This window comes from Miniopterus natalensis, chromosome 9 (assembly GCF_054644295.1).
Source record: "Miniopterus natalensis isolate mMinNat1 chromosome 9, mMinNat1.hap1, whole genome shotgun sequence".
Lineage (NCBI taxonomy): Eukaryota > Metazoa > Chordata > Mammalia > Chiroptera > Miniopteridae > Miniopterus > Miniopterus natalensis.
Genome location: NC_142089.1, coordinates 27,853,087 through 28,139,961, shown reverse-complemented (window position 1 = coordinate 28,139,961; position 286,875 = coordinate 27,853,087). Strand labels below are relative to the sequence as shown.

General features: G+C 50.5%; 1 protein-coding gene and 1 pseudogene across 1 annotated transcript; one reads left to right on the top strand and one right to left on the bottom strand.

Annotated features, from left to right (window-relative positions):
• Window positions 1-32,773: 32,773 nt before the first annotated feature.
• On the bottom strand, window positions 32,774-36,867 carry LOC148092424 (nucleoside diphosphate kinase B-like; annotated as a pseudogene).
• A 33,697-nt stretch (window positions 36,868-70,564) lies between these two features.
• TRABD2B (TraB domain containing 2B) lies at window positions 70,565-260,647 on the top strand. Its single transcript, XM_016199303.2, has 7 exons — window positions 70,565-70,666; window positions 72,757-73,317; window positions 229,460-229,606; window positions 235,208-235,382; window positions 247,437-247,527; window positions 249,944-250,213; window positions 259,763-260,647. The coding sequence occupies exons 1-7, from the start codon at window positions 70,565-70,567 to the stop codon at window positions 259,983-259,985; spliced, it is 1,569 nt and encodes a 522-aa protein (XP_016054789.2). The 3' UTR covers window positions 259,986-260,647.
• The last annotated feature ends 26,228 nt before the right edge of the window (window positions 260,648-286,875 follow it).

Genomic DNA, 286,875 nt, shown 5'->3' with positions numbered 1-286,875 from the left:
AAATTCTTGGCCCAACACACGCCGGAGCTAGGAGCACCATCAGCAGCCAGAAAGAGTGAAATCCCGGCTTGAAGGAAATTGAGGGCAGAAAGAAAATTTTCTCTGCTGTGACAGGGCTGGCCCTCCAACAGAAATGACCCCAATATTTTGTCTGGTGCTATGGAGAAGTTTCAACAAATACTTTTATGAACCAATCTGCTGGTTTCACTGAGCACCTTCTATGTGCTAGGCAACATGGGGACAGGAAGTTCTTTCATTCTTGAAGGCCTCACGCAGGAGAGTGCCCCCAAGATAAAGCCCCAGTCCATAGCCTGGTCTTTAAGTTTTTATGACCTGACCCCAGCTCCCTTTCCAGTCTCACATTTGGCCCTCTCCACAGTGAACCCCACTGGTTCCCCCAATATCCCACATGGCACCAGCACATCAGCCTGCAGTCCCTGCTCCCTAGCGGGGATGTCCTCTCCCCCTTCAGGTGCTCACTTATTCCACCTCACACCAGCTCGAATGTCCCCTCCTCCTCTACAGATGCTGCTCTAACTCATACACTCAGGTTGCATTTCTGCAAAGGTCTTAAAGCACATTCTTCCAATGTTCCATTTAAATATCAGTCTCCCCATTAGCCCTCACCTTTTCTCATCTCTGTATCTCCAGCTCCTAGCACAGGGCCTGGAATAATGTTTTCTTTAGGATATTACAGGCATGGAAAGGTGGGAAGTGTGGCCAAAGCATTTCTGACTAAAACAGAAAAATTTGGGCACGTTCAATGAAAGCAAAGTGGCATCTAAATGGACAGCAGGAGCAAGGCGGAGTGAGTCATGAGGACAGATGGTGGCAGGTGTCACCCCCTCTGAGACATCTGGGTTTCAATGTCTGGTTTCTCCCTGTTCTAAGGGGATGATCATGAGCAGATCATTTAACCTCATGGTCCTCCTTTATCAAATGAGGATTAACTGAGTTAATACACGAAAAACAACTTAGAACTGTGCCAGGCACATGGTAAGCATTAAAAAAAAATACAGCATTAAACTTTTGTAGTAGTAATAATGATATTAGAAAGAGCAGTGGCTGTAGGTAGCAGTGAGATCATTGTGTGGGTTATGAGGAAAGCATAAGGTCTTGCTAGCCAGGTTGAAATAGGTAATGTGCGTTGGCTTCTGGTGGAAGTTGAAGCTTTCCCACCCCCACCAATGTGACTCATCCTGTGACCCACATGGACACAAAGGTCAAGTGCACTGGGGAGCCACAGAGGCAGGGTAGGGCTCTCAGGGTGCTGCAGGAGCACTCTGGATGTTGGTCATTTGACATGGCCTGTTTGGGATTTATTTCCTTGTCAGTCCCAGTCCTGAGGTATTCTCTCTCTCTCTTTTTCAACTTGAGCAGAAATGCTTTCTTTCCCTTAGCTCTCCTTTTCTTACCTTTGCCTTTTACTTGGTTCTGACTAACAGCAGAGTGTACTACAGAGAACCCCAGGTGGGAAATCAGAAGGCCTGGGTTCCAGCCCCAGCTCTCCCCATAACTTCTGGTGGATCCTAGGCAACCCCTTTTCTCCCCCCTGAACCTAAGGGTTTCTTCTCAACAGTGAAAATCTCGAGCGGCATGTTGTTCTAAAGTCCTTTCACTTCGAATGTCTGTACATCCCTGTGACAATGTTCTTTTGTATGGAAACTTCTCCCTACCCACAGGAGTCATACAGAGAACTTGGTTTCGTTCATCATTCAGCCAATATTTATTGAGCACAGATAGTATGTCAGGCACCATACTAGATGCTGGGGTGACTGAGACAAAGTCCCTGCCCTCAAGGAGCTCACATTTGAGAGTGTCTAGAGGAATATCAGGTGATAAACTCATTACTTCATGAACATGGACCACTAAAAAGAGGGGAGAACTGATGTGTGCTGAAAGCTCCATGCTGGTCGGCAGTGTGTCAGACCTCTTGGCGTAGGTCATTTCAGTTGATCCTCACAATCACTTTATGAAGTATTGTTTCCATTTTAAAAGAGGAACACAAGGCTAAGAGACATTCGGTAGCTTGGTGAGTGTCACCCAGCTAGAAGAGCTAGAGCTGAGTCCAGCACCATGCTGGGTGTCCTCTCCATGGGAGCATGCCACTCGGTCCATTTGCTTCTGCACTGTGAAGCCTGGGTCCAGCAGGAGAGTGAACCCCAGATCCCGCTCCCTAGGAAGGGCACCGAGGCAGCCCCTCCGGCCTGGCTAAGGCTTCTTGGGGCATCTCTGCTTCAGACGACTGAGGCTCACTCCTGGTGTCCCACTGTCTCGGCAGAGAGAGCTGTGAGATTTGTAGCTGCATTCTGCCCTCCTGGCCCATAACCCTATAAAATACCAAGCAGCCTCTAAAGTAGAAAAAAAGGGGGACAAAACTGAAAAAATAAACACTGATGAAGATTAAAAATGACTAGTGAGTCTTGGGAATTCATGTCTCATAAAGTAAGATGGCCAAGGAGGCCAGACTGGGAGCAGACAGCCCTGACGCCTCTGCCTTGTGGATAATTTATCCCAGAAAGCAGAGGCCTCTGTTTGAGACCCACAAAGGCCACGGTGGTTCTCTGGGCCCTCCCAGCCCCCTGGCTGAGCAGCCTGGCCCGTCAGGCTGAGTCAGAAGCTTTGTTTTCCCAGACCAAACCCATACATTGGATACTTTTTCATTCCTTTTCACATCTCTGATCTCCTCTGAGGTTCAGCTTACACTCCCCGTGAGGCCCACAGGATGGGGACCCGGATCCCCATCGGTCAGAGGAGAAAAGTAAAGCGGACAGAGGATGACTTATCTGGGGCATGCCAGGGAGTCAGGACGCAGAGGCGAGAACTCGCCCTCGCCCTCGCCCTCGCCCTCGCCCTCGCCCTCGCCCTCGCCCTCGCCCTCGCCCTCGCCCTCGCCCTCGCCCTCGCCCTCGCCCTCGCCCTCGCCCTCGCCCTCGCCCTCGCCCTCGCCCTCGCCCTCGCCCTCGCCCTCGCCCTCGCCCTCGCCCTCGCCCTCGCCCTCGCCGGAGGATGTGACAGCCCCTTTAGATACACATTCTCCCCTTCTCTTCATTTTCCCTGAAGCCCTAACCCGCTTGCAAATGAACCGCTCGGCCAGCCAGTTAATTCAACTAACACCTACCGAGCATCAGCATTGACCAAGAACTGCTGCGCCTAAGATGGAGAGTCAAGATGCTAATCAACACTTTTTAAATATGTTGTGGTGGCAATGATAAAGATTATGTTAATGGAGCTCTCTCTCCAATATAATAATCAGAAGGACTAAGAAAAAGAAAAAGAAAGAATAAATTTAAATGTTGGAGAGAATCCGGGAAGGGGCGACCCATGTTGGGGTGAAGCACAAGGGAAACTGTCGGCTGGCAAAGCTCTCCCAGAGCAATTCCCCGGGCATCGGGAAGGGTTTTGAACTGGATGGCTTCGCATCAAAAGAGTGCACGGGTACGGACATGTCTTGGGATAAATAAGTAGCTGGCAGCCACCTGGGCTGTGATGCTGGTGTCCGAGCTCCCATTCTTGCTGACTGCGTGACGGGTTCTCACACCTTACGCTGTCCCCTAGCTGTGACAGAGGTAAAGCCTCAGTCTTCAGGTCTTGAAATCTCGTTAACCTGGTTTTTGATCCCAACTTGCTGTATGCCTCTGAGTTAGTGTCTCAGCCTTTCTGAACTTGTTTGATCATCTCTGAAATGGAGATAGCAATATCTACCTCAAAGTTTTGCCTTGAGAAAAAATTCTTCACTGGAAAGAGAATCTTAAAATTTAACTGCGTTAGTTCAGACTTCATGGGAGGCCTTAAGATAATGGATAACACATCCCCAAGTAAAATGCAAGACCACCAGGCGAGGGCTGAAAAAGGTGGTGTTGAAAACTGCTTTGTGGTTCTTTGCTGACCACCCACCTCTGGCATATAAAAGAGGTGGGAGAGGCCAAGAACAGAGCCAGGATTAGATAGGGGGTTTCTGGAAAGAGTTGTGAGTACATTGTACATCTTAGCCTACTCCCTCCCTTAACTCAAGCCCAGGAAAAGTGATCTTAATGGGTTAGCTGGAAAGCCTGGTATTTTCCTATATTTGGGGGATACACTGGACTGGGAATCTGACTCCCACTGCTAAATCTAAAAGCAAGAGGCTGGCTGACCAGCTAGCTCTTCTACCGGCAGAATAAAGGGAGGGTGCTGCTCTGGGGCAACCATATTCTCAGAGTTTACCAAGCAGAGGATACAGAAGTGTTTTCTCTGAACCAGATCTGGACCACATGAGAGGGAGATGGTCTAGGCCGTCGCAGACCCTCTCAGAAGACTATGTAGAGAGAGGCATGACCTCCGCAGAGAGAGGCTGGTGGTGCTGGCAGATGCCTAGGGGCTGGGGAGGAGTGAGAAGCAGCCAGCTGGAGTAGAAATGCATTTACCCACATCAGGGGATCGCCTGTACGGGGAGGAAGATGGATTATCTCCAGAGAACCCACAAGAACGCCCCCTGAGAGAACAATCAAGGTTACATGCCTGCCAACCTCAGAGAGCATTGACCCCAGATCTTCAAGTCTGTACGAGTCAGGTAAGAACTTTGCTGTCTTGCTCTCTTTCTCTCCCTCCCTCTGTTTCTGGCAATGGAGAGACCAGAAATCCACAATGATTAGCAAGGTGGAGAAGAAGTGATGCTCTGGGCCGAAAAAGAAAGGAGCTGAGCCTCATTCTCACTGCAGGAGCCTGGCCAGCAGCAGTCCCAGGTTCCAGTGGGTAGTGACAAAAACAAAACAAAAGCATTACCTTTAAATGAAGTTTGACATTTATTACTACTATTATTGTTAATAGTAGTAAGAATAGTACAGTGGACAAGACATGTTAATTATTGAACAGAAACAGTATTTTCTGAGTTCAAATAAATGGGGAACTTATTACCTAAGAGAAAACAGAAGAGTCATTGAACAAGTTCCAGTTTCATTAAACAGGTTGGAAGGGATCAGCCCTGCTGAGTAACTGGAGAAAGCTGTTTCTTGATTATGCCCCGTGAGTCTCTTTTACTCAATGTAACAGTTACATGACATGATATGTGTCATCCTTGGACACGGCTAGACTTGGGTATGCCTGAGCTGGCTTCCACCATTTCTCTGGGACTGAGTGACCAGCAGCAGACAAGGTCAGTCAGCTAAAGTATCTTCGAACAGCCACTGTGTATCTGACCATGCTCCATTCCAGAGGTAGAAATAGGAGAAGATTCAGTCTTAACCCTTGGTGAGCACAGAGTTCACAGCGCTGGGAGCCTCTTAGGGGTGTCCAGATGGGGTGACAGAGACCCAGAGAGGGTTGGAATTTCCCAAGTCCATTGCAGAGCTGGATATGGAACCTGGCCCTCTTCTTTCCCTCTTCACTCCATACAACCTCCTCCTAGAAATCTAAGACGGAATGGAGTCAAGTGCGGGGTTGGCTAGTCTGATTACCTACCATTTCTCAAGTACCTACTATGTGTCAGGTTCCTTATGTATGTTGCTCTTGATTCTCACAATCACCTGCCAAGGCAGAAGTACCAATAGCCTTTGCAAAGATGAGAAAACTGAGACCAATGAGGTTAAATGACTCGTCCAAAGTCATATGGCCACTAAGGGACAGAGTGAGTATTTAAACAAGTCAGTCCAACTCCAAAGTTAGTGGTCTTGTCACTCAGCCTTATCACTGGGAGTTGCTGGAGTCAGGAAAGAGAGGTGCCAGCAAGGCTGTGGTCAGGTCTGGGTCCTCAGAGCCCCACACGGAGTCCCCAGCTGTCCCACAGTGGGAAAGAACCAGTCCAGACTGACCCACAAACTCACCAGTCATCCCAAAGGAACAACTTTACCAGTTTCTTCCAAGGAACAAAAAGTGAGGCAAAGTTTTAAAAATGATTAAATGGTGCAAATTATTTTTTAATTAGTTGGCAAATTATATGGCCAGGGGCTTCACTCTGTTCTCTAAATTAGATATTAACTTTATTAAGGGGTTGTTTTCTTTCCTTTTGCAACTTGGTTCTTTATGAAGGTGGTGCATGCAGGTGTGGTAAGTCCTCATTACATTTGGCAGGAACCTTGGCTGGGGAAAGTACTTTCAGATTTTCCTTCTGACAGTGAACTTGGCCTCCATCACTCCCTGCTGAAACCCAAGTCTTTGCAGGCGGAAACTGGGGATAAAAAGAAAAGATAAAGAAAGAAATAAATTAGAGGGAAAAACAACTAAAGAATAAATAATCCTCTTAAAACAGTCACTGGGAGAGTCAATGGAGAGAGTCCTGGACAGGGCATCGAGCTTTGCGGTGGCTGATTCACTTACTAGCTAACTTTCTGACCGTGGGCAGATGGCCCCCCTCCCAGGTCTCTGTCTCCTCTGCTGAAAGAATCGATATCATTGATAAAGTGATTTGACTTCTACAAAGCACTGTCCACATAGAAAACTACAAAGTATCTCTGACACCTGGACTGCGGTCCATGGGTGTCCCTGGAGTCAAACCTGACACCAATAAGGGAGCCTTCAGGGTGACAGGTAAGCAAAGGATCTCCCTTAGCTGAGCTCCTGGAAGGAACCCTGAAGATCTATGGTGTGGGAATGTGGGAGGGAGTGAGTGTGCTGGGCGTGTCTAATGCAGTTCAGCACGCACCTTGTCCTCGGGTGTGCACATTGATTGCTTGTGCATATGGTGCAGTGTGTGTGAATCCTGCGTCAGTGTTGGGGGGGGTTGTAGGTTAAATGCTGGGATTCAGTAATGAACAAGAGAGACTAGACTCTGCAAGTGTGTGAGAGTGTGTTTAAGCAAGTGTGAGTCCTAGAGTGCGGGAGGGAGGATTTAAGTGTATATGTCAGGGTGCGTTGTGTGAGTTTGAAAACACATGTCCATGCATACAAGGGAGTGTGTACTTATGTGAGAATCTGCTATAGTGTTTGGGGATCTGTGACTTTGTGTGTTATGTGTGTTTGGTGAGAGAGAGAAAGAACTCTTTAACCACCTGAAAGGACATCAAATTTTGTTAAAATGCCTTAAGTCTTAAAAGGCTCAGAGATATTTTATCCAGTCTTGACATTTCAGATAGAGAACCGGAGGCCCAGAGAAAGGAAGCAGTGTGTAGAAGGCCAGCCGACAGCCAAACAAGGCCCAGAATATACATCTGCTGATCATGAGCCCAGCGGTCTTTTCCTAACGAAGGTGTGTGCAAATGCAAATGTAAGTTATCCAAGGGGCTGTGGGGAAGAATCGGGGGACAGAGTAGAAAGGTAGGCCAGGCCAGAGTGTGGAGGGCCCTGAGTACTGAGACAGAGCGAAACCCACTTTGAGGACCTGGGTGGATCTGAGCAGGAAAGTAGAGTGGAGAAGATCAGTGGAAGAAAGAGGCACGGCTGGGAGAGATCCATACAGAGGCAGGTGTAACCTCCCAGGTGAGGGGGACGGGGCCTGGATCAGGGCCGGGTGAAAAGGCTGAAGAATGGATCTAGCCTAGAATCAAAGGCCTTTGCATCCTTTGGAATCTAATCATTTACATGATGAGGCATTTTCCCCTCAACCTGGGAACTAGTAGGAGCCTGGAAGTTTATACAAGCATCTCATTAAAACCTCATAACAGCCCCATGAGGCGGGCATTATTTTCTCCATGCTCCTGATGAGACAACTATGCCTTTAAGTGGAGAGGTAACTGCCCAAGGACTCGCTGCCTAACTTGGCAGATCCAAGACCAGAACTCAGGTCTCAGTTGCTTCCAATTAAGCAATAAGTCAATAATCATTTATTGAACATCTACTTTGTTCCAGGAAGGGGCTTGGCACTTGATGCTCATTACTTTATTTCAGCCTTCCAACGACCATTTCTCCATCTTTTAGAGGAGGAAAATGAGACTCAGAGGTGTTAAGTACTTTTTCCAACAGTACACAGTTGGTTCATCCTGTACCTGAACCCAAGTCATCTGATTCCAATGCCTACAGTCTTTCAACCATCTTGCATTTCCTTTCAGAATCGAAACAAATGTGTTTGCAACATAGCTTAGGATGAATCGAGAACATACAAGCTTAGAATGTAGGCCAGTTCAAAAAATTTATCAAAGGCCTAGATGACAGGCCCATGCTAGGGACTGAAGAGTCCCACTTCAAGAACCACATAAAGGAATTCAGCTGGGGCCTCTGAAGCTCATTCCTTGCCTTCATTGAGAAAGAGCAATTGTGATCTCCACTGGGTCCAAGGACAACCACTTGGGACTATGAGCTGGGAGTCAGGGCACATGGGACGCATGGCCCCAATGATCTCATTGTGCAGCTCAGGCAAGACCATCCATGGGTTATTTCAGCAGCCTGGGATTCTACACCCTTCCCATGAGAGACACAGTGTGCTCTTCCTTAAGTGACAGAGCCCCTGGGCCTTTGCTTCAGTGTCAGCCTGGCTTCCTCACCCTAAACAAGTGAGGTACTGAGAGCCTCTACACTACACTCAGACCTGCACCCTCATTGACACCATCCTGTCCCGTGCAGACAGGATAGTGAACCCTCCCACCAGAGGGTGAAATCTAGAATTTGTCTTGTTTTCCTAAGCCTGGCATCAGGTTTATCTGCTCTGAGACTCTCTGACCTCGCCTCTCTTTTAGATATTTCCTGCCCTCACCTCCATTCCCATGTCCTCAAATAGCTGACTGAAGTCCTGCTATAAACCAGGCAGGACACCCAAAACCTGACCTTCCAGGCCTCCAAATACTTCCTTGCAATTCCCACTGCTGGCCCCCGTCAGAGGTCCTGGATGGGGCATCACCACAGATGGGGACCAAACACCCCACCTCTCCTGAACTTTGAGCACCAAGACTGGTTATTTTGATGACCTGAGGCCATACCAGCTCCAACACTCTCCTTACCTTACCCAGCAGCTCAGCTGCCAAGACCCTACCATGCCTTTGGTCAAGCCTACCCAGTTTACTACACTCAAACTGATTTTTTCTGACTTTTTGGTCCCAGAGTCTCTAAGCTCACTCTATCTTAATCCCTGAAATGAATTCCTGGCTTCACTTGAAAGGCCTTTCAAATGGAGTGAAAGTAATCTCTTGCCCCAAGTGCGTTGACATCAAGACACCATGGGTACTTCCTTCCTGACCAGAAATGCCAGCAGAGAGTCCAGTAAGAGCTTGGCTCACTGCCTTCATCAAGGTCTCCCCAACATCCGCTCCAAAGAACACAGTCGTCAGAAAACACACCCAAGAAAGTGTCAGGAAGCAACTAGTCATCTGAATTATTTACTGTCCCCTGGCACATAGCCAAACTAGATGCTGGCCATACAGATGCTGGGAAAATATTTATGTGGGTCCCGATGGATGTTTGGCCAGGAAAGACTGCACTGTCATCTTTTCTTCCTGCTGATAAGGAGAAGCTACACATGTCAGACTGTTCTTAGAAGGGCCTGGCGGCGGGGGCCTGGCATCTGAATGGAGTGAGGTTAATGGCTGTAGCTCTTGGTTCTGTTCCAGTCTCTGCCACCAGCTAATTCTGCCCCTCCCAGGGCCTCAGATTGTCCATGTGCAGCACTATGGAATACACCCGATGACCTCAATGTCTTTGTGATCCTATGAGATTGGGACTCAGACAGAATCAGATCTATTTTCCAGATCTGCCATCATGATGCCACTGGCTCATCACAGAGCTATTTTTCTTGGCACCCTGGAAACGTTCCTGAAATTCCAACATCCTAGAGTTTCTCTTTCCACTGATCCAGTTTCTACAACCAGATGGGAGAACTCCATCTGGAGGAGAAAGATCTGAGCTAAAAATAAAAGAATAAAATAGAAGAAGGAAATTGAGTTCCAGCAGTTGTGTACCATGCATCCAATATTTGCAAAGCTTGATGCTGAGCACCCGGGGACAGCAAAGTGCCCCCTTCTTGTGCTTTAAGCCACACTGAGCCTTAGTCCTCTAAGAGCTCACAATTAGTGGGGAGAGTGGTCCACAAGGCTCATCTTATCCCCAAATGGACCCTTATGTTTCTTCCTACCCAGAAACCCCAGGACCTCTGCCTGCCTCCCCTCTTCAGTTCTGTAATTCTGACCTTGTCCATGATCATTTTGGGCTCCCCCTGCGAGGAGTTTCAGCCGCCCCAGCTCCCCACTCCATGTCAGTGACTGATCTCACGAGCCTTTCTCCATTTCAGAGTTTACAGCTGCTCCTTTTGAAGAACCACCCAAAGTAACAAAGTCACAGATAGAGACAGAAGACAAAGGTTCAGGAACTCCGAGTTTTTTCATTGCCTCTAAGGGGCTCCTGCGTTCTTCTCTGAGAAACTGGGTGATGTTTCGGCACCTCCTGCCTACTTCAGTTTCCCTGAGCCTTCCTTTCTCTTCAGACCCACCCTTCTCTAGCAAGCTTCCATATCCCAGCCTGAAGGTGCGATGTGGTAGCTGCGGTGGCCATTGAGTATTTGGAATATAGAAACCTTCTAGGCTGGGCGAGCACAACCAATGGATATTTCTTCAAAGGAGTAATCAGGGCAGGCAGCGGTGGCTGGGCCTGGCATCACGTCAGTTTACCTGGTCTGAGGACCATTCATTGTGGATTCTCCTTTTCTCCATTCAGCAGACTCATTTAACACCTAATAGGTGGCTGAACCCTGTGCAAAGCATGAACGAGGGGACGTGCAAAAGGCAGACAAAGCCCCGCTCTCTCCACCAGCCCCAGGTATCTGGGATGCTCAGAGCAGGGCCAAGAACATGACCCGGCCAGCCTCAGCATCTCCTACCTCATCCCCTTGACACAGCTCTCCCTCTGTCACCTGCCTCACTACCAGGATCAAGGCATCATAGGAGGTCAGAGCCAGAAGGGCCATTTGAAACCATCTAAGACACCTTAGACCATCTATGAAATCAATAAGAATGGGTCTGTGTGGTCAAGAATGACCTCCACCTGGAAGTCCACACCCTATACGATGCAGCCCTGTGACCAAGGATCACAGCTTGCAAAATTCTGATAGAATCATGTTTGATTACAAACAAGGAAACAAGGAGAGCCAGGGAGAGGCTGAGCTGGGGCCCAGAGAGTAAGACTAACAGTCCTGAGTCAGTGAGACGCTCTACTATTCAGTGCAGCAATCACTTATCATCTTCACAAGAACCCTAAGAGGCAGGCTTTGTTAACGTCCCTGAGGTTCAAAGAAAGAAACAGACTGAGGAAGATGTAATAACATCCCCACTATGCAGCTGTGAAGTGGTTGAGTATAGATTCAGACCCATGTCTGTTTGATTCTAGAGACATTTCTTCTAGAACCCAGGTGCTCAGCTGTTGAAAACACATTATGCTGAGGAACCAATGACCAGTGTTGTTGTAATGAACCATAGCAAGGCCAGTCCTCCCAGGAAGATGCATTTTAATATTCCTTCTTCATTTAAGAAGAAAAATAACTAAAACTCAAACTATCTACCATCGTCTGTGGTAGCGGGAGTCCAACATGAAACCAGTGGAAGTAGCAACCAACCTCACCAGAGGTTTGTCCTAGGGAATCGGGAGGCTTCTCAGGAGATGGGACAGTTAAGCAGGGCCTTGAAAGCCGAGTGGAAATTCACCAAGAGAAATGGGGTGAGGAACTCAGACGTCCCAAGCTCAGTGGGTATCAGTCAGTTTTCTGTACCTGGGAGGCAGTGGATAGGAGGGGAGACGCAGGAGATACCTCTGGGAGGTGGTGGCTACAGGCAGACGGGCCTTGGGTATGAGGCCAGGGGGTCCTGATTTTCTACTTAAGACCCCAGGGATATATAAGTTTTTAAACAGAGAAGCAACCCCTTGTCAATGGAAGAAGACTCAAGATAAAGAATGACTAGCTCCCCGGGGACAGGAGCTCACACTGTTAACAAAGATAACGAGAGCTCACATGTGAATATCATTCACAAATCTCAAACTAAAACTTTTTCCTAACATCAGTCCTGCAAGTTAGATAACTTTATCCCACTTTTACAGAAGGGAAGAGCAAGGCCCAAAGTCGCGCAGCACAGATCCATCCCCGCCAAGGCCAAGGCTGTTCACTAAGGTGCACCGCTCTGGGCAATCTGTGGAGGGGAGCGTGCACACGGAGCCTGGATTTCTGCCCCGGGTGGGAGTTGGGACTAGCTGCTCTCTGTGTCTCATCTAACTTGGAGATTGTAAAATTGTGAGACTCAGCGGCAGCAGGCTGGCTGCCTCGTGGGGCTGCCGGTCTGAGCCGTGGGTGGTCAGGAATGTTTCAGGACTTCCTGGGCCCAGTGTTCCAGGTCGGAGTGTCTGGATTAATGATCCATCTCCAGACAGAGGGAGCCGAGGCCCTGACGCCAGGCACAGGGCATCGATTAGACTTTACACTCTGAGCTTGCTTTCATCTGAGGCTCTCCGGGTGGGCTGGGGCCTAATAATTAACATTCTCTGAGCCCCACAACATGAGTGAGCTCAAAGAGGGGAGAGAGAGTCTCTGAGCAGGTCCCCATCAGCAGTGGAAGTGCCCCCCCAGCTCCCCCCAAAAAGCCTGGGCCTGGCTGCTTGGCAGGCAACCACGTTTTCCCAGCTGACACTTCAATCCTGCCTGGAGTTTATATAGGAAGTGGTTTGGGTCTCATCTTGGAGCTTCATGACATTTCCATGGGAAAGTGATACTAGGATTACTATCCTCCCTGTACGCGTGGGGAAATTGAGGCCCAGAGAAGGGCAGGGGATCATCCGAGGGCAGAGGGACTAGGATTAGAACTCAGGTCCCCTGCTTCCCTGCCTGGCATCTTTCTAACGAAGGAGGCCATTTCTCACAGGGATGTTTAGGTCCTCCTGGCTCCTCAAGGCGAGGGAAGGCAGGAGTGTGATTTGATTTCCTATTTTATAAGAGACAATATTACAGAGGTGCCTGCTACTCATTCACGCTTTGGTCCAGCAAATACTTGCTGAATACCTAGTATGTTCCAGCCTCCATGCCAGGTGCTAACAAGAGCAGAAAATAGTCCCCAACATTAAGGAGCTTATAGCCAGGCAAGAGGGGGCAGTGGGGAATAGGGCATGAGAGAGGTAAATATTTGAATGCTAAGTTCAGTGAGGTGCCATGGTGATTTGATAGTAAATCTATTTAATAGTACAGAGCCCTTTGGCACAAGGCCCCAGGGAGGGCATGACCAAATCCACCCCGGGGAGTGAAGAACAGGTGGGAGTGGAGCTGCGATCAGAAAAGGCTTCAGAGGGAAGCTGACTCAAAAGTGAAACCTAAAGGAGGGCTAGGTGTCAGTCAGGCAAATGAGGGGTAGAAGGGGGGGTGTGAGGGCGGGATCATCCCCAGGGAAGGGAAGAGGTGACCTAGGTGAAGAGAGAGAGGCGTGTAGTAACCCAGTTAACTGGGAGCAATGGAGCTGGCTGCAGAGTAGGGTCTGAGTAGGAAACCAGAGGAGAGGAGGTTGGAGAAATCAACAGGAACAGGTCTAAAAGTCCTCCTAAGCCACAGGGAGGGGACTGACCTTACTGTGAAGGATTCGAGCAAAGAGGCGGCCTGGTCAGAACTGCATTTTTGGAGGCTCCCTCCCGCTGTGGTGTTGGCGTTGTACTGAAGAAAAGAGGGATTAAAGTGGATGCATCTGGGGGCAAAAGCGCTGGTGACCGGCTTCGATTGGTTTGCAGCCACAAAGGATACCAAAACTCTAGTGTGGTCTGGAAAAGCCTATGTTCTGCGAACTTTCTTATGTACAAAGTACTCCCCACAGTTGTGAACTTATGCCCAAGTCCACCAGCCTGGACCCATTACAAGCTGCTCTGGTCTGAGAAGAAACCACAGCGTTTCTTTCTCTCTTCATAGGGATTCCCCATACCCTTCAGCCACTTCGGCAGGCACACATTTTCCCACAGTGGCTCCCCACTGCCCAGTCCCGCCCCCGAGCGGTGGTAAAGCAGCGCACCTTCGCAGCCCTCCGCTTCAGACCTTAGATGACGCGGTCCCCATCGAGTCAACACCAGGTGTGCATTAATTGAGCATCTAACGTGTGACAGGCACTGCTAGGCTGTGTGACCGTGTCCTCTGCTCTCGCCTCAACAGACCCCTATGGGTAAAATCCAAGCTCCTTAGCCCCGGATCCCAGAATCTTCTGACACTGACCCCAGCAGACCTCCACAGCCTCATTTTCTCCTTCTCTCCCTCCAACACTCTGCACTTGTCACACAGAGCCACTTGATGTTCCTTAAATACCCTATATAATTTTTTCCCCAAATAGCAGTATCTTTAAATTAAAATTTGAATACAGACACACTCTAATTCAAATAACAACAAAGGTGGAAGTAGAAAGTAAAGATTTGTCCTCTATCCCTTCTCACTCACTGCCCTGCAAATCTCATTCCCCGGAGAAAAACACCGTCAACATTTGGGTAAATATCCTTCCAGATTCTTTTTAAAATGTCTTATATGCTAGCATACCCCCTTTCTCAAACTTTTCCCTGTGGTTCAAGACTCATCACAATGCCTTATTCTTGCCTCTGAAAAGTTCTCTCCAGCCCCGTGGGCAGAATTAGGGGTCCAGGGCTTAAAAGAAACGTAGTACTTGCCATGCCATACTGAAATCGCCTGTCCACATGGTGTGCCTCCAGCAGGTTGAGTGTGAGAACATAACTGGAGGTAACAAACTCTATGAGGACAGGACTGTGACAGTCTTGGTCCTTCCTGTATTTACAGTGCCTGCATGTAGTAGGTGCTCAATAAGTATCTATGGAGTACCTGGCGGCTGGCTGGCTGGCAGGTGGGAGCTCCTATGGCACGCTCTACAGGATACAGGTGAGGATTTTGAATTGGCACTGAGTAGTAGAAAGGACCCCAGCTGAGGGTTAAGGATCTGGATTCCTGTTCTGATCCTGCCTTCTCCCTGCTATGTGGCCTTGTACAAACTCCTCATCCTCTCTAAGCTCCAATATCCCTACCTGGAACTGAACAGTGGGGCGGGGTAGTTCCCCAAAATCCTCCCCAACGGATGCTCCAGAATGCTCAGCTGGCCATGGCCCAGCACCCCTATTTTACACCTCTGTAATTACCCACCTGCATGCCTTTTATTATAGAGATTGGAGTGGGGGCAGGAGCTCATTAAATAAAGGGCAAAAGGAAATTGCTGGCTTGCCGAAATGACATCGTTGGCATTAACTAGATTAACTTCTGAAATGAAAAGCCCGTAAAGGCAAAACCAAAACAGAAAAGGAGCCATGGCTTCCGCTGGGGGCTCCATGGTTCCCTGCTTCGGCCTGCCTGGCCCCCAACCCAGCCTCTCAACCGATCCTCCCTGGGAAGGTCCCAGGAGCCACTTTCCTGCCTGCACACAGGACTTCATCTCAGTGATCCCAGGAAAGTGGCAGTGGGCTCAGAGCCCCAGACCAGGACTTGGGAGGGAGCTGCTGCCGAGCAAGCCCAGGGCTGGTGCCAGCTGGTGCTGAGATGCGACACAGAGGCAAGAGGCTGTGAGGGACTCGGACCGAGGCGCTTTCTCAGCTCACAGTGCTTACAGTCATCAGGAGAGGGAGGCAGGTAGAGGGAAGCAGACCCTGCCCTGCTCACTGGTTCCAGAGCCTCGAGGAGCAGGAAAGGGTGGAGCCCTGGTGCCTGGCTAACTATCGGTCTCACGGGGAGAGAGAACCGGTCCTGGTAAGCATCCCAGAACATGTTAGAAAAGCCGCCTTCTCAGATGAACCTGGAATCTTCTCTACCTCTCTGCAGAGAGTCAGCTAAGGTGAGTCAGAGAAGGGAGAACACTGGATGAAAAAACACCATCTAGTCGGTGCCTCCTCTAGTCCAGATGCTGTACATGTACTGTCTCCCCCATCTTCAAGAGTCTGGAGGCGTTGTGTTCTCCACTTGGTAGACAACCAAACCGAGGCTGAAAGGCTCTTACCCACGTGCTCCTGCTCGGGACGCTCAGCTAGACTTTGCACCGAGGTCTCTCCAGCTCCCAACCTCAGGGTCTCTCCCCACACGGCTCTGCTCTCTAGACCCCGTCCTTGCCCGTGAGAAGCTTAGGGTCTGACTGTGCTATGGATCCAACGATGCCACAAGAGACTGTTAGCCTTTACTAAAATGTATGAATCCTACCATTCCTCTGAGTTTCTGGACACCAAAACCAACAAATGAGGATTTGAAAGACCCTTCTATTCTTAGCTACCCTGACCAGGGGCTTTTGTGGTGTCCTACTTCGGAGGAGTGATATCTAATGAAAGAATTCCAGGCACAGAACAGAAGAGATTCTTTTAGGCAGGAGAACATTCCAGCTCCCCTCAAACTTCATCCAGCTACATATGAGCCCACACCTGGGCCTGGAGGCCACCAACACTCTCATGGGTCAGTCGTGGTCAGGATCACCAGATGCCAGACAGGGTCACTGGGTATTAATCATTGCCAAGGGGAAAGTTAAACTGAAAGCCAGTTCATTAAAGATTAAGCTCCATCTCCGTAGCCCTCAGGGAAAGGGAGCTCTGGGTAGGGAGCAAGGTCCTGTTGCAGGAGGTCACCTACCATGAAAGTCTTCCCAGAGAGCCTCCTGCGAGGAGTCAGGAGGGCCATGTTCTAGCCCTGGCTTTTCTCCCCACCTGCTGGGGGGCCCGAAAAGGCACTTTCCCATTCTGAACTTCCGTTTCCTCCTTTGATACCAGAGAACGTTCCTTTGGGTCCTTTGTGATACTATAGCAAATGTTCCCCTGAGAATAGTCCATAGATGTTTGCTTTTCCCAGTCTCTGTTAGCTCTGTACATGTAGGTTGTCCAGTGCGAGTTCCTGGCCATGGAAAACTGGCAACTAATCTCAACTCCACCATGACACCTGGAGCTCAGGGACCAATAGCTCCCCAGCCTTGCTCTCCATACCACCGGCCAGATTGCATCTCTGGCCCTAGAATATGTCCTTTTTGCAATCTAGACACTGGCCCAAGTTGTATCTGGAGGAAGGTCCTCTAAGCCCACTGGTCCACAGAAGCAAAAATTCCCCATTTGGCCAATTCCTGGTACCTCCCTTTGACTCATGCCATCTCAATGGGATCTGCTAAAACAAAACTTTGCACAGGACCCTCACAAATGTTGACCCAATACCAAAGCAATTTCATAATGTATAAAGACCAATTAATGAACAGATACCTAATCATTTTGTACCCTATATGAGGCAGCGTGATGGAGCTGGGCTCCAGTCATGGTCCCAAATGGAAATGGCACCATATGCATCCTGCTTCACAACCAGAAATTTCTACTAAGGTGGGACATCTGAAGGCAGTAGTGATGAACAATGATAGATGTTTAAATATGAGGGTAATAAAATGAGGGAAGCAGTTGGGTTTGACAATTAATTCTCTTTTTCTACTGCTCTTAAACAGGCTCTTCAATAAATAAATCTAATCACTTTTCTGTCTATAGGTGGCAGCACTGATCCCTTTCATTCCCCAAGGGGAACCATGATTTTCACTTGAGAACAAGTGCTCCAGAGAACAGGGTAATGCAAGGATAAAATAAGAGAAACTGGCTTCAGAACACAAATCCTCACTCATTGCAGATGTGAGCACATCTGGTAAATTTAAAAAATTTCCAAAGCCCCCCTCCACTTGTAAAATAGCCTCTTCAGGATTCTAGCAAGATACCACAGATCACCAATAACTTTCTAAGGAACCATTGCAAAGAGTCCATGAAACTCGAGAAAGATTCCCAGTGGAAAACCCTTTAAGCAGTGGAACAGCAGACAGACAGCAGACAACACATAGCCCCTCAGCCTGTTCTGCATCAGCCTGGAGTGTCTCACCCAGGGGGGCTGCTTTCGTCGGCATTGCCCCAAACTCATATTTGCGCCAGCAGGTGGCTAAGCATGTTACATGCATTGTGACAGACACTCCTACCGCCCCACTTTACAGAGAGGAAACAGTGGATCCAAGAGGTTACCTTCCCAGAACATCCAACCACCACTTTGTACAAATGGGGAAACTGAGGCGAGAGGAGGACTCATGTTCAATGTCAAGAGGCCGAGCACTGACCGAGCAGGACCAGGACCCCGGCCACACCTTCGAATGAAGAGCTTACCAAAGCAATATGATGGCGCAGGACTGATAAGGGGGCGCAGAGGCAGAAATGGGGCCCTAGGCTCAGGACACCTCCCACACTTTCTCTGAAGTAAGGAACCCTCTTGCACCTAGTGTGGGCTCCACCCCGAACAATGTGTGGCCTCAGGCAAGTTCCTCCACCTTTCTGAGCATTTACAGCCTCCCGCAAATGGGTGGACAGTATTGAAGGCGATAGTGGCAAGGAAAAAAAATATTTTTAAAAATATAGAAGTGCCCAGTGGGGTGTGGCTCAGCAGTTGAGCATCGACCTAGGATCCAGGAGATTGGGGTTCAATTCCCAGTCAGGGCACATGCCCGAGTTGTGGGCTGCAGCCAATCAATTGATGTTTCTATCTCTCTCTCCCTCTCTCTGAAATCAATAAAGATATATTAAAAAAAAAAAAAGTCACCTTTAAAAAATATATATATATATAAAAGTTTTCTTGGAGGTATTATTATTAATTACTATTATTATCATCATTATCTTTCATGGTTATTAATGACCTGTTACCTGTGAGGGATCTGTCATCTGGGAATTTCTTTAAACCCTTCTCGAACCTGTTTATATTTCCAGTCAGCAGCACCTCCCTTGCTTTTGATCCTCTGCTCCCAGCCCAGGGAGTTACAGGCAAACTCCTCTGCCTGGGGGGCTGGGTTTGAAGGGCCTTTCTCAGGCTTTTTTGTTGGTTCCATCATGGCCAATTTAATTTAGTGCAATATAGCCTCACTTCCTCCCCCAAACCCCATTTGTATTCCCAGGTTTGTGTTAGGGATCTCAGGAGGAAGGGAAGGAAGATACAGGTTTCTGGACCCTTCCAAGCCTAGAAGCCCTGGGTAGGGTGGAGACATAGGACCCCCTCTTAAATGCCTATATCAGGGCTGAGAACAAGGTCCACACCTCACGGACCTAGAGACCATCCAAGGACCAGGGCACCACCTGCTCTCAAAGCCCATTTTCCTCATCATACCAGAGGCAAAGGACTGGGAGCCCTTTCTCAAAGGCTGCACAAGCCAAAAACATAAAGCAAGCTCAACCAACTTTGATATCTACTACGAGATGAGCTCTGCAGATTTCAAGTTGAATCAGACATGATTTGGCCCTGCTCTCCAGAAGTTCACAGCCAGATAGATGAGACCAAGGCATAAACAATCATCATGGAAGGCAAGATTAGCTAAAAGTCTGAATAGAGGATTCAAGATAAGTAGTTTAGAGAAGGGCCTAACTAGCCCTTCCTGGGACAATTAGGAAAGGCTTAACAAAAAAGGAACATTTGAATTGGGTGCTAAAGGATGCATAGGAGTTTGCCAGGTAAGTGAAGAGCAGCAAAAGGGAGGAATTTCTAGAGCAGAGACAGCATGAACCCATAGTGCTCAGCGAACAGAGATGGACTGCTCAGACAACTCAGGGGTCCACCTGGGTGAGTACTTCTGCCTGTCATTGAGATGACAAATGACCTCATTTCCTGACCTTCAGAAGAGAACCCTGTCGACAACTGAAGTTTGGGCCCCATAGGAGAACCCACTGTTTACCCTTAGGTAAGGCCTTTGAATTTCTTGGGTTGTGAAGAACGCAGAAGAAGCTGGGCATCAATATATCCCCAACCTCATGCCAGTGGTGAGTTTTTACCAACACTACCGGTCACAGAACATCCAGTTGAGAAGGGCTTCTCAAACACATCCCACACCTTTCCCTGAACTACTCCCTCATTGCAGGTGAGGAAACTGGAGAGAGAAGCCCCTTCCTTTCTAGTCAAGACCAGGGGTGTGAGTGGAACCCAGGCCTCCTGGACCCCCTCTTCCCTCTACTCATGAAATGGGGTAGAGCTCACCCAATTCATCTGGAGGCAAGCTCCAGGCAAATTTGAGGTGATTATAACAGTAGCAAATTATACTCCATGAGCTAATTAGGAAGGGATTGGGGCCCTCAGCCTTAATTAATATCTAGTCCCTAACAACTTAATCCTGGGTGAGATCATAGCAGGGATCTCCCTCAAATGCCGAAATTCTTTCCTCCAACAAATCACCTATATAAATACATAGATTTTAATAGCAACAATTATAAAGTTCTCTGCCAACTTATGGGGCTGTTTAACATTCCTGGGTTGAGGCTACAGTTTTTCCCCCCAGTCTCCTCCCTTCCCACAACCAAAACCTAATGAATAGTAACTCTTTTGTGGCTCTGCATTGTATTTAACCAATATCTCCTACCCAATGGGTCTTCGCAGGGAGTTAATAAGCAGTCTGGGAGGACTGCCTGAGGAGGTCCACAAACCTAATCATTAACTGTAAGGCCTAATCAGCATCTGCTTCCCACCCAGAGGCCCCCACAGCTACACAGCCCTGGTCTCCCCAGTAATGGATGGAAAATCGGCGATTTCCTGACAGTTAGCAACCAATTTTCCACCAATTAGAAGAGAGATGGTGGTCTCTGGAGGAAGCTGGATGGCTCCACTGCACAGAGCTGGGAGGAAGAGAGATGATCCTAGAAGTGCCAGGGGGCCAAAACCTGGGGAAATGAGGGGGTGGGGACTGGGATGCCCTCCCCCACTCCCCAGCTACTCCCTCCTCAGGCCAGCCTTAGCTTGTATCAGTGGAAGGCAACTTCAGGGGACAGAGGCTGCACTGGCACCTCCATCAGAACTCTTCTCACTCAGTGACCCTGATACACAATAAACCTGCCCCCTTCTCTCCTCCAGGGCCAACAGACACGGGCTTCTCCAGCTGATGTGTGTGCCCAGAACAGCTGAGAAATTCCTCCAAGGTAGTTGGTGTGGAGGCTTAATGAGAGCCCAAGCTCTGGAGTTGGACAGTGGTGCCCTAAAATCCTGAATTCATCTCTTTTCAGTTGTGTGTGGCCCTAGGCAAAACATCCAAATTCCCTAGGCCTCGGTTTTCTCATTTGTAAAATGGGGTTAGTCACAGCACCCACCTGATAGGATTAAGTGAGAGAATGTGGGTGAAGCACTCACATCACGTGTTGTGATGTTCAATAAATAGATGCTCTCATTATTCTTACTATTATTGTTTTAGTAATAAGTGATACCATTATTAATCAATATTAATATCTGCATGAGTCGGATGTGCTAAGCACTGTGAGAACCACTGCCTTACACATCTTTGCACATTTGAACTTGGAGTTTGCTGGCTCTGCCCTTCATTACCTCCCCCCTGGATTACAGCTACAGTCATCTACCATCCGGTCCCACACCCCACTTCATCCCCACACCAGCGCCAAAGGGATCTTTCTAAAATACAGACTGGACTCTGCCCATATCACTGGCTGATTAAGACCCTGCAGAGGCTTTTCCAGCACAAATTCCTTTCCCACACCTCTCAGGCCCTGAGCCATCTCTTCCCTGCAAACCCCTCAGCTTCATGTCTCACCACTCCCCGCCCCATTTATCATCTTAAAGCAGAGCTGCCCTTTAATGGCCACAGTCCTTTAGCCTCAGACCCACCACTCTGGATGAATATGAGGATTCAGTGACATTAAAAAGAAAGAAAGAGCTTTGCACATAGTAGGTGCACAGGAAATGTGGCTCTCCCTGCTCCCAGGCCACAGCATGGTGCCAAAAAAGTGGTGTCGGAACGTTGCTGACAGGCTTTCAAGTCATGAAGAGAGACAAAGTCAACCTCAACCTTACTTGAGCATTTCCTGGATGGGATTGTGCTCTAAATTCTTGGATAATTGGCCATTCTCATCTGGTAATTGTAACTGAACCAGACACCATGTCTCCTCTCTCAAGGAGCTCAGTCTGTGAGGAAGGGAATAGCAAGTGGATTTTTAATGAATACTTAGTCTATGCCAGGCACTCTGCTGAGAAACTTTACATGGATTATGTCATGAGATTATCTAATTTGATCTTCCTAAGAGCTTCAGGAGTGAGGTGAACATATAATTTATCATACAAACCAAGACACTTCTGGGAGTATAAGGGGGCACTACTAATAATTCCATGGGGACAATAGGCATAAACCCAGCTGTCCCAGGCACACCAGGACAGATGGATGCCCTGTCTCAAATGTACATATCTTTATTTTAGAGACCAGGGAATGAGGCATTTGGAGGTTAAGGGCTATGCCCACTTTTACACCCCTCCTAAGGGCAGGGGTTCAAACCAGGACCTCTGACTCCAGTCACATGCACACAAATAGTTAAGTCAGGTGGAACAGAATGTTTCCTAAGAGAAGAAGGGAAGAATGTGACTCTAGGCTGGAAGGTGAAGCAGGAAGAGGGGTCAGCACAGAGGAAGGGCTGCCAGCCAGGGTCCTTTGAGCTGAAGGCCGTGGGCACTCCAAGGCAGGCCCGAAAGGTGCGCAGGAGGGAACGGGGAGGAGCTCCTAGGTGGAGGCAGAGGGGGGAGGTGGTTGAAGAAGAGCAAAGGGCTGGAGTCTAGGAAGCAGTGGGGGTGAGAGGGAGCTAACTCAGGGACATGACCATAGACATGGGCCAGGAAGATCCCAGAGGGTCGTGAATGCCAGGCTGCAGGAAATAAGGGCTGCTTGGCCTCAGCGCCTGCCTCCTTCCCACACTTGGTGCCCCAGCCTCGCTCAAGGGACACATGACAGGCAGCCCTCTATGAGCTTCAGATTCTCTTTTTCTAAACATACCTTTCATCCACCTGCCCCTTCTGAAGCAGCCCTGGCCTCAAGTCCCCATCAGAGGAGGGAATGTGCCCCTTCCTTGGGCTGATGTTCAGTGAGTCATCCAGCTTTGGGCAGGATGGGGTGGTGGCCTGGCCAGGGTGCTTGGCAGAGCTGGAGGTCAAATGGCATCCTCTCCCCTTAGGCTCTGCTTGTTTCTCAGACCCCTGTGCCCACCTCCGCCTTCCACCACTCTTAGTCTTACCCATCCGAGCTTCGGGCTCTTCTTCCACAAAGCCCAGCGGCCACAATGTTGCTTTCGCAGAAGGTCCTCAGGGAGGAGGCAGGTGGCAAAGTCCAAAGCTGCTGATTTGGCAACTCAGGTCGTCCCTGGATTCCAGGCTCTGGAACCGAGAGAAAGGTTATCTCATGTCCATCCTAGGAGAGACTCCAGGTGCTGATTCTGCCCTTCAGGCTCGGGTCTGGGGAGGTAACACTCTTGCTGGAACAAAGAGCCCACACGCACAGGGCCAGGCTTGAGGGTATCTGGGCACGCCTCTGCCTCCCCTGCCTTTTCCAGCTGCACAGTGTCCATACAGCTCTGCCTTCCTTAACCTTTGGAGGTCCCTGTACCAATCTGCCTGGTCCCACTCACCCAGCCCAAGCTCAGGGCCTGCTGCAGAGCAGTGACATGTGGCTGGTGGGTACTCTGCTCCAGTCTTACTTTTCTGAACCACCTCCACAACTTTGCCAGAGGAATGATCCTAACAAGTGTAATTATGTCACTCAATAGCTCCTCATCACCAACAAGAGAAATGTTCGAGGATCTTCACATATACCCTAAGAGAGCCATCCAAATCCAGGCCCTGCTCACCTCCCCAACTTTACTTCCCTCCAGTTCCCCTACAATCACCCATTCACCTTCATTCACTCACTCATTTATTCACCGAATATGTGTTGAAGGCCTTCTTCATGCTAAGTCTTTTGCTGGGTGCTGAAAATCATTCCTAAAATGATTCTAACGCCCAATTCCAATGTGTGTGGAGGGGTGGGAGAGGGGGGTCTCACAGCACCTAGCAATTCTTTGAGACCAGCTGGGGTCCTAAAATTCAACTTCATACTGTCTACCTGGAGACAGCATCAGATTCCACAGGTGGAGGGCTCAGTCCCACAAGATTGTGCTCCCTACCCCAACTTCAGATGCCAATCCCAAGCCCAGGTTGTTACCTGTGCTTCCAATCCACTGGCAATAAATCGGAGGTTCCCACAACCCCCTCCTTGGATTTAATTGATTTGCTAAAGTGGTTCACAATTCAGGAAACATGCTGACTCACTAGATTACCAGTTTATTACAAAGGATATTAAAAGGTAGGAACCAACAGCCAGCTGAAGAGATGAGTAGGGTGAGGTCTGGAGAAAGAATGTGGAGCTTCAATGCCCCCTCCAGGTGCATTTCTCTCCCAGCACCTACCTCCATGTGTTCACCAACCTGGGAGCTCTCCACACTCCATCCTTTTGGAGTTTTATGGATGTTCATGACATAGGCATGAGTGACAAAATCATTGGCTATTGGTGATGATTCAACCTCTAGCCTCTCTCTCTTCCAGGGAAATCAGGGCATAAGACTGAAAATACCCGTCCTCCACTATTGGTTCCTGTCAACCAGCCCCCATCCTTAGGGGGTTTCCAAAGGCACTTCATTAACATCAGAAGCTATGTGGGAAGGAGCTTGTTATGAATGACAGGACTTCCATTTCACCTTTATGTCTCTGAAGTGATTTCAGGAACTGAGGACAAGTGACCAAAACATTATAATGGAAGATGCTCCCATTACTCTTATTGCCCAGGAAATTCCAAGGGTTTGGGGAGCTGTGAGCCAGGAACCATGATCAGCAAATACGTCTTTCTTATAAATCACAATACTGCATTCACATTCTCCAACATCGCCACTCTGCATGGGCCTCCTCTCCCAGCATCTCCTGCTTGACACGCTCCTATTCATCCTCCAGGGCCCAGGCTGGAGCCCCCATCCTCACCTTCCTCCAGGCTCCCATGGCCTCTCAATAGTGTGTTGGGATGTTTCCTGCATTAGATTAGAGCTCCTCAAGAAAAGGGGTTGGGCTTGAGTCAGTCAATGCCTCTCACTGCAAAATAAATTTGTCACCCTTCCCAGTTTCTATATCCCTGAGCTTCCGTTTATCATTATTTCATCACCTACTCCACCGTCCCCCTGCCTGCTGCTAGACCTTAGGACACTTGTGTGTGCATTAGAAAAAGGCACCTCCTCCTCTAATTGGATGCAGCCCCATGCCAAGGCATGTGTTTTGTGAGCAGAACACTAGCTGGGTGTCAGCCACAATTTGCCCCTTGGCCAGGCACCTTTGTGCAAGACACACCCATACAGTCTTACGCATCATTCTCAACCCCCCACCAAGATGCCCAGCCAGTGATATTTGGGAAAATACCTTCAACTCTCAGTCACACTATCACCGGGGACGAATGGGCCTCCCACCTGCAGACTGTGCTTCTTTAAAAGGAAATGGGTGGGGAAATTATGAAACCATCATGGGAACTGTGGGTGTTCTGCACACCAGTTGGAAGGTATGTAAGACAGGGGCCTCTCCAGCCTGCTGCAGGTGCCATCACTTCAGCGAATGCTACTCATGACGGGGGCTGAGCCAGTCTCCCATTGGAAGGACTGCCAGTCATCTCGCTTCTTTCTTTTCCTTCTTTAGTTTTTGGGTCCTTAACTTCTGAAATTCAGTCTCAAAGCTCCTTTCCTAACCTTCTACACTTCTGCACATAACTATTCACTGAAATGGGCTCTAGGAGTTGAGCTGCAGAGAAGCTGACCTGCCAGAAAGAGCATGGTTCTGGACCAAGTTAAAAGACAAGGGAGGGTGACAGAAGTCCCTCTGAGCCCCACCATGGTCAGATTCACCTGGTGTTCACTCTGGGATATTAAGTGGCAGGGTTTGGTTAGAGCAAGGCAACACCGGTGACACAATGGAAGGCCTTGTTCTGAGAGAAAGCAGCTGGAAGAGAAGGCACTGGGTAGGCCTGATGTCCCCATCTCTCCCTGTCTCTCAGGGCTCACATGGAAGGAGCAAGCAGACACACTCTGGTGGCCCAGAGAGGAGCTAGGACGAATAGGGGCTGAAAATGGAGGCAGATCTGTACTCAGTATTAACGTCCCAGGAGGCAACGTTCCAAGGCAGTGGACTCATAGCCATGGAGATGTGGGAGCAGATGCTGGATGGCCAGTGTCAGGTTCACCTTGAAGACCTTAAGATGTGAATATCATTCTGTGTCATAGTCTGGAATTCTGTGAATCTAAGACCCCACACACTAATTATTATTTTATTCCATTAGTACATGATCTTAAGATTTCCTAAACACGGTGACTAAAAAATGCTAAGATTTTATAATTCCCTGACTCTGAAACCTAAGAAACTTAAAATTATAAGATTACCTGTGAGACATGGTCGTTTGGGTAGATTTCTTTTAAAGATGTGTTATGCATGTCTGTTAGGCACTTTCCGTATATTATCTTACTCAATAGTACATAATAGGTGCATTATGTTATATACTATTATTATCCCTATTTTTCAGATGAGAAACTGAGGCCAGAGAGGTTAAGTGACTTACCTAAGATCACACACACAGTATACAGTGGTACTATCGAAACCTAGAGTCTATACACTTGACCACGTCCCAGGCTGCCTCCCTGTGTTAGAGGAATATATTTAGGAGAATGGAGGTGCGCTGGCCAAGCCCAGAGCTGAGGTATGGGTCTTTCTGGATTCCTGCTCAGCCCATCTCCACCAGCCCATCTGAGAACCACCCCTCGGGCTGAGGCAACTGTGCCTCTCTCTTCCCTGTCCCACCTTTTCCAGGGAGTGTTCGCTCCAGGATCTCAGGTCCTGAGTTCCCCAGGCAAAGCCAGCCATGTTCTGTGGGCTCAGGTCCAAGTTTACTTAAGAAGAGGAAAATGTTATTATGGAAATTACAATAGCATTAAGAAACAGAGCGTCGCTATATCAATCCAGGACCACAAGAATGCTCATCAACTTAATAGCTTCCTGTTGGGAACCTTTCAAGCTATGCCTGAAACTGGCAGGCATCAGGGCATGGGAGTGTGGCCAAGCAACTGGGTGACACTGTTCCCCCACCCCCGGCCCTGGGCATGAGGAATGGAGCCCACGGAGGGGACCACGGGGAACCCCTCCTGTCTCTTCATGCCCTGCAACCCTGAACAAGACAGCAGCTCAGGTTTCCTGTTCTCAAAAGTGGAGCCGTGGTGGTGGTGGTGGTGGCGGTGGTGGCGGTGATGGCGGTGGTGGCGGTGGCGGTGGTGGTGGGTGTGCCCGTGTGCACGTCTCTGGTGGTGCTGGGGAGGGGAGGCCTGCGGCTCCTCCCCCCGCCCACCCCATTCCACAACCTCAGGCCGACTCAAGTACAAACAGGGTTGCTGAGCCTTATACCTTCTCCCCAGACCCAGTGCGGAGGGTCTGAATCTAAGTCCCTGATCAGGAGAGGGCTTTAAGAAAGCCACTGCTTTCTTTACCTCCTAAGGCTAAGCAGAGAGAAATCCAGGCTTTACCTCTCTCTCTCTTTTTTTTTTTTTTTTTTTAAGGAGGAAGAAAAGAAAACCATTAAAGTGAAATTCCTGGGGCTGGGAGCAACCAGGAGTCTGGCGCGTGTCTCCTCCTGGGTAATTATCTGGCATTTAGCACCCCTCTTCCCAGCACTTGTAATTAGCAGGGAAATTAAGATGCTGTCATCCTACCTCCCAGCTTCTCTCTGCTACACCCAGAGGCCTGGAGAGAGGTCCATGGGGTGGGGGAGGGGATCATTGCAGCAAGAGTTGAGAGTAGACATGAGGAAGGGTTGAAGCTGAGAAGGGACATTTGGCAGCAGAGCAGTGGAGGGTCCTCTGGGGAGCACTTTGATGCCTCTAGCCACAGCCATCTCTCCTCTCTCTGAATTCCTGGAGTATGTTCAGGCTGGACCACACCCCTTCCCATGGGATGGCATCCTGGCTTTGATGGAAGGGCTGTGTCCCAGCAGGGTCTCATTGCATTCACCAAAATAGTCATTGGGGACCTGCCTCTGTGCTGGTCACTGAAGACAGAGATGAACCAGAGCCCTCCCCCCCCCCCGCCCCAAGATTGCCAGTGCCCTCCAGGGAAAAAAGGCACTAGTTTGTAGAACATAATACAAGGCTGAAAGTGACGAGAGCTGAGGGAGGCAGGACCAGCTACATCATTTGGAGGGGCCTAGTAAAAAATAAAAATTATGGAAATTATGACTAATTTCAAGACAGTGACAGCAGAAGATTAAACCAACTGTGGTACTCTTCAAAGTGTGGGGTCCTGTGTGACTGCCCAGGCTGCAAGCCCATGGGGCCAGCCCTGGAGGGGGGGGGGCAGGGAGGTCTTGCCAATTAAGGAAGAATTCTTAGAGGAAGGAGCCTTTGAATTGGGCTGGTTTGAGAGGTCAGTATCATTTAACAGGTAAAGTTTCCATTGCCCATCTGGCCAGCTTTCTAATCTATCAGGACCCTACCCTATGCCTCCTCCTCCAAGAAGCCTTCCCTACTAACCCCAGGCTGAGTTAGGACCCTCTGGACTCTCACAGCCCTATTCCTCCACCCCTCAACCCTGTGCTTCTCTGGAACATGTTTCACTCCATTACAGATGACCTGCCTGTGAAGCTGCCCCCCCAGTAGCCCGTGTCTTATCCCTGTCTGCATTCTTGGTGCTCCCTGGAAGGCCTGGACGAGGTAGGTTCTCAACAGTGGTTGACTGACTGAAGAATGAACACCCCCAGCGGGAACAGCTTGGGCAGAGGCCTTCTTTGATTGAGTTTAGGGAGCACAGGGTGAATCTTTGCCTGTGAGGTTAAAAAGTTAAGTGGGGATTGGATCAGGAAGACCCTGAATGAGAAGCCAAGGGCAGGGTTCTCTCTAGGAAGGTTCGAGCTTGGTAGAGGATGGATTGGGCGGATGATGGGGGTGGAGGGGAGCAGTCAGCTTGGCAGGGACAGCAATCAGAAAGCTGGAACTGTGATGAAACAAAGGTTGGGTGTCCTGGACCAGACAGCAGTCACGGGAATGGAAATAGAGAAGGAGTTGGGTGTAAGCTTTGAAGCCCCAACCATCCTGGTGGCAGCAACACCGGGTCACCAGCCAGCTATTCCAATTATTCATAGAAATCAATCTCATTCATGGAGGGTCAGATAAAACTCCTGTGCAGTAATGGATGGGGAGCTTAGAGAGAGGAGATAAGAGGAGGCCCAGAGTGCAGGGTGATCAGGTGGGGCTTTGCAGGAGGCGGAGGCATGGTAAGAGGTTATCAAAACATCCCTCAAATAGCAAAGGCTCAGAGCCGGGTGGCCCAGCTGTGATGGCGAAGGGACACACAGGCTCATCCCCAGGCCTGGGGAGACCCAGACCCAGGAGTCCTTGGGCATTTTTCTCAACATCAGGCTAAACTGGATCAGTCTCGCTGCCTTGAGATTTACACAGAAGGTCTAGCACTTTCTACCGGGGGGTGGGGAGAAAGGGGTGAGGGTGTAGGTCAGAGGGACACCCTCAGAGGCTCCTTTGCACCCTCTCTGGGATCCTGAGTCTATGAATCACCACAGTGGCATTTTGTCTGTAGAGTCTGCACTGGGCGGATTACATGGGAGACAGAGAAGTGTTGCCTACTCGCTTTAAGCTGGGCCAGAAAAGCTGTGTCCTCATCAGCCTAAATCCCTCCACACGTGCTGGGAAGGGACCCAAGAAATATCCCTCCTCTGGAGATGGGAGAGAGAATGTGGTGTGAGAGGTCTGCCCGGGAGCAGAGAGGAGAGTTAGAGACACTGCGGCAGGAGGGACTGGGAGGGGGAGGCCGGTATACCCAGATGGGTGACCAGAGGGTGGGCTAGAGAATAATACTAATAATAAACCAGATTCTTATACAGCACCTGCCACTGTCCTAGGTGCTTTATCTGAATGAGCCAGTGTCCTCCTCACTACCCTCATCCTATAGAAGAGGAAACCAGCACGCTGAGTTGAAGCAAACTTTCCCAAAGTCGCATAGCTGTAGAAGGAGCTGACATTTGAACCCAGGCCATCTGGCTCCATTTTATCACTACATTGAAATCATTGACTCGCCAAGAGCTTGCTGTGCACCAGGAACCAGCTTCACTTGCCCCTCCCTCGGAGGGGTTATCACTCCCATTTCACAGATGAAGAAGCTGAGGCTCAAAGAGGAGGAAGAGGCAGAGCTGGGATGTGAACTTGTACCCGTCTCGGGTCTTGCACACACACTCCACCGGACAGGGGCTGTGCTGAATGGACTATGAGAAAGCAATCGATGGGGCACCTCCAGAGGAGGGCAAAACCTGAGGGGCCCGCCCCTCCCACCCGCCTCAGATAGCTTTTCCTCACAGCTGCGGGTGGAGGCAGCCGGAGGTTGGCCGGAGAGGCCCCATCTGCCGACACTCAGGGCTGGGAGGAGATAGCGCTTTTTATCTCTGCGGAGAGTTCAAGAGTTTATTCCCACCCGGGGCAGTGGGGAGCCTGGTGCCCGTTCTTGGAGGGTGTCCAGTGACAGGGCAGATGGGGGACACTTCCTCCCCTTCCTCTCCATTGCACTCTCCTCCACACCCTACCAGCACCAGAGGACAGCAGGAAACACTTTGGACGGAGCCCTCTGACCGGGCACAGGCTCTGGTGGGAAGTCCTGGCTCAGAGCGCGGGGCTGGGTGCCCAGCGGTCAGGGGAGTCGGTGGAAGAGCGCAGCTCTGGAGTCAGGCACACTGACAGGGATGTGGGTGTGGTCTCCACCTTCTGACTGTGTGACCTCGGACATGAGCCTCAGTTTCCTCCTGTGAACAGCCAAATGATCGTTCCTATTTGGAGAGTTGTTGTCAGGGTTAAAACAGGAAAGGTATGTTATTTCAGGCCCCTGGCTCACAGCCTGGCTTATAGCTGTGCTCTAAACGGACCTACCTTTCCCGTGTGCTCCATATGAACTTGACTGCAGTCAATGAAGCACAGTTCACGCCAGTGTCCCAAAGACAGAGTGAAGGAGCTCACCCCCCCACACACTCCTCTGCTCCCAAGCCCTGGCATTCAGAGCCTCCAGGGGTTTGGTGGCTGCCTGTCTCCAGGCCGCATTTCCTGCCTCCATTGCCCCAGGTGACTCATTCCCCCTGAACAAAGCAGGCCCTATCTTCTTTCCCAGCCTATCCTTGAAGGCCCAGATCATCTCCTGCCTCCTCTCTGAAGCCGCCCCCAGGCCCCCCAGGGAGAATGAATCACTCGCTCCACTGTGCTCCCACAGCTCTGAACTCATCTGCTTTGTTATGGGTACAGATTCATGGGTCTGCCTCCCCAGCAGACTGTGAGCTTCTGCAGCAGCAGTGGGGAGCTCCAACTTCTTATAAAGGGCCTGGCACGAAATCTGTGCTCAGTAGATGTTGTTTAATCAACTAATTAATGAATCAAACAGAATGTCCTAGAATCGGAGCATCTCAGAGCCAGGAGAGCCTTAAAGATCACCTAGTCCACATGCCTCTTTGTCTAGATGAAAAAGCCTAAAAGGAGGGGGTGGGGATTGGGATAGGGCAGAGGACAGGCCCAAGGACTCACAATAGGATGACAGCAGGGGACGCACCAGAATGAAGTCCTCTGTGGCAGAATGAAGCCAAGGGGTTCTAGTTCTGATTCACAGTTGGGTAGACAGGACCAATCAATCAGTGGCTCTACCTTGCTCTTCAGATAAAGTGGAAGTCTGTTATCCCGGTTCCCTAGGTTCCTTTGTGATGTGGTTCCAGACAACCTGTCCACCCTCACCTCCGGAGAGTCCATGCACAGGTCACACGGCACTTCTCCAGCACCTGGAATGGGTCTTGCTCTTAGGCTTCCAGGCCTCATTTGCTGTTCTTTCTGCCTGGAACACCCACCCCTTTGCACAGGACACTCACCACTCCTTTGGCCAACTCTTATAATCCTTCAGGTGTAAGCTTGGATGTCACTTCCTCTGAAAAGGCTGCCTTGCTCCCCTCGTCTCATCTTCTTGAGCCTCCTGTGATCCCGCCTGTCACTCAAGGCTGCCATCGTCTGTTTACAGGTGTCTAAGTCAGAGGCTGTTCATCTTGCACCCCCAGTGCCTAGCCCGAAAAGAACAAACATGAATGAAGGAAGGAAGGAAACAAAATGAGTGAGTAAAGGATAAAACTGGAACTCTAGACCACAGGCAGAGACACTACTGATCCCAAAGTAACTCCAGGACCTGTGCATGGGGCGGGCAGGCACTGAGCTGAGCTGAGAGGAAACAATAGCCAGTTTATTGACCTGAGCCTCCCTCTTCATTTTCTTTTTCCTCCAGCCACCCCCCGCCGTGACCTTTGTTATTTCTGGCAAACTTTTCAATCAGTGAGGAAGCATCTAGGAGGGAGAAAAACCTTGGAAAGAGTCCGTCAGCCCCACAGCCTGAGTGCCCTCGGGCCCAGGCATCCTGCCCTCCTGCCTACGGGCAGAGCCTGCTCTGTAAGGCCCAAGGAAGGGTGTAGGCAAAGGCTTGGAGCCCGGAGGGACTGTGGCTGCTCAGGCAACAGAGAAGAGTTTGGGGAGAGGAAGGCATGAGCCCCAACAGTGAGCAGGAGTTTGTGGTGAAAGACCTTACCACGTTGGGCACGCCTCCCTCCCAGGCCCTGCCGCTAAGAGCACACAGTGTGGTGGGGAGAGGAGAAAGCGGGACACTCAGAATGCAGGGCGGCAAGGGGTGTGATAGCCAGGGTGACAAGGGGGCACAGAGGGGCCTCTAGCCCAGCCTGCCTGAAAACGCTTTCCTGGGGACACGGTTACTGAGCGGAAATTTGAACAACAAATAGGACTTCCTTCCCTCCTCCCTTCTCCCCTTCCCTCCTTCCCTCTTTCCTTCCCCCCTCCTTCCTTCCCCCCTCCCCTCCCTCCTCCCTTCCTTCCCCCCTCCCCTCCCTCCTCCCTTCCTTCCCCCCTCCCCTCCTTCCTTCCTTCCTTCCTTCCTTCCTTCCTTCCTTCCTTCCTTCCTTCCTTCCTTCCTTCCTTCCTTCCTTCCTTCCTTCCTTCCTTCCTTCCCCCAGTTTGCACTGTGTCCAGGGGCACATCAAATGGTGCCAAAGGGGACTGCTGCTTTGTCCAGTCATTCATAGATCCAGTCAAAGGCACAAGACTTATACTCACCAATTCTTTGGGCTTAAACCAGGGGTGGGGAAACTTTTTTCTGCCAAGGGACATTTGGATATTTATAACATCATTCGTGGGCCATACAAAATTAGCAACTTAAAAATTAGCTATGAAAAAGGCTTCTAGATTTATTGAATTTCAAGTGCCGCCTGCAGTTGCCTTGGCAGGGCCAGATCAAATGATTTCACAGCATATACAGCCCAACATCTGGACATTCCCCACCCCTGGTTTAAACCAGAGGCTGTCTTTTTCAGCACATTTTGCTGAATCACCACCATGAATGATGCTCCTAACAACCTGCATGCAGAAGTCCCCTCAGTGATGCCCAGCTCAGATTCCACTGGGTTGGTCTCCCTGAGCATCACTGGTCCGGTCTTCACGACACTCAGCGTCTCCCAGACGTGGCCACAACCCGCATGGCGTTCATGTAATTCTCCAGACAGGGCAAGAACGGCCCGGCTTTCAGGTCAGCATAGTGCTGACCCGGCGGGAAGACCTTCATGGCCACAAGGCGGACCCCCTTCTGCCCGAAGCTGTTGGTGGCCTCGCCCAGCAGGCACCGCACACCCTCCGGCCGGATGGCCTGGAAGGAAGGGGGGGCTGGCCATGGCCAGGGGCTGGCGGGGTGGGCAGTGGGTGTGCTGTGGGCCACCGCCCCCCATTTCTTCCGTATTCACTGCTCTCTCAGTGCCCAGCACAAACCTGGCACGTGGTGGCTGATTTAAAAAAATGTTTACTAACAACTAAAGGGATCTTTGGAGACTTTAGATGGGAAAGTTTTTGGAATATTAAGACCCACCTCAAGGAGAATCAGAGCGAGCCTTGCTTTCCCATATCCTCCCATGGAGCCTGAATTGCAAGAGGGAGACAGACATATCCCAGTCCCATCACGAGAGCGGAGCTCTCCTCCCTGGCCCTGAGCAGCACAGAGATGCCCCACACCCCCACACCCCCGCACTGCTCTGTGCTGCTCACACCCTGTCTCCACAGGCGGCCTGGCTGGGCCCAATCCCTACAGGATGCCGAGGGCTTGCTTCGGCAGGGGGTCCTGGGTGCCCCTTCCCCCTCTGCTGTGGCCAGATGAAGCTCCAGTCCGGCCTGGAGCCAGAGAGATAAGAAGATCCAGTCACTTTCAATTTCCCACACGCCTGACACTCAGTTCCCGAAAAAGCAAATCACCTTCCACTCTTGAGATATCAGGAAGTCACAGTGTCTCAGAGCTGCAGGGACCCTAAGAGAGCACCCACTTTGAGCTTCCTATCCTCTGCTCCCAAACATTGTGTGAAAGGGGAAACCAAGGCACAGAGGCAGGTGAGGACTTGATCAGGCCCACTCTGAGAGTCAGGGAGATTGTGGGGCCATATACTCCTGCTTCCTGCTTCACATCTTTTCCAACCCCCAAATTGAATAGTTACCTGAGAAGTCGTATCTCCACCCCCAGGGGGTCTTCTGCAACCTCACCCTGCTGGCACACCTCCTATGACAGGGAGCTCAGCACCTCGAGGTGATCTAGATAGCTCTCACCCTGAATCTGAGCCTGACTCACTACCCTCTGGGAACTGGTCTAGGAACTCACAAGGCCTGGGGAGATTGCTGTGGAAAGGAAAAAGTAGAGAATATTGTATTCCTTGGAATTCTCTGGGACAGAGGAAACTCTCTGGCAGCCTGCCTCCCTGCAAGAAAAGCCATGGATTGGGGCAGAAAAGTAATGGGAGGTGCCCCTTGGACCACATTTTCTAGAAGGCTGGGAGGGGCCAAAAACTTGGAGTTTGGAGGTTCTGTGGGGCAACTTGTAAAGTTGGCCAAAACTGTGACACCCTCAAATCTTCAGTAAAGAGACAAATCGTGGCAAAATTCCCAGGGCGATTACCTCTTGTAAGAAAAGGAGAAGGCGATGCTTGTGTGAGGACCTGATGGTGCATGGAGGAGGCTGTACTCTCATGAGCAGGGACAGAGAAGCATGGCAAACAGCTGTGGAACAGCCTGAGCCTCAGACCCAGTTTCCCCCAAATCTCCAGGAGCATGGAAGTCCCGCGGGGCATACAAACAACATATAAACGTGGTCTGTGCCATTCATTCATCTCTCTATTCCTTCACTTGATAGGTATTTATTGAGTGCTGACAATGTGCATTAGGCACTGGGGATACTATTATGAACAGACCAGACTTGGTATCTTGGATGCTCGGTCCTACATTTTTAGCTAATAGCTCTTCAATGGATGTCCCACCTCCCCAGAGAGTTTGCAGGTTTCTCAGTGGCTGGAGCTTGTATCTGTTTCCTCCCCATCACACACCCTTCACCTGAGTCTCTACTGATCAGTTTAGAGATTCATGAGTAGGTTCAATTTCATCAGCCACATTGGTTGGTCAGTCATTTAATCAGTTAAACACAGCAGGGGTCCAATTCTTACGTGCTCTCAATCCCTGGAACTGAACTGGTAGAGCAGAGTGGCTCAACCCGAAGTTATCAAATCTAACTCTCCGCCTCCAAACCAGGCGAGAACCTAGGCGAGGCCAATAGGAGGGGCTAGTACAGAGTAAGAAGGCGTCTGGGAGGCGGGAGACCTGGGTTCGAGCTGCATTCTCACACTAGCCCACTGTGTGGTTTAGTAAGAATGGTGATTTCCACTGGCAGCAATTTGGCAACCTTTCTTTCTCTCCCCTGATCCTCTCAACAAATTATGAGTTACTCAAGGCAGGTTCCACTATCCCCACTTTACAGAGGAGGACACTGAGGCCCAGGTCACAGGGCTGGTGAGTGGTGGCGCCAAGACGTGAGGCCAGGTCTGTCTGGTCCCAGCAGCCTCCTTCCCCCTGCAACACAATGCCCCTGGGGCACAGACGCCAAGTGCCGCTGTGTTGTCTCCAACTGACAGGAGCGCCAGAGCCGAGCTGATTCATGAACTGATGGCTCGAGCCTCCCCGCATCCCCGCCTAATGAATCTGCCGGCTCTTCCACCCCGGCACCACTGGCCACTGACCAAAGGAGGACAGGAGGAAGGATGAAAGCTGGGGGGCGGGCAGGGAGACAGAGCAGAGGCAGACGGGGAGGTCTCAGAGCATCCATCACCAAGGCCAGTTCCCCCTGGGATCTGAGCTGCTGTCTGATCTGCCCATGAGCCGAGTTCCCATCCAAAAGTCAGCCCGCCTGACAACCTGTCAGTCACTCCCCCGGGTGAGCTCCTTCCCAGGCTCCCACGGCCTCAGCCTGCTGGGACCCAAGCAAATGGGCCAAGCATGGCTGGGCTGTGACAGGGAAGAGAAGCAGCCACCCAGACGCCAACGACACATGGACCCATGTCTGAGGAGTCAGCCAGATTTGCCTCCTGCTTTTTGGGCCCATTCTCTGAGCCCTGTGTCCCAATCCTAAATTCCTTAAGCTCCTTCGTAAAGCCTTACTGGGTTTTCCTGGGTTTATGAGGTGTGACTTCTTGTCAGGCATGTTTCCCTCTCCTGGCCGTCGCCCTCACCTCAGTGTGAGCCAGAGCTCATGCCCTGACGTACGATCAGGTTTAATTCTGCTTGGCTGGACATGTGTGGTCACCACACATCCTTTCCTGTCACACCCTGTTGATCCCTAGGACACCTGAGACCAGGAAGAAAGGACAGTAGGAGGGACCTGGGCCAACCAGGTGGGGTCACACTGTGGAGGTGGGATCCAGAGAGTTCTGCCCACTTGAAATAGGGGGACTGTTGTGATGTACTTTGGGACTGGTTCCATCTCAACAAACATTCAGTGAGGCCTGTTCTGTGCAGGAGCCACGCCAGGCCCTGGCCATAGAGAGGGATCAGGTGCAGCCCAGCTCCTGAAAGGATTCCAGATGGGTGGGAACAACAGCTCAGCACACAAATAGGTAATTTAAAAAAACAGGTAATAATTGCTCTGAGAGGGGCCAAGTGGGCTCAGGGTAGAAGAAAGGACTAAGGAAGGGGCAAATTAACTTTGTAGAAAGAGCTCAGACCCTGGACTCAGACAGAGCTAAATTCAGACGACATCCTGCCATTGTTCACTGACTTCTCTAAGTCCTGGTGACTTACCTGTAAAGCCATTGTTCCGAGGATTGGACAACAAAGTGTTTAGTACAATGCCTTGTGGGAGGTCGAATGGAAGCCTGGATGGCTTCCTGGAGGAGGCTGTGCTTAAAGGATGAATGGAAACTGCCTAAACTACTCAGATAGCAGGAGGACATCTGACCATTTAGGAATGTTAGCTGAGGATACTTTAGAATCAGTCCAGGCAACACCATTTCTGAGGAGCCGGGTCCTGTCCCCGTGTTCTGTGTAGCATTGCCCTTGTCTGTCACTGCCACTAGGCTGTAAGTTGTTTGGTATCCACAGTACCTGCTGCCAATGGCACTCAGTGAATATATATCAGGATAATTAAAGAATGGTTTTGCAGAGTGAAATACAGGAGAAAGAGGATATAAAGAGAAGAAACAGAAGGCAACTAATATCTTAGCTCCTGCTTTATGATCAGGTTTAATTCTCCCAAAAGACTGCTATGCATTTTATTCTCTCCCTTCTGCAGATAAGGAAATGAAAGCTCACAGAGGCCCCGTGACTTGCTGGAGATCAGGCAGCTGGAAAGTAGCAGCCGCAGGATTCCATGTCCCATGCAGGATCTACAGGGCCCTTTCATCATCCTGGGCTAACTCCAGTTGGCCTAAGGATATTTGGCCAGAGCCTCAGGACCCAGAGGGCAGCCCCTCCCCACCCATCCTCTACCCCCACCCCAGCTGTGCAAACAGACTCCAGCTGGCAGGTTGCAAGGAGGGCCAGGGGAGGGTCTGGCAGGTCTGACAGGTCAGGGTGAGCTGGGCTTTCCTGAGAACAGCTCCTACCCCAAGGTGGCCTAGAATACATCCTTCTGCCGGCTCAGGAGAGGAGCTGAGATCCTGGCTGGCTGGCTGGCTGACTCCAGGTGCTGTGATCTCAGCCAACAGGCTGACTCTGAAAGTAACTCCGCCCCAACCCCCTGCTCCAAGTGCAACAGGGCCCCTCCCCCGTGAGCTCTGCACTGACTGGACTCAGTGCAAATCCCTGGGTCTTGCAGCAGGCACCAAGAGTGGGTGACATCAGAGGCCCTGTGCCTCCCCCTGCACCATCACGCCACTGGGTGCCATGGGAGGGACAGAATGCTTGGACCCATGGGCTTGCTCCCTCTGCCTGACTGTGCCCTTTCTATCCTCTCTGCCTCAGAGGCTTACCTTTCACAGAATTAGCTTCGTCTCCCCCTTTCCTCCCTCCAGAGCCCAGGCAAGACCAGATGTTGTTATCCTAAGGGTCCAGTCACCAGTTCTGCAGCAATCCCGGGCAGGGAGTGAGTGCTGGCGGAAAAGACCCCCTGCAGAGAGCACTGTGCAGGGTGCCCACTGTGGTACACTCACACCACAACCTCTTCCCAGCCTGACACTGCGGAGTGTGAGCTGCCTTAGTTGAGCGATTTTATTTCTGAAGCATCAGATAATTCAGCTCTTGGAGGAATGGGCACGAAGATTGATTCATTCACACTAAGAGAAACCCAGGCTGCTGCATACACTGAGCAGTGGGAGGCACGCACACCTCCCTGCACACGTGGCTCTCAGACAAGCTTGCACACAACCCCCCTCTCCCCGCCCAGAGAGTTGGGAGCCACCCTGCCCAAGGGCTGACACCGCACCAGCATAAAGGGGAAGCATAACCCTGATTGGGGATCTCTGCCACTCCTCCCTTGAGGCTGCCTGTAAACACTCAATTTTAAGATTAGGCTCCTGAGAGTCAGAGAAGCAGCATCGCAGAGGGAGGGACCTTCCCAGCTCAAGAAAACACACCTGTCCCTCCTATGAGCGGACCCCGGGGAGGCAGCCAGTCCAAGGCACAACCTGGAATTCATAAAGATCTCCTCAACCACTTAACAGACATTGAATATTCACCTTCTGTGTGCTAGACCTTGGGATGGGGATGGGGTGGCAGAGGAAACAGAGTTTAGAGTCAGGAAACATTGGCCTGGTGTCATCTCTCATGTTGTTTCATCTCTCACGTCAGATGAAGACGCAGCAAGCGTCTCTGGCATACCAACTGGTGTTGGCCATACTCACAGGGGTGATTTTATTTAGCTCAGTTCTCTATATGATAGATGTAAAAACTGGGACCAGAAAATGTGTCATTGGTCCAAGGTGACAACTACTGCCTCCATTTGCTCCTATGTAAAATGGGTTCATAACAGTACCCACTTCCTAGGGTTGTTGTGAGGATAAATGAGTTTTGTAAATTCTTAGAACAGTGCCTGGCACAAAGTAAGGGGTCAATAAATGTTACTCCTAGTTGAAGTGGTTGTCCTCAAGTCTGTCCATAAGAACAGCAGAAACTGAATTCAAATAACTCATACTTGGTTTTTCTCCTACCATACCAAGCTTCGTTCGCATTCTGTTTGTAAATATCTCCGACAGAGAGCTACTGGGTGTTAGCTCTATACTAGGGGCACTGGAAGTGTGAGCAGCTCTAGGTCTGGTGTGCAAAGCTCCCTGTAAACTGGCTGCTCCCCCTTCCTAGCCTCACCTCCTCTCCTCCCTTCAGCAGACTCTTTCCTCAGTCATGATGAGCAGTAACTACTTCTCCACAGAGCTGACCCTGGTTCTCCTGCGTCCAGGTCTTTGTCCAGACTTAAGACTTTCAGTCTCTGTTTCTGTGGGCTCTGGAGTCCCAGGACTTGCACCCAGGGGTTCTCCTGAGATAAGTCTTGAGGTCCATGAGATGTAAGAGAGATCAGTTAGCTTTCAAGTCAGAGCTATGGCTCCAAGTTCCAACCTGTCACTTTGGCTGTGTGACCTTGAACGAGTTATTTAACCCCCCTGAACCCAAGTGTTCTTATCTGAAAAGTGTGTGTAGTAATCCTCATATGGATTGTATTAAGTGAAAGACTATAGAGAGAGTACTCTTCAAATTTTCAATTCACACACACGAACTACATTAAGAGATAGTTTTCTCAATTTTTAATTCTCTTTCATAAGTTTTTTATGAACTTTTCTCATCATAATATGTTAACCATACAGAAATCCAGTTTAAAAAGGCATAAACTTAACACCAACCAAGATATTTGGTCATTCTGAATTTCATCTGGAAGTGGTTGATGACATGTTCAGAGAGTCTCAAATCCCAGAGGAATGACCCCTGAACCTTACTGAGAATTCTGCTTAATTTTGTCTTCAGCATGTAGCCACAACCCTCTTCATCTTTCAAGGCCCATCTTCAAGTTGAATTACAACTGTGGTGTCGTCCTGTGTATTGTGAGCTCCTTGGGGACAAAGGCTGGGTCTGATTTATCAGAGTCTAAGGAAGCATCCAGTAAATCATTGAATGAATGGAGGACCACCATGCATTTTGACGGGCCATCCAGCCATCCGATTGTCCGCTCATCAAGTGCGAGTTAAGGACTCTGTCTTGTACAGGGAATTCCCCCTTCAAAGATGAGACACTCCACCTTCTTTGTCCTCTTGTGTTCTTTCTTCTCTTGGGATCCTTCCAGCCAGGTCCGTCACTCTCACCGGGATTCTCTGCCTTCCCCATTGATTTCTAGTGCAGCCCCTCCTATCCCTACCCAAGCAGGACTCACACCTTCATGCAGGTGGAAGTTGGGGCTGGCACCTCAGAAAGAACAATGTCCCATGGTCCACAGCTGGAGGCCTTTAAGGACATCTGGATGAAACATCAGTTGCTCTCTCAGCCTTTCAAGCCCCAGGGTGCCAAATCTGAGCCTAGGCAGATAAGGAAGCTAGATTTTCATGTGCACATTTGGCGTGGGGGGAGGGGAAGCTGGGGAAAGGCCGAATCTCACTTAGCCCAGAAAGCCTTTCTTATCTACAAATTCTTTGAAGTTGGGGAGCTCTCAGAGACTGGCAGCCAAGTCCCCATCAGCTCTCAGCTGGAGAAGCTGGGTCCAGTCCTGGAGTCATTCTGAGCCTCAAATGCCTACAAGTCAATTCATTCACTCCACAGCGCTTCTGAGCCTAGGGAGTGCTGGGCTCTGTGCTAAAGGCCAAGGAGGCTGAGATGAATCAGACCCACATGCTTATTTGCAACCACAAAAGCTCTCAAATTGCTCTTTGCCCAAGAAGGGATGCAGACATGGAAATAGAGACAGTGCTGAGTGCTTACAATCTTAGGTTCTGGTCTGGAATTTGCTGCCTGCATTTGCTGCCTAAATGCACTCTATAGTGTCTGAGCAGGCTACGGCCTCTCAAGGCCCTGCTCATGCACCTCCCAAGACGGGGGAAACTGTTCCCCTTCCCTCTTTCCTTCCACCACCCCAGCAGCCTGTCCGAGCACCGGACCCTCTGGCTGGCAGACTGTGCTGCCTCCCTTGGAGCTGGAACAACCTGTCCCACGTGTTCTTCTTACTCACCCTAACTTTGTGCCCCTGGGCTGCCAGAACCCCTGTGGCTGCACCTGCCCCAGGACATTCCTGAAGAGAATTGGAGGCAATGTCAGGTTCCCACAAAGCTCAGTTCCTAAAGATTGTTTCGGTGCAAAAAGGGCACTCTAGCAGCAACAGTGAGCAGAAAGCATGATATGACTGTGGGTTGGAGCCCTGGAGCCCAGGAGCCCAGGAACATGCATGAGAAATGATTCACTTGAGCCAGGCAGGAGCCACCAGATAGCTACCAGAAGGGAGACTCAATGGGAGGTCGTGCTGGGCGTTGGGAGGAGAGAGGCTGACTTAGAGACCTGGCTTTAGGGAGTGCTCCAGCTAATGAGAAGGCCTTAATCCCTCCCTCAGGCCATAGGGGAGATAAGACCAGTGAAAAGCAGAAAACAGAAAACAGGGGCAGCTTTCCAGCTCCCAGCCCCTGGCCCAATCCCCACTCCAGCCAGATATGCTCCCCTCTCTCAGCTCCTCCTTCTTAAATCATCTATTCTGGGGCTGCTAAAGTCCCTGCCTTAACAGCTGGAGGACAAGAGTGGTACCTGGTCCATCTCTGTCCCATCCCAGCCCCACCCATCCCTGCACCTGCTCAGGGCCTGAACAGGGCCAAGTCTGGGTAAGTGTGCACTGAACAAAACATCACACTGGTTTATGCTGGTTGTAGCTGGTGCAGAAGCTGTGTGTCTAAGGCATATGGCTCAGCCAACTTTAGGGTCAGGAGACCCAGGTCTTAGCCTGGACCTGCCATTGACTTAGTTTGCTCAAAGGTGACCTTGAGCAGGTCTTTTTTCTTCCATGGGACTCAGTTTCTCAATCTGAGGACCACACACGATAGCTCTAAGGTTTACTGAGCTATAAAATACCTCATGGTGGCCCAGGAGGACCCTCTGCATTTATTTGGCACAACCTATCGGGGACACCTGCGAAAACCACCATCTCCTTTCTCCCAGGGCACCTCCAGCCCCACCCCACCCCCAACCCCCAACTATTTCTGAGCCCTGGGAACCAAAGGAGGAATGTGTCCAACCGTAAGCTCGGCTAAATCAAGCCAAGTCACCTTTGCTATTTAAAACCTCTCTGTCCGCAGCAGTCTGTGGAAGCTGGGAAGGGAAGCAAATCCCTCCTCATTTAGGAGTCCACTTTGCGGTGGCTTTAAATTCCCCGGGATTAGGAGACCTCAGCACCAGCTTCCCACTGCCCTTTTCTCTAAATTCTCCCTTGAGGCCACTTGGCTGGTTGGAATGTTCAGCCATGCTCAGCCCACCTCCTTGGTGACCAGGCAGGATAAGCACCCTCCCCAGGGACACTGCTAGCTGTCATGTTTCCCAGAACTAACCCACACTGACAATCCCTGGCCCAAGGCATTTCCAAGGGGCCTGAGCTCCACAGCCCAGAAGGCCCGGATCCTGCAGGGGTCAGGGTAGCTGGGGATAGTGTCGGCGGAGACTGGAGCCAATTGAGGATGGAGGGTGCGGTCTAGGGTTGCAAGCTCTTGAGCCCTCTCATGTTCAAGCCAGAGGAGACCTTCAGGATGGTATGATGAACCCCACTGTACAAACAAAAAAGTGAGGCATGGAGAAGGCTCAGCACGCACCCAAAATCACATGTTCCAAGGCTGACACTTGGGATACTGAGATAACTTTGCGTCCATTTAACAAACACTTACAGAAAACTGACTCTGTGCCAGCCATTGTTCAAAGCGCTTGATAAATACCTTTTTTGGTCCTCTTAAGAACCCTGAAGGTAGGTTTTATTATCTCTAATTTATAAATGAAAAGGCTGAAACTCCAAGAGATAAAATCACTTTTCCAGGGTCGCACAGCTAACGTGACTGATTTGGGTCTGAAGCCAGGCCTGCTCCGTGCCCCTCCGCTCCGTACTGTCCGTTCAGCTGGAGAGAAAGTCCAGGCACCGTGCAGTGGGGGGTCCAGGCCAGAGAGCGCACAGGTCAGCAGGCCGGCTCTGAGGGCCGCGGGCTCGCACGGGCGGGGGCCGCCCCAGCCACAGGCTGCCCTGCACACTCACCCCTGCCCCGGCACGGCCGCGATGACGCCTCCAAAGAGAGAATGGGGTCATTCACCCCGCCTTCCATGTGAACGGTGCCCCTGAGGTTGGGCACTGCAGCAGCAGCCCGGGCCTCACCCGCACGGTGGCTGTGAGCCTGGGGTGAGCCTCAGCCACTCAGCCAGGGCTGCAGTCTCAGGGTGAGGGCTCCTCGGCTCAGAGGGGAGGCCTTGCCAGCCCCAGAGGTAACGTGTGCCAGCTGCTGCTGCAGCCCCCACCAGCTCTGCAAGATCACGTGGAGGGCAGCCTCGGTCATATGTCTAGACAGACTGAGAACGGGCCTCGGCATCTTGGGAGAAGTTTCCTGAATTCCTTCCACCTTCGGGAATGGAAACTGAGCTAACAGGGAATTTGTTCTAATTATAGGGAAATAAGGAGAATTGAACAAGAGCTCCTCAAGGTTGAACTCTCTTGGAGGGTTCCTCCAGCACTCCCCATTGTTCATCTCTCCAGTGAGAAAGCCCAGAGCACCGACCGGACTCTGTGCCAGCTCCTGGCTGGGCTCTGGGCAGAGAGGGCCCTGCCCTGCCTGCCAGGAGTGCCCATCTAGTGTAGCAGTAAACGGCGAACCCACAAGCTCAGCCCACGATGGTATAAGTGCCATCAGCAAGGAAGCTTGGGGGTAGAGGACAGCTACGGGGCACAGGTGTCCTCAAGCCCAGCCTGGAGGTCAGGGGAGCCTTCTAGACGAAGTGCCAGTTGAGGGGCTCTTCCTTCCATCCTCCCCCCTCTGCAGGGCCCAGCTGAAACGTCACCACCTTCAGGAAATCTGATTTCTTCAGGACACTCTGATGGTCACTCAAGCCTTACCCATTCCACAAACACTGATTGAAGAGAGAACAGGAAACGAGAGAGGTGAGCCGAATGCGCGTGGAGTTTATGGCTGCTCCCTTCTATAAGAAGTCTCTGTGCACATTTTACCACCTCAGAGGGTGTGTACCAAGGTGTGTATGCACGTGCATGTGTTTCTTTGCTCTTACACATTTCTCAAGCTTCTTTCAGAAAGTAATCAAGCATTATGATTAAGAACCTAGCCTCTGGCATCAGACATGCACTTTTGAATCCCAAATTTGTCCCTGTGTAATCTCCAGCAAGCCACTTAGCCTCTTTGAGTCTCAGTTCCATTGTCAAATTGCTACAATGACAGTAACTTGAGAAGGCTGTGTGGATTAAATAAAGTAATCCATGTTCATTGCTTTACGTAGTGCTTGGCTGTTAAGTGTCTTTATGAACAAGAAGAGTCTCTACCGCCAGCCCTGATGGATGGCCCACAGCATCCCAGACAGTCCCTGGACTTAGTAGGCACTTTACAAATGCCTGGTGCTTGACTGCTCTTTGGCAGAGAATGGAGAAGTACATATATATGGGCAACCCCAGCGACAGTGAATCCAGTCAGGGTGGTCCAGGGAGACTAGATTCATCACAATATGAGGGAGAATTTCTGAGAATCAGAGCTTTCCAGCAATGTGAGTGAGGAGCTCTCCATCACTGGAGGTGTGCAAGGAGTGACTAATGTCCTCTTGAATGGGAAGCTAAAGGCATTGGAGTTTGGACCTGATTGTCTCTGTGAGCCTGTAGAGCAGTGTGTGTGTTCTGAAAGTCTGTGATTCAAAGATTCTGTGGTTGGATTCCATCTGAGCCCATTTGCAGGCAAAGCCTCTGTAACTTGCTATCCCTGCCCGTCCAGGTGAATTCTACTCTGGCTTCTCTGAGATCCCCTACTGATGTTGGTACAGACACTGCTTAGTCCAAGCAGGGGTGAGCTTCACTTCCATTTGCCAATGAGGATATCATGTGATGCATCAAATTCCTGTGGCTCCTGCCTACCTTTTCTATTAGAAATAATCCTGTGCACATGCAAAGGCAGGCTGCAGGGAATGGCTTTGGAAATAGGGCAGAGTGAGGAAAAAGGGCCCTCCTGTCTGTCCTGTAAGGGCCTCCAGAGTCTGCCCCACTCCAGCCCCCCGATGTCCCCTCCCAGCCTCTTGCTTAGGCACAGAGCTAACCTTGTCTCCTCCTCTGCTCAGCACTCAGCCTCCCTGCTCCAGCCATTCTCCCTCCTGCATCCTCTCTCCCTCTCTCTTTCCAACCACTCAGTGTATGCTCTTGTCCGAGCCAACTCCCTGGGATACCATCTCTGATTCTCTCTACCTACACAAACCCTGACATTTCCTTATGGCTCATTGAGGTTTCCCTTCCTATAGAAGCCCACAAAGATCTCCTTCCATAGGCTTTGTGTGTTGGGGCACCATTTAACACAGCCATTCATAGATGTTTATTAAGTACCAACTTGGCCCCGGGCTGTTTTCTACACTGGGGATACATCAACAAAGACAGGTGACATCTCTGTTATCACTGAACTTCTGTTGTAGCAGGAGACATGGAAAATAAACACAGAAACAAATAAGTACATGAAATCACTGGTAGAGGTGTGATTGCTGCAAAGAAAATGGAACTCGGGATATAATGGAGGCTACTTTAGAGAGAATGGTCAGGGGAGACCTCTCCAAGAAGTGATATTTGAGCCAAGACCAGAATTATTAAAAGTGCCAACAGTGAGAGGATCTGGGGGGTGGGGTAGGGGGAGATGTTCAGCAACATAGGAAGGCAAAGATCCTTGAATAAGTTTGGTTTGTTCAAGGAACATGGCTGGAACATGGAAAACCAGGCAGAGGATGGGTGAGGTGACAATAGAGAGACAGGCAGGGGAGACGATGAAAACCATGGTCGGCTTGCAACAGGAAGCCATTTGAGGTTTTCCAGCACAGAAGTAATAGTATCTGATTTATGATGTAGAAGATCACCCTGGCTGCTTGTAATGGGGAAAGATGGGAGGCAGGGAGGCCAATCAGGAGCCTACTGGAGTAGATCAGGCAAGAGACGATGGTGGCTTGGACCTGGGAGGCAACAGTGCAGATGGTGAAAGGGGTCCGGTTTGAAATCTATTTTGGAGGTCCAGCTACCTGAGGATGGGGAGAAGGAAGACCTGGCAGAGATGATGGCACTTCTCTGGGTTGTAAAGAAAGATGAGGAACCCTCCAGAGAGAGAAAGAGAAAAGAACATTCCAGGCACTCTTTTTAAAACAGATCCGGAGGCAAAGACGTGGGTGGTGTTTTCAGCTTGATGTCTGGGAGTGGCAAGTACCACTGAGTTTTCAGAGATGCCTAGTGAGAGGTTGGGCAGATGAGTATGTAAAGGTCTTGAGCATCATGGGAAGGGCTTAGCCTCTATTTCTTGTAGGTAATAGGGAGACACCGAAGGTGCTAGCACATGAGAGTTGTACCATGTATGTTTATGTAAGGACCGTAGGAGCCCCCATACTGGTAGCTGTGGAAAATGCTTTCATGGGTATTTCATGGGACCCTGTTGAAACATGGTTAGTGACTGTAGAGTGTCCTTTCCCCAAGCCAAAGGCCTCTAGGATGCAGTCTGTCTATGAGTTCTTTGGACATCTAGATGCCTAGGGGACAGATCCAGGTGGCCACAGGCTGCTGGACCAACCAACCTCCGTTGACCTGATACACCTTAGCAGTCATGGCCACAGACAGGATAAGCCTGAGCCCATGCACCTGTTGTATTCTTACCAGCTAGTACAAAAGGAAGCTCTGGACACAATTCCTCATGGACTTTTATCACTTGCTTTTCCAAGATTTTAGAGGGAGACTGATGTGTTCGCCCTAGCCATGGCTCAGTCTCCAAGAAGCTATGTGACTTTATGCAAACACCTTGCTCTGGGCCTGTTTCCCTGTCTGAAAAGTGAAAACACTGAACTAAGAGACCTACAGTGCTTTCTGCTCTGGAACCATCCAACCTGTTCACTTTGCTCCCTTTCTGGTCAGAACCCATTGGCCCTTCTGTTCTTCACATAGAGGAACAAAGCCCAAGTGTTTGGATGGAGCCAGTTCCATGATCGGTCTCAGTCCCCAGGGCCCAGGGGCCCGGTCAGTTCCACTGACGGGAAAAAGCAGAATCCTATGGGGTCTGCTCTGCCCCATGCGTTCTGAAAAGCTCTTGCAAAGCCTGAATTCCCAGCCTGCACACTAGAGCAAGCCGTCCTCCCTTTGAAACCTAAGAAAGTTGCAGGAGCAGCCATTTACCTGTCACATGTTTTTCATAATTTCCCTGGCACCTTCGCTAATCATTGAAGCGGGTGTTGGCGGGCAGCGGGGCGAGCGCCAGGTCTGACGTGGATGTGCAGGGCCGCAGCTCGTGTGGAGGAAGAGAGCTGGCGCTGAGATCATACAGGGTCCCCCTGAGGCTGTCCAGCCGCAAGGGTCTGCTCATGAGTACTGGGGAGTCCTGCTAACTCTAGGAAGCAAGCACAGTTGTAGGATGACAGAACAGGTGTCACATCGGAAAGTCGAGTCAGTGAGTATCTGTGAGCCTGCCCTGTGAGGTGGAAGGAAGGCGGAGAGTTACGGAGGGGTTGGGGGAGACTGAGTGACTCGGGCCTGATGGGGGGGGCAAAGCACCAGGTCATACTCTATCCCTTCTCCCAACAGAGATCAGTGTGTGTGCTGTGCCAGGCACCAGGACACAGTGTAGGACGTGGACGCCGCCCTTTTCTTCCCAGAAATACAGACTCACTGGACATGCGCACAGTGGTTCCAAGTGTACACACTCGGGAGAAGGGGAGACAAGCCTGCCTCGGGTGAGTGCTGGGAAGGCCCTCTGGAGGTGGTGACATGCCAGGTACAACAGGAAAGACACAAAGGACAATAAACAGCTCTGCAGCACCAGTGCGAAGAGCTGGCACTTTGGACCAAATGGGCTTGGTTTCAAGCTGACTCTGAGGCTTTGTCTCTCATCAGTAAGATAGGAAATGAGCTGAGGACACGTCCCTGGTTCAAAGTGGGATCTCCTGACATGGTTCATTGGGAGGGTAGGGGGTAGGGATGAGGGAGAGTCTGGGGGAGAACATCTCCAGTATGGCTTCCTCCCCAGCCTTGCTTAGACCCCCCTCTCCTCATGGCCAAGGTTGAAGTACGTAGGGTCTGGGCCAGCGCCCCAGGTCCTGGTGGCCTGTTTGCCCTGAGCTTCCTGAGGCGTCAGTATACACAGCAGGCTTCTGTGGGCCCAGTGAATTTCCACAAGCCAGGAGGGCCCCACTCGAAGGCTCACACCTCTGGAACTTGAGATGTTGGCCAAGTTCAGGCCGTGGGAGGGGAAGGCAAGTGCTGCGTCGGCTGGATTTGATGGGGAAATGGGCCTCCAGGGTAGAAAAGAAAAATAAAGAGAAGGATTCCTGCTGTAGCTTGCTCACAGAGAGCTGCAGGTCTCAAAGTCTCCCCCTCCACCTCCCACCCCAGGTTTTTGCTGGAGAACTAGCTTCAGGATCTGACCTAGCAAGGACATGCTTCCTCCAGGAAGCCTGCTTGGCTGCCCTGGTCCCTCATGGGCTCTCACTCCTCCAACCCTGTGTGTCGGAGTGTGGCTTCACCCTCATATGGCAAGTACAGTAAGTCCTTGCTTAACGCCACTGATAGGTTCTTAGAAACTGAGACTTTAAGTGAAATGATGTGTAACAAAACCAAATTTACCATAAGCTAATTGATATAAACAAGAGTTAAGTTCCTATATCCTACATCTGATCTCAAAAACATCACCAAACTCCTAAGTAAATAAAGACCCAAAACACTTCTAATACTAAACATTGAAATAAATGTGAGCTTTCCATACATTTAAGAGAGATTAATAAAAACAAGTAAGACGGTTCTTTTCTGACCTGCTTACTCCAGTTCAGGGTCGAGGGTTGCCGGAGCCCATCCTAGCCGCTCAGGGCACAAGGCGGGGGCCCAACCTAGACAGGACACCCTTCCATCGAAGGGCCACTCAACACACAGCCACACTCTCAGTCTAGGACAATTTAGTCACACCAATTCACCCAACATGCACATTTTGGGGATATGGGAGGAAACCAGGAGTACCAGGAGAAAACCACGCAGGTGTGGAGAGAAGGTGCAGCTCCACACAGACAGTGGCCCCCACTGGGAATCAATTTTTTTCTATCAATGTTACAATGGAACCACTTTAAAGGAAAAGACATTATTTCAAGGACCTGCTATATTGCTGTAGTATGCTCTGTTTGGTACAATGCATTTTTGACTCAGATTGTAAGCTTCCGCCAGAAAAGGCAAAGGGAGCAGAGAAAACACACATTTATTGAGCCTTGTATACCTTGCCCTGGGCTGAGCGCATCTCCTATGTCATCTCACTAAAACCTTGCAACAGCCCTCCAAGGTAAGGACCGCTATCTCCACTTCATCGATGAAGAACCTGAGGCTCAAAGAGATGGAAATTCCAGGAGTAGAACCTTAGTCTGCTGGACTCTGAAGCTTCCTGAGCGCCTCCATAGCAAAGCAAGATCCTCCGTGGAGAAATGTATACAGTCTGTGAGGAAATGGTTTTGGAAAATGCTGCATGTTAAGCATTCCTTTTGAGTCTCCCAACCCACAGTACCATATTCAAGGCTCTGAGAGGTCCTGCTGAGAAGATTCCTGATCCACCCACTTTGTCCAGCACTCCCTACTCCCCAAGGACACCTCAGTCACATTATAGCTGCCGACATCCCCTGAGGCCCCTGGGCACGCATTTTGGGATATGCTATCTGTAACACAAAGATCACCAGAAAACTTAAGGCGGGCCATGAAGGCTGAATTAGAGTGAATGAGAGGGGGCAGGAAGGCGGGCAGATGCGGTGGGGGTGGGCGAGGATGATGAGGGTGGACAGGCCGGCAATGGCCCCAGCAGAGAGCCAATATCCTAAGTACCTGAGCTGTAAACATCTTCTTTGACCACAAAAGTCTGTCTTTAAAGCCAGAAGCTCAGAGCGATTCTCAGGCCGGAGGTGGTAGCTGAAATGAATGCGTGTCTCTGTTGCCTAAGGAAACAGGCAAAATGCAGCGCAAGGGACTTCAGTTGCTTTAGTTAGGCCGTTATAGAGGAGTCTAAGCAGCACTCCCCTAAACCACATGCGTTATCCCACCACCCCTTTGCTTATATTCTGTACCCTGAACAGACCTCCTTTCTGCGCATCTCCCTCTGGCCAGCCTCCATTAGGCAGTGTACCCATCAGCAAGACTGAGGCTCCATGCTCCCTGCCTTCTCTGGAACAGGGAATTCCTGAGTCATTTCCCCTCCCAAATGAGGTGCTGGAGACTTAAGATATCAACACCAGGACCTGGAATCTGAGTACCAAGATTAGGCCAAGACCATGGTCCTGCCAAATTGTGCCCAGGACTGAGCACACCTGGAGGGATACACACTGGTGTGCCAGTGCACAGTGACAAGCACTGCTGTGTCCACACAGCCCAGGTGGGAGGCTCCTGGAAACCGTCAGGGGAGACACAGGTGAAGGAAAGAGGTGGTGGTGGGGGGCCATCAAAATCTCCAAGCAGACCACCTTATAGATGGAAGTGCCATCAAAATCTCCAAGTAATATCTCACACTTATCTAGAGGGGTGTGTCTCCAAATGTGGTCGTGGAGCAGCAGCATCATCACCTGGGAACAAGTTAGAAACCCACAGTTTGCATGGCCCCCCTCCCAGACCAACTGAGTCAGAAACTCCGTGGAGCCCAGTGAAGCATGTTAATAAGGCCTCCCTCCGGGTGATTCTGAAGCATGCTGGAGTTTGAGAACCGCTGACCTGGAATCCTTCCTGTTGTGATCATTGCTCCTCAGGAGAAACTGCCTTAATCTCCCCTGTTGTGGACAGTGGCTCAGAGAGGACATCTGTTCCCTGCTAGGACTCACAGCAGATAAGCTGCAGAGCTGGGGCTCCCAACCCATCATTCTCAAGCTTCCTGGCAGGCAGTCGGGCAGAGCAGGGTGCCCAGGGTACTAGGAGCACTGCTTGCCTCAGCCCCAGAGAAAGCCTTAATTGGCTCATTAATAGCTGTGATTAGAGAGAATGGAGAAGCCTTTATCTTTGAAGTGCGGGCCTGCACTAGAAGCTCATGCAGGGAGCTTGCTGTGGCTAATTAAAACTGAGCTGTGTTTCCTGTCAAGAGCCCAGAGTGTTAAGGGCTTCAAGCGAGAAAAATTAAGCTTCCATCTCCATTCAGGGGTAATGGATAGAACCAGGAGAATGAAGGTGAGAAGGGGCCTTTTCAAGGGGCAGGGCCCCTGGCTGGAGGCAGAGCTCCGAGTCTCTTCTGAAGGATGTGACCAAAGAGGTACTGCTGGCTTTGCGGGGGGAGGTGGGAGCGCTCACACGCCCGCAGCGGTGACCCTAGGTCTGCCATGGTCTTCATTCTCATTTTGTAAGATTTCTGAGCATTTCAGCTTCTGGCCTCTGGCTGCACCTGCTCAGGTGTGTGAAGTGGGGAGGGAGGCATAGCGGGCAGAGAGGAAAAAGCTCAGAGAAGCCCCGGCTCTTTCACGATGTTGCTGCCCCCTCCAGGTGCCCTCATCACATGAAACGGGGTGGTGATAACCATGCCACGTGCAGAGTGCATGTGAGATACAGAGCACAACACCCGATGGGACGGCAGGCTTCGGTTATGCCATCGTTACGGTGAACTCTTGGGTGGCACCCTGCCCGTGATGGCTGCCATCAAGCCAGCCGGTGGTGGTGTATGTGGAGAGGAAAATAGGCCAAATCGCACTTTCCTGCCCTTACCACCTGGCTTTCTTCCTCTCCCTGGAGTTGATGGAAGCAACCTGGTGCTGCATAGAGACAGTGAGCTCTACCCACTAACAGGGGCAATGTGACACTCGCGTCCTGAGCAAAAAGGCCACACCAAGTCCTGGGCTGTCAGACACATCCACACACATTTCTTTATTAATTTTCACAGCCAATATCCAGAATCAACCCACTTGAAAAGATGGGGGAAATGAAACCAGAGAGACTCAAACAGGTAAAGTCAGGTGCCTCCCATTGGTCTCAAATGTCAAGACTGAGCCAGACTTGAAATCAGGACTTGCTGACCCCACACTTTCATGCTGGCTCCCCCAAACCACAGACATCCATTCAGGTTCATCTCGGCCACACACTTGCTCTGTTTCATTAGCCAAGTGCTTCCTGCTGTGCCCGTTGAAGTCCTACCCACCCTTCGAGGTGCTACTCACAGTCCGCTTGGTCTTGTACCAACCTCTTTCCATGACCCCCTCACACAGTGCTTGCTATTGCTGTTACAGTTGGAATCGGGTAGTAGCATGGATTGCAGCCTGCCTTCTGTTGGAAAAGGCTGCATGAGCCCGGGCCTCTCCCTTCAGATTGGGATCCTTGGGGAAGCAGAGCCTACAGTCTACCCATCTCTATGCTCCCCTACACCACCCAGCCGCCCAGCCTTGTTCAGAACTCTGTGCAAAAGAGGGGCACAGAGCAGATGTAGCTACTAAAGTGTCCCTTCTCCAGGTCTGTTTCCTCACCAGGTGGTGGGTGAGTTGGACTAAATCAATGGTTTGAAAAGGCCAGGGTATAAACCTTACATAACCCACCTGCCCCACTGTCTCTCTGACTTCATCGCTTAGATTGCAGCCACATTGGTATCCTTGTTCTTCTTTAGGACATCAGTCAGCCCTGCCTCAGGGCCTTTGCACTGCTGTCTTTTCCAGCTGGAATGGTCTTTCTCCAGATTTCTCCATGGCTCCCTGCTTCATTCCTTCAGGTCTTCCCCTTTTAAAACCATGCCACCCTCCTCCCTCAGCATCCTCTGCCCCCTTCTCCTTTACTTGCCTCATTGCATTATCAACATCTTACATGTTTAAGAAATACTAGGCTGTCAGCTAGCTACCTCCAGCTTACCTAGTGAACTGGTTTAAAAATGCAGATACCTGGCTCCCAGGAGGCAAAGTCAGATTTCAGGGGTGGGGGTTATTTGTACTTTATAAAATTTCTCCAGGTGTTTCTGATGCAGAGGCAGGGCTCAGAACTGCTGTGGAAAACCACTGGAACAAACTAAAGCCTCAGCCTCAACTTTGGCCTTTATTCTATCTCCCCCCTTTACATTGTCCCTCAAACTGCAGGGACCTCTGCTGCTCTCTGACCGTAGCGTCCATGTGGTGCTTGAGCTCAGCCTTTGTTCACACTCTCTTCTCTACCCTAACTGTCCTCTCCAGGACTTTCAGCTCATTCTCCAAGGCACCGCTGATGCCACCTTCTCTTAGAAGCCAATCTGTTCCCTTCAGCCTCCACCCCCTGCCCAAGTCAGAGCCCATAACTTCTATACTCAGAGGGTCTTGCACATGTCTATGGAAAAGGAGTTATCACACTGTCTTGTGATCAACTTTCCCACTGCGTGTCCTTCCTTCTCTACAGACCATGACTGAATAAGGCATCGACGGAGTCGGATTCGCTGATATTCCTAGTGCCCAGTGCAGTACTCAGCACACAGCGGGTGCTTCACAGATGCTGTGTGTGCCTGAATGTCCTAATAGATGTGTGGGTGTTCAGGCACATGCATGCTTGGCAAAATCAGGAGTTGTAAGCTTGTTATAATTTATCTTCAGACTGACCCAGCGTTCTCCAAGTTCATCTCAGCACAGCTGGCCATTGATTCTAGCCCATGTCTGTTCTTAGGACAGACCCTGACGAGCAATTTTCTACCCCCCTATCAATGAGTGACCCAGCTTGGCTGGGCAGCCCTCCCCTCCTGGAGGGCTTTGCTCTGTCCCAAGCAGAGCAAGGAACCCAAGCCTTCTGCTACAAAGGTTCTAGATATCAAAGCAGCCCTAGGAGATCATTTGTTCATGGGGAGGACTTTCTCCTCCCTCTCCAAGTCTGGTGACAGACACTCAGCCCACCACATCACAGGATGTAAAGACATTTATCCCTGATGGTGCTCTAAGCAGAAAGAAAAAACATCACACACACACACACACACACACACACGCAACAGGAAGCTCTATAGTTTGGCATAAACTATCAGAGGTCATTGGATGCAGCCTTTTCACTCTTTACTTGGATAGAGAGGGCCAGAGAGATCAGACACTTGCTGATGTCGCTGGGCCCTTGCAGGACTCAACCCCTTTTAGGCGGAGGCTCCTACCCTGCCATCCTTCCCCACCTCTCACCCCTCGCCTGCCAGAGAACGGCTGGACTTCCTCTTAACGAGAGCCATGATTTATGTCGGCTGGGCCCAATTAGCGCCAAGCTCTCTCCGGCCGCCAAGTGCCCCGCCGGCCAGCAGCTGAGGCCTGTCTGGCAGGACATACTTGGATGATGAAGCCATGCTGCGTGCTAAGCTCGGCACAGGAAAGAGCAGCTCCACTTGGATGCCCACCAAAGGCTGCCAGGCTTGGCTCCTTCCCATGAGTTGGGCAACAAGGCTTTTCTGGCAGGGGATAAGGGCAGTGCTTCCTGGGCAAGAGGGGCGAGGCTGGCCTGGGAGAGCACCACTCCAGGGCAGAATGCCCTCCCCGGCCTTGGCGGGGCCCGGTGAGTGTAGGCGGCAAGAGAACCCTGAGCTGGGAGCCAGGAGACCTGGACTCAGACCCAGCTCTTCCATCAACTCCTTATTGGGTGACCCTGGGCACAGTGTTTACCTCCCTTTCTACACCTCAACTTCTCCCCTATAAAGTGGGGAGGATTTCCTTGCTTACCTCAGGAAACACATGAAGGACATTCAAGATCTCAAACAAGTGCCCACTCTCTTCAAGCCTCACTTTCCTCATCCATAAAATGGGACAAGCACGGCACCTCCCTCAGAGCTGGCATGAGGATTATACAGTGTGTGGCATGTGATGAGAGCCAAATCCGACATGACCTACCCCTCCCTCTTATGATTAGTGCCACAAAGAGGCAGTCATGCTTTGATTCTTAGTTTTTTTTGTTCGTTTTTAAAGATTTTTTAAAATTGATTTTGAGAGAGAGAGAAACATTGGTGTGAGAGGAAACATCAATAGGCTGCTTCCTGCATGTGCCCCTACTGGGGATCGAGCCTGCAATCCAGGCATGTGCCTTGACCAGGAATCGAACCAACAGCCTTTCAGTACACGGGAACGATGCCCAATCAACTGAGCCACACCGGCCAGGGCTGATTCTTAATTTTTAACACGCCTTCTTTACATGGGTCGGTGTGAACATAAAATTCAGAAACTGAGGCTCAGAAAGTAGCTTGTGTGAGCTGGCACAACTAAGAGCTATCTGACTCTGCAGTCCATGTTCCATCCACAGTACAATATCCACTCACCACCCGCTGGCTTGCAGACCCTGCTTTTAGTGATGGGTGTGCAGCTTAGAGCTGGCCTGCAGAGCTCAGATGTACCAACAGATACAGCCCCTGGCTGCTACTCCAGATCATCCCCCTTATGTTGACGGTGGTACTTCTGAAAAGCCCAACCTTCTAGGAGAAGAGACTGAAACAGAAAGCAAGGGAGGATTGGCCTGACGCGCAGTGAGTAGTGTGCAGGCCTGAGGAGCTGACCACGGGTCCAGGCTCTGTCCTGGCCCAGCCAGGTGCATGCCCTGCCATGCTGGGCCACCCATCCTCCTCTACAGGCTGTCCTAAGAGGCTCAGGCTGGGAAAAGGAACACATGGGTTATAATCCCAAGTCTTTCTACAAGACTTTAGACAAGTGCTTTTAAATTGGGGGCCTGAGTGTGCCCCTTCTGGAATACAGAAGTGTCATGAAAACTGATCAGTGTGGTGCCCTTCGCACAATAGTATTTTTTGCTCCTATAAACTTTTGAGCAGTAGGACAACCGACTCCTCTTGGCTTTGTGCTTCAAACTGTTTCTTCAACATTTTTTTTTTTTAAATCAAACACTCCCCCCTTCATCTATTACTGTCTCCGGGACACCCAGCAGGGGGATAAAGAATGCAAGGGAGATGGCTGTGGAGCCCACATCAATCTGCAGCCTTCATCTCCACTCCAGGAGGACTGGCCAAAGCCCTGGCCAAGCCCCGCGAACATGAGAGCCTGCAGCTCCCAGAGAAATAAGCACGCTTTGGAGTGAGATGAGAGCCAGCAGAAGTCAACAAGCTCAGAGGGACTTGAGACATTTTTGGATCTTTAAGCAAAGAATTAATTCATTTGGGGGAAGTTGTGGGCTGCTAGATCCCTATCTGATCTAGATAAATAATGAGCTGCCCATGAAATGCCTTAAGTTTCTTCCCCAAACCTGTCATCATCCCCTGCTGTCCTCTTTCCTTCCGAGGAGCTAGGACCCATGTCTCCTGATTTATTCGAATCCACCACATGCACACACACCCCAGTGCTGAGCATGCAGAAGGTGCTCCATAGAAGCTCCATTCATGATCCTCAGCCCTCATTGAACAGGGCCCCAAGTGAACTCTGTAAAGATGTGATCACCAGAAGCCAGTCCTGTTCTGAGTAGGTGGCAGGTGTCCACTTTGGCTAAACTCACAAATGTTGCAGCCCATGAATTCTGGGGAAAAATGGTCAGCTCATATGTGATTCATCCCAGCCACGGAGCCTCTGTGTGTGACCTTAGATAAGTGAGCATGTGGTGGAATGTATGAACACTCAGAACAGGGACATCAGGAGACACCCTGGTCCAATCAACTTATAAATGAATGCATGTCTGTTTACTCATAAGCAGATGGTGTCTTTCTGATCTCCGAATGGCTGGGCGTGGGGAACCCAGAGGAGTTGAGACAGAGGAAGAGATATGTGAGAATGGAATGAACACCAGTTTACAAAAAGTTAGTCACTGGATCGGTGACAAAATGGTCAAAGACAGAAAACAAATTTAATCCTTGGTATTATTATTAAAAAGGATAACACTAAGGTTGCCTAATTCATTTCTTACTTTCCTAGAATTGAATTTCACGTTCAATCATAGCCTCATCAAATAAGCTTTATTATGCCCGTTTTATAGATGGTGAAACTGAGGCAATGAGCAGTAAAGTGCCTTGCTCCAATATCTTGTTAACAAAAGTCATTAAAAGTCTGTGCTTTACTTCTGAAATCATAAAACGTCATCAACTTGACCAGTTTTATTCCAGAGTGAGAATGATGTAAAAAAAGATTCTAAAAAATTATGAACCATTCATTAAACTTCCTTCCCAAGTGCCTTCCCAGGAGATGAAAAATCTTTGTCTCATACAACTAACTTATGTCAGGCTTCCTCAGAAATACCTTTTGCTCTAATTTTACTTTAAGTGGCTGAGTCCTTAAGTTCTATTCTAATCCCCTTCTTTTCTTATTTTATACACTCTCATTCACATCTGTGACTAAGCGTACCTGTAAATTGCCCATCTCTAGCAGGGAGGCATGTTCTACTGTGGGCATCTGGCCTGACTATCCCCACAGCACTCAAAACTAGACAGAGCAGTTTCTCTTCCTCAGGCAATACTGTCCTTTCTTTCACACTCAATCACGGAACAAAGGAGGAAAGACAGAAAGAAGAAATGGAAAAGAAGGGGGGCGGGAGGGACAGGGACAGGGAGAGGAAAAGGAGAGGAAGAGAGAGAAGGAAGAAGGGAACAGGAAGATGGGTGGTGCCAGAGGAGTCTAAAACGTTGTCTAGTCAACCCCTCGTTCTTCAGATGAACAAGCCGGCTAGATGGAATTTCATCTAGGGCTGGAAATCCTGGCTTCCTGACATCTGGTCAGGATCTTCGTAAGAGCGGTGACACAGAGCACTGAGAAATGACACAGGGAAGGCAGAGGGCCAGGGCGGAAAGCTGGGCCTTCGCTTCAGCACACTCTTCACAATGTGTGGTCATAGATTTGTCTGTTTACATGTCTGTCTTTGCAGCATCAGCTCTGTGAGCCCAGGGACCATGCCACGTTCACTACTGTATTCCCAGCACCGGACACAGGGCCTGCACCGTTCACAGTGGCAACAATAAAGAAAGTACCTAGTAATTAATTAAACTAAGACTACAGGAGACCTCTGTGTAAAAGAATGTAGCACTAATATAGGACACAGAAGATGATCTGAATAAGGAGAGATTCCTGCTCATGGATGGGCTGACTCAATATTAAAAACATGTCCCTTCTCTGAAACCAATATAAACATTTAATAAAAGGCCTATCAAAATTCCAGTTGATTTTTTGAGAACTCAACACCCTGACTCTAAAATATACATGGAGAACTACAAATGCATTTAACCTAAAAACGTTAAACATTAAAAAAGAAAGATGAAGAGATGAGAACTCACCTTTCCAGATACTGACATGCTACAAAACCACGGTAATAAACACGTTGTGGTGCTGGCACAAGAGCAGACGGGCCAATACGCCACTGGTATGGAGCAGAGCTCAGCAGCACGCACACCCACGTTCACACACGTGCTGTGCTGGATACTGTCTGCCCTTCCAGACCCCTTCTCCACCCTTCTCTACTCTGCCCTTGTCCCAAGAGGCTGGCCTCCCTGCACTGCATTACCCTCCTCCCCTGCCCCACGACTCCCAGTTCAGCTGGGCTATTCAGAGACACTGGGGGAAGGCTGGAGGGGGAAAGATAGCAGATCCTTAGGCCCTAGCTCTCTCCCTGCCGGGGTGCAGGGAGGTCCGGGCTGCATTCCTCTTCCAAAGACCAGAACACCAGCCAGCAGTCACTCCTTCCCTTGCCCCTTCTTGTCCGGGCGGAGGGTGTGCGGGATGGGGAGTGAAGGGTAAGAGCTTCCCCATTGTTGCTACCTGAGTGCCCCGTCTACCCTTGTTGGTTTCCTTAACCTTCTAGTCCTTCATTGAGCTCTCCTCAGCTGCTCCATTTGGGTTGCATTCTGTTTTCTGGGAGGCCCCTCACAGATGATAGATAGATATAGATAAGGGATGAGGAATGTCCAGCCCACTGGCCGTATCCTTTGGTCTCGCCCTGCCAAGCCAACCACAGGCAGGACTTGAAATTCAATAAACCTAGGGGCTTTTTTCACAGCTAATTATTAAGTTGATAATTTGGTATGGCCCGCTAATGATGTTATGTTCAAATGGCCCTTGGCAGAAATAAAGTTCCCTACTCTTGATATAGATAGATGATAGATAGATAGATGATAGATAGATAGATAGATAGATAGATAGATAGATAGATAGATAGATAGATAAATTATATGTGTACAAACTTAACATACAATAGAAGTAACTCAGTAGATCAGTTCAATAGAGACTGTTAAGTAAGTTGTGTTTAGAAAGCTAGCTCTCACATGTGGAAGAGGAAAACTGAATTCATTACTAAATACCACACACAGAGGTGATACTGGGTAGATTAAAAGGACAAATGCAAAAGATAAAAATATAAAGTTAATAGAATGATAAAGTTAATAGAAGAATGTAAAAATATAAAGTTAATAGAAAACATAGAGGAATATTTTTATGACTTAGAAATGGGAAAGAATTTCTCAACAAAATTTTAAAAAATACAAGCAATAAGAGAACAAAATGAATTTGATTCCCTTATAAAAATAAGATTTCTGTTCAATGAAGGACACTACGCAGAAAATAAATAACTAAAAGACAGGAGAGATGATATTCACAATGTCTAAAGTGACAAAAGACAGATATCTAGAAGATACAAGGACCTCCTGCAAATCAACAAGAAAAAAAGAAAACTCAAGAAAAGTGAGCAAAGGACACACGCAGGCAATTTTCAGAAGAGAAAACCCCCCAAAAGACAAAAAGCATATGGAGAGTTGCTCAAACTCGTTAGTAAATAGAGAAATTCAAGTTAAACCTCAGTGAGATATTACCTTAAATAATTTACACAAATAAAAATTAGTAAACTGGATAATGGAAATACAGGGTGGGGCAAATGTAGGTTTACAGTTGTTCATAAGGCAAATAATACACTGATCAGTAAGTAATAATACAAGAATAAATTCTGTTCGAGTACTCACAACTCTAAGCCTACATTTGCCCCACCCTGTATTTGTAGGGACATAGGATTCCCTACACCCCTCAGGGTGGCAGGATTTTGAAGGGAAGTAGCAGAGCCAATCTGGAGAACATTTCCCATCACTTAGCCAAATTAAGTATGTGCATATTTTATAATTCAGCTATTGAGCAACTGGGTATGCATTCCCCAAAAGGCAAATCCAGATTTGTAAGAAAATATGGACAAGGATGTTCATTGTAGCATCATTTGTGGAGTTAGGGAGTTGGAGGCACCCTGGAAAATTATCACTCAGAGAGTGAACAGGTAAAATGAATGGGATAGCACCATTGTATATTATGTAGCAGTCAGAAGAAATATAAATTGATTGTAAGAGCATACTCTTTGGTGGAAAAAGAGCAGAACCAGATCAACGATCCATCAGTTATATAAATTAAAAATACATGCATACAACACAATATATATCTGCAAGAACATATACAAAAAATACACACTGAATTACTAATAAGATGGAAAAGGGGATATCATGACAGAGCTATATGGTCATCTCAATATTAAACACAAAAAATGTACAGTTGTGGAAAACAAGAACAATATACAAAATTTAATTGTATTTTATATACTTGCCAAGTACAGTCATAAATTGAAAAAATTTTAATGTTATTTATAAAAGCATAGAAAATTATGAAATGCTTTATGGGATAAATTTTACAAAAGATGTACAGGTTATATATACTAAAAACCTCAAAATATTGCAAGGGGGGAGTTAAGGAAAATCTAAAGAGTGATAAGCCATAATTATGGATCATAAGACATATTATTAAGATGTAAATTCTGTCCTGATTGATTTGGAGAGTCACTGCAATCTCAATCAAAATCTCAGCAAGATTTGTGAAAAATTAACAAATTTATTCTAAAATTTGTATAAAAATGCAAATGATTTAAGGCAGCCAAACAAATTTGAAAATAAAGAACAAAGTTGGAAGACATGTGGCTAGTTTCATGACTAATGATAGGGCTATAGCAATGAAGATGGGGTGGTGTTGCTGTAAATATAGGTGTGTATATCAATGCAACAGGATATAGAGTCCAAACGTAGGCCCACATAGAAATAACCAATGATTTTTGATAAAGGTACCAAGGCAATCCAACACAAAAAGGATAATCTTTTCGACGAATGGTGCGGGGACAACGGATATCCATTCTCAAAAATGAAGGAAGGGAGGAAGGGAGGGAGGGAGGGAGGGAGGGAGGGAGGGAGGGAGGGAGGGAGGGAGGGAGGGAGGGAGAAGCTGTTGATTCTTACCTTACACCTCATACAAAATTTAACTAAAACAGGATTGCTGACCTAAGTGTTAAACCTAATACTATAAAACTTATAGAAGAAAACAAAGGAAAGAAAACCCAAGTGACCACGGGTTAGGCCAAGATTTCTTAAATAAGACACAAAAGCCCCAAATTATAAAACAAAAGAAACATGATAAATTGGATTTCTTCTAAATGAAAACATTTGCTCTTCAAGAGACATGAAAATACAAGCCATGTACTGGGAGAAAATATGTGCAAAACCATGTTTGACAAGAGTTGTAAGCAGAATATTTAAAGAACTATCACAACCCAGTAAAAACCCAAACAGCCCAGTATAAATGAGCAAAAGATCTGAACAAAGACTTCACTAAAGGAGATATAAGAATGTCAAAAAAGCACGTGAAAAGATGTTTAACATCATTAGTCACTAGAGGAAATGCAAATTAAAACCACAATGAGATACCGCTTCCTATCCACAAAGATGACTGAAGTCAGCTCTTATCAGTGGATTCCCCAGCCACAGATTCAACGGCTACAGACAGAAAATACTCAAGAAAAAGAGTTACATTTTTGCTGGCATGTACTATATAGTTAGGCCCACGCTGGTTGCATCTGTACTAAACATGTGCAGACTTTTTCCCTTGTCACTTTTCCATAAACTATACAGTACAACTATTTTCTCAGCATTTACATTGTATTAGATGTTATAAGTAATCTAGAGATGATTTAAAGTACATGGGAGGATGTGCATAGGTTCTGTGCAATCACTATGCTATTTCACATAAAGGCCTTGAGCACTGGCCGATTGTGACATTTACAGAGGTCCTGGAACAAATACCCTGCAGTACTGAGGAACGACTATAATTTCAAAACAGACAAGACCAAGTGCTGCTGAGGTCATAACTGGAACTCTCGTAACTCTCACACACTGCTGGACGCCCGACACAGGAGTGCTCCAATGGTATCAATTAGCCATAGCAGCTAGTAGGAGCAGCGACTGTGAACATGGTCTGTGCACAGTGATAAATGAAAAACTCCGGCAGTTTCTACACTCACCAAGTTTCTGTCCTGTAACAACCCTTTGAATTCACTCTTAAGAGCTCGCTTCCCTAGTCCTGGGCGAAGGCTCCTTGTGACAGCCAGAAATGGTGGTCCCTCCAGCTGCAGCATGTCTGCAAAGTCTCCGGGAGAAAGGGCTGGAACTCTGAGGCAACGGTTGGCACTGACGCAGCTAGACCGCATGCAGGATCCGATGATCTGAGAGGGGAAGAAAGATGAATCTGCTAAATGCTCTGGACAGATTAAAAAAAAGCTCAGAGGCGAAACTGGACTTAAGCTTCTACCACTTTCGTGGCCATGGATTCCAAGACCCACGGCTTCTGTATCGAGGCAGCTCTGGAACATGATCTAGAGTCAGAAAAAAAGCTTAGTAGCTGTAAGATCTGGGACAAATCATGTCTTCTGACTTGCCTCCAATTCCTCACCTCCAATACTGCCCTCACGCCCTCACTGGACCCCCCGAATTCCTCACTTGCTACCTCACCAACCTCCACACCAAAGTATGAACCGTGTTCTAAAAATATAAATCAGATCATATTTTCTTCTTTAAAACCTTCCTAGAGCTTCTCAGTAAAGCTAGAATTCCAACTCCTATTTCCACCTACAAAGTCTCCCTTTCCCCCCCATCTCCCCAATCTGATCTCTTAGATTTTTCTTTCCAGTGTCGTCTGTGTCTGGCTTTGCTAGACTTCTGTTGCCTGAACACACCAGGTGGCTCCCTCCCCAGGCTGTGCCCAGGCTGGTCCCTCTGCTGGGGGCGCTCTTCCCCCACCTTCTCCTGGCAGATTCCTCATCATCCACCAGAGACTCTATCACCTCCAGACCCTCCACTGGTACTGGCTACTTCTTTATTATTTTTCTTCATTAACTGGAAAGTAAGGTCAATGTGAGCAAAGATCCTACCTGTCTTGTTTACCAGTTCTTCAGCACCAAGCATTGATTAGACTCAATACATACGTCCTACATGAAAAAATGAATGAATGATGAATGAATGAATCCCTTCCCCCTCTGTACAGAAGTCACCACCACTACCACGTGCCACACACCGACGAGGCACTTGCTAAGCATGAGCTTGTCTAGCAGGTGGCAGGCTCTGGAGCCACACTGCCTGAGTTCAGACCCTGGCTCCACCACTAATGTCTATGTGACATGTGACTTTGCTCAACGTTTTAGGCCTCAGTTTCCTCAAGTATAAGATGAGGATAATAATAGTACCTTCCGCATCCAGGGTGTTAAGAGTTAACACATTTAACTGAAGTGATCACACAGTGCCAGGCACATAGCAAATGTTCAATAAAAGTTAGTAATGATTATATCCTTGAAACAAGCAACTCTGTAAGACAGGATATCTCAAGCTCAGCATGACTGGTATTTTGGGTTCCTAATTCTTTGTTGTGGGAACTATCCTATGCATGTAAGATGTTCACAGCATCCTGGCCTCTACCCACTAGAGGCCAGTAGTACCTTTCCAGTTATGATAACCAACAAAGTCTTTAGATATTGCCAGATGTCCCTGTGGGGGCAGGAAGGGCAAAACCACTTGCTATAAGGCATGAACTTTTATTCCTATGGAAGGTATGAATTTGAAAGTTCACAGAGTTTAAATAACTTGCCCAAGGTCATAAGGTGCAAAGATTCAAAGCCTCGTCTTCCTGGTCCCACAGCACATGTTCTTTTCTCCACAGCTCACTGTGCTGGGGGCCCAAGCCCCCCTTCGCTCACCCTGGTCGGCTCGCACACTCACAGATGTGTGCTAATTACACAGCAATGTAAAACGTTATATGTGGTTTGTTATTTTATATCCAGGAACATGGTCCACAGCCTTCATTACATAAAGCAGCTGTGTGTATACTTGGGGTCTAAATGCTATTTAGTGGTCAGCTCGATGGAGTATTTTGTTTCAAGCATCACATTTCTTTCTTCCCTTTCCATACGTCTACTGAATCCTATGTAGAAGAATGGAGTCTCGCACGGCTTGGGCCACAGTGAAAGGCAAGTCTCCTAAATGACAATCGTCCTGCTGTCCTAATTAGATTGGGAGAAACAGCCCAGTATGTGCCATATGCAGTGTAAATGTGTCCTCAATGATTCTGTATGTGTGTATGTGTGTTCACCAGTCTGACCCATACAACATGTACATTGCCACTGGTGTCTTAAATGAAGCAAGTGGTTTAGTAGAAAGAACTAGATAGTACAGGCCTTCTAATTATCAGCTGTGTGGCTTGAATATGTCATGTGCCCCTCTCAGACTCAGTTTCCTCATCTTTAAAATGGGGGTAAAGACGTCAGCCTCCAGTGTTGCTGAGATCCTTTAGATGAAGGATCTGGCACAGAACTGGTCTACAGTGACCCCCAGTTCCTTTAGCTTCTTCGCTTGCCAGTGATCCAACCATGCCAACTCAACCTCCACTCCAGCCCACTCCCCAATATCATCCCTCTTCTCCAGCCAGAAAGTTCTATTCCCTGCCCCACATCTGTCCCTTCGCTTTCATCATTCCCTGGACCTGGGATGCAAGCAAGGTTCTTTCCCTCATTTTAAGTCCTACTTTTCCTTCATGGCCTAATTCAAATTCCACTCCTCCCAGATGTCCTTGACACTCCAAGTCTCACTGACTTCTCCAATACTATGTTACTCTCTTGGCACTTAAATGCATTTTAGCTAGTCACCTGAATATTTTTTGTCTTGTAGACAAGTTGCAAGTAGCCAGAGACCAGGACTCTATTCCTTGACACCTAACACACGAGAGTACACATGGGGACCCAATAAGCGTCAGTGAGTTAACAGGGTCAGTGCACATCATTGCTGTTACATCACTGATGGCTGCACACAGGATGTGAACACATCTCATGTGGGTCCTGACCTGTAGCCACTCTCGAGCAGCATCCGCAATTTACGCAGAGCGTGCTAAGATGACATCCTCTGAACATCAAGATGAAGCTCTTTCCAAGATCTTGCAAGGCCCTTCCTGGCGCCATCTTTTTTTTTTTTTTTTTTTTTAATATATCTTTATTGACTTCAGAGAAAGGAAGGGAAAGGGAGAGAAATAGAGAGAAACATCAATGATGAGAGAGTCATTGATCGGCTGCAACCCGCAACCCAGGCATGTGCCCTGACCGGGAATCAAACCCCAATCTCCTGGATCCTAGGTCAACGCTCAACCGCTGAGCCATGCCTGGCTGGGCCCTGGTGCCACCTTATTTCTGACCTTCCTCAACAGTTTTAGAGTTCTAGCTCTCCCCATCATCGTTTACAATTCCCCAAATATGCCAAACACTTACACTCCCATGCCTTTATATGTGCTGTTCCTAGTCTGAAATTATCTTCCTTTCCTCATTCTCCCTGCCCAGATCCTGCTCATCCTCAGAGATCAACTCAGTCATCACCTTGCAAAGGAACTTCGCAGATCTCCTCTCTTCTAAACATGACTTTCTTCTCTTGTAAGGTTGCTCCGCCTCCTCCTGCCCCATTCTTTTCCCATAGCACCCTACCTGTTTGCATTTGTCTCCCTCACTGGGTTGCAAGTCCCCTGAGGACAAAATGTGGGCTGATTCCTCTGTGCTCTACATTCCCTCACTGGGCTGGATCATAGTAGGGCTTTTGGTTTTTAATGCCTGTCACCTTGTATAGCAGCTCTAATACTTTATTGTGCTTCTGTGACCATGCATCCATTTTCTCACTCCTGTAAGGGAATGCCTGTTTCTGAATCATCTGTGTCTACCTTTTTCTGGTTCTTTCCATCGCTCTAGATTCTCTTAAGCATTGTTGACTTCTGCATGCTTCTGGACTCTACTTCCCTTCTTCCCCACTCCCCAAGGCAATTCTGTCTTTCAATCTAGGATTAGCTTCCAACCAACTAAAGTCGAGGTGGAGAAGCAGAGCTTGGGGGTGGGTAGGAATTGGGCACAATTGGCATAGGTGCTGGAGCTGGAAGTCAGGCCTGGCCAGGTCCATTTGAAAGCACTGGTGTGGTCAGAAGCCCAGGCAATGGCCAGCCAAGAGGGCAGCCCTCAAGCCCAAAGCAAAGCTTCTCCTCTGAGTCAGCAGAGCAGGAAAGCCCCTCATCGCCCTCCCAGAGAGGGCCCTTAGGCAAGACCCAGGGCTCCTGGATCTGCTCAGGAGGCAGACTTTGTTGGTTTAGTTCCGCTACAAGGCTTCTGTTCCTGCCTGAGCTGTTATAGCCTACAGATTCCTGGTACCCATCTGATTGAACAACTTAATTAAAATGCAATAAAAGGAAAGTGGGCCAGATGTGCCCGGGGAGAGGAGGCAGGCATCTGAGTCCACAGCCCGCCTTCTGAGCCCCGTGCCCTTCCCATCCTGCCTAAAGGCTACTAGCAGGCCGTGGCCAGGGAACTCTGACCTCCAGAGTCGGGTAAGGAAGACTCTGAAGGGTTATCTGCTGTGTGAGTTTGTTTATACTGATGATAGGGAAACTGAGGCCCAGTGAGGACAACTGAGTCACCCAAGGCTGCTCAGTGATACATTCACAGGAAGTACGATTCGTCTCTAGGACTTTAGGACTATCCAGTGCTTCTCTCACGAACCAGGTGGGAGAAAAAATTGCTTGAAAACACTAGACCCTTGTCCTTGGGGAGCACTCTCTCAAACTTGTTTGTTCTTTTTTAGTAACAGCTTTATGGAAATATAATTCACATACTATACAATGCATCCTTTTAAAGTGCACAGTTCAATGGTTTTAATATAATCGCAGAGTTGTGCAACCATCAAGGCAATCAATTTTAGAGTATATCATTACTCCTCCCAAAATGCAGTGCCCTTTAGCTATGGTCCCCCAAACTCCCCTTTCCTCCTACCCTGAAGGAACCACTGATCTACTCTCTGCCTCTGTATATTTACCAATCTGGACACTATATATAAATGGAATCATATTATATTTAGCATAATGTTTTTTATGTTTTTAGGATAATTTTTTAAAAAATTGATCCATATTGTATCAGTACTTCATTACTTTCTACGGTCAAATAATATTCCACCACATGAAAATGCCCCGTTTTATATATCCATTATTCGATGGACATTTGGGCTATTTCTCCCTTTTAGCTACAGGATTTTGAATAATGCTACTATGAATATCTGTGCACAGTTTTTGTGTGGACAGGTGTGTTCAGTTCTCTTGAGTACATCCATAGGAGTAAAGAAACCTGTTAGTTCTTGCATCTCATTAACAATTTCAGTAACAATACCAGTGAAAATCCTAATGCTTTACTGCACACATTGACTCAGAGAAAGTGAGAACAGGAAGCTGAATGGAGAGAGACCAGAGAGTTTAACTATTGTGATTCATCACACAGCCATAGGAGAGGGCTAAAGAGATGTCATAGCTGGAACACATGACAATTAGCCAAAAAAACTTTTATAATTTTAGGGGAAAAGCCCCGAAACATTTTAAAAACCACACACATATTCATCACATGTACTATCACTTTAATTATATGGATCAGTTTTTAACTTGGTCAGGTCCCTTTTTATCTATCTGCCTTGTGTCTCCTAGTTACCCATGGAGACCATCACACGCCCTCTCAGTGGAATTCAGTTCCCCTCCCACTTCCCAACTGTTTCATCTCACCCTCACCAAGCAGAGTGCTGGTGTTGGCAGGGAGTTTTGGAGCATGAGCGAGTGGAGGCTTTTTCAAGGACTCTCTTTGGTCACCGCAGCAGCTCTCAGAGCTCTGTATGGGGGCCACGTGGAGCCACACTGTTCTCTCCTGCTGCCTGGGCACTAGGGCCTGCTCTGCGTCTGTCACCAGATGTGTGCATGGCTAAGAGACTGAACTTGCTCTGGACACCTAGCAGGTTGAACTATATGAAACTGTCAACATTTATTAGTTTCTGATCTACGAAATGGCAATCTCATGTGGTTCAAAATGCCAGTCTCTGGTGTCCCCCTGTGTTCCTGCCAAAGGCCCAGATCTTGTGCCCTGGAAGCCTTTTTGCCCCTCCATCCCAGCTGGTCTTCCTCTCCTAACCTTCTAGAATGGCCATTCTCAATCTGGCTGCCAAACAGCTGTCCAATCTGGTGCCCGAAGGTGTGAGTGGGAGCAGTGGGAGAGCACTGGGCTGGGAGTCAGGAGACCTCTCCCACTCCCTACCTATCTCCCCACAGGTTGCCTTTCTTCCTTCCCCCCCTCCAATCCCTGCCTCCTAAAAGCACAGATCTGCTCTAGCCACACTGGACTTCAAATCCTGCAATGACTCCCCATTACCTAGTACAAATAAAGTGCGAACTCTGCAGCCTGGTCAGGAAACACAACCTTAGCTCCTGGCTTTTTGCTCCAGCTGTGCCTAACTGCTTGCAGACCGCTGCAGGCACCTGCGCTCTCCCACCTCTGTGCCTTTCACCTGGAAGAATTGGTGCACCTTCCTCACTCAGCAGGAGTCTTCCCTGAATCTCCAGGCTGTGTTAGCCTCTGTTTCCATTTACCCGTGATTCTGTCTCTTCTGGCACTCACCATTCTTATTTTAACCATCTTTTTGTGTGGCTGTTCCTGTCTGTCTCCCTCTTCAAGCCTGTGGGCTCCTGACAATTCTACCTAATTCATACTTCAATCTCGGTTGTCAGGATAAGCAGAGTCAGCCAACTCTCATTTAACAGAACTGGTGACTGTGACTCAGTCTCCCCATTTGCTGGAAATGCCCAGAGGCTTAGGCCTGGCCCCTTGGCCTTATCTAAGCTTCATTTGCCGTCAGGAGCAGCAGGGAGCTGGTTTCAAGGGCTCTTTCAATTCTTATGGTCTAAGGAACTGCAATAGGAATCCTTACCTCCCAGGCCCCTCACAGGGATCCCGTGAGGGTCCAAAGAAAGTGATGAGACAGGATTGTTCAGAAGGAAAGTTCTAAGGAATTTTGAGGAAGGTTATTTTGTTGTTTTAATTCAGCTAGTGTTTGCAGAGCACCCACTAAGCGCATGCCAGAGTCAGAAAAGTGTCGGGGTACAAAGTTGTACATACCAGCTTCCCTGTATTCTTTTGAGAGCTGCCTTCCCAGCCAGTCGGGGGGTGCCTGCCCACTCCTGACCCTCTCGCTTTCGCTCCCGCCAGGACCTGCGCAGCAGATGCCCGGGGACAGGCGGGTCCAGGTGCTCAAACCTGCCGCCGCCCGCCAGGTCCGCGGCCCTCGGAGCCCACTGAGGTCGGCGGAGCGCGGCCTCGGCCTGGGCGCCCTCTGGCGGCCGAGTGCGGAAGCTGCGGCGCGGCGGGGAACAGGCGACGGGAAGGGGGAGGAATGGGGGAGGAGGAGGCGCGGGCAGGGGAGGAGAGGAAAAAGTTGCGCTGGGAAGTTTGGAAAGTTGGGAAGTGGCTGCTGCGGGCTTCGCCTCCCTCCGCGCGTGTGTGAGGGAGCGAGCGAGGGAGCAAGAGAGGAGCGAGCGAGCGCCTGCCATGCCCATCAGACCCCGCCTCGCCGCGCCCGGGCGCGGAGCTAGCCCGGACTCCCAGCGGCCCGGCCCGGCCCGGCGCGGCCCCCCGCCCCCCGCGTCCCGCGCCGGGTCCTCCCCTCCCCCCGCCCCGGCGGCCCCAGCCCCCCGCCCGGCCCGGCTCCGCGCTGCTCTCCCGCCCTCCTCTCTCCCTCCCTCCCGGCCGCGGAGCAGCATGGCGGAGCCCGGGCAGCGGCCGCGCGGCCGTCCGCCGCCCCTCTGAGCCCGGCTCAGGGGCAGCTGGGCGCACAGATCCGACCCCCGCCCCCGCCGCGCCCGCCGCCGCACTTGTCCCCCTGCGCGCCCCTGGAGCGCGGCGCACCCCTGGGACCTTGCGCGCCCCGGGTCCCCAGCATAACCCCGGGACGCTGCACGCCGCGGGATCCCAGTACCGCCCCGGGAGCCCCGCGCGCCCCTGGACCGCGACGCAGCTCTAGGACCTCCGCGCGCCCCGCGACCCCCGCGCGCTCTCAGAGCCCCGGGGCTTGGCCGACGGGGCTGCGCGCCCGGGTGAGGGGCCTCGCCCCAGCGGGTACCCCTCTTCCAACTGACGGAGCCCCGCCCCCGAGGGACCCCCAGGTTCTGCAGGGACATCCAGCCACGCCCCAGAGGGCTCCCAGCATCCCGCAACGAGCCCCGCGCTCCAGAGGAACCTCGGTGCCCAGCTGGGGGCTCCCCGCCCCGCTAAGGGGGCGCCGCCCAGGAGGGTCCCCCGCGCCCCGCGGGCCCCGGCAGGATGCACGCCGCCCTGGCGGGGCCGCTGCTCGCCGTCCTCCTCGCCACCGCTCGCGCCCGCCCGCAGCCCCCGGACGGAGGACAGTGCCGGCCGCCCGGATCGGTGAGCGAGCGCCTGCCCGGCCACTCTCCCGGCTGCCCGGGCACCCCCGGGACGATGGCTTGGGGTCCTGCCGTCTGCACACACCTCAGCCCGCCCGCTCCACCTTCGCCCGCCAGGTGCTGCCTCGGGCGCCCTTCCCCAGCTCCCGGCGTCTCGGCTCCAGCTCCGCCCGTGAGCCGAGATGGGCGCTCCCTCTGCCGCTCCTCCTGCACACGCGGACGCTCTGGGCTCTCAGCTCTCGGTCCTGCTCGGATGCTTCCTCTCTGTGCCCCTCTGGCTCGTTACTTCCTCGCTTTTATCCTGCCTAGATCCCCCTGAGTTCTCTCTGCCCGCCGTGACTTCTGTTTCTACCATCCCTTGCCCTTTTCCCTCTGATTTCCATCAGACCCTCTCTCATTCACACGCTGCCCCCTCCCAGGCTTCCCGGCGCCCCTGCTCTCCCACTCTGACCCAAGACAAACTTTCTCCCCAGTGCAGTTTCCCATTTTTCTCTCCCTTTCCAGCCCAGGCCCCCAGCACCCACTCTTCCAAATGCCCCTATTTCACAAAAAAAGGGGAAGATTCCAGAGGAGAGGAAAAGCAGTGCCAGGAAATACATGCTGCCCTAATATTTCCTCGGGGTTGAGTAATTATTGGTTCTCCTAATTTTCCTTCCAAACCAAGGAATCTCTTGATTTCCCACAGTATACCCCCTCAAAGTGTAAATTAATACATTGAAAATAACCCTAAGTTGGAGGCCAGAGGACCAGGAGGTGATTTTGTGGGGTCCTCACTCACTGCCTTGTTAGCAGAGAGGTAGTTGACCTTGGACAAGGTGCACCTCCAGCGTCCTGACTCCTGCTGAAGCAGGGAGCTCGGTGGCCTGCTGGGCGCTCAGAGCCAGCTTATATCTCCAGCATGCTGGGATTTACACTTGTTGGTTGTTAGTAAAGTAAGGTACCATTCCCTGCACCCACCCGGAAACATTCTTTTCACTGCTAAAAAATCGGGTAGAAAAATGTTATGAGTTAAGTTTGCAGGTGCTGTGTGGACTGACAGTCCAGGGTTTTTTTTTTCTTTTTGTTTTTTTTCTGGATGGAAAATGACTTGGCCTGTGAGAAATGACAATTGCTTTCTCATGCCCCTTAACCCCTGACCCTAAACTGAATCTGGAGAAATGACCCCTGCTTCCAAGCCCCTCTCTGTTCACCCCTACACACACCCTTGTCAGAGCTCAGGTCATAGATGACAGAAAAATGGGGTTGGAGACCAGGTGCACCTTACTTAGGGGAGCAGCCCGGAAAGCACCCAGAGCATGTACATTTCTTGGGACTGGCTCTATGGCATCCTCCGCTCCCAAGCCAGGGCCTGAGACTTCACTTAGCCTGTAGCTTTTAAAGCACTTTCTCATCTGTGGTTTCAGCTGGTTGAGCAGAGTAGCTGACACTCAGATCTGCCCTCCAAAAGGAAAACCGTATCCACCCTGATGAATGGGAAGTCGCTGTTTAAATAGGTGTGCTATTTTTAATAGGTGTTCTGCTTTCAAAGTGCTCTTGGCAAGTATCTTCTAATGGTTGGATTTCAGTTATATGACTTCCTCCCTTCTTACCAGAGCAGTACTCTTGCTCCCCCTCTCCCCACCCTCCCTATGAAACACCACTGGTGAAGGTTTGGCTTGGCCAAGCATGAATGTTCTCAGGTGATGTGGCAGACCTTGGCACAAACAGTGAAAGCTAATCATAATGAGAGCTTCCTTCATTGCCCCTTCCTCCTCCATGCCTGGCACTGCTCTTAGGGCTTATTTAGATATATTGTGTGTTTTTATTCTCCCATTAACCCCTGAGGTAGTTGCTCTCACCCCTCCATTTTATAGATGGGGAAACTGAGTCTGTGGAATTGAAACAATGTGCTCAAGATCATACAGCTAAGACAGTGCAAAGCCAGGATTTGCCTGTGGGTCTTTCAGCTTTCAAAGACCTCTCTCTTTCCCATGGCCCCGAGTAGGTGTCTGCCTGCCTTCCATCCCCACCTCCTCCTGCCCCGTCTGTGTTAACCTTGGTTTGCTCTGCTGCCATCAACCTCACTGCCTTCCTTCTCCTCTCCCCCTGCAGCAAAGGGACCTCAATTCCTTCCTGTGGACTATTCGACGTGACCCCCCGGCCTACTTGTTTGGCACCATCCACGTCCCCTACACACGCGTCTGGGACTTCATCCCGGACAACTCCAAGGCAGCCTTCGAGGCCAGTGCCCGCGTCTACTTTGAGTTGGACCTGACAGACCCCTACACCATCTCTGCGCTGGCCAGCTGCCAGCTGCTGCCCCATGGGGAGAACCTGCAGGATGTGCTGCCCCGGGAACTCTACTGGCGCCTGAAGCGCCACCTGGACTACGTGAAGCTGATGATGCCCTCGTGGATGACGCCTGCACAGCGGGGCAAGGGGCTCTACGCGGACTACCTGTTCAACGCCATCGCAGGCAACTGGGAGCGCAAGAGGCCTGTGTGGGTGATGCTGATGGTGAACTCGCTCACTGAGACTGACGTGCGTTCCCGGGGTGTGCCTGTGCTAGACCTCTACCTGGCGCAGCAGGCCGAGAAGATGAAGAAGAGCACGGGGGCTGTGGAGCGGGTGGAGGAGCAGTGCCATCCGCTCAATGGGCTCAACTTCTCCCAGGTAGGCACAGGGCACCTGGTCCCCGGGACTGGGCAGCCCCTATGCGCCCTTGTTCTCTTCTCTGATTGTCTTCCTTCTCTGGCAGCCGGAGCTTATCCTTCCCCCAAAGGGAGAAGGTCTTTTGGACTATGGAGTGACTCGCCAGTTGCTTTTGGGGTGGTATGAGGGCAAACTGGTATGTGCTGGCATTGGGGGTAAGAGTTTGGGTGTTTGCGTCCCTCTCAGTGGTGTTACCTGTCGGGGATATACACTCCCACCTGCCGTGCTTGCCTGAGCAGAAAGAATTTCCCTGGGAGCATCAGAGTGATGAAAAACAAAAAGAGGGAGCTGAAAGTTTGCATTCGAGGCCCCTGATCTCAAGATCAGGAGGCTGTCTGGAGGTTGTTGTGTGGACACATGCAGGTAGCAGCAAGTAAACAGAGGACACAGAGAGGGAGACGTGGTGCCTGGGACTGGGCGCAGGGCAGGTGTTGTGAGTGGACCTGGTGTCTGTGGCTTGCTGTTCGATATTAAGCACTGTTGGATTTCCTGGACCTTTGCAAAGCTTCAGGCAACCCTCGGACTGCCTCCCTAGGCTGGGTGAAAGCCAGCCAGGATAGTTTTGGGGTTAATAATTTCAGAGAAATGTGTTCACTTAAAGGTTGACAGTTCTGATTTCTGAACCTAGGAGTGGGGGCAGGGAGAAGGGAGGAGCTTAGGAGGTTTAAAGTCTCTGGCTGCCAGAGAAGACCTGATCCAGCAAAATGTCATTAAAAGCCCTGTCTCCATGGGCAGAGGTCACTCGCCACTCATTGGCCCCAAACTCAACTCTGAGGCCCCGGGAACAATGAGTTCACATCTGTGCCTTGAGAACAGGGATGGGGGCTCTCATCAGGGCTGGGGGCTCCAGCTAGGAGGCCCCCAGATGGGGCTCCATCCAATGCCCCAGTGAGGAGTGAGGCATGGCCCTGGAGGCATGCTCCTCTGTTACGAAGACAGTCCTATAAATTGGCCAGGCTAGAAACTACCACTGGGACCAGAGCTGCTTGCTGCTCCCAAGATGTTGCAAGCTCTTCACCAGGGAAACAGCAGCAGAAACTGATCCCCCTTCAGAGATCTCTGGCCTTTGTTTTTCCAGGGGAAATGCAATATTGTCCCCAGGGAGGTAAGAAGCCAGATTGATTTGCCGGCCAAATGAAAGGCGGGTTTGTCGGTTCTCCTGCTGGCTCTCCCATAATTGTGGAGTCCTTACCCAGAGGGCCCCGGTGGCAGGAATATTGGGGCAGTTAGTCACGCCCCGCAGGGTTCTGACTACGCCTGACTCCTTCTCCACGGGGGAAAATCCTGTGCATTCTCTGGCCCAGCGCTGATTCCTCTGAACATACCGGCTTTCTCCCTCTGAAGTGACTTTCCCTTGCCAGCCTCGAGAGCTGATATTATCTGTGTTAGGCTCCCCAGCACTCACCGCCCATCTCATTTTGGAGGCAGGCTTGTGGGAGGCCCCTCTGTTCAGAGGCCTCACGTCTGGCCTCGATATCTTTTTTAGGCTGGGGAGGTGGGGGATCCACCATCACTCTCAACACCCTCTTTGTACCAACCACTGAGGAATCCGTGAGAGCTGAAGGGAGCACAAAAACCCCCTGGTTAAACAGCCCCTGGCTTTAATCTGTCTCTCTTAAAACAACAAAACTATCTTTCTTCGGGGTCTGGAAACACGGCTGTTCAACCGAATGACGGCTTTGGTAGGTTGAAAACATTTGCTGGAAAGTGTGTGAGGTTATGTTTTAGGAAAAGTTCCTGAGAGCCATTCATCGGCCAGCGAGGAGCCCGCTGACAGTCTCCAAAGCCCATGTTTGAAGATCAAACGGACTCAAATCTCTGGTTTCACAAACGCGCCCACCCCATCACCAGCCTGGGCCCGCTCTTAAAATTGTTCTTGGGTCCAGCTTCTCAAGAGGGCTGCAGGAAGCAAGTCCCAAACAAAAGAAAACAGGTCTCCTCTTGGTTCCCTAATCTCCACACCCTTCACCACCTGCCAGAGTGTCCGACCCCCACCAATTTGTTCTGTTATCATTTTGGAGCGAGGTGATGAAATCTCTCCTCCATCCCCATGGGCCACCGTGGGCTAACTGGGAGGGAGAGTTTCCAGAGCTTGGGTGGATGGGGATGTTAGGGATCCCCCACCCCAAAGTCAGAAATGCAAGAGCCTTCTCAGTAAAATTGTATGCGCGCGTGCACAGTTTGATATGAACATCTGTGATGCATTATTGTACCAAAATATCTGTTAAGTGCATCAGATTTTTATTTTTTCTTTCCTCTCAGCATTACTGTTATTGCAAAATATTTGGGGGGGTGCAATGAGAGAGGAAGGCGGGAAATAGAAACCTTAAGAGAGAGCACCTTTTTGTCAAGAACTGGGATTTTAGTTTTAATTTGAGTATTTCTCAAATTTTTATATTTTCTTCTGGGCAGAAATACCACATTTTTTCTTGCTAAGTGGAGAAAGGAAGCTTACATGTTGGGACACTATGGGTTGGGGAACCACTGAAAAAGCTTCTTCCACCTTTGCATAGCTTGGAAGATTGGGCTCAGTGGCCCTAATCTGTGGTTTTAATATAAACTGAGTGTGCTAGATCCAACATCACCATGAGTTTGCTGTGTGACCTTGGGCAAGTCAGTTCCCCTCTCTGGCCTTGTTTTTCCCATCTGTGAAATGAGACACCAGGATTAGGTCATCATCCAAGTCCCTTTCAGCCCTGACATTCCATGGGACGGTTATAATCAATTCCATGTGCCTGGCATTCTGCAGGAAGCTCAGTATGCTTTTCCATTTTGTTCGATTCTCACAAGCTGTGGTTTTCTAAGGTGAGCAATCAGAAAGGTTGGGTGACTTGCCCAAGGTCCCATGGCTAATAAGGAACAGAGCCAGTCTGCCTGACTAAATGAAGGATGCACGCTTCCTGCCACCCATATGACTAGGTATTTTGTGTCCTCTTGCAGGCCTTTTTTCAGACCCTTCTTCTGTTTCTTTCTCCCCTTTAGAACTTGAGGGCTTAAAAGTTTACTTCTTGGAAAATTTATACCTATAGAGAAATTATTTCCTTTGGCCATGGGGCTGAAGCGGGGAGGGTGAAGGCAGGTCCTCTGAAGACTTCCTTGATGTGGTACAGACAGCTCAGCATGGTGGGCTGAGAGGTAAGAGAGTAGCCTCTAGATTTCAGTCCCAGCTCTGGCTCTAAAGCCAATGATTTGTGTATAGTTTTGGTGTTCCTGTCTGTCAAATGGGGCAGTAGTGACCAGTCTTTCACAATTGAGCTGGTTTTGAGAGGACAGGAGAAGACTCTACATGTGGGAGGTTTTTGAGAGGGTAAAATGACTACCTAGGTGTAGGTCCAGTGTTTGGAAAAGAGTGGGCCAGCTCCAGGACTGAGAAAAAAAGAGGAGGGAACCTTATCTCTGCCTAATTAACACCTTCTTCTAGCAGCCATGTCCACTGCCCATTCTTTGTTGAACAGAGTAAAGCTGGAGTAATAAGGGCTGGTGGTGGCCCCTGCCCCCAGGGGCCTGTGGGTACCTGAGCCTTGAGTCCAGATCTTGTAACAGTCTTGGGACTTGCAGATTTCAATCAGCTTTGTCAGCTGCCTCCAGGGACTGGTACCAGCTGCCACTAACTTGCTGGGCTGATTAGGAGACCCCCTTCTCCCTCTAGAGGGCCTCAGTCTTCCCCCACCTGTAGGTGGAGGAGCTGCCTGAGAGGGCCTCTAAGTTATGTGGTTCTCTGAGGCAGAGTGAGAAAACGAGGACCGGCCATTCTGTACTTCGTTTGTTTTCCCAAACATGCGATGTCACCCATCCAGTGTGTGCAGAGCCTAAACACCTGGGCATGGCTGCCAAGGCTATCCACAATGTTTGTAAAATTCTACCGTCCCCTCCCTAGGGAGTTAGAAACCAGAAAATCATTATTTATTGAGCTCTGTCTCTGTACAGGGTGCTACATTAGACCTTGTAAGTACATCATCTCTAAACCTCACAGAGATGTGGCAAGACGTATCATCATCTCTCTTTCACAGACAATAAATTAAGGCTCAAAAAGATTAAGTCATTTGGTTATGATTACACAATCAGGCCAGGCAGACTCCGGGTTCAAACTCGGGTGTGTCTGATGCCAGAGTCCATGCTTCTTAGGCATGCGAGAGCTGACCTGATTTTTGTTTTTAATAGTAAGAAGGCATTATCTGGTGATGTGAAGTGTGGATGTGTATTTGAGTGGTGGGAGATGGTCATATTTTGCTTAAAAAAATGAAATATATATAGAGAGAGAGAAAGGGAGAGAAAGAGAGAGAGAATTCAAAAGAGCTGACACTGATTTTCTCCTGGCTTACAAATTGGATCTAAAGGTGATTCTAAAGTTAGAATTCTCAAAGACATCCCCAGCTTTCCAAAGGACCATTGTGAAGATGGCACCCCGAACACAGGCTAAGCAGGCACAGTTAAATAAAGGAGAGTCAGCTTGGTTTATAGTCAGAGCTCCTGTAGCTACACCCTGCAGGGCGTGCACACATTATTAGGTGCTCAATAGGTATTCAAAAAATGAATGAATGACTAATCAGAAACCATGGTATGACTATCCCTGCTTCCCTTCCTTCCACCATCCAGCACTATTGAATAGATGAATGAATGAATGAATGAATGAATGAATGAATGAATGAATGAAGAGAGACTGCATAAATGAGGAGCCCCCTCCTTGAGCTTTAATAGCTCCACGCCTTCCTGCAAGGACACAAAATGTGAAAATTATCAAGTGGGTCGTGCAAATACAAAGCAGCCTCCATTCCTGAACCCCATTCTTACCTTACTTGTGACTCTGGACTAGTCCTTTCTCCTTTCTGGACCTGGGTTGTCCCCCCTGTCCCACAAGAGTGTTGGTTTGATGCTTTCCAGGGCTGGCTCAGTTCTGACTTCTGCAGTGCTCGGCTTTGATCCCCATATCTTGGGGACCCTGAGCCGCCCTGAGATGTTGAGCCTGCCTTCTCCGCAGGTGGGGGGCTGGCTGGCTGCGGCTGGCTGCTGCTGCTCCCTGCTTGTCCGGGAGCCCGTTGGTTCCGGTGGCTGATCCTGCTGCCTCCCGCCGCAGTCTGCAGAGCAGAGAGAGCCCCAGCCTGTCGCAACACAGTCTGCTGGACACCTGCCCAGCCTTGGAGCCTTTTCTGTCGTTAGAACTCCTCTCCCTCACTTTCTCACTCATTCAGCCAGAGCACCTTAGTGTCAGGCCAGTGCACTGCTGGGAGCAGAGACCTGGGAACAGCCTCATTTTTCCTGCAGAGTTCACTGACTAGCCAGGGAGAGTGGGTCTCATTAGTCCTTGTATACATCTGTGGAAACTGAGGCACAGAGCACCTGCGCATCACACTGTCCTGTGTCCTGGCTCTCCACACCTCATGGAGGCCCCGCTCTCTCTTTCCCTTCCTGTCATCTGTTCCCACCTTTCAGAACCTGTCTCTCATTTCTCCTTCTCCAAGAATGGCCATTCCTGAGCCCTCCTCTTCTCTGAGCCTCTGTGGCAGTCACAGCAGCACTAACCAGTGGTCCCTCAAGTGCACAGCACTCGTCCTTACCGGTGGCTTCCCATCAGATCTATGTGCCCTCCTGAGTGAGGGGTCAAACACCTCCCCAAGGCAGCTGGGCACCCTACAGACGATGCTGAGCCCTCTTCTCCCTGGAAGTCACCTATAGAGTGAGCCCTTTAGTCAGTATAGGATCGGAACACAGGCTGGCCTAGCGTGCACCCATAACTCCATCTCCTAGACTGGGAAACAGGCTTCTTCTGGCCCCATCTACAGCCTGCCACACCCATTGTGTCTCCCACACCAAGCCCTGTGGTTGGGAGCTGTTCAGCAAATGTCCATCATGTGGTACAGAGGTGCCTTGGGAGGACCTGCTAGCATTGACCCCTAGGCACATGTAATCTCAGATTCTTTCTGTGCCCAGAGAGCTGTTGGCCAAGCGCCCCTGCTGTAATGGCAGGCTCTGTCCGCTCTCTCTGACCTGGTTAACTCAGACTTTAACATTTAATATATTAACAGGAGGGTAGGAAGGTGGGAGGGGTAGGAACAAACTCGGGAGCAAATGCGCAGGATGGCTTAGGTGCCTCTGTTGAAGGAGAGTGAGAAAGCTAGAGGTGACCAAGCTGTCCCAAAATATTCTAGTCTCAAAATTAGAAATGTACGGGATGAAATCTTCCAGAATTACAGAATCTCTGACTCCTAAGCCAGACTCGGAGGCTCAGGGAATCTAAGAATGGTGAAATCTTAGAACATTAGACTCAGAGGCATTTTTGGACTCGAAGAATCTTCACGTTATGAAATCCTAGCCTCTCAGCTTTGAAGAATTTTCAGCTCATAGCAGACTTCTAAAATTTTAGAGTTGGAAGGGACCAGCTCTCAAAACTTCCAAGAAGCCCCATCTGAAAACCCATTGATCTCCTTCCCGCAACACACTCGCCAGTCAATCCCAGGCCCAAGACGGAAAGCCTGAGCGGTGGAGCATTTTGTGACGGAGATAAAAATGGGAGCGTGCCTTTGTTAATAGTTCCCATTTGGACATCTCTGGAAGCCAGGAAGAGGTCTCCTGGTAATGCAGCTTTCCGAGGGAGGAAACTGAAGAATGCGCCGAGCGCCGCGGCCTGCCAGCCAAGCTGCCGACGTCCTTCCCCTCCAGTTTGCCTCTGAATATTATCCACTTCACTCCCTTTTATCTCCCAGCACTGGCTCTCTGGCCGCCCACTTAATCCACAGGCAGCCGGTGGCCCAGCCTTCAGCTCTGCTTGGCGGCTGCCAAGCTGTCTCGCCGAGCAGCTCCTCCAGGTTCCGCTGGCTTTTAAGCCTGTGCCGTGTAGCCCCTGCAACACTAAACTGTTGCCCCAAGCTTGGAAGCACTGTTGCTTGTGCCGGGGCCCCTCCCTCTCCAGGAATTTCCTCCTTTTCTCTTCCACTCCTGAATCCTATGAGATTTGCAAGGCTCAGCTCACAGCTGTACCTCCTCCAGGAAGTCTTCCCAGAATGCTCCTAAATCCAATCTGCTTGGGAAGACTTGATCCAAAAATATTGCTTGATGCCTCAGCCACACATATTCTTCCCCTCTGTGGAATTTTTAATGACCTTTTATGATATTCTTTCAGCACTTACATATTTTACTTTATATTATAATGATTACTGAGGCAGTCTTTTTTTTTTCTAATGGACCCAGATTCGAAACCTAGTTTAAAATATGCTTACAATTGACTACAAAAATTTAGACTGAAGGTGCTCCAGGTCTGAAGTTGGGGCTTTGCGGTACTTTCTGTTTTTGAGGTGTTGGCAGCTTTGGATGCTAAAAACGGACCGCATCTTGGCCTCCATATGCATAGAAAGCCTTTAGACTTCCCACCTGGGCTGCGTAGATGAGCTCTGTACTGATGTTGGCCCATCTGGTCAGGACTCTAGCATCCATAGGTCCCTGTTGGATTGATCTCTCTCTAGCCGGGAACACTTTGTTGTTTCCTTTCCCTCATCTCTTACTTGCAAACAAAGGCCTCTTTTCTCCTCGTCTTTACTCCCCAGAACACACATGAGCCTCTCCAGGCTCGCCCCATCCTCCCACTTTGTTTTCATTTTAAAATGTTTCATTTGACCCCTTACTTGCTCCTTTGGTTTTGGGCTGCAGCAGTGCTGACCTGTTCTGGTTCTCCCTCCTGCCTCCCTGCCTCACACACAAACCGTGGTCATGCCTCCGTACGTTTGCTTATACTCTTCCCTCTACCTGCCCAGTTTTTATTGTCTGGTGAACTCTTACTCCTCCGAAGCGGCCAGAGTTCCTGAGGGCAGCCCACTTTAAAAGTCTGGACTCTTCAAATAAATGCCCTTTATAGCGCTTTATTCATAGTCACAAGACTGCACTGTCTCCATGGGCTGATGCTACCTGATCATAACTCAGCAGTTTGAGTTTTGAGTTTAGGTGCCATGATGTGATTGGCTTTTAGCATTGTGGGGTTTTTCCTTTTACTTTTAAATTCTTATCAAGGTATAATTGACATAACATATTAGTTTTAGATGTATACAATGTAATGACTGTATATTTGTATATATTGCAAAGTTGCATTGTGGTTGTTTTGTTTGTTTGTTTTTACATTGTGTTTTAAAGGGATCGGTGGGTGTCTTAGTCTCCTTGACTGCCATAACAAAATACCATAGACTCAGTGGCTTAAAGAACAGAAATTTACTTTCTCACAATTCTGAAAGCCAGAAGACTGCAATAGGGTGCCAGTTTGGTTGGGTTCTGGTGAGAGCTCTGTTTGTGGCTTGCAGACAGCTGTCTTCTCACTGTGTCCTCACATGGCAGGAGTGGGAGGGGTGGAGAGAGAGAGGGACAGAGAGAGGAGTAGAGGTATGAGTTGAGATAGAGAGAGAGTAAGCTCACTGGTGTCTCTTCTTAGAAGGGCCCTAATCCTATCACAAGGGCCCCACCTTCTTGATCTCCCCCGAACCTAATTACCTCACAAAATCTCCATCTCCTTGTAGCATCCTGTTGGAGGTTAGGGCTTCAACAACTGAAGCCCCATTTTACAAGTGAGGAAACTGAGGCACAGATCCATGAGTTGTACTTGGGTCACCCTGAATGCTTGACTGTCCTTGAAAAGAGCCAGAAGGTCACCAGACAGAGTCCATACAAGTCGAGCCCTGAGGCCATCTCTGGATGACAGCTTGGTGCCTTAGGACATGTGCAGTCTCTGCAGTGGCACCTGATGATCCTCCCCTACTAGGCAAGGTGGCTTCCCTGAGGGACCCTGCAGGCTTTCAGATCAGTACCTGACACCATTCTCCTCCCCTTTGGGAAGTGTAAATATTCCCTGCTGACATCCTATCACCTTTTCTCTTTGGGTTCTCCCTTTTCTTCCCATTGAGTCAGGAAGGGCAGGGGGAAGCATTAAAATTTACTTTTCATTTGCTCTTACCTTTTGAGCCTGTGTTCTCTGCATAAAGCTCCCACCCCAGGTCGCTCATTCAGAGTAACATCCTGGTCTGATTCTACTTTTGAACCAAGAACTAGTCAAATAAATTTACACAGCATGGTGCCAACCCAGCTGGGGGGTGGGGCTTCCACAGCCCAGCACTCCTTCAGTGCCCAGAATCATTGCACTTATTGGGAGTGTAAGTAACCTTGGGCTAGTTGCATAACCTTCCCCTGCCTCAGTTTCCTCATTAGCCAACCTCATCTGATTGCTGTGAGGACAATGCCAAATATACAAGGAGCACTCAGTAAAGACTAGATCATAGCTATTAGTGTATTTTTAAATTAGCATCATTTTACTACAATTCAAGGAATGATCTTTAGTTCCCACTGTGTGTCAGACATTGGGATATATGCTGGAGAAAAAAACATGAACAAGAACATAAAAGTGCAATGTGCTCCCTTTCTGGGTGGGGAGGGGAATGGTCAGAGGTGCCTTATACTATGACAGGATGAGGATGGCCTGGGGGGTAAAGTGGTGTGTTGTGGGAACACAGAAGATGGCACATTTCTTAGTCCTGGGAGATCAAGGAGGGCTTCCTGGAGGAAGCTCAGGTGAAGCCATGAACTGAGGGAGTAAAACTTAGCAGGCAACTGCTGAGAGGTTGTAGGCCCAGGAGACTGGAAGTGCCTCCACCGGAGCCAGGAGTGGAGTGGTGCAGACTGTCGGAAGTTCAGCTTGGCCCGGCTGCGTGGGCTGTGGCAACTGCGGCTGAACGAAACCACCTGCCTGCTGTCTGCGCACCTCCGCCTCTGCCCGGCGCCATTCTGGGCAGAAGGCGGAGAAGCGCCAGCCCCGTCTCCTAGCCCGGCCGCGTCTCCGCCTCCCGTGATGGGATTGGATGGGGGTCCCGAGCACGGGTGCTCCTTTCCTGAAAGAGCCCCTCACCTCCTGCCCACGCCTAGGCCAGGCTGGGGACCTCACTGAGGACCTAGCAGGTGGCCCAGGCCGGCACCTCGGGAAGCGCCAAACCCCCACTTCCCCTGCCAGCCCTGCCCCCAGAAAGTAAGGTGCAAAGATAAAAGGCAAGGCCTTTTTTGTTTTTCCCCTCCTCTGTTCAAAGGGCTTACCTGTTTCCTTCCTATTAAGGTGATTTAAAGTTTTCCTGCCAGTTTTATCTCCTGGGGACTTAAGGCGCCTTCTAGGCAGTTCGCAAATTAAGCCTCAGGTCCCATTTGAAAGCCCTTCATAGAAAGGAAGATTCCGGTGGAAAAAGCCTTTTGGAAATCTCTCTGGCTCATCCTTTAGCCTTTGTTCGGGAGGCTTCCCTTTCCTGAGCTGGCTGCTCAGCCCCGAGTTTGAGAAGAGACAAAAGCCTAATTGGCAATGATAATTCCAACCATTTGCATTTGGTTTGCAATTTTCAGTCTTTCACAGCACTGCCACTGCTCTTCCTCCCAACCCCACTGGGGACACCTAGAAAGGGCTAGACCAGTTCCCCCCAACACCCTCTGACCCCCCAGTGTTCAGACTCCCAGGGGTCCCTGTAGATTGCTCCAGCTGAGTGGCCATAGCGTCTATTGGATTATGAGACATTTTTGAGCACCAGCCATCTGTGGGAGCTGAGATGCAGCTTTAAGAGCAGTGGCTCGGTCATGGGTAAATTATAACCTTTTGGGTCCTCAGTGGTAATAATACTTGGTCACTGTGCTTGACCTTGACAGGGATGATTAGTTGACCCAGGACTACCTAATCCCAGTGCCACAGCCTGCTGGTGGTCTTGCAGTGACTTTATATTATTCTGCTTCCATCGCTATAGTTTTAGGGAGAGGGTGGTGAGAAAGGAAAGCAGGATGCTTGATGGAGACCTTGCAGGGTGAAGAGGACTTGGATTCCTGGAGATGGGAGTGGGAAAGGCAGTGCCTGGGGGAAAGGAGACTGTTCTGCAAAAGTGCCAGGCTGGGAAGATGCAGAAGGCATGCAAAACAAAGTGCTTCTGCCCTCCCCCCACTGGGTTTGTTCTTTCCTTTCCCAAGAGAGCCGTTGTTAGTGCCTGTTACGTGCTATGGGTTTATTGTAGTAAATTCCTAAAACAATCCTGAAAGGTAAGTATTATTTTCCCTATTTTGAGGAAATTGAGGCTAAGTACTTTGTGCAAAATGATGGAGCCAGGATTTCTATTTGGATCTTTTGATGCCTAAAGAGAGAGACTCGACTAGAGTTGGAATTCCAGCTTCACCATGTTGGCTGGACGACTGAAGTTCTGTTTCCACATCTGAAAAAACGGAACTCACAATAGTCTTTACCCCTTGGCGTGTTGTGAAGAGTGAGTGAGGTCATGCACATAAACTACAGAGCTGGGTGCCTGGCACATGGTAAGAGGTGATGAATGGTAATTGTGGTGGTTTAAGTCATGGTTATTTTAACTATTGTTATTGGCCCATTTTCACACTGTCTGTGCTTTGAGGTGAAGCCCATCCCATAGAGAATACAATTCTGGATCCTTTAGTGTCTCACTTATGAACCTCGTCCAGAGCAGGGATGGTGGCTGGTTGTCCTGATGGGAACCATGTAGTCTGATAACTGGGAGTGTGGTCAGTTTTCTTCCACCATCTGCAGTGTGAATGTGGGATCCTGTTCATTCTGGTTCAGCTTCCCTGTAATCTCCCACTGCTGCCTGGAGTGGGGACACATTAAAAGGAGAGATCATAAGTTTAGGCTGGAGAACTGGTTTGAGGCCCAGCTCTTCAAGGGGTTAGATTCCCTCTTTGAGGGTCCCTTTTCTCTACTGCGCAGGTGGGCTGGATGTCCATGGCAGGGACTCATTTGTGGGGACAGTCAAGAGATAAAACTCGGGAGGGACTTCATTAGCTCTGATGTGCTCTGTGCTCTCAGTACTTGGTATGCAGTGTTATACCTTTTCTGTTTCTCCCAAAGAGAAATACCATGTAAATACTTGGGGAATTGAATTTATTATGAAACTGTTCATTCATCCTTCTATTTGTTAACAAGCAGTATTGGGAACTACACTGTGCCTGGCTTAGTTCCAGGGGCTGGTGAGGAAGGGAGGGGTTGAAGAGACCCCAGAGAGCGGTGCTTCACAGCAGAGTGCCAAGAATAGGGGTGAGTTGCCCTGGCTGGGTAGCTCCATTGGTTAGATCATCTTCCTGATATGCCAGGGTTGCAGGTTTGATCCCCAGTCAGGGCACGTACAAGAATCAGCCAATGAATGCATAAATAAGTGGAGCAGCAAATCGATGTCTCTCTCGCCCTCTCTCTCTCTCTTCTCTCTATGCCTTCCTCTCTCTCTAAAATAAATTAAAAAAAAAAAAAAAGAATAGGACTGAGTCCATTATATGTACCACCCCACTTAATCCTCACCACAGTCTCTCTGGTACATACTATTATTCAGCCCCATTTTACAAGTGAGGAAACTGAGGCACAGATAGGTTAATTCACTTCCCTGAGGTCACACAGCCAATGAGTGGAGGATCTAGAATTCAAACCCAGGAAGTCTGGCTGCAGAGCCTGTGCTCTCAACCTCTCTGTACCTGATGAAAAGGACCTGAATCTGATAGTTAGGGAAGGCAGGGTGGCTCTTTTTCTGAGACTGGAGGTATGGAAAATTGGGAGGGCAGGGAGTTGGTAGACTTTTGATGTTCTCTCCTGAGGAAGGCTGCCACTTTGGGAAGGAAGGAGTGAGGTGGTCTGACTGCCAGAACCTCGGGCGAGGAGAGAGGCTGTGGTGGGATTGCGAGCAGAAGCTGACCTTGGCAGGTGAAGGGGTGGCATAGCAGGTTGAGGGCCCAGCAGAAGTGGGAGCTTTCCATTTCTAATAGCACCAGTCTGGATGGCTGGAGTGCTTCTCTGCAGAGCTCTCTAGGGGGGTGCAGAGTGGAGAAAGGTGACAGCCACTCCCAGCACCCCAGCCCCGAGGAGTCTCTGTTCAATTTGCCACAGTAGCTGGACAGTAATATCAGTTCCCATCTCTCTGTCATTGTTGAGCCCTAACCTTGAGACCCCACCCCTATGGCAGCTGGGGCTTTGCAGGGACTTAGTCCTCTGGAAGCCGAATGGAAGCTACCATGATGGATGAGACTGCATCCTTGCTGTCTAAGAGTTGTCTTTGCTGGTGAAGATGCTCAATTTCTGTATAATGGGCAGACCTCTCTTTATGAGTAGCTGGCTTGGCTAGGTATTCATACTCTACTCCTACTATACTTGGCAGTGTAAGGCCACCTGAGCTCAGTATGGAAGGACAAAGAGGTGTTTCCTGGGTTCAGAAGAAGCACCATGTATAGGAGTGGGACTCATGGTGATATTGATCCAGGGGGAGGGACTGTCCTTATAGTGGAGAGTGCTTGGGGGAGGCACAAGAGACTGCGGAATTGGGCCACGTGGAGGAAGCCTCATCAGCCGTGTTAAGAAGTTTTGCGTTTGATCCTGGGTGTATTGTGGAGCATCTCGCCAGGCTTAGCCCCCGGGCTGGAGGAAGGAGCTGCTGTATGAGGCTCTTTTCTGTCATCAGATCCATGATGCTCTCACTGCTGGGACAGAGGAGACCAACTCTCCACTTCTGGAACAGTAACTTGAGGGGGTTCTCTTAAAAACTAGATAGTGAATAATAAATGTGGTCTAATGGTTGAATGAGACCAGCCATAGCTAAATATATTGCAGGGCCTCTTGTGAGGGAGCCTGAGACCCTGATCACCATTTCTAAAATAGCTGCTGAAGGATAGCATGTCCCTGCATTTCATGTGACCCATTTGATGGCAGGTTTGGGGGATTCCAGCTGTTCAAAGTGGGAGCGGGTGAAGCAGGTTGTTTCTGATCACTCCCCAAGTGGCAGTGGGGGGTGGGAGGACCTGTGGTCTGTAAATGGTCTGAAAATTATGCGAGCCCTGAATTGGAGTCAGCTGCATGAGCCCTGTCAGGTTCCTCCCATCTCTGAGCTCCCTTAGCGAGTGTGAAAGCACTTGGTAAACCAGAAACCGCACCCCACTGCTGCAAAACCACTCTCTCAGCTGGCTCTGACCTTACTGGAAGAGGGCATTTTTTTATTTTATTGTCTTTTATATGTTTACATGTCTGCCTTCTCCATAGTCTGAAGTTCTTTGAGGGCAGGAACCTCATCTAATGAATCTGGGCTTGCCTAGGGCCTGGCTCCAAGTACACACTCAGGGATGAAGTGGGTAGCTGTAAAGTTCCCAGCTGTATCTACACATCACCGCCTGAGTATCTGGGTGGGAAACAGAAAGTCCCCAACCTTACCTCTGCTTTCTTCCCAGGACTCCAGATGTTTAGCTTTGGTGGCTGTGACCACTCAGGAACCCAGGTGGTTGGCTTTGGTGGCTGTGACCAATGAATCCTTTCTTTCCCTCAGGCTCTGACCGTCTCCTGGTGGAGCTGTGGTTTCCCGCTCATCCTTCATTCCCACAGGGGCCCTAAGGGCTTCCACTGGACCCCCTGTGAGTGGAAGCTACTTCTCCTAGGATTGAAGGCATCTTCCCAGCCCTCCTCCTTGACCCCCTTCCTCACGCTTCTGTGTGTTTTCCAAGGCACGGATCAGAGCTTCTGTTTGCTGGTCATTCCGTGATCCACACACAATATAAATGAAAGCTGCTAAAACCAATAAATTCAAACCATGTGTGGGCACTGGGGAAGAGCAGGGACGTCAGAGGGCCTGGTTGTGAGGTGGCGTCAGCGCTGACGGCCCCGGAGCTGATTTGTATATGAGAAAAGTAAATACCCAAAGTGGTAAACAGCCTTGGGTCTCATCGCCAGGATTCAAAGGTTTTAATAGGAACACCCACTCTCTGTCTCTTGTAAACAAAGCGAGGTTCTCTGTGTGTGCTGACCTAAATTCTGCATTTTCATTTTTGGGAAAGCCAGCCAGTCATTTCATTCGGGAGGCCGCAGGCAGTCTGGGCCGCTGGGTTGGGTTGCCTTCTTTCTGGTTTTGTCACTTTTGCTTTGCAAAGAGCTACTTTTACATCACTCGGAGCAAATGGGGTGAGTGTCCCTTCTCACCCCTGTCCCCATGAGGAATATGGATTCTGAGATGTAAATCAGTTTGCCCAAGATCACACATCAGATCTGGGCTGAGTGCTTCTCTCCCTAGAATCCTGTTTGCCATTCCCCTTCAGGGAACGGCACTTCTGTTCTCCCTGACGCAGCAGCCCAGAGACGTCCACGCCACCTTCGTTTCCTCTCCCTTCAGCATCGCCTGGAGGCTGACCTGCCCTTGGGTCTCTGCCTTCCTCGATTTTATTATATTATATTATTTTATTTTGTTATTTTATTTTAATTATTTTATTCAGGCCATTCTTGTGCTCAGGAAAGAGCCCTAGGGAAGGAACCCGACAGCCATGGGTCTGGGTTTTGGTTTCTCTGCTTGTCAACTGTGTGGCTTCCAAGTTCCTTCTCTGAGCCCTGCCATTTTCACATATGTAAAACGGGGATGACGTACCTACCTCCTTGGCATGGTTGTGGTCTGGAGCTCACACATGTGAAAATGTCCAGCCTCCTCAGTGACTCTTCAAGTGGCCTCCTCTTGAAAATGGATCAACCCTCAAAATGGCATAAAACTAAATATGCCATGCACACATACACAAGTGAATATGTATAAAACTGGTGAAATCTGAATCATGCCAGTGGATTTATTCATGTCAATGCCCTGGTTTTGATATGATTGTATTATAGTTATATAAGATGATAACTATGGGGGAAGCCGGGGGAAGAGTGTTATTTCTTACAACTGCATTTAAATCTACAATTATCTCAAAATAAAAAGTTTAATTAGAAAAATTAATTAACCTTCCCAACACACTCATTCTTCCATGCCAGCTGCAGGCCAGGTATTGCTTTAGGTACTAGGCATGTATCAGTGAACACAAAAGAAAAAAATTTCTTCCTCAGAGATGGAAGGATTTGTTATTTTTGTCTTTGAGCCAACTCTCCCCATTTTGAACCACTGGAAGCTCAGTTGGGGGAGGGCTACCTTTACGGTGTTTCAGTGTGTGTTAATGAAATAATGCTGCCAACAGAATGGTCTAAAAGTGCTCACCTTCAGGGTTGGTCTCAGGAATTCTAGCATCATGCTGGAGTCTGGGCTCACTCAGGACATCTTTGAAAGGACATGAAAATACCTCTGCAGCATTTACTGCTGTATAGTCACTCAGTTAAAAATGTGTTTTTTTAAAGTAAATTTTTAAATTTTAGAACAATTTTTGGTTTATAGAATCATTGAGAAGATGGTCTAAAGAGTTCCCCGTGCCCAGTTTCCCTATTTTGGAACTTATATTAATATGGTACACTTGTCACAATGAATGAACCAATATTGATCCTTTATTATTAACTAAAATCCTTTCCTGGTTCAGATTTCCTCATTTCCCCCTAATGTCCTTTTTACGTTCCAAGACACCATATTATATGTACTTGTCATCTCTCCTTTGACTCCTCTTGGCTGTGACAGTTTTTCTGACTTTCCTTGGATTTGATCACCTTGACATCCAGTCCTGATCAGACACTTGTCCCTCATTTGGGATTTATCTGATGTTTTTCTCATGATTAGACTGGGGTTCTGTGTTTGGGAGAGGATGATTACACATGAAGTACCATTCTCCGCCTACTTGCTATCAACATGACTTATCACTGTTGATATTGACCTTGATCACCGGGCTGAAGCACTATTTGTCAGGTCTCTCTACAATAAAGTCACTCTTTTTCTTATCTTCCCATACTGTGTACTTTTTGGAAAGATGTCACTATGAGCCGCCCACACCTACGGAGTAGGGAGTTTTGTTCCCCCTCAATTAATGTGCTTTGATTGCTCACTATGTGCTGGGCACTGTTACAGATGCTGAAAATATAGTGGTGAATGAGACAGAAAAGATCCTTTCCCTGCATGGAACTTTCATTCAAGTGAGGGTTTAACAGTGAATAAATAAGTAAATAAATAAATATAAAGTGTGATAAGGGGTATAAAGGAAAAAGGCAATAGGCTAGAGAGGGACCAGGGTGCTGGGGCGGAGGGAGCAGCTTTCAGGAGAAGGTGCTTTTCCAGCTGAATCCAGAGGGGTGAGGAGGAGCCAGCTGTGAACACCTGGGGAAGCACATCCTGGGCGGAGGAACCATAGATGCCAAGACCCTGAGGCCCACTGGAGGAACAGAAAGGATGTCATGACTGGAGCCCTGTGTGCACTGCACGGTGTCAGGAGATGGAGCAGAGAAGAAGTGGGGTGAGATCTTGCTAGGCCTACAGATAACAGGAAGGTATTTGGATCTTATTTCAACAATAGAAGCCATTGGTTTAAAGTGGGGGAAGATCTGATTTGCTTTTATGTATAAAAGATGGCTTTGGATGCAGTGTGCAGAATGGGCTCCCCTGGGACAAGAGCAGAGGACCCTGGGAGACCAGTGTGGGTGAAGGATGATGGTGACTTGGGCCTGGGAGGAGCAGGTACAGGTGGGTGTTGGAGGCAGAGCTGACAGTGCATCTGATGAGTTGCTTGTGGAGAGATCAAGAACTGAAATGACGCACACGGTGGTACTGTTAAATGGGGGGGGGGGCGGTAAGAACAAGTTTAAAAGGTAAAAATAGAGATACTGAGGGTTTATTACAAAAACTGCACCAAAATCTTTTTTGTTGGCACCACTGTCAGCAGCCCCTTCAGGATATATCACACACCTGGAAGGATTGGAGTTGTTATGTGTGTTGACTGAAATGCCACCTCACTCCTCAGCAGTTCACACTATCGAAGTATGAGATGTAAATGGGAGATGTTCATGGCAGGTGACATGGGTGTGAGGAGTGTACCAGTTATCGAGGGGCCTGGCCACCTGCTGTCCCTCAGAGTGTATGCCAGGTACTGAGCGGATACCTTCCTGCATCTCCCAGTGCTCAGCCCATAGGAATTAATTTTTTCTGTTCCATCTGCCATTAAATAAGCATATACAGTTCTGGTTTGTGTTGAGTTATGTCTACAGGAAAGTCAGTTAACAAGTATTTATTGACTAGCAACTACTGTATAATGCTGTCTTAGGCATGAGCTAAGTAGGTTGTCTAGGTGGGTTGGGGACAGAGTGTGGATAGCACGTTCATACATATGCAGTTGGCCCCAAGGGAGAGAACTCATGTCCCCAGGGATTCCTAGAAGCATCCAGGAGGACTCCTTGAAAGAGGTGGAAACAGCTGTAAATTTGAAGGGCATCAAAGGCACTGGGCCATGTGGTGAGGATTTCTGTTAGAGAATTAAAGGAAGAAAGGGTTGGAGAGGTAAAATTATGGTCCATGGACCAGCATAGGGTCAGAATAGGTGCTCAGAAACTATTTGCTGGATGGACGAGTGAGTGGAAAGTTGATAACCACTGCCTAGAGGGGCTCCAATGCAAGGACGCAGAGGTCAGGGTTGCCTTGGGCCGTGAAGAACCACCGCCAAATAAACCAGTATCTAAGAAAGTGGAAGGAGCTGGATCCTGAAGAAAGACTTTTGAATTTCTAGCCAGTATTTAATTTATTGTAATAATAACGATACTGCTAATAATAGCAATAATTTTTATAAGTATTTAATGAGCGTTCTCTTTGCTGGAAAGGCACTGTTCAGTGCTTGGCCCCGTCTGTGTGTGATTAGAGGTTACTGACGGAGACCAAGAGGGCCTTTTTTATTTGGAGGTTTTGTTGTTTTTTCCTGGTTGGTCTCTGCTGATAGTCCATCTCACTGTTGGCTTTCCAATCTGTGTTCCGTGCGATGCCACAAAAGCATAGTCTTTGACAAGGTCAGTATGCCAGATCCTTATTATAACATTTAATCACTTAGGGAGATTTCCCTGTGGTGTGGGGTGGAGGGGTGGTGGGAATGGAAAGAAAAGTCCAGATTGCTTTGATTAACTGCATTTTTCTTTCTGGGTGAATGGGAAGGCTTTGGTAGAAATCTCAGTCATTGAGGCTGTTTCCAGGAAAGAGTGAGAAAATCAATTGAGGAGGTTCTGGAGCACCTATTCTGGGCATAAGGCTGCGCCGGGTGCTGACACAATACCCTGGAAGAAGGCACCTGTCTCCCCTGTTAGAATGTGTGTCTGGGAAGCAGGGACTTGGGGGCTGGACAGGTCTTCCTGGCACAAAGTGGACCTCAATAAATTCTCATTGATTGGATGAACCATTAACCACATGGTAATTAATTGTTTTAAGGATTCAGATTGGTGAGAGATCACTTCCAACAGGATTCACTAGCCTGGGCGTCATAGAGGCCTTTTTCCACCTATAACTACGTGCAGGCAAGCCAGCTTCCCGTGGTCTTCTCATGTTTGTGAGGTTGTTTCTCTGCACTTTGTGGGTGAGAGAGCTGGCACTCTGAGGGTTAAGAGGTTCGTTCACACCACAGGATAGCAAGGCCATACCTGATTGATTCACTGACCCGGCTCAGGGCCTGCGTGGTATTCTTACGCAGAGCAGTTCTCAGTGCATACGTAGTGACTGAGTGAAGTATTTGAGGAGTACGCTGTGTTGGAGGCCCTCAGAAATGTGTAGGATGTGTAGCTATTATACAAACTCATACATTTGCAACAAGGGTCAGGCTCATGAGCAGGAAGGGCTGAAATGTGAGAGAGGAATAGTGGGAGAGGTGGAAGGCGGGCACTGGGAAGGGGTTGCTTCCCAGGAGGGCATGCTCCCCTGTCTTGGTCATGAGGACACAGTGTGGGTGAGTGTCATCTTTGCTGGCCTTACCGGCGACCTGGACAGTGTTGCTTGTCGTCTAGCTGAAAGCCACAGCTGGTTCTGCAGGAGCTAGTAAGTTTGTGAACTCCAACTATGTTTGAACTTTCCTTGTAAAGTAGGCTGTCCAGTTTTTTAAGGCATTGTGTTTATACTTTCATTCATTCTGCTTTGGGCCAGAAGACATTGATGACTGAGTGGCAGCCCCTTGCTTTGAGGAGCGCATAGTTCAGTAATTCATAAATCCCTAACGAGTGACTTTGGGCTAGTCTTGGACCTCTCCCAGCCTATTTCCTCATCAGTAAAATGGCCACTGAGAGGCCTAAGTTCAAATACTAAGTCTACCCCTTGCTGGCTGTGTGACCTTGAGCAAGTCACTGCTGATGAGTCTCTGAAAGATGATCCAGGCCCTGTTTGTTATGGGCTGCATTCCAGAGACCCTGCCTGTGTGAGCAGATTCACATAGGGAGCATTTATTTGAACCTGCTCCAGGTCAGGAGACATCACCCCTCTTCCCCCAAAATCTTGGGTTGAGAATGATTCTGAGGCGCCATTGGACTTACTGGGACACAAGTCTGTGATGAATTAATGATGGGCACAGGAGAACCTGCCGGTGGCACATCTGTGCCAAGTGCTTGCCAGGGCTGATAATTTTCTTCAGGTTGTAGGATCAGCCACCCATTCATTTACCTTTCATTCAACAAATGACTTCTGAGCACTGCTCTGTGTGGGGAGTGTCCTGCGTGCTGAGATTGCGACTCCAGCACAAAACAATGTCCCCTATAGGCCCTTGTGTATCTTACATTCTAATGAGGACAGACAGGCAGCAAATAATAAACTTAAGTAAATCAAATAGCAGGCTGGAAGGTAATGTGTGCTGTGAGAATAGGAACAGGACAGGGTAAGGAGGCTCTGAAGTACCCCCCCCCTGCCCCCCCCCCCCCCGAGACAGTCTTATCTAATATAGAGCAGTATCTGCCCCCGAACTGTTGCTGATACTTCTGTCCTTGGGGCTCATACATGCTGAGCATTTGAGGCGATTCCAAGGGGTGGTGTTGTCTTGGTGTACACGTGTGTGTGTGCACGTGCGTGTTCCCTCATGTGCACACCTGGGTGTGATCTTGTGTTCTGAACCCAAGATGAATGACTTCGGATTAACCATTGTTTAGCATTAGCTGTACTTCCTCCAGCTGCCCAGACAACTAAGAGTTATTGCCCCTTCTTGGCCACTCATGTCCAAGGTCCTGACCTTCTGGCAACTTGCTTGGGAGCTTGGGAACTCGGGTAGTGGAGGGAGTAAAACCACAATTATTGTCATAGGGAGGAGCAGCCTGCAGTTTACCTTCCTGGGCTCTCTAGGAAAAGGATTCACTGAGCAAATTAGAATTGTAAATAAATATTCATGAGGAAATGTGCATCTGGGTCATGAATGCCTAGTTATCACAAGGTAGGGATGATATTTGTTTTGAATCAAATATTAATATGCTAATTTCAGCAGTTCTTATCACTATGAGAACAGGTAATGTATCTCTACTAGGCAATACTTTCTTGCCTTGCTCCGGTAACCATGGGAATCAGTCAACCAGGGTGGTGCCCACCACATGCCCATCACTGCACCATTATAATCATCAGTATTATTTGTTCTTGAAAACCACATTGTACACTGTGAGATAACACACAACGACACTTCATTTAGGCAATACCAGTTTAGAGTGAGCACGTCCACTAAAAATGAATTATCTAGGTAATAAAACCACAACCCTTAGGTATCCTGGTGTTAGCTGACATACAACTTTGGATGGGAAGTTTTTAAAAGCATGTTTGTCACACACAACAGCAAACTCTTCAATTAGTCTTCCTTTTTTTTTTTTTTTTTTGAGAGTTGGGGTCATTCCCAGTGGCCCTACACACATGAGCAGGTGTAGAACAGGTGTTGCCTTTTCTCTGGGTGACCCTGGACTGCTGTGATTCTCTAGTTTCTGGGATTCTCGGTGACTCTATCCATCTCCCCCATCAGAGTCAGGCTGAAGATTTTGACTTCTTACTGGAGCCAGTATCCTTTGCCATGTACTGGCTGCTTTTAATCTTTTGTGAACGAGGAAGCCAGAGAACCAGATTTATTAGAAGTGAGTCCAGAGCTAAACTAAATAATTTCAGATGAAGAAGCCGAGGCATTTTTCTAGGAGTAGAGTGTGGGAATGCAGTGTAGTGTCAGTGTTGTTGTGTGAACATGTGCTCTGGATAGGAACTTACTAGATATGGGAGTTCTGGATACATGAAGTATGTGTGTGTGTGTGTGTGTGTGTGTGTGTGTGTCTGCATGTTTATCCACATATACTCATAAGCTGTGGGAGGTGAGAGACTTGGTAATCCAGTTAATTCCATTTCTGAACGGCTCTCTCTGGGAACCAGGATCCAGTGTGTTTTTTATGGCCCAGATTAGTAGATAAAAAGCTTCTGGGAGGCCGATTTCAGCTCAGTAGAGGAAGAATCAGCTAGTAGAGAAGCCCAGTGGTGGAATGGCTGCCTGGAGGGGCCTTGACTTCCCATCACAGAGCTGCTCTAACGAGGGCCGGGTGGCTAACTGCTCATTCAAGCTCACGGTTGAGGGGATTTAAACATCTGCCAAGTGACTGACCTGGCAGCCCAGGCTGAGACATCACCCTCTTTCCAGGTAGGTCTCAGTTCCTCAGGCTTGGGTCATGTTCATCAGGCAGTCTAGAAACACCGCCTTCTGTCATTCACATTGAAAGCTGAGTGTCCTTGTGTCCTTCCCTGGCTCCTAAAGTGAGACCTGCATCTTACACAACCAGAAATGGGTGACATTTCCTTTGGTGTCAGATGACAGCCAGGGCAGTGAAGAGCCAGCTGTAGGCATGTGGCAGGCTCTGGGCTGCATGTGTCCACGTTGGGGAGCAGCCTCCTGGGTTCCCATGGCCTGGCTGGTGCTTCCAGATGTCAAAACGTGCAGGCCGGCGACCTCCCTGCTGCTTAGCAGGCCTCTTTGTAAACCGCATCCAGCAGTTGTTCAAGTGGCGCACATCGCTCCGTGTGGCTGTGACGCTGAGTGTGGCTGAAGCTTTTTATTTGTTTGGACTTACTGCCCCCTTTGTAAACAGTGAGGAGTGTCTGCCTGAAAAGGAATCTTCTGGTCTTCCTGGCTGGATAGGGAGGGCAGAGAGCGGGGAGCTCCTCCTTCCTCGCTCTACTCCTCATGGCGCAGGGGCTGTGCAAGTTTCTGGAACCTGTTGTGAGTCCCTCGGCTCCCCATGACCTGGGATACCCAGCGGATAGAGGCGGGAGGGACTCACACTGACTCAGGCAGCCCTAGATCAGAGCATGTGGAAGGAAGGTGGACCCCAGTTTCCCCGTGAAAGTGGGAGGAGTATATGAAGTCACATCTAGATCATGGGGTCCTTGTCAGAGGCCCTGCCAAAGCGGACTCCTTTCTTTCCTGGGTTGGGGAGGGGGCAGGGCAATGGTCAGCTGGGCAGCCATCCTCCGGACAAAGGAGGGAGGGGGCAGTCAGATGTCAGATGTTACCCAGGTGGGCCAGTGGGCATCAGGCTGGTTCTCCCTCTGCCCTGACGGCCTACACAGAAGTTCACTAGACTCTGGCCCTACAACACCGGATTTTTTACAAGGAGAGGGTGCTTAATTGCAAGTCTGGATCTGTAACCTGGTCCTGGACGCTGCCAGATATTCCCATCACTTTGTAATGCAGAGGGGGCCGCCCTCAAGTTCCCAGGAAAGTCAGACTGTGTCCTTGTGGGAAACCCTCCCAATCTCCCCCCTTATAGGGACATCCCCCCCCCCGAGACTTTGGGTTGAACTGGCCTTGATGCTGGAGTTGAACCCACTTGATCAAGTCCTGGAAGAAAAATCAAAGACCGTGGAGGAAGAATCATGTGCAGTGCTTAAAGCCCCTGATGACATCTCGAATCAAAAAAGATTTATTTTTTGAAGACGCAGTCAGATGGCTGAGTGCCCTGAACGGAGGGGAGAGGCTCTAAAGGGTGAGGCAGAACCTGGGATGAGGAGAGATGGCATCTGCCGTGCTGGAGGGCAGCCCCTCCCTGGCCTGTGGGTACCTGAGGATGTGTTGGGTTCCTTTCCTACACGCCCGTCACCTCATCTGCAGCATGAGAGAAGCTGGATGAAGTGACCAATCCGGCCTGGGCCCCAGGTTCCCCGGCCAAACAGAAAGCACTTGTTGAAATCCCCAGGCTATTCAATAGTAAACATACAAGCAACTAAAGAACTGTTTTATTTATTGGAAGCAAAACTGCAAAGATAAAGCAAATGGCAAGCTCTGAGCCCCTGAATACATCAGTGTCCGAGGCTCAGCCCGTTATCTCCTCCTGATCAGAAGCCTGGACCAGCATTCGGACAGAATCATCTGGGCCAGGGATGCAGCGTGAACGGGAAAAGAGTTCAAAACGTGATACTCAGCAGGCGTTGGGTGGGAAGGTCTTTGCTCAGTTAAAAAGTTCGGAAACCATGTTTCCAGCATTTCAGAATTCTTAATGAGGATTATGTCCTTCCCCCACCAAGACTATGAGCCATGTTTGTCGACTTCTCCAACTCTAACATTGCAGGGTGGCCAAGGCTTTGGGTCTGGAAGGTGCTAAGCCTGCTCCCGGGGAGCTCCAAGGTGCCCGCCCTGCCCCCACGCTCCTCAGGTAGTGATTCTGTGTGTAATGTAACCAGAACTCTCCCTTTTCATCTCCGTTAATTTCCAAATTGGCTCGTTAAATCCATACATTCCAGAGACTCGGTCCAACATTCCAGGGAACCTTTCCATGGACAATCAGAGCAGGAGTTCTTTTTGGCAGGGTTTGTTTAAGCAGAGGGAATGTGAAAAAAAAATTACCAGAACAAATCATCTTCATCTTGCAAAGGGGACCTCGGACGGCAGCCTCGTGGTTACCACGGCCCTCGTCTCTCTCTGACTCTCCCTCGTCCATTTTTGCTTCACAAAGCATTGCAGTGAGTCCAGTTTGGGGCCTGGCCCAAGTCCATGTCCTCACATGTTTGTTGAACTCCTGCTGCAGACAACACATTGTTAACTAGCAGCCCCGCCAGAGAGAAGCAGCTCAGTAAACTCCGGCTGTTCTTTTCTGCCACAGTGGTGGTGGGAGGCAAACATGCAACTGTGTTTGAAACTTCAGAGAGCAGTTGCCAGGGGAGGTGTCTGTCTCACTGCAAGATGGATACAGAATGTGCCACACATGTGAGCAGGGCACCCGGGGATTTTAGCCGGAATTAGCAACCGCACAAGAACTGATGCAAATGAATGACCCAAGGGTTCAAGGGCCAGTTATCAGCTCAGTTTATCTCCACTGCTAAATGCCAACTTTTTTTCTTGACTTACCTTTTCCATTCCTCTGACCTTCAGAATTTTTTCCACATTCAGGCGACTGAAGTTGCTATCCTGGCTCTCCATGCCCTTCCTTAAAGAAACGGCCTGCTCTTTTTCTCTGAAGGGCTTTGGTGGGGAAATAACTTGCCCTTTCTCCAGAGGGCACCTCCAAGCAGTTGGAGGGTCAGGAGGGATGGGTTCTGGTCTCCATTCTTCTGGTCTGCTTACCACCTGTCACCTGAGGGCAGAGGTCGTAAAGGACAGCCAAGCCTCTACAAATGTCACCTGCTGCTTGTTGCCAGGCGCCTGTCTGTGAGGCGGTCCCTGATCAGGAACCTGCGAATTCCTGTTTGGGAGCAAGTCAATCAGGCAAATGCATATGACTGTTTAAATCAGTTTGTGCTCACTGCCCTGGGACGAACACAGGCATATGATCAATATTCATTGAATGAATGAATAGGTACCAGAATTATAGAAATTTAGCTCCAACTCATAGGTAAATCAGCAGCCAGGCTGGCCTTGTTTCTCACCTGCATGGTGCTTTTGTGTGACAGAAGCAGGCACTTGTGGGTGTGTGCAGCCCCACACTGAGTGCATGGTTGTCCTGGGCAGGGCTCAGATTGCACTAGTGTGTGCTGTGGCCCTACTGGGTGGGAGGGATAGGATATGAAGAGTAACAGAGGGGTCAAGGGCACACTCTCTGAATTTAGAGTGCTTAGGTTCATGTGCTTCTTTCTCTCTCCTTGCCTATAAAGTGGAACTATAACAGAACCTACTGCAAATGCTGCTCTGTGAGGCCTGCATGAATCACTGTATGCAAAGTGTGTGGAACAGTGCCTGGTATGTAGTAAGTGCTAATTAAGTATCAGATCTTCACGTTGTTGTTTTTATGGGGAAGGGCTAGGTGTCAGGATCTGAGGGTTCCGGGAGCTCAGTTTCTAGAGGGGTGAAGGGCTGAGAGGAGGGGAAACTGAAGTAGACTGATGGATGGGTTGCAGTCAGTATGACTTGAGTTTCTGAAACTGTAACTAACTCTCTATAGCCCTCAGATCTTATCCAGTGGGAGGGTTTCTATAGTGGTAGAGGCAGGAGGTCATAAGTGAAATCAAGTGGCTAGCAGCTTTCTCTCCTGGTTCTAGTTCTGAGCAATAAACGCACACAGACACAGACACACACACACATACACACTCACACTCCTTACTGATGGCAGGGAGTTTGACAAACAGCATCCAGGAAATGGACAAGACCAGGCGGGGTGGTCCAGAGCCAACTAGGTAGGCCAGTGGTTTATCTGAGTACCTAATAGGAAAACTAAGGCAGAAGCCTAATAGATACAAGTTGCCCAGAGTTCTTCACAGGTATAACTGAAATCAAGTCTGTAACAGGCAAACCACAAGTCCCTGCTACTGACGTTGCTGATCAGTGGACTCCTGGCCTGGTGGGGCTTAACCTGAGGCCCACAGGAGCAGAGTGAGCAGTGAGCCTCATCCTGAATAGAGGGAGGTGGAGAAGGGGCCTGGGGACATCGGAGGCTAATGAGTTGGAGTGGGATGGGTTTCATGGAGGCCTTGATTTGAGATGGAAAGATGGTCAAGACTTGGAGGGAGAGAGTCAAGTGAAGGTTCAGGTGGGAGTGTACATGATGAGATCCAGATACATGAGTAAACCTGTGTGCCTGGACTAGAGTGATGATGACTGTACGTATAGGGGAGCACCCTGGGACTGGACTGAGGAGGGAAGGCCAGGGAAAGAGACCCTTGAAAGCCAAACCAGGGATACAGAGCCACTGGCCACTTTTTGAGGAGACTGTTTTAAAGAATCAGATGGTGGCATAGAGTCTATACTATTCTATGTGTCTGTACTGCAGACTGTTGGATCATGAAGGAGAGGCAAGACTCAGGTAGGGTGGAGGAAGGAGCACGAGATTGGGGGAGGAGATGACTAGAGGCAGTTGGAACAGTGTCTTAATTGTAATCAGCAGCCTGGAAAGTGCAAAGGCCAAGGTGGAGGCAGTAGGAACAGTGAGAGGAGAGCCTAGCCAGGAGAAATAATCACTAAGAAAGAAGCCCTGGGGCCAAATGGCTGATGAGATTCAGGAGACATATGTATAGGGTGAGGCCCTGTTTAGGAGGGGAGATGAATTCAGAGGGCCGTAGTGGAAGCCTGTCAAGCAGTGGGGTCCCAGGGAGTGCGGTCTGGGCTGGAGATGAGAGTTCAGGAGGCCTTGGGGCAGGACTGAAGCCATGGGTGGGAAAGAGATGGAGCACAGAGGGAAAGAGAGGAGACCAATGAAAGCAGTTGGGACAACAGTCATCCTAGGGGCCAAGAGAAGGGAGAGGAATATAGCAGCATCAGAGGGTTTGTAGTGGCCAGAGACATGGGAAACAAACGGGAGAGCGCAACTTCCCCCTGTGCCTAGACGCCAAGAGCTCCTGCATCTGCCCGGGCTGGCCCGCTGCTGAAATCCATGCCTCCCTTGCACGCATATTTGTCAGTACACAACATAAACACACATGCATGCAAGCACCACAGCTCAACCCTGTGACCTTTGCCAGTTTTCAGCTCGAGTCTTTTATCTCTTCTGGAAAACTCTGGGCAGCTCCCCAACCACCATTTTAGCTTTCTGTCCTCTCACCCCAACAGCCCCTTCCCCACCTTCTCTGCAGCACTTACCAGATGATACTGCAGTTACCTGCAGTATGGAAGGTTCTCCCACCAGACTGTGACCTTTGCAGGGCTGCTCCCTCTGGTGCTGCAGACCTGGACAGTATTCAGTGAACGGGTGCCAGGTGATTGAGGAGAATTTCAATGAAAAGGGAAGTGGGGTAGAAAGAGGCCTGAAAAAGCACTTGGGTGTTCAGCCAAGGCATTTGAGGCTGCAGCCTGCCTGGAAGGAGAAGGGGAGAAAGAGTGATCGAGAGAACACACCCCATGGTTCCACCTGCCAGGAATCACTCATCTCCAAGTTGCCCGTCACCTACTGTCCTCCTTCGCTCCAGTGTGACCTGGCTGTGACCTTCACCCACCTTTCCTTGTAACTTGGTATCTCTTGTTTCTGCAACCCTTTGAAGCTGTCACCCGAACCTCTCCTATAACTGGGCACATAGTGGGCCCTGGAGAATGCTTGTTTGAATGAATCTCGGCCATCTGTAAAATGAGAACTGTTGAAAGAAGAGAAACTGACCACTCGGGGAGAATGGAGTTCAGAGTGTCTGGTGTTTGAAGTTGTTTGAACACCTATGAAGGAGGCAGAGCCAGTCACTGGAAAGGACACTGGAGTGAGAGGTGGGCACCCCTCCTCAGCCACCGACCCCAGGCTGGGGAAGGGAGGGAGAAACCCACACTTTGTCAGCGCCTTCTGGAGCCAGGCATGAAACTGTGCACTTCCACTCTCAGCATTTTATCTCATGAATCCCCAGAGCACCCCGGGATACCGGTTCACATACTGATTCATGGTCTTTATTTCATTTAAGAATATCGGGGAACTGAAAGAGGTGAAATGACTAGCTCAAGGTCACTGAGCTGGTAGGTTGCAGGTTGCCCTATTGTGTATTTCTTCTGTGTCACTGAGTCTCTCCCGAGTGGGTATCTGATGCCTGGGGGTCCCACAGCACTGAAGCTTTTGGAAGTAGCAGAGGTTTTCTTTTGTGTGAGAAGGGGCAGGAAGGCAGAGTGGGAGCGGATGTCTTGTTGAGCCCTATGGTTCTAAGAGCAAAGGACCGTGTGACTTGAATACACAGTGTTTAGGGCCAAACTCTGTCTGGGATGCCTGGAAACATTTGACATGATGTCATGAAAAACTATGAAAGTGTCTCTCCAAAGCTCCAAGGGAGGAATTAGGCCTTTGCACGTACGTATGTGTTTAATTTTCGGCTGTCCCGATTTCTCGCAGAAAGCCGCTGGTTCTTCCTCGGAGTCCATCCAGGCCCCTCTGTGCTTCATCTGCACTGGGACAAGTCCTACATGCCAGCTGGCTCCTTTTGTCCCATTTTTCTGGGACATTTGGGCTGTCCTGTGTGGCATTTTTCAATCATGTGCTGTCAGGAGCTAAGAAAATTAAAACAAAGAAAGCATTCCCCCGACCCTGTGTGGCCTGCGGATTGAGCTGGAACCTGGGGCAGGGGTGCGGGCCACTCAGAGTCCCTCTGTCACAGCAGAATGAGTCTGTGAGAGGAGACCCAGCCCTTCCTTGTGGGAGCTGACAGTAGAAAGGGCCGGGAGAGAAAGACTGGACCTGCCCTTGGGAAGGTCACAGTGTCCCCAGGCAGGAGACAAGTCATGTGGGAGTGCAGTTATGTAAGAGCAGGGTAATTCCTCCCACTCATTTGGAGCCCAGCACATGCTGAATGAGTGGAGATAGGTACTGACTGAGGAGCTGTGGGGATGGCTCTGCCCTCGGCACTGTGTGCCTCACCCTCAAGGGCTCACCATGGAGTGGGAGTGACAGGCATGCACATGTCAGCTTCAGAGTGGGTGACAGGTGCTTAGACAGAGGGGCATGCTGCACTGAGGGCCTTGGGTGCTAGGGGAGGAGAGGAAGAGGAGGAGAACTTAGAGTTTAGGAAAAAAGTTAAGTGTCTTAGACACAAGGAACAATAGCCAGTGGGTAGGAGCAGAGGCCTGCAGCAGCCTGGCCCACTCCTGGCGGGGGGCGAGTGTTGGTTTGGCTGCCCTCCTCATGGTACCTAAGGGCTGCTGGTTGTCTTTGCCTGGCATCTCAGTAGAACCCAGCTGTTGGAATGGCCAGCAGAAGCTATAAGGAGGCCTAGATCAGGGGAAGCAGGAGTGAGTTGGGGAGGCTTCCTGGAGGAGGAGGTATACCTGTGGCCTGAAGGAAGGAGAGAGGACAAGTAAGAAGGAAAGCAGGGCAGGAGCCCCATAGGTGCACAGAACCAGGGGCTGGATGGGAACATGACATGGTGGGGGCACTACAGTGAGGGGTGACTTGCAGTGGCATATGGCACAATGTCTGGCACCTTCAGATGAGGTTGTAGCTCACTTCCCTGAGAGGCAGTGAACGCCGAGGAGGAACCCTTGAGTCAAGAGAAGGCTCCTGCAGTAGGAGTGGCCTCTCCCTGGTCCTGCCACTGAGGATGCCAAGTGTGTGAGTCAGTGTCAGATAACCTGGCTCCTATGGCATCAGGCAGTGTCCTTTACCACTTCACGCCTCAATTTGACCACCTGGAGAGCAAGGCCATTGGAGAGGACCTCTGGCATCCTGTGATCACCTTGCCTTGTGACCTTGAGCAGGGTGCATCCCTTCTAAGACTCACTGCCTCGTGGGTAAAGTGGGGAGAGTGAAACACCACTGCTCTGCTGCCTCACTGAGCATCTGGGAGGACCGGGAAGAGGTGCCAGTGAGATTACTCGAGTCAACTTCCAGACAAACTGGAGGGGCAGGGGACATTAGGACCTTTTTGACTTGGCGCCAGCCAGGCTGCCAGCCTGCTTTCCTGCAGCCAGGCCCATCTCCTCCTCTGATGTGCTTCCCCATCCTCTCCACGATTTGTTCCCTCAGGTTTGAGGGTTTGAGGACAGCACAGCCTGAGCAGCTCCACCCTACATCTGGAAGGACTTCCTCAGGCACATGGCCTGGAGCCTGCCCCGCTCCCGGAAGACACCCACACACCTGGCAGCGGGCGTGTGGGCGGGCCCACCTGGCCCTGGAGCGTGCTTGCCCAGGGTGGACGCTTCCAGTCCGCTATGGGCCCAGGGTCCTGGCTCCGGCACTCTGAGCTCACCAAGGTTTATTTATTTATCATTTGTTTGGGGTGAAATAGGAGAGAATCAGATCCAATGGGCTGTTTTAGCAGCAGTTGGTGGAAAGAAAGGCATGTCTGTTTCTCCCGAAAGAATCCCCTGCATTGTGGCCCTGGCCCCTTGGTTGGGTTTTGGCAGACAATGCCCTTCTTTCTCCCCGTGCCCGCCGGCTCGTCCCCGCCTGCCCGCCCGCCTGTCTGCCCTTGGTCCATGGGCCTGCCGCTGCCCGCTTGACTTGGCTGCTGGGAAGGAGGAGAGGGAGACGCCTGAGGCCTTGGCTGCACCATCCCGCCCGGCCTACCAGGCCCTGCAGGACTTCTGGGGCCACCACACCCCTGTGGCCCCCCAGATCTCTTTGTTTGGAGCCTGACTCCATAGAAATGTGTTGAGGGCCTGCCCTGTGCCAGGCATTGTGCCCACAGAAGTGAAGCTCTCCTCACTCCTAGAGAGAGGCCCGGGGTTCAGGTCGCAGCAGAGCCCCCATGTCCCTCCCACTACTCCTAGCTAAGTTTTCATTTCCATTTTGCAGACAGACTAATGGAGGCTCTAAGGGGTGAGCGACTTGTCAGGTTCACACAATGAGGTATTGATGGCTGAGATTTGGGGGCCCATCTTTCTGCCACTCTGGGTAGAGGCGAAGGTCAGTGGATCAGCAGAGGCTGAGGGCCATCAAGGCGGCCTCTGCAGGTGACCTCAGTGTTCCCTACCTGCTTTTCTGCAGCCTCCTCTTCTCACTCCTCCTGTGACCTGGCCAAAGCTTCTCATTATGTGCAGAATAGAGTCAGAGCCATAGCCTGGTCCTAATGACGTGCTCCCTGTTTGCCTTTCCAGCTTCACCAGTACATCTCCTTTTCCTTTCCCTTCTCCAGTCTCATTCTGTTGCTGCTGTTTCTTTAGCACACCAAACTCATTTTTGTCTCAGGGCCTTTGCACTTACAGTTTATCTGCCTAAGATTGGCATGGCTGGTCCTTGACCAATAATGGGGCTGCTTGATTTAAATGGCCTCCTCTCACGCACACTATTTAACTCCTTACCTTTCTCTCCTTTCCTTTATATCATGTCTCACTTTCTGAAATCATGGTAATTATATGCTTACGTGTTGTATTTCTGTCTTCCCCGCTAGGATGTAAGCTCCTTGCCTGGCCCATTCTAGGAGTTTGGTAAATATGTGTATTTTTTTAATGAATGAATGAAATATGAAATGTTATGTCTTGATTCTCAGGGACTTTTTCTCAGAATATTTTATTGTTTTCCCTAGTAAGTTCCTGGGACCTTGAAGATACAGATTTGAAGAACCACGGCCTAGAAAACTGTTGTCATAGGGTAGACTGATGGGAAGACACCAACAAAATTGGGCAGAGAAGTTAGGTGACCAGGCTTCAGAGTCAAGCATGTTATGGGAGCATGGGCATTTTCCTTAGCTTTTTGTGCCTTGGTTTCCTTATCTGTAAAATGGGAATAATAAAAGTACTTCCCCCAAGGATTATTTTGAGAAATGAGTTAATAGATAAAAAGCACTTAGAATAATGCCTGGCCCATAGTAAGTACTGTATTAGTGTTATCTACGATTACTGTTATTATTATTATTTATTAAATATTTTTACTATTATTAGTAGTAATAGTACAGTTACTATTCCAACTCAGCTCTGACATTTACAACCCATGTATCCTTATGTTGGTCACGTAGCCTCCCTAAGCCTCAGTTTTCTCACCTATGGCTATTGGCAGTGTTCCAGTCTCATGGGTTTGTCGTGGGGGTGTATTGAGAAACTACACATCTAAGTGCTTAGCAAAGTCATGGGAGCTGAAGACCTGTGGGCAGAGGAGAGAGACACGGGGTGGGTGAGGGGGTGAGGAGGTTTGGCTGGAGGTGAAGTGGGTCAGTGAGAGGAGGCGATTCAGAGGCAGAGAAATGAAGAGCATAGGAACCAAGAGAAGGGAAACATCTTGTCATTTCAAGGGATAAATATGGAGCATAAGGCGCCAAAAAGAAGGGGAGGGAGAAGGGCCATCTTCTTCTGTCACTTGGGAGGGCTCTGGAGCCTGTGGAGGAGTTAGGATTTTCCATTCCTGTTCCCAACAAGCCAAGTGCCAGGAAAGGAATTTGGGGTGAGATCTTTGAGCCAGGTTTCCTCTCCATTACCCTCCTGAAAATACAAATACTGTCCTCTTTTTTAAATCCGAGGAGTAGAGAAAAGTACATTGGGGTTTAGCTCAGAAGGCCATACTTTATGCCCAACTCTTGTCTCCTTACCCTTGGGTCAAGGGCATCAGGAGGTGAACTATTAATGGCCTGAGAGGTGTACTTACCAGCAGGTACTCCTGGGACCACAGGTTGGCTGGGGTGACAGATTTGAAAGTTTGATGTTGGCCTTAATCCCTTTTATCTTTGATGAATCCATTTTGCTTTTGAGCCTTTTGCTGGTCTGCTACTCCCAGGTAAAGCCCTTAGGATCACAGAAACCTTTGTCCCCACTATCCCAGAGCCCATCCCCACTGTTTCATAGTCTTTGACCCTAAGATTGTATAGCCTGTGTCATCAAGATTTCAGAAATTTCTACCTCAAGATCACAAAGCCCATGGCCCACAAATTCCAGAATTTGGGTTGCCTCAGATTTTAGAGCCATGTTAACAAAGTCCCAGAGCCTTTTCAGGCACTTATCTGACTTCAGATCCATGCTCTCTGGTCTGCTGTTCCCCTGCCTTTCCACCCCTGGCAGAATCCTGGACCCAGGAATCAGGTCTGGTCCCAGGGCTTCTGATAGGCTGTGTTGAATCACCAACAAGCCGTGCACCTGACTGATCCTCAGTTTCCTCACCTCTAAGATTCAGATCACACAACCCCGAGGGTGCTTGTGAGGGTGGAGAAGATACTGTGTTGGAAAGGAAAGTGCTGCACAGATGTGAGCTATTCCTATTTTAGTGCCTGTCAGTCCTGCTCAGCGTCAGCATCGTGACACTGGAAAATCCAGCTACGTGCCCTGCTTGTCTTGGCTTTCATTTGCTCCATGGGCCATGTCCACCCTTTGCTGTTTGCCCAGATTTTTAACTCAATCCACTTTCCGGCTCCTCCAGCCCTCTCGTCTGGTTTCACTGTTTACTGGCTTTCCTGTGCATTTTCCAAGAGTACCCACGTCACAATGAATTCCTCCCCTGCTTTCACCCCCTCCCTTTATGCCTCGATTATAGCACTCTACAAAGCTGCTTTATGTATAGGTTGTATATGAATGTTAATTATGTTATGCTCATTACCTCCTGTGCCCTGTCACTGTGAGTCTTTGGTGTCTAACACCATTGACTGACCTTGAGTGAGGCCCCTGGCCTTTCTGCATCTTAATTTCCTCACTGTTAACATGGGGAAAGTAACACATACCTCAGAAAGTCGCAGTGATCGACAATGACAGACTACTAGCCATAAAGCATTTAAAGTAGCTTGCACTTAGTAGGTACTCATAAATATTAGGAGAAATGACGAAACAAGGTGGGAAGAGCATAAACTTTGAACTTGGCTCAAACCACGCCTCTGCTCCATGAGAACTGTCTGACTTTAGGCAGTCTGCTTAACATTCCTGAGCCTCAACTTTCTCATCCTAAAAATCCTTCAAACTGGCATAACTGGATTGCAGTGAGGTTTGGGGCTAATATTAGTAAAATGCATGGAAAAGAGCAGGTACCTATTATTATTGTTTATCTTTACTTCCTTGTAGAAGAAACCTAGTCTTAGTTGCCTTTCTGCACCCCTTGGACTGTTGTGTGTAACACAACTTAGTCTCTGAAGTCAGCTGATTAGCAAAACTGATAATGCTGATGGAAGAGACTACAAAGTAGTGAAAGGGGAAAACAGAAAGCTCTGAGAGGATACAGAAGGGAGCACTCCCCAACTCACTTCCCAGCTTTATGAGGTCAGCATTACCCTAATACCAAAACTAGAAAAGATATTACAAGAAAGAAAACTATGGACAAATAATAAACTTATGTCATGAATGTGGATCGATGCAAAATTTCCCAACAAAATACTAGCCAATCAGATCCAGCAATATATAAAAAAAATAATACAACATGACCAAGAAACTGTTATCCTGGGAATACAAGGCTGGTTTAATGTTAAAAAATCAGTCAATGTAATTTATTATATTGATGGAACCTATATGATTATCTCATTAAATACAGAAAAAGCTTTGACACAATTCAACACTATCCATGATAAAAGCTCTCAGTAAACTAGTATTAGAATGGAACTTTCTTGATCTGATAAAGGACATCTACAAAAAAACCTACAACTAACATCAAACATAATTGTGAAGATGAAATACTTTCCCCCTAAGATCGAGAACAAAACAAATCCCCTACCTGATAAAGGACTTGTGTCCAGAATGTACAGGAGTGGGCAAAGTAGGTTTACAGTGGTGAGTACTTGAAACAGGATTTATTCTCATATTATTATTTATTAATTATTGTGTTATTTTCCATACGAACAACTGTAAACCTACGTTTGCCCACCTTGTATAAGAGCCCTCAAAACTCAATAATAAGAAAACTAATGCAATTTTAAAATGAGCAAAATATTTGAGCATTTCTCAAAAGAAGATATATGGATGGCTAATAGGCACATTATAAATGCTTAATATCTTTAGTTGTTAGGAAAATTTGAAATAAGACTGCCACTAGAATTATTAGAATTGCTACAATCAAAACTGACAATATCCAATGTTGGCAAGATTATGAAGCAACTACCACTCTCTGCAGGGCAGCTGGGAATGCAAAGTGGAACAACCACTCTGTAAAAACAGCTTTGCAGGTTATTATAAAGTTAAACATACACTTAGCATACCTGCAAATCCCATTCCTAGGTATTTACCCATGTGAAATAAAAGCTTATTTTCACACAGAAACTGTACACAAATGTTTATGGTGGCTTTATTTATCCCAACACTGGAAACAACCCAAATGCCCCTAAACTGGGAAAGTGATAAATTGTGGTATGTTCGTACAAGTGGAATACAGCTCAGCGAAGAGAGGAAGGAACTGTCGATACAGACAGCTCAGATGCGTTATGCTAAGTGAAAGAAGTCGGACTCAGAAGCCCACATACTGTATGATTCATTTCTATGATATTCTGGAAAAGGCAAACCTGGAGATGAGTCTCTCAGACTAGTTTCAAAGCCACTGCTACATCTCTGTCCAATCCAAGACTTTCTCTGGGGGCTTGTCATCTCCCTGGAATATGGCAACCGCCTCCTCACTGCTCTCAGCCTCCCTGCCTTCTGTCCCCTGCACATGCTGTCCCACAGATCTAAAACAAATACACACGCAGCCCCTCTTTCCAAAGGCTCCCCATGGCCTGTGCTGTGAAGTCTGAATCCATCCCAGAGCCCATGATGACTTCCCCAGCCCCTCCTAAGCTCCAGGCATACTGAACTACTTCGTATTTGCTGTTGAAGTCAGACGCAGTCCCGCCTCGGTGCTTCGTGGGGCTGATCCCTATTCCAGGAACTCCAGCACCCTTTCCTCCTGTCTTCTCAACCCGCAAGGCCCCCCTGAGATACTCCTTCCTGGGGAGTCCCCTGAGGTCGGAGCTGCAGGCTTCCTCTGCAGTGCTCCTGAATCAGTCTGCTTGTTATGTCTTTGACTGTGGGGACCATGGCCGTCGTCACCGCCTGAAAACATCCCCTGCTCTGCTCCCCAGCCCCCTGACCTTTTGCAAGCATTGCCCCCAGCAAATGGCTTGCACATCTAGCTCTGTCTGGCTTCTGCTTCCAGAAGGACGTCTCGTTGGTTATTCCTTTTTCCCCCATTGGTCTTCACTTCTTCCTCCACTGGCTCTTAATTCAGACATTTATTCATTCATTCAACAGACTCCCCCCCACCATTCGCAGCACCCATCACCCCAGCTCAGTGTCAAGGTTGCTGCCTTCCCTCTGCACCCAGCTGGATCTGACTTACTTGTCTCTGTCCTCCGCCCAGCACGCACAGGGATTCCATGTCCTGTGGCCCCTCCATCCTGGGCTTATGCACTCCTGGGTCTTGCAATGCCATCTCTCATTCCCTAGTTAGCTTCCTCCTTTCAGACCTCCTACAAGTCGCAGGCGATAGCACCTGGCTTGGTGACTGCCCCCCACAGTGCACAGCATGTATTAGCGTGCATAGACTGCAAGTTGACTGAGTGACTTTCACATGATTGTTGTCAGGACTGATTAAAAGAGATAATGTGGGGAATACACATAGTTGATTTCCAGTAAATTCCATTTGATGGCCTCCCTCACAGATTGGAGCTGATGGTTCCTTCTATTATATTCTGTGGATGTGTTTTTTTAATTTTTATTTTTTGTTGATACATCTCATGCACAGCTAGGAAAGAAAGAGAAGGTGAGACCTCCTACATTGAGTTATTTCTTTCCTGAGACATAGGACACATGTGATGCCTTATCCACACCAGGATGGAATCGAGAGCCGAAGGGCTAGCCTGGGTGGCTGTGCCAACAGCTTGTTATGTGACCCTGCCCTCCTTTGAGCCTCAAATTCAGCAGCTGTGATAGAGAATCAGGCTCTGAATTGCACAGTCCTTACAGAACTAGATGCTGCGCTATGGTCCACAACCAATAGGAAAGAGTTTGGATGAGGTCTTCTGTGTGAGATTGTTTGTACTCTCTCCTCTCCCCAACTCCTTTCTCCACGAAGGCTGAGAGTTCATCATATTGACTTGGTATAACACAAAATTATAAAGATGTTTAATAATCACTTTATAACTTTATATTGATTGCACTTTACAGTTAACCTGTGGGGAACGTAGGTATCTTTCACCCACATTTGAAATTTCATGCCAAAAGTGGGAGAAGAAAACCAACATTTATTGTACATTAGCTGTGTGTCAGTCCGACTGGAGAGATTTTAGGTGCATGTCCTCCTCGCCAAACCTTCCAAACCCCATTCTGAGGGAGACAGTGTTGTTCTCATGGCTTTGACTGGGAAACCAAGACTCAGAGGAAGAAGCAACTTCTTGAAGACTTGGGACCACGAAAGGATTGGATCTTGAACCCACTGCAGCCTGGCTCCAAAGCCTGTGCTCTTCCATTGAGGTCAAGTGCTTTTGCGCTTAGACTTTCAAAAACAACAACAAAAAACCCCACAAACAATAAAAAACTCTAAAGTGTTTAGAAATGCCAGGTCAGTGGCTGCTTGGCCATGTGCTGTTACATAGCCAGCCTAGTTTAAATCCCGGCTCTGTCCCCTACTAGTTTTCCGGTCTTGGGCAAGTTTCTCAACCTCCTCTGCTTCCATTTCTTTACCTGTAAAATGGGTATAATAATAGTACCTACCTCCTAGGTTGTTACATCAAATAAGTTAATATGCTAGAGAGCTTAAAGTAGTGCTTGCCCAGCACCTAGTCAATGTGCAGTAAGGGTTAGGAATTATTCTCCTTAACGTTATTGTGGTGGTGGTGGTAGCCATTGTCATTGTTATCACTGTGATCCGGCAGATTTCTACTGGCTCTTCTATTGTGGAGGGCATTAGGTGGTAGCAAGGGATGTCCTTCTGGGGAATGTCACTGTAGCTGCGAGGCTGTAGTCCAGCCCATTGGCTCATGGAGAGGAACATGCAGTGCCCGAGTCCTACTTAGCCTGGGAGATCGTAGCTCACAGTGCCCGAGCCCTACTTAGCCTGGGAGATCGTAGCTCACAGTGCCCGAGCCCTACTTAGCCTGGGAGATCATAGCTCACAGTGCCCGAGCCCTACTTAGCCTGGGAGATCATAGCTTTGTGGAGTGTTTGCTTGCTGGTTGCTGGAGCAGGACCCTGAACATGTGTAAACAAATACCCCAGCTATGGAGATACAGCCTCCCGTGCTCTGGGCCCTTCACCCAACCCTACCTGCTCCCAGCTCTGGCCCTGCTCTGTCTTAAGGGCTTAAGTGCTCTGGGCTGATGAGCCTAGGAACTGCTCTGCTTATTTTCCAGGAGAGCAAGAGGCGTGTGCTACGTGACAACGTAAATGGCATACAGGCGCTCCTGGGGGATCTAAGTGAGTCGAGGGATCTAAGAAGCAAAGGAACCAGAAGGCTTTTCAGAGCAGTTCTCCAACTCCAGGCGGGAGGAAATCTCACAGCTTCACTCCCCTTCCCCAATAGTGTTTATTCATTCATTGGACAAATATTTCCTGAGCTCCCTGTGTTGCAAAACAACATTAATAAGTGTTAATTTGACGATGGTATACTATTGACTAACATTTATTGAACACATAAAATCCCAGGCATTGTTCTAAGAGCTTCACAATTGTGGATTCACTTAATCATATTAAAACCGGGTGGGCAGGTTCTATGAATATCCTTATTTTGTAGATGAGGAAACTGAGGTACAGAGAGATGAGTGACTTGCCCAGGGTCACACAGCTGATGCAGGCGAAGAAGGAGTTCACATCCAAGTAGCTGAGCTTCATGCTGCCACATCTCGGCCTCTCAAGGGATGAAGGCAGGTCACGTAGTTCCTCAGCACCTTCTTGTGCCTTCGCTCAGCCTCACAACAACCCTATGAGGGAGGCAAGGATTATTAGCCTGGTTAATGAGTGAGAGGACCAGAGCTGTGAAATGGCATGGCCAGGTTCACACAACAAGTCAGTGGCCAGGTTAAATTGGAACTTGGGTTTCCTGGCTCTTAATATAGTAATTTAGTGCTTTCTACTCTGGGCTGTGTATGCGCGTGTGTACTGTGTTTGCATGTGTGTGCACAGATATCTGCATGTGTGTTTGTGTGCTCACAGACATGCATTTCTATGTGTGCATGTGTGGGTATGTGTGTGCACAGGTGTGCGTGCATGCATGTGTGAGCATGTGTTTAGAGGGGGTCAGGTGGATTGGGAAGGGTGCTGAGTGAGACACAATGTTGCTGGTGGAAGCTCTGAGGGATTCTAACCAGAAGACTTAGGTATGCATCCTGGCTCTACCACTGAGGTCCTGGGACCTTAATTAGGTCCCTTCCCTCTTCCTAATCTCTGCGATGGGGTGAGGGGTGGGCGAGGAGAGTCTCAGAGGTCCTGTTCCTCTCTGTCATTCTGTTGCTGAGGGGCCACAGTGAGCAGAGAGGAGGTGCATGGGAGCAAGATGTTTGGGATGGGACAGAGAGCTGGGAGTGGGTGAGTGTGGGCAGAGAGTGTCATTCATACGCCCCGACTGCTCTGCTGGGCTGGCGTCCAGGAATAGCTGTGGTGAGAACTACATTTTTAAAGTGGGTCTTAATGTTTTTCACTGCTGGAAAATATGCCATTATGGGCATTTTCCCCTCCAAATTCCTGGACCGCCATGCCCCCTCCCCAAGCTCCAGCCCACACTGCTCACTTTATTTTCTCTCTGACTGAAGCCTGTCTATCTCCGTTCCCACACACCGCCTCTGTCCCTTGCTTCCACGCAGAAGAGCAGGCGCAGGTCTTGCTGCTGTCTGTGTCTGTGTGCCAGGAACATGTGACTGGGAAATGTGACTGGGTTCACGGCTGGGCGGCAAGGTCCTGCCCAGGAAGCCAGCCTGGCAGATGGGGCAGAGCACAGACGCAGGCCGTAGGAGGCTTCCGGGGCTGGCACCGCTGCTCTTCGGGTCACTAGAGGGAGTGTGTAATGGTCATAGCTCTGGGAGATGTGGTGACACAGTGGCTGTCATGTGGCCTCTGTATCAGATAGTCACGGTCAGCCCCAGCTCAGTCCTTTCCAAGGACTGGGAACTGAGCTAATAACAGTGATGAGACCAGTAATGAGACCATAAACTAGGTGATAGTAGTACCTGTCCGTAATAACCCTCGACACATTCCATCACCCTTTTTATTGTTTTTGAGATGCTCACAGTCTGATGGTGGAGACTACTCATGAAACAGGGCAAGTGAGACCCCGCTGCACCAGTCGGCTAGGGGCTGGCAAGCACCTGGGAGTCAGGAGAGTTCCCAGGGTTGTTCCTTGAAAAGTTAGAGTTGACAGGACAGAGAAGAGGTCTAAGGGCTTGGTAAACAGAGGAGCAGAGAGTGTGAGCAGAGCCACCCTGGGAAAGTGCGTGGTGCTTGGGGCCAGGGAGAAGCCAGATGCTCAGATGTTGCTGGGGCGAAGGAGGCCTTGGAGATGATGTGGGACAACAGGCTGGACAGCCAGGTTGGGGCCAGCTTGTGAGGGACCTTCAGTGACAGAGTTTTCACTGGGGCACTGAAGCCCTGCAAGGTTTTTGGCTTTGCTTGGATCTCAGGACCACCCTGGGTGCAGTGTGGAGGATGAGCTGCAGAGCAGAGGCCGGAGCGGCAGCCAGGGCGGAGGCTGTGCGATGGTCCAGAAGACGGGTCCTGAAGGCCTGGGCTCGGGGAGGCTGTGACACAGGAGGCTCTGCATAGGTGTTTGAGTGAATAACTTGGAAAGAGGAGGCAGGCTTGCTGTTACTGTCCTCTGGGGACTTCGGTGGTTTTTTTCTCTGTAACAATGATACTGAGATAGTCTTGTGATTAATATCAGAGTTAGACCCCCCGGCCCGGTTTCTCATTAGTTGGGTGACTTTGGGTGAGTTACCCTGTCAGAGCCACTGTGATTTTTATCCCCCAAAGGGGTTAACAGTAGTACCTGCTTCAAAGGGTTATTGAGAGAATTAACAGATCCAGGCAGAACACACAGCACAGAGCCTGGCAGATAGCAAACCTGTTATCTCTCGTTGCTGTTGTTTTTGCTATCTTATATATTTTTATTATTGCTATCATTTAAAATCTTTTCTTATTACTTCATGATAACAAAGTATCTAAATAGTTCAATCACCATGTCTGTCCTTGCATCCTGTCCCCTGTGCTCTGGGCTGCTCATTGAGTGTCTTTTCTTCATTGTCAACTGGCTTTTGTTGGACTTCAACTTGCAAAAATTTAAAACATCTCTGCCTACTCTTTCAATCCCTGCTTTCCACGCCAAACCCTGTTCAAAGGAGAACTGATGAGTTAACAGTGATTACAGGGTCCTGGTGGGTATTAGGAATTCAGGGCTCTCCCAGTGTGATCTCAGGGGTCTTGGTCCTTGCTTCTTCCTCAACGCTGTTACCTGAGGCACTGAGGCTGGACAGCTCTTCCCTGCCTTCAGATCTTTCCCTAAATTGTTTCTTCCTCCTCACACCGTGTCTGTCTGCGTATCTCCCTGTCTCTCACACACACATGCACAAATGCGCACACTCTTACTTTTCTGTGAGATTCCGCATCTGTCCAAGTCAACCTCATATCCCACTTTTCCCAGGAAGCCTTCCCAGATCTCTGCCTCCAGGAGTGGATCTTGTCCCCAACACTCTCTGAGCCCTGTTTGTCTGTTATAAGTGCTCGTAGAGTAGCCAGGGCCTTCTCTCTGGCTGTGCGTGTCACCTCCACCCCACACATCTCAAGTGCCGTGTGCTTCATGCTCAAGTTGAATTGAATCCAGCAAAACTCCATCATTTTACAAGTAGGAGCACAAGATGCCACTGAAAAGATCCCTCTGCTCCCTTCCCAGCCCCAATTCCAAAAAACAGAGCTCTTCTGGGACCCCGCCCCCCAGCTGTTAGTATGCTAAAGTCACAGAAAACACCACTTCTCAAGGCAAGAGAGAAAAATGTCTTTCCCCGGTGGATCCAGAAAGAATACAGACTGAGCACATATCTTCATGCCCACCTCCCACCTCCAGCCCAGCATTGTGTTTATCCCAGGACTGGAGACAGAAGAGGGTGTGGTTTCCAGATAAACAGACAGAAAGTGACAAGGTTTGTAGAAAGCCACATTGCTGATGAATAGAGCTGGGACTAGAGTAGTCCAGAGGCTTTGTGACTCTTTAGTCCCTTGTCCCCTCTGCTCTCTCCTCCTCCTGCCCTGCCCTCTCCACACCTGTACCTTGAACCCCACTCTCCCCAGAGAGAGAAAGGTCCTGTGAGTGGACCATTCCTCCCTTTCTGTTTGGCTTCTAGCCTCTCCCAGGCCTGAGTTCCCTTGGTCTCTCCTAATTTCCCTCAAGCCTTGCTCTGTGGGCCTGTGCCCGAGGTTTGGTAGCTGTGATATGTAATTTAGGCCCCGTTTGTGGCTGGCAAAATACATAATGAGGAGGAGAGCTGAGAATGATAATATTGTTGGAGACCGCTGTGGGAATGGGCTGGGAGCTGGGGGTTTTCCCGTTTCCTCTTGGAACAAGGAAGTTGTGACAGATGTGCCCCCCCACACCCCCCCAACACTTCACTGAGTCTGGGGCCTCTGCTTCCTCTCTCTCGTGTCTGGGTTTGGGATGCTGCCCTCTGTCATCGACTACAGATGGTGAGAGCCTGGCAGAAAGACAGTGGCACCAGCAGGGCAGGAGGTGGGAAGACTGACCTGGAGAGAAGATTCCTTTGTGTAAGACTGGGTGTCCCCATCTCCAGGACCCCTGCTCCCTTACCTGGGATCTCTGAGCTCCCATTTGTCATGGGAAACTTGTTTTTAAAAATCCTATTTTTGTTAGAAAAATAAAAGTGTTGGGGCCTGCCTCCAACTCTCTGAGTCAGCCTGGCCAAATCCTTCTTCTGGGCCTCAGTTTCCTCATCTGTAGTAATGATGATGGTGATGACAGTGATGGTGGTGATGACAGCGATTATCCTTATTTATTCATCAATATGTTATAAAGGGTTTCCGCTACTTATTCCTTACAACATCCCAGTGTAGTCGGTACTATGATCATCCCCTTTCTACAGATAAGAAAACTGAGGCATTGATCGTTGACTTGGCGTGATCACACGGCTCATAAATGAGAGAAACAGAACACCTTTGACAGCAAGGAGGGCGCAGTAGATTTTTTGGAGCTCCTTTCCAAGTCTAAAATATAATGGCAATCTAATTTTTAAAATTTCTTCTCGTTTTCCTTGCTTTCTCCTTTGCCTGTGGGGTGCCCATCCATAACTGGAGATGCCCTTTCATACAAGTTCTACCCATTCTCTAAGACAGCTCTTCCACAGGCCTCCCTGATGTCTCCAGGCCTGGCAGAGCTCATTGGCATCTAGGTCCCCACATTGTCTCTCTGTCCTTTGCCCCCATGCCTGCCGGGTCCTGATCTCCTTTGCTTTTGTTTCACCCCAGCACTCTGTGGGCTCACAGCTGGGGGGGGGGGGGCAGGATTTTCCCATCTCTCTCTCTCTCCCTCTGCCTTAGTGTTGGGCAGGTCTTAGACTAGACTATTGTTTGATTCACACTGTCCACTAATGACGAAGCATCCACTTCAGGATGGCAGCCCCAGGTCAGCCAGTCTTCTCTTTGATCCTTGGTCCGCCAGAGCACCGCACCTCTGCATTCAGCCAGGTCTGTTGTTAGAATGCCTCTCTCTTTCCTGACTTCATCTGAGGGAGAGGGAGAGACCTCATAGTTCCTGAGCCCCTCCTGGGTGCCAGGCACTGTCCCGGGTGCTTCCCCATAGGTTCTTCTGTTTACTGCTCCTAACAGTCCTGCAAGACAGCAGCTCTTAGCCCCATTTTTGCATTTGAGGTTCAGAGAAGGGAAGGAATTTGCCCGAGATGGCATAGCTAACAAGTGGCCAAAGCGGATTTGCGCATGGGTCTCCCTGCCCATAAAGCTGATGTTCTTCCCTTCTGTGGCTTTATTTCCCAAATTGAAAATCACAAGCCGTGGTGGGACCTTGGGGATGCCTCTTCTGGGCATGAGAAATCATTTAGGTAATAGTTTAGAAATCTAAATATTGGTGTTTCTGGGCTACTCCAGTGACATAAGCAGCTAGTGGGATGTGCTATTTGAAATGAAGACTAACCCAGAAAACTCAGGTCTCTTAGTCCCTGCTGAGAGCTAGCATTTATCTCTGCAGTCATGTCTTGCTTGCTCATTAAGCATTTGTTCACTGCTTTTTTTGAAGCTGCTTAAACACACTGCGAGTCTAAGGGACTGCCCTAATTCTGTTACCTACTGTGTGCAGCGGGGCTGTCTTCACAGTGGTCCATTTCTGAACACCCGTCCTGTGTGGGGTCAGACCTGCCTCCAGCTCCCGGAGGTTTCATTCCAGAGAAGTGAGAGATGAAACCGATCGCTGCACTGCTGAGATGACAGGTGTGAGGTTACGTTTTTTTAGAATCTTCTGATTTCAAATCCAACTCCATTACTTGACAACTGTTGACCTTAGGCAAGTCACTTAACCTCTGTGAGCTTATGTTCCCTCCTATATAAAATGTGAATAAAGGTGGGGCCTCCCCAACAGGGATGGAGTGAGGATGAGCTGAGATAAGGGGCACCCTGCAGTCAGCATAGCACCTGGTGAAGAGAGCCTCGGTACTTGTTGTATACTCAGTTAGAGGAGGTTTACAGGTAGCAGGACTGACTGCCTGTAGGGCGAATGGCCTCTTGCAGGAGGTGACACACAGCTGCCTCCTGAAGGATGAGTGGGAATTTGGTAGGTGGATGAGAAGGGTGTTGGCAGGGTTGGGCTGCATTGGCCGGGGGCCCCTTCACTGTGAGCTGTATTGTCTGCTGCTTCTGACTCAGACTCTGCCTTTTGTTTTGAGAGGAGAGGAGCAGGTTCATTTAAGTGCCATCTTGAAGGTTCTTTAGGATGCAGGAGATGCCTTGTTGTGACTCTTATTGGAATTCCAGGCCACCAGATTCCTCCTCTTACAGCCCCACCCAGAGTCCTGTGTCAGGCCCTGAACTCCTCCCACCCCTACCTACCTTGGAAATGTGGCCGATGACGGAAAAGGAACATGGGTCCCGTTTGTGGTTCCATCAACTTTGGAAGCAGATCATGGGAATTTTCTGAATCTGGGCCCCCAGCCAGAAGGCATTTATAATCAGACATGGAGCAATCATTAGAGCAGAAACAATAAATTACAACAGCACGAGAGAGCTCCCCAAAGCTGCTCACGCAACGGGAATCCAGTGCTAGCAGTCTCGGGCCTCGGGCCCCTCCCACAGGCAGCCAGGGGCCCTCGTGCCCCACCACACTCAGGCCATGTCCCCAGACACCTCTGAGCCAGTGGGCTGCAGCAGCCCTGCCTGTCCCTACGCGCTCTGAGCTGGGGGCGGAGGCATCAGAGTGGGGAAGGGTCTCCCACTAAAGCTTCTTCAGGGTCAGACCCTGGAGAGGCGTGGAGTCAGCCTGATGTGGTGGAAGGAACCAGAGATTTAAGGATCAGAAGACCTGTGTGCAGGATTCAAGCTGAAGGACCACAACAACTCACCACCTTTCTCCAAGACTCAGTTTCCTTGTCTGTGAAATGGGTGTAGCATTATTTCCCATTTCACAGGATCACTGTGAAGAGGAACATGTTAAACAGAGTCAAAAGCTTGGCACATACTAAGCGCTTCATAACGTCAGTCCTCCCCCACCTTCCTTCTGCCCTTTGTGCTGTCCAATAGAGCGGTCTTTAGCCATCTGTGACTATTTAAATTTAATTTAGACTCAATTAAAATTTCAGTTTCTCAGTTGCACCAGCACATTTCAAGGGCTCCATAACTACACATGTAGAGCGGTCACAGTACTGGGCAGCACAGGTCCAGAGCATGCCGATCATGGCAGAGAGTCCTGGGCAGCGCTGCCCCTGATTGAGCAGCTACCTGGGAGGAGGGTGGTCCAGCAGACACCTGCTGGGCCAGGCCATGCCTGTACGCCACTTACACTGTCCGCTTATATCACGGACACATGTGGAGGTCTTAGAATTGGGGCCAGGACTTACAGGGATTCAGTAATAAGTATGAGCTAGCTAGCAGCATGCTGATTACTCCTAAATTTCTATTTCTAGCCCAGAGCTCTAGACAAGTATCTCCAACTGTTTACTCAGCAACTCTTCTTGGATGTCTGTCAGGAATCTTAGAGCCCTCCATGGCAAGTACCCCTCCTGCACCTCCCGAGCTGCTCCTCCCCAAGGCTTCGTCTTGGTGCACGGCTCTGGCCAAAGCCCAGCAGCCGTCTTCGATTCCTTTTTTCCTCTCACCCCCAGATCCAACCCATCAGAAAGTTCCGGCTGTGCCACTTCACTCTAAATTCTGAATCCTGCCTCTTGCCACCGTTCCCATTGTCACCATCTTTGCCCAAGCCACCTGTGTGAGCTGCAGTACCTGCCCAATGGGTGCCCTTACTTCAGTGCTGTTTCCCTCCTACGGGAGCCAGAGACATCCTTATTAGCCCTGGGCACATTGCTGCCAGCTTAACCCCGGGCACATTGCTGCCTGCTTAGCCCTGCCATGCCTCCTTCCCTCCACACTTAGAAGGAAGCGCAAAGGCTGTCCCAGGGCCTCTTGACGTCCAGGGCCTCTTGGTCTCCCACCGACTTCACTGTACTCCAGCCTCTCTGGATGCGTCGCTGTTCCTCCAAAGAGCTGATTTCCTTCCCAATTCAGGCCCCTTGCCCTGACTCTCCCTCCTGTCCCCGCATGGAATGCTCTTCCTCTGGATCGTTCCATGGTTGGTTCCCCGCTTTGTTAAAGCCTCGAATCAAATATCACGTTCCCAGAGAGGCACAGTCTTAGAAAGTAACATCCCTGTCACTCTATATCCCTTGATTTGCCTCATGATACTTTTCACTGCTTGACCTTGGGGTTATCTATTGCCACATAACAAACCGTCCCCGACTTAGTGGCTTAACAGTCCCTTTATTATACTCATAACCTGTGGGTCAGGGATTTGGGCGAGAAGCAGCTGGGCCATTCTGCTCCCCTGTGAGATCACTCGAGGTATTCAGCTGCGTGCTGGGCTGGTGTGGAGAGTTCAGGAAGGCTCCCCAGAAGGCAGGTACAGCAGAAGACTGGGCTCCACTGGGCGCTCGCACTCCCTCTCCATGTAGTCTCCTCTTCATGTCTGCAGAAGTACAGTTGCACTTCTCACATGATGGCTCCAGACTCCAAGAGAGAGTATTCCAAGAGACCGGAGTGGAAACTGCCAGTGTCCTTGAGTCCTGGGCCAGAAAACTGGCACAGCCTCACTTCCATCCTGTGGCGTAGTCACAGTCGGCACAGAGCTCACCAGGGTTCAAGGAGTGGGGACACAGACCATACCTCTTGATGGGAGGAATATAAAAAGGGCTACCTTCAATTTGCTGCAGTGACATTGTAGCCTATGTTTACCTGTCTTGTTTCATATATTCTGTCATTCACCAGAATGCAGAGTCTGTGATCACTGAGACCTTTTCTGTCCTATTTACTGCTTTACCTCCAGCACCTAAAGCAGTGCCTGGCACTTAGGAGGGATCAGAACAATGGATGATGGAAGGATGGATGGATGGTTATGTGTAGAACAAGCCACCTCTCTTGTGCAGGTTTTGATTTCTTATTTGAAGAATGGAGATGATCATTCTTGCCTTGCCTTCTTTTTGCCGAGTCCTTGGGTATTCTAGAGCAGGAGGACCTTTAGAGAGCCTCCAACTCAGCCCCCGAAGGTATGGCCAGACCCCGCCTTATGTTTCCTCCACCTGGAGATGTGCTGAGGAGACCCTTGGGTGTGGTCTTTGGGAACACCTGAGTCAACAGATCTAAAATCTGGCCTCAGCTCTGCTCACATGCTGCTGTAGGACCCTGGGTTGTCCCTTTTCCACTCTGGGCCTCAGGTTTCCTGTAAAGGGAGGAGGTTTGCCCCAGACCACGTATGTACTAACCACCTAGGGCCCTGGAGACCTGCTAGGAGGGAGAGATGACTTGTACGAATTGAAGCCTCAAGATGTTCTTTTTGTTTTCTTTTTTTCTGAGAATAAGGAACGCTGCGAGGGGGGACCAGGGCGTGAATGGACATTAGCTTCCATCTGTGTGCTGCCAACTTACAAGCAGAGGTGTGTATGTGTGTCCTGTCACACAGCTGGTTCAGGATCTCCTCTGTCCACGAGAAGCAGAATGGAGGAGCAGAGTGCAGGGCAGGAGGGCGGAACAGAGAAGGCCTGCTTCCCAACCTCCGAGACTGTGGTTCCCTTTCTCTGCGACCCCCCAAACTGCCAGTGGCCTTGTTCTGTCTCAGAATGTGGACCCAGGGGGTTGTTGGAATCAGCCAGGAGCTCAGCGATGATCCAAAGGGATCAAGGTGAAGATACCCAGAGAAATCCCCCCGCCCCTCAGGAAAGGGCTGTGCACTGTAAGCCTGCCTGCCCCAATCTCTGGGGCTCAGATTTTGTCAGAGCCCAGCTTCCCTCATAAATCACCTGGCCTCCTGGTCTTTCTCTTCTTTAGCATCTTCTGTCAGACACCGAAAGCCATTCAGGAAATCAAACCCTAAACGTCTGCTGACTGGCTCAGGATCCACCTTCAGGGAGGAGGGAGAGAAATGTCACCGTGTGATTTCCAGGGAACTGGGAGGGTATGCAGTTCAGCCAGCCTCCACTCCACACCTGAGCACCTACCTGGCTGGGTGCTGGGGAATCGGGGACGAGGGAGCGTTGGTCCCACTGAGCACGGCAGTCTCATAGTCAGTGAATATGTGGAAAGAAACTGGCATAGTGGGGAGTGAGGTCTACACTATAACCAGCTATTTTCATGCAAGAGTCAGTGCAGTGGGATCCTAGGAGAGGGCTTTTGACTCAGAGAAACTGAAGGATGAGACAGGTTTGAAAAGCAGCAGGAATAGTATATACATAGAGGGAGCAGCAGATGCAAAAGCCCAGAGACAAAAGTGCCAGGGAAGACTCCCTGGAAAAGAAGGCACCCACTGGGAGTCTAAAAGGAGGCCCACAGAGAGGGTGTTCCAGCCAGAAGGATTAAAGTGAGCAAAGGCACATGTGTATGAAACACCACAGATGTGTGGAAGGGGGAGGGAGTGGAGGGGCAAGCAGCAGAAAGGAGTGAGCAACTTAAGGCTGGCAAGCCAGCGCTGAAGGCAGTCTCACAGGAAGTGCGGAGGTGACTGTGGAGAGGAAGGCCTATGGGGGGCCTGGGATGCTTTGTTTAAGGAGTTTAGACTCAAACAATTAGAAGTTCATTGCAAATTTTTAAGCAGCAGGGAGCTATAGACAGATCAGTGTTTCAAGGGGCCTTCTTGCTCAAGAAGAGCTGGACGGGGAGCGACCGAGGTGAGGAGACAGGTGGGGACGTTGTGGGAATTGTCCAGACTGGGTCCAGCCCCAGCTGCTCAGTGTCCAGATGCCCACACTAAAGCGTCATTGCAACGGCAGTGTTCTTTGAGAGGGCTTTCTCTCTTCAGCAGCTTCTTGGCACTCTGGGCCAACATCTTCAATAGGCACCTCTCATCATAGATGGCCCTGCATTTTTCCTAATGGGGAGGCCCCTCCTGATAAAGGAGCAGCATCCTTTGTGGTGCTTGGCCTCTTGGCCTGCAAGGGCGTGGCTCTCTGGAGGGAGGGGCTCAGGAGGAGGGAAACCTGTCATCACTCACACAGTGGCTCCGCAGTGCTTGGCACTGCCAAGCTCACACTCCCTGGGATGGCTTTGGGCTTGTTAACTTGGAAGGGAGAAGATGCCGGAACAGTGGGTGTTTGCGGATGGATTTACAGGCCTCATATTTACCCATATTGTCAGGGAAACGGGACATCAGGACTGAGTCAGAGTAGGAAGGCAGCAGCTGGCACCTCTGGTGGTCTGAGCCCACCCAGCCCTCAGGGTCACCGTCACACGCACCAGGCCTTTGCCCTCACCTTAGCTCATGCTGATCCCCTTCCAAGCATGCCCTTCTAGCTTCTTGCAGTTCTCAGTTTCAGCCCTTCCAGGCCTTCAAGGCCCTTCGAGGGGACTTCCCCCCACCCCACCTCTATCTCTCCGTTCGGTGAACTCGACTGTGTCATACAATCCCCACCAGTGTGTACCTGGGCTGCATGGACTTGTTTGTAGGTAGATCCAGGTTTCCATCCACTTCTTGAACCTGGAAGTAGGATTTATACTGTGTCTGCGTCTCTCAGGTGAATCCACAGTCAGCAGTTAGAACAGGTTGTTAGGACGGGCCCCTTGAAGCATGGGGCTGGAGGAGGGTGGATGGGCTGAGAGGTTGGCACCAGCCTGTGATGTCGCATGCCCCGGGGAAGTCTCCTCGGCCTCCTTCCTAATGAAAATGTTTGAAAGACATGTCTACCTTCCACCTCCCATCTTCCCCAACCCCTCTGTACACCTGGCCATTGGGTAGTCATGGCTGCACCTCTCAACTGGAAAGGGACCTGCCTCCCAGCTTAGTACATCTGGCAGCATCATGGCAGAATCTGAGGCGGTCTGGGTGGTGTGCCAAGGGAGGGCTATAGAAAGACAGGCTGGCCTGGGGCTGCTGGAACCAGCAGTTGTGCACAGTAGGCAAGCCCTGACAGATCAAGTAGGGTCTAGGCCAAGCACCCCTTACGGGGAGCTAGAGCCCCTTGGTAGAAGCCTGCACTCCTCTGCAGTGGCGGGAGCACCTCTTTCACAGTTCCAGCAGCCCCAAGGCACTGTGACGTGGCCAGGGCAGAATAGCAGAGGGGGAAAGCACATGTACTCTTGGCACTGTGCTGCTGTGTGTCATGAAATGTTACCTCCCCAGTGTCATCCTGGGCCTGGGTGCCTATTCCCTGTGACATGGTGAGCTGAGAGGGCAGAGACCCAGCCTCCTTGTTAGTCCCTCTTTTATGCACCAGAGCAAGCTCAGATTTGGGGGGACACTGCTTCTCCTCTCTACAAGAAGGGTTAATAACACTTCATATAACTGATTCAAGATTAAGCAAAATAATGTTTGCCAACAGCTTAGCATGTGCTTGGCATGTAGTAAATGCTCGAAGAAGTATTAACTTCATCTCTTACACCCCCAGAGAAGACCTTACTCCATAGAACAAACTGAATGGCTGAGATTTTCTGTGCCCTCTGGGATCGAATCTAAACTAAACCAGGCCACGGGGCTCTAGCATCCTTTGCACTATGTGCAATGGAGATAATAATGGTAACTGCTCCCTGAGCTGTGTTCAGCGAAGATTAAATGAAAGAATTTATATAAATAGAACTTGATAAGCTATTAGCTCTCAGTAAATGTTAGTTGCTGCTGCCATTTACAGTACAGATATTTCCCCATTCACTCGGAGATCAGCTCTTAAATCTCATGAAGTGAAATAGTAACCAGAATTATTCCCAATATAAAATATAAAAATGTTTCTTTCAAATCCCTGTTCCTTCTCATTCTTTTTCATTTAATTTCCTGACGCTGTTTCAATTCTTCATCATTTAAAAAGGAGAAGAGGGCTCTGTGAAGTGCTAATATGTCTTCACAGTCTGTTTCAATACCATCCTCGAGAAATGTGCAAGGAGACTGGAAAATGGGATCAGGATGTTTTGAAAGAATGTGACTAGAAGGAACTGGAGGTGGACCAGTAAAGACTAGAATCATGAGAAGTTTCTGTCCCATCTTTTGATGTAAAGAAGCTGACATTTCTGGACTGGGTTTCAAAAAGGCTAGATTAGTTGGCTAGAAATATTAGGGGAATGATTCAGTTATTTTCTGGGCTGGATGACCTCTCAGGAATTGATGCCGGCTGGGATCACACCCTGACACCCGACTCCGCTGCAAACAGAACCCGAACCCTGTCTCTGGTCACAGGCAGAGCCCTGCCCTTTCACACCTGCAGGTTCTAAAGGAGCACATGACTCACAAAGGGCGGGATGGCCCGGGAGAGCCTCCTTTCATCAAGAGAAGCAGCCCGAAAGCGGAACAGTGGGAGGGGGCTCTGAGTGGATGTTTTCTGTACTTGGTCTCCTCCGTTCCTCTTCTTGGCTAAGTGCAGGCAACATTACTGCTTTGAAAATGCCACACCATTTGTCCGGCAGCCTGTCTGGGGTTCCAGGAGCGCCCACTCCACCTGGGGGTCAAGCAGGAAAAGGTAGGGTTAGAGCGGGGATAGAAGGGCTCGAGGCATCAGTCCCAGTGGACAGGATTGCCTTTCTCGTTAGATGCCACCCAGGCACTCCTCCCGCCCTCAGAGAGAGCCAGCTTGGCTGGAGCTCCTTCGTGGACTGTGGTCCAGGCACAAGTCCACATTCTGCACGGCAGTGTCGGCTGGGGTGACGAGCCTCTCGGCTCACAAAGCACTGCTGTGTCAGATCCTGCTTTGATCCTGGTCACAGTCACTGGGGAGTGAGTGAGCAGGGTGGGTGTCACTGGGACCCTTTTCACCTGTGGGAACCTAGACAGGGCTTTGGCGCAGGGGAGGCCGCCCACTGAGATTGAGCCCTGGCCCCAGCCAAGGACTAAGCGATTCCCATCTTGCCCCAGACCAGGCCCTGACCCTGGTCACCCACTCGGTTCTGCTCCTGGCGTCTGGTGGAGTCCCACCTAAAGCCTCTTGATTCTGTCACCCTCCATAGAGATAGCAAGCAGCTGCTCCATGCCTGGCACTAGGGTCGGCACAGGCCACCTGCAGCCTGGGTCCCAGCCTCTTGGCCAGGCCACATTGCTGCATATCCAGGAAACAAGAAGTGTAGATGCTAATCATCCCACTGGCCAAATGGAGGCCTGAAGGGTTGCAACAGCAGAGACAGCAGAAAGCGTGTGGCTTTATGAATGGACAGACCAGTGTCTAAACCCCAGCTCTGCCACCTAATAGCTATTTGTTTATGGGCTGCTTACCTAGCCTCTCTGAACATATTTTCTTACTGTCACTGGGGGATCACAAGACCTACTTTTCTAGTTGAGGTATGGTTTAGAGATATTTATTTGTATAGAATCTAGCATATAGTAAGTACTCGGTAAATATCAGCCCCTTTAACTTCCTTCATAGTCATTTATTGAGCAACTACTATGTAAATGTGAGGTCCTTTATTATATGCTAGGAATACAGAGATGACAGGCAGTGTCAGAATTTCTAGCTGCTTCCTTGCACACAGTAAGTGCTTTGCAAATAAAAGGTCATGGGGCCAAAGAACGTTTCAGAGACAATTGGCTTTGTGAGCCCTACACTGTCGGGCTCTCGAAGCATCTTTGCAACATACAACAAAAATCCAATCAGTTTTTAAGTGGACCAGAGGTGGACATGGGAGATAGACCCCCCTTAGTGCTGAGACTTCAGTGTGGGACTCCTGGAGGGAGACAGTGACTCTGTTTTTTCACTTGTGATGAAGGCTCTGTGTGTCAGACTGGAGATTGCTGGGAGGAGTCCAAGAAGGGTTTAGGAAGCTTCTGCTCAGCCCGCCAGCCCCACCGCTGGCTTGTTTTCCTAGACTGCCTGCCCTGGCGTCAGAAGGAACGTGCGTTTTTGCATCCTCTCCAGCCCAGAAACACCTCCACTTCTGAAAATTCACAGGGCAGCCCCATCCAGCCATCAGACCACCCTGACCTGTCATAACTGGGGGATCTGAAGACAGGGAGAGACACCACCAAGGGAGAGGTTTGGCAAGCTCCAGGCACAGAGGAAATGCTGAGGTCTCACTGGACAAGCATTGAATGAGCGTGTGGCTGGTCGAGTGTGGTACAGTGTGCTGAGGACGTAGACCTCAAAGGCATTGCTAGATCCTGTAATAAAATGAGCAGCCTCCGTAGTCAGGGCGGGCTCTGCAGTGGAAAGAACACTGTACTTGGAGCCTGAGAGGATGGATTATGGTTCTGTGTGCAACCTGATTCTGGGTGGCCTTGGGAAAGCCTCATTCCTTTGCTGGGCCATCATAAAAGAGATAGAACAGAGGACTAGGAGGTCTGCCAGGCCTCCAAGAGTGTCATTCGTTCGTTCATTCGTTCGTTCATTCATTCATCCTGAAGCATCTGTTACAAACAGCCCTGTGCTCAGCACTGCAGAACAACCCAGGACAGGGTCAGGCACTGCCAGGGAACTCTGCACAGGGCACACTGTGGCCAAATTCTATTTCTCTCTGAGTTTTGACTATAAGAGTCTTGGCTGCTTCCAGAAACAAGACTCCAAAAATCAAGGTTTACCCTCTTCAGAGCAACCTTGAGGAATGCCTTCAGCTTTCAAATTGGCTTCCAAAGAGGAAGCCCCAGCCTCAGAGCAGGGCAGGTAGGCAGCTCCCAGATGAGTCACCCCACTTTCCCAGGGGCCACCTTGAACAGGCAGCACTCTTTTGGATGAAAATGTTCTCAGAGTCATGTGGTCTAGGTCATGTATCATTCTGAAGACAGAGGAGTCTAGTGTCTTAAACTTATAGCACCCTTGATCTCTGATTTTCTGGGCATGAGGCCTAGGGGCAGAAAGTCCAGAGACGTAGGGTTGACTTGCTGCGTGACCTTGGACACACCTCTCCCCCTCTCTGAATCTCACTGCCTTCACTGAGCAGAAGGATAACAACGCCCGCCTCTCCCTGCCTCCTAGAGATGCTGAGCTCTTACTCTGTGCCCTGTACTGGGCATGCTCAAGCCCTTTGATATAGGAACCGTGGTCATTCTCATTTTACTATGCAAACACCAAATTCTTATACCCACGGAGAAAGTAGCAGACCAGTGTCTCAGAGGTGTTTGAACTTTCTGTGAAAGGACTGTTCAGGAAGCTGAGGCCTGTCTCTTTGTCCCTAGGTGCCTTTCTACCCCTTCACCTCCCATTGCCTAAGGAAACCTCTTCCTCCAGGCTCTTCACCCCACCCAGGAGCCTCCTCAGCACCTCTTCACCTATTTAAATCCTCTTATCCTTCCTGGCCCAGCACCAGCACTCCCTCCTCCAGGAAGCCCTCCTTGATATGCTCCCTTCTGAGCTCCCCCAGTTCTTGAGAGTCATTTGCATACTGTGACACACACTCTGCACTTGGTATGCCATATTGGAAGGACTGATTACATGAGCTGACTGGAGGAGTGACCCAGCTCAGGCACAGGGGCTGACTTGGAGATGTGGGTTCTGTTCCCTTGGGTGGCATCCTCTAGAATTCTTTCCCTGTAGCTCTCCCACTAGAAGGCCCTTGGAAACTGTCTAGTCCAGTCCAGTCGTCTCATTTTAGAGACGAGGAACCTGAGACCCACACAGAGGCACTAGTTTCCCCGAGGTCACCTGGCAAGTAGGGGTAGAGTGTCCCAGCAGCCCAGCCTCTCTTCCTAACTCTCCCGGGAGGGGTTTAAGGAAGCTCTTCTCTGCCTGCTGCTGCCTCCCCAGGATAGGACTGCAGCCTCAGGAGCCTGCAGGAGCCTTTGCTGTGTGGCTCACCATAGATTCCGGGAGCTCCCCGTGGCAGAGAGAGAGGAAGATGGAATGTCCCTTAGGTCCTGATGAGGTTCTCTGGGGCCACTTAGACCTGAGCTACCTAAACCCCTCTGCCCCCATCAGCCCGGGCAGAAGACTGATCTGTTCACTTCTCGCCCTGAGTCCATGGCTGTGGTCACTGGTTTTCCCCAGGCTGCATGCGGTGCAGGAGGCAGGGAGTCTGGCTGGGCGCGAAGAGCTTGATCGACTCTTTCCAGCCCTGTCTTGGCTTTTGGCCAGTTTCCAGATGATTATCTGGGTGCATGCCTCCATGTGGCCCTTCTCTACCACTGTTTGTCTGCCTTAGAGGAAGGAAGAAAAGGAAGGGAGGGAGAGAGGATTAGTAAAGTCAACAGAAATGTCTTTATCCGATAGGGTAGTGGTGCCACTGCGTGTGGAATCAGACAGACCTGGATTCAAATTCTGCTCTGCTACTTACTAGCTAGGTGACCTCAGCCATGTCCCTCTGGGCCTGTTTGCTTCTCTGTAAAATGTAATCGCATTTCACTTATAGGACCCACTCAGAAGCAACATAGGTGCTCAAAATACGGTGGCTGATGTTTTATTATGCATTCACTTGTTACGTGATTGTCAAGCGCTTCCTTTGTGCTAGACTGCCTAAGAGGTGCTGGGGACCCAGATAAATAAAGCAGTCACAGCCCAGCCCAAAGACAGGTGATGCTGCACTTCCCGTGCAGTGTGGTGGAGCCTGGGTCCGAGGTCCACCCAGGGCCTCAGAAATGCCCCAGAAGGCTCGAGGGGGAAGGTGACATTGTAGCTGGCACTTGAAAGCTGAGTAAGAAGGAGGTTTTTTCTGAGTCCAAGCAGCACCTCTGACTGTTAAGACTTCATTCTGACTCTCTGTTCTCCCAACTGCAAAATGGGAATAATAACTGTTGTGAGAACAAGACAGGACAATGCATGTAAACAGACTTTGTAATGTAAAGAGCTTCTCTTCAGCCAACAAACCAAACTACCCGGGCACCCTGACTAGTGTTCCCCACAGCACACGCATAAGTGCCAGCGTGCATGTCACAGGTCATAACAGGAATCCGAGAGGATTGGCCTGAGAAGAGACTAGGAGGGAGGTGATACTGGTTCCTAACCCAGTAGAGCTTGGGAAGAATGTCCCATGAGTGATGGAGGAAGCAGCTTCTCTAACCACACTGCCCTGCTGCACCCCACCCTCCCCCAGACGTGAGAGTGGATTTTCATTGTAGCAGGAAAGTTAGGTTAGAATCTCAGAGGAACATCCTGGACATCTCATGCTCACCATCTCGTGGTTTCTGGAATCCCAGCCCTATCTGGACTGCTAGCCCCAGTGCCTCTGCCTCCAGGAAGCCCTCTCTGACCTCCCCCAACCCCTCCTCAGAGCTCCTCATGGGGGCTCGTGCTCCAGCCGTCTCTCCTGGGCCAGGCATTATTTTAGTACCCCCTTTTTCCTTTCCAGGGACTGTGTGCTTGGGAAGCATTGCCACTGGGTCTTCTCCTGTGTGGCCCACAATGTGCTCACCAGGGAGCAGGCCCAGGGCCTGTGAAGCTCTCCTCTCCTCTGCAGCCCAGTCTTCCAGGGCAGTCTTTGGGGTTGGTCTGCTGCATGCTGGAGTCAATCTGTGACACCGGAGCTTGTGGTTTCTGGAGGTGACCCCTGGCTCCACAGGAGCTGTGAGGTGATCTGGTCGAATTACTTAACCGGAGAGCTTGTTTCATCATCTGTAAAATGGGAAAATAGTGTGCACTTTATAAAACCTTTTTTAAGAGCAAACATTAAACTGTGTAAAGTGCTTCAGCAGGTGCCTGAGGCACAGTTGGGGCTTTCAAGGTGTGGCCCTTGCTGTCACAGCTGGGAGAGGGCAAGGGAGAGGATTGGAAAGTGAGAATGGAGAGAATAAAAGGGAAGAGGGCTTGACTGGGGGAAGAGAGGACAGATGGGAGGGCATTAAAGGAGGCGGGGGAAAAGCCCCTCAGCTGCCCCTCCCTGATTCCAGCCCCAAGTCCTGCTGTTCCCCTGAGGCACTCTTCTCCTGTCCTATGGAATTTCTTGCCATTCTGTCAAGTTTTTTCACTTCCATTCCCTCAGCCATTGCCCCTCACCCTGTGTGAGATGTCATTTTCCCCTTTTCCACCTTTAAGACTCTGTGAAGTGTTTCTTCCTCCTGAAAGCCCTCCGTGACTGCCCCTAGTGGTTAGCTCCTCCATCCTGCATGCCTCTCCCAGTCCCCTCTGCTGTTGCCCTCTGACACAGCACTCATCACAAGGCTGGTCTGTTTGCGTAGCTGTCCCCCCACCAGATTGTGAGCCCCGTGAGGGTGTGTGTGAGGGGGGAGAGCTTGATTCTTCATTGTGGCTCCAGCACTCGGTGACTGTTTGAATGATGAATGAATGAATGAATGAATGAATGAATGAACGAATGAACATACAGCCGTGAGGAGATTTAAGGGCTTGTCCTCAGTGGTTTGGTCTCCCTCTGTTGCTTTCTGGGTTCCCCAAGCCCCCAAAGTCTGCCACTCTTCCTTGAGTGAGGGGCAGCAGCGCCAGGCCAGGGCCTGTGCCGCACCAGGAATCCCTTCACCACTCTCGTTTCCTTCAGGGCTGTCTGCGGCCTCCTCGGGAACCCCAGGTCCTTGCAGACCTGCAGAGACAACTTCCCTCTCCCATCCTGCACCCCCCCAAAACAAACACAGCCGCTGCTAGAGAGCCACGGGGGCTTGCAATGAAAAACAGGTGTCTCCCAGAGACCTGTCAGCCGCGGCTGCGAGGCAGCTGGGGGTCACCACCTCAGGGGCAGGGGAGGGGTGGGATGGGGGCACAGCAGGGCTCACCCAGAGTGTTTAGCTCCCGGGGACCGGAACCGGGTACAGCAGCCACCTTGTGCCCTGTTACAGGAGACTGTGACTGACAGGACACCCCATCCCCCAGCCAGATGAGCCAGGGTGCTCTGGTTCTGGCTGGGCCCTCACTGGGGCCAGCCTTCAGAGAACAGCTGGACATGGACAGAGGCCTGTCCCTCGTTCCCACCCTATTGTCTCAGACTTCAGCTCCGATCTGTGGAGTGAAAAAGACCGAGTGTTCCAATCACCTGGCTTTCTTTCCTACTTAGCCCCTCGTGAGCTGTATGAGCTCAGGTACCTTATTTTTCCTCTTGGAGTCTTACTTTACTCATCTGTAAAATGGGTCCATAAAGATTTTCTCAGCGGGTCATGGGATGGGACTGGGGGAGGCAGCTTGTACATGTACATATATAAATGACCAGCATAGAGCCTGGGGTATAATCCACACTTATTAAATGTGAAACCCCCTGCCTCTGGCTCTGGAATCCATCACCGAGAGACTGTGTGACCTTGAGTTTGTATTTTCAACTGTCGGGGCCTTTAAGAAGGATCTATAGCCTCCACCTGCTCCCCAACTTCCTGAGGCCCTGTTCTAGGGAGCTGCTTCTAGTCTCCTACACAGGTCACCCTGTCTCTTGTTCCTCCCAACTTTATGTGTGAACTTTTATGTGTGAAGTCTCTCTGCCTGGAATGCCCTTCCTCAGTTGTCTCACTCTTTTTAGTTGCAGACAAGTTTACTGAGCACCTACTGTGTGCCAGGCACTATTGTAAGTACTCAGAAGACCTGGCTGAGCAAGCTCTGTCTGCCCCCCCCCCCCCCGCTCCCAGGTTCCCCCATTCCTGCTACACCTGCCTTGTGAAATTTACCTTATTGTACTGGAGTGGGCTGTTTTTGTGTGTCTCCCCGGAGGACAGGGACCAAGTCTGTTATAGGTAGGGAGCTCTCCTGGTCTCCACTGGTTGCTGGTGGGAGTGGGCTTCTTGCGATGTACCAAGAAAGAGAATTTTCTGAGATTTGCATAGGAGGATGAGATATGGTAGAAAGCTTTATTGGAGTTTCCAAGGTCCCATTTCCCTCCACCCCACCATAGAAAAAGTCCCATTTTACTTTCAGTGGATCTAAGATCAAAGCCGTTGCCCTGAGTTTCCTTTCCATGTTGGGACACAGTCCAATCCAGCATCAGGCTAGCTTAGTTTGCGTTACCCGCTGCAGTCCATTAGTCCATTGTGTGTGGGGTCCACAGGGCCACGTGGCTATGGAGAGAATACGGGCAGGAGCAAAGCCAAAGGAACCAGGAACCAGAGAGCTGAGAGAGAAAGAGAGAGAGAGAGAGCTCCTTTGTTAGGGTGATTTTGTATTCCCAAATTTTCACAGGCTTGTAGTGTCCCCACCCCCTCTGGCCAATGATCTCTGTTCCCAGGTTTGACTGGCAGTAGGCACCATCCCAACATCACCCTGACTCACTGTGCATGTGCCCATCTTCCTCTTTGTCCAGTCCCTTCCCCAGTAATCTGCAGGTGGTCCCCCGGGAAGTGTAAAACTGCAGCTTCCTGGTGAAGCTGCCCAAATGACCATGCCTATAACATCTGGCCTTCCCCTTGCTCCTTTCCTATTATTAATAACTAGCTAATTGCAACAGTTACATAACCAGGTCAGCACCCGCAGCACTGGGCACAAAGGGCCACATCTATGTGATTCACCATGGACCCCCAGCACTGAGCCCCGGGGCCCACTAGAAGGGTAATTCCATCTCCATGGCCAGTTTCAGACTCTGCTGACTGGGCCTCTGCAACCGTGCCAATGCACAGGCGCTTTCTCTCCACAGGGGGCTGGACCCAGACACTCTGGAAGGTTTGGTGATGGAGGGAGAGAGGCCTAGTGGGTGCCGGATTTGTCTTCTATATTTGTATTGGAAGCCGGCTCCTTGCATACCAGCACTCAGCCCTGATTTCAATTATCCAATTGCACACTGCTGCTAAAATTGCCCATGGGCAAGCGAGCTGGCTCGGGCCCCTTCCTTCATTAATTCCAACAGTCCATCACGCTGCGCCCAGCTCCATGGCCTTCCCCAGGAGGCCTGCTCTCCCCCTCGCAGGCTCAGCAGAATCCATCCAGGTCACCAGGACGGGAACCTGAGAGAAAGAGCTGAGGGGAGGAAATTCCCTAAGAAAAACATTTGTGTGTGAGAGGTTTCAGGTCAGATCCCACCCTCTTCCTGATGCTCTGGTGTCTGCCTCACGCTCACATTCTTGGAGCTGGCTCTGGCCTTCAAGGGCTGGGCCAGGAGTCGTTTTGCCAAGGTGATTGAGAAGGAAGGTGTTTGTGGTCTTTGGCCTGGCCTTCAGGGACACTGGCAGGGGACTCTCAACCTCATCTTTCAGGTGCTAGGGGTATTTTCGAAGGTGAATGATCTCCCTCATTTCCAGTTATCCAGGCCCTGTTGTGGATGTGTCTGGAAATACGGGGAAGTCTACTGAGAATCTAGAAGCTGAAACAGTCAGGAGTTCCAGCCCCTTACCCAAGCAGGCGGCCACGCAGGGCTGTGGATGTGACGCGGGATATGGAGATAGGTGGGGCTCGGTTCAGCATTTGGGTGTCTCAGTTGCTGAACTTGAGCAATTGATCAACCATCATAGTTTCCTCATCTATGAAATCACAACAGTAATACCCCTCATTAGCGTTTATGTGAAGATGAAAAGAGATATTTGCCTGTGTAGGCGCACAGTAGGTTCTTTTCCCTTCTGTCCATAAGTCCCTTTATTGTTTATTGCCTTACTGATGTCAATCAAAAAGACATGTTTGCTTTTCTCCAAAGCTAGGTGATGGGGCAGAGTGACAGGAAAGGAAGGGAGAGAGAAAGTGGAGACTCTACACTTTGATAGGTGTTCACATCCATGGGGTGCTGGCCACACCAAAGTTCCCATCCAGGGTCTGTGATGGGACCTCAAGGCACAAAAAAGCAGCCACCTTGAGTACCGTCTATTAAAGTCTGGTGGGGCAGGGTGCACACCTGACCTAAGGATGAGGGGCAGAATAGACCTCAGGTGAGCCACCAGACCGAAGGTTTCTTATCGAGTGTCTTTCTGCCATTACAAATGGTGTCATTTAGGTCATTCCCAGGTGTCTCTCTTCTGTAACCACTGGGCGCCATGCTGGCTTACTGCAGCCAGATCATGTCTCCAGCCCACAGGGCAGTTGGATAAAAGGCTGTGCCCTCTCCAGTACTCACAGGTGCTGAGGAGAGAGTGGGTCTGTGTCTAGAGGAGGTGGTGGGAGTGAGGCAGGGGGCTGCGAGGACCGAAAAGAACCAGGGGTCAGCGTGGAGAAGAGGCACTTGCGGAGGAGGAAGTCGCTTTCCCCAAATATCAGAGGGAAAAGACCGTCTCACAGAGACCACGCTGGGCCTGGTGGGGAAACAGAATTGGTGAAGGGGAAAGGACTTTCTCGGAGTCCAGCTGTCCAGCCCCTTGGGGAATAGTCAGCAACCTGCTGCAGAGGGTGTGTCCTTGGGATTGGGCACACTGCCTGGTCAGCCTGGGCTCTTCCCAGCTCCGAGGCCACAGACGGGTCATTTCCTCCCTCTGAGACCCCCAGGTCTTCTTCCCTGGCCTTGGGGAGAGTAACGGCTAAGGAGCGTGAAATGCACCCTTACCAGCCCTTAGGACACGGCCGGCCTGGGTGGAGGGAGTTCTGTCGTACAGGGCCAGGCACACAGGGGCCACCATGGAGAGCCCCCACAGCCTGAAGTGACCACATGAAGCCCACGTCCATCTTCCCAGGCTCGGGCTGCCCTTTCGTCCCTCCCAGCATATGTAAATACCCTCCTATGAGTTGGAACTCGACTGACTGCTCCAGGAAATGTTGTTACAAATTGCTTTTCCACCAGAGCACATACTGGATTTTCCATGCCACCTCCAGCACATTTTCGGGAAATCCCAGGTGGTGCTGATGGGGGCTGAGACCCTCCAGAAAGGCCAAGGCCCCGGCAAACCAAAAGACGGCTGGGTTTTATTTAATCATAAGTGCACATGCGTCCCAACCTTTGAATACTGGGAAGGAAGAAAAAAAAAAAAAGCCCAGCAAACCAAAAAAACACACACATCGCTTTGCTTTGGAGGGTAATTACTCTGAATTCAGTTAAACCAACTTGCTCTAGCTAACTAGATTAGTTTACATCTTGTGGTAGAAAAAGAAATACAAATTACTTAGATTGCAATAAACCATGTTTTTCTAACTAAATAGATTAGTTTATATCTTGTGGCAAGAAACAAGAAGGGGAATGGCTCAGAAATGCCTGTTGCTCGCTCCTGCCCACTCACTCATCCAGGGAAGTGTATTTTCTGTGTGGCCTCTAGCCCCTGACCCCGTCCTTCCCTCAGCCCCCTCCTCCAAGAGATGTAAAGAAATGAGTCTGGGGAAAAGAAAAACAGAACTACCTCCAGCCCAGCGGCTTTGATGATGAGGCCAGAGTGCTGTGGGTTGCATGAGCCACACAGATTCTGTCCACTCTCACTGCTGCCTGCTTGCCTACTATGCGTAGGGCATGGGGCTGGGCGCCGAATAGGGCAGGCCAGCTCCATCAGTGAGAGGCCCACGTGGTCACACGGGGCCCCGTGCTTGATTTAATGCTCTGCTATCACTACTGTGAGATTCTTCATCATTTCATTCCGTCCTGGGCCCTGCAGATTATGCAGCCAGTCCTGGAGGAGAGACGGGATAGAGGAGGTAAGGGCTTTCCCTCTGGAAGCATGTGGCCTCATGAGGGACACATGGCTCTCACAGGAACTCCTGATCTTTCCCTGAGGCAGGGACCATGTTGGACCCATGTCCAAGGCCTCACCCACGTGTGGCTGGTACATTGATCTCAGAAGTTTCAATGACTCGGGAAGTCTTTGGCTTTCATCCCCCTTAAGAATGAAAGACACTTGCTCCCCAATGTCTGTGTCTTTCTATCCTAACATGGTCCCGGGAAGAAAAAGATAACTGGACCAGTAGTTTCTGGACAGATCCATCTTGGTGGGCATCCCACCCAGGCCTGTCCAGAGGGGGTCTCCACGGGTCACTCTGGTGGAGAAAACCATCAGAATGCCGCCCTGACCCAGGCTGGGAGTCAGGAAAGGCCTCCCATGCTTTCAGGAAGTCAGTCTTGGAGGATGAATTAGTTATTTCTTAGCCTTTTAACCTCCCTAACCTCAGTTTCTTTATCTGTAAAAGGGGGCTAGTAAGAGTAACCATCTCATACAGTTAAAGTGACAATTATAACATGTATCCATAAGGATTAAATAGATGTTAGATATTGTTAAGAGCAGACTCAGCAGAAGGAATGTCAGGAGCAAAGGCAAAGGGTGACCAATACCTCGTGCATTCAGGAGGCTAGACGGGGAGGTGGGGAGTAGAGGGCAGCCGGAAATGAGGCAGGGGGTCGGGAAGCCCTCCCTTCAGTGCGGCCCCTCTGCCAGCCCCGCAGCTCCGTAAAGTGAGTCCAGAAGCTGCAGTCACCCAGAGCCGTCTGAGGCCTCCCTGAAAGTTGGCCTTTTTGCAGAGCAGGCATCGAAAAGGGCAGCAAGAGGCAGGTGTTCCAGAATGTTTGGACTGCCCCTCCCAAAACCATCCCGGTAAGTGAGGGGAGGCTCGCAGTGACCAAGCAGGGCCTGCTGCAGCCCAACTGGGAAATCTGTGGATTTTGTGCAGCTCACCTGGCTCTCAGCCAGCGTAGGTTGGAGCAAAAGCCAGAGAGGCTGGCAGGAGGTTGGAGGAGTGAAAGCGGCAGGCAGGATGGATGGAGGGAGAAAGGACAGAGGATGTGTTGAGAGACTGGAAATGGGAGACAGAGAGAGGCCAGGAGCCCAAGAGTAAGAGCCAGGACAGGCTGAGCACCCATTGGCTTATCTACCGGACAGTGACAACCCTGGTGGTCCTGGGTATGAGCCCGATTTACAGATGAGGAGGCTGAGGCTTGGAGAACTTTGTGACTTGCTTGAGTTCACCCAATTAGTGATCTGATTACAAAGTTTCCTCTTTCTCCTCTAAAATCGTACTGCTATGTATTATTATAGAGTATGCAATCTTTACAAAAGACAGAAACAACAAATTATAAAATTCCACCCTCTGGCGGAATAACACTGTTAACCTTTGATGTGGAGCCATCTAGACATTTCCCCATGCAAATCTGTGTCCGTGTGTGTGCATGTAGATGAATGCGTATTTAAAAACGGACTCATGGCTGTACATACTGTCCTTCATCCAGTGCGCAAGAGCTCATGAGCATCTCTCCACTGCAGTGAACATGTGTCCGTGGTACCATTTCTGGTGGCCACAGAGCACATTTAGATCATCCTCAAGTTTCCCTCATCACATGGGGGGGAAAGTCGACTTTCCCTCCCATGTGACGAGGGACTTTCCAAGGAGACTTATTAAGGCGACTTTCCAAGGAGAAAGGAAACGGAATCCAGAAGGCTTATAGTGAAGGAGGCGGCAAAAACCCTGACCAGTCGCTCCTTCCTTATTCCTAAGCATAATAAAAAAGCATCAGGCCCAAAAGTCAGGTTCAGATCCCAGCTTCCCCCCATACTTATGGGGCAACCTCAAGCCCTGATTTATGCCTGAGCCTCCCTTTCTTCATCTATTAAGTAGAAGGGATATGGGGAATGTGAAGGGTGGTCGGTGGGTATCTGACACCAAGTAGAATAGTGCTCAACAAATAATTTTTGAAATTATATTAGTTTCTATTCTCATAATTTTCTTTGAGAGGTGGGCCTACCCGTTCTTGGTTAAATATCCCCTTTATTCAACAGTGGCTGAGGAGAGCTTAGCAATCAGAACCCGCTGACCACAAACTCCCTTGTAAAAGCCGTATAGTGGCCCAGCCGACGAATGAACAGATCCCTCATCATGAAAGAAAGTGTTTCCAGTAAGTATGAAAATGTATTTGCCAGGGCTGCCTGGGCCCTGCAGCCCCAGCTGCTGGAGGTTATGGCATCTGTGCCTGAATAGCCACATTTTTGTGCCTGGAACATGTGTGTTATTGGAGACAGACTGTCATGTGCAAGCAGGAGACTTCCAAACCTATTCCAGTGACAGGCCCTAATTGTCCGTGGAAGGGGCTGAACCTGGGCAGGCAGTGTGTGTCTCGGGCACATCGTGCCTGTTGCCAGAGGAAGACAGACAGCACAAGGGCTTGGCATTGGCAGGGTCCCTGTCACCCAGGCTCCTGGCTACCCTCACAAGTCAGGCCAAGGGACCTGCATTTTTAAGCTGTCTTTTGCTTTTAAGGTTCCCAGACCTGTCATAATATAAACCATCCTCACTAAGATTCTGGGCCCCTTCTCCTTTGAACTGCAGGAGCCGCTGTGAAGAAATCTCACTTTCCTGGGGTGGGGGGGGACGGGTTGGCAGCCAGCCCTCAGTCAGGCTGCCACCAAAGCGGGGTTGCAGCCTAGCAGGTCTAGACTTGGAGTCATGGGGAGGTTTGACGGAGCCTGCACACTCAAACCCTATCAGAGGAGAATGGGATGCTCAGATCTTGAGAGCAGAGGAGGAATGGCACACTCAGGACACGATCCGAATCCCTGGGTTCTCAGAAAGACATTCATGAGTGCGCCGCAGCAAGGGGCATGGAGCTTGGCGCTGGATGGCCTGGGCCCAGTCCAGCCCTACCACTGTTGACCTTTAGCAAGTTCCTTCACCTCTCTGAGCCTGAGTTCCCTCTTCTGTAAATGGGAAAAATAATAGTAACCACCTCACAGGCTTGTTATAACTCAAGATGAAATGAGTTATAAGTTTCTTTGATGAGTCATATAACCACTGAGTCCAGTGCCAGGTACGTGGCAAACACCAAAGACGTAGCTGTTATTATTTCTCTCTCATGGGGCCTTAGTGCTGCAGGTAGGGCATTGGAGGGGGGAGCCCTCAGAGCTGACATCAGCAAACCTGGTTTCAGATCCCAGCTCTGCCATGGGCCTGTGACATGACCTTGGTCAAGCCTGTCCCATTCTCTGAGCCACCCTTAACTCATTTCAGGACACAGAAAATTGAGAGTCAGCAGTAGAGCTGTGAAGGCCTTCAAACTCAGTCAAAACTCAGAATGCCTGGGTCTCAGAGTGGCATGCGTGGGGGACGGGCTGGAAAGGTAGGGTTTGATAGCCAGTAGGTAAGCCTTTCACAGAACCAGAGCCTTTTCTTGCACCCCTCTCTTTCCCTCTGAAACTAGTCCAGTGCTAGAGACATGTATGTGTGCATGTCAGTGTGCTCTTACACACACATGCCAGGAAGACCGGGGGCTTGGCAAGGGGAGGGGGAGAGGAGAAAGAGAAGCACAGAAAGGATGGACAGGAGAAAGTGGGGACGGAGAGAGGGAGATGGAGAGATAGACGTGCAGAGAGAGAAAAATAAAAGGATGAGGGTTTCTGTAGAGCAACAGAGTGGGAGACGTAGGGTCAGCCCTAAAGGATGGGAAAAGGCCGATTTCCATCTGAAGTGGAAATGCAGCCACAAGAGGCTGGGGGACCAGATAGATGCAGGGTACCTGGGACGGGAAGGCAGTCACACTGACTCCCCAGAGAACGCCACCCAGAAACAGGCCCAAAGAGGGAGACTGAGTCAGGAGACTGCAGACAGCTTCCTGTTCAGACACCTAGCTAGCACCCCTTCCCCAGCCCCAGCTTCCAATGCCCTGGCTAGGCCTGCTTCTCCCGGAAGGTGGTTCTCTTTGTCCTCTCACCACAGTGCCCCCAAGACTTGAATCCTTTGAGAAAAATGAAGGGGTGGAGTTTAAAATTAGCAAACATTTATTGAGACCCTCCAGGTATAAACCAGACACTTATACGTGTGTTGCCTCACTTAATTGGATCTTTCAAGCCCCCTTGTTATTTGAGCTCCTCTCCCCTGCCCTCCCCTCCCCTCCTTCTTGACTGTGAGCTCCTGGAGAGCTTGCTCCGTCTTTTTGCCTTCCAAGCCGCAGGCTCCAGCTTCAGAATGTTGACTGGTTTCTGTTGAATTGAATTATGTTGAATTAAATCTAATTAATCTGAAGGGAAGCTTACTGAAATTTATGTGATCTGCAGCATTAGGAGTCAGTTATATTGGGAGAGAGGAGGGAGGAATTAATATTTTGAGAACAGAGTATATAATATCAGGGGGGCAAGGCTTAACTCAAGTGGAAGAATGGCACCAGTGGTGGGATTTCTGGCCTGGAGGTAGGTTTATGGTGGGAGATGTTTGGGGCATTCTGGCAGAGGGAAGGGCAGGGATGAATGTTGGGAGAGAGTCCTCCACTGGGTTGTGGGTTGACACGACTTTCTAGGACCCTCCTCCCTCTTGTGCTGGGTTGTCCTGGAGGAGAGAGAGGAGGTGATGACATATCCTAGGCACTTGGTTAGAGGACTTTTTGGGCAGCAGCATTTTCCTGCTCTATTGCTGTAACCACAGTAACATGGTTTCTTATAGGGGTTGGGGATTACTCCAATAAGAGTTTTCCCAGAATGGGAAAGGACTCAGTACATCAGGGTCTTCACTTATAAAGTCTAAACTCCTCTGCTAGGTGCCCCTGCTGACTACACCACTTGCCCTTTCCCCTCCTGCCCGGGCTTCATACACTCCTTGCTGCTTCTCCCACACCCTGTGCTTCCCCCAACCCACATGGTCAACCTGTCCCATCTCTTTTAATGGCCTCCGTGACCCTGACCCATTAGTGCATCCTGCCTCCCCATTCTTCAAGGTCAGGCTCAGATTTCTCCTCCTACAGGAAGGCTTCCCTCCTTTCCCCATTGCAAACATCCATCTCCCTTCAGTACCTTATTGCAGCTTCTCCTGCCTGCTTCATGCTATTTTATGCTCAAGTTAGGTTTTAGAAGAATATACCCATCTCCTTCCCCAGGGTGAGCTCCTGAGGGAGCTCAGAGTCATGGGTTCATCACGCAGGGCCTGGCCCAGGGATTGTGTTCAGTGAGTTATGGTCAAGGGAGAGCAGCCCGTGGAGGCAGGCGGATCCTGTAGCCTGGCCTGCTGGAGCCTGTGGTCCGGGGCAGTGGGGGTTAATTAGGGGTACATGTGATTCATAATATTTACTAGGTGTTAAGTTTTTAGCCTAATGTGGGATTTAGCAGCCACTCTCATTTATGGTAATGGGAGGCATGTGCGACCCTGGGGGATTTGGGGAGGGAACTCCCTCCACCTGCCTTCAGACCAGTTTCAGAGCCCCTCCCCCCACCAAGCTCTAACTGCCCTTGCCAGGTAGCCCCAGGAATCCCTTTGTAGGTGGACCTTTGACTTCTAATAATTTTATTGGGCTCTCAAGTCCTGACTCACCCCAGGTAGCTCCTAGTCCCTCCATCACTCCTCACAGAATCCTTATTCCATCACTGTGCTTGGCTCTGTGCTGGGCACTGGGGACACAGACATGAGCAGACACAGCTCCTTCACCCTGAGGAGCCCCCTCAATACACATTTCTGCCCTAAGAAATTATCCCCATCCCTTTTTCTTGTCCAACATTTCATAGCTGGGCCACCAAGGCCTTGAGGCTCAGTTGGGGAGAAGAGGCACAGCTAGACCTCAGGGAAGATCAGGGCATAGGGAGTGTGCGGAAGCCCTAGGAGTAGGGTTGCAAAAGCCCCAGGTCTAGGGATGTTCAGAAGCCCCAGGGGTAGGTGTGCAGAAGACCCCAGGAGTAGGGATGTGCAGAAGCTCCAGATGTGGGGTGTGCAGAAGTCCCCAGATGATAGGATGCATACCCTCAGAGGGCACTTGCCCTCAGACATCACTGGGCAAGAAGCTGAGATGACAAATAAATAGGCAACACTACACGCAGTGGATGCTGTGACCAGAGGAAGCTCAGGAGCTGTGGGAAGTAGAAAGGGCCTCTCACTCAGCCTTGGAAGCTTTCTCCAAGAAGCTGATCTCGAGCTGCATTGTGAAACTAGACAGAGAAGAGGGAAATGACATTTGAGGCAGAGGGAACAATATTCACCACGGCCCAGAGGCATGGAAAAAATTTGGCACGTTTGAGAGACCATGATGAATTTGTGGCCACTAGCAACATGTGGCTGTTTAAATTTAAATTCCTTAAAATTAGACAAAATTAAAATTCAATTTCTCAGTTGCCCTAGCCACGTTTCAAGTGTTCAGCAGTCAGTATGCTTAATAATGCTGATGGATTATAGAATTTCCATCATCAGAGGAAGCTGAATCACCCAGCACTGGACCTAGAGGGCAGAGTGGCTGGGGATCCAAAGCGAAGAGCCTGCAGGGTCGCTGGAGACAGACTGCAAGGGACCGTGAGTGGCCTGTGAGGGACTCCGGCTCCTTCCTGGGGGAGGGAGGGTGTCAGCTCTTTCCTGGTCTTCTGTTTGCTGGAACACAGAGGCTGCTCATTCATTCCACAACCATTTAATGAACTCTTATTCTGTGCCTCCTATCCCGGTTTACAAGAGAAGTACACACCTGAGAACCTGGCCCCTGGAGCAGGAGCAGAAGCTTCCTCACTAATGTCAAGGCCAGGAGATTACAAGGGTCCTTTGAGCAAGCAGCAAGCACAGTGCCTGTCCCTCATACCACACCCACCCCAGTAAACATTTGGTAAAGGCTGGCCAAGGCCAACACGGGAAGATGCAGCTTGTGGGAGGCTTAGTCTAAGTTTTCCGGCAGTTCATGAGCAACACGTGCCAGGGCCAACGTGGGGACCTGGTGAAGAGAAGGCTGTGTTGGGGGAGTAGGAGTGGGTGGAGGCAATCAGGAGGAGGGAAGCTTAGCCTGGGAGACTGGCTGCCTGTTCCTGGGATGCCCTATGCCTCCTTGTCCCACAAATCATTTTCTCCCTCTTCCATCCCGAGCTCCAGAGTCACCTCCTCTCTGAAGCTTTCTCTGATTGGTCAAAGAGTCCCAACTACCCCTCCTCGTGGATTTTCACGTGGCACTTGTTCTACAGATTGCTGACATGTCCATTTCCCTAACTCAGCTCTGGGTGCTTTGAGGGCACAGATCTGCCTTAATTGCACTCTTCCCCTGTCCTGAACCAAATTTCCCTCTCTTTCTTGTGAGTCTGCCTAGACGGTTATCCCTCTGCAACAGAATGACCTGTTTGTACCTTTGTCTCCACCATTAGGCTCTGAACTCCTTCAGTGCCTGTCTTGAACTCCTTCAGGGGTTGTCTTGTTCAATTCCCTAAATATCTGAATGACTGAGTGAAGGCAGGAAGGATGGCGGTTGCCCTGTGGCAGTGGACTTTCAGGTAGACAGAACCAGGAAGGGGCCTGGGAGGCCTGGGGGAGCGAGAGGAGGCTGGCCAGGTGGCATGGCCCCCGCTCCCTGCTGCTGAGCAGCGTTGGCTGAGCAGGATCTTCTCTCATCAGACCTGAGCAGACTCCCCTAGGAGGGGACACCCTGTGTGCTTCTCATGGGCTCCAGATTTCCTCTGTGCTACGGCCCCTCTCCTCCCCTGCTGATTGACTGCTGCAGAGAGGATAATGGCAGATTCCTTTATTTCTTGGGCCGGCCTCTACGCAGAAGGGCTTGTTCAAAGTGCCACTTGGTGACTCGTGCAAATTGTTCCTGACAGCCCCGCAGAAGGCCAGGCCATCTGCCTTGCCCTTTCTCCGGGTGGAAGGGGCTGGGAGGAGAGATATTAGGTTTCCACTTCAGTCAATACTTTGATGTTCAAAGCTGTTTAATATTCATTAAAGCAGTCCTTCAGTTGTAATTGCGGTCATTACCCTCCCTTTTATGATTGTCTGTAAATGTTATGGGACAGACGGGCACAGCGACCCTGATGACAGAGGGTTTTGATGATGGATAAAAGGTTGAATAGGACCCCTTCAGATCCGGCTCCTTACTCCGGTGCCCACTCCCACCCCTTTCTGCTTTCTTCTCTCTCAAAAGATGGGGTTTGGGCTGAGAGTGCAGGATGGCTCCAGTTGGTTCATGGTTAGTTAATTTTACAGAGACAAAAATGCTGCCGGATAGTCTCAGGCTGAATCCAAACTCCCACACGCACCTGACCCCAGCCACAGCCTCAGCCTTGACCCTGGCCGGTCGAGCACTTAGCACGAAGAAAACTAGGTTTTCATGTCCTCCCTCTAGAGAACATGGACTGTTAGGCCAGGTCTGGGCCTTAGAGATCCCAGTGCTTTGCTCTGCAGAGGAATGGAGGCCGCCTTTGGGGAAATGCACAGACTTTGGAATCAGACATGCATTCAATTCCAGGTTCTGCCACTTTCGAGCTGCGTGATTTGGGCAGTTGCTGTACCTCTCTAGTGTTCAGTTTCTTCCTCTGTTAAGAATAAGGGGTTATAATACCTCCTAGCAGAGCTGTTGTGAAGATCCCATTAAATAACAGGTGTGCAGCGCTTGGCATATGGCACATACGCGGCTAGTGCCAGTTCACAGCTTTTGCACTGGCCCCTGAACCTCTGTGGGGACAGGCTGCCCTGTGTTAAGAACCCTAAGTCTGCTGGGAGAGGGGGCACTTGGAGCTGGCCAGGTCCTATATTTGAAGATTAGGTGTCTTATGCCTGCCTCTTCAGCCTTGTGTCCCAACAGTGAAATAGGAGTCTCAGATCAAGTATAATGACACATCATTCGAGTTCTGATGACACCTGCTAAGTGAGAGGGCAGGGGTCTTTATCAGAGGGAACACCAGGGCAGCCCAGGCTCAGGGATTGGGGATGGGAGAGGTCATGCCTGTGTTCCAGCCATCCTTAAGGCTCAGGGCTCCAGCACTGTCACAGTCTCTGACTGAGGAATTGCCTTTTCACATCCCTCACCTGTACTTACCTGTCCAAAGAGACTGCATGTTCTCATACATGGATTCTTTCTCTCCATCATTTGCTGATCCGCTCATTCATTCATTCAACAAAAGTGTTCTGAGCGTGGACTTTGCCAGCACAACTGGGTGTTGGGATTATTCAGTGAATTGGGGGCGGTGTAGATATGGAAGGAAATCCTTTTAGGATAGAAGTAAATTTCAGTTATTTTCCCTTGTATTAGACCAACGCCTAACACCTTTGTTTGTATAGGATGCTATGGTTTGCAAGGTATTTTTGTAAGTGCTGTTTTAACCCTCCCCAACAGTCTTGTGATGGTGTGGACCCGGGAAGAAAAGCAGAGCATGAATGCAGGGCCTGAGGTACGGTGAGCCCACCTTGCCTAAAAGGAGGAGGGTTGTTTCTTCCTTAGGTGCAATTTACCCTTAAGTAGAATGTACATCAAAAACCCCCCCGTCTCACCAGCCTCCCTCCAGGGACTTCCACCTGAGGAACATCTATTCTCTGGACGCACCTCTGAGGCTTCCTGCTGCCCGGCTCAGTGAACTCCTCATCACCCCTCACGGGCCATCGCTCCTCTGTGGTGACCTAAGAAATAGCTGCCTGTACAGTGGCCTACACAAAATGCTCAGCAACCCAAAACGCTCGGCTGCCCCAACTCTCTTCCTCTCTGGTCACCTCCCCCCTCTCTCCTCTGCCTCTGCGTCACCCGCACTGGCCTCCTTGCTGCCTCCTGTTCATGCTGGTCCATGGGCCGGCCTCAGGGCCTCTGCTCTGGCTGTTCCCTATGCTTCAGCTGCACTGCCCTCAGAAAGTGGCATCTCCTGCTTGTCTTTATCCAAATGTCACCTTCTCAAGGACTGCTTCATTTAAAACTGCAGCCCCTCTGCTCCGATCCCCTCATTCCTGCTTCACTTTTCGTTGTTTTTTTTTAAATATATCTTTATTGATTTCAGAGAGAGGAAAGGAGAGGGAGAGAGAGAGATAGAAACGTCAATGATGAGAGGGTCATTGATTGGCTGCCTCCTGCCTGCCCCCACTGGGGATCGAGCTCGCAGCCCGGGCATGTGCCCTGACCAGGAATCAAACCCCGATCGCCTGGATCCTAGGTTGATGCTCAACCACTGAGCCACGCCCAGCCGGGCTCACTTTTCCTTTTTTTCGTAAAACACTCCCCTTCTAACGTGGTCTATAATTTACTCATTATGTCTTTTGTTTACTGTTGGTCTCACCCCCTGACACACAATAGGCTATAAGGTCCAGGAGAGCAGAGATTTTGTCCTCTTGTGTACTGAATACCCAGAACAGTCCTTGGCAATTAGTAGGGGCTCAGTGTGAATTTGCTAAATTAGTGTGGTACTTCTCCTGGCACCCCAGAAGCTTAGTGCCTTCCTCCTCTTTTCAGCCTTGCTAACTGATATGCTAACTAGCTTGCTGACTAGCTCCAGGCTGGGAGCTCTGGAAGCTGAGTTAAATATTTCAGCTTACTTTAAAATCCTGATACATGGTAGAGTGTAAGGAAAGAAGACCAACGCCGAGAGCCTACTGCATGCACTGCTTTTACTGGCCCACTCTCTTGTTTAACCTTCATGACAAATCTTTTGCATTAGTTGCGTGGTCCTCACATTTCAGGTGAGGAAACTGAAGCCAAGAAAGATGGAATCTCTTGTCCCAGAAGAGGCAGTACCAGGGTCAGAACCCAGGTCAACCTGAATCTAGAGCTGCTTTCCTCAGGTGGAGGGGTGGAGGGGTGTCAGAGAGGGCGAGCTCAGCCCAGAGGCAGGAGGCAGACAGACCAGCCGGCCCAGGCTCCCCAAGCCTGCCTGCTTTCTGTGGACCCACAGGCTGACCTTCTATGCCCACTCTTCCCATAGGGTCTTTGGGAAGCAGGTTCTGGTATCTGAGACGTCTCCCACCCCCACCTCCCTGCCAGGGTTCCCACTTGCAGTCTAAGGGGGACGTTTAGGCAGGGCAGACCATGGCATTAAGGACCAGGCTGGAAACAGCCGAGCCCAGGGTTGCACTCAGGAAACCTGGCCTGCCTCCACAGCCCCCATCTCTGCCTCCCCTTAACCGCCCTCCTGTCTGTAACCCCAGAGCCCCAAGCTCCCCATCCTCTCTTCCCTCTGGGCCCTGGGCCAAGCCTCCGCCAGCTTCCCTCTGCCAGCCTGTGAATGTCCCTTTGTGCGGCAACCCTGACGCGAGGTCCTTCCTGGGGAGGTGTTATTTTAATATATGAAGGGTAGTCATTCCATTTCATAAAGATAGCTTGTTTGGAGGGGCCGGCAGGGGCCCAGGAGCGATCGCACTTGACAGATGCAGGGACGGCCTGCGGTTTGGGACTGGAGATCACAACGTGCCCCTCTGCAGCCTGGTGCTGGGCACCATGCCCCGACAGCCGTGGCTGGAATGAGTCCTGCCGCCTGGACTAGAGCATCAGGTAGCTTGTCCCCTCCATTGCTGGGGTAAGTCCCAGTGCTGGGGGAGATGGGCAGACCCCAGGAGAAGTCAAACACTAATACCAGCAGGCGGGACTGGAAGGTAGGGGGAGCATGGATTGTTCTCCAGCTCCATCCCTGCCCCATGCTCCCCAGCAGTGGGACCTGAGAAAGTCTTTGCCCTCTGGGTCCCCATCAGCAGAGAAGAGCACCCAAGGGCTTTCTGGCACTGACATTCCAAGAGACTTTTATTCCAGCCTCCCCAGAAGGGAATGCTGAAAATAAATGAGGAGCGAACTCCTGCTCTTGGCACCTTGGGTCCTGCAGCCAAGCCAGGGTGATGGACGGGGTGTCGAAGCCTGAACAAGGTTGGTTCCAGGACAGCTCTGGTTTGCTGCCGAGCGAAACACCTGGTCTTGGGGGAGTGAGGCATGGAAGCAGCCTTGCCAGCCCCTCTCCTCAACAAGGAGCCTTTCTCTAATTGTGGCAGGAGGGGGTGGCAGGATCCAGGGCTGGGCAGTCCCGGGCATCCACTACCAGGCAGTGAGGTTAGTAAACTTGAAAATGTGTGCGCTTCCCTCTGCTCAACAGAGCAGCCCACAGCTCGCTGCAGCCCTCACACGGAGTGACCAGATACAGGCCGTGCTTTATGGTGACTTCAGGGAGAAGTGGGTGTTGGGCTGGGTGGTAGGGGGGATGATGGCATCTCCCTGGGCTCAGCCTCTGTGTCCGGGTGTGGGGCTTACACTGTGATGAGGGTTGTGCATTGAAGTTCAAATCTCCCTCTCTTGGGAGTTCATAGAGAGTGTCCAATCTACATCCTGGGAATGGGGCAAGGGCTACAGGAGCTGACTTTGTCCTGAGAGTTCTTTGAGTGTTTGCCAACCTCTAAGATGTACTTTTAGAAACCTCATAAGGCAAGGCAAACCTGAGCTAGAACAGGTGATGGATAACAAGGCAAGAGGTCAGGAGCCTTGTTCCAGTCCTTCCATTGATTCAACTCTTTTCCCCGAGGCCTTCCTATGTGGTATTCTGGTTCCTTGTGGTCATGCCTGGCCATCGCCCTGAGCTAGAGTTGCATCTGAACCATATCTGTGCCCTTAGCACATGTCACAGGGCATGTAACCAGGCAGTGCCCCGAATTCTTTGCAGAAAGAGTGGCACACTATGCTCACTTCCATATCCACATACTCTACTCCTGTCTTCTTTCTCTTATTGGAAATGTCTTTCTTCACAGCTGGAATTCTTGCATACCATGGACGGTGCAACCACTTTGGCAGGTTCTACTAAAGCCGAGCATAAGTATAGCCCCCAGCTTGGGCTCTCCACTCCCCCGTGGAAAACACTTACACATATTCACCAAAAGATCATACAAGAACATTCTTAATACCACTCTTCATAACAGTTTCAGTGGGAAACTACCCGTCAACAGTAGAATGGATGAGTAAGGGAGGTGTATTCTCACAATGGATATGATACAGCAATGAGAACGAATGAACCGCAGTTACATGCTATAATATAAATAATCACAAACATAATATTGAGGGTTTTTTCAAGAGACATTAAATGCAAAAGAATATGCACTGTACAGTTCCATTTATATAAAGTTTGAAAACATGAAAAGTTAATCAGTGGCTTTAGAAGTTAAGATAGTGGTTATGGGCAGACATGTGACAGAGAATGTTCTGTGTCTTGATCTGGGTACTGACTGGTTTATGTCATCGTCCAGCTGTAACTTATGACATCTGCAAATTTTTTAAGCGTTGTTTATGTCAGTAAAATGTTTTTAAAAGTGACAGATTTAAGAAACCACAAATAATAAATAAATGGAGGCCAAGCTTGCCCTTACCCTGAAACTAAGCCAGGTTACTTGAGGACAGTGTAGTAGGCCTGCCTTTTGTAATAAAAAAAATTTACCACATTCTACCTTCCCTTTCCTCAAAAGCTGATTATCTGAGAAGGCTGCCATCGTGTCATTGCTCCTTCTGCATGCCCAGGTGCTCCTTGTCTGCAGGCAAAATTGGTCACATGTCCCATGCAAAACCAGCATGGCATCAAACTTCAAATACTCCTAGTGCCGGGTGCCCCCAGAGCCCAATTCCTAAGGGAGGGAATTCCTCAAGTCCCAGCCTCCCACAACAAAAAGAGCAGCCCCTTTAGCCCCAGTGGTCAATTATGTCAAATGATCTACTGCAATAGTAATAGCTGCTAACCTGCCGGGCTTTTCCTAGTTCCCAAAGAAGCCCTTCCCACACATGTCTCAGTTAATCTTTACAGCAGCCCCAAAGCCCAAGCTACAGGTGCTAAAATTCAGACTCAGATGTGAACTACCCAAGAGCACACAGCTAGCAGATGGCAGGGCTGGACCTGGAACCACCGTCTCTCACCCCAGAGTCATGTTATGCAGGAACGCTCATCTGGTCCAGGTGACCTTTGGAGTTTACACAGGGCTTCACATTTGCACCACATGTGAACAGACAGTGTCACTCTTATCATCATGATTGGTCAGCTCTCCACTGCTTGAGGCAAAATGAGCAGGGATTGTCATTGCTCCCACCTTTCAGATGGAAACAGTGAGGCCCAAAGAGGGAAGGTGTCACTACCAGTGACTCACACTAAGTAAGTGGTGGAACTGGAATTCAAACTCAAGACCTTGGAGTCCTGCCTTCTCAGCTGGAGACATGACAGAGACCCCCCTCTGCTCCTGCTCCTCTGAGGCCCCACCAGCCCTGGCCCTCTAAGACATATTAGATGCTTAGAAAATACCTGTAGCAAAACTTATAAAACCCAGTGAGCCTGTCCCCCAAGCTCCTTGACTGTGACGCTCTCCATGGTGCATTTGTGCCCAGAGCCTTTGCCCTCCATGTGAAGTTTGCCACCTGATGTGGTCAGTGGGGGGGGGGGGGGGGCTTGGAAGCCCTCTTCCATCATTTCATCCTGCCCCGGGGGCTGTATGGAAGGACAACTGCGAGTGACATGCCCTTCATGGAATTCACTCATTGTGCTGGAGGTTCATTCTCTGCCTGCTTCCAGGACCACCCTGGAGATCACAGAGATGGATAAATAAAGCCGAGCAGAAGCCCACGGGCTGGACTCCTGGCCCTTCACCACTTTGCCCTGCCCAACTAGGATGAGACCTCCCTGGGCTTGGGCAAGGATGAAGGCAGGGTGGGAGCTAGAGAAAAGAGCTGTGAGCTGGTGAGCTGATATAACAGGCGTTTCTGAAATCCCACCCAGTGCTCTGCACAGCTGGAGAAAGGGAGTGCAGAGGAAATAAAAGAAAGGCACGCTCCCTCCCCCCAAACTGTGGACAGTCTTGCGGGGCCTGGGTCCCTGGGTCCCTGGCCTCCGCACTCCCTGTTTCTCTGCCTAGAAGCCGCGTTCCCTGACAGCCCTCCTGACCACTGTATATCGAGCAGCACATGCTGGTCACATCTGTCCTGCCCTGCAGTTCTTTGTTGCTACCAGGTATTATGTAGCTCTGTATTATGTGCCTGTTATCTGTTCCCCTTAGGATATAAGCTCTGTGAGGACAGGGATTTTGTTGTGTTCGCTGCTGTGAGAATGGCCAGAATTGCTGAGCACAGGCTATGTGTCAGGCACTGCTCAAAGCACTTTATATGACCGACTCATTTAATCCTCTGAAACCCAGTGAGGTCAGGACCATTATATCTCCATTATACAGGTATGGAAATTGAGGCACTTGCCCAAGGTCACACTACTAAATGTCAGAGCCAGGACGTGGACCCAGCAGTTGGCTCTCAATTATAGAGTCTCAAGTGTTCTTGTTATGTGTGTCCACAACACCCCCACCCTGCTTTTCACTGTATCTCCAGAACACAGAGCAGTACACCATATGTACTAAACACTCACTAATAGTGTTTGAATTATTGAAGAAAAGAAGGAATGTGAATGAATGAATAGGTGGATGGATGGCCGACTGAATGAATAAATGAATAAATAATTACAGGCTGAGAATATAAGCAAGTTCAAGGAGGAGCACTATTAACTCTCAGGGGGAATCCACAGCAGGTTCTTTGGGAGGGTTGGGGTATGAGGCACCTGTCCTCAACTATGAAGATAGCACGAGGCCTGAAAGACCACTGTCTCCCCAAAAATCACTTTTAGGGGCCTTGTCCCCAGAGCCAGGATCCTGGGGAAGGCAGAACAGTTGAGCCCTCACAGAGCTCTGAGTCTTTCCTTCTGATGAATCCAGGCAGTTCACAAACGTTGCTGAGCCCCTGGTCTGTCATGCTATGGACAGAGGACTTTCTCAGACCTTCTCTCCTTTAGCTCCTGGAATAACCCTGGGAAGGTCACAACTGCCCATTTATTCAGCAACTGTGTGTTTAGTGACTTCTTTGCACAGTGTACACAGTCACAAACACAGGTGCTCCCCTCAGGAGCTTACAGTCAAACTATCAACAAGCTATCAGGCAATTAAAAAGCAGGGCAAAATGTGATAGGAGCAGGTGGTCAAGGGAACGGATGCCAGCCTGGGGAAGGGTGGGTATGAATTGAGCTTTTCTGAAAAGATGACACCTAGGAAACTAAAGTTCAGCGAGGCTACGTTACGTGCCCAACACTACCCAGCCAGTAGGTGATGGAGTGAGAAGGTACCCCCTAACTCTCACTGCCACGTGCTGGCCACAACCTCTGGCTGGCCTTCCCAGAAACCCCTGGGGAAGCACTCTGTCCTGTGTAAAGCCAGGAGTTGGAATGGGGAGGACAATTCCTAGAAAACAAATCTTTTTTAGGTATTTGAAAATTAAATGTATGATCAACTGAATTGAATTGTGAAACAAAAAAATAACAAAGACGTCAGTCCCTGTATCCACTCCTCTTGGTAACCCTGGGGAGATGACACGTGTCCACCAGCTGAGGAGCCATCTGGCTGGATGACATTTCACATGGACTCCATGGAATGGGTTCCACCGCTGACCTCGCTGTGGCTTGTGCAGGGTGCCTGGAACCCCTGGCACCTTTTATGTAGTTCCACAGTGAGCGTAAATCAATCCCCACCAGCTTACCTTTTTCCCCTTCCCGTTCCTCGGGATGCCCTCATAAAATTTAAAAGCTTTGCATGTCAGATTGCACTTCCCAGGGCCCTGAAACTGGAGACTTGGCCCATGCCTGCCGGTTCATCGCACTGGCCCTCCAGGAGCCGCGGAGATGGCCTGCATTCCGATTATGGCTTCGATTTCCTCCCAGCCGGGCGATCCCTCCTCCAGCTGTTATCGCCCCCTCGCCAAGCACTCACGTTGATAAATTGGGCGGCCACTTTTCAGCCCTTATCTTGCTCAGCCTATCAGCACACCTTCCTTCCTGAAACACTCTCCAGAACGTTACCCCCTTTGGCTCTGCTACCTCCCAGGATGCTCCTTCTCCTTCGCTGTTCTCATCTCCCTGACCCGACCTTGGAGGGCCGCAGGCCTCAGTCCTCAGCGCTCTTGTCTCCTTTATCTGCACGTCCCCATTTTTATTTCTACACGAAGGTCTCCATTTATAGCTCCAGCTCAAATTCTTCATTCATATGAACTCCCTGAATTCATTTTTCTAACCAGCTGGCAGAATCTCCATTTGGACTGCAAACATACATCTCAAACCTAACTGTTAGAATCAAACAGCTGATTTCTCGCTGTCACTGCGTCCCAGTGCTGGCTCTCATCCACGCTTCTCAACTCAGCAGTGGCAGCTCCATTCTAACCGTGGTTCAGACCGAAAGCTTGGGCATCATCTCAAATGCTGCTTCTTTCATACCCTACCTGCAGTCAACCAGCATTTGTGTCTTCTCTACACTCTAAATATATCTGGGATCCCCCTGCCTCTCACCACCTCTCCTGCTCAAGCCACCATCCGAGGTGGTGTGTAGTAAGTAGCCTCCTAACTGGTGCCCTCCTGTCGCCCTTGTCTAGCCCCCAGAGTCCGCGTTTCACACAGCAGCCGGAGCGATTCATTGAATCCATGAGTGTTAGGGGACAGTGGGGGAGAGGACACTTAAGTTTGCGTAGGGATTTTCAGAGGCTCCTAAAGGAAATCTTTTGGGTGAACGTTTAAGGAGGCTTTAGCAGACCAAAGGATCTGTTGGCTCACCTGTCAGGACCCTGTCACCTGTGGACACTTGGGCTGCCCAGCAGCAGGAGCCTGGAGGAAATGCTGTCTATCGTCTGGTCACGCTGTAGATGGTTGACCCATGGGAAGGGCCACAGTGACACAGGCGTCTCCCAGGAGAGCAGGCTGCAAGGGGCCCAATAACAGAAAGGAGGCCATTGTGGCTTGAGCATGGTGACAACCTCTGTCACCTCTTCTGCCGCTAGCCTGTTACTGCTGCCACTTCTACTGTAACTGCCACCTCCATGACCGCCACCATTACCCCCATGACACGGTGGCTGCACTGCCGCCCATAGCATATAACCGCTGCTGCTGCCGCTTCTGGGGCTCTCACGACTCGAGCCCCTCTCCCCCCCTCGCTGTGGCTCCTTCATCACAACCACTGCTGCTGGCGCCACCCTGACCTCGTCCTGCGATCCAGCTCGGCCTCGGATACTTCACCGTATCCAGCCACAGCCGCTGATAGTATGACCGCCAGCAGTAGTTGTTGTGGTTAACCACTAACGTAGGGAGCAGACCGGGCAATTCAGTGACGCGCGCTTGCACTGGCCGTCACAGGCCGGCGAGGGAGGCAGGGCGTCCGTACAGATGAGGAAAGGAGGCCAGGTGGAGATACGCAGCAACTTACACAGCGCTCAGGTAACGAAAAGCTCAGAGACCAGAGAGAGCTAATAAGTGACTTGACGGAGGCCTTCTTCCAGGTCAGACACGGTGCCAGGCGCGTTCACAAAATTTAACCCACTTAGTCGACACAACTTTAAAATGTGACTCTCTCCCCCATTTCTAACACAGGGAAGCTGAGGCTCAGAGAGGGTAAAGGTGGTGCCTGAGGTGGCCCAGCTGGTCGGTGGCAGCTGGTCAGTGTTGCCTGGCTCCAGAGCCCATGCCTCAGGGGTCAGGGGAGGTGTGTGGAGGTAGAAGCACCTTGTTCCAGGATTCCCGAGACTTCCATAGTAATCCTCCCACTGAATCGATGGTCGCTGATTCTCAGCAGCTGCCAACCTTGACCTAGTATCTAGGCCTCTCAGGGTCTTACTTTGATTGTCTGCTGACAACATCTGCCTTACCTTCTGTGCAGTTTGTAGTGGACTGGGTCACCTCCGCCTCTGGCATTCTAAGATTCAGGTTACCTCCTGCTGGTGTGACTTGAGCTACACATTGTACTTGACATTCCACACACTCTCCATCCTTTATTCTTTCCCACTTGTACCCAGTTAACAGATAAGGAGAACTGAGGCTTAGAGAAGTGACATGAGATGACCAGATTCTCAGCTCTTGCATGATGGGGCTGGGATCTAAGCCAGGACTCCTGGCTTCACATTCTGGCAGCTTCCATTGGTACTTCTGCTTCAATACGAAGGTGTATTGTGGGTCTCGGGAGGATTACCATCACCCAGTCAGTCAGTTGTCCTACAGCTGTTCACTGGGTTCTTACTATGCGCCAGGTGCTGTGTTGAGCCCATGTCTTCAGAGATGAAAGAGAGACGGTCTCCACTATCACTGACTAGTGGGAGATACAGACATCACACGAATTCTGCAGAGAATGAAGCGTCAAGGGTGCTGAGCACAATCAAGAAGCACAGAGCGGGGGAAGAAGGAGGGGGACTGTAATACCTCAGGGACCAAACCCAGAGCAACACTAATGGTTGTGACAACAAAGCTCACATTTCAGTTGTTTCACAGCCCCAGTGTGAGTGTTCATGTTGGGTCAAGGGAAAGCTCAGGGGACCCAGGTGGACAGAGGCTCTGCCCTAGACAGGGACACACAGGCAGCATTTGTGGGACAAGAGAGTAGGGATCACACGGGAGGGTTTTAGGGCCAGTCCTGCAAGTAGCCTTGTGTTCCATTGGCCAGCCAGTTACATTGCCTTGCCCACTTGTAAGGGGAGCTGGAGAAGCAGCCTAGCCAGGTGCCGGGGAGGAAGGGACCTGGGTTCAGTGAGCAGGTGGCCCAGTTTGGAGGTAGTCAAGAGCAGCTTCCCTAAAGAAGTGCCACTTCAGAGAAAACCCGGAGACCAAGCAGCACGCAGCCCAGGGGGTGTGGGGAGCAGCCCAAGTCCCACTGTCCCCGAGTCCCAAAGGACATGACACCTACAGATGAGAATGGCGCCTTCAGGCCCTAAGTGGGGGCTTCTTCCAGGCAGAAAGGCTCCTCGCTCTAGTTCAGCCTCTCTGAGGGGTCCTGTGGGGCTCTCTCTGGAGAGAACCCAGATGATCCTCTCCAAGAGCTTTAAGGCTGCTTTGCTGCTAGAAGCTGCCTTTCAGGCCCGTCAGGCTAGAGATTTTAACCCGAGATTTAAAAGGACCAGAGATCAAAAGCAGATGCTCCTGGAAGACACTTCAGCCTGCCCAGCCGTCTGGGGACACGGCTATGGAGGAGAAGACAATTCATCACGGAACCATGCGCGCCCCTGTTCAATAATAAACAGATGTATTATGGGGGAAAAAGAAAGGGATGGGTGTCAGCCCCTTGATTCATTTGTCTCCCTCTCAAAATCACCGCCATCCCGGGCTCCGGAGGGCAGGCGCGGGCGCTTTGAAGCAGAGACATCATGTCAGGGAAATGGAAACATTTCACGTTGTAAATCCTTGGGGTTGTCAGAGAAGTCCTAATGAGAGGGGAAGCTTCTGGGGGTGGTGGGGAGCACCCAGGACTGGTTTGGGGGGAGAAACTGAAAGGCAGTTCTGGGAGACAAGAACCTGGCCCCCTCCCCTCCTGATTGACCCTTTCTGCACCGTTTTCCACCTTGAGATGAAGCAGACCGTTTCCCCAGGGTGCCCCTGTCTGCAGTGATACCACCGTTTGGCACTTCTTGTCCCTGGCAAGATCCACCTGCTTTGCTCAGGTTAAGACTGTTTTATTGGCTTTATCCTGTAATCACCCCCAGGGCTTTCACAACTTTCACTTACGACGAAGCATCTGAAAACATTTTGAAAAGCCATAGATTTAAGTGTGAGTGTCTCCTAAGACAGGGTGTCTCTTGTTCCCTATTTAGGGGAAACTGAGTCATGACTCACAGGCCCCATCCCACTCAAAGCTGCAGATAAAGCCGTTAGCCTTAGTAAGGATACCCTCACAGACTGAGAAGACTAGTAAAATCTCAAAGTTAAGATCCTGGGCTCTGGGGTAATCAATGCTGTGTATGGAATCCCAGTTCTACTACTTAGAGCTGTGTGACCCAGGCCAAGCCACTTAACTTCTCTGAGCCTCAGTTTCCATGTTGCAAAATGGGAATAGTTGTAATTGGAACTGCTGCCCACCTCTGATTGTTGGGAGGACTGAGTTAATACATGTAATGTGCTTGACCTGCTCAGTAAATTGTTCCTGTATTTCTTCCAGATCTGCCTCCCAGGTAGACCCACACAAAGGTGTGGATTATTAACCCACTTCGCATTTGATTAAACTGAAGCTTCAAGAGGGAAAGTTCACATAGGGAGCTAGAAGCCAGCCCCCATGAGCTCGCCTTCCGTGCTTTCTCCACTCCACCCCACTCCCACTTCCATGTTCTCAAAACTGTGACCAGGAGTGGTGGTGAAGTTGTGGAGGTACAGAAGGCTGGGGGCAGGGGACTGGTTAGAAGCGTCTTAGAGATGAAGAGGTCCAGACCAAGGCAGTGGCCTTGGGAACATATCTATATATGTTCAAACCATTTGAGCATATAGAAGGTAAAATCCCAGTAGACCATTTCTGGCTAATTCACCAGTTTGTCCCCCAGCTCCTAGCACATGCCTGGCAGTCAGGAAGCATATAATACCTCTATTTTTTATTTTCATTTTTATTTTTGGTAATTGTTTAAGGAATGGAAGAATGAATGATTGAATGAATGAATGAATGAATGAATGATTAAAAGAGGCAGAAGGACTCACAAATGACTTCCAGGTGTCTGGCTTGGCGTATTCACTGAAATAGGGAGCACAGGGAAAAGAGCAAAATTCAGGGAGTGATTTATAATAGAATCAGATAACTTTTAAACTTCCTTTGTGTGCAAGATCCAAAGGCTGTAAATTCAATTCTGTCTAATCAAATGGACTTTCACTAACACCAGTAGGTGTCCAACAACAAGGAGAGGTGGAGATAGACAACAAACAAACCCAGGGGAGCCACAGCAGTGTGGGATGGCCAGGACTTCCAGGGGTAAAGTGCAGCCACCACGGCACGTGTGCGTGTGTTAGGCAGAGAACAAGCTGAGCTTAGAGAACAGGACCTCCCTGGGGGCTGGTCACGGAGGGCTTTCTGGAGGAGGCAGGACTTGAACTGATGGGTTAGATGATGAATCGGGTTTGGGAGAGGATAGAAGCACCAGAGAGCAAAGGTTTAGACCTGAGGATGGGTCCTGGGGTTGAAGGAACTAGTTTGTATCCATCCTGGCATCTCTGACATCTAATAGAGGACCTGGCGTTGAGCAGGCAACAATGAATTTCAAAGTTTCTTTGCTCACTTCCTGTATTCTTGACCAGTAGCTACAAAACAATGATTCTCTTCGGCCATATGCCTGAAGGTTGAAGGCATTCCAGACCCATAAATATTATTTCCAAAACCAGCTGATGCATGAAACTAGACTTTGATTAAATATTACAACCAGCACTTGGTAATGGAGCATGAGGCTGTCATTTATCAGCAAGAAATGTGGACATAATAATTCATTAAGCCCCTTTGAGCTCTCTCTGAGCTGAGCACTTGGGACAGAGAGGCCTGGAGAGGTTATGTTTTGTTTTGGCTGGTAGTGGGACTAGTTTCCAAACTGCTCCTGAAAACCATTAACTCCCCAGGAGGCCCCAGGCTGCTGCCCTCCAAGTGTCCCGGCCACAGAGCCACTTGGAAGGTCTCCATTTATCACCACACACTCCTTGCCTTCTCCCTTCAAGCCAAAGATTTGGGGGGAGGTGTGTATGGAAGCTTCCCTGCTTCATTAAACAGCTGACCCCTCCCACAGTTAGAGGACCAGTGTGTGGAGGGACTAATGGTCCATTCATTCAATAGTGCTTGATAGCTACCAAGTGGCCGACGCTATAATGGGCACTGGGGATACCATGAACAGCAAAGCACAGCCCTTGCTTTCAACGAGTCCATAGCCCAAAAGGGGTCTGCAACTCAGTAGACAGTACACAGTGATACCAGCTGTAAGAGCAGAGACGCCTGGCCTGAGAGTCAGGGAGGCCTTCCTGAAGGAGATGAGAGCTGAGCTGAGTCCCAAAGGATGCGTAGGAATTAGTTAAATGAGGGGAACAGAGAAGAGTGCTTTAGGTGGCAGGAACAGCATGTGCAAAGCCCTGGGTGTGAGAGAAAGCATGGCACCTTTGAAAGAGCAAAACAGTTTTTGTCTGAATAGAGCCTTGAGTATGAAGCAAGAAGTGACAAGAGCATGACTGGATTGCTGAGCTGGGGCCAGGTCCATGAAGCCCTTGAACTTTATCCTGTTTGGGGGTTGAGCATGTCCTAGAGGTTTTGAGGCCCTGCTATGATCAGCTTTGTGGCTTTGAAAGGTGACTCTGGCTGCCATGTGGAGCATGAACAGTAGGGGTGGAGAGTGGACGCCATCAGAGGGATTGGGATGAATGAGGCATCTTTCACAGTGAGCTTCTCTGGACCACCAGCAGGTGTGTAGGTTGTGAGAGGTTAGAGTCAGGATAGGTAGAGTTTGCTGCAGCAACGAGCAGCCCTAAACTTCTGAGTAGCTTCAAACAGCAAAGGCTTATTTCTCACCTCTGCTACTTGACTGTCACAAATCAGCTGGGGACCTCCGAGTAGCCACTGTCTGGCACATACAAAAAGAACAGGAACAGGCAGCTCTCACCCGGGCTTTAGGGCTTCCACCCAGAAATGATGAACACCATTTCCGCTCACTTTTCATTGGCCAAAGCAACTGTTTTCAAAAAGGTAGGAAAGTTTCGCTCCACTCTGGGCAGACTGGAGAACCAGACCTATTTATGAGCATGAGGCTCATGGCTCTGCAGCTTTCTCATTGCATAACCATCACAAACACAGGTCTGCTGCCTTTAGAATTCATCTCCATGTACCTGGTCACAGCCCCGGGAGGCGGGCACAGTCACCCCTTCCAAGCTGCCAGGCTCAGCTTCCTAAAGTCTCCATGGAGAGAAAATCAAGGGGTTCAGGAACTTCAGAGCTTCTGGAAAAGTTGGGGTGGGCATAGACCTCCCAAATACTTTCTGCATACTTTTTTAAGTTTCACTAAAATAAGAAATAGAAGCAACTTGCTAAGTAAAGAGAAACCTGATGGCATTTACACATCTAGGGGAGACATCATGGAGACTGAACAGAGGCTTTGCCTTTGCCATCCTGTCAGAGACTTTGAGCAGCCGCCTCCTGGTAGTTGGAACAAAATGATTGTAAATGTGTTTTGCTTTGGTGCAGACATTACATATGCCCTGGGGCCTTTTATTTATTCTGGATCTGGTTAAACAACCAGATATCCTGATTTTGTGACACAGTTGAGGGCTTTAGGCTCCTAGCTCCTCCAGGATCTCAGAGCAGCAGCCCCAAATCACAGCCACCTCCCTCTTAGGCTCCCAGATGGAGGACCATGCTTACACCATCACTGAGTCTATCTCCTCTCACCTTCCTCTTCTAGGCCCCACCCACTAGTTTTATCTCCATTGTGTGGCCAGTAGGTCGGAGGCAATGTGAGAGCAAGGGCTCTGGGAGAGCCTGATTTAGGATTAAATTTCACCTTTGCTGCCTAACCGGGGTGTGGCCTTGGACTAGACAATTGACGTCCTGAACCTCCATTTCCTTGCCTGCAACCTGGGGCCGGGCACGGATGCAGAGGGCGGGTAGGGATGCCGTGGAGTGTGAGGGAGCAAGGACGTGGGAAGCACCAGCACTGTGTTTTAGGAAGTGAAAGCTCCTAGAGTAATAGTTATCATCTGCCAGTTTATAACAGCACATTCACACTTGGGGAAAGATGCCGGTCACTAAGTGACTTGCCTGAGGTCATACTGTTGGCAGATAGTAGAGGACCTGCCACATGCCCTGGGAGTGAGCAGCTTCTGCGCCCTCCGAGACTCTCTCTTGATCCCTGGCTCCCTGACGCCCACAGGGACCGCTTACCTGCCTCCTTCCTGATAGGCACCTCTGCTTTGGCCCCCGGAGGCCTCGTACCTCACTCCCGCCTTCCTCACTCAAAAGAAAATTCCCCCAGAACTGCCCACTCTGGCTGTTCCCACAGGACCTGATTTGGAGGTCTGTGCGAGTCCCCACACCTCTTGTATTTATTGTACAGTAGTTCAGTGCTCACAGAGCTCGTCCCTGCTGAAGCCAGCACTGGGACCCAGGATCTTGGTCTCCTTCTCCTCCTGTGGGTGCTCTCGTGTTGCACACAAGGTGACTGTCACACAGGCAGCCACCCCCGTGCACGTCAAGGTCAACAGACTGCTCCATCTGAACCAAACATCAGACGTGCCAGCCTTTTAAAAGCTTAGCCCCTTTTCCTTGGTCTCTGTGAGGAGGGTCGGCTACTGGAGGGAGCTGAGAACGGAGACCCCCCTCAGTCCCTGTGACTTTCGCAGGGGTGCAGCAGAGAGCTGGTGAGGCATGAGCCGCGTAGATGCCATAGGGTGGAGGAAGGGGCGGGGAGACTGACTTGGCAGCAGATCTTGGGAGATGCGATGGCAGAACGGACGGGATCATTCTGGCGAGCACGCAGGCACATGTGGGCGGTCACCGCAGTGACGTCCCTGCGCGTGGTGGCAGCCGCAGGGGATGCGAGGCGGGACATGCTCCTGCCTCTGGAACCCCGTGTTTGCTGGTGTTTACATAGGGAGTGGAATTAATTAAATGCCGCAGGGCCTCCTTGGTTGCTGAAAATAACCCCAGCCAGGCCCCCAGCAGCGTGCCCGCCTGCCTGCCTTGCTGTTGTGGAGCAGGCGCCTGTCGGATCTCTCCAGGCTTCACCGGGCAGAAGGCGCACACGGCTCACAAGACCGGGATTAGTGCAACTGCCACTCTCCCCACAGGCAGCATGTCAGAGCCACATGTGGCTCTGAGCTTTGCCCGACTCCCACGGTGTGCAGACGGGCGGGCACATAGAAACACACGTGGATCCATGCAAGTAAGCACAGGACCACTGGGACACACACACATGTATGGACACAAAGACAGCTGCCAGGAGCACACACGGACGGACACACGGGTGCTTATGGGGACATAGAGAAACAAGCACAGTGTGGTCACACATATTCAGATAAACTTGTCACATGTGCCACTGAGGACCCATGGCGCACGGTCACACATCCAGACTCATTGGGACATACTTGAACATGGCTACAGGATCAGAAAGGCTCAGTCTGCCCCTAGATGTACCTTTTGCTACAAGTGTGACCTTGGATTTGTTTCTGAACCTCTTTGTGCCTCTGTTTTCTCCACTGTCAAGTGAGATAATAGCACTAATCTCATGGTGTCATTATGAGGCTAAAAATGAGAAAGTGAACACAAAGCTCTCAGCAGAGCTCCTGGTGCTGACTGAGCACTTGGGGATCATTAGCTGATCTCATTCTTTCCAAGCACCCTCACTAACCATGGGCTCACGTGGACATGTGGGGCACAAATACATTCAGACACACCTGGATCAAGTGACGTGGGCCCACAGAGGGACCTCAGATCCTACACATCAGGGCTCACAAACAGACCTGCAGCCCTGCCCACACGTGGCCTATGCTCACACATGCTTCCTTCTCCACCAGCACCACCGAGACCTAAGTTGGTTGCAGGCACATAACCAAACCATGCAGAGCAGAGGCAAATTGAAGGCCTTCTTGGCCAAGAAGGCACATGCTGTGAGGTGTGGTTTCTAGCCGCTAAAACACAGTCTTTTGTATGGCTCCCCATGATCTACAGGCCAAGATCCAACCTCCTGAGCCTGAACTTCATGGACTTCTATGCTCTCTCTGCCCCCCTCTTCCCATTGCATCTCCCCTTTGCTCTAAGGGGGCTCCCAATAAACAGTGCCTCTCGAGTTCCAAACAATTGAGAAATGAAAGGAAATGATGGCAAATGGGGGCCAAGAAAGTGCAGGTTGGAGTTCCTAGCTTGCTGTGAGAGGCAAAGAGGCCTTCTTACTGGGTCCCAGAATGGGGCAGCCTTACCCACAAGTTCTGACAGTGCTGAAGGGGACAGGCGCCCCCGTGGAGGGGCGGAGAACTTGTATACATGCTGTTGCCCCATGTCCCTTCCCCAGGCACTGCTCCCACTCTGCCCTCTGAGGCCCCAGTTCTGACCTTACATCCATGTTCCCTGCTGTGTAACAGTGTAGCTACCACTTAGTGGCTGAACAAGACACTGATCGTCTCTCAATGCCTGTGTAATTATTGTTTACAACTTAAACCTTCACTTAAAAGAAATTTCCTGATTGATCGATGGATTGATAGATCTATTTATTTCTTTATTTCCATTTTTAAGGAGGCATCTCTTCTAGATGTTGAGGGGAGGGGAGGGGAGGGGGTGAGACAACCAGACAATAGACGCTGATACCTGAAATGGGAGGTAGAAAGTGCAAGAATGGGGTTTGGCCTGGAGTCGGGGTGCCTCCCATGGTTCTCTATCCACATCTCAGTCACAGCCCTTACCCACATCAGCCTTCTGGACTGTGGGTTGGTCTCCCACTCCCATGCCTGGTCTTCTTGGGCTCCCTGAGAAATCATAGTCAGCGTTTGAATTGGCCATCTCTCTTTAAAACTAGTTACAAAATATAAATTTATTGTAGAAATAGAAAAGTACAGATACTCTAAAAGTCATTCTGAAATAATTATTACTATTTTGATGTATTGCTTTCCATCCATTTCCAGTGGGTATACATTTAACCCTTGAAAGGCACAAGTTTGAATTATGTGGGTCCACTTATATGCGGGGGTTTTTCAGTTGATTCGTGCAGTTCAAACCCGTCTTGTTCAAGGGTCAGGTCAGTGGTTGCGAATCCTGGTTTGTGGAGGGCTCAGTCTAGTTATACTCCGATTTAAGACTCCACAGGGGTTGGTGCCCCTAACTCCCTGAGTTGTTCAAGGGTCAACTGTATATCTCTATGTATCTGTATTTTTTAATACGATTGATATAAGACCACATACTGTTATATTTTCTTATCACAATGCTTGCTATACATCACACTCTCATCACTGGCCTATACATGATCATATTTTGTTTCTTGTTTTTGTTTTATTTATAAATAATGCAATAAACAACTATGAACCTACCACTTAACCCAAAAACTAAAATTATTACTAGTGACTCAGGTCAACCCATGTGCTCCTTCTCTCCCCAGAGATAACTCACACCTACATTTTTTATTTTTTATTCCTCTAATTTTAAAAATATATCTGTATCATATATGTGCTGTTTGCTGTTTGATTTAAAAACAGATCTCATTAGAAAGGTAAAGATCTGTGCCTGTACCTCTGAGACTTGGTTCTTTCCGCAGCATCGCCCCCCGCGTCGCCCGCCCGCAGCTCGCCTGTGTGATGCTGCATCCCCATCGCTGCCTTGTGACACCACATTGTGGGAGTTCCTCACAGTTTCATCTCTTCTCTCTATGCGCCTTTAATTATTTCATTATAACCTACTCACTTAAAGCATTTTGCAAAGATGTTCTTAATAGCCGTATGATACTTTCTTATGGAAGACTGTATCTTTTTATCACTTCTCGGTCCTTGACTTGTAGATCATGTGTCGTTTTACAAATGATGCTACCACACGCTTTCCTTCACAGGCCTCCACGTGCTTTTCTTAGGGAGAGTTCTGAGCTATGAAGCTGCTGGTTCAGAAAGCATGCACATGTTTGAGGGTTTTGATAGGGATGGCAGAATACTCTCCAGAAAGTTCCTGATAATCCTTGTCGTCACAGCACCTGCCAACATGAAGCACCATCATTTATTTCAAATGGGGGAGTAGGGAAGGAAGGAGGGTCACAGATGTACCTGCGTCTTTCAAAGGCCCAAAGCCTTTGTCATCTGAAGCTGGACATGCGCTGAGAGCGGAGCGTTGACCCAGAGGCCACCTGCCCCTGCTCTGCCACCTTCCCGTTCCCTCTCTGTTTCAGCCACACTGATCTCTATTCAGCACACCCAGCTCTGTCTTCCAAGTGGCCTTCACATGTGTTTTCTCCAATTGAGACTCCCCTTCTCCCCACTACTCCCCCCCCCCCCCCCCCCGTTGCTACAACATGCACTTAGCTGAGTTCTTCCAGTCCTTTGGGCCTTCGCTTAAATTTCACCATCTCAACACAGTCCTCTTCAGATGTCTGATTCAGTGCCTCTTGCCTGTCACCATTATTATCTGTCTCCAATTTGATCCCTTTGTGATATCTACCACAATTTGTAACATATACAGGGTGGGGCAAAAGTAGGTTTACCGTTGTGAGTACTTGAAACACAGACTTGATTCTTGAATTATTAATTAATTGTATTCTTTTTTTATATGAACAACTGTAAGTTTACTTTTGCCCCCCCCACTTGTCTCCCTTCCCCACGTCTGACTGGAATCGTAATGTGAACAGAAGCTGTGTGTGATTCATCCACTGCTAGATACACAGCACCTAGCTTAGTGCCCGGCACACAGACTCAACAGACACTTGTTATTGAGGGAATGATGGATGAATGAATGAACTACCTTGCATGTAGCCCCATCCCAACATAGTTGGGCTTCGTGTGTGCATATTTAATGAGTAAGTGTTTTCTGGATTGGAGGCAGCACTCACTGACCCCCAGGACCCTCCCAGCCTTGCTGCATGCTGGGGCCCAGTAGCTTGGCCTGGGGTGTTTCTGGCATGTTCACAAGTGAGTTTCTGGGAGACAGGACTGTGGCTTCCTTCTGCATGGACCTGTGGCTCCTTCTCCAAGGAGCTCTGAATCATGGAAATCTAGGCATCCCACCCCCATTGCCCCCACCACACACACGGCCTCCATGCAGTTAGCCATCTCCCGCATGGGGACCTCTTGACCCTGTAACTTAGTGATTGAGTGTTCTAGAGACAGGAGAGTCCGTGCCATGGGTCAGAAGTCAGGAATAGCTGTGGTTCCAAAGTCACCCTGCCTGGGGTCCCCTCACTGTATGTCTGCCTTGTGCTCTCATAAATGGCAGTAATGACATCACATTGTTCTGAGTTAGGGTTCACATGGATCCTCGAGAGTCATTCTATTTTATTTTTTCCAGCAGCCTTAAAATCTCAGGGCTATTCTTCCAACTTGAGGCTTAGGGAGGGCAGCTGGCTTGTTCGGAGTACACAGACACTAAGGGACAAAACCAGCTTGTCTGACTGCAGGCTCTTCTCTTCATTACTGTGGCTGTAGGTGGTGAAGTAGATGGACTCAGGTCAGCTGGCCTCTGGGAGGCAGGGCCCCTGTTCCTCTGGAGGGAACCTCCTTTCCTTGCGGTGTCCATCACGTAGGAAAGATCTGTCTGCCTTGGATTTGATCTGGGACATTATCTCTCCCGTATTCACCGTGTACATATATCCTGAGTGTCTGTGGTATGTAGCCCGGCAGGTGGCTCAGTGGGAAACACAGGCATGAACAGACCTGAGTGTATGGAGATCCAAGACTCGCCAGAGTCACCACTAGTCTTTGACTGGGTGCACATCTCCGCTGGGGACACTGAGGAAGCACAGTGACCTCCCCAGGGATGGAGTCAGTCACACTGTCCTTAGCCGAAGAGAAAACGTGGTAGTATCGTAGCTGTACGTTTCAGGTTTCGTGGGTAGCAGCGCAGAGCCGTGTTTGCGTGCACGTGTGGGAGCCGATCCTAAAGCCCACTCCGCGCCATCCCCGTAGGAAGCCGGCAGGCCTTCGTGGGCTCGGGAAGAAGCCTCGGGGAGTGCTAACAGCTTTAACAACTTGGAGCAGAGGCTGTTTCCTGTCTGGGAGGGGCTGATCTCCATTTAACACCTAAGGCTCAGCCCACCCTAGAGACACATTTTAAACTTCTCCTTTGGAGTCCGTGAGCCACGCAGCATTGGCCTTCCCTCAGCGTGCAGAGCCCTGGGCGACAGCACCGAACGTATCATCAAAACCGCTTTGGGACCTGCAGGTCAGCGTGCACCGATGTGGAAGGAGACACAAGATTGAGGAGCTCCTGGGCTCAGAAGCACTGAGTGGGGAGACAAGAAAAAGCACTTCTCATTTCTGGGCCACAGTCTTCTCATCTCTAAAATGGACGGTTGAGGGGAACAGAACTTATTTTATCTCTAACGTCCCTTCCAGCTCTGGTTTTCAGTTACACTGTGTCTCACTGGACTCCAAACAGCTAGGTGAGCATAAGTACTGCTGTGGCCTCCCATTTTCCCTCAGTGTTTCTGAGACGGTTGCTCTTATTTTTTCTGCAAAAGACCTAAGGAGCTGTGCTTACTGTGTAGGGGTGAGGAGGGCTGACGGTCAGAACTTTTATTCCAGCTTGTGGCTGGGAAAACCAAGGTTCTGCACTAGACCATGCAGCTCCTTGAACACAGTGGGGCTTGGTGCCAGGCCTCCTGGCCATCCCTGCACCCTACATTCTGCCCGGCTACGTCGGTACCAATCCGAAGCTTCCAGAAGGCAGATGACAGCTGAGAGAATCTGTGGGTTTGTATCAGGCCAGCCCAGCATCAAGCCTGCGAGGTTCTCAGTCAAGTGCATGCCGATTTGCAAACAGCCTAGCTCCCTCCACCTCCTTATCTGCTGATAAATTCCTTTTGTCTTATAAAGTCCAGTTCAGAAGTCCACTTCCTCTGACCTCCCCTGACTGAATGAGTTGCTGAGTTTCTTGCTCGTTACCCACTCCGCCTAGTGGGAATTCGCCCCAGTAGCTCCTGCTCCATCTCTAGACACGGGCTCTCTGGGCAAGTCTCCAGTTTTATAAGTTGTGCTCTCTGTCCTGACCTCTGTTGGGCAAGGGGTCCTCTTTCTCTAAAACAAGGTCACAGCCTGGCCATGGCCTGCTCTGAGGCATGTGACTGCGAGTTCCCTCATCACACGCTCTCCTGTTAGCATCAACATCCTCTTATAGTCTGTGTTCTTGTATAGAAAGCCAGGGTTTGCCTTTAAAAGGAAAAAAGGCAAAGACCAACTTTATTTAGTGTCAAAGTGGCCCCCAGGCACACTACAGGAGTTCCGCCCTTTGCACTTATTCCTGACTGAGTGAAAGAATGTGCCAGGCAATGTTCTAGCCCCCAGGGCCTAGCACACAGTAGGTGTTTGGTGTGGCGGTCTCTTAGCCCCCCTGGGCCATGGAGGCCCTGATTTGTTCAAAGCACATTCAGACCTCTATAGTTCCCCACTGGGAGTGGGAAACCAGTCCCATAGTCTAGACAGGAAAATCTGGTGGTGTAGACACATCTGGAAAGCGATGCTGTGTTTCGAATCACAGCGGCACTACTTCTTTCATTGTTCTGGCCCTGTGGGCTTGCTCCCTGCAGCACAGTCCCCTCGCCCAGCCACATGCTAACTACTGCCCCAGCTCGTTTGGGTTGTAAAGAGTGTGTGTTTGCAGCGCTTTCGATAGTGAGCCAGAAATGAATGTGTCTACTCAATAAATCTGGTGAAAAGTAGCAAATAAAGACTGTGGGCCTGGCAACAACATCACAGATACTTTAGGAAAGTTCCCTTTGTGACATTTGGGCAAGCCACACACTGCCCTCTTCCCCTTCCTGGGTCCTGGGGTTCACACATGGGAGGCATCCGGGTCTGGCAGGCACAGGAGCCCTGAGGGGCCCCATGAGGAGCAGCCTCCCAGCCTGGATGCCTCAGACTCCCAGCCTTCCACTCCCCTCCTGTGACCTCCCTTTCTCCAGTCTTCAGGCTCCTCATGGGTTTCTCTAGCCCCTGAGGGAGCCAGATTCTCCCCAAGACTCATCTTTTCTTTTGATATAAAAATAACTTCTAAGGATTGGTCTCCATGGCACCTCTTCTGTGATGCCTTTGTGAGCCCTTCAAAACTGCACTAAAAGACCTCCCCTCTCCACTGGGCCTTTAAGGCTCTGCTATACTAGAACAAGTTCTCAGAGTTTCAATTTCTTCTTATGTCCCCACTCACCTCCTGGAGTTGTTGAGAAGCAAGTGGAGTGAAGGCTGCACATCCCTGTGGTGTTACATGAATGCCGAAGAGTAGACGGGTGTGGGCCGCCTGGCCGTCCGCAGGGCCAGTTGGTTGCAAACGCTGCCAGGGCCCCCGGGATGCATGCTAGGGTAATACACAAAGCACGAGCGGTGCCTTCTGAGAGCAAGCAGTCTGTAAGGCAGACCCCTGTGCAAGGCAAGGCTGGGGTGGTGGGTGGGACGTGGTCAGCACATAGGAATAACAGCTACGGACTGAGATCTTATATATTCACCCCATTCGGTGCCTCTCAGAGGCATGCAATTTGATGCTTAGTTTTTCATCATTAATAATGAGAGCAAATGCTTATATGTGTGCCATAAGAATATCAACAATAAGAAAGAGCATGGAATGGAGGCCAGAGACCCAGGACCCTCGCAAAGGCTCTGCCACTGACCTGCTCGGACCCATGAGGAGCCCACACCTTCTCTGAGCCTCGCTTTCCCCATCTGTGAAGCAGGGAGTGAGGAGGCAGGACCAGCCCCTCTGACACGGCTTCCCACTTGTCCTGATCATCTCCCCTCCGAGTGTGTTAGCAGCACGTGTGAGTCCTGCAAGACCAGGCCACCAAGGGTGACAGGGCCCCATCGTGGGAGGCCAGTGAGTCCATTCAGGGCTCCAAGTTATTCAATGAGGGTGAGGGGAGTTTTTCGTTTCTTTTTCTTTTTAAACAACAATGTAATTTTCTTGGAAGTGGGTGTATTTCCTTGCTGACTCCAAGCCATCTTGCCTTTTATCAGATTTCAAACCCGATCCAGGCCTGGTCCTAGTTAGAGGAGGGAGAGTGGGTGAGGATGTGGGGCTGAGAGGAGCCCTTCTGACCAGCAGGTGTGCAGGGGCTCCCAGGTCCTCCCACTTGCACCCCTACCCCACCCCCAATCCTGCCCACCTCTCTAGCATCGGCCCTTGTAGATCTCAGCTTCTTACCATTGATGTGTCCTTGGGCAAGCGACTGTGCCTCATTTTCCTGAACTAACTGTAAAATGGAAATAGTAGTGCCACCTCATAGACTTGCTTGTGAGCATGAAAAGAGTGGACACAAGTAAAGCACTTAGAACCCTGCCTGGCATATAGAAAACAATATAGAAAACTTGTGACTCTGTCATTACTCCTATGATTGAGATGATTATGCTGTGTGCTCCAACCCTGAGGAACATCAGCCTGCTATCCTGATACTGTCTGAAATTCAGTGCCTCCACGTCTTTCCCAGGCTGTTCTTTCTGCCTGGAAAACCTGTATCCATCCTTCAAGATCCAGTTCAGGCTGACCCGTCTCTGGATCTGTAGTGGACCCGTTGATCGCACCCTGGTCGTGCTTCCTGCTGCACTTGATCACACTTAGTGCACACCATGCTGTCTGCTGCTTCATCCCTTCACACGTCTGATTCCCCACCAGACTCTGAGCTGCTTGAGGGCAGGGACCGTAAGTGAGTCGTCTATCTCTGTGTCCCTAACATAAGCACAAGGTGTAGGACAGGGGCTGGAAGCAGTGTTCATTTCTCTCAAGTGTGTGCTGGAAGACAGGAGAGGGACAGGGCACAGGAGATTCCAGTGCATGGTGACTACAACCACACTGGGGGGACCCGCAGAGGGGGGTACTCATGAGAGGGATTTCTTCTGACTGAGGTTGGGGAGGGCAGAGGTAGGAATCTGAGGAGGAGGAGGTGAGGCTGTGGGATTTCAGTTGTGTATGAAAGTGCTTTAAAGGTGTTAATTGTACAGATACCAGTACAGAATTCCCATCAGTGTGCCAGTTTTCACCCGCTCAGATGACTACCTGGCTTCTGTCGTAGTCAGTTTGGGATGCTTTGAGAAACTACTATAGACTGGGTGGCTTATAATCAACAAATATGTATTTCTCACAGTTCTGGAGGCTTGGAAGTCCAAGATCAGGGCACTAGCAGATTCAGTATCTGGCCAGGGCCTGTTTCCTGTTTCATACACAGCAGCCACCTCACTGTGTCCTCATATTGTAGAGGGAAAAGGGAGCTCTCTGGGGCCTCTTGTATAAGGACACTAACCCCATTCATGTGGGCTCTGCCCTCATCACCTAGCCACCTCCAAAAGGCCCCACCTCCAGACAGCATCACTGCAGGGATTAGGTTTCAACGTACGAATTTGGGGGACACAAACATTCAGTCCATTCAGTTTCTGTCTACTGATTGGGCCCTGGCTGATACACTAGGCTCCTGGTTTCTTATTGGTATGATAGAGTAGTTCTAAAAAGAACTTCCCCCTCCATACCCCTGCCCTTCTTCCCTAGAACAACCTCTGGACCCAGTTCTGGTTGCCTACGTGACCTCCAAGTGCTCTTTGGTTTGCCTTGATTTTTCAAACCATGTGTGACTTTTAGGGAATGTGTGCCATGTGCTTCTGATTCAGCTCCCCTGTGCTCAAGGCAACGTGATTTTGAGCAATATCTGATGGCCTTTGAGCCTCAGAAATATGTTCTGCAAGCCTGCTTTTCCTGCCCTCTACCTGCCTTCTCCCTTGACAAAGAGGAAGCAGCCCTTGCCAAGAATTAGTCAAATGCACTGCCCCAAGACTTGGCAACATGGTTCTTGCCACCCCTTGCTGGATATCTGAGCCTAGGAGGCTGGGGGCATCAGCATGGAGACTAGGGCACACACCAGCACAGTATCACTTTCTCTTGGAGACCAAGGTGGTACACATCTGCCTAAACAGATGGCATACCTGTCCTGGTGGTTGTGATGAACGCATCGTCCAGCACATGATGGGCCTATGGCTCGGAATCAGAATATATTTTGATGTGTGTTATGTTCAACAAGCCTGGAGAGTTTTCCTTTTCTTTCTCTTGCTCATTATAACAATATCTGCCCACTCATTTAGTAAACTTTTATTGAAAACCAACTAAATTCTAGATAATGGAGATATGAATATAGATAAAAGAGCTCCTGTCCTCAAGGTGGGAGAAATGGACACTTTGAGAGACAGTTCCACGCTGTGGGGTTCTTTTGGGGAAGCACAGATAGAGGATGGACCTAGCTTATTGGGTGAAGAAGAGGAGAGTGGAGGAGGAGGGGCCAATCGGAGGATCTTCAGAAGAGCATCAGACGGTTCCCTGACTGTTGTATGATGCTCAGGGGCAGGGTCCAGAGCAAGGCCTCAGGGAGAAGGCGTGGTTGGAACTGTTTACCAACGAATGTGACAAACATCTCTATTTTTACAAAAATGACTGAAGACACCTGCCAAGCTGGGGAAGATGAGGCCTCACAGTTCAAGATCCCCAGTGGTTTCTAGGTTAATCGCAGCTGAGCAACGTCCCCAAGTTGGACCATGCGTTCGAGTTTAAAAAGCAGAGTCTCACCCATGATCTCACCCTGTTCTTCCCTCGGTCCTTCCTTCCTTCATTCAGAAGTGTTCACTGAGCACCAGGGAGCACTTTGGGAGCAGCCACGTGCAAAGTCAACAGGCCTTGGCGTCATAAAGCGTCTGTCTCAGGAATTCATGGAATTTTAAACTAAGGAGTGATACACTCTCCCTCTAGATGGCAAATGCCAATGGACCTGGGTACTGCTGAGTTTCCCCACGTTGATGTTTTCTGTAAAATAGCTTCCTTCCCCCATTTCACATCAGAAAGGACTTCAAGAGAAAAGAACAAGGAGATGGTATTTCCTTGGTGAGCCAGTTCACCTCCTACCCCCGTCCTATAAAAGCATTTCCTCTTCCTGCCCTTGAGGGACTGAAGGGAGTCCAAACCCCACTCACGGCCTCCAGAGTTGGAGCCTCCCAAGTGCTTGCCCCTGATCAAGTATCACTTGCAATGGTTCATCTCCAAAAGTTTTGTTATTGATTCCAGCCGCATTTGCTACAGTCTTGTTGGTTGCTCCTATTTAAAAACGGAATACTTCACATTGGCTTTTTTTAGCCCATTTCTCATTGTTTCCCACATATTTCCAGTGAATGGAGAGATTAGTGAATGCATCGTGTGTTTTTTTTCACGAAGGACGAAAGTTAAACATCCTGTTCTGACTGCAGAAAAATTGTAAGGTTTCTGGAATCCATTAAAACCCAAAATGTCACAGGAAAGTTATTCCGGAGCCTGCAAAAACACAATTTTACACTTCTGATGTCCATTGGGCATGTTTGCCTGTCCTTGGAAGAGATCACCATTTTCTGTCTTCACTCCCTCCCTCTTTCTCTCCTCCTTTCCAGAAAAAATGGAAGGAAGCCAATGTATGTAATGCTAAGTACTTTGCAAACATTATCTTATTTAATCCTTCTCACAGACCCCTCTGAAGCTCAGACAAGCTGACGAACTTGACCCGGGTCACCCAGCGAGGAAGCACTAGGTGCTGCCTGCATCTTGTTGCATCTTCATCACTTGGCTCTTTTTCTCCCGCCAGCCACTCCGAGTCCCACACCCTGATGTTTCAGTATTTTCCTCCCACTTTGTAGTAAAAGATGTGGGTACAGAAGCCTGGATGTGGGTGCAAGCCAGAGAAGGGCTGACATCTTCACCTTCCCTCTCTGCTAAAGACCGTGTTTTCTCATTTGTAAGCGGATGTGCCACTGCGCACAGTGCAGCCAAGAATGATTTCAGAGCATCTGGGTCCGCAATCCAAGGCAGCTCTGCAAATGCAGTTGTCATTACACATTTTACTTCCTCGCGGAGACAGGCAGGTGGCTGTGATGTCTGACTGTACAACCGAGGGTAGGGAAATCTCTTACCAGCTGGTGAGGGGCAGATTGGCAATGACAGGGCCTGAGAATGAGGGTCTAGCTGGCTGCAGCTTTGCAGTCAAATCTGGGCCTTTGAAATCCACTAATAGCCCATTCCTGGACGGAGAGGCCCCCGGGGCCTTTCAGCCTGCCTTCATTTGGGCGCTTGTTAGAAAGTCAGGGAATAACAGGCTTGGACGGGAAGGGTGAGGTGGAGAGGGGTCCGCTGAATTGCATCACAGACGCGGCCAAGTTCTAAAGCACAGGAGGAACACAGCCAAGGGGCCTCCTGGCTTATCCTTCACCTTCATCACAGCACATGCCTTGGGAATTTTCCAGGACTCTCCTAGACTGGGAAAGGTTTGGGAGGTCTGCGCTGGTGATAATGGGGTTGGCACACAGGGAGTGCTGTCCTGGCTGGGCCACTCACTGGTTCAGAAGCCTCAAGGAGACTGAGCCAGTGTCTCTCTCCCAGAGGGTAAGCCCTTGTCTTCTGGAAGCAGGCAGGATGGACCCCCTCTTGCTTCCCCAGTGTTCCTGAAGGAAGTGGGGTATAGAGAAACAGTCAAGACTTCCGGAGTCCAATTATATCTCTTGAGACTTCCCTCATCTCCTAAGAATTAAAGGTTCCCTTTTGGAACTTACAGAGAAATGTGTTCTCTTTGCTCTTGACAATCTTACCAACCCTAAACTGGGAGGGGCAGCCTGCATCTACCTCTCTCAGACCGTGGCCTTCAGAGGGACAGAGCCTCAGATGTCGCTGTTAGAACTTGGGTCTGCACAGTCTTGCCTGGTCCCTGATGTTTCATATGTTGAGACTGATCTCCTGCAGGACTGGGAGCCCCCAACACGTGGACAGGGCTCACCTTCTTGCTTGCACACAGGGCTGAGCACCTAGTCAATGAAGAGGAGTCCCCTGACCTGTGATGATTAACAAAAATCACAATAATAATAACCTGTGCACTGTGCTAGGCCCTTTCCATTCACACCTCATTTAACTTTTGGTCCTTACAGCACTCCTTAGTATTACCCTTTACAAATGAGAGGACCGACGCACAGAGGAATGAAGAAACCCGTCTCTGTAACAGTGAGCAAGTGGAAAGTAGAGATATGAGCCCAAGGCCCCACTGATTCCCAGGCTGCCATGTGCACAGTAATGTCCTTCCACCGCTTAGAGTGTCTGCCTTGTTCACTGATTTACATGTTTAACTCAAAGCTTTGGCCTGGCCAGGATTATGACCACCATTCCCAGACAGTGACAGGAGCCCAGGATGCAAGGTTGGAGGTTCATTAGAAACCAACTGGTCCAAATCGTCACTTCACCAATGAGAAAAATGGGGCTGAGGGAGAGGAAAGGAACCAGAGCTGGGTAGAGAACCCGCCTTGATTTCTCTTCTGAATTTCATAATCATATTTCCTGGACTCTTGGGGACTGCCCATGCCATGAAATTTTATTCTTTCCCATATAGGTGAACCATCAAATGTCTAACAAACTTCCACTTTAATTGTTAAACCCTGGTAAACAAGGAATCTGCCAGCTTGCCCTGAATGCCATGTTTGGTCGTACATTCAGTCCTTATAAGCCTGTACCTCGGGGAGGGAGCACTTTAGGTCAGTTTATAGAAAGAGAGGGAGTGAGCAAAGGCAAGCCTGGCGGCGGCGAGACGACCACCAGCGAGGAGAAAGCCGGCCTCTGGCTTTCTGGTCGCACCCTGGCTCCCTGTTCTCCGCTGCCAGCCTAAGGGATGTCCGCTCGGCGAGGAGTCCTGGGGCAGTGTGGTGCTGAGGGCAGGCCAGGACCTCACAGAAGAACTGTTGCTCAAGAGAGGGGCGTCCCAGGAAGGAAGCGGATTGGTAGGCCTTGTGCCCAGGACCCCCTTGTCACCTCCCACCAGCAGTCAAACCTTCCTGCTGCCCCATTCTGCGCCACCATGACCTGAGAGCAACAGAGGCCAAGGCCAGATGTTCAGCCTGAGATGGGAATCCTGGAGTAGAGGGCAGTCAGGGGCCTGAACATCTGGGGTGGGGTCCAGGAGTGGCTATTTGACAAGAAAGGGGAGGCCTGGAAGCTGCTGGGGTACCTGAGTCTCACTTACTAGTCCAACCCATGGAGAGGGAGGAGAGGGGAAGGGTTCCCCAGGTGACAGCATATAGACATATTCCTCCATAGCAACATGGCCTACTCTGGCGAAGGCCACGTTGAGACAAGTCTATGACATCTTTTGCCTGGAGTCGTCTAGGTAGTGAGGTGGGAAGGACAATTTCCCTTGACCTCAGCTCCACTTGCTGTGTCATCCCAGGAATGTCTCTTTCCCTCCCTGAACCCCAGGTTTTTTATTTGTAAAATGGAGACAATAATACCCACCTTCCAGGATCATTTTGTGGCTGAGTCTTTGGGAGTCTGAAGAAGAGTTTAAGGAGAGGGAAAAGCAAGACGAAGGAATGGAAGTAGCTATGTGGGCTTGTCCAGATCACCCAGCATTTAGCTCTCCAGGCAGTGAAAACCCCAGGATTGTCAAGGACCCAAGGACTAGGGCCTGCCTCATTCAGGGTCGTGGCCCAGCACTGAGCCAGCGCATGTCCATGGAGCTGTCCTCTGACCAGGAGGATTCACATCTTCATTCCCCTATGTCCCCGCTGGGCCACGCCTCCCTGAGCTGCGTTTCCACATCTGTCAACAGGCTGGGGTTGTGGTGAGGGCTGAGTGAGCTCATGAGAGCCTGAGGGTCTGGTTAACATGGAGAGCTGCCCGGTGAGGGGAAATGATCTTTATCAGACCGAGTGGAATGAAATCAGCCCTGAGACAGAGGTGCCAGGGCTGGAAGGTGCTGAGAACTTTCCCCTGAAGGAGCAGCTGGGGGAGCCTTGTCCCATTTGGGCAGGTGGAAACAGTAGGGAATGGGCCATTCAGGCCCAGTGGCATAACCCCTGCTTCTCTCGTCAACGTGGGCAGTGAGCAGCTAAGGCAGGCCCCCTCCTGGGCTCTGCCAGAGCACCTGGTGCACACAGCAGCCTCCCCTGACTCCAGGGCCAGGCCAGAAAGGGGCCGCTACAGAAAGACTTCTGAATTCCATGGCCAGAGCTTTACAAGTCAAAACCAAGGCAGATGATGCCTGGGGACTCATGAGCCTCCTCTCAGACAGTTGTTGAAATGTAGGATGGGTGCTGAGGGGGGCTGAAAGCTAATTCTGGGTGCAGGGGCTGGGGTCCAGCTGGAGCTCGCATGGGCCAGCTGGACCGGGTGGGCTCCTGGGTAGCCACATCCATGTCTCAGTCATGTGTGGCTGGCTCTGGGTAACCACTGGACCACGGCATTGGCAGGCAGAGGTCATCCAGAGGTGGGAGGGACAGGCCAGATGGAGAAGAGAGGGCAGGAGGAGGACGAAAGGAAGGATGGGGAACAGAAGGGTCAGACCCGCAAAGCCAGGGTGTGCTGGCATGAAGCGCAGTGCCAGCTGCAGGAGAAGCAGCCCCAAGTCTTGAAAAAATGGCAAATCCCCAGCAGAAGCCCCTCTGCTCCTCTCCAAGCTGAGCAGGGGCCATAGCTTGCTTGGCTGTGTTTGGTTTAGGGAGCACACAGGGCCACCCCCCTGACCAAGCCACCGTAGTCAGTTCCCAAGCCGAAGCAAGAGTTCCCCACTGTGCCCAGACTCCCTTCTAGCCACCACCAGGCCACTAGCCTGAGTCCCTTCTCGGAGGGCGGAGGGTGTCTGTAGGCTTGGCCACTCCAGGGGGCAAAGGCAAGCCCCTTCTGCCTGGCAGGCTTTTGCAAGAGGCCACAGCCCTGCTGCTCACCAGGTGCAGATGAGGCAGAGTGGGAACACGGGGCTTCAGGGGCAGGGAAGTCAAAGTAAGTGACTTTGCACTTACAAGTTGTGTGAACTTGAAGTCGCTCCCCTCTGCTCAGGCTTCCCCTCATTGTCTGACACTAAGGATGATAAATCTCACTGTGCAGATCATTAAGTGTATTAAATAAGATACAAACTGCTTGGCACAGTGCCCAACACAGAGACACTGGTAGCAGGAGTTACCATGTATGGTGCATTTACTGTGTGGCAAAAACAATGCAAATAGAAGTAAAGGACAGTCCCCATGTCCAGGGGCAGACCCCTGAGGTAGGGCAGGGTCCCAGAGAGAGTTCTCTCTCTCCCTCAACTCCCTTATTCGTTACTGGAGTCCTCTGTGCAGGTCCCCGCTGGGCCCTGGAACACTGATGTGGATCAGACCCAGTGACCCAGGAGGTGACCTGGAGAGAGACGGGTGAGCAGTCAGGCCTCAGGCAGAGTCTTCAAGAGGAATTTGAGGGATCCCCAGAGGTGGATACTGAGAAGGGGACCTTAAGCTTCCCCAAGGAGAGGGGTTTGGCCCTGCAGAAGGATAGGTAGGAGGATGCCAGGTAGGTGCACACCAGGAGGGCAGGGCTGAGCCAGGCAGGGCACCTGCCAAATCTGCGGGCTAAGGTGAACACTCAGGCAGCAACACCTGGGAAAGAGGTGGGCTCGGGACACAGAGGTCCCTGATTGGGGAGCACCTACTAAGGGCCCAGGGCTGAGAGAAGGAGGCCCCTTCAGGAAAATCCTTGCCTTGCACCAGGACTGACCAGTTGGATGTAAAAGATGCCTTTATGGCGGCCGAGTCCAAAGCACCAAAGGGTGCAGATGAAGAAGGCAGTACCACTGCGGTCACCCAGCGAGTTGTTGGAGCTTTGCCGAAATTATCCAAAAATCTACTTAGGGGCCATCTCCGGCCTCGGAGGAGCTGAGCGTGACAGCGCCTCCTGCGCGTCGGGGCCTCTGGTATCTTTCCCTTTCCCTTCTCCCTTCCAGGAGCAGGGCGCCCCGCCCACCTCTCTCTGCCCGCAGGGCCCAGGCCTCATCATTTATCAAGATAAAATCCATCCAAGTCTCTGGGAAGGAAGAAGATAAAAAGAGTTTGTGGGGTAATAAATCTCCTTTACCTTAGGTGGTGAGCAAGGAATTTATCCCAGCCTGTGCTCTTGAAAAATGAGAGGCCGAGTGTGGACAGTGTGCAGCCGGGCACGGGGGCGGGTGTGCCGGAGCAGGGAGGCTCAGAACCTCGAGCACCGCTGCTGGGAAGGCTCCGCAGCTTTTGAGCACGTGCTGTGCGGGGGAGCCTGGGCTGTCAGTGGCAGAGCTGAGCCTAGAACCGAGGATGGGAATCTCGGCCCACTCCAAGCTGCCTTCCCAAGTTGTGGGAGAGGCTCTCTAAGCCCAAAATGACATTTAACAACTAATTGCATTCATCCACTAAGTCTTTTCCTCATTCATGCACTCACTCATTTTTACTTCACTCTCTTATGCATCCATCACTATTATTTAACTGAGCACCTACTGTGTACCAAGCACCAAGCCTGCAGCAGGGTGGCAGAGGGTGGAGCCTGGGTCCATGGAGGCAGAAAGACCCACAGAGCCGGGGCGGGGAGCATTCCAGAGAGTGTGTGGAGGGGTGTGCATGGAAGCGGGCAGGAATCCTGCCTCGTCTTCCCTCTCCCCCCAGCGGAGAATGCAGCAGCCTCTGCTTACAAGGGGAGGGAAAATTGGGCTGTCTTGGCACCACTCACCCAGGCTGATCAGCATTTCGGGGGCCTTTCTTTGTTTGAGTCCAGCCTCACAGAAAGTGGCTTGTCCATCCTGCAGGGAAAGTGGCTTCTCTTCCCCCACCTCTCTTCTTTATGATTGGTCAGTGAAAACAGCATGAGCACGGCTGGGGAGTTGTCCATCAAATGAGTAAATAAAGCACAGCATATTTGTGCAATGGAACAATAGGTGGCAGTTAGAATGAGTGACCTACATGTGTCAACATGGGTAAATCTCACATAATGGTTAGAAAGGAAAACCAGAGAACAATGTGTGCAGTCTTCTGCCACTTATGCAAATTTTAAAAATAGAATAATATTCCATATTGTTTATGGGCACATAAGCATGTAATAAAAGAATAAAAATGCAGACAAAACGGTACACACCAGCTTCAGAAGTGATTACTTCTGGAGGGGAAGAGAAGTGAGTGGGATCAAGGAGAGGGCAAGGGGACTTCTAATGCTGTAATTGTATTTCTTTTAAAAATATGTGGAACAAATATTGTAAAAATCAATGTTAAATCTCAGTGGTAAATACATAGGTATTTGTCAGATTTCTCTGTACTTTTCTGTTTGTTTGAAATATTTCATTTTAAGAAAAGATGTTTAAACAAAACCCAGACAGTCTGACTCAAAAACCCACATGAACCACAAGTCTGAGGGCCTCTGGAGCCCCAGCCCTGTGCAAGGTGCTCTATTGACCCTTTTTGCATTTAATCTTCCCCATCATTCCAAGAAGGAGGCTTATTACCCTTGTTTCACAAATGAGGAAACAGGCTCAGGGGTGGAAAGCAACTTCCCGAAGGCCACACAGCTAATTAGGCAGAAGATCTGAGCTTCAGACTCTGGGGTATATAACCCCAAAGCCATGCTCTCTCCTCCACCTCACAACACCTACACAAACTGACTTTTGTAATAAATTATTATAAACTCAAACAAATAAACACCAAACAAAATGAAAACCACCTCAGGGGTGAGAGGTCAGAGCCTGACCTTGAATCTTGCCTCTTGCTGTGACCTTTGGTGAATTACTTTCCCTTTCTGAGCTTCACTTGCCCTCAATGCAAAATGCAAATTGTGATGTGGCAACACTAGCAGGGCCTAAGGCACTCTTTTCTGTGTGCTTCATGCTACTGATTAAAGTGTGGCTCCTTACACTGAGAGCTGAGACCCTCGCCACCAGACAGTGGAGGACTGTGGCTTATTCTAGCAAAGAGATTTGGTTTCACTGGCTGGATAAAACATTTCTGTTCTGGTCGCATCTTGATTATACGACCTCAGGGGAAGAAAATCTTAATTCAGATGCCCAACGCATCATCCCCAATACTTTTCTTCCCTGACCAAACCGAACCAGACTCTCTGGTGTGAAGAGATCAAGGAAGGAAGAAAACCGACCTGAGAGAGCCTCCCGAGAGAAACCGAGAGAAGGCCAGGTGCTCACACACCTTCATGTGGCCCCTTACAGGTTCTCTGGGTTGGAGCATGACTAATCTTGCTAACTCTGCAGGTGGTAGGTATTATGCTAAGAATTTGAAATACATTTTCTTAGTTTCATACCCAAGAGCCCACCTCCATCTTACAGAGGTTCAGAAATTTAAGTGACTTGCCAGAAAGGCCGTTACATCATAATACTGTGGAGGGGAGGCCAGAAATAGACCAGAGGGAGAAGGAAACAATAATGACATCATTGAGGAACGATGGATGGATGGATGGATGGATGGATGGATGGATGGATGGATGGATGGATGGATGGACGGACGGACAGTGGGATTTGGAGGTGAGACGAAGAATAGAGGATGACTCCTAGAATTAACAATATTAACTAAATTGGTCTGTAAGCAGGCCCTGAGATAGGTTCCCTGAGTTCCTTCCTTGCACGACTTTACTAGTTCTGAAATATATGACAGGTTAGAGGTCAGACACTACGGGAAATCCCACCAGAGTTATCCCTAACCCTGCGCTCCAAGTTGAAAGAAATGCTGGGTAGTGGGAGGCAGGGTTGTCCAAACACAGATGCTGTTGGAGGTGGGACCCAATATGTACCAGCAAATATTGATCCTGCCCCTTTGCCCATATCGGGCCACCACCAGACAATGCCAGGGCACGTTGGTGGGTCTGGGCCCTAGGCTGCAGCCCAAGGAATGTGGACTCCGCAGGAATTTGTTTGCTCACCCTCCAGAGCTTGACATTTCCCGGCTTGACCACTCCCCAGTGAGTGGCCTGAGACCCAGCACCAACCAAGCCCCTGCTCAGGGTATTTGCACAGGGGCCGCTGTGCTTAGCCAGCATTCATTCGAAAAGGCGTTGCTCTGCTAAGCCTGTTTCCAGGGTATATGGCAGGCTTTCCCACCCTCCCCCCTTTACCTGCCCACCAGGTTCTGGCTGCTTTTGAGAAGCCCTGGAAGTGAAACTCTTAAACATCAAGGAGAGTATGAGAACTTAGCCTGGCTTTTGGGGAGGTGTGAGTCCCCATCACCCCCATTTTAGAGATGGCCAAGAAAAATACGCTTTGAGTCACTCAGCTTTGGGCCAGGTATTACGGTTGTTAAGAGTTTTTGAGTCAAAGACGCTTGGGAAAGTGAAGTTGGACAAATTACCCAGCCTGTCTCCTCATCTGCAGAGTGGCCAGAACAATAGCGCCTCCTCCTCGAAGATTAAGTGAGATAATGTGCGAGTGCCAGGAACATAGCTGGTGCTGGGTTCGCAGAAATGGGCCGGCTCAGTGGGAGCTGAGGGCAATCACAGCATGCTTGGAGAGTTTACTGGTTCCCGGAAAGCTCTGGCCAGACCCGTCCGGCAGTGGTGGCCCTGATGGGCTGCAGGGAGGCTCAGATTCTTGGCGCTACGTGGCCATGTGGGGCCTGTTTTTGGCTTTCTCCAGTTTTGCTCCATTCAAAGGGGATCGTGAAAATGAATCCTGGGTCGGGAGGTGGGGGGAGACGGAAACTCAATTCTGTTCGTGATCGGTTAGATGACTTTGGCCTGAAATTTCTAGTCTCCAACAGCAACAAAGACAGCCTTAGAGCCCTTATGAGAGGGGCTCCTTGGGGCAGGGAGCCCCTGAGGCCTCCCCACGGAGCTCTGCCCTGAGTCTCTCCCTCCCTCATCTGTCTCAGCTTTCCTAAGGAGCCTAGCCGTGCCAGGGGTCACGTTGTGGCTTGTGGTGTTTGGGTTTGGGTGTATTTTGGACAGTTTCTGTCTTGTTTTGCTTTCCCACCTCAGCCCTAGTGCAGTGCGCTGAGTGACCCTGACAGCTTCCCCTGCTTTGGCTTGTGGTGCTTCTGGCTGCTCCTTCATCATTTCAAGGACCTACTGTTAATCGTGTTGACTAAGAGCACAGGTACTCAAGTCACATAGCCTGGGTTCAGATCCCACATATTAGCTGAGTTATCTTGGGATATCCACTCAACTTCTCTAAGCCTCAGCTCCCTTATCAATAAAGTGGTTCCTTATCAATAAAATAGTTCCTGCCTTATAGGCTCAATGGAAGATTCAGGAAAGGGATGCAGGTGAAGTGATTTGCTCATCTAGTACTTAGTAAGTCAGCACCTGTCTCTCTCACACACAAACACGCACACACATACATACTCATTTAATTCTTACCATGACCCTGTGAAGTTGGGATCATCACTCCAATTACGGTTGGGAATACTGAGTACCACTGTCTCTAAGTCACTCCCCCAGCAAGTGACAGAAGGACTTGAGCAGAAGCCTCTGACTAGAAAACTGTCTGACATTTCCTCTGCTTAAGTTAAGCTCAAAAAAAAGCCTGGATTTCTTGCTGAACATAATGGTCAAAAATAAACCTCTCTCCTCCCTCTCTCTCTCCCTCTCTCTCTCTCATCTCTCCATCCGCTCCTCTCCCTTCTTTCCCCACCCCCAGGCCCTACTCTGTAACTAATCTGCACATACTCACAGGCCCACGTACATTCCCGTGAATCTGCTTCGGCTGAAGGACATGGTTATCACCCCAAGGGGCCTCAATGCTTCAGAGGAGAGGTTCCCATTCTGAGGATTTGTTATTCATTATTTTTTTAGGTGCTGACAAGCTGCATCAGTTCTTGAGGACCGGGGTGGGCGGTGGAGTGCGAGGCAGGAAGGAGTTGGAGAGTGAGTCAAGGACTCAGGGCAGCCTGAGACAGAGAGAATGGGATCTGTCAACCAGCTAGTCCTCGAGCTCAGACCCCTCTGTCATCCCTGGTAGGACATCCACACAGAGGACATGGAATGGGCCAGAGGAGACTGAGAGCAATCAGGGCTCACTCAACCTGCAGGATTTCTTTGTTCCCTCCGGCCCCCCACAGTTCCTTACTTAGTTGGTCAACCAACACTCATTCCTGGTCTAAGCCAGGTCCCAGCTCAGGCTTAGGGCCCCAGAGATGGCTGGGGAGGCTGAGAAATCTGGGGTGGCATCTCAGCTCTGCTGCGTCCATGCAGTGTGCCCACAGGGTCCAGGCAAACACAGCAGGAGAGGGGCACAGTGGGGGTGCGGGAAGAGGGGGTGGCCAAGGGAGACTTCCCAAAAGAGAGAGAAGAGAAGCTGGGCTGAGAGCTGGGCAGATGGGGGCCGGAACTTGTGACCAGAGGCAGAGAGAGGGAGGGAAGGGGGGCCCTTGGGAGGTGAGAAGGGTGGGCCTATGGCTGATGTGCAGCCTTCACTAGGCTGATGGAGTAGGGGGCCACGCTGGCCCAGCTTCAGTCTCCCCTCCTGTCTTCCACACTGGCATGGCTGTTTCTGTCCTCTGCACACTGTCTCACCTATGCTATTGCCCTCATCCACCTGGGGAACTCCCTTCTCCTCTGGGAAGAGCTCAAGGATCTGTTCTGGGGGTGTACCCAGGCCACGACCCCCACCCCACTTTCTGTGGGACCAGGATAGCCTCCATTTGCCTTAGATTGTGTGTCCCCAGAAGCAGACCCTGAGTGAAGGCTGGCCAAAACGACCCCACGTAGTTTTGGGTGCACGTAGTTTTTGGAGACTTGAACCCAGAGGGTGGCAGAGGTGAGCTTGGCGGGAGGAGCTCAGTGTGCTGGAGTACCTGGGAACTGGACCACGCGCCTCAGAACTGTCCACCTGGGAGGCAGGGAGCTGAGGTTTCCATACTCCAGTTCCTGTCCGTTGTTGGCCCGGAGGGGAGCCTTCATTCCGCAGCACTGGCGTGCTCAGGCGGAGTGGGACCTGGTGGTCAGAGAAGGTCTCAGGCAAAGAAATGCAGGTGCCCATAGCTGAAAATTGTCCAGGAGTGTTTAAGGGAGGGGGTTTGGGAGGGGCGTGGGCAGTGTCTGTCGCAGAGCATCCTAGATACCCGCCTGTCGCTGCATACCTGATTACCTGATTCTGGACTGTAATTGTCCATTTCCCTCTCTCCACACAGGGCTCATAAGTACTCAATAAATGTTCAGTGAGCGGATGGATCTAGGTTCTAAACTCCTACCTTTCCAAGGCTGGAAGAGGCCTTTGGGGTCATTTTGGCCAACCTTCCATATGATGTTTAGGTCCTTTCCTCAGCTTCCAGCAGCAGCTTGTATACTACCCCTGCCAGCGAGCTTGGCACTGCTGGGGACGGCCTACTCCATCAAGGGTCAGCTCTGACTGTGAGAAAGGCCTTCATTGCCGTCACCTGTGTCCCTGAGTCTGTGCCCGGGCCTTTGTCCCTGCCCTGGCTGTGGGCATCTGGGCCAGCTCCTGGGAGAAGTCTGTAGCTTCCTCTGGGGACCAGCGCCTGATGGAAGAGTCTCTCTTGGGCCACGCTTCCTATGTTGTGCCCCAATGACACAATTGTCTGTGTCCAGCCACCTCCCTGCTGAGGGTGGGAAATAGATTTTCTTCTGTATAAACAAGTAGCTCAAAGACCCAAGGCAGGGGAATTTGATCTGGGGTGGACGCCTCAGTTTTGCAATTCTCCTGTGAGTCTGTGGGCCAGCGCTGGCTGGGTCTGCAGCTTCTTCTGGAAGGAACAGGCCTGTGAAACCCCAGGTTGTGCCAAATATCCCATCAGGGGATTCCGCTTTCGGCTGCAGGGAGGGGTGGGACAGAGCAAGAGGCAGTTGTGTAAACCCGGGTACTGACCTCAGCTGTCACAAAGGCAGAAGCACCCAGTCTAGGCCAAGTATGCCTTTGGGGCCTGCATGCTCTAGCCTCCCTTCCCTCCCCATTCATCCCCTCCACCCAGCAGACCGACCTCATAAGCTCACTCATGGTTCAGCAAAACAGCAAAGACTTCACAAACCCCCTGGCACTGGAGATGCAACTCCTGTTATCTCTGAATGCACAGTCCAGCTACCTGGGGCTTTGGGAGGTGCCCACTTGTCAGTAGGGAAGAATCAGAACTGGGAGTCAGAAGACGTGGATTCAAGTCTCATCTTGGTAAATCTTGGGTAAACCACTATCTTAGCTCGGGCTTCCACAAGTTTCACAGACTGGGGGCGTCAACAGCAGACATTTGTGCAGGGTTCTGGAAGCTGGGAGTCCAAGGGCAGGGTGCCAGCAGGGTTGGCATCCTCCGAGGCCCCTCTCCCCAGCTTGCAGACAGCCGCCCTCTTGCTGCCTCTGTACACAGCCATCTCTCTGTGCACGCGAGAGTGGTGCCCTCTGATTCCTAATCTCTTCTTAAGAAGACAACAGTCAGGTTGGATTAAGGCCCACCCTAAAGGCCTCATTTTAACTTGACTACTCATTTAAAGGCCAATCTCCAAATACAGTCACACCTGAGGAACTGGGGTTAGAGTTTTAACATATGAAGTTGGGGGACACAATTCAACCCATAACAACCACTCACCTGCTCTACCCCTCAAATTTCTCATCTGTAACCAGGGCCGGGAGGCTGCTGTAGACCATAGATTAGGCAACATGCACAGAACCTGTAATGGTCACACACAGGTGAGAAGGGCTGCTAAATGCAGACCTAAAGGGACAGAGACAGCAGGGCATTTCAAGAAGCTGTGGCCATCAGGGAAATGTTTTGGGACATGTGATTATCTGGGAAGACAGGCAGACTCTCTCTTTTCCTTTTCTCTTGGGAGCATGTGGTCCAGAAGAGCCAGGAGCTGGGACTGTGGGCCTGGCTGTGACTGATATCATTTTCCGTCATTTCATCCTGCAGAGGAAGTGTGAACAGCGGAGAATCAGCCTTGGTGGGGGCAGGGGCCTGGGTGCACTTTCTCTGCCCCTCCAAGTCACTATGCTGGCATTCAGGGAATATCTGTGGGCCCTCAGTTTTCTCATCTTTATTATGGGCAGGGAGAACATTTAACCTAAAAGGTATCTAAGTTTTGGAACTCTGGGTGCTGAGTGCAGCTGTAACAAAGGCAAACCACAGGCTAGGAGCCAGGTTTGGCTCAAGGACCAGGCTCACCTGACTGTGCTCTGATATGACTATGACTCTATATTCTTGGATCTTCTATGGGCCTGTGACCAGAATCCAGTCCTGCCCACTTGGACAGCCTGAGCCATGATCCTGGTCACAGCCTGTCTATGAGGGTGTGGGTGGCAGAGTGCACACCACTCCCATTATAGAAATTACACCTAAATTTTGGGATATGTGATTCCTCTTATCCTCAGCACTCCATAAGGGGTTGATTTATTAAACATTTCAGGTCAAGGCCTCATCAGAGAAAAGATAGCCTCCACCCACCCACCCAAATTGTGTTTTTGTGGTGTGAAGGCTGGGGGCCTAGGGCAGGGGGTGGTCATCTTCCCCTGTCTTGCTTTTCTTGGGTGCAGCAGTTGGTGGGAGTGGGTGGGGACAGTGCAGCCTTGAGAGATATGTCACTCAAAAGAGCTTATCCCAAGCTCCAGGGCCCTCAGGTAGCTGGAATTTATGGTATCAGCCCCGCCCCATGTCATTAATAAAGGAAAATTAGCTCTCTCTGGGTGAGGACAATTTTCACTGCAGTCTGAGAGCTATAATGAGGAGCTATCAAAGCCCCAACGTGCCATATGAATTTTATATGCCCTGTTTCCTACAAGTTCTGAACAGCTCGGCCAATTTATAAGGTAATGATTTTTCCATCCATAATTTCTTTCGTATGATTTTTGTAATGTGGCGATTTCCCCCTCCTGGCTGGGCTACACACAGCCTAGTTGGTGGATTAAGGCAGGGTGGGGAGGGAGAACTTTTTTCTGAAGCCCAGATCATCATGCAAGAGCCACTGGGTGCTGCAGTGGGCAGGAGAGAACCCTGAGCTCTGTGCCACATGGGCTAGTGACTCCCGGCAGCTACCTGGGCCAAGCCTGGGCCTTCGTTTCTCCATCTTTCTAGTGAGTGGGTGCCATTTAGATCTGTCTACATAATGTCAAGAGCAATTCCCCTCATGGCAACGCCACACTTATTTCATTCCTAACTACCCTTTGTCAGGCACTGTGCTAGGCATCGCAGGATAAATGAAATACAGGCCCTCCCTCCAAGAGGAGCTCTATGGAAGATGTTGCATGTTTTGAGAGCACAGAGGCGACCGGTCCTTTCTGAGGGAACCAGAGGAGGCTTCATGGGGAAGGTGCTTACAGAGAGCACCATGAAGGAGGAATCATTTTGCCTGGCCAGGAGAGACCCGTTTCAGAATTTGTCAGTCAAGGTGATGTTCCCTTCAACCCCAGCTGGGGCCTTGGCAGCAGGCCCAGCTTCCCTGAGTCAGACACTCCAGAGAAGGCCCTGGCTTCAAGAAAACCCTTTCTTTCTGCCTTCCCAAGGCCAATGCCTCCTCTCCAGATGCTCCAGTGGGGAGGGGTTGGAGCAGAAACACCTGGGAGGAGCCCCTGCACACCCATAAATCTGTCCCTTCTCTGTCCTTTGATGTGGACACTCCTATCTCCTAGGATCACTGCCCGGGAGGTAGCTATTGAACCAAGGGTCAGAGGGCAGCCAGCCCTCATTTTTGAGTGAGTGTGTGTGCTTTACCCTAACCTGGCCTGCATTATGTTAAGTCAGAATGTCTTACAGGATGTGAATCATTCCCAGTCTAGGCAGGGATTGCAGCCCCATATGGTCACCCATTGTCCATGTACCAGCTTAGCATGGTTTGAACTACGGAAATCCCAGTGAGCCCACACAGATGCTTGGGCTGCAGAACCTAATGAGCCCCTACAGGGATTTTTTTTCTCTTTTTTCCCCCTGAATTGGCCAGATGTACTGGTATCCCTGAGACCCAGCCTCCATATTTCACTTGCCTCACTGTCTGACCCAGCCTCTCAGGCACCTCAGAGATAGGGGCAGTTATCAGTCCTTCCAACAGGTGTGGAAACCAAGCCCAGAACCATCTCATCTCCTGCTGTGGTCATGCAGCAAGTTGGAGAAATGGGATCAGAACTTGGGCCTTTTGATGTCAGGGCAGGCACATGGCATTTCTATCAAATCAGCTTCTTCTCACGGCCCAGGTGTAAGTCAACCATGTCACAGATGAGCTCGACTGGACAGGCAGTTGGGCGATTGTCAGCAAACCCAGAAAGGGTGGGATGGAAAAGATGATGGAGCCGCTCTTGGCATTCCTCGTCCCCACTTCTCAGAAGTTGGTACGTTTCCCTTGGAAAGAAAAGCCACTTTGACTTTCCTGTAATAAAGTTTTCTAATTAACTGGAGGGGGAAGCATGCTGAATGTATTAACCACATCTTAGCTGTATATTGGTTCTTTTTTTTTTTTAAGCTTCTGCATTGCAAGGCTTTAGGAGTCTTTGCACAGCACATGTTAAAGTATTGCCATGGAGCCAGGCACGGACATCCACATGCCTGGCCGTTCAGCTAGACCCCTTCGCAAATGGCTAAGGATCGATTCCTGCTCCACCCCTTGACGTGCCCAGCCTGCAGGTCAGCCCTGGAGCAATGAGGCCTGCCGTGTGAGCCTGAGAGGAAGCTCATTTCATTTGGCAAGCATCCACTAAGCACCTACTGTGTGCCAGGCATTACGCTGGGGATTTCAAGTTGAATAAAACATGTTCATTTCCTGGAAGAAGCACACAGTTTTTAATGAGAACTAAACACACTAAAAGGAAATTACTCAGATTATAAAAATATATTCCTCACTACAAAAAAAAATAATTTCTCAGCAGCCACACTGCCTCAGGCCATATACTCATATACTTGATATCCAAAGCCCCTAAAGACCAACTTTAAACACCCAGTGATCTAAAATTTGCTGCACAGATTCCTAGGAAAAGATAGTTTATTATGTTTATTATTATTATTATTATCATTGTCATTAATAGTAGGCTCTGAAGTAAGACTTCTTGGTCCATATCCCGCTCTACCATTGACCAGCTGGTTTACCATGGGTAAATTAATTTACTTCTCTGTGCCTTGGTCTCTCAGTATAAGAGAGAATAATAAATAGTGCCTGTATCAGAGATTGTTCAGCAGAGATCATGCCTGTAAAGCTCTTAACCCAGTGTCAGATCCATAGTAAGAGCAAAATCATCGCTCACTATTGTTGTTATTATCCTGATATTAAAGAAGAGGAAACTGGGGCTTAGGGAGGTAAATATGTTAGGGTAGGATTAGGCCAGAGTCTAAGCTCCTCAGCAAGATCCTAGGCTGTTATCAAGTATAAGCACACTAACGGACCCGGCCCTGCCCCTGACCTGCCGCAGAAACACCAGCCCTGCTGGGAAGGGGAGCTGCGCTCTTGGGAGGAAGGGACAGACAGAAGCGCTGGAACACAGTGGAACAAAGCGGGTCACAGTGCGCACCTGGTCAGTGTCTGAAGATTGATGGATGGGGACAGAGATGCTGAGCGGATGCCTGTGCAGGATGGAATCCTCGCCCTTGTCTCCACCCATCTTGGAAGGTGTCACCTGTTGGTGACTGGTGGCGGGATCTCCTGCCCTAGGGGGAGAGGTCTGACCAGGTGCACCTCTGTGTTGCTCAGTGAGCTGAAATTCTTGCATCCTAGGACCCCAGCAACCTGAGAGTCTGATTCTGAGGGTCTGAGTCGAGGAGTCTGAGCTTCTGCGAGTGTCCAGCTGTGGAATACAAGAAGTCCCTGGGCCTTTTCCCATGCTGTTTTCACTGCCTGGAATTTCTTTATGCTTGAATCCTGTCTATTGAAATATTACCCTTGTAAGCCTTGTAGGAACAGATGTTCCCGAATCCATCATCCTTCCTCAGCACTCACATGGCTTTATGCTTTGTCTCTCGTTAGGCACTTAGTTCATCCTGCCGTACCCCAGGAGCAGAGTTTCCACTTACCTCTTGTATCTGCCTGGTGGGCAGTGCTTTGGCAAACCTGGGTTCTAAGCTCTCAGCACTGGGCCAGGCCCGGTAGATATTTGTTGAATTGATACGGATTTGAGTTGGGTAGTGTCTGGACAGCGAGAGAAACACATCACAATGACATGAGCAGAAGACACAAAAGACGGACTTCTACCACCTCCTGGCTGGGCTGCCGGCCAGCCCTGGACTGGTCCCAAGTCATATGGACCTTGTCTAAGAAGGTGACCCCCAAGAGCCACCCTCCCAGCCCACCGCTGAGCGGGTGTGGGCACACACAACTCCTGTGGGCTCTGGGAGAAAGAGGCTCATTCAAAGGGTGGCCTATAAAACCTCTTAGCTTGCACTCAGAGGCTTATATCACCCTTAAAAGTGTGGTCAGCATGGTGTTATTGCACTGCGGCTACAGGGGACGGTGACATGATTTACTTCAGTAATTAAATGGTTGCTGCACCCAAACTCTAAGCAAACACAGTGCACTTGGCTGAAATTACCTGCTTCCGAGCTCCCACTTTTCCTTGTGGGGTTCAAAGGCATTCCAGGAGTTAGGGCTAACCTAGGCCTCTACTTGGGCTTTCTTCCCCAGGTTATGGCCCTGGGGGTAGGAGCCCATCTAGAGAGATTCCAGAGCCCTGGCCATTCAATTCCAAAAAGACCCATTCTGAGGTAGAATCTCAGGAGAGGGAAGTCAACGACCTTGTGTTTGGCTCCCTTCGCTTTTCAGGTTCCACACACCCCTCATCTATCTTCTCCTGCAAGGGGGTCTATTTGTCAGCAACCTTTGACTCTGTGGGTAATTTCTCCTTAAGACAACTTTTACTTGAATTTCAGGCCACCCCTCTTCTCCTTTTGCATGACTGGCTGCTCCTTTGCAGTGCCCTAGCTGGCTCCAACTCATGGCCTGACTTTTCTAAGCATGGAGAGCTCCGGGGTTCCATTCACATCTCTTCTCCATCATAACTCATTTTTAAAGTTATCTCTCAAATGTATATTTCCATCCTGGATTTCTGTCCTAAATCCCAGACTCCTGTGTCCAGTTGTGTCCTCATGTCTCTGTCTAGCAGGTACCTCAAAATTAGCACACCCCAAACCAGACTCGGGCCTCCTGCTAACCCCCAAACCTGCTCCTCGACTCAGGAAATGGAGACGGCGTTCCAACGGGTGCTTGGGCCCAAACAGTTGGCCTTATTCTCGACTCTTCTTTTTCCCTTGTATCTATGTCCAGTTCATTACCACATCCCATGAGCTCTCAGTCACGCTGGATACAAGGCATCCACGGCTTGCCATGTCTCCTCTATCTCCCTGGCCCAAAGCCTACCCTTTCTCCCCATTAGTGAGGTGGCCTCTCTCCTGGACTGTCTGCTTCTCCCCTGTCCCCTGGCATTCTACTTTCCACACAGCAGCCAGGATTAGCTTCTAAAATACATGTCATTGCCCCTGCTTAAAGCCTTCCAATGGCTCCCCCAACACTCTGAGGAAAAGCCAGTGTCCTCATGATGGCCTAAGGTCCTTCATGATGATCCCCCAACCCCATCCCCACCTGTTACCACGATGACCTCACCCAGCAGCCTCTCATCCTCCAATCCCTTTCACTGCCCTTCAGGCCCACTGGCCTTTTTGCTGTTCCTCAGACATGCCAGACATGCTCTTTCTTCATATTAGAGATGTCCTCTGTCTAAAATGTTCTTCGATATCCCCCATGGCTGCTCTCATACCCCCTTCAGATCTGTGCTCAAATGTCCCCTTTTTGGTGAAGCTTTCCCTGATCCCGCTAAGTAAAATAGCACCCCACCTGTGCCCTCCAATCTTCCTTACCCAGCCTTATGTCTTTTTTCTAGTGGTTATTACCACTCAGGATACAAGTTATTTACTCAGTTGTTAACTCCTGTCTCTTCCACTAGAACGTAATCGCAACATGTTGGAGAGTTTGTTTTGTTTGCTGCTTATCCTCAGAATGAACAATTTCTGAATGGAGTAGACACGTTCATATAAATGAATCACTGAGTTAACCATTTAAGAAGGGATGCAGAGGAGGAAAATGAAGCTCAGACATGTAAACCACTTGCCCAGGGTCCCAGCAAACTCGTGGCCATACTCGTGGCTTTCTACCTGTCCTATCAGGACACACCTTTTCCTTCCTAGAGTTTGTTTTTCCAAACTGTGTCACCTGGAAGCTTTCCATAGGGACTGGGCTGAGGGAGAGGAAGGGAAGATGTGTGTAGAACTAGCCCCCTCCCTCTGGGCAGACACAGCCCCAATGGGGGACCAGGAAGAATTGGAAGAGCTTTTAGAGGTGGTCTAGGATGTGAGTGGAGCACCCTGAGGTGGAATTTTCCTACAGATGGGCCAAACTATGACTCCCTGAGCCTTAAGGGTGGCTGAGCAAGGTCATGGGTGATCGGAGCCCCTGTCTTTTATCCCAGTGTGCCCCACCAATATTGTAACTTTATACGTGAGTCTAGAAGGAAAAAGCTTAGAAAGAACCTAATATCAAAGAGCTGCATTGTGCCAGGCACTTTCTACAGGCTTTTTGTGTAAGTTTTCACAACAACCCACTGTGTTATCAAATGAGGTAGAGGAGAGGGGTGAGGGGTAGACCATGTAGGACCTGTCCAGGAAGACTGGCTCAGCTCAGGACCACGTCTGTGGGGAACCCCTTTTCCCTCCGCATTGTCTCTCCCCAAGCTGAGATGATTGCCCCTGGCCTGTGCCTCCCTTGGCCCCTCTGTGCACACTTTCCGTCTGGGCTGTGGCCTCCTCCAGACAGGGAACTCCTCGGCTGTTACAGTTCCCCTCCGTCCCTGCAGCCAAAACCTCTCAGAGAGCCCGGCAAGCGATCAGCCTTCAGTGATGCTGAGCAAGTGACGGACTGAATGAGTGCGTGAAGGAAAGTTGGGTTGTGTGATTTGTGCAAAGTACTGACCAAGTAGGCAACAGTTCTAGGATTCAGACGCTATCCTGGGTGCCCCTGCAGTGTCCCAGCAAGCAGAGTGTCTTATCTTATTGCTGCGGCATCTGGTTTGTGTGTGTTGGACTGGAGAGGGGCTAGGCTTACCTTGGGAGAGGAGATGGGTGAGAGTCAGGCTGCTGCGGGATGAGCAGAAAGCCCAAAAAACTCATCTGTCAAACCCAGTATGGTTGTTTTACTGTCACATGGTGCGGCAGCCCGGGGAGGTTTCTGGACGGGGGGAGATAGGATGGAGAAGTGGTCCACAGCCACAGCTCCTGAAGAAGAGCCCTCTTGAGGAGCAGTGGGTTTTTTCTCTGCTTGTAATCCTGGGGAAATGTCATTGAGCCCCAAGTTGATTCCTCCTCCTTGGGCCCCTATTCAGGCAGAAGCTCAGGACTGCCAACAGGGACTTTGGAGCTCGTAACTCAACTGTGGGCAGGGCCGGGGGCCTGATTCCAATTAAAGATGTCAAATGTATTTATGGATTATGCAATCAACAGGTATGCAGCCGCCGAGATAGCCGACCGGGCCACCCTGAAGATAGGCCTGTAATTAATTAATCCCAGTGGGTCTGCCAAATTCTCTTTCAAATGTGAGTGGTCTGGGCGATGCTGGGGACCAAGTCTGGGGCCTGCTTTAGACCTTGCCTTGCTTCAGGGAGGGCCGAGGTGCCAGGCCTGTGCGGTCTGTCAGAGCAGAGTAAAGAATGTTAGGCTCGGGACCTGGGTTTGAATGATGGCTCTACCACTTCCAAGCTTGACTGGTGTGACCTTGAACATGTTACTGAAACTCTCAGAGTCTCAGTCTTCACTTCCGAAAACAGAGAGGATATGTTGAGGACTAACTGAGACCATGTACATGAAAGGGCTCAGCACATGGTGAGTACCATTCAAATGCTGACTGAATGAAAAGACATCCCTGGAGTGGACATACCTAACTTCTTCCTCCCCAACACGATAGCGCCCATAGACAGAAAAACAAGCAACCACCCCTACAGGGATGCCCTGCTGTGCAAAGCACACCCTGGTCCTAAAATGTATCTGAACCTCACTTTGATCATCTGTGAAATGGACTTACCAACCCTGGGCTCTGCCCTCCTTCTGCCCCTTTAAGCTTGTTTGAGCTGACAGAGACTCAGACAAGAAGACCAAATCATTCACTCTGCAAACTTGCACTCTCCTCAGGTCCTGAGCTGTACCCCAGGGCCCAGAACTCAATCTGGGGAGGCAAACCCCTCCAGAGCTCTCATTTCACAGGGGGTGCCCACACCAACCCGATTTACAGCAAGGGTGATGACAGTGATGGCGGCAAGCTCAGCCGTGGATGGAGTGCCAGACCCCGCTCCACAGCACCCACATGAGGCCTGTCGCCCTCACCTTTATTCTACCAGGTAGACAGGGGCTCGCTTCCAGCTGTGCAGAGCCTCAGAGAGATTCAGTAGTGCAACAGATGTTAAGCACATGGCCCTTTGACTCTGCTCAGTAAGTTGTCCCGTTACTGGCAGTTGTGGTAATGAGGTGGGGTGGGGGTGCGGGGAGACACTGTCAGCATTACCCAGAGTCACCAAGCGCTTCTCTCAGGAGCCAGGCCTGTTCTAGAGCTGTCGGGTCTGAACATCCTTAGTTCGCTCTCTCTTCCCTTCCCCTCAGAGATGTGACTTGCATTTCATAAAATCCCCTCTGGCTGCAAGCTGGAGCATAAGTTGCAGGAATCCAGGGAGGCTAGTGCTGGTGGAGGACATCGAGGTCTGGAGGCAGGCAGTGTCGGCTTAGGAGAGAGAAAAACTATGGTGTCTGGAGACTTAAGAGGCAAGCTCAGCCTGACTGGGAGACCGGTTAGGTGTAAGTGAGTGAGTGTGTGTGCACACGTGTATATATGTATTTGTGTGTGCACATAGTATGTGTGTGTGTGCCTGAGTGCATGTGTGTGCATCTGCATGTGATGGGGATCTAGGGCCAGGATTAAAGGAAGGGCCAGGCTTCTGGCACTTGAAGTGGGAACTATCCAGAGTAGAGCTGATCCCATGTGTCCTCTGCCAGCTGGCACATGGCTGTGTCTGTCAGAGTCTTGTTCTTTACGTAGCGAACTCTTCCTTGGGAATAGACTCTGGTGGGGTGGTGGCCTCTCAGGTAGCACCTATTACATTGTGTAGCATGTCTTGTCATCAGAGCACTTCTCATCTGTGATCTCATTTAACCCCTAACCTGGCCTGTGAGCAGACATTTCCAGACTGTTCTGGGGGCCTGAAGCTCAGGGTGGCCTCCACTAGGCGAGGTTGAGGCAGGACTGACAGTCTTCATGCCCAGCTGTCATCTTCCCACATGAGGCTATCAGTCCCAGGCTGATAGACCTGCCCAAGGCAGCAGGCTGTGTGTACTTCTAACGATAGCCCCCGGCTTGAGAACCCCCCTCATTTACTTTTGGGCATAACTGAGGGTCAGTTTTGACCTTCTGACTAAGCCACTCATTCCTCCATCTCCTCGCCCACTTGCTCAGGGCCCCAATGTGCTGAATCTGCTGCGTGGCCCTCGGTTAGTCCCTTGTCCTCTGGGCCTGCATCTATCTGCCAGTTGTGGGGTTGCAACAGCTCTGGTGGTCTGTGGTTTACACTGCATCTCTTTAAAAGTGCTACCAAAGGGATTTAGTCCTCAGGGGGTGACTTGGGGGTGAATATATGAGCCTGTCAGCTATAACTGACCCTAGAAAGAATCGTTTAACACCCTGTGTTACCGAACAGGAAGCGGGAGATTCAGAGAGGTGAGTGAAATGAGCAAGGACACTCAGCACACTGCAGGCCAACTCAGAGACTCAGGTAGCCAGCAGGAACCTTAGAGGTAATCTGCAGCCTTGTGCCTTAGGGTGCCAACTCCCTCCAGGGATGGGGTGCTCCATGCTGGATGAGGCCCTTGGAGGCCTCAGTCTTCCTTGCACTTGGCCATCACCCAAGCAGGACCCTTTACATTCCTTCTTGCTAGGCCCAGACCCCTGCCATAGATGTCTGACAAGGGAAACCAGTCTCCCTGGGGGGAGGCTGGGTGGGGAGGGAAGATGGTGGCCAAGTCTGATTGCAAACAAATTGCACCCTCTCCCCCTCTCTCCCTCTGCTTTCTCCTGGTGATGCTTTCATTGAGGCTGATTGTTTTCCTGAAATCCAACCCCAGGTTCTGAAATTAGCCCTAATTTAAGCACAGGCAGAGGCTCTGCTGCCCTCCCAGGCCTGCCTGGGTGGAGACTGTCCTACCTTGAGAGGCTCAGTGGGTTCTGGTGAAGTGTTTCTTTGCCCTTAGACTACTAGGATGCCGGTCTCGGCTTCACCCCTTATTCTGCGACTGGAACACGTTATCTAACTGCTCTGTGCCTCAGTTTCCTCATGGGATGAAGTGGGTTTTGTAACTATATCTGCCTCATGGGGCAGCCGTGAGGACTAAATGGAGAAACCCATGGACAGGCCTGGAAAAGGCCTGGCTCATAGTGAGCAACGCGATTCCTGCTTCCTGCTCACTTGCCCACAGTGCAAGCCTTGGCAGTGATTGCCCTCTGGGATTATTTTTAACTAAGCACTCTTAGAGCATTTAGCAGGCCGTGGAAGACGCAGCCCCAGAAACCCAAGTAGCTCTGTCCCGGCCCTGCAAGGTCTGATACAGCCAGCCAGGTTTGGATTTATTCAGGAGGAGGCTCTTGGAGACTTTAGCCAGGGCCATAAAGGGCAGGAAGACAGAATGACATTGGCAGGAGAGGGGAGGTAGGAAGTGAGGACTGTCAGGATGGTAAGCTGTGAAGGAGAGGAGGGTGGTGCAGGGCTGAGGGAGGATGTGTGGCCCCTTTAAGAGATTTGAAATAGGCCTGGTCACCCTTGGACCCCAAATATCTTTCAGGGCCAGGAACCCATTCTTAGCAAGATGTCCTAATGTGGGAAAAACGCAAGCCCGCCCCCTCTTGGTGCTGAGGTTATGACATTTGCTTCTAAGAAGTCCACCCACTGTACCACTGGGCCTGGCTGGGGACTTCCAGGCCCAGCAGGGAACAGAGATAGATCCCACCAGTGACTTTTTTCTCCTAATTCCAGCCCTGGCCTCCTGAGCCCCAGCCTCTCCCCTGTGGTGTGAACTTTCACAAGGTTTTAAGCTTCATCTGAATGACAGAAGGGATAGCAAAGTTCAGTTCAGTTTAACACTCCTTCTACTGGGCAGCTTCTCTGTGCCAGGCTCTGGGAACCCAGAAATGATTAAGGAGACATCCCTGTCCTTGGGTTGCTCACAGTTAAGAATAATCACCAACATGTATTAGATGCCTACTATATACACTCTGCCAGATAAGGACAAGCACATGGCTGCATTTGATTCCACAGGGACCGTTGTTTTGCCATTGAACAGAAGAAAATGGGGCCCTGAGAAGTTGAATAACTTGCGCAATGTCACACAACTAAGAAGGCAAGATTCACAACCAGGCTAGCAGTCTGGCTTGCCACAGGCCAGTGGAAGGTATCAATGTCCTTCCATCAACATGCATAGCACATTTGTTCCCTTCTTTGTGGATAGATCAACCTGTGGATTAATTATAGCCATTTGTCTGATGAGGAAACTAAGACTCAAAAATTGAAAGCAGCTTGCCCAGGTCATCTGACAGGGAAATGACAACCCTGTTGTGCGAATCCAGGTCTATGACTACTTGCATTTGCAGTTATTTTCTCAGTGGTTTCCCTGGGGATTATAATTAATATCTTAATTTATAATAGTCTAATTCAGATTAATATCAATTTAATTACAATAACGTATAAAACTTAGTTTCTACAAAGCTTTTCTTCCTCCCCCCCCTTTTTGTATGGTTGTCTTACAGATTACATCCTTAGGTATCATAAAGCCTATCAACACAGATTTACAGTCATTGCTTTATACAGTTGCCTTTTAAATCAAGAGGAAAAGAGAGTTACAGACCAAAAAACAAAGTTATACTGTCTTTTATATTCAGCTTGATTTCATTATGTGGATTCAAGGTACTGTCTTAGTGTCCTTTCAGTTCAGCCTGAAGGATTCCATTTAGAATTTCTAGTAGGGCAGGTTTGGTAGCAACCAGTTCTCTTAGTTTTTGTTTATCTGAGAATGTCTTAATTTCTCCTTTATTTTTAAAGAATAGTTTTACTGGATATAGAAATCTTCATCGACATTATTTCCCTCCAGTACTTTGAATATGTCATCCATCTGCGATTTCTGATGAGAAGTCAGTTATTAATCTTATTCAGAAATATACTGAGTCATTTCTTTCTTGCCGCTTTCAAGGTTCTCTCTTTATCTTTGACTTTCAGCAATTTGATTATGATATATCTAAGTTTGAACCTTTGAATTTATCCTACTTGGAGTTCATTGAACTTCTTGGATGTGTAAATTAATGGTTTTCATCAAATGTGGAAAGTTTTCAGCTATTACTTCTTTGTTATTCTCTCTGCCCATTTCTCTGTCTTCTCTTCTTCTGGGACTCCCATTATGAATATGTTCATACAGTAAATGGTGTCCCATATATCTCTGTTCATTTGTCTGTATTTTTTTTTTTTTTTTCTGTTTTTCAGACTAAGTGATCTCAATTGACCTATCTTCAAGTTTGAAGATTCTTTCTTCTGCCTGCTCATATCTGCCACTGAGCCACGCCAGTGAATTTTTAATTCATTTATTGTACTTTTCATCTATACAATATGAGAATGTCTCTTGGTGCTTTTAAAAATACTTACTATCTTTTTGATAGTCTGTATTTGGTGAGTCGCCATTCTTATACTTTTCTTTAGTTCTTTAGACATTACTTAGACATAATTTTCTTAATTCTTTGAACATATTTAAAACAGATGATTTAAAGACTTTGTCTATTAGTAAGTACAACTTCTGGACTTCCTCCAGGACACTTCCTATTGATTGCTTTGCTTTTCCTGGTTATGGGCCATACTTTCTTGTTTCTATGCATATTTTATACTTTTTTGTTGAAAACTGGATATTTAAAATCGTACAACATGACAACTCTAGAAATCAGATTCTTCTTCCACCTCGGGTCAGCTATGTTGTTTCTGTTTGTTGTTATTACTGTTTGCTTAGTGACTTTTCTGCACCGGTTCTGTAAATTGTGTATTCTTTGTCATGTATGGACACTAAAGTCTCTGCTCAGTTCATTTAATGGTCAGTTAATGATATATTGTTTGCCTCACTGTTATCCATTGCCTCAAGCTGCTTAAACAATTGCCTCTGATTGTTTTTCAACAAAAACCCCTGGGGAAAAAACTGTTAGCACTAAGGAACTCCAAGTTAGGTCAAATGCAGACAACCTTGAAAGTAAGGTCTTCCAGGGCCTCACAAGACAGATCATAGAATGACAGCTCTCTAGGAATGAGGCTTTAAAGGAGCTTCACTCTGTTTTGTACCCTCTAGTGGTTGCCAGGCTGCTGATTTTCACTGTGACTTCAGGTGTTGGCTTTCAAGGCTACCACCAAGGGAGTGGGGGATGGGAATAGGGAATATTAAAATGCCATAACATTTGCTATTCTTACTGAAATTAAGCTGGTTTTTGTTTTAATAAATGCTTCCTGGATTGCTGCAAGTCTTTGGTTAATTTCCAGAGTTCTGAAAAAAAATTTGATTCTAGCCACTTTTTCATGATGTTCTTGTTGCTTTTATGGAGGAGAGAATTCTTGGAAGTATTTCCTCCACCAAGTAGCTCACTGATGCCCAACTTCTTGCCTTTCTTCCTGGAGGCAGAATATGTGGCATGAAGGGGAAAGTTGGGTTTAGGAGAGTATGTAAAGCAATATTCTGAAAGTCTGTTAAGTCCCAAAAGGCATGGTTAGTATAATAAGGATTGTATGAGCCCTCAGAAGGGTATGATTAAGGTAGACTAAAAGTACAGATAAATGGTACTGGAGGAGGTGAGATCCTGGCTTGCTATGACTGCCAAGGGGGAAGATTTCTTCACCCATCCCAGCATCTTCTGTCACCTGACAACTCTTCAGGGTTTTGGTTACCTGAACTCAACTAAATGCCACTGCTCCATCTGGAGGAGTCGTTTTGGTTTTTAAATTTTAGCCTCTCTTCTAGGCTATACCTTTTGACCTGCTCAGCCAAGTTGGACCTGAAACTTTAAAACGTAGCACCATGTTTCCTCCTCTGTGCTGTGTCTTTTCCCTGCTGACCTAGGCTCAGGAAGAGGTAAATCTGGACTCAGATCAGGAACCCCAGTCTTGGAACCTCTCTACTACCAACTCCCACAGTGCCTGGCATTCCACTGTCATCGCTAAATCATTGCCTTGTCCAGATATTTCTACTTAAATAAAATCAGATTTCCTGAAATGCAAGTTCCGAGGGATTACTAGCCTGGAGTCACATCTGGTAGATTCTACTACTTACAGTATGTATACCCTAAGAACACAATATATATGGTCCTAATTTCTAAACCTGTAAAACAAGGGTGAGGGTCTTAAAGAATGCTTTGAGACTAGGAACCTATGACTGTGAGAGTTGGGTAGGGGTCATTTCTTTCAAGAAGTCACCAAGTCGTCCCAGATCCTCAAAGCAGGGCTAGATGCCTCTCTGGGTTCCCATGAGTTCCAATGCCTCCCTCTGTACCACACAAATAACCTCAAATAGTTCGTGGCTGTTTTCCGCTGCATCTCCCCAACCACACAATATAACAAGGGCAAGGAATCTCCCAGGTTCATCTCCTTGCCCCCAGCACCCAGCACTAGGTCAATATATAGCAGGTGCTCAAATAATAGTCCCCACTTTAAAGTTCTTGGAAAGTGCTAGGGTTTTCTGACCATCTCACTACAACCCATCAACATGAAGCCTTAACATGTGTGCAGAAGACTATGAAAGGGAGAGAGGGAAGGATCATAGCCCTTCAAAGTTTACAAATGTTTTTACACTTATTAGTGTAAAATAAGTGTAAATGTTTTTACACTTATTCACAAACAAATAATTATTAATCCCCTACTAATGGTGTGCATTTAATCATTCAAAAAAAAAAAAAAAAAAAAAGGATTGCTATTATTACCCCATTTTGCAGATTGGGAAACCAAAGTTCAGAGAGATGAGGTGCCTCCTCCATGGTCATGGTAAATGTCAGTCTGACTGGACTCAAGATTTGGGACTCCCAGTCTCTACTCCCACCTCCAGCCTCTCCTTTTAGCATCTGACTCACCTGACCCCAGGACAGGCAGATACCAATGATCATAAAATGTGAGCTCCAGAAGGCAGGAGTTTTGACTGTATCCCAGAACATAATAAGTGTGCAATAAATATTGGTCTAATCAAATGAATGAATTTTCTAAAATGCAGGTAGAATACGAGTGATGAGTCTCTGAAAGAAATGGCCTGGCATGAGGAGAAAAGAACCACATGTCTTGAACACCTTAGTGTGCCAGGCGTGTCCCAGACTCTGCTCACTTTGTCCCCACAGCAGCCCTATAGGGTGGGAACTACACCCCACAGCCAAGGGAAAGGAACCAACTTACCCAAAGCTCCCTAACTTGTTGCATGAGCAGCTGAGGACTGAAACCCAGGTTAGCGGAGTGCCGGAGCCAGGTTCTTCCCATCCTCCACGCTTTGGAAATGTTCTCAGGACCAGTTAATTCACTCCCCTCGCTTTATAGAGAGAGGGGGTGAGTGGTTGCCCTGGCACACAGCCGCGCAGCCACTGAGCTGCCACTCTTGGCACTTAGAAGTTGCCCAGAGCACACATCCTGTGAGGCTGGAGTCTCCAGCAAAGCTCCCTGGGAGCTGACAAATGTCTCGAGACCCCAGGGGTGTGCACACACACCCGCAAACACACAAAGACGCTCATGCTGCACCCACCGCAGCAAAGGAGCCCCAGGCTCCGCTGAGTGTGTTTGAAATCCATTCTGACTCCCCAGAAAGTCTGTTTTAGTTATTCACGCTGACCTTTTAAACTCCACGCAGTCCTGCATTTTTCCCGAGGCCTCGGTAGGACCTATTAATAATTCCGCTCTCCCACCGAGGCCCTGGGCTGCAGCCGGCTCTCCTACGTGCTATAAAAGCCAGTCCCCCCACCGCTGGCGAGCTCGCCCTCCTCTCCAGACAATTAGAGGAAAGCACAGGCGTCCCCCAGCCTTGGGGAGAGTGGGCCATGCGCACGCCTCTGCCCTTCAAAGGGGAGGACAGGTGGTCCAGTGTGACCAAGGACAGGATCAGGGCACTCGATGGCCCCGGGAATGTAGCTGCACCAGGCCCCCTGCCTCTGGCCGCTTTCTCCTCTCTCTGAGCAAACATCTCTGCAAATAAATCTCCTCTTTCTTTCTTTCTCTCTCTCTGCTGGGTAACTGCTTCAGTTTCATTAAAGACTCTGGAAACATTCTTCAGGCTCAGCCGAGATATATAATACGGAGAACAGAGATTTGCTTCATAACCCACAAACTATTAAAAATATTAGTGTCCCCCAGAGAGTCTCTCTTAAAGATTCCTTCTCCCTCTCTGCCTCCCTCAGCCCCTGGCGCTCAGTGCCAACAATAATGCAGGCGGGCTGGGCTGAGCCATTTCCTTGAAAGAAAATAAAGAAGAGATAACAGGCCCTGGAGAAACCTCTCTTTGTGCCTGAATAATATCTGTCATCCTATACATCTAGGTAGAGCTTTGTACTTCTCAAAGCCCCTTTCACCACCGTTATCTTGTCTGATCCTCAAAGACGTGCAAAGTGGGGTCATGTCCCTTTTGTTAGGAGGGGAAACTGAGGCCCTGGAAAAGGGACGTGATACGGCTCTGAGGCAGAGCTGGGGCTAGAGCCCGGCTCCTTCTGATTGCCAGCCTGGAGGATTTTCTCATTCAAGTGGTTGTATTAAGTCACTTCATTTTTCCGTAGCAGATGCCTTGTGTATATGAAACCCTGGAGCTCCCTCTGTCCCAACTGTCCACCAAGGGGCTAGTATTAGGTGTCACTGCAGGTGATCTGTCTTTCATTTGTTCATCTGAGATGTGTAGAGGACATCCTCTGGGCCAGGCCCACCCTTCGGTCTTGGAACGAGGCCAGGGACAAATGAAGGCGGTGCTCTGCTGCCCTTAGGGAGGTCCTCTTCAGCGAGAGGGCCATCCCGGGGCAAGGCGGTGAGGCCCCAGAAAGACCTGAGTGCGGGGAGCACAGGAGGACTCCTGACCAGGCAGGAAAGGGCCTCCGGAGTGTTGGATAGAAGTTAGGCAGAGGGGGGTGGAAGAAAGAAAGTAGTTCAAGGCCTAGAGGCCAGAGAGGGCCTGACATTTTGGAGAAGCAGCCAGGGGATAACCATGGATGAGCAGTGACAAGAGACCAGGAAGGAGAGGCCACAGGCCATGATGCTGGGTAACAGCCTCACTTTGTCCTGAGAACGGTTGGGTGCACCAAAGGACTTTTTGTCATCAGTGTTTTCCAGGAGTGTCTTGAGTGTTGTGCATGGATTTATCCATGGAATATTCATTGAATGTGCCACGGGGCTTGTGTTTAATTGGATCTTACAACTGATGGAGAATGAAGTGAAGGGGGCAAGATGTGGAAGGGAGGACCAAAGAGGTGGCCTGAACGGGAGAGTAGGGGCAGAAGGAGTGGTGGGTTGAAAAGGTGGGAGGGGGACTTGAGGACCAGTGGTGGGAGGGGAAAGCGTTTGACCAGAAGGGTGGAGTCCAGGCCGACCCCTAGACCAGGGCATCTACTCCTGCAGGTTGATTAGAATTATAAGCCCTATGCAACAGCTGAGGAAACTGAGGCACAGAGGAGTGATATGCCAGCATTCCCTATGAGTCTGGGTCTGTGTGGGAGTTGAGTTAAACCACTATTCCCTCAAGCTCCCAAGTTTCTCTCGCTCCCCTCACATTTTGCCCAGTCTAAGCCCTTCTCCCAGGGGAGGGAGGGAGTGACGCCTACGGCTCCTGCAGGAACTGCCAGGAGGCTTCTCCTCGAAGCCAAATAGGGCTCTGTGGGCAGCCTTGAGGTCTGAGAAGCCAGCACATTCTTCATGCCTTGCCCCTGGGGTATTTAAAATTAGCTTCTTAGAAGAATTTGAAAAGCCAAGGCCAGGCCAGTCCTTGATGTCCAAGCATAAGGGACAGGCTGACACAGACCTCTCTGGGTCACCTTAGGCCGATCATTCTCCTCTCACACCTCCGTTTTCTTGGCTGTAATGACCTCCCTGTCTTAGGTAAGCATCAGATGACAGCATCGTCTTACAACCACAGTCCCCACCAACACTGCCATCATGTTGACAGTATGTCACCATCAAATGTACAGTAGGCATGCATAGAACCAAGGCCGCCCCTTGTAGCCGATGAGCCAGTGATGAAGGGCGCTGGGCTCTGGCCCTGCCTTGCTACCTGTGTGCTCTGAGACCACGCTAGGCTATACCTGTCTCGTGAGGGGCTGCAATTCCCTGATCTTTCAAGGTCCTCACTTTCTAGGATATAAGTTCTTGATGTGGAAGCTCACTTTGTCATTGGGTTGAATTCAGCCCATCTGGAATAAGAAAGGCCACAGGCATCTTCTGGGAGAGGCCTGAGGACAGGCATTTTTCTGGGAGCCCACATCCTGGCAAGGGGCCACCTAGAAAGAGGCCCTGATAAAGAGGACTTGCCTCTATGAGCTCATCCACAAACGGGAACCATCCTACAAGTGTCCTTTCTATTGGTTCTGTGAACTGAGACCATGTGTCCCCTCAAAGGCTGCAGCAGCTCCTGGCCTGGTGGCCCTAATGCACCTTCAACTCACAGTGACCCTCTTACATGGGGCAAGAGGATGAGGGACAGTGATTTGGCCCACCCTTCCTGCCTGCACTGCCCTTCCCTTGCTGTGGGGACCAAATTACAGGTTAAGAGACCCTCACCAGCCAGCTTCAGTGGGGGAATTTTCAGTTCAGGGGTCCACTTGTGAAGAAGGAGGGACATTTGGAAGAGTTCAGAATTCCAGGGGACCAGCCAGCAAGGGGGAAAGTGCTGCCTCACTGAGGCGGGGACCAAGGTGGGAGATGAGCCTTGGAGAAAGGAGGGAGGAACATCTACCACTGGGGCCCCTACATTGTGTGCCCTGAGCTGCAAGCCTGAGGCGAAGGGCTCGTCATTGTCTCTGGAGTTAACAGGAGGAAACCAAGGTTCTGGCCTGGGGTCCCTGGCCTGAGGTCACTGCACCTGTCTGACCCCTCTGGGACTCCTACCTCCTTGTGCCCCAGCATTCCAGCTCTCCCGAGGTGGTAACAGCCCCAGCTTGAGTAAATCACTTGTTCAAATGCCTATTAAAATAGGAGGGATCTCACTGTGAGTCAGTGTTGGTGGTTGTCCCCTGCTGGGGCCTCAGCGCCCATTGTGAGCAGCACTAAGTAGCTGTTGGGATGATTTTCTTTAATAGGCCCCTTCTCAGTTTGCCCTTTCTTTTTCCGGGCTGTGAGGCCTTGACCTCACTACAGCCAAGAAAGTCAGGTACCTCTGAAATCTGAGGAGAGCTTCTCTCAGGCTCTGGAACCTCTGGGAGCTCCTGGGCATTCTCCACCCCATGCTTATTGACAATTTAAGGGCCAGGCATACAGAGCAGAGAGTCCAAGGGACTTGCCACAGGCCACACGGAGGAGGAGACAAGGCATTCGAACCCAGGTGGCCTGACCACGGAGCACATGCAGATGCTTTAAACACACCTGTGGATTTGAAAAATCGAACAACCTGCTTGCATATTTCCTCAATTGTTCATATTTCTGAGAGCCCTGAGCTAGTGGGCTGAGGAATTCCCTGGCTGCCTCCTCCACCGCATGCCGCCCAGGGGCTAGAGGCTAACTGGGGAGCCTGCTGGGGTGGGTGGTGTGAAGGGAGCAAGGAAGCCTGGGTGGATCTTGAGCAGCACCAGCAGGGCCCTGAAGCGTTCTCCCCTCCTCACCCCACAGCCACACACTGGTCTCCCCTGATCCTGCATGGAGCTCAGACCCATGAGACAGTAGGGCAATGAGGCCTCAAGGTTTTCCCATCTTTGTCCAGGCCTCCCAGGGGGTAGTGGGCCATTACAAAAACAACTCAGGGACCCTGGTAGCTTCCTGAACACCATCTGCCACTAGCATGTCTTCTTCAAAGCATCCATTTTCCCAGGATGATGTCTCTCCACTCTGTATTTTGAACACCATGGCTCCTTCTAACTCAATGTGAACATCTTAGACCCCATTTTTATGTATTCAACATAAATATATATTTTGAAATAAATTACATTATGTAAAATACATTGGATATCATGATTTAAATATATTTTAGATTAAATAAAATTATATTATCATGAGTTAAACTATAACCAAAAGCTATGGTAAAATTAGAAATGTCCTTTCATCTGGACAGGTATTTTTCCTTCAACAACAGTGAAGTCTGTGGGCTCAGCTCCAGCCCTGCCTTGTGTCCTGACCCACATGTGATGGAAGGAGCCTACCATTGGCCGCTGAAAGCCAGATAGGCTGCTTTGTTTTCAGAGCACAGGCAACCTTCCACCCAGCTCCCAGCTCGAGTCTGACAGCCCAGCTTCCCCACTGAGAATCACTGCTGGGGGGCTAACAAGCGTGTCTTCAGTGCCTGCCGTCTGCCGGGCACCTAGCATATGCTGATGAGCAGGCAGACCTGGTCTCTATTCCGTTGGAGCCTCTGATCTCTGCCCCTTGAACAGATGAGAAAACCAAGACCCAGTGAGGGGTGGGCACTTGCCCAGTGCCATACAGCAAGTCAGTGGTGGAGGCAGAACAAGAAACAGGTTCCTAACTCCCAGGCAAAGACCCACACACTGTTACAGCCTCAGAGGTGGGCTTCCTTGAAGAGCTGGAGTTACATGCTGGGGACTCAGCAGCTTCCTCCCACTTAGTGCCCCCCACCCAGGGTTTTCTGAGCCTATAGGAATTTCTCTCAAAGGAGGTAAGAGGGGAGAGCCTCCTATGAGGATGGACCATGCTCATGGAAATGAGTCTTTCTGTGCACCTGCTCCACACCAGGCTGGGTGTTGGGTGCTGTGACCAGAGCCCCTGTGTTCTTGCCCTTGCAAAGTTTGGCATCCAATTCCGGAGGTCCATGAGTTCTTCAGTGCAAACCCATAAAGAATGGTTGCTCAATCCAGGTGGAGCAGAGGAAGGAGAATCTCCCAGTGAAAGGGTAGAGCTCAAGCAAAAACGTGGAGGTGTGAAAGAAAACCGTGTCTTAGGGACTACTGAGTAGTTCATTGACTTTTGGAACCGAATTGTGGGAGAGTAAGAGGGAATTTAGAAACAGTGGCATCAGGCATAAGGGTCAGGGGGCAGTGGGAGCCACAGTGGCCTTTGAAGCAAGACAGTGTGGGTAGTTTTTGCTGTGGGAAGGTCATTGTAGCACCAGGGCTGGGGATGGACTATGGCTTTCTTTCCTCTGAGCCTCAGTTTCTGCATTTCCAAGACAGCTATAGTGAGAATTCCTGAGAACTTAGCTCTGGAAGTGCTTTGGGAATATCAGAGGGGTTGACCTTTATTCCTGTTTCTATTGGTCTTTGAAACCAAGACAGCTAGTCCCTGCTGCACCCATAGCCTGCCCTGCAACCTTGGAAAAGTCACCCCTCTCTCTGGCCATCTATCTGCCTCACAGGGGCTTGTGACTGGGATGAAGGCACAGTAATCCTGGGCAGTGCTGGCTAGGCTGGCCTCCTCCTGTGGGCAGCTTGTGAATGTGTTTGTGTCTGCACATGTGCATGTATGTGTGAATGTGTACATGTATGCATGCATGAATGTGCATGTGTGTATGCCTGTGTGTCCATGTGTATACATGTACATATGTATATGCGTGTGTGTGTGTGTGTGTGTGTGTGCATGGGGGGGTACTGTCTGGCTCTGTGTAGTGTGAGCTGAGCTCCCTGGGCCTTTTACAGACTGTTTATGATGTGCCACTGCGGTAACTGCCCGTGATTAGCTGCTCCACAGGATCCAGGGCCTGGGAACAATGGAACAAAGTGGAAGGAAAGAAACTATTAAAGGTCCAGAAGCCTCCAATGTCACCCTCGGTAATTCATCCTGTCACTTGCACCTGTGCTGTCCCTCTTAGTTTCGAGGACTTCTCTCTCTCACACGGCCCTTCTCTGCCTGCGTCCACTGCCTCCAGCAAGTGTGAGAAGCGAGTGAACAGGACAGGCACACATGAATTAAAGGGCCACTTCCTCCACCTGCTGGGTGGGCTGTATGCCTGGGCACCTTGCTGCACTTCTATGGGCTTCAACTTCCTCATCTGTGAAATGGGGAGGGCACCTTCATCCACCCATAGAGTCATATGATGGCCACAAAGTGGGTGTCAGGAGGTTGTCCCCAGAGTCTAGCACTGAATTTGAGGAACATAGAGGGGGACCTGATAGCTTTGATTTTTGAAGGACCCCCCCACCCCCAGCCCTGCCTCTGCAGCACTGGCAGAAAAGGGACTGACTTATCTGTGCTGCCTAAAGAGGCAGGCCTGCCAGACGTGAAAAAGGAGGTGTGAGGGAAGAAGACAAAAAACGACATGTGGCCGGGGGCTGACCAGGCCCTGGAACCCCTTGTCTCCCAGCTGTGGCAAACCTTATGGGACTGCCCACTCCCTTGCAGCCCTTGATCCCACACCCAGCAGGGGAGGTCCCAGCCTAAGCCCTGTGCTTGTTAGTCACTGTGCCCAGCAATTCCCTTGTGTGTCCCTGACCCTCACAGCAACCCTGTGAGGTGGAGATTAACAGCCTTTACTTTGCAGACAAGGAAATCCAGGCTCAAGAAGGAAGAGAGAGTTGCCAACATCCCCTCCAGGGCCAGGGGCAGGGACTAGGCCCCCAGGTCAGGACATGCCCATTTCCCTGGGGAGGGAGGTGGTAAGGAGCCCAGGTTGCTGCTCAAATTAGCAGACACCTGCAATCCTCAGAGAGGGAGCAATGTGCCATGTCATTCAGACGCCTGGGGAGCCCTCCTGCCACCAGGGGGGATTCCTAAAGCCCCTCAAATACCACCCCTTACATAGTTTCCCAGCAGAAGGAGCTCTGACAGGGACTCACAGGCTTCAGTTCTAGGCTTGGTCCCACCTTGTGAGAGCGCAGAGGGTGAGACTAGAAGGAGGATCTTCGCAGACCTCTGTTGCCATCACACTGCTCTTCCTGGCAAAGCCTCTGCCTTCCTGTCCAGTGGAGCTGAAGACCTGTCTCCCGCCACCCTGGTCCCAGGCTGCTGCAAGGCCTCTCGCTCTCCTTCCAGACCAGCAGAGCCCCTGCTCCTGCTGTGTCTGCAAACACACTCCCATTCTCAAGAACCAGATTTGCTTATCGGAGAGTGATCTTCCCTGAAACCTCAGGTCTCAGTGAGCTCCCACCACAGGGGAAATGCAAGCAGAGGCCAGTGCTCAGGTCAGGGAGGTCAGGAGAGGCTCTCCCCTAACCCTAACCCTCCAGCCCAGGGCACAGCCCTGCTGGGGCAGCAAGGCCCTCCTTCCCACTTGGAAGTGAAGTAGGAGGACAGGATTTTCAGAGCATTTGCTCCAAAAAATGTTCTGACACTACACCAGCATGGCAGGCTTTCTGCCATTTGCTGTGTATTCAGTACTCCTGCCTTCCAGGCCTGCACAGGGTCTCCAGAGAGCAGTCCCAGGGAGAACCCCTGCAGCCCATGGAACGCACAAACCACACAAGACCTCATCACACCCATGGCTATGCCAGGCCAGCCCCCTCTTGCACTCAGCTCCTAAAAGCCTTGCCAGCATCACGTCCCTCAGTCACCATTCCTTCAAGGTAGGAAGGAGTCCAGCCCTGGGATGGGGAGCAGATGGTACCTGGATACTCGGAGGACCAAGCATCCCAGTCCCAGGCTCTGGAATTACGGATGTCCCCAGGTCCTGTGTCCAGGGCTGGCTTCCCCAGGACTGTCCGAGATGAGATACTGACAGCACAACCCCTGGCGACATCATCAGGGTTGCTTGTCCACCACCAGACCCAACCCTGATCCCTCGCATGGACCTAACCTGTAAAGGCCTCTTGGAAAGTAGTAATGCTATGATAAAGACCACCGCCGTGTTTGCTGTTCAACGCCTACGTGCCTTAGTTTCCTCATCTTCAAGATGGTGATGATAATAGCACCCCTCTTGTAAGGATAAAGAGATCAAAAGAGTTAAAAATGAAAAGTGTAGTATGTACATTATTTCTAACTTTCTCAGCAACCTTGCAAGGGGGATGTTCCCATTTTACAGGTGAGGAAATATCCTGGAGAGATCCAGACACCAGCCCAGGGTTACTGAATAAGTAGCGTTGGATTCCGCATCCTGATTCTCTGTCTGTGGCCCGCCCCCCACTGCCTGTGTCGGTGCAGGGTGTACTGAAAGGGGCCTGTTTGAGCCCAAGATAGCTGAGGTGGGGTCTGCACTTCACCCCAGAACTGAAAAACGTAAGCAGCAGCCTAGTTTGTGGGATTCATGGATGCCCAGAGGAGAAAGGTGGAGAGATTTCTCCCCAAAGTGAGCCCACAGCGTGTGGGAGGAAGGAAGGAGCCCAGAGCAATGCATGGTGAGGGGTCAGGCCTCTCGGGTGGAGCAGGATCTCCACTGAAGGAGTGTGTGTGTGTGTGTGTGTGTGTGTGTGTGTGTGTGTGTGTGACTTTGTGAGTGTGTGTGACACTGTGTGTGACTGTGAGTGTGATTGTGTGTAGGGGGGTCTGTATGTGACTGTGTGAGTGTGACTGTGTGTGTGTCTGTGCGTGTCTGTGCGCCTGGGAGCCTGTGCCCGTCTGGGTGTGTGTCTACATGAGACTGCAGGATCTCAGTGGTGTGAGTGAGTGTGCACATGCACGTGTGTGTTCGCGTCTGTGTGGGAGGGTTCGAGAGAGAGCATTACCCAGGGCCCCGGGCTTGGGCAGTGAGGTTAATTACATTTTCTGGTTGGCTGAGAGTTAATCAGCGGCACCCCATTGTTCCAACCACTGTAGAGTGTTCTCCTCCTCCAGGGTCTGCATCTGCTTTGGAGGAGGGATGACGACAGCATGAAGGGTGTAGAGAGTGACCAGGGTTGGGGGTCTGGAATCCATGCCGGCACTGAGAGAACTGGCTTTTGAGGCGGGGTGTCCACCTGGAGAAGGGCTAACCCGCCGGGCTGGTTCCTGCCCCAAACCTCTGCAGCCCTTCCTTGGCCACAGAGCACAGACAGGTGGCCGGAGGGCTGACCTGAGATGGGGGGGCAGGGGCCAGTTCTGTGTGAAATCACTTTCTAGAAGTTGGAGTGGTGGTACGGTTGCTCAGGAGCTTGGCACAGCCCCGAGTGCCTGCCAGCCAAGGACATGGCCAGGATACCTACAGGCCTGCAGTTTCCTTCTAGTCCCAAGACCTGGAGCTGCGATTCCTGCTCCCAAAGCCAAGTCCTGGAGCTGAGTCAGGCTCCCGGTCCCCCACTACTCCTGCAATAGCACTGGGTTGCTTAGACCCATTTTTCAGATGACTGCCTTACTGCTTCCAATAAGCACCAGTGTGTGAAAGTGACGCCTGGAGCTTCTCACACTCTGAGGGCCCTGTCAGCTCAGGGTGAGAACCTGTGTTCATCGGGGGGACTTTCTGCAAGAGAGGAGCATTGGAGGAAGGGAAGGAATGCCGATAGGGTGCCGCCACACACAACACAACACAACACAACAGAGCACAGAGACCCCGGAAGATGGACAGAACACCCTGAGGTCAAAACTCCCCCACCACCTTGTGACCTTGGCAAGTTGTTTGACCTCCCTGAGCCTTAGTTTTGCCATTTTTCAAACAAATATTCCTCATTACCATAGGATTAGAGGAAAACTAAATGATATTTTGTATGTGTGTGAGTGTACAATGTTCTCAGTATGTATTAATTGGCATCTGTTGACTTATTTTTACTCCTGTATGGGGAGGGAGGGTGAGATGGGCAGAATAGATTGGGATAGGCAAGAACAAGGTGTGTGAGGTGCCCTAGCCAGGGTCCCAGCCTTACCCACTGCTGCTGGCCTCTCTGAGAGCTACTGGTCCCCCTTCCCTACATGGCCTCTTTCCTGGTGCCCCAGCAAGGTTGGAGACCTCCTTCGGGGCAGACAGATCCACATACACATCCTTAAGGTCTGTCCAAGCATGTGCTCCTTTGCTGTGTGACCTTGGACAAGCTCCTGCCCCTCTCCAAGCTCTGTCAAGTGAGCAGTTGACCTTCTCCCCAGATACTAGCTCCCTGCTGCTGAAAGAACAGACTCTCGGGGGACCCAGGAATGGGGATTGATAACAAAATGCCACCAGGTTCATTCATTCATTCGACAAATATTTACTGAGGACATTTTATGTGCTGAGGCTGGAGAGATATTAGTGAACCAAACAGACATCACTGCCCTGATGGAGTGTCTTACCTTCTAGTGGGAGGAGACATGATAAACAACTAACTAATATTGTATGTTAGAGTGGAGGAAAGTAGAGCAGAGTAAATGGGGATGGGAGTGCCGGGGTGGGGGTTACCATCTTAAATCAGGTGGTCAGAGTGGACCTCGCTGAGAAAGTGAGGCTTTGTGGGGAAGGCATCGGCCTCAGGTGCTCACTCCTATGTGCTCCCAGGGCCCTGGCTCCTTCCTGTTAGAATGTACCCCAGTCTCTGGTCTGCTTCCTGGAGTAAAGCAACTATGTGTCCTATCTGACCTCTGCTTCCCCAGATCCCAGCTGGGACTCCACCTGCATGGGTGATAGCAATCCTGTATCCAGGATTGACCCACACAGGTCTGGAGCCGTAGCCTTGAACCTGGGGTCGGAGACCTTGTCACCCTTATTCCCCTTGGCGGGAAATTCTTCCTGGCACCACCTACCCTCGCAGGGAATATCAGCCCATCCAGCCTCAGACCCTGCACGGACATACCCGGGGCGACAGACCCTGCTGTGTTCATCGCCCAGTGCTGCATCCAGCCCAGGCCCAGAATTCCATCTGCTGCCAAATTCCAGGACTGGAAATAATGAGGCGAATTGTCCCTCGCTGCTGATTGACTTTCAAGTCGCTCTGCTAAACTGGGTGCAGTTGAAGTTTTAGCAAGTCTCCCGGGGACCCCAGGCAGCTTCAGTTTCAGCCTTGTAAAGAACTGTTAAGATCCAATCAAAATAAATAAAATCAGATCCAGGAAAGCGATGTGTTTGTGACTGCAGACGAAACACTCAGGATATTCATGCTGAAGCCCAGCACTCCGTTTTCTCGGGGATTCCTTACACCAGACTGGCATGGACTCGTGATCTCACCAGCATCTGCTCTCAGGCTGGGGCACAGTGGGCCTCCTGCCCCTGTGTGACTGGAGAGGAAAGTGCAGGCCAGGCTGGGGCACAGACTGTGTCTCAGAGGAGAGTCCCACACCATGGCTGCAGGTGGAGAATCCCACCTGCAGGTCTGCAGGGCCTTGCTGGCCTACCATGTGCCTACTTCTAGGGAAACACAGGCCCTAGAAACACAGGGTCTAACCGCAGATTCAGAAATTCCAAATCATGAGATCCAAAGCCATCGAATGCAAGAAATGGACTTGTCGACTGCCAAGGTCATAAGTCAGGATGCTCAGTTTCAGCTCTGAGAATCACCACGCTGGATAAGCCAGAGATTCTCTTTGGAAATGCCCTCAGCCCAGCCCCTTTCTCATCTGGGCACACTGGGGAAGCAAATAAAGGCCAGGACAAGGGTGAAGAGAGAGGTGCTCTCCCGTCTCCCTGCTGAGCGGGCTGCTTCCTGCTCAGCCAACCACCCCGCCACTGGTTCCACATAAGCCCCCTCCCCTTGGCCTTAACAAGATCCTGTGTTTGATGCTTTAGCTGGAATTTTTTATCAAACCCTGGAAGAAAAATCAAAGGTATTTGAAAGAGAACGCCTGTGCAATGCCAAGAACCAGCTCCCCACTTCTAAATAAGGTTCAGCGAAATCAGCAGGACACGGTGAAGGCCTTCCTGCGGTTAGACAAGCGCCCGGGAGCCCTGGGATACCATTGTGAACAATGTCCTCCTGCTAGAGATGGAAAAGCAGGTCCCCAGAAGGACAAGAAATTATGCAGGGCCACTCCAGGGGACCGGTCAGAGGCGGGTTTAGAAGCCAGGCCTCCGGTCCCCACTCCCACTCGCCAACCACAAGGCCCTTCCAAGAGCCATGTTCATCATAGCCTGCCTGGCGCCATGCTTCTGTTCGCCAAGCTTCGCCCAGTCCCTGCCAGGGGGTCAGATGGGGCCTCCCTCCATCCTGCCAGTGCCAGGCCGTGCTTGCAGGCAGGCGGGCCTGGGGCAGAGCCTGTCCTCCCGGGCTTGGCTGCCCCCCACGCTTGGAGCGCTGAAAGGCCCCCTTGTACGGCGGCCCTGCCTCCCGGCCACAGTGCACAGCCCCGTTCTCTTACCTCATAAACGGCTAATTTGTTACATATTTTCTGACGCTGTAAATGGGAGAACAAAGACCTTTTCTCTCTCATATTTTTGTTCAATTATGTTTGTGGGGGAACCTGATCCCCTTCAAAGGGGGGCTGAGGAGCTGAAGGGGAGCCTCCCAGGCTTGCTAACCTCCCAGGGCTAGTCTCTGGCTGCTTGGGCCTGGGTGTGGCCAAGAGGGAAGGTGACAGGGGCCCCCTTCATGTCTTGCGAGGGCACTGGGCCCTCATCTTCAGAGGAACAGATGCCCATCTCAAAAACAGGTTGTCTCTTCCAGCAGGAGATGCAGCTTCCAGGAGGCAGATGTTAGGACAGAACAAGGAAGGCCCTTTCCACAGTCCACATCTGTGCCCCTCTACGGCACAGGACTGTGGGCAGGGGATGAACTCCCTGCCACTGCACCCACAGCCCCTCTCCCTGTTACTGCAGCATGTGCCTCAAGGAGATATGGCAGGAACCCAGAGCAGAGTGAACTTTGAGAAGAAACTCTTCAGCAGAGAAGCCTTGAACTGCACAGTTTCTGAGACCCCTCCCAATGCCCAGCTCTGGCCCACACCTGGGCTTCCAGAGTGCCCCTTCCATCCATTTGTGAAAAAGCACACCTACTGGTTTTGAACATCAGCTCTCCCGATTGTAGATGCTCACACAAGGACACAAATAAGGACTGGAGCTGAGGGAGGCCCTCTTAAAGGAAGTGAGCTTTTTTTTAGGCAGGGCAGGATGGATGTATGGGTTGGACCAGTGGGGGCCAGCAAGGGCCCCTGCTCCTGATCTGGCAGGGCTCTGGTGGCAAGTCCAGGCAGGATGGTGGAACGCCAACATGGGCCTGAGGTCCCTCAAGAAGGTTGCAGATAGGCAAGAGGCTGGAGCAGTCTTCCCTCTGCCCATGATGGATCCTAGAAGTAGACTGGCCCTTTAACCAGCACTTTTGGAGATCCCTCTCTGCTCCATCGGCTCATACTCAGCCTGCCCTCCCAGGTCAGACCTGCACAGCAAGGAGGCCTTGGATAGCCCCAAGTATTTCCCATCTGCAGTGTAAGCAGATCTTGGCTCATCCAGAATGTGTCTAACTTCTCTGTGCTCTTTTCCCAAGACCCCAAGCTCAGATTTCAGTTCCACATTCTTTTGCCTCGGATCTAAAAACATTTTCTCTTTCTCTGGTGGGGGTGAGGAAAGGATAAGGGGGCATAGGAGAGCAGACAGATGCTTCATTCCTGCCTTAGTCTGCACCCCCAGCTTGCTGTGTGGCCGTGGACACCTTCCTGCTCTCTGGGCCCCAGTGTCCTCTAAGGACCCTCCCTCACCTGATGTTGTCTTGGCAGAGTCAGTCTCCAACTCTCCCATCCTGCTGCCAGGAAGTGTCTTCTGTTACTTTAAACAGGCAAAAAGTGGGAGAAGTTGGGGCTGCGTTTTAGTTTTGTCTGTGAGGTCAAGTTCTATGCAGCTGTCCCCTTTGATGTACTCTAGCAAAAGCATCCATCCCCTGGCTATCAAGGCCCCGGGTCCCATGCCAGGCCCACGCAGCCTTCTTTCCTTCCTCCCGTTCTGGACCTGCTCCTCCTCTGTCCAGCTGCTCCACTCAGTGGGATTCAAGGCTTCCTGAGGTGGAGGAAAAGAAGGTAAGGGCCCAGCCTAGAAATTCGGGACAGGGAGATGGGGCAAGGTGTGCAAGGAGAGAGACTCAGCACCCTAGGGCTCTAGAACATCCAAGCGAGGAAGGATTTGGAATTTTAGCCTGCCTGCACTTCCTCCATGCATCCCCAAAACTCCCAGGCCCAAGTGGGGCCTCCTTACCTCTCCTGGCCTGGAGAGGGCTAATACTGTCGCCTGCATTTTGTCTCTGTTCCTCTAATCCTTTCTCCATGCATCGGCCAGTGGGCAGCTTCTAAACCGAAAGCCTGACTGACCAATCCCTGCTTCCTAACTTCAGTGGCTTCCATGGTCCTTCAGATAAAGTCTGAGCTCTGGATCCCACCTCCCCTCCCTGCTCCAGTCCCATCTCATGCCCTCCACCAGCCACACACTGCCCTCCAGCCCATGGGAGTCATTGCATTCCCCAGAACTTGCCAGCTTCCCCCAGCCTTTGCACGGGTGTCAACACTCCCTGGAATCCCTTTTCTTGCTCTTTGACATGATAAGTGCATGCTCCCACCAGGTGTCCCTGCACAATCACCTCCTCCAGGAATCTTGTATGTGGTCCTCCCCTGGCAACATGAGTCTGTCCTTCTGCCATGTCCATCCCTGAGCCCAGCTTTCATGAGTGATGAGTGACATGAGTGACGTTAGCATCTTGTTGCAAGTCTTCCTTGGGTACCTCCTCCCTTGCTCCACTCCACCCCTGACCTTGCACTCCTTGAGGATAGAAACGGTGCTGATTTAGTTCCATGGCCCCAGCTCCCAACACAGGGCCTGGAACTGATCCATATTGAACACTGAGGAGTGAGTGAGAATCCAGTCCACACATGCTGGTTCCTCAGAGCCACTCCACTGCTGCTTAGGGAACAGACATTTCTTAAAATGCCCTGAGGAAGGAGAGTAATGCTTTACAAGGTTTTTAGAATGCCAGCTCGCTAGGCAGGGAAGACAAACATCATTCTCCCCACTTCACAGATGGGTGAACTGAGGCCCAGAGAGCAGAAGCGCCTGTCCTGTGTTCTTATAGCAACACATCACAAAAGATCCAGACCAGGAACTTCACACTGCCTGCTTGTAGGACCCGGATGTAGCCTGGGTCAGAACCCTGTCCCCTCTGTGGCTATGCACCGTTCATCCCTGATGCATTGGTAGCCTATGGCTCAGCAGACAAACAGTTTCACTCACCAGCATGGCGTGCTCATGCTCACAGAGCCAGCCCCCCACTCCCCACCCAGGCCACCTGGAGGTGCGTGGTGCGTGCTCCAATCCCATCCTCCCTGGCTGCCACCCAGGTCCAAGGCAGAGCGGAGGTCCCCACACTGCTGCAGGGCCTGTGAGATTCCCCCCTCCACCCTGCAAATTGGTAATTGCTATGTGGTCAGACCAGAAGGAATTAGACAAGCCCTCTAGGAATTTCATACTGATTTTGCAAATGAAAATGGAGACTTGCCTTTTGAAGCCTAGGCAGCTGTGTCCGCAGGCAGGTCTGAGACAGCAGGAAAAATAAAACTACACACCTTCAGCCAATGGCTGCAGCCACTTCATAGCAGTAACGATGATGACGGGAAGACATCAGCCCTCCGTGGGTCTCTCAGTCTGCTCATCTGCGGGTCCCCATCTGTTTCATCTCCACAGGTGACTAGCCCCCTGTCTGGAGATGAGACAGAGAAGGGCCAATTCTACCTGCTGGTTAGAGTGCAGAGCCTGTGGCCCCAGATCCAAGGCCCGTCACCACTGGACCCACTCCTGGTCTCACTCCTGACACCTCTTTAAACACGCCACCCTCTTCCATGTCCCTCTACCTACACACATCCCTCTCAACCCCACTCATCCTGCACAGCCCAGTTTAAAGCCTCATTTCATCACCAACTCCCAGGCTGCAACAGAAACCCTCTCTGAGGCCCCAAGCCCCTGGTTTTTTCCTTTTATCAATAACGTTTCACTTGGGTTTTTCTGTGGGTTTTTGAAAATATATCTTTATTGATTTCAGAGAGAGGGAGGGAGAGGGAGAGAGAGAGATAGAAACATCAATGATGAGAGTCGTTGATCAGCTGCCTCTTGCACGCCCCCTACTGGGGATGGAGCCCGCAACCCAGGCATGTGCCCAGACCAGGAATCGAACCACGATCTCCTGGATCCTAGGTCAACGCTCAACCGCTGAGCCACGCTGGCTGGGCTTCACTTGGTTTTATACTCACCTGTTTCTCTGTCCATCTCCTCCACCACCTGGAAGTTCCTGAAAGCTTTATAACTGAGAAGAGGTCGCCCTAGATGATTCTCTGGAACATTCTGATACTCTGTGTCCTTTTTTTCTCCTGCCCGGTGTACGTTCAATTTAGGAGATCAGAGGTGATAACTGGGGAGCAAAAACGTTGACACCAGGGACAGGGAGGGCTCAGTGCATTAAGCCTAGGCAGAGCTAGCGCCCTGGGCCACGGAGCCCCAACAACGGGAGACCATGGGATGTGACTTCCTTCTCTGAGCCTTGGTTTCCCTTTCTGCAAAATGGGGTTGGGAATGTTGGCTCACAGGGCTATTATTAAGAATAAATGAGCTTCCGAATATAAAGTGCCTTGAACCATAGACTGTTTAGTTTAAATCATGAGATGGTGGTATGTCACTCTCAAATGTTGGGCTCGTAAAACATGACTTCAAGATCTGAGAGGTGGTCTCACATCCTCAAGTTTCAGGAGATCCAGTGACCTGGAGAGCAGATCTCACAACTGGACTGGGTCAGAGCCTGCAGCACCAGAATCTGGCTCTCCAGCATCCCTCGGGCTTATTTGCACCTAGAACTAAAAACCAAGGGCCTCCTTTGCCCTCAACAGGGCAGACTCCACGTAAACTCCTTTCCTGGAGACCTGGCTTCTGTGCCTGCCCCTCCCACCCAGACCCAGCCCGGCTATCAGCCTCCCTATCCAGCAGCACGCTAATCTCCTCATGTGGGTGGCTCTGGATTTATGAGCATTTCCTGGCATGACTTGAAGGACAGAAGAGGAAAGCTGGGATCTTTAAGGGTGGTCTTGGGTGGAGAAACTAGGCATTGAGAGAACAGAAGGAAAGAAAGCTAGAGTGAGTCAGCCCCCACTGCCCGCCCGGGAGAGCACAGGGGACCCAGCCAGCCCACACTGCAGGGCAGATGGAGGATGTGGCCAGCACCGCGGGGTCCAGCGGGTGGGCGCCCACAGAGCAGGGAGCATCTGTGCTGGAGGCCAAGGCAATGGTTCTTTGGGTTGTGGCTGGAGGTCTGGGATAGGCTGTGGCGAGGGGGAGCGAGGAGCATGCTCGGTTCCTCCCCCTTGAGGACAGAGCTGCCTTCATCTTGGGTCTGATCCCCTTGCTTCACTCTCGCCTCCCTGGATTCCACGTCAACACACTACCACAGCAGGCCTCCGCCACGCTCTCCCGGGCTTCCCAGCTCACTCGGGATGAAGCCAAAGGCCTTCAGGCCCACCGGCCCTACGGGATGTGCCCCCTGCCCACCCTCCATACCCCTCTGACTGTGTCTTGGAAATCCCCCTTGGCCTCTCTAGATAGACCCTCTGCTCTCCCTGCTCTGAGCCCTGAACTGATGTGACATCACCTGGGCTCCCTTATCCTGATTCCAATGGCAGGAGTGGAAGGAAGTTAGGACATATCATGCCCCTCCCCCGCCTCCTGCTCCCTGCAGGCTGCTGTGGTCCAGGCCAGGGAGCGATAGCTATGCTGCCTTCTGAAGGCTGTGGCTCTGGTCTGGTTCAGGGCCCTGACCACCCCCCCTTTCCCTTTAAGGCTTAGGAGCAGGAAAGCTAGGCCTGCTGCCGCTACTCCTCGTGCTCCACCATCCCCTGTCCACAGCTCTTGTGAATATTCCCGTCATTCAACACGCTTCAATTACCCTTTCAGCTGAAGTTACTTTGCTGGAACTCACTTCACTGGCAAATGCACCATCTGTTTTCTGTTGGGTTCCTGTCTGAGACAGACCTCATCTACTAGTTCCCCTTTGCTCACTTCTCTTCATCCACACAGGCCTCCTTTCTGCCTCTCCCACCCATCAGGCCTTCCCTGCTTCAGTGCCTTTGCACTTACTGTTCCCTCTGCCCAGAGCCCTCCTCTCTCAGACACCCACATGATCACCTTTTTCATCTTCATCAGATTTCTTCTCAAATATCACTTCTCACTGTGCCTTTCCTGGACATCGTATCTAAAAATGTCAACCCCTCAACACACACACACACACACACACACACACATACACACTTACTTTCTAGACTCCTTGTCTTATTTCCTCCTTAGCAATGGTTATTCTCTAATATAGATGTTTTACTGGTTGTTTTTGTTTATCGACAGCTTCCTCCAACTGAAATAAAAGTTCCATTGTAGCAAAGATCTTTATTTGTTGTGTTTACTGCTGTACCTCCAGGGCCTGGAACAATATCTGGTACCTAAGTGCCCAGTAAACATTTATTCCATGAATGTGTGAATTGATCCTTTTGTGGGTGAGTAAAACAAGGCCTGGGGAAGAAGAGTGACTTGCCCAGGGCTTCCTGGTGGAGATTCAGATGGTGACTAGATCTTGGTTCTGCCTCCCAGCCCAGAGCTGGTCCAAGCTCCAGGAAACTTGTGTTTACGTGGATGCCCGCTGCTTAGTAGCCCAGTATCCGGAGACAGGATTCTGTGCCGCAGGCCCGGGGGACTCAGGATACTGAGCAGGAAGCAAGGAAGTTGTCAGCGCTGCTTTGGTGCTGCCGATGGGGCAAGGAGAATAAATAAATAGAGCTCAGCCAGAGCCTGGTGGGCTCTAACCTTTGAGGAAATGTCCTCCCAGCTGGGGAAGGCTTCCTGCCAGGTAGAGCTGCCCTCCTCTCCGACCCAGGGCACCGACAGACTGATATGGCCCAGGATCCAGGGGACTTGGTTCTCCCAGTGCCCTGAGGCACTGGAGCTCGGAAGGGAGCTGCTTGGGATGGGGTCTGGGAAGGGTGACTCATTCAGCTTGTCATTCATTCATTTATTCAAATTAATTCTATGAGTAATTTTGAAGCCTTTGCTGTGTAGGTCAGACACTGTGCTCTCTGCTGGAGAAACAGCACAAGGAGGACAAATGATTTGCCTGCCTTTCCAGTGTCCCCTTCGAGCTGGAGGGATGAGCATTGATAGCAGTGAAATGGGGAATGCAATAATCCAGGAAATGCAGGTGCCTTGGGGGCGTAAAGCAGGGGACCTGTCCAGTCCTGAGGAAGGAGGCTCTGCAGCCAGGTCAAATGGGAGTGTGAACCATTGGCGGCAAGAGGGTTCCAGGCAGAGGGGGAGCGAGGGGAAGGTCCTGAGGCTGGGAAGGGCTCGGCACAAATGAGGGTCTGAACGAGGTTCCGTGAGGCCAGGGCAAAGTGAAAACAGTGCGAGGAGGCCATGTTCCAGGTGGGGTTACTGGGCAAAAGTGACCTCTTTCCTCTCCTCATATGTCAGCTTTGACCAGACCCCAGAGCTAAGGTTCTAGCACCTCTTCCCCTTCCCAGCTGACCACTCAGAATTTGGGCACCACACACTGCCCCCTACTTTCTGTTTATGTCTGTCCTTCCTACCAATGTTGGGTGGAGGTAGCTTGGTGGGTCGCTCCTAGGAGGGTGAGAAAGAACCCAAGGCCTGTCAGTTGGACCTGTGTTTGAATCCCTGCTCCAGTTCCTCATTGTGACACCTTATGCAAGTGACTTTGCCATCTTGAGCCTCAGTTTCCTCATTTGCCACATGGGAATAACAATCCCTTTTCCAGAAGGATTATGTGATGAGATGTTTTCTCAACATCCTTGCAATGGCTCATGGAACTTGGCATGCTAACCAACTGACCTCATCGCCCATTACTCATCTCCTATATACGGAGCCGCAGCCGCCCTGGCCTCTGCTGCCCTTCACATATGCCCCAGGGCCTTTGCAACTGCTGATCAACCTCCTTCATCACTCCCACCCTTTTCCTGCCTCCTTTTCTCCATGTAATACAAATACTGTATTTGTTAAGATTCCCCAGAGAAACAGAACCAATAGAATGGATGGATGGATGGATGGATGGATGGATGGATGGATGGATGGATGGATGGATAGATGATTGATGATAGATAGATAGATAGATAGATAGATAGATAGATAGATACTTAAATACGTATTTCTTTTAAGGAATTGGCTCACATTGTGGAAGCTAGCAAGTCTAAAATCTGTAGGGCAGGCTGGAAACCCAGGGAAAAGGAGGTGATGCTGCAGTTCAAGTCCAAGGGCAGTCTGCAGGCAGAATTCCCTTCCTCGAGGAAAGTTGGTCTTTTTCTATTAAGACCTTCAATTTATTAGATGAAGCCCACCCTCATTCAATTATTATGGAGCATAATCTGCTTTACTCAAAATCCACTGGTTTAAATATTAATCTCATCTAAAAAGTATCTTCACAGAAACACCTAAAACAATGTTTGACCATATATCTGGGTACCATGCCTAGCCAAGTTGACAGATAAAACTAACATCACAAGTTCACCCTTGTTAACTTGGCACCCAGATACGTCTCCTTAAACCATACTTAATCTCCAAAGAAGACAATAACTGGGTCATAATTCCACCTATCCTGATACAGTGATCCTCCGTACAACCGAAACGCACGCATGCCTTCCCCAGGACACCCTCGGGTGCTGTTTACCCTTCTCCTTGATATCCCAGAACTTAAACATATGTGACGTAGAGTTAACAGTACTTAAATATATGATGTAAAGCCAATAAATCTGCTACATGATGGGGAAGAACAGAAGGAGAGAGAAGAAAACAAAGCTGTTATATACACACGTACACATTTTTAACAAAATAGGGAAGAAATAGTATGACAAGAATCCTTGTTTCTGTCACCGGTCACGGGTCGGAGCTGGTGTTTCAATCCGCCGCCTTCCATTACTGCTGCCCTGCTCCCTCTGCCTTCCGCAAGCACCGCAGCTGGTTGTGGCTCTGTAGCTGGTGGGGTGACCCAAGCCTGCATCTCGAAGGTTCTGGGCATTGAGTAGTCCTGGGCTGGGTTGTGGTTTTCCACTGATGGTAATTAAGCACAGGGTGTGGTGATACTAAGAAACGCCCTCAGGGATCTACTGTCCTCACTCTTACCCTCCCTTACTCCATTGTGGGGCAGTCAGGACCAGTCACCCAGCCAGCACAGTAGCTCCCTTCTTTGCCTGTTGATACAGAAGCGCAAGGAGCCCAAAGTGGCCTGGGGTCAGACTTAACTTCCAGTTCAATGGAATCATTGTCTCTAACATTCAAAGTATTAATATTTTGCTAATTACTTTCGTTATTCTCTGTCCGCCCCCTCCCGCCCCAGCAGGTAAGCTTGATGAGAGCAGGATTGGGGTCTGTTTTATACCTAAGTCCCCAGCATCTTGCACAGGACCTGGCTGGCAGGTGCCCTGTAAGCATCCCTGAGTGGGCAGGGCCTTTGCTGTGATTTCCCTGTGAGAAGTGCTCATCCCCCACCTCGGCACCCCAGCCCGAGAGCCCAGCCTGTCCACAGGAGCCTTGGGTCCCACATCCTTCCTGACCAAGGGGCCCTGCTGCCTTCCTCTCACAGTGACTTTGCTGAGCCGTCGAGTGAACACAAGGCCTCAGTGTTCACCCTCTCAGCCCTTTTAGGACTGTTTACTAGACTAATCTGGAACAATAAACCCGTCCGCACCCTCCTGGCGCCTGCCTCGCTCCATCCTAGGCCCGTGTTTGAAGATGTGTTTAAATTCCGGGCCTACATTCAGCAGACGCCGCAGGCCCGCTCCCGGCCGCGAGCACTGGTGAGGGGGGCCGCCGGGACGTTTCGGGGGCTTTTGGTGGCAGGGCCTTCGCACACAGACATCCAGGGGGAGCGAGGGGGCTCTGGCCTTCACCTGGTGTTTGTTATTCCATGTCAGAGCCTTATCATAAACATTATCCTAGAGTGGGCCACCGAGGCCACAAGCAAGCAGGGTATGTTATGCTGAAGTGGCAGGGAGCAGAGGCTTCGAGCCCCAGAGCCTGCGAGCAGTGCAGGCTTGGGAACTCGGGGTGAGTGGGAGGGGGGCAGCAGTCAGGCAGGGCGCTTCTGCACAGGTTCCAGAGACCCTACTTAACCGCACTCTACTCTCATGGCCAGTAGGCAAATCTGCCTCGAAAAGGAGCTCCATGTGGGCGGAAACCAGGCCCAATTAATCCACCAACCTCAGATCCCTGCAGAGAATGAACAGAAGGTAAACGCTTGTCGAATGAATGAATGAGTGTAGCTTCCCTGTGCCTATTGGAATCACCAATGTGCTCATGACAGAGAACATTTTACTTTGAAGTCCTGGTCGTGGGGACTTGTTCTGGATGCAGACAGGCATGATTTCAAATCCTAGCTCTGTCATTTACAAGCTATGTGACCTTAGGCCTGTCCTTCCCCTCTGCTTCTTTGGTTTTTCGTCTATATTAGGGACACTATCTCTGCTGGCTGTCTCTCACGGAGAGCAGAGGGAGGCTCTGGTGAGCAGTGGTAGACCAAGGGGACAGTTCCGCGGCTGGAGTGCCCACATTCAAGTGCACATCCCACCCCCCCTCTAGTTTTGTCACCTTGGGTGAGTTAATGTGTCTTTGTTGTTTGTTTGTTTGTTTTTTAATCTATTAAATAGAGCTAATACTAGACCTACCTCAGAGTTATTGTGAAGGTTAATTAGTTAATATGAGCTTAAAGGGTTCCTGACACATACTATGTGCTCAGTAAACATAGCGATCCTAGTAATGACTGGGTGGGACTCTTTCATAAATTGCAAAGGATGGATACCAGGTGGGGGGGGGGGGGAAGGCTGTGATTCAGAGTCAGCCTCCTCCTTTCTGAAGCAGTTCCTGAATGTCTACTGTTCAACAGTGAACAGAGGGGCAGGCTTCCTGCCCTCACCAAGCTGTGTCCAAACGGGCAGAGCACAGGGAATTACCTTAAATGGACGCTTCAGTGGGATAAGTGCCAAGACCAAGGGAAGCACCAGGACCTGCCAGAGGCACCAAACCCCACCCAGAGGAGAGCATCTGGAATAACAGGCTTGGGTTTCAGTCCCAGCCCCATCACACTCTATTGGATGCCTCTTCAGTGATCTAGCCTCAGTTTTCTATCTGTAACAAGCTAATAATAAATGCCCCCTGGGCATTCCTGGCTACAAGGCTCCAGAAAAACAATGAGTATGGCCATGTGTTCGGGATGAACGTGGACTGTGCCAGTGGACAGGCGGAAATCCAGCCCCACAGGTCCAGGGCACTGCAAAGAATCATGGGCTGGGTGTCAGGAGACTGGGGTGTGAACCCACTCTACCCCCAGGTCACAGTGTGGACTTGGGCGAGCCGCATCTTGCCCACTCTGGGCCCCTAGCTCCTCTTCTCTTCTATGGGTTGAGGGCACAGGATGAGATCAGTGGTTCTCAAACTGGGCTCCAGGGTACCCATGAGTTCCACAGAGAAGCTCTGAGAGTCCCTGCTACAGGGGACATTGAACTTAGAGAGACGTCAGGTTCCAGTCTGCCTCCTTTATGTCAATCAGGGAAGTTTCCATTTTCATCTGCTCCACATTTTGAGTTCCAAATAAGACTTCTCTAAAAAACAATAACAACAAAGAAAGGATTCCATGGCTATAAAGATTTGAAAAACCACTGGACCTGATGACCTCCAGGGGCCTTCCAGCTCCAACTGAGAAAAGTTAAGGTCTAACTGTTTTTTTCCAAGTGTCATTTAGCAGGCACTTATCCAGCACTTTCTACATGCCAGAGCTGTTCTTAGCACCCTGCAGATTGTAAGTGCTTAATTCACTAGATTACGTCCCAGCTCCATGAGGGCCTCATGACTAAGGAAATGACTGTGTGTGGCTAAGAAGGACCAAGGGAGCCATTTCTCCACTAGGCATGTCTTCTGGGTGCCTGGGCAGATGACCTCATCGTAGGCCAGGTGGTGCTTGGCCAAGCCTACTCTGAGAAGCATCCGGGCAGGTGTGCACAGCAACAGGGTGTGGTCACAGGAGGTCTGTGCGTCTCAGCCCCCAGAGGAGGAAAGCAGAGCCTTCCAGCTTGACACGGATGCTTTCATCCGAGGCATGTGCCATGTGGGAGGAAGTGCCTGTTGCCTTAGCAATGTCCTCAGCAACAGGTCCACTGCCTCCTGTGATCCATCCCCAGCCACCATGCTGCCATCAACACCCTGCACCAGGTGGCTGCAGATCAGATTTCAGGGGTAGTGGCCAGAGCCTGGAGAAGGCCCAGAGGTGGGGTGCTGGGGTCTGACCTCATCTCCAGCCAGCTCATTAAGGGGAGCAGCGTGGGCTGCTGCATCCAAGCTCAATCCAGCTCTCCTGACCGCCAGAAACAAGAGTGGGAGGAGATGGGTGGAGCTGATCTAACAAGCACAGCTTGGCCCCATTGCCCATGACGGTATTTTTGGCCAGATTTTGTGTACCTATTGCATGAGCTTTTCTGTTTATATTATGTGTTCTGGTACCACATAGCTAATATCACTTGAGGGGAACTTCTACAATGTGGTGGTGGTGTGTCCCAAATGCAGACAGAGTGCCAACACTCTAGGAGCCAGTCTGAGGGATTACCAACCAGCCTTCCTGACACATACTAAGTGATCACAGCAGGTGTCACAGTGCTAAGGAAAGGGTGGGGTAACATGCTTTTTCAGGTCCCATGCTGGGTATTGCAAGTACAAAGTGACTAAGGGGCACTTCCTGTTTTTCAAGAAGCTCATAGCCTATTGGTAGAGACCAGTAGCTAACAGCAGTTACAATCTAATGTCCACGCAGTGGTGGAAGGAAGCATGGAGGGAAGTGTTGCCACAGTTGTGCTGTGTGGCGAAGGCAGTGAGGGTTTGCTCAGCTGCTTGGGCCCAGTTGCAAGCGGACTCTGCTGGGCTCTCTTGCATGTCTGGGGGCTGACTGGCTGTGGCTGGGCTAGGATGGCCTTGATGGGACAACAGAAGCAGTGTGGCTCTGCCTTACCTGTCTCATCCCCCAGCAGGATAGCCTGGGCTGCCTTCAGGGCAGTGGTGGAGATGCAAGAGGCAGCCGCAGCACCTTCAAGCTTTCAGGCCACCATTTGAAGTGGTTATTAACCTCCCATTGGACATAGAGCCAGAATGGGAGGGAGCTCCTGAGTTCCACGGCCAAGGGCATGAATACAGGGAGACCTTGGGAGTCCCACAGAGGGGTCAGGGAAGTTTAGTGGAGGAGATGTCTGAGCTGAGCCTGGATGGCCAAGTCTGAATTTAAAGGTGGAGAATGGAGGTGGTATGCACAGAGATTGCTGAGTAGTTGAACATTTGAGGACACAAGGGTGGGTAGGAAACAAGGTCATTGACCTCAGCAGGGTCCAAGTCACTGCCTTGAAGACTCTCTTGAAGAGCTAGGCCTTTATCCTGGGGGCAGGAGGCACACATGAAAGTTTTGAGCCAAAAAGAGGAGACCATCAGATTTGTGCTTTTAAAAGATGACAATGGCAGAATATGGGATAGGTGGGAGGGGAGGGGAGGGGGTCTGTAAGGAAGGCAGGGGAGGGGCTAATGCAGTGGATCTGGTGAGAGACGCTTGGGCCTGAATTGGTGTGGCTCAAGAGGCTGGGAGACTGTCACCCAGGACAGTGTGCAAACAGAATAAGCAGGGCCCGAGGACTGGTGGGACAGGTGGCCTGAGACCACCTCCTGACGCTTTGCACAGGAATTGCAACAAGTGTTTTCCTATATCTGTGCTAAATAACTCACATAATGTCAGGCTCCTCCTCCTTGTTGGCCAAGAGAGTCTGGGATACAGTCGCTGTGTGAAATCGAGCCAGTCCCTTCCCCTCATGAGCCTCTGTTTCCCATCAAAACGGGACCTTTCGGTCATCTCTCAGGGACCTCGTACCTTGGGCAGGCCATGTTCTATTAGACCCCTGGCCCTCAAACACCAGAAGCAGTCAGGCTGTGGAGAAGTTCCCAGGAGCTGTTAAAATCCACATCCTAGGCTCCACTTCAGAGATTACAATCCCAGGGGTGGGACCTGGGCATCTCATTTTGTGTGTAGCACTTCAAGTGATCTCAATGCCTGGCCAGTCTGCCTGAGACACAGCTGCGTCCCCAGGGCCCAACATTGTGGCCCGGAGCATAGAGGCCCGTGAGAAAACATGCGGAATGTCAGCCTGGGTCTGACCTAGAGCCCAGCTCCTAGGTCTTCACCTGGGATGAAGACTGCTTCCAGAGAAGGTGACATTTAGGTTAGGCCTTGACATCTAAGCTTATTTTGATCATTTGTTTGCTTGCTTTGTTTTGGGGTGCTCTTGATTACAAAATGAGTTTATGCTCATTCTAGAACTTTCCTAAACACAGGAAAAGAAAGGAGTCCAAAGAAAAACTTACCCATCATTCCAAAACCCAGACACAACCAAGGTTCTCATTTTATCACATCATTAGATAGGATGTTAATACTCTGAGCAGGAGTGGGGGCCGTGGGGACAGAGGGCTGGGGATGGGAACTGGCTGCATGTGTTCAGAGGCCGGTGAGTAGGGAGCGGGAAGTGTGGAAATGCTCAGACTGCGCCAGCTGGTGCCAGCCCCACACACCTTCTCTGTTTCAGGGCCTGTTGCCCCAAAGTACAGAGGGCAGAGCGCCAGTCCTGGAAGTGTCAGGGACCTCAGCCAGGTCCCTGAGCACAGCCCTCATTGCTCTTTCTTCCCTCTGCCCAGGTGCTGTTTGCCCTGAACCAGACCCTGCTGCAGCATGAGAGCGTGCGGGCTGGGAGCCTGCAGGCACCCTACACCACGGAGGACCTCATCAAGCACTACAACTGCGGGGACCTCAATGCCGTCATCTTCAACCACGACACATCACAGGTGAGGCTGCGCTCCTCAGGCCCAGACGACCTCTGGGTCACTAGTTCCCAAGGCCAGGCCCATGTGATCCCATCAGTCATTTATTAGATGCCTACTGTGTGCCAAGCATAGGCAATCTTTTCTCCAGCCATGATAAGTAGTAATATTGGGATCTCCATTTTACAGATGGGGAAACTGAGGTTCAGAGAGGGGAAGAGACTTGGCCAAAGTCATACCACTCATTAGTTGTTGGATTATCAAGCTATCAGGAGCAGTACTTGAGCCTAATGTGTATAGACCCTAGAAGCTTGGCCTGGAAGAACAGGGTGTCCTCTGGGAGGTTCCGTTCAGCATCTGGTGAAATTAAAACCCAGGGAAGGGAAAGCCCACAGTTACTCAGAGCTGGGGCTGGAGTCTATCCCCGAGTGTTCTGCCTTGATTCAAAGCCTAGAGGAAAAATCACCCACAAGCTGGACAAACAGTGGGTGGGACCCCGAGAAGCTGAGCATAGGTCCATCAGGCCTCCCATTGTCCTCAGAATAAACTCCAAGACACTTTGCCCAACATTCGAGGCCCCCTGTGTCCTGCTATCTCCTGACCATGTCATAGCACAGGTGCCCCACAGCACAGAGCTTATCTTACTGACCCAGGCTACGTGCAGCTGTTCCCCAATGCAGTTTGCCTTTCAGACCCTTCTGCCTGTGTCCAGGCTCCTCCCTCCTGGTCATATGTCACCTCCTCTGAGAAACTCTCCCGGACCCCCTGGATGGAGTTGGATACTCTCCCAGGCAACTCTAGGCCTGCTATGCTCTCTGTGTCATGGTGTTGGAATCTCCATTCATTCAACAAACAGTTGAATTAGTCAGAACAGGCCTCTTCTCTGCTCAGGGCACTGCAGTCACTCTCCATTCTCCTCAGGGGAAAAGCCAGAGTCTCTACAATGGCCTGTGTGGCCCCTTGGTTGCCCCCCCTACCAACCCATGACCTCTTCCCTCCCTTCACAGCCCCCGCTCCAGCTGTATGGACCCCTTGCTGCTCCATGAGCCCACCTGGCATGCCTCACCTCGGCACTGGCTGTTCCCTCTGCCAGGAATGCCCTTCTCTGGGTGTCACTGTGCCTCACCCCACTCTGCCTTCAGGACTTAATTCGAATATCGTCATTTCAATGAGGCGGGCCCCAACTGCCTGGCCTAGAATTGCAGGCTGCCCCTCACTCCTGTGCTCTCATCGCCTTTCTTATGCTCTGCTTTTCCCCCGTGGCCTTTATCATTTTCTCGCCCGCTTATAAATCTTGATTCACTAATTAGTGACTATTTATTGTCTGTCTTTCCCCACTAGAGCAGGACCTCCCTGAAGGCAGCTTGGGCCTGTTTTATTCATTGACATATTCCACTGGCTAGAGCAGTGCCTGGCAAAGAGCGGGACAGGCGCAGTGTCATGAAAAGGGACATGGGGAAGCCCGAGAGAGCTGCCCTCGTGGTGTTCACAGGCTCAGAGGAGAGATAGGGAGCTTCATCCAGCAATGGCACCAAAGTGTGACCCTTGCCATGAGGGGCAGTAGAGGATGAGTTGGAGCCTATGGCAGGAGGAGGAATTTAGATGGGCTTGGGGATGGGGGCTGGAGCTGGGGAAAGAAGGAAAGATTCCTGTAAAATGAGAGGTCAGAGAAGAACCTGAGTTGGCCACAGATGGGAGGAAGAAGACTGTTCCAGCAGAGGAAACTGCATGTGAACAAGCCAGAGGCAAGAGAGAGCAGGAGGAGATGAGTTTGTGTTGGAGGCACAGCTGGGGCCAGCCCATGTCATTCTGTTCATGCACCACCCCACTGGACCTGGAGCTCCTTGGGGCAAGAGTGTGGTGCCTATCTCTTGGTCTGGGTGTCGGCACAGGGCCTGGCACGAGCATGCATCAGTGAGAGGCTGGTGCATGGACAAATGTCTTAAGGTACACCTTGGCCATGGTTTGGTATAGAGAGTGAAGGGGGGGAAGGATCCAGAGACCTGGCCACAGGAGGCTTAGGATTCTGAGACCTCTGACTCTTCTGGTGGGGGAGGGAGCGAGGGAGGAGAGAACTCTGACACCACGAGGCTCATAGGCATTTCACTAGCCATTTGCTTTGTGACAGAGCCCTGGCCTGTCCATCTGTTGGGGAGAGGCTGGTGACCCCTGAGCAGACAAAGAGCTGGGTTGCAGAGGAGACCTAGTCACCACCAGAGATGTCCTGGCCGCAGTGTGGCTGGTCTGCGGGGAGGGGAGTTCAGGCCAGGGCCCTGTGAACACCAAGCTGAGGGAGAGAAGAATGGGATGGCCTTGGGGGATGGCAAGCTCAGATTTTCTTTGAGCCTGTGTCCAGAACCACTGATCTGTCCCTGGTGGGTGAACTGCCTATGTTGTTGTAGGGATTAAGGAAGATCCATTTGGAAAGTGATAGCACAGTGCATGGCACAAAAGAAGTCTCCACTAGATGTCAGCTTTGTGCCCTAGCCTGGGGAACAGAGCTGGTGTCATCACTTTCCCCTGCAATGGCAGAGGCTACAGTAAAGAGTGGCTTTGGGCAGGGAATGGAGAGGGAGGTGACAGAGAGATAGCAGCATTCTGTCCAGGATGCAGGCAGAGGCCCTGCCTCCTCTGCTTCCTGACCAAGAGGGTGCATTTGTGGAAAGATGAATCTACATTCATTCCTTAGGAAGCTAAAAAAATTTAAAATTTAACGAGGACAAGAATCAGGAAGTTTAACATGAAAGCTTCAAAGGAGCTGGGCAAGCACTCGGGGTCCCTGGGCTGCCCAGGGGCTGGCCCACATTCTCTGCCTGTTTCATGCTGATGGGCCTTCACTTCATGCCAAGGATGGGGCCTGGGTTTGGGCCCAGGCGGGGATGGGAGCAAATTAATGATGTCATTAGACTTGTTGGGAGCTTTAAATCTTCTGTCACAAGTTTAAGTGCAGGATGCATGATAAGATTTTAAAGAGGACATGTCATGTCCCCAGGGCCCTAAAGTGATGGGTCTGAGATGGGGTGGTGAGAAGATGGCTGGGCAGAGCTGGAGTGGGGCCGTGGGATGTGACCTCAGTGTAGGCTCCCCTGACCCACGACCAGTTAAGTGCTCAGTCTTCATGCGTCACCGACCCCAATGGCCTCATCCCTTTTCTTCACCCCATTCATCCAACAGACACCTTCTGAGAAGTCTCACTGGTCCGACCCTGTGGAGCTAAGGGGCCACAGAGCACCCTCAGACTGGGTCTGCTGCTCCCAGTGGGGAGTCAGACTTGCAAATGAGAATACTGCGGGGTCCGAGCTTTGAGAGGGGTACCAAGGGATTGGGGAGCCAGAGGAGGCACCTAACAGGGTGAATATGTGTCTGGGTTTGTCCAGGAAATTCCAGGTTCAAGGTTAAGGTAGACTGCCCCACACCTGTTAATTATTCTGACTCTTAATTATATATGAGCTTTCACTCTCAAAAGTGTCTGAGTGTGGACAATAAATATATTACCCTCATGTTACCAATTTCTAAACTGAGTCTAGAGAGGCCAAGTCACTTGGTTGTAGAGACCACCCAGCTGGTAAATGGTGAAGGAGGGATTCCAGCTGTCGCCCTGGCTGCTTGACCTCAGGACCCACATTCTTACCACCATAACTCTACTGCCTCTCAGCTCATTCATTCATCCATTCATTCACTGAGTGAACAAATATTTATTTGTTGGTACAACATTGTTTTACATTCTTTCCCATGTTCAAGGAAGGAAGAGAAGCCTGTGAGGGTTATGTTTCCAGAAATAACCCCTCTGAGTCTTAGCTTTCTGTGTTCCCCCTCCACTCGGAGGCCTACAGGATTGCCTTTCTCATGGCCAAGTGTGGCCTGTGGTGTCAGGGCTGCCGATCATCCCTTCCATGGTTGCAGAGGGAGTAAGAACTCCATTTCTTCATGTATCCATTTGCCAAAAAGGCCCTGGGCACCAACTCTGTGCTGGCCCTGTCAGGCACCAGCATGGCTGCTACATACAACTCTACAGGAGACACCAGCCATATCATTGTCCTGTTCATCCTAGAACAGCCCATCAGGCCTTTCAGGCAGAGCAGCCCCTCCCCTCTTACCCTGGAACACACTGGTCCCTGGCCCGCAGAGATCAGAGACAGATGTCCGGCCTTCTCCAAGTCCCTCAGGGTTCAGCCTCCGTTGACGCCTTCATTTTCCTCAGAAAGAGTGTTGACAACTCATCAGTGGCTCTAGAAGCCATGTGGCTGGGCCACATGACTCTTCTGAGGGCTAAAACCTGCAGGAAATTAGTCTCCTCATGCCAGACTCTCCAACCAGCTAGTCCATCAGTCAGCTGGGCCGCATGTCCTGTGCTTTAGGCCTGGGTTGGTGGAGACAGAGAAAGGGAAGAACATTCGGAGGAAGACATGCTGAGAGCAGGAGCTTGGAGGTTGGGATGACACTGACAGATGTGGGGAAGGAAAGAGCCTGTTCTCTTTCCTCCATGGCCATGGCTTCCTCTGAGGCCGCACCAGCGTGTTGCAGGGCATGGTGTAGGACCCCTGGACCCACCACCCAGGTGGAGAGACACTATCTGGGAATGGAAGAACGCAGGAGGAGGCAGTGTGGTGAGGAAAGACAGCACAACTTCATGTTCAAGGTTTCAGAAACCTTTATGGGACACCTATTCTGTTACAGGCATTGATAAAGGCTCTGCTTCTGAGCTCAAGTTGCTCTCTGCCTAGTTCAAGAACATGTCAATGATGTTGACCCAGGTCACATGGCTGGGGGTGGACAGTGGGCCCAGGCCTGAGAAATCTGGGCAGTTCCAGGCCAGGTTGCTAAACGGGAGGAGGCTATAGTCTTGAAGCTGAAGTTTCTAAGAAAGATGGAGGGGTTTGGGTTATGTCCTGAGAAGTGGTGGAGCTGGGGATGGAGAGATAGTGGTCGCAGTGGATGGTGGCCAACCAGCGCTCAGGCGTTGGGAAAAGCAAAGGCTAAGACCCCTGCTCTCATCTCTGTAGGTAGAGTGGACTGAAAGCAGCTCATGACAGCACTCATCATCTCATGTAACTCTCACAAAATATTGTCAGCCCCGTCTTACAGATGAGGAAACTGAGGCTCAGAAAAGTTAAGTAACTTAGCCAAAGTCACACAGTGTCAGAACAGGGCCTAAAGCCCAGGTCAGCCTGAGCCCACACCCCATGGCCTTCCTGCTACAGCAGGCGGCTCAGCTGACTCTGCACACCTGCTCGAACAGAATTCTGTCTGCGTGCCCATGCCAGGCTGCTGGTGAGAGCAGTGAAGCAGCTGAGCTCTGCCCCGCCTCCCAGGACCTCCGTGTCTGGCAGCTGCAGTCCAACAAGGCAGAGACACAGGAGGGGTGCATGCGGGAGTGCAGCCGTCCCGGGCTCTCCTCCTGGCTTGGCCTCTTTGCTAGGTGTGTGCTTTGCACATGTCTCTGGACCTTTCCACTCTTGCTTTCTTCATTTATGAAACTGGAATATGATGAAAAAGCATATACAAAACATATCCCACGGTAGGGACATAAGAAAGGTATGTTGCTCACCCACCTGGACCGTGTGTGTTTGTGAGGCCCACGTTGCTCAGACAGAACTGAAGGCAGCCTCTGTCTTACCTTTACAGCTGCCCAACTTTATCAACACCACGCTCCCGCCGCATGAGCAGGTGACAGCCCAGGAGATCGACAGCTACTTCCGCCAGGAGCTCATCTACAAGAGAAACGAGCGGATGGGGAAGAGGGTCATGGCGCTTCTTCAGGAGAATGAGGACAAGATCTGCTTCTTTGCCTTCGGAGCAGGTTTGGACCGGAGTGGGAAAGGGATTGTTTGCAGAATTCCTAAGAGCCAGGAGATTTGCTAAAGCCTTTCCAGTGCTTATGGCAGACTGGCCCCTCCTCTGTTCTGCTCCACAGGGGGATTTGGGGCAAAGAGTCAGAGCTTTGGAGTCAGGATGCCAGGTATAAAACATGGCTCTACCACTGTCAGCTAAGTGAGCCTGGGAAAGCCTCTCGCCCCCAGGGGCCTCAGCCTCTCCTCTGTGAAATGGGGATAATGTGCCCACCTCACCAGATTATGCTGAATACACTCATTTTAGATAACAGGGTTAAAGCTCTCCACCAGGGTGGAGGGATCCTTATAATAAAACCCCTACTATGTGCCAGCCTCTTGGATTACATTACCTTTGATCTTCACAGTAATATGGCAAGATGAGTTTTAATGCACACATTTTCCAGATGAAAGCCAAGGCCTCAAGAGACTGAATGGCTTCCCCAAGGCCATGCAGGCAGACCTTGGAGCCCTGGCCTCTTGCGTATGAGTCCTGGCCATTTCTCCTCTACATGGTACCCTTGCTGTATACTTCCAGAAGTGTTGACGATTTTGTGGGGAGGTTGCGTTTTTAGCTGGTGCAGCTCACAAAAGAATACTCTCCTGGTGTCTGTGATGTTTCTGCTTCGAGGTGCTGTTGGGCCTTTTCTGGAGGCCAGCAGAACAACTCTTCAGCAGGCTCAGGGACAGTAGGGGTACAGACATGTGTGAAAGCTCTGAGCAGGCCTGGGTGACATCTGGGGGCCTGAATGGAAGCCCTGCCTCTCCAGGAGGTAGCTGTGACCAGTGTGCTAACCAGCTTTCTGGAATGAACCAGGCCACTGCCATGGAGAAGTAAGCCAGTCCCAGGGGAGGGGAGGCCTGATCCCGACTGCCAGCATCATGCCAGGTGGACAAGCTGACTCTGAAGGGCCCCCAAAGATCTTAGGTAGGTTTTTGGGTTTCCTCTGATCTACAAATAACTGAGAAAAATAAATACAAGGCAATAATTTTTTTATTAGCTAATTTTATGCAATTCACTGGCTTATCTTTTAGTCTGAAATGATCTTTTATCTACTGTGTTTGAAGTTCAATATCCTTTTCTAAAAATGGTGGTGATATAAGACAAATGGGGCTTTTAAGCCCTTAGCAAAATAAAAAGTTAGTAACTGTATTATTCCACCCACTTTTTCTACAGATAGGAGAGACTTGAGCATGCTTAAAACATAATGGAAAGACTAGAGAGGAAGAATGATACAGGAGACAGTGGGAACAAATTACTGGCCCAGGGATCTGAGAAGGCAGGCAGGGGCGTGACCGGAGCTCAGGCAGAGGGTGTGGCCTTGGGTGGGAGAGGGCACCTTCTCACTTGTAATCCAAGGGAAGGAGGGAGGAGGCCAGCAGGCGTGTAATTTGGTGGTGGGAAGGCGAGAGAGTTCTCAGCGATGGCTTCTAACAGGAGTTCCACTCTGTAGAGTAAAATGTGAAGGCATCTGCGGAGAAAGAGGGGGAAGGCGGGAGGGTTCTTGGTGTGAAGAGAACATTTGACCTAAATTCAAGAGAGACTGGCCACAAGAACTGACATGGACCAGAAGTTAGATATATTTCATATCCTGGGCTGGTAGTGGTAGATTGGTAGTGGCTGCCTGGAGTGGGATGGTACAAGGGGTGATAATACCGCATCAGAGCTCGGCAGAGATGAGGTCCTGATTGATTAGTGATATCCGCTGTGATCAGGATTAGGGCACATGCCTGCCATGTACCTGCTGTGTCCGCTAGGAACACAGAGAGTGCTGACTGGCAGTGAGGGCCCACGGACCTGCAGTCATCTCAGACGCAGGTTGTAAGATTTCCTACAGCAGCGCTGACCAAACAGGATATAAGTGTGGATGCTGCCCTCCAGGCCGCTTCGTGATCCTATCCTAGTGCGCCCTGCTCAGTGAACATCCCACTGCCAATGAACTGCTCCAGGGCAGGCATAAACCTCCTCAGAATTGCCAGCACTTAGGAATGTTCTGGAAAGACATCCTGGACCAAATCACCCCAAATCAAGTTCATTCCATTCAGTCACATGGCATCTCTTAGACCCCAGGCCTCGGGGGGTTCTCAGTCCCAGGCACTAGAAGATTATGACAATTTTGTCCCTCACTCCAGAGAACTGGGGCTTTCTCGGGATATGTTGTTCAACCATCCTGCAGCCTGGAATAGAGTAAATAGGAACTGGCAGAGCTGGGCTGGAGACATAGCCAGACTCAAGGGGAGACCTCTAGGGTCATTCATTTCAAAGTCTGAGAGCCAGAGGTTACCACAGATTATCTATCACATATTCTACAACCCTCATGAACTATAATCTGAAAATAATTCTAACTTCTGACATTGCCAAGCCCTTTGACCCTCGCATCCTGTTGTTTCAGGACCTTGTGATTCTGATATCCCAACGTTATCACCATAGCATTCGAACATTCTGGCATAGCTTGCTTCAATCCCTCTTAGATTCCTTGGGAGGAGTGTGGAGCTAAGAGCCTTCAGGATCTGGAAATTCCTCCAAGTAGGGCTACTGCCACTTGCCCCCGCAAGAAGCAGAGGTCCAGGCAGAAAGCAGGGTAACAGGCAGGCTGTACGAGCGCGAGAAACAGAGGAGCTGTAGCTGTTACCCCGAGCACCCGCACAGCCAGCACACCCAGCCTCCAGGCTGGTGCCAGGATCTCATTCACCCCAGCAGAAGTGCCACAGACCCACACTCAGGAACATGCCTATAGGGCTGGGGCACAGAGGCCCCTTGGTAGTGAAGACGGAGACTTAAGAGGAGGGAAAGATTGAATCCAACGTACCAAACACCTTTAACATTTTTTTTTTAAGCTTAAACCAGCAACCACTTTATTTATTTGTTTATGAATCTGTAATTGGGGCAAGGCTCAAAGGGACGCCACTGGCATCACCTGGGACAGTATGACTGGGCTGGAAGACCCACTTCCAGGGACACATCTTTTTTATTAATAACAGCAGCAGTTGCTCCCAAGAGTGGGCACCACCCTGCCTAAGAATACCCAGACCCATCAGCACACATGACCTCCAGGTCCTCAATTCCCCTTGGAACAAGATAGGATGGTATTTGTTTTTCCATTTGGCAGTTGGGTAAATCAAGGTGCAGATGGGAAGGAAAAGAATCTTTGAACTGGAAGGAAATGATGGTCAACACTGACTAGGTTATTCCTCCTGATGGCCAGTCTCCCTAAAAAACTCATCCAGCTACTGCTTGGGCCCTCTGTTCTAGTGGGAATGCCCTTCCTGTCCCCGTCCTGGCTTTCCATGACCTCCTTTCTGGGCTCCCACAGGCCCGCAGGATCCCCATCACAGCCCGGTTCGTGCCCCGCACACCATCATCTTGCAGTCCAGGCTGCCCCTCCCTAAGCGCTGAGGAGGCCCTCAGTATCCCCTTGAATGAATGAACGAATGAATGAATGAATGAATGAATGAATGAATGAATGAATGAGCAGACGAACCTGCTCACTCTGAGGCCCATGAGTAGAAGTGCCCCCTGCCCTATGTTACCCACAGCAAAAACTGGACTGGAACCCACATCCCCTGCGCCCCAGTGGGAAACCCAAGGGTTCAGCAATTTCATACCTGCCCTTCGGAAGGTAAGACTGGATTGACAAATGAAAACCCTCAGAACCAACTAGAAATAGGGTCCCAGGTACCGCCGTTGGTCCCGCCGTGCAGTCAGAGGCTGCGGGAGGGTGTTTAGTGCTAAGCAAGGGGGGAGGGTTAGGAAGGGGAGGCAGCAGATGGTAAGGAGGGAATCAGTGGGAAGGAAGAAAGGAGGGTAAGGTCAGGGCGAAGTCAAGGACTTAGGGGCAGGCAGGGGAAGCAGGCTGGTGTTGTGGACACCCGTTGCATTCTCTGACCTTCCATGTTGCCTTTGCAGAGACGCTCCTCCCTCAGCTGCATGGAGAGGGGCTTAGACAGGGTGAGGGCTAACATCCCTTCCAGCCCCAACAGTCGGCAATTCCATGCATACCTGGCAGAGATTTGAGTGATGGCACTGAAAAGGGGCAGAGTAAGTGACAGAAGGCTTCCTGGAGGAGGTGAGACTAGTTGAAATTTTCTGGATGCAGGTCCAGCTACTTCTGATTTCTCTCATCATCCTATAGTCCTCAGGACAAGACTCACACCCACTCCCTCCCTGCCCTGTTCTCCACTCGTGGCCTCAAGAGCAGAAAGAAGCCCCTCGGAGCTTATGATTGGGCACAAAAGAGTGGCCACAGCCCATGAAGGGCCTTTTCAACCTTAGAAACAAAAGGCCTGACAAACGGGCGGCACACGTCCAGCTGCTTTCTCCTCCTGGGCACACGCCCATGGCCGGCCACACCCCAGCACTGGAGTACAAGGCCACCGTGTCCGGAAGTGTTTCAGAATTTCCGACCGTGCTTCAAGGGACTCTGCTGCCCCACCATGCACACATCTGGCAGCTGGCACGCCTGCTCTGGGCTGCAGTCCTTGGCCAGAGTCACTGTTCCTGTTCAGAGCATCCAGTTAGCCAGAGGAACATCCCATCTGCTAATTTGTCCCTAACAGGAGCCAACCCTGCCCTCTGGAACAGGGAGAGTCTAGAAGAATGGAGGCCCTCATCCCAGGCTGCAGCTCCAGGGCTGCTCCATCGCTGAGCAAGGGTGTACGGAATGTCAGCTGTAGGTCCAGGCTCTAGCTGGCCCGTGGGGAGAAGGCAGGAGGAGAATGAGTCCCAGATTAAGAGCATGGGCTTCAGAGCCAGGCTGCCTGAGTTGGAAACCCAGCACTTAGCCTGGGCCGTCTAGCTTCTCTCAGCTACAGATTCCCTCTCTGCAAAGTGAGCCTGAGGGCCATGGGCTGGCATCAGGGCCTGGGGCAGCACCATCACTCTGCAAATGAGCTCTTGTGTTGTCATTATTATTTCAAGGTCCCGGCCCCTCAGAGTCCACATTCCTCCAGGGACAGGACCCATACAGGAGAAAGCAGGGCCATGCCAGGGAGGAGCAGACATGCTCTGTGACCCAAGAACTGGGTCTCAGATCCAAGTGACAGTGAGGCTCAGGAACGGGTAGGCCCCATGCCTGCCCAAGGTGTTGTCCAACAGGGAGCTCTCCTGGGGTCCTGGCTGCTGTGATTCTAGAAAGGGAGCCTCTGGCTGTTGCAGTGTTACCACGCCATGGGAGCCCTGGGGTAGGCACTGCCCCCTGCAGGTCACAGAACCCATCACAGGCTCTGTCTCGGACTCTCCCCACAGCACCCATGCCACCTCAAATCACTTTGCACAGCCATTGCCTGGGTCTGGAGCCATCTTAGGTACCCTGATTGACCCATCTCAGGGTTCTCAGGACCTGGCACATGCCTTACATATGGGAGGTCCCAGTAAGGGGCTGTGGAGACAGGAGAGAATAGTGCTGGCTCCAGCCCTCAGGGCTCAGGCTGGTCAAAACCCCCAGGGCCTGTGTCCTCACCGCTAAACTAAATGCTGATTGAAAGGGGATTTGGTCCAAAGGAAATGAAAGGCTCTAACTTGGGGATTTTAAAGCAACCAGGAGTGCTGGCTTGGAGGGTAGGCTTGGGGGGTCATACTTTTAAGAGGAAGTATACAATTAGGAGAGGTCTTGAAGGGAACCCCCAGTCTGGGCAACTATCAGACAGGTGTCAAAAGCCCAGAAGCAGCTCCAGCCCCAAGAGGGAGACTGCCTTGTGCTCAGGGAGCCCGTTTCGGCGGCTGTCTCCAAGAAGTGCCCTTTAGATGGACACACTCTGGGGGCGCAAACCCCATCTCTGCCCTTTCTGCCTGCGTGACACTGGGCCAGTCTGCTGGCCTAAGCAGGACTGTTGTGAGTTCAAGTGAGAAAATAAATCAAAGTGTTTGGTATAATCTAAGTGCTGGGAAAATGGCAGATGGGGTTGTTTTTCTCAATATTCGTGTCCATCTTTGCATCATTAAGGGCAGAGCTACACTGACCAGCTGAAGTCTTGAGACTCTTTCGGTTGTAATGTCCTGAGTTCTAGCAGCCTTCAGAGAGGAGCAGACAGTAAAGGGGTCAGAATTGGGTTTCACCCATCCAGGCCCAGCTCCCTGTAGGTTGTCTGAATCTCCTCTGCACAGGCCTGACAAGCACTCATTGATCCTCTGCTTGCACACCTCCAGAGATGAGACACTCACTCCCTTACAGAACTGGACAGTTGCCTGGGGGAGTGTTCTTTGGGTCCAGCTGAAACCTGCCCCCTTAGTCTTATCCTGCCTCTATTCCAAATGCCACCACTCATACTTCCTGCCCCAACCCTCACCATTACCCACCTCCCCTTTCACTTTCTATTCCAACAACCCAGAACCACTGTTGGTGGCCAGCACACACCGTGCTCTTCTTCCCTTTTGTGCCCATGCACGTGCCATATCCTATGTCGGGAAGGCCTTTCCTTCTTCCTTTCTGTTGACTCACCTGAGGCTCCTCCTCACTGACCCCCTAGTCTGAGTCCCGCCCCTTCCCCTTCAGCCATGTAGCCCCTGGAGTCCCTCCCTCACTGCATGGTGCATGCTGCCTGTTTCCTCTCTAATCTGTTATTGCCTCTGAGGTGGGGACATGTGTCGGAGGTACTGGCACAAGACTGGGTGCAAGACACGTCCTCTCAGTCCAGGCCCACACCCTGCCCTGGGCTGGCCCACAGAGAAGGAGCAAGGAAGCTCAGCTAGATGAGAAGCCCCCTCAGGACCCCCAAGTGCCCGTCCTTCCCCTGGTCCCTCCATGCAGCCCTCCTGTCACACTTCCTCACAAAAACAAACACCCCTGTCCCTTCACATCCGGCTGCTGCTCCTGGCAGCTAGATTAGCATTTGAAAGTTTCCCTTGCATTAATTTCAGACGGAACATAAATATGGGCTTGGGATCCCTCTTCCAGGAGGAGAAAACTAGAAACCCAGCAGACTCACGGGAGAGAAAACATGTGTGCTGGCCGAGGGGAGCCCGTGTTACTTTAGAGCTTTTGTGGGAACATCTGGTCCTCCCCTCCTCCCCTGCACACGGCCCCCCAACACTGTCTTGAAATTACCCTGTTAATTGGCAGGTTCTTCTTGCTGAGCACTCACACGCTTTCCCTCCTATCTGGTGAACCTTGGAAGGTACACATGTTTCTGACAGTTTCCTGCCCCTAAAACATGAACTCAGGATCCCTTGCAGCCGCCAGTACTTCGGAGTGGGCGTACAGGGACATGTGGTGAGTGAGGACATATCTTCCCCTTTTACCAGCTGTGTGACCTGGGCAAGTGCTGTCCCCTCACTGAGCTCCAGTTTCCTCATAAACTGTGAGAATGAAATGAAACAATGTTGGAAAAGCCTCATGTACCCAGGAGGCTCACTAAGTAGTAGTTTGTGCTTGGGTCATCAGGTGATGAAATTACATAGAGGTGGGAGGACCTCTGGACCATTTGGGGAAACTGTGGCACAGAGCAGGCAAGGAAGCTGCCTCAGGTCACACAGCCAGATGGCTGTTGAGCCAGGTTTTCTGTCCTAACCACAGGATAGGATTCTTCTCTCTGTCCCACCCCGCCTTTCTGTGTCGGAGGGGCTGTTGGGCTGTTCCCAGCCTGTGCTCTGCTCACTGGGCCCTGACACAGGCCTGCTAGGGCCCAGAAGAAGAGGAGCCCTTTTCTCTGCACTAAAATATGGTGGGGGCGTACTTGCTCAGAGCAGGACACCTTCCCTGTTTGTGTATAAATGCCCTTGGAGTGGCAGTCTGGCTTGCAGGGTCAGGGGAGGTGACACCATACCAGTCCCACCATTCTCAAGACCTATAATCTTCCTCCAGGCCCTTGCTCTTTGCATCTCTCTCTGAATCCCACCCATCCTGGGAGTCCTGGCTACATTGGCTCCTCCTCCAGGAAGCCATCCCTGATGTGCTCAGTGAATTAGTCTCTCCTTCACCATGTCACTTGTTTCCATTTCAGGGTTTCTTTCTCTCTCCTCTCTCCTCTTTCACCTTTTCTCTCCTTTTCTCTGTCTCTGTCTCTTTGTATCTCATTGTATCATCCTTGACCCTTTCTCTGTTTTACTCTCTTTGTCTAGGTGTGTCTCTTTTGCCTTTTCTCTCTACCATTGTCTCTGTGTCTCTGTATGTCTCCTGTTGCCGGCGTCTGGCCCCCCTCTCCTCCTCTCCGCTGTCTTTCTCCATCCTGGAGCTCCCTGTCTCCCTGTGAATATCTCTCCTCTCCCTGCCTCTCTGTGTGTCTCACCCACTCTGTCCCTGTGGCTCTGTGTGCCCCATCCCCCACTGTCCTCCCTCTCTTTTCTCCTTCCCTCATCCACGAGGCCTCAGCAGATGAAATGGAACGTGCCTTCCTGCAGAGAGCTGGCCAGAGCACAGCTGTCAGTACTGGAAGGAGCTGCTGAGCAGTGGCCAGGAGACCCCGGGAGCCTGGGCAAGACACGCAGGCTAAACCCCAACACCTGCGGCCCCTTTGGAAACTTTCCACACCTTCCTGCAGGTTCCAGGATGGGTGTGGTGCCGGTTTCAGGATTTCTGATCTTGGAGGCAAGCCTAGGCCCTGTCTGCCAGCCCCTGGGGACAAGCAGCACTGGGCCCTGACTCTGAGGCAGGTCCAAGAGCCAAGCTCTTGGGATTGGTGGAATCTGCATGAGCAACACCAAAGGGTAGGCCAGGGCTACAAGGGGAGGGGATCATGAGCTCGGATCCCCTAGGGATTGGATGAGATCATGGAAAGGATATGGAATAGCAGGTTTTGTCACTCATTCATTCAACGATCATGAAGCTGCCACTGTGGGCCAGACTTGGGCTCAACCCTGGGTCAAAGATGAATCGGGCGTGTTCCCTGTCTTTGAAAAGAGGCTTATGGGGGCCATACTCTGGCAGAGGCAGCTCAGGTGTGGGAAGATCATTCACCAGCTGTGAAGAGGGCGACCTGGAGGGGACAAGGGCGGATGGTGTCGGCAATGACTTCAGCAGGTGATGGTGACCTGGGCCAGAGTTAAGCGTGGTCAGGAGGTAAAACCAGGGGGATTCTGATGACTGAATGCATGAGGATGAAGAGGGAGAGAAGAGAGTCAAGACAGGGCCCATCTGACTCGAATAGCAGAGCTCAGCTGAGACACATCCTAGGAGGAGAGGCTGAGCTGGATTTTGTAGGCTCTAGGGGATGTTAGGTGCAGATGTCCAACAGGCCATTGGACGGACAGGTCTGAGCTGGGGCTGCAGTTGCAGAGGTCAACATTGTATGGTAATTGAAACCATATGGTGGATGATTTGTCTACAGACTGTGCGTAGAGTGAAAAGAAAAGAGAATCATGGATGAGATTCCCAGGGGTCCCCATATTTATTGGGCAGGAAAAAGAGGGCTCCCCCCCCAAGAGGACAGACAGGGAGCAGTGAGAGGAAGATGGACCAGGACAGAATGGTGTCTTGTGGTCCTTTGAAACCAAGCCCCAGAGAAGGTGATGGGAACATGGGCTCTGGAGTGAATGGCTTGCATGGTACGGTCCTGGGCACAGCTTGCACAGGAAGGGTGCCTCCTGGAGCTGTGCAAGAAGCAGCCTCATGCAAGGGAGGGACAGGAGGGACGCCGTTCTCCCTGTCCTGGAGGGAAGGAGTGAAGGCAAATGTGGCTTAGAGAAGGAGGGGATGGCAATTGGAAAACAATCTTTCCTGATTGCTTCCAACTTCCCAAAGTATCTAAAGTCTTCTCTTTAGGGTCTTAAGCTGCACAATAAGGGCCTGAAACCGCTGCAGTAGGGGGAGTGGACACTGAAATGTCGCTGGGAAATGCTCAGAGTCCGGCGGGCATCCTGGAAGGCCTGGACCCTCTGAATGCCTCCTCCGCCAGTGCCGGGAATGCTGCTTCTGGAGCAGCCGCCAGGCCTTCAGTAAATACTTGCTGCTGCTCCCGTGCCGCCTGAGGTGGCTGTTTTCCCTGGAGGCTCTAAATCCTCTGGGCGGACGGACCACTGTTGGGCCTAGAAGCCCTCGTCTTTAAACGGGTCTCCATGGAGGCAGGGAAGGAATTGGCTTTGCTGCCAGGAGCAGATTCCAAGAGCTGCTTGCTGGCAAGGAGTTCCTGCAGCCTGTGCCCTGGAAGCTGCCACGCCTGGTCCCCCTTCCCACCCAGTCATGCTCTGGGACAAGCAAGAGTGGGGACGACTCTGTGGCTTTAGCCAGGAGCCAGCTCAGCCCATCTACCCAGAGTGCACACTGGGCTTTTCTGAAGGACATTCACTTCTCTGCCTCATTAGGGCTTTATCGCTGCCCAAGTTGTGGCCAAAGGGAGCCGTGCCCATGTGACACACAGGAAGACAGGCTGGGGGCAGAGGAGCCACTTGCTCAAGATTACAAAGTGGAGACTCACAGCCTGGGCAAGAACCCAGGTCGTCCGTCCTCAACCGCACTGGGTCAGGGCCGGAGCCTGGGAGGGCCTGTTATATCTTCACTGTCTGTGTCTTCTGCAGCTGGCTTCCCAGAAGTGCCTCACTTACCTCCTAGTCTGTGCACATGCCATTCTCCCTACCTGGAACACCCTTTCTTCAGTGCCACCCCACTCTCATCCTCACCTAGCTAACAATGCCACCTCCAGGAAGTCTTTCCTGATCACAGGGTGGATTAAACATCCGTGTGCTTCCTTCAGTATGGTATTAGTGCCTGGATCAAAAGAGACCGATTCTCGAGACTGAGAGCGCCTGGAACAGGCCCCTCCCTGTTCACACTGCCCAGCACTAAGTATGCACTTGCCCCGGGTTTGTCAGCTGGATAGGTGGAGAAAGGGAGTGAGGGAGGGAGGGAAGGAGAACACATTTTCATAAAGGTCTCCGAAGTCAAAGCCTTCGCCATGGAATCTGAGAGCTAGGGGAGCCTGTAGGGATCATGCAGACTACTCCCTCGTATGCAGAGAGAAATAGGGCTTTCCAGCATCATGGGTTTGCTCAAGGTCTCCGGGTGAGTGTGGTGGGTCTGGGACTAGAACCCGCCTCCTGTTCCTAACCCAGTGATCTTAGGCAGTGGTCCAGAGGTGGGTTTCAGGGACTGTGGCAGGCTGGCAAGAGAGACTTAGGGGGTGGCGAAACCAGCCAGGGGTGTGTAGGGCTGGCCGATGAAGGGCTACTTGCTTTACCCTTTACTCCAGCTACTGTGCAGCCCCAGCCTGGCTTCCTCTGTTCTGGAGACTCTCCCTTCCCCAACAGCCTGTCCACTCTCTGTGCTCAGACCTCCCTGGGGCTGTCAACATACTGACCTTCCGGCTTCCCACCTGTCACCACCCGTCACAGGCAATTACAGGAACAGCGCAGGGATTTCCCCCAGGTTCTGGGATGAATGGTGAGCAGGAGGGAGCTGCCCGTGGGAGTGGGCCACAGGGCAGGCATATGGGTGGGTAGGGCGCCAGGGGCCACCACCACTCTGCCCACACTGACCAGGTGGGGAGACTGAGGCCCAGAGAGCAGGAGGGGCTCGACAGGGTGCTGACTCCACAGTCAGTCAGCCTCCTGAGGATCCTTTCTAACCTTCTTAACTGGGAGCCTTCATGGTGTCCTCAGACCTCAGGCCTGTATCCCGCTGAAGGAGGCTGTTCCTGCTCTCATCTGGGGTTGTGGATTTTGTGATTTATACCTGTATTCTTGGTGTCTAGCACAAGGCTGCCCACAGAGCGAGTGCATCATAAATGGACCCCCACTAATGGAGTGCTGAAGACTGTCCCTGCCTGGACAGTCTGGGGCTGGGCCAGCCTCGTGGTATGAGGCAGAGCGATGCCACAGGACACACTGAGCCTTTGCTACATGCCAGCACTGTTCCTGCGGTCCTCACAGCCACTCTGGAGATTGCTATTACAGTCATTCCCACTCTACAGAGGGGGGAACTGTGGCACAGGAAGGTACAACCAGTGAGCAGCAGAGCCAGGATTTGGACCAGGACATCTTCCTGATATGCCATACTGCTCTGGGGCCTCAGCTTTGGTGTAAGTCACTGGCCTGAGGTTGTCCCCAGTTGCTGGTGTCCTGGCATATGGCTGAGCCTACTTTGTCTCTTGTGTTCCAGGTCACTTTCTGGGGAACAACACAGTCATCGATGTCCTTCGACAGGCAGGGCTGGAGGTGGAACACACACCCGCAGGGCAGACCATCCACAGGTAAGCAGCCAGCTGCTGCCGGTCTGTGCTGGCCAGGCTGCACGGCTGGGCCGCGCCCTGCCCTCCCGCTCAGGCCTGGGCAAGAGTTGTAAAGAAGCCTCTGGTGAGATGGGGCCCCACAGGGACCGGCCTTGAGCAGGCACCCCAGAGAGGAGAAAGTAGGCTGGAGGTGGAGAGACTGGGCAGGAGGCTGGAGCTCAGCCTCGGCAGGAGGTGAGAGTGGTGGGCCTGGCAGTGGTGGTGGGAGTGGGAGCAGAGTTGAGTTTTGAGAGATATTCTAGATTTGGAGACTGGTGATTGGGACCCTGTAGGACTCCTGGGTGGCTGCCTAAGGCCTCCCTAAGCTCCTAGCCACTCCCTGTGCCCGATCTGCAGGTCAGGGTGGCCCGGGGGTGGGAGTGCTCAGAAACAGCTGAGGCCTGCTCTGCACTCTGCAGAGATGAGGCCTGGGCTACCCAGGGCATGAGCCTCTGGTCCCCTCTCTCGGGGTCATTGTTACCCCGTCTCCATGGCACTTCTAGAGGAACTTACAAACTTTCTCACGCTGGACTCCTTCCTCTTCTCATCTCCTGAGCCAACCTGACAGGATTGCTCTTCCTGAACATTTGAGCCCAACACAAATCAGATGGTACTAGGCCTGGTCAAGCATGTGTTTGAGGGGTAAGGGACAAGGGAGCCTTGGGGACCCAGCGTTCATTCCTCAAGCTCCCCCACACAGCCCCAAGGACCTTCACCTTGAAGCTCATTGTATCTGTGCAGGTCAGGCTAGGAGCAAGGGTAGGGGAGGAACAGGCTGGAGACACTGCCTCAGCTCCTGTTCATCTAGAGCCCAGGATCAGAGGAGGGTCCCCCTCTTCTCTGCCCCACCCCAGACCCTGCTCTGAGGGCTCTCTGCCTGAGTCCCCGAGTACAGGCTGAAATCCTGCGGGCGAGGAGGAGCAGGGATGCCGAGGAGGCCCCAACAATAAAAGCCATCATCAGCCACAGGTGCTTCCTGGATCCATCCTTTTGTCTGCCTGTTTCGAATTATCTCCCCAGCATCTGCGGCATCTTCTGGACCCTGGGAATCTAGAGCTGCCGTGGGGGCTGGGGGTGGATAGGTGGAGCTGATGGCCTTCTCCCCCTCACCCACCGTGCACGTGGGAGTGCAGTGAGGGTCCAGGCTGCCCGCTGCCCTGGGTGCCGCCTCCCCTTTGCAGTTCCCAAAGCCGTAGCCAGCCTTCTCCCAGGGACGGAGGGTCCCCAAAGGAATTCCATTTGGGCCACAGACAGGAGAGAGTAAAAGCGGAGGAGCAGAGGACGTTCCTAGGCTAAGGGGTGTCCGTGTGCACCTCTCCGTGGAATGCGAATTACACACACCCCCTGATGGACGCTTTAGCACCGACTGCAGCCAGATCCACTTGCTTGCTGGCCAACATTACAGAGGCTTGCTACGTGCCAGGCACGTCACCCGTCCTCACGAAATGAGTAGCACTACTACTCCCGTTTTGCACTTAGCTGCTGCTTGAGACAATTGTGTCACCTGTCCTTAGTCACATGGCCTATAAGTGGCAGAGCCAGGACGTGCACCCATATCTGTCTCCCTCTAGCCCAAGCTCTAATTCCCCTAACACTGCCTGGCCTCCCTGCAGAGGTGCTCAGTGAATGTGTGTTAAATGCATGAATGGGTAGTTGGCTGAATGACACAAGCAACAATGTTAATATTTCATTAATAATATTAATTACCCAAATGTTTCAGCTGCTTGCTGTTTGCCAGGCCCTGTTCCAAGTGCTTTGGCGGTGCTAACCTACATAGTCCTAATGATTCCTCAATGAGGTGCAGGCTGTAATATCCCCATTTACAAAGCAGGAGGCTGGGGCATAGTAAAGGTAGGTAACTCACCCAGAGTCCCTCAGCCAGAGCTTGTTGAATGAATGGGACCCAGAGCCAGAGACATATCCATGGCTCACTCCCTCACCTCCTAGTGGTCTGAGCTCAGATGTCACCTGGCAGCACCGGGCAGTGACCAGACCACTTTCCCTGCCCAGCACTCCACCCCCCTCTCCTGTCTCTGCTTTGTCTCCCCAGCAGTCATCACCATCTGACATCTGTATGTGTTATTCTCCATTTTCTGCTTCAGATTGTGAGCTCTAAGAGGGTAGGACTTTGTTTTGGTTGCTGCTTCTGCACAATTCCTAGAAAAGTACCTGGTGCAAGGTAGATGCTCAGTATTTATTGAATCAGTAAATGAAAGAATGAGTCGAAGCTCCATCTCTCAGCACCAGACAATGGTTTTCCTGGGTTATCCTCACCGGGCCCAGCAGGGGCACACTGGCATCTTCCCTTGGCAGGATAACTCTCCCACTGAAATGCATCCCATCACACATGAATGACAGGCTGCAACACATGAGCCTCACGAGCTGTCACCCTTTCCAGCCCTGCTGCCAGGAGTCCTGCACCCCCATCTGAGAGGACCTCAGTGAGCCCAGCCCCAGTGACCCCAGCTGCTGCCGTCCCCACAGCGCCCTCTGTGACCCCCACCTCCCCGCCCGAAGAGGAGGACCCAGCACTGTCCCCACACCTCCTGCTCCCCGACAGCCTCAGCCAACTGGAGGAGTTTGGGCGGCAGAAGAAGTGGCACAAGAGACAGAATAAACACCAGCGACCCCGGCAGTTCAATGACCTCTGGGTCCGCATCGAGGACAGGTGAGCCAGAGGGGCCAGTCTGCTGGGAGCTGGGCATCCCTTCCAGGCAGCCTCCCTCGACACCCCAGGGCTGGGCACACTCTGTCATCCACAATCCCTGCTCTGAGGAAGCCTGGCAGGTGAGTGTCCAGCAGGGCTGGCTTGTCCCCATTCACGGAGGACCCTCCTGTGCATCTTTCAGGGTTTACAGAACACACTCACATCTCATTTCTCATTTTTATTCTCAGAATGAGAGCAAGTGTAGTCTTCTCCATTTTAAAGGTGAGGGAAGAGGAGCTTCCTTCAAGTGCCATGGACAAAATTTGGCTTTGCCCTTAATTTCCTGGGATGCACCTGGTGTGCAGAGCAGGCTCCGTTGGAGCCAGGAGAAAATGGAATAGGCTGGCTACGTCAAAAGGCCGTGAGCTCCCTGTGCCTGAGGTCTGAGTGCTGACACCCTGACAGGGAGGCTGCAGAGGGCATCTCACGTGCAGGAGAGAAATGGCAGAGGACACCTGACTCCCTAAGGCTGTGGGCTCGGTCTCAGCAAGGGAGGGGGAGTTTGTGATAAACCTTGTCGAAAATGGTCAGGAGCAGAAATCCTGCTACTATATTGATACCTCCCTGTCCTCGCCTGTTTGCCCCTCTTACTCCCCTGCACCACCCCCTCGGCCTGTCTCACCAAAGCCCCTGCTGTACCCAAGATGCTGTCTTCCAACCTCTGCCTACAGGCTCAGTCCAGAGCAATGTCCCTAGATGCCCCTTTGGGGCAAGAATCTTCGTCTTTGGTAAACAGCATCAGCAGTGCACCTGGGATATCCCAGGGACTGACCATGAATGAGAGGCAGGGACCTTCTCTTGTGGGAGCCCATCCCTGGACATTGTGCCCCATAGTGGGCCCTCGGAGACTCGAGTCTCCATCTGGACCCTGCAGATCATCCAGCATTTCCTCAGCATCCCAGAAAGAATCATCTGGGCCCTTGTTAAACAAATCCCCAGACCCCACTGCAGACCCCTGAATCACACCTGCAGGGGCCTGGGGAGCCACGTGTTGAATGTGCACTGGAGATTCTTCTGAGCAGCTTTGGAAAACACAGGCCCCACTCTGCATTTACAGATGTTGAACCAAGGCCCGGGCGGGGGGCTTGTCGGGGTCACACAGAAATCAGGAGCTGCCTCCTGTGCTGTTCAGGCATGATCTTCCTGCAGCCAGGTCTCTGAGTCATCGACAAGAAGTTGACATAGTCCAGTTCACTCTCTTAAAGTGCTGGGTGTGCACGATCTTAAAGCGACTTCCAGCAAATAGGAGTTGAGTCTATTGTTCCTTTGGCTATGTGTTGGCTTAACGCACCTGACTGGGGTTCCTGGGAAATGTACTCCTGCAGAGCCCGGCCTGCCTGGGGCAGAGGCACTGCTGCAGCTGTACTGGCTGCAACACATTCGGCTCATGTGCCTGACATGTGCCCAGCACGTGCCCAGCATGGGCCTCCCCCTTCAGACCTGGAGCAAGGGCATAGAGTTGCTTAGCCGCTTCCTTCAGCCATGGGGGAGGGGGGACACAGGCCGCCCAAGAGGCCCCGGCAGCCCATAAAGTGCTTCGATCCAGGGGGTCACTCGGCCCTGATCAACCGTCTGGGTGAATAGGAGACCAGCCAGTGGCGGGTCCAGCCCACAGAGTGACAAGAGGCTGGGCTGTCAGCTCCAGCAACAGACCCTCAGCCCCTAACCAAGTCTGAAAGGTAAATTTGGGCAAATGACTCCAAAACAGTTTCCTTTCCACAACACAAAGCTCTGAAACACAAAGCCTGGCTTCAGGAGAAGAAACAGCTTTTCTTTGGCAGGAGGCAGTCCTTCTCGGTCCCAACAGGTAAACTATGGTTGGATAACTTTCTCCCATCTGGTTAGGTTGGAGAAGGAAGTTTCCACCAACAGGCAGCCTATTTGTTGAAAACTTCCCCACTACTTCTTGGGGAAACAGTCCCTGGGCTCTATGAGCGGCCTGGGTGCCAGGCACAGCTTTTGTCACTCCATCATCTTCAAGTTCCCAAGTTTCCAATTCTCCAAGAGGGGACTCTGAGGGGACCCTGGGGCCCATTTGTAGCCCTGCTAACCAAACCATTTTCTTTGGAGCTTTAATTCTATTCTGAGTTGTCTCATTTTCTTCCCCCTAAATCCCACTGGAGCCATCCCCTCCTCTCCATCCCCTCTCCTCAGTTCATCTTCCACCTGGATCCTGCAGCAGGATCCTAGCAGGTCTCCTGGCCTTAGCACATGGCCACACCTCAGCTTCAGATTCCTTGCAACTCCCACCATCACCAGGTTAACCTCCTGCAGCTCTGCCCAGATGCAGTGCCTGTCACCTCTTTTCCTGCCTTACCCACTGCCCTTCCTCCCGAGGGATAGAGAGCCCTGTCCTTGCCAGGCCTTGGGCAGCAGGATGTACCCAGCCCCCCTCCCTATCTTTGTACTTGCCTCTCTGCTGGGGTGGGTGCCAGTGGACCCTTGTGAGCTCCTGTGCCAGGCACTTACATCTGCCATGTCCCCCATTCCTATCAGGAGCTCTTGTTTGACAAACTAGGAAACAGGCTCAGCAAGGTGAGGTAACTTGTCCAGCACCACACAGCAAGTCAGGTATGGAGTCAGAACTTGCACACGGGTCTGTCTAATGCCAAGGGTCACAGTCTTTCACCCACACAGACGGCCCTGCCCCCCTCACTTGGCCAGCATCTCCCCTTCCGCACCCACTGCTGAAGTCTCCCTTCCTGCTGTAGCTTTCCCTGCTCTCCCCTCCCCTCCATCCCACAGCCGCCCGTGGGTGTCCGTGCTGGCGTAGTCACACAGGCTGCAATTCCTCTCTTGTGTTTCTAGGCCGGGAGCCCCTGGGGGCCAGATCTGGGTTGGGCTTCTGTGGGTCACTGGAGGGCATGTTGAGTGAGAGAGGAGAGAGAGCCGGGGTGGGGGCTGCAAGCGCCTGGGCGGGACACCACCTGGAGCAGGCTGGCCTCCCCTCGCCCCTCATTACCCGAGATGTAAACACACGGGAGGAAGTTTAGAGAAGCAGCAGCCCGTGGCAGGATGATTTATGGGGACCCATGGAAAGGGCCGAGCCTGTGGCTGCACACCACAGGGGGCTCCACACCTGAGAGCCAGGAGGGGCAGCAGGCAGGGACCATCCCCACGCTGGCTGTGTGCAGGGCACTGCCCCAGTGAGGTAGGACCTGTGGCGGTCCTCAGTTTCTCCTTTTGTGCAGTTAGGGCCTCGACTGCTCTTTGAAGGTCATGCCTGCTCTGCTGTTCTCTGAGTCCACAGGGGTGTGTGTGTGTGTGTGTGTATGTGTGTGTTGGGGTGGAGATTGGATAAACAAGGGAGTGGAGTGCAGGGCCACCAGGATTGGAAGGACAGTTATGATGGGCAGGTGCACGGAAGAGCTGGGCATGGCCCGAAGCAGGGCACAGAAGGGGCCTTCAGTATGTGATGGACGCAGAGCCTTGTGGGTGCCACCATGTAGGGGGAGGGGGTACAGGACAGTGGCCATGGCCTTCTGGGCCTCAGTGTTCCCTGAAGTTTGAACTAAAGACCAGAGCCCCTCCAGAGTTCCAGCCCTTCCTGCCCTGAAGCTCTCCAGCTTCGCTGTCTCCTGGCACGGCCAGGCCCTCTCCCTGGTGCAGGGTGGTCAGCGTCTCTGTAGGAGGCCAGGAACCCGTCTGATTAGAGGTAGAAGATGCCCCATGAGAAATGGGAGGCAGGGTCCCTCAGTGAACAAAAGCACAGACGGATTCAGGCAGAGGAGGATTCGAATCCTTGCCCCTCATACTTGTTTTGAGACTCAGAAGGTAGATGAGATGGTGCTTGTAAAGTAGTAAACCAGCATCAGACCACTGGTGACCCTCAGTAACAGTTGTCCCCAGTGTTGGTGGCCAGACTGTGAGCCTTTGACTCTCAAGAGTTTAGTCTAAGAAGCGCCCCCACACAGCGGTAGCTGCTCACAGGCCTTCAGCGCATCTGAGACTCACAGCCTTAAGTGAGCCTGGGCGGGGCTGCACAACATCCCCTGTCCACCCCGTTGCATAGGAGTGCGTTGGCCACAGACTGACGCCCAGCCCTGAGTGAAGTGCTCACGGGGACCAGAGCAGGAAGAATCTCAGATCATGGCCAGGCAAGGACAGCTGCACACTATGCTGCAGCTAAAAGAGCCCTGAAGCCACAGTCCGTCTGCCTGTGCTGCCTACGAAGGAATTCGGTCAGTGAGGGCTGGGGGTTGGGGCCCTGGGGGCCATAAGTGATCCTGGAGGCCGAAGGGAGGTGAAGGGACAGAGAAAACCACGTGGCCCAAGGCATGGAGGCTGCCATGGACCTGAGATACCAGGATGCTGAACTGCAGGCAAACCTATTACTTTTTTTAAAAATTTTTCAATTACAGTTGCCATTTGATATTACTTTATATTAGTTTCAGGTATACCGCATAGTGGTTGGACAATTATATGATTCATGCAGTGATCCCTCAATAATTCTAGTACCCACCTGGCACCATCATAGTTATTACAATGTTATAGACTACATTCCCTATGCTGCGCTTTACACCCCCTGACTGTTTTGTAGCTACCAATTTGTACCTCTTAATCCCTTCACCTTTTTCACCCAACCTACCCACCCACCTCCCATCTGGCAACCCTCAGTTTGTTCTCCATATCTATGAGTCTGTTTCTAATTTGTTTGTTTGTTTATTGTGTTTTTTAGATTCCCCATATAAGTGAAATCACATGGTATTTGTCTTTCTCTGTCTGACTTATTTCACTTAACATAATGCCGTCTAGGTCCATCCGTGTTGTTGTAAATGGTAGGATTTTATTCTTTTTTATGGCTGAGTAATATTCCATTGTATATATGCACCACCTCTTCTTTATCCACGTGGGTTGCTTCCACATCTTGACTATCATAAATAATGCTGCAGTGAACATGGTATACATGTATCTTTTAGAACTAGTGTTTTGAATTTCTTCAGATATATACCCAGAATTGGAATTGCGGGGTCATCAGGTAGTTCTATTTTTAATTTTTTGAGGAGCCTCTATACTGTTTTCCACAGTGGCTGCACCAGTCTGCACCAACAGTGCACGAGGATTCCCTTTTCTCCATACCCTCGCCAACATTTGTGATTTGTTGATTTATTGACAGATATGAGGTGATTTGCCATTGTGGTTTTAATTTTCATTTAATTTTCATTTAATTTTTATTTCTCTGACAATTAGTGATATTGAGCATCTTTTCATATGGCCATCTGTATATCCTCTTCAGAAAAGTCTTTGTTCAGTCCTTTGCCCATTTTTTAATTGGATTGTTTGGGATTTTTGATGTTGAGTTGTATGAGTTCTTTACAAATTTTGGATATTAACCCCTTATCAGATGTATCACTGGCAAATATGTTCTCCCATTCAGTGTGTCATATTAACCCCTTATCAGATGTATCACTGGCAAATATGTTCTCCCGTTCAGTGTGTCGTCTTTTCGTTTTGTTGATGGTTTCCTTTGCTGTGCAAAACCTTTTTAGTTCGATATAGTCCCATTTGTTCGTTCTTTCTTTTGTTTTCCTTGCCTGAGGAGATATATCAGAAAAAAATATTACTAAGAGAAATGTCAGAGTTTCCTGCCTATGTTTTCTTCTAGAGTTTTATAGTCACTTTAGATCTTTGCCTGCGTCTGGCTTGCTTGGTCCAGAGAGGCTGAGGCCCAGGCTGGAACCACAGTGAGGTCTCCTCAGCAGGATCACACTGAGAACTATACCCCCAGGCAGCAGGGCCACCCAGCACCCAGGCCCTGTGTCCCAGGCTCCGTCTCCCCCTTGTCTCCTCAGAGCCCAGTCAGAAGCCACCTAAGGCACAGCCCAGCAGCCCCTTATGTTAGCAAAAAAGCCAAAGCCTCGAGACTCCCAGAACCCAGCCCTGGATGGCTCTTGGAGACCCTCTGGTACCAAGATTGGCCACCTGCTCCAGGAAACCCTATGGAGGGGCCTCAGGGGATAGACGGCTGACACTGTCTCAAGCACCAGCCCTGCTTTTCTGTGCTTTATACTTTGGGCTTCTGCCTAAGATCTCACTTCTGGCTTCTGCTGCTAGAAAACATTTTCAAGTCCATGGGTCATTCCTGTTCTTTCATTGTACACATAGAGAAACTGAGGCCTGGAGGACAGGACTTGCCCATAGTCACACAGCAAGCAGGAACATAGGACAGTCTGGAACAGGGCTTCTGCCTTCCCCTCGGGCAGAAGGCCCCTCCCCACTCAAGAGGCCCGGTCAGCTTAGAGTAGACTGGGCCCCTCGGTGCCAGCCCTCTGCAGAGCCTGGGAACACTCAGTGTTTGGTTTGGCTTTGAGGCCACTTTGCCATGAGACACTTTTCCCAGCATGGGTTGGGGGGGGGGAATCTGGGCTGGGGGAAAAAGTTTTGTGAGCAGGGGGAGGTGGGGCATTTGGAGGGGCTTTCTGCTCCTGCCTGCTGCCTCCCCCCATTTCCCTGGGACTCCTTCCAAGCAATAAACCCTACTCAGGCTCCAAGCGGGAAGAGGGAGCTGGTTGCATCTTTGGTTTTCAAAGTGTAAAAGCAAATGCCTTTGGGCATCTTGTGAGACATGGTTTTCATAATTCCTACTTGATCTTCTTTCTGACAGCCTGTGGGGCTGGCTGTGGTCAGCCTGGGACCCCTGCTCTGGGCACCCCAGAAGGCACCTCCGGCTCCTCCCCTGAGGCCAGCCCTCCTCACCTTTCTGCTGCTCATACTGAAAGGACGGGGCAGCAGCTAGAAAGAACTTCTGTCTTATGTGCAGGGATGGGGGTCTGTTTATTAGAAAAGAAAGGGAGAGAAGGGGCTGAGGCAGTAACCCTGCTGGGTGCGGGTTTTCCAGGTCTCAGCAGGAAGCAGCAGGCTTCACCCTGGGCCCTCCATCACACACTCACCCACACAGTGAGTTCAGCACCCAGACCCAGTCAGGATGGGGAGCCAGACTGCCCAGGACACATCTGTGTCCTAACCTCCTTCAGGCTCAGTTTCCTCATCTTGGAAATACGAATAATAATAGATGGCGCATGCTCAGCACCAAGCACAGTGTCTGCAGGCACGCAGGAAGTTTTCCATAAATGGAGGATGTTATTAGTGGGGGAGACACATGCAAACATAGTAATGATAATAAAAATAACCAACACCGTGTGGCACCGTGTACCTGGCATTCATAGCTCTTTACAGAAACTCATTCAAACCTCGTGTGCCCAAATAAGAGGTGCCCGTGACATAATGTGATCAGTGAGAAATGTACAAGGCTTTATGGGAGCCTGAATTCTCCCAGGCATTGGGGGATGCAGGACAGAGGCCTCTAGGTGAGGGGACATGGAGTCAGCTCTCAATGGTGAACAGGAAACTGCCCACAGGACAGTAGATGTGACTAGAGAGGGTTGGTGTGTCCTGGGAGAACCAAGAAGGATGAGGTCAGCTGGCCTCAGACCGTGGCTGCTCTCTAATGGCCTGAGACATGGGATGGGAGGCATACAGGCTTATAAGGGACACTCAAAGCCACCTGGTCTGCCTCCTCCCTCCCGTTCCACACGCATACTCTATCCAGGAGCATGTTCCCTCTGTCCCCTGTGTGTGACAAGAGTTTGCTCCCTCCTCTCCTGATAGGTCCTCAGGGACTTCTAAAGACAGAGGACCATAGACTCCAGGTTGAGAAGACTCTCCTGCAGGGACTCATCAGGTCCTTGTGGTCAGAGCATTACCAATGGCGGAAAAGAGAGGGAGGGGCAATGCAGTGAGTGAGGACTTGGCTTTGACCATGTCTCTGGACCCCAGAGCAGAGGTCCCAGCCCATGTGGAGGCAGGCCCCCCACCCCCCCTCCCAGGCTGAGGCTGAACCAGGCTGTGTGAGAGGCATCCAGTCACATGGCTGTGGGGCTGGGCTGTGGCAGCTGATAGATCTCATCCAAGTGATTATGGCTAATTGTTGGGACCTTGTATCCAGCACATGGAAACTCCCAGAAGACTCAGGGAGTGAGCAGCCTGTCTGGGAAGGAGAGTGATCCCCAGATAGTGGAGCAGTGTCTCACATGGAAGAGGCTCCCACAGTGCAGGCACCAGATGGGGCGAGCTTCCTGCCCACCCAGCAAACGCCAGTGAGCACCTACTGTGTGCCCCCTGCACTGTGCCCTGGAGCAAAGTACTTAACCCCTTTGGGCCTTGGTTTCTTCATAAGTAAAATGAAGATAACAGTCAAACCTCCTCGTGGTGTCATGAATAGAGTTGCTGCATACTAGGTGCTTTACACAGAGCTGGCACGGGCCCTACTCTGTGTTCTGTGAGTACCTCTCAGTCCTGCTGGGAACAGCCTCAGCCATGTGCCAGCTGGACTTGCTGCCTCCATGAGTCACCTCTTTAGGAAGGCCTTCTGGCCCTGCACTGGAGTGGGGCCCCTCTCTGCCCCCCCACCCCTGGGTTTCCCCTCCCATCCTTACCCCTCTGGTGTTATGGGGCTTGCTGGATCCTCTGCCTGCATGTCCATCTGCCTCCCTCTGCCCAGGGCTCCACAGGGCCAGTGTGCCCATAGCTTCTAGGGTTTATCCCAGTGCCTTCTCCCCCAGGGACCTTTGTTCAGTCTCTGTCATTGCCCCTTCCTTCCCAGCCCCTGTCCTTCTCTTTGTTCATAATGTCCTCCTGGGACTTGAGCTGGCGGTGTGGTCCTGCGCCCTGCCTGCCCCGTCCTTGCCACCTTCCGCTTCTCGTTGGCACCAGTCCCGCTGCACTTAATCTCCTTTCCTCCCATCTCCCTCTGTCTCCCGGTCTGTCTCTTTCCCTCTCTTTCACGTACGCTTTATTGAGCCAAGATCCTTAACCATTACCTCCAAAACTGCATTCTATTTTTATAAGTTCATGAAGGACTGTGCCTTTCTCTAAAACTCCCTGTGGCTGAGTTGACCTCAGGGATCCTGCTCCCTGGAGGTGCTGCCTCCACTTCTTTGGTGACCCGGTCACCGTGTAGCCTCCCTGAGCCTGTTTCCTCATCTGGTGAAGGGGTGATGCGAGCCACTGTGAGGGTCCGTTCAGAGGACCAGAAAGACTCTCAATAAATGGGCCCTGGGATAGCGAGATGGGGGAGGGGTTGTTTGTGTGTTTTGTTTTCTGCTTATTTCAGACAGGGGAGGGGAGGGCAATAGGAGGGCCGGGGCGTCTGTGTACATAGGTGTGGGGGCTGATGGCCTCACTGTGACCTCAGATGGCTCCCTCTATAATGCTTTAATTCTTTCTGCCTTGGACCCAGTTCTCTTGAGTGGTCACACTTGAGCCCTGTGGCCCCCAGTGCCCAGCCTGCCCCCTGGAGCCTGGTATAGGAGAGTGAGTGTGGCATCAGGGGCTCAGCCAGCCTGCTCTGTGGCTCTGGGCTGCTCACTTTCCCTCTCTGAGCCCCCTGTTTTCTTCTCCATTTTATGAGAAAAAATAGATCAGATAAAGTCAGATCTGAACCCTAAGGCCACAGCCCAGGATGGGGCTACTGAGCAGTCACTCAGAGTTTCATGTGCTTTCTCCTTCCAGCACCACCGCCTCGCCACCCCCGCTGCCCCTCCAGCCCACACACAGCTCCGGGACTGCCGGGTCCCCCTTCCAGCTCTCCAGCCAGCTCCAGCAGCAGGAAGAGCCGGGGTCCGCCACCAGCTCAGCGCCTGCCCGCTCGCCACCGGCCCTGGGCCTCCTCCCTGCCGTCGTCGCGGCCAGCTTCGCAGCCCCCTTCCTGCTGCACACCCCCGGGCCCTCCTGACCTCGACTGCCCATGCAGAGAAGCCAGAGAAACCGTAGGAGGGTCTGTGGCCACACCGCACTGCCCCTGCCACCACCCCAGGGGTGCCTGACACCTCGGGGGCAGTCCAGACGGGATCCGTTAGAACACTAGAGCTTTATTGTACCCGAGTTACATCTTCTTTTTTGTAGAAGGATCTTAATTTCCCATAGTGCTATGGGGCTCTTTTGTAAAATACGTGTCCATATTAAAAAAGAAAAATGTATTTATTCCATCGATAAAACTATTTTTATGTGACCTATGTTAATAACCCCTTAATTAGCCCCAACGCCAACCCAGGAGGTGAACCCAGGCTGCCAGGACATCTGCAACCTCATGCGGACCGTGGCTGTGGACTGGCTTGCTCCTAGACCAGCAGAAGCCTCCAGTGTCTGGGTTTGGCTTCTCCCACCATGGGGACCTCAGAGGGAGGGGCAAGCAGACAGGCTTAGCTTTTGTGAAGCTGGATTTGGGAGCCAGAGATGTGAATGCTGACGGTCCTTCCCTCCCCTGGATACATCCTAGGGCTGGAAAGATACTTTTGGAAAGAGAATGCTGCTATTTTGTAAACCCTGGGTGTCTGTGAACCAGCCTCCGGAGCTCTTGGTAAGTGTTTTGACCAAAGCACTGGGTGGAGGAGGAATGTTGGTGCTGAGGGAGGTGGTTTCCCAGCCCCATGTGCCTGATGATTAAAGTGAGATCCAAAGAGAGGAATGTGGTTGCCCAAGGTCACACAGCAAGTGAAAGATCCGGGATATGAATCCAGACCTCTCTGTCCTGATAGCATTAATCCAGCTTGGGTTACAGGAGATGCTACTAAAGTCACGGCCAAATGGAATGAGCTGCGTAAAAGACAGAAATGGGCACAGAAGGGCAGTTTTAGGGACAGGGGCTCTAGGAGTCACATGGTAATAATAATCGTAATGAGAGCCACCATTTGTCCAAAGCCTGCTCTGTGGCAGGCACTTTGCACACTCACTTTATCACTGATCCTCACCCCAGTTCTATGAGATGTAATTATCCCATTTCACAGATGAGGAAACTGAGTCCCCAAAAGAGGTAAAGGGACTTGCTCAAGGTCACCCAACCAGGACGGGCCCCAGATCAATGTGATTCAAAAACCATGCTTATCCCCTGGTTCATATTCTGCCGTGTTCTCTCTACATAGGAAAGCTAGGGAGGCAGGTCTCACCCAGATGAGCCAGCACAAGCTTCTTACTCCTGCCAAAGAGACTGTTTGGCCATAGTTACTCATGTTGGTCACTCTTGCCAAAGGGCTCTTTGTGTGTGCCACGCGTCCCGTGCCCCGACTTGTCTTATCTTGAAGCCAATGAGAGGCTTTTCTGCCAAATCAGAGGCTAGGGAGCGGGGGGCAGCTGTGGGAATCGAGGGGAAGCAGGCAGGCAGCCAAATGGGGCAGTCAGGCCACTGTAACTAAGAGAGGCGGGCCTAGCTCCTCTGCCCACAGGGCAGTGGCCAAGAAGACAGAGGACCCAGTTTGGCTGCCTTCCAACCCTAAACCCTCATTGGGCCGGTGGCTCATCAATTACAGGATCCTGGAACCCAAAAGCAGAAAGAACCCCTCATTTGACAGATAATAACAACTGTAAGAGTAATAAGGCCCGGGGTGGAGGGGGTACATTTCCTGATACTGCACAGCTGGATGTCTGCTGACACCCAGCCCAGTGCTCTCCAGCGCCACCCTACCATGTGTTTCCCTGGCAGGCCTGGTAGTGACTGACTAACCCCAGTACCATTGTGCCCAGCTGGGCAGCTATCTCCCTTCTGAGGTAGTAGAATTCAGGGCAGTTCATTGGATGGTCAGAGGTCCCACTTGGCATCTTGGCAGGCAGCTGAATTCTTTTCAGCTCAGCTCTGGATGGATATGTTTGAGCTTGAGACCTGGCAGGAGCCCTGAGTTCTACTTCAGAGGGTCCAGCCAGCCCCATGGGCACCATGCTATAAACTGAACTTGACCTCAGCCAGGGTTTATCCTTGGCAGAAATGTGACTTCCTTTTTCTGAGAGGGAAGGGGCTTAGCTGACTTATAAAGCAGGCTCAGAGGCCTGGGGGACATCAAACACATCGTGCGGAGCACTATTTGGATGAGATAAGTGTAAAGGAATTAGAAACACACAGGCCAGATTTCCCTCTGTTCAGGGCAGAGTGTGGCATGCGATGTATTGAGATGGAACTTGAGGTTAATTTAAGATGAAGCATTTGGGTAAACAGTCCAGGCACCTGACTGCGTGCCCAGATCTATGCCAGGCACAGGGCCAGAGGTAAATTAATGCAGTGTGTGGTTATCAAGCACACGCAGTGCCAGTCTCCGTGTCCGGCCCAAATCTCACCACCTTTCCTGACCTAGAGGAACTCAGCATGGAGAGGGACACGCAGCACAGTCCTGGACTCCTAGAAGGAACCTGGAGTTTACCCTGTCCAGTCCCCTAACCAGGCAGATCCAGCACTAGTCTCCGCCAGATCTCTCCTCTGGGCAGCTCGAGTGATTCCAAACTCTCCCTCAAATAAGCACTCAAGCATTTAAAGAAAGACGGATGGGCTAACTGGTTAGGTGGACATGTGCCGACGGGACTGCCAGAGCCAGTGTAGGTCAGACATCTGCAGCCTAAGAGCACTCATCTCTGAGGACCACCCACTGGCGAGGGTTTGAAATGAACTGAACTTGCTGTTTATATCCCAGAAGGCCTGAGGCACATTTATGGAAATTGAATGGCTGGGGCGCATGAATTCTCTCATGCTGGGCCGGAGAGCTTCATTCCATCAGCAGCCAATCATGCACTTGGAAATGATCTAGCCACCACTGCTGACATTTTTTCCAGCATGTTCTATGTGCTTAGCCTCATAAAATACCCCTGTTGTTCTGAGAGCATCATGTACACTTCTTAGGGCTTTCACATTTGACCTTGAAGTAGGCATAGAAGATGGATGGACCGAGACCCAGTAGGTTAAGTGGCCTGCCTAAGGTTAGGCAACAGGTTAGTGGTGGCCCTAGATCCACTGTCTCTCAGGACACCTGACTGAATGACAGGAGCTTTCTGGGGCTGGTCGGCACAGCCACTTCTAGTCTTTCTCCTCCAGGCTGTCCTGACACACCAGCAGCCAGGTGAAAGCAGGGACCGTGAAGGTGTGTGAGTCGGGCTACAAAGAGCTGCACAGGGCTGTGGAGGGCCCCTCCACCTCTGAGATTCAAAGATCTGGAGTCTAGGAGCATGGAAACTTGTACTGACCAGCAAGTTTGCCTTTGCCCTGAAAGGCCATTTGCCTCATGTTGGATGCTCTGTCATTTACCTCCTGGCCTCAACCAACTTGGGCAAACCTAGAGGCTTAGGACCCTGTCCTACCTGCTCAGTCTCTAGGCCGGAGCCATTGCCACAACAGATCCCAAGGAAAGGTCCTCCACCAAAAGGAAAGCTTACGAAAAACACTGAAGGACAAGAGAAGTTCTACCTGGGAATCGCAGCTTTGATAGTATCCTGCGCGCAGAGAACAGAACTGGAGCTGGTGATAGTGTTTCAGTGGCCATGGGATAAGAACCAAAGTCCTCAGCCCGGTATTCTAGACTCCATGATCTGGCCCTGCTGACCTTGCCAGCATATCTCATCTGTCCCACTCTGTGCCTGACCAGACTGAACCATATTTTTCATTTCTAGAATAAATAGGATGTTTCACACATGCCACTTGCTAGGCCTGGAGACTCCCTTCTCTTACCCCTAACTGCTCATTTTTTGAGGATCAGCTCAGATGGCACCTCCTCCAGGAAGCCCCCTGTGGTTCCTTTGTGCTTTCTTAGCATCTATCACAACACCCACTGAGAATGTCTAATTGCACGTCTGCTCTCCTCCCGGCCTGTGAGCTCCTCGGTGGCAAGAGTCATATGAGCCCATATTTGTATCTTCATCTGACACAAAGATGGGACTCAACAGCTCTGTAGAAATGGAAGGAGAGAGAAAGGAAGGAAAGAAGGAGAGACACAGACGTTAGTTTTGCTGGTGGAATAGTTTCTACAAAGCCAAAGTTGTCTGAGGATGGACAGGTGCCCCTGCAGGCGGTGAGTTTCCTGTCAGGAGAGGTGTGTGATCAGGGGCAGTAGGCACGTTGGCTGGAGAGAGATGGTAGAGAATTGAAGTCTTGGCAAGGGACTGGGGTAGATGACATCGAGAGTCCCTCCCGGCTGTGTAATGCTCAGGTTCTTTGAACATTGTTATTTTTCTAAAAATCCATCTAAGCAGCCAAAAAAATCACCTGGCTGGCTGTCTAAACCAATAAGGTTCAAGAATCAGTCCAACCGCACACCACAGTTCAACGGCCCAGCCGGGCCTGACGTGAATTGGCAGGCTGGCCGGCTGCCCTGGGTTGGGGGGCTTCAGGCTGTGGGCAGAGCTGGACTGGAACCCAGGGCCCTGGCCCCAACCCTGAGCTCAGTGCTTCCTTGCCCCCGACCCTTGGGGAGGGAAGTGAGGGGTCCTGAGCCCACTGAGCCTTACCTGGCCGTGTCCCAGGAGCATCAGCACACCCTCAGCTTCCCTCACCCTTTCTCTGACTGTGGCTCTCCCTTTCCAGAGATACTCTGAAGAGTCCTTCACTTTGCTGGGTGACCTTGGGCAAGTCCCTGCCCCTCTCCGAGCATCCATTTCCTCGTCTGTCAAACGGAGGCCTTGTTTCCTTTCTGGAGGGACGGGCAAATGCTGTGTGCAATCCATGAAGATGAGGCTCCGCCTCTCCCCAGGATCAGTGCTCAGCTTTCCTCCCAGGACCCACAGGCAGGCCCCCACAGGATTGGGAGCCTGTGGCAGGCAGGAGAGGTGACAGAGTAGCACACTTCAAAGGGCCCCTCCATCCCAAACCCCACTAGAGGGAAAGTGTGCTTTGAATGGGACCTTAGTCTAAGAAGTTTCCGGTGGGGCTTGCAGACATCTTGGGCCCCCATAGCTGGGGTGGCAGGGCCTGGCTCTTGGCCAAGGGAGATTCTGGCCCAGAACAGAGGAAGCCAGAGCCCCTGCCCCATTCCTGGGCCTCCAAGAGATCGCAGAAGGTCCTCACCAGACTCTCACTGTGTGACACACGCTTCAGATCTTAATGTATTTGAAAGTATTCATGATGCTGTTCTTTCAATCACCTCTTCCCCTCACCTCTGTGAATTATCATGAAGAGTTCTTTAAGAATATAATAGAAGACAAAGAAAGATGCTATTAATGTTATTTTGCCAAAAATATTTTTGTAGCATAATATATTAATAAAAGACATTATGAATTCAACAGGATGGCGTCTCTGTGTGCTGACGGCTCCCCTCCTGCAAATATTTGGGGAAATTACTTTTGTTGGGGGGGCCAAGACCTGAGGCAGTGGCGTGGAGAAGCTGGGACGGGCCCGTTTTCCATGCAAAAATTCAGGCAGGTTCTGGGAGGGTGGTTTGGGCAGCAGTCCAATGGATCAAGAGGCCTCATGCCCAGTGGGGTCCAAGTACCTCTCTCCAGCCAGAATGAGCTGCCACCAGCCCTGGGAAGAGGTGGATCCCCTGAGCCACAGACCTCAAACCTGGGGTTCACCCTCAGGGCCTCCCTTTCTCTTACTCCCTCACTCCCCAGGACCTTCTGATTCTTCCTCACCCTTTCTCCTCTCCCCACTGCTCCAGCCCAGCCCAGACCTCCTCACCTTCCTCTGAACCACTGCCACCTACAGCTATGTCTCCTCTGGTCCACTCTCCCCCCTGCGGCCTAAGTGAGTTCCATAAACCGCAAAAATGATCACGTACTTCCCCTGCTTTTCAAACACTAATGAGGGGGCACCAGCATCTCTGATGGTTGCCTTCCATGGGACTTGGGGGAGCAGGGACAGGTCACCGGGAAGCTTGGAGTGGGAGAGGTGACTGCCTTCTGAAACCCCAGAGCCTTCGCCAGAGGCAGGTTTTTGGCCTCAGTCAGTGAGCTCTTGCTGGCTCCTTCTAAGAGTAACGTGGGCTGCGTGTGGTGGGCCCAATCCTCAGATAAAGGTAATAATGCAACATTTATTGAGCATTCATTATGTACGACAAGGTTCTAAGCATTTATAAGTCTTAAATCATTTCATTCTCACACCTACTCCTGCTATATCTATTTTACAGATAAAGTAACTGAGACACAGGGACCTTAAGTAACTTGACCAGATCACACAGCTTGTAAATGCTGGAGCCATGACTGGAATCTAAGTAGTTATGCTCCAAACCCATTTTCTTAACTTTAACTCAGCAATGCTGTGCTGTCCTATGTAGGCTGTGGCTGGTGAGGGCAGGGAAGCATCCAAATCCCCATTTCACAGGCCAGGTGGTCAGGACCCATCCCAGGCCCAAGGCAACGGAGGTCTTGAAGCCTGCCACCCAGACCTCTGTCCCACCCACCGACTCTTGACGAGGGAACTGCAGGGAGCCCAGCCATGATGGTCTCAGGGTTGACATCAGTGGTGTGAGGATTCCTGCTGTGGCCCGTGACCCCTGTGTTCTCTGGGATGACTCTCCAACTAACAGCCATCCAGCCAGGGCAGAAAGGGCAGATTTTCACAGCCAGGTTCACATGGGGTGAAGCAGAGGTGTTGAATTCAACGACAGGACAAGAAGATCACAAGAGTATAAGTCCCAGGGGATCATGAGCTCTGAGAGGGCTTGGACCCCAGCCACGGAGCTGGGGGTCCAAAATGATCTTACTCAGGTATGTTGAAACAGAAACGCCCTGGCCATCTGAGCTGCAGGTGGACAGAGATAACAAGCTAATACCTGCCAGCCTTGGGCTGCCATGAGCTAAGGGATACAGGAGCTCCAGAGCTTACTGAGTCTGCAGGAAGACCTCTCCCCCCTCTTCACTACCTTCCACGGCTGCCAAGGCAGAGGGAACACCCTGGCCTGGCTGAGTGGCAGGATCCAGGCTGGGGCAGGCTGGGCGGGGTGAGGGTGGGGGGCCTCCAGCTGCTGCTCAGGGCAGCCAGCAAGCCAGCCAGACGGGGCTGGCCACTGTTACAGCATCATAAAAAGAAATTATTTTCAGAAAATATTCATAATACCCTGTTTTATGTCAGTTCTGGGCTTGCAAAATAGTGCCTATGTTTTCTTTCTTTGTATTTTCCATTTCTTCCTCCCCGATCAGTCACAAAAGAGGAATGATAAAATTTCCAACCTGAAGACACAAGCCCCCAGGCTAGGACTGGAGACTCCCAGGTTTCCCCTCCCCGTTCTCACCACCCACCTCCCCTTCCCTGAGACTCTGGAAGGGTGGGAGGGGCTGAGAGGAAGGCAGCACAGAGGTTGGGGAGCAGGGTGCAGGAGGAGATAAACGGAAGAGAAAGAAAAATACACACAAAGATGGAGTGGGGACCCAGAGAAGGAGAGCAGAGTCAACAGAGAGGCGAAGACGGAGAGACAGACAGACTGTCCTAGAGAGATGAAGAGAATGAAGGAGAGCAGCCAGGGGAGGCCTAAGGGGAGAGAGAAAAGCACAGATGAGAGGGGTCAAGGTGGAGGGTCAGGACCAAGGGCAGTGAGAACACAGCAGTGTCTGTCGAGAGCAAGGGCCCAGCATGAATTCACCGGGCAGGTCGGGGCTTGTGCTGAGGGGCCAGGGTGGATGGGCCGCTAGAGACAGGTCTGGGAGCAAGCAGTGTCCTCTTCCCAGGGATTCTTGAAAACATACGTTGCTTCCGAGGCCTGCCTGGCTCCCCAAATTCGGTAAAGCAGCCCCTCGCCCTTCACCCCCCACAAAGGTTCCCCAAGCTCAGCCAGGTCATAGGCTGGTGGTCAGGGGGCCTCGGCCTCACTTTCCTTATCTCTATAATGGGGATGATAGAGATACTTCTGGTGAAGCTGCAATAGATTTTGACGAGACAGTGAATGTAAAACTCCCTGGAAAGCAAGGCCCAACACACGTGCTGTGGTGGCTGCGCAGGCGAGGCCATGGGAACCAGCGTGCTGGGGGCCGGCGAGTGTCTCCGCCTGGCCGGGCGCAGCCTTCGAGGCCAGGGTGAGGCGCTGGAGCGGCGGGCAGGGGCAGGCCTGGACCTCCGCGCCGTGCACAAGCCGAAGTTGGTGCCTTACTGGGAGGCAATGGGAGCCCCTTAGGCCATCTGGGTGACCTGAGTATGTCACTGGAGTTCTCCTTTCCTCTGTCGCCTTGGGATTACATGAAGTGGCCCATGCTTGGTGCTGAGAGCAGTGTCCACAGCCCAGAAATTAGACGATGCTGGAGTTGTGGGATCTGATGGGCCTGTGATTCCTCAGATCACCCCAGCTGCCCTGTGGAAGAGCGTTAGGGGTGGGTGCGTCCTGGCCTAAGACAGGAAGGGAGGAGGTGCCCAGGACTGAGGCTGGCTCTGGGGGGCTTCTTTTCACACTTTGGAGTCTGTGTTGAGAGGTTGGGGTGGGGGGATGTACCCACTGTCTCACAGGGATCTGAGCAGTGTGTCCTCGGGGACCTGACCAAGGAGACTTCACTGACTCTGACCTGCAGGGTGCAGGGAATGTGGCAGTGGGAGGCCGGGCTCTGACAGTGGGCCAGGGTCAGGTGTGAGGGCTGTGACCTGCAGTGAGGCGCTGGGACCTAGCCCTGCAGGTGGCAGGGACCCACCGGCAGCTTTAGAACCAAGTGCCATGATGGAGTGTAAAGCCCGATGTGAGAGCCCGTCTCTTCCTCCCACGGAGCCTCAGTGTTCCCATCAGGAGAACGGGAAAGCATAGTCTGACCCCACCGAGTACCATGAGGACATAGGGTAAGGAAGGAGGGTGTGCCTGTGCTCCGTGTCCTCCGCAACTGTGATGATGACGATGTAGATGATGAAGAAGCCCAGCCCCTCCCCCCCATGCCATGCCTGGTCCCAGCGACAGGACATGTGAAGTCACATGGTCCCCGGACTTTCCCGGCGATGCCGGTTGGGAATGGCAGGCCTGGCCAGCACCGGGAGTGCCCTGACAACAAAGTTCTCCTCCCCATCCCCTCTTGGGCACCCACCTGAGCCAAACCCAAAAGCACACACACCAGAACCCCCCCCACACACACGCACACTCCACCTCAGCAGTTTAGACATGAGGGAGCCATCTGGCAGCTGCCACCAGGGGGTAGTGCTGCTCAGGCTGTGACGTGGGGCTCTAAACAGGTGACTCGAAGGAGAGAGGCTCACTGTGGGAGCTGGAAAGGACCTGACTGGCCTTTGGGCTCCACCCTTCAGGGAACAGATAGGGGACCACCAAAGGCAAACTGCCCGAGGCATCTTGGTACGCATGAGGCAGAGGCAGAGCCCTGGTTTCCTGACTCGCAGGCCCCTCTTCTGGCCTCACTCACTGCAGCTCACCCGGACGCAGGGCATCAGGCCAGAGAGTCCAGGTCACCATAGCTTCCAAAACCGTCCCTTCCCCAAACCTGAGTGGGCAGGGGCCAAGCCCTGTGCTCAGAACTGGGCAGATGTAGATTTGTTTTTAAAAAATTCATTCATTCGCCCTGTTGGCATGGCTCAGTAGTTGAGCATCGACCTAAGATCCAGGAGATAGAGGTTCGATTCCCGGTCAGGGCACATGCCCAGGTTGCGGGCTCAATCCCAGTGGGGAGCATGTAGGAGGCAGCCAATCAATGACTCTCTCGTCATTGATGTTTCTATCTCTCTCTCTCCCTCTCCCTTCCTTTCTCTGAAATCAATAAAGACTTTTAATTCATTCAGTCAACAAAAATTGCTGTGCCCTGCACTGAGCTCCCAACTAGAGAACTGAGTCCTCCCTTTCTCCCTGAGCCTATGGCTTCGTGGGGCAGGCGGGCACCAGGCAGCAGCAATGCAGTCAGTGTGTGAGGGTTCCTGCAAGGGCCGGGCTTCCTTGAGTAGCTAGAGTTGATACTGAAAGCACATTTGCCTCCCTCTTCCCTTCCCTTCCCTTCCCTTCCCTTCCCTTCCCTTCCCTTCCCTTCCCTTCCCTTCCCTTCCCTTCCCTTCCCTTCCCTTCCCTTCCCTTCCCTTCCCTTCCCTTCCCTTCCCTTCCCTTCCCTTCCCTTCCCTTCCCTTCCCTTGATCCTACTGCTCAGGCCCATCTCTCCAGCCACCTGTCCCCTTCAATCACCAAAAACCCATGCTCCAGCCACACAGAGCTACTCAGACCCCCAATTTACTGCCTCCAGCTATCAGCCCCCACTACCGCCTCCAGAGCCAATTGCCCCTTCTTCCTATTTTTACCTGAAAATTCTCTTTCTATTCTCCAAGGCCTAGTTTAATTCTCCTTCCTCATAGATGTCACCCTGGTCCCCCAGCCTCACACACTACACCCCTCCTGAAGCCCATACACTTCACATGTGAGCAGCCTTAGATTATGGTTTCCTCCCATCTCGTGTGTGTAACCTGCTGTTGAGTTGCTTCTGACTCCTGGAGACCCTCTGAATGAGTGATGTCCACCGTGTCCTGTCCTCAGCAGCCCTGTCCAGCACTGTAGACTCATGCCTGTGGCTTCTTCTGTAGAGTCAGTCGGTCTCACGTTTGGTCTTCCTCTCCCCCTGCTGCCTTCTGCTTGCCCCAGCATCATTGTCTCCCCCAGAGAACCCTGCCTTCTCAGGACGCCCCCAAAGCAGGGCACCTTCAGTTTTGCCCACTTTGCCTCCAGCGATGCTTCGGGCTTAATTTGCTCGAGGACCCACTCATTCCTCTTTCTGGGGGCCCAGGGTATCTGTAGAGGTCTCCTCCACTCCAACTCCATATTTCAAATGAATCAATTTTTTAATCAGCCTTCTTCACTGTCCAGTTTTCACATCCATACATAGTAATTGGTAATACAAGGGTGTTGTATGTCTTATCACCCTTTAAAAAAAAAAGCAAAAAAGCAAAAGCCCATGTCTTAAAGATGAGACCAGGTCTTACTCACCTTTGCATCCCCTGAATGAACAGAGTCTTTAAAAGACAGGACATGTGACTAATATCTAGTCCATTAACTTTGTGTCTGGAGACTAAGCATTGTCCAACATTAGCATGAAATTGTCTTCCTCTGGGTACAGCACAGGACTGAGCTTTCCCTTTTATATGCATAGTTTCTATGAGAAAACCTCCAAATCCATGTTTTTCAGCTGGGATAGGACCACCACCACAGGGTGCTTTGGAAATCTGAAGGTGGGGGTAGCTTTCATACATTTGTTGGGAAGGGGCACAAGCATGGGTGAGGGATGTAAAGAGTCCCACACGAAGAATTAGCCTCCATCCTGCACAATTTTTGCATGTCTTCCCAGACTTTCATGAGGGGAGAAAAACATTTATAATTATCTGAGCCTAGAACCATTTTATGTAAACACAAAGGTTTGGGGGGTTTTTGCAAAGTTTCAGTACACACCACATCTTACAGGAATGCAATTGCCATGTTCATTGGAAGAAGAATGTACTTTGTTTTGTGCCAGACTTTACCAAGAGCTGTTCACTACTCTGAGAGCCACCTTACAAACAACACCACTTATGTATTTGAGGCATCAGAGCAACATGCCTGTACCCCTCAGTATTTTCACTGTTACATTCATGGTGATTCAACAGATAAGTGCCAGCTTTTCACTGCTGGGTTATGTTGGTCATCACTGTTCTACTCAAGCTTTGTCATGCAAAATTGAATATTGTTTTATCAACAACTACTTTCCTTTTCTTTCTCTTTTTCCTTATAGTTAGGGCATTAAATTAACTTTTTAAATCATATATGTGGGTATGTTATAGTATCCATAAATTTCATTTCAACACAGAAAGGGGCATTATAAAATATTTGTAAGAAAATGGGACAATGAACCTGAAAGGGTTGAGAGCCCCTGCTCTACATGTTTTTCTCAATTACGGGAAATGAAAAGTCCTGAGATGTTGTACCAGCCCCTATGATCTGGAACAAAAGATCCTTTTATCCTGTTTTCTATCCCAGCCTTTTCTGCATGATTTTCTAAAAGAGAGGAGCACCTGGCAAGGGATAGGGAGGTCATGTGATCTATCGCAAAGAGCAGCCGGTCTAAGCCCAAGACTCTCTTTGACTACATACTGGTTATCTTTCCTTGGGCATGTCACTTAACCCTCAGTCTTATCTGCCTCACCTGGGAAATGGGGATGCGGATAACTGCCTTTATGGGTTGTAATGGTGATTAATGGATCGAAAGTGCTTCATATCTAAGTGCTGCACATCATTGTTGTTGTTGAAAGAATAAATAAGCATGTGCCTTGAATTCTCACAGTCCCCCATCTTTCACTCAGGGACCCCAAACAGTAGAAGTGGAAGATTAGGTCTAACTCAAGCCCCAAGCTGGGTTACAGTCCTGCTTTGCCGCTGACTTTGGGAATAGCCCTAGGCCAATGACAATTCCTTTCTGAAATTCAGTTTCCCATCTGAAAAAAATGTGGGAATTAAAACAGATGATCTTTATTAAGAGCCCTCTAGCTTTGACAGGCTGGAATGTCAAGGTCCTTCTCTGCCCTCCACCCTCTTAACTCAGCTTCTTCCTCCGAAAAGCTAGTTTGCATCAGATGCTAAAGCTCACCAACCTGCAGCCACCTGGAGCCCGGCAGCCTGACTGTCTTTTAGAGGGGCCACCTGACTTCTCCAGGACGTGGTGAGAAGCTCTAGCTTCATGGCAGAAGCTCTCCGAACACATTCCAGCAGAGCCCGTCTTTAAACAGCAGCCCAAAGGCACACCCAGGTTATGCGGCTGGTTGCAGCCTGGAGAACAGGCTCAGGGGGTGTTTGGAATGGGAGGCAGGAGGGGCAGCCTTGGAGGCTGTGGGATGTGGACAGGATGGGTAAGAGGGAGCCACCAGGAAGATTTTCCTAAAGAGGTGGGTAAGCACTTCTGGCAGCTATGTAAATGTCAGATAGGAAGGACTCAGACGTGCTAGGGGCTAGGCAAAGGACACTAACTAGGAGGTGGTCTTAGGGAACATGGGCTGAGGGAAATAAGTGGTCTGGAGCAGGACTTGGAAATCCAGACCCCGTGGATTTTAGATTTGATCAATGACTGTTGCTAAAAAGTCTTTTATTCAAGAAGATGGAAAGAATCTTGTCTCTCTGGGATACTGAGGCTCCCAAAGAATGCAGGAGATGGTAGCTGGGCCAGGGAATTCAGGAGGCACGAAGGGCTGAGCCAGCTCTCACAGTGGGCCTGGGCGTGTCTGCCAGAGCAGGAAAGAGCAACAAACAGGCAGGACGGATCCGAATCAGGCATGAAGCCCTGGCTGAAGGGCCATTCATCTCTACACTGGTCCTCGATGCCCTCATGGGCTGCCTGTTAGTGGATGTGCAGGGTGCCAGCTCAGACCCTAGTTAAGGCTAATGATCCACCAGCCCTCAAGCCGTCCTGGTCCCATGCTTCCCAGGGACTCTGGCCAATGAGAAGAGGTGCTTGCCTGCTGTGGTTTATGCTCCATGAGGCCACTCCCTCCTTCCCAGAGACAGCTGCCCAGCCTGCTGCTCTGGCTCCAATATAGTGTTTCCCTTTCAGCTTTTGAATTTCAAAGCAAACCTGAGGCTGACTGCAAACAGATGGATGGGGTCATAAAAATCCCCCAAGCAGGGAGCAAAGAGGCTCATGGTTGTAAAAGAGAGGCTCCTTTGGAAGGAAGAAGCATTCCTGCACCCATGCTGGGCTTCTGCCTCTCTGGGCACTTCCTTGCTCTTTGCCGCAAATACACCAAACATGCTGCCTTCGCCTTCTCCTATCCAAATTCTACCTGGCTTTCAAGGCTCAGCACCAGCCCCAGGTTTTCCAGGCAGCCTCTCCCAGGCCTTACAGCTTCCCGCACAACCAGCCACCAGACTGCTCTCACCTTTGAGCTCCTGGGGAACTAATTTCCCGGCCCCCTTTCCTGGGTTTACCACATAGATCTTGGCATTGCTGGCAATTTTTCTACCTATCTCTTAATATAGATTCTAGGCTTCAGACCAGAAAACCCCTTCCCCTTCATGACTAATGCAGTGTTGGACAGCAGGTAGACGCTGAATCGAGGCTAACTGATGCTCTCATGAAAATGCAACTTTATAGCTTAAGGAATAGTAGACGGGGAACGGATGAGTCCGTATTACAAGCAGCTGCCGTGGGGACTGGTTATTATGCAACACGGGAAGTGTCATTCTTCGGAGCAGTGGGGGATCCATTTCCAGGGTTCGCGCGGAACAGGAAGTGACTTCACCCAAGGGGATGCTCCGTGAGGTCCATAGAGGGAAGACGCCATCTTGGCCGAGGAAGCAGAGAGACGGGGCAAAGAGCAGGTCGGGGGAGTAAGTGAGTGGCAGACCCCGTGCAGGCTTCGGAATCAGATAGAGGCGGGTCGAATCCCAGTTCCGCCATTTACAAGTTATTTGACCCTGTGCACGAGACCAGCCTCTCCGAGTCTCGGTTTTGTTACCTCTAAAAGGGAATGACAGTCACAGCTATCCTGCAGGCTTGCTGCGGGTTGTGAACGAGATAGTGATGCTCAGGATGCGCTAAGTGTTATTATCGCAAAGAGCGCTGCAGGCACAGCGCATGGTGGGAGGGAGCCGCCGCTGGATTAGCAGGAACAGGGCACCGGCCTGGGCCCCTCAGGAGCGCGCAGGCCGCTGCTCCCACTCACTGCGGGCTTGCTGTGCGCCGCCCGACCCGTCAGCAACAGCTCGGTCTTCACAGCACCCTCCAGACTAAAGGCCACCGCCCCTGCTTTCCTGAGGGAACTGCGATCCAAGGCATCAGACGATGGGCCCGTGGTCGCCAGCCAGTACCAAGCTCCAGAACCTACACACTTAACCACTTTCCTATACTTAAGGTAAAAGCTGAGCGTTTGGGACAAAGGAACTAAAGTGTAACACAATGTTACTTGGAAACTTTCCTGGTGTCTGCGAGTCATAACGGAGGCCCCCAAAGCTAAAGACAGTGCGTCCTGATTCAGGAGAAGGAGGCCAGGCCACCCGGCCGCGTTCGCGGGGGAGAGCGGAGCGGCTCGGCCCCGTGCCCCGCCCTCACCCACCCCGCCCGGGCGCCCTGAGGCGGGGCGCGAGGCCACGGGGAGTGGACTGTGCAGCAGGAGCGCTGGGAGAGCCGGAAGATGCCGCCACGGAGGGCTTTGCCGCATTAGGGAGACAGACCAGTAGCTCTGGGAAAAACAACAAAAAGCCCACTTAAGTTCTCAACCAGAGAAAGAGCCAGCATTTGGACAGCTGCTACCGCGAGAGCACCCCGTCCTTTCCTTCGTCTCACCTCCCCACCCAGCCCTGCAGGAGTCCTTAGCAGCCTCCAGCAGGCGAAGAGGTGATAGGGCTTATCCTGAGCTGGGGACGGGAAACCAACACTTTGAATTTGATGAGATTGGTTTTGATCAGATGAGAGGTTTTAATACATGAAACGGAGACTCTTTTAATTCCTGACAGTGACGGGGAAAGCTATTGGATCTACACAGGAGGTCACTCAGGGATGGGAGAGGGGGGCGATATAGTCCCCTACGGGAGTGGTTGGGGGGGAAATTAAAGTTGTGTCTTCTTTGAACCCCACTGAATCCAACCAGATCCATCAGAAGGTTACATTTGGAAAGCAGGCCCGTGGAGTCAGCCACACAAGCAGCATCGGCAGGACAAGGTGAACACGAACCCAAAGCAGACCGTCAGGAAGGCTCTGCCCTCGCCACCCTGGTCATCGTTCTCACCAGTTCGTTTGTGAGGAGCATGGGGGACCCATCTCAGAAGTCACTGACACGGGGCTTCAGAGCCATTCAATCTATTTATGATGGGCTAACAACAGAGTAAGCTGTACATAATTTTCATTCCAGGGTTTCGCTCAAACACTTCCAAATCAACATCCAAGATTTTGTTCTGTGGACGTGCCTGAGCTGGATAGACCATTAGTGTCCGGATTCTGGAGCCTGCAGAGAACCGAGTTGTCACATGGAAAAGGCCAGTATCAGCCATCCATCGGCCTCCACTCTCTTAGGACCCCTGTTTTCCTGGTGTTCCCATGCAGGGTGCTGGCCCTGAGAAGTCAGTGCTGCTGGCCCTGTTTTACAGACACAGACCCTAAGGTTTGGAAAGACGAAGGGCCTTTCCTGAGACCTCACAGCTAGGAAGTGGGTGCAAGAATAAGAATTAGATCCATAAGACTCTAAATCTGTGCTTTTTCAACTACTCTAAGCCAGAGTCTGCCCCAGCCCCCTCCCCTGCCTTTCAGAGCCTAGAACTCCGCCCTGTCCAGGTCTAATCACTCCCAGGCCCCGGCCTGACTCCATGTTTCAGAGAAGCCTCCCAGATAGCCGGGCAGATTCCTCCTCCTGAGACCCCCCCATCACACTACGCTACCTGCCCACCTCTGGCTCACATCAGTCTGACTTATAGAATCACATTTGTAGGCAGCCAGATTTTTTTTTAATGGCTTTCTCAGTCCACGGCCTCTTCTCTGTCCACACATACTCTCTTGGTGACCTCAGCCACTCACATGGCTCTCAGTACTCTGTGATGAGTCCCAAAGTAACACACCAGCCCAGCCTCTACCCTGACATCCGGCTGCTACCAGGACCTCTGCACTTGGATGTCAGAAAGCACCTCCAGGTTACCATACTCAACAGCCCAGTCCCCCAGAGCAGACACCACAGAGTCCATCTTGACTGTTGGCCGCCCATCTCCTACATCCTTCCTCTCCTGTCACTTCTGCCACCTGAATACACACAAACATGAGCTACTCTGTAAAATCACGTGATCCTTTTAAATGTAAACGAGATCACAGCAGTCCCCCCCTTCTCAGGACCCCCAGCGCTTTCCTACCAGATTTAGAATGAAGTCACTACTGCCAACCAGGACTCTCCCATCCCATCCCATCCCATCCCATCCCATCCCATCCCATCCCACCCCACCCCACCCCACCCTAGTACCTCTAATGCCATTCCCCACCCTCCTCTTGCTTACTCTATGCCACTTGTATTGGTCTCATTATTCCTTGAACATCCTTAGGGTTGTTAAGCGTTAGGACTTCGCACTGTCCGTTCCTCTGGCCAGAATGCTCTTCCCCTAGATTTTGCTGACTTCTCACTCTCTTCACATCTCTCCTTAAATGTCACCTTCCCTCGCCATCCCATATGAACTATTGTCCCAGGACTCTTTCTACCCCTTATCCTGTGTTAGTTTTCCTCGTATCACTATTGACTACCTGACATTATGTCACAGATTTCTTTACGTGCCCCCGAAGTCTGCGCTCACCAACGGCACTAGCACCAGAACGTAAGCTCCGGTGGCTCATGCCTTCGCTGCACACACGCTGGCTGCGCCACCTCCACTGACTGGCTCAGAGCCCGCTCTCAAAAAATATTTGTGGTGTGAATGTTGAAAAGTTCTGTTTGTGGTGAAATTAGGGTTACGTATTTTAACAAGATGTGCGTAATTACAGGCAATCTGCAGGCCTGGCCCCCAGGCCCCAGCTCAGGGACTGACCCATTGGCCAGATCTCAGAGGAGCTCTGTGTCAGTCCCTAGCTAGGCCCTGAGTACCCGCAGATAAGTAATACATGCTCCTCGGAATATGACTGGGAATCCAAAGTAAAGGACTTTCTTTCTAGCCCTCAGATGAAAGCTCCCTCAGCTTCCGGCTGCCACACTTGCATACACACCTACCCCCATCCTCTCCTTATCCCTCCTGCTCCACTTGAGACTCTGCCTCCCCCCATCCAAGCCATTTCTACACTTGGACTTCAGAGCCGCTCCCCTCCCACCTTCCAGAAATTCCCTTTTCTTTTCTCTCTGTAGTTCTTTCTCAGGAAGATCATGAGCATCAATGTTCAAGCTTGTTTAAATCGTTTGCATCTTAAAAATAAAGTCCTCTCTTTGACCCAACATCACCTTCCAGCTAAGTTCCCTTCTCCCTTTATGTTGTAGTCAGATTTCTTAGCTAGTAACAGAAACCAGCTCTTGCTGATTTAAAAAAATTTTTTTAAATAAAAATATTTTTTTTAAAAAAAGTAGTACTGATGAAACGAATATTAAAACATATGTCCACAAAATAACCTGTACACAAATGTTCATAGTAGCCTTATTTGTAGTAGCCAAAAAGTGGACACAACTTTAATAGTCACCAAGTGAGTAGCTGAGCACATGGTGGTATATTGAGTAAAGCAGAATACTACTCACTACTCAGCCGCAGAAAGGAATGAGCTACTGATAAACATTCATCAACACTGATAAGTATGAAAAATATTAAGCTGAAGGAAAGAAGCCAGACACAAAAATATTGATTGAATTTATATAAAATTCTAGAACAGATAAAACTAATCTATAGACATAGAAACTAATAAGTGGTTCCTTGGAACCAGAGGTGGTGGAGCACAAAGAGGCACAAGGAAAACTTCTGGGTGATTAACATGTTCTATATCTTGATTAGAATAGTGGTTACACAGGCATATACATTCCAAAACTCATTGAATAGTACCTCAAGTTCATTTGAGTACCTAGACTGTACCTAAAGTGGATTTTCAAACTTAAGTATATGTAGCCCAGCTGGGTGTGGCTCAGCCATTGAACATTAACCTAGGATCCAGGAGATCCCAGTAGGGCCACATGCCTGGGTTATGGGCTCCATCCCCAGTAGGGGGCGTGTGGGAGGCAGCCAATCAATGACTCATCACTGATGTTTCTCTCTCTCTCTCTCCCTCTCCCTTCCTCTCTCTGAAATCAATAAACGATATATTAAAAAACAAACAAAAACAAACTTGCGTGTATATAAAATAGAAAGAGAGAGAGAGAAAGGATATAGTTGGATGGATGATGGATGGGTAGATGATAGGTGATAGGTAGATAGATGATGATAGATGATAGATAATAGACATAGATAGATAGATAGATAGATAGATAGATAGATAGATAGATAGATAGATATAGATAGATATAGATAGATATAGATAGGCAGATATTTAGCTATTTGGTTGGCTTATAGCATTACTGGGAAAACGGAGGGGTCAGTTTGGGTGTGCCTCTATAACTACCACCACCACAACCACTGGCCTTCCCAGCTGAGCCCCACTCACACCACCATCACCAGCCCTGCTGGCCCTGCTAAAGCAATTCCATTCATTACCACATAGTCTCTCAACAAGTCTTCTTGTATCTATGCAACTCCTGAATCCATTTCCACACTTGAGCCAGAGTGACCTCCAAAAGCAACTCTGAACATGTCCCCTACCTTGCATTACACCCCTTTCCAAGCTCCTTCCCAAGCTCTCAGGATAAAGACCAAAACCCCCACTGTGAATAAAGTGTTAAGTGGACAGGACTCGGCCCTTCTCCTGCTTCCTCTCCCACCCTGTCTCCCTCTCTCTGCTTGGCCTTGATTCTCCTTTCAGTTCCTCAAATACGCCCCACCTCTTCTGACCAAAGCCCCCTGCACATGTCCTTTCTGCCCAGAATGGCCCTCCGCCTCCTCTCTCCCTTTGTTCGCGCTTGGCTACCATACCTTCCACTCGGTGACTACCTCTGACAAGTCTCCCCTCCCTCCGATCCAGGTTGCCTCCTTAACCATGGCCTTCATGGGGCCTCATTACGTTCTTCAGGGCCCATCTCAAATGCACCAACGTTTACTCGTGTGGGGGTTAATTGATGTTGGTCACTCTCACTTTCCATATGCATTACGACCTCGGGAATGAGGCATCATTTTATCTCCATTATCTGCCACAGTAGCAGGCATAGGTGAACCTTGGTAAATGCTTGTTGAGCGAATGAATGAGCCCTCAGCTTATTTCATCTCTTCCGGACCAAGCACATGCTGGAACACCTCTCTTTCCCTCTGTATTATTGGTCCTCTCTCTCTCTCTCTCTCTCTCTGTCATTCTCTCCTTCCCTCACCCCCAGCTTTCCTTCTCTCTAGTCCACTATTACCCCTTTTTTGCTTCTTTCTCTTCCTTTCTTCCTCCCAGAGTCCTGACAGCTTTGCCAAAATTCCTCAGCCCAAAACTTTTGCGCCCACAGCGCCACCTAGAGTCCATCTGTGAGATGGGCCAACCCCGAGCAGTTGACCGCTGTCCAGCCCAGCTCTGCTCTGCCTTGGCCAGCTCCACCCTGTGTTCTGGGCACGTGTCTGAGTCCCCAGACCTCATTTTCCTGGCTTTGAGACATCACCATTTCTCCAACGCCTGAGTGCCTAGTGGAGACTTTAAAATAGAAAACTACAGCCTACAGGAGATCTATGGATGTGATTCACAGTGGTATCTTTCCCTAACATTTGATCTCACTGTCTTTCCCTTCCTCCCTCCAGCTCTGTTTCTCTCTACTCAACATTAACTATAGTTTTGATTGATATTACAACACTGCAAAGAGCTCATGAGCAACAACAATATTTAAGAGCCCACACAGGGTTCTTATATCACCACCGAAGATACACTGTGAGCTACAGAAAGCCTTTTCCTTGTTCTCAGCTACCATTTCTCCCTCTCTAGAAACACAGGCTTTTAGTCTGGAAGTTTGGACCAGGCTCCTTAAAATTCGTTTCCGTAATTTCATCATGTGTGCAGAGCTCTGTGCACAGGATTGTCAGTGCATCGTTGTGTATAACAACAAACATGTAGAAACAACCTACCTGCCCAGCAGTGGAAGGCTGGCTCAGTGAATTACAGCACATCCTCCTGTCTGAATAGTCTACAGCCCTGAAAAGAAGGCATAGCCATGCTTTATCATAACGTGAGCACGTACTTGTAAGCTGTTTAAGGGTTAGAAAAATAGGTTACAACTTGTGTAGTAAGTATCAGCTCAACTATGTAAAATGAACATCCATGTGGGGAAAGACTATGAGAGAAAGCTCAAACATTCTTAGTGGGTGTTCTGGGAGATTTCTCTTTTTTTACTCTTTTCTCTGTTTCCTAAAATCTTTGAAAAGAGCTTGGTTTTTAAATTTGTAGTGAAGTACTAGAATAAACCTGGACTATTTCTTCCCCACAGACAGAGGGTTCTGAGGTCCCCTGAGATCCACCAGATTTAAGATTGAGGAACAGGAGCCAGTCTGCCCGTTGTCATGGACTCAGCCAGTATCTCCTGAGTGCTCGGTGGAGGGAAACGTAACATATCTCAGCCATGGGCCAACCTCCTCTGACAGCTGTCAGTCCGTTCTCTGTATCTGTGAGTCTATTTCTATTTTGTTTATTAGTTCATTAGATTCCACATATAAATGAAATGATACAGTACTTGTCTTTTTCTGACTGGCTTATCTCATAGGAGAATGATTTTGAATCTCAGAACAAGGATGGCCTTTCTAAATGCGACACAACTGAGAAGCCACAAATAAAGGAAGTTGATAAATTTTGCTATACAAAAACATATATTTTATTCATGGCAAAAATACTCAATAGAAGTATCAATAGGATTTTTTTGGAACTACACAAACTCTAAAGTTCATATGGAAAAGTAAACATGCAAAAACATTCATAATATGACACTGAAGGGCAAATAATGAACCGGGAAAAATACTTTCAACTCAACTCATATCACAGGCAAAAGTAAATTTCCTTAAAATATAAGTTCAGAAAAGCAATTCTAGAGATCAACACTCCAAAATGAGCAAAAGATGTAGAACAAATAATTCTTAGAAAAGGAAAAGATACTCACAATTATAATTAAGAAATTCAAATTAAGGCTTCCCTGAGATCTTTTTTTTCTTTCACCTACCAGATGGTCTTGTTCAAAATGTTTGATAATATTGTTGGCAAAAATATATGGAAGCCAACTGCCCACGTTGCTGGAGGTGGGGGGTGTAAGCTGGTTAAGCTCCCTTTACGGCAGTTTGGCAACATCAGTCCACCTGCACGTACCCTGTGTCCCAGCAGGTCCACCTCCAGGAGTTTATTGCAGGTGCAATTATACACATGCATGTATGTACAGAAATTAATTGTAGCATTGTTTATAATATAAAGAACTAGAAACAAACTAAATGTCAGTCAATAGGGGGTGGTTAAACATTCGGGGGAATGTTCGTCAATGCTGCCCCCTGGGATGGAGAGTGTTTTCATAAGATACTACAGAGTGGCCTGCAAGATACATTGTTAGGTAGAAAGATGAGGTGCAGGACAGTGCAGTGCTCTCACGCATGTTTTTAAAAGGAGTGGGGGAAGGCCATATGTGCACACTCATTTGCAAATGCATAAAATATCTCTGCAGGAAGGGCATAGGAAACTGCAGACACTGCATCCTCTGGGCAGAAGTGGCCGGGTGGCTGGACACGGGTGGGAAGGAGACTTCACTGTATATCCTTTTGTAATGTCTAAAGCTGGCATCATGGGAATACATTACATTCTTTGAATCTACATTTGATTCTGCCTTTGGGAAAACACAAGAACTGTCCATTTGGTGACATCTGATAATGCAAGGACACCCAGTTCCTTTTTGGGGAACGTCTAAGTAGCTTGAAGTAGATATTTGGTCGTATAAATTGTCACATGTGTTTGTGGTGAGTGCTGCGTTTCTATAGATTTTATTTTCTATTTTTTAAAAACAAAAAATAGAAGAAATGATAAATATTTCCTTGCTTTTTATATATTAGACTTCATTGAGTGTGTGCACATGAACATTCTTATTTAATATCAGTTGCCCAGACAGTCTAAGCTGAGAACCTAGAAAGATATGCAGACATGACACTTGCAGGACCTGTGGTCACCATTAACTGGACCAGGGTGGATGTAGCTCACTCTGAACTCAGTTATGGATGTCCTCCCAGGCTGTGACACCTGATGACCCAGACTGTGGAGAATGTGTGATTGTTGTTCAGCTGTTGCTTTCTGATGGGATTGTCACGGGAGCACTTAGGACTAGGTCTCCTCCTTGGAGTAAGGGTAAGGAGTGGGCATTCCTATTGTCCAGCCATCTAGGCAGCAGCCATCCTGAAACTGCAGGAGCGGCTCCTGCCCTTGGAATGGGAGGAAGCTCCTTCTCCTCAGGCCTTCTGGTGGCTGGTCCAAAATTCTAAGATAGACATCCTCAGGGGGTTCCTGGCTCGGAGCAGGGATGGGTGGGTGAGAGCTAGCCTCTGCCCTGCAGAGACGGACTGGGAGGCAGGGAGGGGATGCTTTGAAAGTGACCCTAGAATGGATTTAGACTTAGGCTCTAAGGGAAGCCACACATAGTAGAGGCGATGATATTCTCTACTGAATGCCCCCTCCATCGTTCCTGAACCTTCCAGTCAAAAGTTATAGACAACCTCTGCTTTGCTCGAGAAATGAAGGGGAGCTTAGGACCGTGTGGTGGAGGGGAGAGCAGTGACCAGCAGCACGTGAGAGCACTGGGAGTCCGAAGCATGATGCCCTGTGGTCCCCATTTGGCAGGATCACATGAGACCCAAACAGAAGAGCTGGAGTCACTGCACCAGGACTAATTCTCCCACTCGGTGCCCCCATCCTGCTCTCTGATACTATTGTCCACTGGAAAGAATCCATGTGCTTCAAAGAACAGGTGGTTCTAGGTCCTGGAGAAAAAGAAAAGTTTGGATGGTTATGGGGCATCCTGCCATTGCCAAAAGGCAAGGTTGCCCTCAAAGATATCAGTGTGGCATTAAAAAGACAAGGGGGCAGCTTAAAGCGCCTCCCACTGGCAAAGCTGTGATCACCTGAACATCGAACAGAAGACAAGGAGGGAGACAGGAAGATGTGTGGTTTATTAAAACAAAGTCAGTTAGTGAAATGCTGTGACTTAATGACACTTAAAAAAGTCAATATAAAGTATACAAAAAGGAGGTTGTAATTAAAAGGTGAGGGTTATAAGATCTAGTCATTTTTATTATTTCAGTAAGTTGGAGAATGTTTAGGTATGGATGTCTTACTTTTTTCTAGTAAATGTATGTGTTTATAAAGCGTTGCCATGTATCTGTTTCTGGCTCCATAAGCAGGAAAGAAAATCACAGGGAACCATGAGCAAGCCAAGAAGTTATAGAAAAGGAAGGAGCTGTGCTGAGAGCCCGAAAGGCTGGTCTTACTAACAAACAGATAGGAGACACGCCCCATGGGAGCCAGCCGGCAGGCACGGTGGACCCAAAGCCAAGCGATGGATTAGCCGCCTATCAGGAAGGAGGAAAAGCAGGCAGCCCAGTCCCACCTCTGATTAGACCCCTAGCCGGCCTCACTAATTACAAGATAACAAAAGGTATCTAGAAGTCCTAAATAATGCTCCCAGACCAGATCCACGCGCCACAGAGACGGGCAGCGGGCTATGGAACGCTGACCAAGTAAGACCCGCAACGCATAACATTTTGGGGAGAGCCACCAGGCTGCAATAGAACTGAATACTGCGCGAAAGGGAGGCCCGGGCTGGCCAATGTCACAAGTGACGATCAGGCCAAAAAGAGGCCGCCTGTCTGTTGACCAGAGCCTTTTATTCGAAGCCCTGGGGAGAAGCAACGTGTTCCACACCCAGCCAAGGATCGAATGATCGTCACTTTCAACAATAAAGATAAATTTTAAGAAAAGAATAAAAAGTAAGTAAATAAATATAAAAATAGGGTTTTTTTTAAAAAAAGAATCAAATGATTAGTAACTCAGGTCCTGATCTAAGTCAGTATGACTTTTCAATTTGGAAAGTTCTTGCAACCCTGGCTAGGTATCAAAATAAATATCTAAGAAACTAAGGAGGTATAAAATCATGTATAGAAATAATAAAGAAATAAATGAACCCATGGAACTGAGGCTTTTAGGATAAGTATAAATGTGGACAATCGTAAGTTTGAATAACTCTGTTTTGTATACATTTTGTCTGTTTGTTTCATGAGTTTAGAGGACTCAAAAGTATATTATAAAATTTGTAATGGCAGCTTAAACTATGCAAAGCAATGTGCTTAAGCTTATAATGTTTAATATTTAAGATGTTTAATAATGTATTTTAAAATATTTTTACATACCAATAGTATCGAGTCTTTCTGTGCCAGCCCAGGTTCCCCATGGTCACTGTTTCAGTTATTTAAAGCTATGTACAAACGATTCCTAAATTTGGTGGCTTAGCCCAGCAATCATTGTATTATATCTCTCAACTTTGTAGGTCAGGAACTGAGGCAGGGCGTGGCAGGCCAATTCTTTCGATCCGTAGAGGGTTGACTGGAATCACTCAGTTTTCAGCTAGGAACTGGGCTGGGGTGGAGGAGCCAGGACCCATTTGCTCTGATGCCTAGTGTCTTGGGGGGTTGGCTGCAGAGCTGGACCCAGCTGGGTGCCATCCATAAGGACTCCGGGTCTCCCTGGGTGACCTCTCTAGTAGGATAGTCAGACATATCACAAGGTGGGTCAAGGTCCCCGAGACCAGGCAGAGCCTGCCTGTCCTTTTAAAGAAAGGTCTGGCACTGGAGTAGTGTCACTCATGCCATGCTCTATGGGTCAAAGCAGTCACAGGCCACACCACATTTAAGGAGAAGGGACACAGACGCCATCTCTTTAAAGAAGCAGGGCCAAAGAACGTGTGGCCAGTTTGAATCTGCCTCAGTAATTACATAACCTTTTCCAGGAGACTTGGAACTGCTGAGTGAGTTGGAAGAACAGCGTGCGGTTTGATGAGAACTGTAGTGTAAGTTGATGGTGAGCATTGACCCTGAGTACTTTACTGAGGCTTGCTCTGTGCCCAGCAATGTTATAAGCACTTTACATTTTTTGGTGATCAGATCTTTGTGGCAACCCTTTGCAGAAGGTTCTGTTATTATCTCCAGTTTATAGATTTATAGGTTGAGTAACTTGACCAAGATCATACGGCCCATAGCACTGAGGCTAAAATCCTAATCCAGGCTATACCCTGGATCCAACAGAACCAAAGAGAGAGGGAAGTTTAAAGAGGTCAATAGATGTAGAGAAGGAGGAGTCTTTAATCCTAGAAGGGCCTGGAGGGCTCTCGGCTGAGCAGTGCCTACATTTAGGGTAAAATAGGGGAGAGTGAAGGCCTGGAGACCAGTGAGGGGACTTGTGCCCCCCCAACCTGGATATTAAATAATGAGGCCTAAGTGAGGGCTGAGACTTAGAGAAATGAAAGAGGAGGAGGGCTGGGGAGTAACTGAGGAGGAAGGTGGGCAGGATCTGGGGACCTTTGGTGTGAGAGGAAGAGTGGAGACAGGAATAGCCTCAGGGACAGAAGTCCCCACACTCTCAGGCAGAGCCTGTAGCAGACACTGTCAGAGAGATGGTGACAAAACCCTCCCCTTGCACGTTCCCCTGTTGGAGGGGGAGCAGGGCCCTTTCCTAGGCTCTCATGTCCCTTTGTGGGGCTCGGGGAGAGTTGGGAGTGGGAGGTGGAGAGGAAGGCAGCAGGGGAGGATCCTCACGGGGTATTCCCCTGAGAGATGGCTCACGGGAGCCTGGGCTGCCCAGGCCCAGCCAACATGGCCTAAAGATGGAGTTGATGCTGGTTCCAGGCCTAGGAGAAGACCTGTATCCTTGAACAAACTGGGGGCACTGAAGCCAGGAATGAGACTGGAGTGAGCAGGGTGAGCCTGCATGGGGGTGCGGTTTTCTAGTGCAGCCAACCTTCTTCCTGCCTTCAGCCTCCACACCCACAGACCCCACGTGGCCTTCATTCTTAAAGTAGCCATTGTGGTCATTTAAGGTCCAACTCCAAAGTAATGTGACATTGATTGAAAGCAAAGGCTTTGAAGTCAGATGGACCTAGATTCAAATCACAGCTCCAGAATTTACTAGCTAAGACTTTGGGTAAACCACTTAACCTCTCTGAGCCTCAGTTCGCCCATATATCAACCTCAGACCAGTACTGTGAGGATTCTTTGTGATGTGCATCATCACATACTTAGCACAGTGTCTAGTGCATAGTAATTACTTAATAATTAGAAAACAAACTCCCACCTCTGTTTTCACTCTTTCACAGTCCACAGCCACCTTTCCCATATCCCCCACCCCACCCCACCCCACCCCGTTTTGCATCTAACAAGGGAGTGACATCCCCGGTGACA

What these genes read in the sequence shown, in the direction of transcription:
- TRABD2B (XM_016199303.2), top strand. Translation starts at nt 70,565, where the DNA reads ATGCACGCCGCCCTGGCGGGGCCGCTGCTCGCCGTCCTCCTCGCCACC. An exon ending in TCAACCACGACACATCACAG is followed by an intron (nt 229,607 to 235,207) that starts GTGAGGCTGCGC and finishes TTACCTTTACAG; the next exon opens with CTGCCCAACTTTATCAACAC. An exon ending in GCAGGGCAGACCATCCACAG is followed by an intron (nt 247,528 to 249,943) that starts GTAAGCAGCCAG and finishes CACCCTTTCCAG; the next exon opens with CCCTGCTGCCAGGAGTCCTG.